At 42.4% G+C, this 288,358-nt stretch overlaps 1 protein-coding gene across 2 annotated transcripts; it reads left to right on the plus strand.

Annotated features, from left to right (window-relative positions):
• Window positions 1–53,588: 53,588 nt before the first annotated feature.
• HMGA2 (high mobility group AT-hook 2) lies at window positions 53,589–227,624 on the plus strand. 2 transcript variants are annotated; one of them, XM_054025757.1, is made up of 5 exons: window positions 53,589–54,329; window positions 56,808–56,894; window positions 66,190–66,240; window positions 198,761–198,793; window positions 224,553–227,624. In XM_054025757.1, the coding sequence occupies exons 1-5, from the start codon at window positions 54,213–54,215 to the stop codon at window positions 224,607–224,609; spliced, it is 345 nt and encodes a 114-aa protein (XP_053881732.1). In that variant the 5' UTR covers window positions 53,589–54,212; the 3' UTR covers window positions 224,610–227,624. The 2 variants fall into 2 exon arrangements, with proteins under 2 accessions (XP_053881732.1, XP_053881739.1); XM_054025764.1 differs by lacking the exon at window positions 224,553–227,624 and adding an exon at window positions 211,164–211,249.
• The last annotated feature ends 60,734 nt before the right edge of the window (window positions 227,625–288,358 follow it).

Genomic DNA, 288,358 nt, shown 5'->3' on the forward strand with positions numbered 1-288,358 from the left:
CGCCGCGAGAGGGGTTTTTATGAATGGACGGGGATGCCCAGGGAGGAAGCCGGGCGGCCACGGCTGAGTTCGCACGGGCTCCCCACCGCCGCTCGTCCGCCTGCCCAGGCGGCGGGAGCAAGGCAGGCAGAGGCGCCTGTGGGCCGGAGCCGCGCCGTGGGGCTGGCTCGCCGGTGCGCAGACACCCCCCCCCCCCCCCGCAGTGCCCCCGCCGCGGTCTCCGTTCTGTGGGGCGGGAGCCCCGCAGCGCGCGCTCACTGGGGTGGGAGGGGAAGAGGGGCGACAGGCCGGTTCCCCTCGCGGGGAGGGGGCGCTCCCAGCTCTGCCCCCCTTTGGGCGCGGGAGGCACAGACCTGCAGGAGTTTCCCTACCCGGGGTGGGGAAACAGCCCCGCCTTCAATCCCCTCCACAGGCAGCTGGGAGGGCGCGTCCCTCTCCCCAAGCCAGGGTGCAAAACCCCTGCCTCTGGGCGGGAAGGAATGGGGGGGGGGGGCGGTGACAGACAATCGCTCTTCAAGCCCCCCCCCCCCCCCGTTTCCACGGGCCCCTGGGCGGCAATGACACAACGATGTTTACCGGCCCCGAAGGTAAATGACTTGCCCTGTTCAGCGCGGGCACGTAGCCCCCGCCCCCGCAGTGTCCTGCCGCGATGGAACTGTGCCCAGCGCAGCTGCCGTCAGTCAGCCCAGCGCGCGCAAGGAGTGACTGGGTGTGTTCCACACTCCCCCTGTGACTGGGTGCGCGCCTCCTCCGAGCCCTGCGGCGCGACTAGTCCCGGGCCGGGGAGGGGCCCGCTCCCCGCTTAGCTCAACTTTGCCGCTTACGTCCGTTTATTGTTTATTTGCACTTTAAACGTCCTCGCGTTTTTTAAATACGCTGCTTTTTGGCCCACGCGTTCCCTCTGCCGTTTCCTCTGGAAAGATCAAGCCAGCAAAGGCTATTCCCCCCCTTTCATCCCCCCCTAAAAATCCTGTTTTATTTGCTAATCTCCCCACCCCCTCCCTCCTTCTCCGGCAAAGCCCAGGGTTTGGGGGTGGGGCGTGTGTAGGTTTTTTTGAATGGTAGCAAGGAGGAGCCTGGGGAAAGCGGTGATCCCTTGCTGCTGTCGAGCTGGCTGCCCTGATCGTGGGAAAGTGGCTGCACGTAAAGCAGCAGATTCTTTGTCCCTGTTGTTCTTCTGTAATCGATCTCACTTCAAGTCGAGGGGTGGAAAACTTCAAAGGCGGATCGGGCTGTTGGAGGTCGGAGCAGGAGCACAATCAGCTCGCACTGCACCCACTCTGCCTCCGCCCCCTCTTCCAGGAGAAGGGGGCGGGTGGGGTTAGGGTTTCCTCCAATCTCTAAAGTACACCCAATCAATAAATAAAATGCAGACGTTGTGGAGAGGGTGGGTGGAAGGGGGCTGAGGGCGTTAATGTACCCAAATACACAGACTTTCAGACTGCACTGTTTCTACCCTGGCTAAATAGCTGCATTCTGTCCTGTGTGTAGGTATTTTTTTGAAAGGGGGGGGGGTATCCTCTGGGGCAATTTTAGACTTGCATAGTTTATAATGTCAAGCAGTAATTCTTGTTCTATAGTAGCTTACATCAGCTAGGGGCTCTCCTTGGTAGCTGGTAGTGCTTTTAAACAAAGAGCAATCTACTGTGATGTGTAGGTTTAGTTATTGGGGGGGGGGGGGTTACCAATGGCACCAAGACCATATATAGCCATAGCTGGATACAGCTGAGGATTGAGCCCTCTTTGTTCCCCACATTTTAGTTTTTCCTTTTTTAAAGTAATACATAACAGCATTTCCAATCTCCATCCCCACCATACACAATTGTTCAATAAACACCCTCTTCTCTTCCACCAAGATTTGCATCCTTAGAGCTTGTGCAGTCAGACTTTTAACATCTCCAGTACAGCATTAAAGGGGTTAATCCTAATGCATATACACACATAGGGTGGAGCTTGTAGCAATGGCCCTAACTATAGTTACCCCAAAGTTTCCTCCTAAAGGGCCTTTATCCAGTTGCTTATCACTTTCTCAAACTTTTTGGATTGTAATTTTCCACATCTGGTGTTGGCCTAAGGATGACTTTTTTTCATGGAAAGTTTTTAGCAAATACAGTTCAGCTACATTTTAAAACAAAGAAAATTAACACCCCCTTCTCCCACACACAAATATTTTGCTGTTATTTACAAACAAGCAAATGTGTAGCCATTTTTTGAACCACTCTTTCAGTGGTTTGGGGTAGCAACTTGCTTTCTGACATAGACTTTAGGCCAGTAATAAGCCTTCTAGTAGCCTGGTGAAAATGTTTTGTATTTGGCCAAATAATGTGTCATAATTGTAGATAGTGCTTGATAGTGTTTGATTTTTACCAAACGAGGATGTTGTTTTTAATAATCATATCCCAATGTTCAGTTGGCCCTGCACATGCGGAATAAGTGAGATTCCTCAGTGTGCAGGTAAAATCCGGCTGTGTGTGTGTGTGTGTGTGTGTGTATGTATGTATGTATGTGTGGGAGGAAAGCTAGATTGTTTGATCAGCCAAAGGCCTGATGTTACAGAAGTCCTTCCTGCTCTGTGTACTTTGAGAAATTTATTTGAAAATGCATTTAAAAACATCAAAACTAACACTTCTGAGCTAAAGCAGCCAACCCCAGCTACAGATAAGGCACAGTGTGTGGTATTGCTTATCCCATCTCAAAAAGGATATTGCAAAATTAGAGGCCGTTCAGAGATGGGTGACAAGAATGATTAGGGGCATGGAAAGTCTTCCATATGAAGAGAGATTGAAAAGATTGAATTATTTCCCTTAGGAAGAAGATGAATTCAAAGGGATATGGTAAAAATATACAGAATTGGGGATGGTGCAGAAAAGTTCCAACTGTGACCTTTTTTTTTTTTTTGCATAGGTTATAATCAGACTGTGGAACTCATGGCCTCAGCAGTGTCCTGTGAGAAACAATTTAAGATTCAAGGTGGGATTGGACATTTATCCGGATAAGAATAATAGTTAATGATAAAAATATGAAGTGTTTTGGAAGAGAGAGAAAACCTTCTGCTTCCCAGGTTGTTAATCTCTAACCAATAAGGGTTAGGGGACAAATTATCCCACATCTGACTATGATAGGTTCTTGTACCTTACTGAAGTATCTGGTATTGGCCACTGTCAGGATTAGATTAACTTCAGGTATGACTAAGTATGGCAATTCTTAGGTTCCTAAACATCTACCTTTGTGTTTGTAGATCTCCCACAAGGAGATCCTAACCCTGATTGGGACCATTGGGTGCTACCACAAAATAAATAAATAACAACTATGATCACAGTAATCCTGGCTGCTAACAAATTTGGAGAAATGCCAGTTTTTAATTTAAACTATCTCCTTAGAACTGAATTGTAGATCTCCAAAATGTGTGGTTAATTTCAGTGCCTGAGGGACAAATAGCAGCTCCTGAATTCAAGTTACAATTCAGTAGTATTCTGCCTTCCTCCTGAAAGTCTGGTTCTTCATACCCACATGTCTTCTGCGTTTATAATGGAAGGTTTCCGAAAGGGGGTGTGGTTTGGTCGAAAATTGGCACTTTTGCTAAAAGTCTTAGTTAATGCTACTGTCCCAAATAGTTAGAACTTGAGCCAATTTAGCAAGTCCAAGTTTGAATTGACCTTGGAAAGATTAACTTGTACTCCTGAGCAGCCTCACATATAGCCAATAGGGAGCTGTCTTAGTACTTTAGTAGTTACACATCTTTCAGATAATTCTGAGCTCTGTGTACAAAATTAGGTCTCTATGATATCTGTATGTGTCGCATCCTAGGGGTCCCTAAACCAGTGGGCCAGATTGCTTCCTCCCATGAATAAACCCACAGGAGGGATTGCAGGATGGGAAGGAAAACTTGGTGTAATTCCCATCTGAATTTTCCTGGAACCATTTCTTCTGGTGAGAGGGATTTGGGGTATGTGTGGATTATGAAAGTCCTGCTGTTTCCCAACTTTGCAAATCTTGGGGATTCACAGGGAAGGGAACTCCCTTCCTCTCAAAAATAGGAGCTATTTGCAGGGACAACAATTGCACCACTGTCTCCCCTAACGCTACTGTTCTGGCTATATAACCTCCCCTGGATTTCCACATGGAAATGTGGGAGCAGAGCAATGGGTCTGTAGCACCCAAGTGGAGGGGCATCTGTGGGGTGCTGCTCTAGTAGCAGCTCTCCCTTTCTGCACAGAAAGGGAGAGAGCTGTGTGCTGAGGAAACCCTCTGCCTAGGATGATCCGGCCCAGTGGATGGATCATAATGAGAAATAAAGGTGCTTTTGCCATCTGGTACTGATATAGATAGTGTTCCTCAGGTCCAATAGCCATTTGAATTACTGCATGTGAGAGAACACAGAATGGAAAGTGTATTCAGAACTTGAGAGGGAGATTGCAGCATTTACTGGGATGAGACATGCCTCTTGGTGAGGTGAAAGGCGGGTCAGATCCAGAGGGCTCAACTTGAGTCTCCAGAATGTCTTCCTTGCCTCGTGGGCACTCCACCACATCTGGTCAATGTTGTGTTGAATTTCTCTCCATCTCCCAGGTTCAGAGTACTTTCTCCCTGACATGACTGGATTATTGGTACAGAAGGGTACAGCTTGCTCAGGAAGGATAGGCAGGGGGAAAAGGGAGGACGTGTTGCCTTGTATATCAGAAATGTATACACTTGACCTGAGGTTGAGATGGAAATAAATAGATTTGTTCAAAGTCTCTGGTTAAGGATAAAAGGGGTAAAAAACAAGGGTGATGTCATGGGAGAGGTCTATTACACACCACCTAACCAGGAAGAGTAGGAGGATGAGGATTTTTATAAACAACTAACAAAATCATCCAAAACACAGGACTTGGTGGTGATGAGGGACTTCAGCTATCCAGAGATCTGTTGGGAAAATAACACAGAAGGGCACAGATTATTTAACAAGTTCTTGAAGTGTATTGGAGACCTTTTTTTATTTATTTCAGAAGGTGGAGAAAGCTACTAAGGGAGAGACTGTTCTAGCTTTGATTTTTGACAAATAGGGAAGAACTGATGGAGAATTTGCAAGTGGAAGGCAACTTGGGTGAAAGTGATCATGAAGTGATAAAGTTCATGATTCTAAGGAATAATAGGAGGGAAAACCACACAATACAGATAATGGCTTTCAAGAAGGCAGATTTTAGCAAACTCAGAGTTGGTAGGTAAGAAATGGCAGAATTGTTAAATGACTTTTTTTGTTTCAGCTTTCAACAAAAGGGTTAGTAGCAATTGGACATCTAACTTAATGAATGCCAGTGAAAATTAGGTAGGATTGGAGGCTAAAATAGTGAAAAAACAAGTTAATTTCTTTGCCTTAATTAGATATCTTCAAGTCACCAGGATCTGATGAAATACATCCTAGAATATTCAAGGAGCTGACTGAGGAGATAGTTGAGCCATGAGTGATTATCTTCCAAAAATAATGGAAGATGGGAGAGATTCCAGGGGACTGGAAAAGGGCAAATACAGTGCCCATCTAGGAATAAGGAATAAGGACAACCTGGGGAATACAAACAGTCAGCTTAACTTCAGTAGCTGAAAAGATAATGGAGCAAATAACTGAGCAATCAATTTGCAGACACGTAGAAGATAAGGTGATAAAGTAACAATCAGCATGGATTTGTCAAGAACGAACCAGGTCAAACCAACCTAATAACTTTCTTTGAGAGGGTAACAAGCCTTGTGAATACAGGGGAAGCAGTAGATGTGGTATATCTTGACTTTAATAAGGCTTTGTTTATTGTCTTTTCATAAACTAGGGAAATACAGTAGATCCGTCTAGGTTGTAAGGTGAGTGCATCTCTGGCTGGAAAACTGCTCCCAGAGAGTAGTCCTCAGTGGTTCACAGTCAGGGTACATCTACACTACAGCGGGGAGTCGATTTAAGATACGCAAATTCAGCTACGTGAATAGCGTAGCTGAATTCGACGTATTGCAGCCGACTTACCCCGTTGTGAGGATGGCGGCAAAATCGACTTCTGCGGCTTTTTGTCGGCGGTGCTTACTACCACCTCCGCTGGTGGAGTTAGAGCGCCGATTCGGGGATCGATTGTCGCGATAAATCGATCCCCAAGAGGTCGATTTCTACCCACCGATTCAGGCGGGTAGTATAGACCAGATCTTAAGCTTGAAGGGAATATTGAGTGGGGTCCCACAGGGATCAGTTATAGTTCTGGTTCTGTTCAATATCTTCATCAATTATTTAGATAATGGCATAGAGAGTACACTTATAAAATTTGCAGATGATACCAACCTCAGAGGGGTTGCAAGTGCTTTGGAGGATAGGATTAAAATGATTTGGAGAAATGGTCTGAAGTAAATATTATAAAATTCAATAAGGACAAATGCAAAATACTCCACTTAGGAAGGAACAATCAATTGTGCACACACACATGCGCGCACACACACAGAAATGACTCTCGTAAGGAGTACTGTGGAAAAGGATCTGGGGATCACAGTGGATCACAAGATAAATGAGTCAACAGTGTTACACTGTTGCAAAAAAAGCAAACATAATTCTGGGATGTGTTAGCAGGAGTGTTATAAGCAAGACACAAGTAGTAATTCTGCTTTACTCTACACTAATTAGGCCTCAACTGGAGTAATGTGTCCAGTTCTGGGCACCACATTTCAGAAAAGATTTGGACAAATTGGAGAAAGTCCTGAGAAACAACAAAAATGATTAAAGGGCTAGAATACCTGACCTATGAGGAAAGATTGGGAGAAAAAAATTGGATTTGTTTAGTTTGGAGAAGAGAAGACTGAGGGGGGACATAAAAGCTGGTTACAAGGAGGAGAAAAATTGTTTCCTAACCTCTGAGGATAGGACAAGAAACAATAGACTTAAATTGCAGAAAATTTCCTAAGTGTCACGGTGGTTAAATAAATAAATTGCCTAGGGAGGTTGTGATGTCTCTGTCATTGGAGATTTTTAAGAGCAGGTTAAACAAACACCTGTCAGGGATGGTCTAGATCAGGGGTCAGCAACCTTTCAGAAGTGGTGTGCCAAGTCTTCATTTATTCACTCTAATTTAAGGTTTTGCATGCCAGTAATGCATTTTAACTTTTTTAGAAGGTCTCTGTCTATAAGTCTATAATATATAACTCAACTATTGTTGTATGTAAAGTAAATACGGTTTTTAAAATGTTTAAGAAGCTTCTTTTAAAATTAAATTAAAATGCAGAGCCCCCTGGACCGGTGGCCAGGACCCGGGCAGTGTGAGTGCCACTGAAAAATCAGCTCGCATGCCATAGGTTACCTACCCCTAGTCTAGATAGATAATACTTAGTCCTGCCTTGAGTGCAGGGGACTGGATTAGATGACTTCTGGAGAATCTCTTCCAGTTCTATGATTCTATAATTAAAAAAGGCAGCTACTTTGGTGGTGGATGCTCTGGGTGTTGAGCTCTAGACAGCACTAGATGGTTAGCTCAGACTCCTTGCAGGTACATTAGATGGCATTCAGTTTAGTTTAGTGAGTCTTTATTGGCCTTGCGCGCACGCACACACACAGGAAGTTCAGCTAAATCACACCTACAAAAATTGCCCTCTTTCACAGGGCAATTTGTGAAAAAAGACTGGTAGGACTCGTGTCAGAGAGAGGGATGGTGAGAGATGCCATCACAGATTTACTTCTGCCATTTTTACCAAATACCTAAAAGCCATTCTGGGGAAGCCTGACAGAATGGTTTGAGGAAGGCCTAGAATATCTGATAGTTTTATGACATATATGCTGAAATATCCAGGCATGGTATGTCTATAGTTTATATAATAGGACTTTTCACTTCTAGAGCATAGCCCCAAAAATCTTAGAGTCCTTTATGGACACTAATGAATTTACCCTCACAATGCTTTCCTGGGAGATAGGAAAATATTACCCCATTTTACGGACGCAGAGGTTAGGTGACTTCTCCAGGAGCCCATGGGATATAGATGGCAGATCAGGAAGAAAACCCAGATCACCTAAATTCCAGACCTGCATTCTAACAACAAGGTCAGAACTAGGGGGTGACAGAAAAATTTGAATTTAAAATTTTCTTGTTGAAAAATTGTCATTGTAATTGAAATTTTCCATAGAAAAGATCAATTTAGACAGAAATCTGTCAGGAAAATTAAAACAAAACATTTCATGTCAGGCTGACAATTTTTGCATGTGCCTGAGCTTGGTGCATTATGGGAGATGTACTCTGGTTGCAGAGCTGATCCCTTGAGGGCATGAGGAATCTGGAACTACAACTCTCATAAATCACTGTGGTGGTACAGAAAGTTGCAGAGATTAATGCTGACTTGAAATAAAACTTATCTCAGGCTGACAAACTGAAATGAAGTGTTTTGATTTGGAATGCAGAACCATTTCATTTAGATCAAAAATGTTGAAACAAACATTCTGACATTTCCAAATCAAAATTTTTTTGAACTTTCATGCAGTAAACCATTTTGAATTTTTGTCCTGATTTGGGACGAAAACAAATGTCAAAATATTGTAATTTTCTGCTGGATGGAAATTCAATTTTTTCAGTTAGTTCTAAGAAACTGCTAAATTTATGGTAGGAAAACAAAGACATGGGGCCAAATTTACTTTTTAAAGTCAGCAAAGGATAACTGATTACAACAGAGCTGAATTTGTCCTACAGGGCCACTTTGGTCACCCTGCAGCTCTTTAAATGTAAAATAATTTGTTAGGGCTTTTCTTTTGTTTGGAGAGCCATATACTTAAATATAAGAATCATTTCATTCTGTCTGTTGGACTCTGTTTGAAACACATACCTACATAACAGACTGTGGAGCTGATTGTCAGGTCTGCTCTGGCCCCTTTGTAACACTTGAACAACACAACGGGGCCATGAATCCAGCTATATGGGAATTCCCCCAGCACAGGAGCATCCTTCAGTGGCATACAGTTAGCATGGAACCTCTATGCCGTTTGTCCTTGGAGCTTCTGGTTTAAGGTACGTGACATGGGACAGATGAGGTCCTGACCAGAAAATCTCTATGCTCCAGCTATTTCTTCCTGCCAGAGCAACTCCTTGGGGCTATGGGTAATTGTACACCTCTACCTCGATATAACGCTGTCCTCGGGAGCCAAAAAATCTTACCGCGTTATAGGGGAAACCGCATTATATCGAACTTGCTTTGATCCACCGGAGTGCGCAGCCCCCCCCCCCCCCCCCCCGAGCACTGCTTTACCGCATTATATCGGGTCGCGTTATATCGGGGTAGAGGTGTATTAACATATGCCAGTGGCCAAACTGTCCACTAGCCATCTCCAGAATTAGAGCTACAGAGGTGGTATAAAGCCACACTTGCCCACCCTCCTTGGGCCCTATCCTGAGCACCACTGGTTGGCCTTGAAAAATGGGGGCCACTGGCTCCTTCTCAACATATCTTCATAAAACCTTAATAATGTAATCTGTCAAGAAAATCTATGGTTGACTCCTTCTGGCTATTACAGTGGAGTATTTAGAATGGACTAATTCTGTGAATAGAGATGCATGTGAGGAAAAAATGCCAGATGCTCAGCAAAGCAATGCATGTTGGTGCCCTAAGCTTTCCCAGCTTTAAAAACCTAGGAGTTTAGACCAGGCTTTTGTCACAGGAGAAAGTAAGGCCCTTAACGGTCAGTTCTTACTCTTGTGAATAGCCTTTACTTATGCATGTAGACTTACTGATGTCAGTAGGAATAATCACATAAACAAGGCTAGGCAGGATTGACCCCAGAACCGTGCAAAACTGGCATCATTTGCCATGACACTGCTCAGGACTCAAATAGGAGTGTTGCAAATAAGGACATGGATGCTTTGACAGCTATGCATGAAAGTTTGCACAGCATCTGTCCACAATTGTTCTTGACTCAAGCCAGTGTGGTTTGTCCTTGACTTTCACGTGCACCAAATTCACCCACAGCATTTTTTAAATATGAAAGTACTATGCACTTGCAGTAGCCATTTTACAAATATAAAACTCCCCCATTGTTAATATAAAAACAAGTTCCTAAGAAGCTAATCATCTCTGTGGACTGAATTGCAGTTGAAAATTATGTTTTATAAAATGAAAAACAGCTCCCCAAACAGTCCATTTCCTTCAATTCTTTGAGCTTTTAAAATAGCCAGACCAATAGTCTTGAAAATGGGTGGAGATGAATCTGGACTGACCTGTTTGGAAGCCTGATACGCAGCATGTCAGACAGGAGCAAATCTGCCTGCAAACCTAAACATCTTGGACTGGGTGGGGGATGGAGGAGGAAACGCCAGCTTTTACTGGAAATGCTGTCAGACTGGGAAGCATTCTATAGTGTTACCCTACCCTGTTTTGATATAACTATGCATTCCCTCCTCATGATTATAAATCCATTCCCACCCCCCTTCATTGCCCCTGTGCAGACCTACCCACACTCCTTCCTTCCCCCAAGTGCAAATTATGGTCCTGAAGCTTACATATCCATCTTTCCTGTCCCTAGTGCAATTCTCCTCTCCACACTATATTCACCTTGTTTCCTCTGGCAAAGATCCCTCCTCTCCCCCACTCCCTCCTTAGCGAACCACCTTCCTTTCTCCCAATGCAGCTCTCACTGAGCCATCCCTTTAGTTCCTCCTATGCAGGTGCTGCTACAGCGACTCCTTACCCACCACACAATGCAGATGTCACTATCCACACACACCTACCCTCTCTTGCTCATCCAATGCAGATAGTCCTAGGGTAAGGTCAGGAACCCATTGCAAGGCAGGTTGCCAATGTAGCCCCCACCACTGCCTTAATACTGTGTGTGTAAATCCTCTTTCAGCTAGTAACAGACTGATTATTAAAGCAAAAATGTGCCTGATTTATTAGAAGTTAATTTCAATACAATACTCTGGACATGTGACTATCAGTCACAGGTGTCACTAGTTTGTTACTACAGCATACACCCGTTACTCCCATTTTTCATGCTGTGCCTTCTCACCAGTAACTCTAGTCCCTTTCCCAGGCCCGTTGCCAAATGACAATCCAGCTGAAACCACAGATGGTACAATTTAGCATTGTTCCACAACCTTTGTGCAACTGATCACTGTCGCTGGTTTGCTTTTTCTCCCACTGTAGCAACTGTCCCTGTAGAAATCTGCCTGTTCTTTCTCGCTTCTGAACAAATGCAACATAAGATTTCAAAGGAAGAGGGCGGGGGTGGAAATGGAGAAAATGGGATATAGTAGTGGTTTGGAGCTACCTGAATATGGTAAGGGTGAAGGGTGTGGGAGGAAGGAAAGGTAGGAAGTTGGAAGATAAGAGAGGAAAGGGAAAGAAATGGTGGCTGGAAATGCCATGTGTGGTTGGTGTGATTTTTTGTGTGTGACTACATAACATCAGTGGTAAACCAAATTGATGTAATTCCAAGCTATAAATAATAAATTAATAGAGATATCCCATCTCCTAGAACTGGAAGGGACCTTGAAAGGTCATCGAGTCCAGCCCCCTGCCTTCACTAGCAGGGCCAAGTACTGATTTTGCCCCAGATCCCCAACTGGCCCCCTCAAGGATTGAACTCACAACCCTGGGTTTAGCTATTTTTTTCAAAGCTCCCTATTTATTTATCAACCAGTCAGCTAACAAAATTATTGCGTTCCTCAAAAGACTGAGGAAGATGTTTCAATACATAGAATAGCACCTATGATCTAGGAACCCATTTTCACTCAGTATAATGTCATCCATCCTTTTTTGTCTCTGAGACCTGAAAATTGAGGGTAAAATCATGGCCCCGCTGAAGTAAATAGTAAATCTCCTATTGACTTATTCCTGGGTTTTAAAATATAGTTAGCACCTTCCACTAGGGCCATTTTTGAATGTAGAGTCATTACATATGCACACGAATATCTTATAGACCCTTACAGCATATGATACTAACCTAATAATAGCTCGAATATATTTATAACAATAGCACATGTAAGTACAGCCTAGAAATCTCAATGTATTTCAGAGGGAAAAGAACAAAGTGTTAAACAAAATATCCTTTTTTTCTTTTCTAATCCTTGGGTATTAAACTGCATGCAGTTATTGAACATACCACCCTTTGCCACTGTACATCTGTACATATTTAGACATTTCAGTATATCCCAGGGGTTCTCAAACTCGGGGTCGGGACCCCTCAGGGGGTCACAAGGCTATTACATGGGGAGTCGTGAGCTGTCAGCCTCCACCCCAAACACCGCTTTGCCTCCAGCATTTATAATAGTGTTAAATATATAAAAACATGTTTTTAATTTATAAGGGGGGTCACACTCAAAGGCTTGCTATGTGAAAGGGGTCACCAGTACAAAAGTTTGAGAACCACCGGTATATCCAATCTTACCCAAAACATGCTTGCTGTTGGAGGTGCCACCCCACCAACTAGGATTTGTTTACTAGCTAGTCTGAAGCCACTAAACGAGTACATTTATAAACAAGTTAATCACTGGTGGCTTTTGCAGAACAATTAAATTGTATGGATTCCAGGATTGTGATGTATTTTCTTCCATTATATGAAGTTGCTGTAACCACAGTACTCAAGTGGAGGAGAGCTTTTGAAAACCAATTTTGTTCTGTTTGCTTGGCTGCAGTGGTCATTAATAGAAATAAATATTTCTGTTTGTCTGCTGCTGTCAGTACTAAAATTATTGTAGCAAAGTGGGTTGTATTCAAATTGTCCATTATTAAATTAGGAATAGTTCTCCAAAATGAGATTACGGTTGGATAACTCTGGAGCACATAGCAGTCAGACAGTGACATTTCTGTGTGTGGTTGGTTTTTTGTGTTTGTTGCCAACAGTTATAGTAATTGGAAGGATCAAAGACACACAAAAGCTACATTTTAAGTGTCCACTAATTTGGGATGTCTTCATCTTTGGGCACACATTTGAGATACCTAAGATATCTCTAGTAGGTGCCCAACATTAGTGGACATTTGAAATCTTAGCCTATGATGCTTTGCATGTGGAGTACAGGAAATTAGAATCCCCTTCAGTCTGGGGAGGCTGTAAGTGTGATGAAAATGTTTCTTTGAATCTCTTTTCATGCTTCAAATTCTACGGATAGCAATATATCTTTCGCTTAAGAACTTTGTGGATCCTTAGGTTGTTTAGGACGTGCTTCTTATTACTTTTGCAGTAAGAACCTCATCTGGAAAGATGCTGAGCATCTCCAGAGAGGTACTCAGCACCTTCAACTTCTGTTGAAGTCATTAGGACGTGAGGGTCCTCAGCATCTTCAGGATCAGGCCATGTGTCAGAAAGTACTCTGGCCAACCAGAGTACTCCTATAGGTATTGTGTTTTTCTCTAATTTTGATCTTAATTGGTGGCAATAGCTCCTCTAACCAGCACCAATCTTTGTGAATACAAAGGGTCTCGGTTGTAGCTATTTAAAGAAATTTGATCTTTGAAACTTGTATTGTCCCTGTAGTTCAAAAGATTTGGAGATTTCAGAATTGCTTCAAGGGACACAAGTCTTTTGACCACCCGTTCCTTGCAGCTCAATGGAAACCCAGAGAGAGTTCAGGTATGTGATAGAGGTTGTCTGGCCTTCAGCAGATCATACTTTATAGGTCTTTTTTAAAAAAAGTCTTCTGAGCGGAAAGGATTTGCAAGGATGTAGGGATTTGTAGTATTTTTGTCTTTTTATTCAGATTGCAGAAGGGAATTGATGGAAATGGCATCATTTCTATTTGTGAACATGCCGTCCCTGAGGGGTCTTTCACCCAGTCTGTTAAATACTTCAGATGAGCTTCCTGGGAACAGGTCAGAAAGCTGAGAAGGGGCAGCCCACATTAATTTCTCCTCTGCTGTAATATTTTCTATTTTTATCTTTTGGCTCTTTCCCACACCAAGTGGACCTTGAGACGGACTTGTCTAATAGGTAGAGGGGGGGAGGGATGAATTTGGGCTTAATGCAGAGACAAAAAAGGAATAAAAACCTAGGGAATATATTCATCTTAATAGCTTCTATTCTTTCTGTAATGAGGGCGGCAATGCCATGTGTCCAACTCTGGTTAACTCTTTTTTTTTAAATGTTATATTGCTTAAATAACCAATTTTAGCCACCTTTTTGTATAAACTACAATTCCCAAGTATTTGAAACCTTGATTACTCAATGAAAAGGATCTTCTGGGGTTGTTTTTCAGTGAACATTTGGGGGAGGCTTGTCAAAAGTACTAGATTGGCAAGTATCAGAAACTGAACTCTTCTTGCATCTGAAGAAGTGAGGTTCTTACCCACGAAAGCTTATGCTCCCAATACTTCTGTTAGTCTTAAAGGTGCCACAGGACCCTCTGTTGCTTTTTACAGATTCAGACTAACACGGCTACCCCTTTGATACTGAACTCTTCTGTTTGTCCTTGGGACATGCACAGCACAGGCAGCAGCTGTGCAAGTTGCTCCACATGGCCAGCGTGCTTGCACCCCGCCACGCTCCATGCCCACTTTATCCTCTTTCTCCCTGCTGAGACTGCCATTGGTATCATTGTTGGCAGTGGTGTTTTTAGTGATCCCATAGGAAGAGAGCAAAAATTATTAGCTCCTAAGCTACCAAATGGCTCATCAGATGGAACTAATTTAGATCCAAACCAACCTCCTTTGGATCGGATACAGTTATCTAGAGGTGAAAGGCACCATATGCCACAAACAAGCCTTTGGACTATTCTGTGCCTCAGTAACCAAGGCACTCCTAACAAAAATAGATGTAGGATATTAGAAACATTTACTGCGCAAAAAAAAAAAAGATGCAATACAATTTTCTGAAGCATGTTTTTTTTCCAAGTTTCCACAAATCTTGCTCATTGCAATGGGTGCTGTAGAAAATCCTAAGATTAATAGAGTCACATGGACTGTACTTGTTTTATCCTTCACCCTCCTCTCTGTCGAAATGTCTGTTTAGTGTGGCCCTACTTTAACTCTTGAAGCTATATCGAGCACATGGAGTGATGTAACCTCTATGAACATACTGTAGCCAAAGCAGAAACATATGGCAGCACAAGGAAAAGTCACTTATGGGTCATAATCCTCTGCTACTTAAAAAAAAAAAAAAGCATTTGCAGAGAATCCTGTGTGGTTTCCATCAAACCCATGGAATTTCTGCTGAAAGCTTCCCTCCCTCTAGGGGAGGAGTCTGCAGTCACATGGACCAGCCAGTAGATATGAAGCTTGTTATGCCCCAGGAAGCTTGAGGATCCTCAGACAAATTCTGTTCATCAAAGGGTCTTTGTGCCCAAGGGGTTTGCCGAATCTGTGATGCTGCCCATCTTGCCCATCACCACAGAGAACCAGGCTCTGAGTTTCCTTGATTGCATTTCCAGAACCTTCCTCCAAGCAAGGTACAGTCATGGAGCAGCTTCTAATGCTTCTCTACAAAAACAACAAAGAGTCTGGTGGCACCTTAAAGACTAACAGATTTATTTGGGCATAAGCTTTCGTGAGTAAAAACCTCACTTCTTCGGATGCATAGAGTGAAAGCTACAGATGCAGGCATTATATACAGACACATGGAGAGCAGGGAGTTACTTCACAAGTGGCGAACCAGTGTTGACAAGGCCAATTCAATCAGGGTGGATGTAGTCCACTCCCAATAATAGATGAGGAGGTGTCAATTCCAGAAGAATTAATGCTTCTCTAACTTATATTAGCTGGGAAATCCATGCCGTCTTGAAGCCATGTAGTGGAGGGTGGTTGTTCCATTGAGTTTCCCATCGTATTCCCACGTATTGCAAAATTTGGCAGCTGCAGAATTAGCCACAGAATTCACCGTTTGCCACAGAAGTGTGCTAAAGAATCTGAGCTTTCAGTTTTTAAAAACGTGTTTGTAGCCTATATGGATGCTGAGGTAAACTTGAAGACGTGAACTGAGATTAAAACAATGCAATGATGCCTCTGTGAGCCTGCAAACAGCCTAATCCACTAGTTCTAAAAGGTGTGAACTACCACATTTATCTCATTCATGGCCCTGTGGCTTCCATGACTCTGTAGCCACATAACCTGGCGTTTCTCTAAGATGCCATGGGATTCAACATTTCACTGTAAAAAGAAAACAAAATGCTAGGTGCCTGTCTCCCTTCCCTGCAGGCAACTGCTAGTTGCCCTGCAGCTTTCCCTCAATGGGTAAGTTAATTGGATTACGTGCATGCTCCCTGAACTGTGCTATGGAGCAAGAGGAATTTGGGGAATCAAAGTGGAAATCCAGCTGCGCAAGCCAAAGTGCAAGCTGGAGAGCTAGGCAGCCTGGAGAACAGAGCAGGCACTAAGGCCTGTGGAGTGAAGCCTGGAGAACATAATGGAAAAATTGTTGAATCAACAATACAATGTAATGTGGCCACAGAATTCAGGAATCACACTTACTGCTGCAGAATTTGGTCCCATGGTGCTGCAGATTACCTGGAGCCTGTCCTGTGACTTTGCTTTCCTTCCCTCTGCTCCTCCCAGTTAAGAAGAGCATCTGGCCCTGGTTGGCTGGTTGGTTTTTTTTCAAGGAAGCTGCTATTTTGTGTTTGCATATCTGTGAACACACACACACCTTTGGGCATCAGAATTGTTCAAGCCTTCTGCTCATGTTCTGTTAAAACATTTTAAAGCTATTTCTCTAGCCAAATAGGTGACTGGTTTTCAGAAGCAGGCATTCAGCTTTAGCAATGGCTCCTTCGTTTTGCTTTCCGTCTTTATTTTAAAGTTATTTCTGACTTGGTCAGCATTTTACAGGACTGTCATAATACTGGGAATTCTGAGTAATTAAAACTGAACAGCCTCAACCCACCCCAGGTATTGGTGTTACATTTAACAAAAGTGGCTTTCCTATAAAAAAAAAGGAGCGTTTTGATCTATCCAAAAATGGAAAGGTTTAATTATGTGGGCATGTTTACAAGATTGTCTTCTGGATATTCTGGATTAGTTATTTTTAATATTGGAAAGTTTTGGATTTCTAGAAAAACCTTTTCCTCTTTAAACTCTGAACCAAGCTGGCACAGCACTTTACAAAACCTACATATGATTATAATACAACACTGTATTTTATAGCATTTTCCATCTGCTAAGGACCTCGAAACTCTTTACAGACAGTAATGAACTAATTTTCTTGAGAGGTAAGGAAACATTATTTTCGTCATTTTACAGATGAGAAAAGTGTGGCACAGTTTCAGCCATCCTTACTCATGTGGAGTAGTACCTTACTACATGAGTAGTGCCATGGTTTCAGTGGCACTGTTTCCATAGCAAAGTAGTACTCAACAAGGCCAGGTCTACATTACAAACTATATTGGTATAACTATGTCACTCAGGGGTGTGAAAAATCTGCACCTGAGATATAGTTCTACCAACCCAACTCCTCACGTAGACAGCGCTGTGTCGACAGGAGAGCTTCTCCCATTGGCATTGCTACTGCCTCTTGAAGGTGGATTAACTACACCGATGGGAGAAGCTTTTCATGTAGGAGCATCTTTACTTAAGCACAACATCAGCACAGCTGCACCAATGCAGTGTTTTAAGTGTAGACCTGCCCTAAGAGTAGCATAACAAAGCCCTCCCAAATTGCAGCTCTGGTTTTGAGGAGCAAAGCAGCAGATAGACTCCATACATCCTCCTCCCCATTAGCTGGTAGTTGGGGGCTGGGTTGTGTGCAGGAGGCAGGGAGTTATCAGAATCTTGGCTTCTCACATTTTATGCACCAGCTGAGAGAGCTAGCCAGGTGTACATGGGGGAGTATGCCAATCCAAAAAAGAGGTGTAGTAATCTAATCATCCCCTGGAGGAAGAAGGGGAATTGTGCCTCTGAGCCACTCCACAGACACAGGATTGATCCTAAGCACTCAGTCTAGCCTTAAGTGATTTGACCAGGGACACACACAGCCTGTGGGAGTCACGATAGAACCCTGGTCTCTTGACTCCTAGGTCCATATCTTGACCACAAGGCTATTTCTTCCTTTGATTCAGTGGGGCTAGTTGCATATATAAGAGTAGAATATGGCCAGATTTTAATGTTGCCATAAAACATCTGGGTTAGAAATGGAACTGATTAGTGAGGATTCTCTTCTGCAAATAACATTTCCCTTTAAACTTTTATACTCTGGCAATTGTGAGATTGATTTTCAGATAAGTCTCCCATTGACCTCAGTGGGAGTACCTTATGAAGAAAAATGGTCGGATGGAGCCCCATTGGTTACCTAGAGCAGTGGTCTCCAAACTTTTTTGATCATGCACCCCTATCAGCAAAAAAAATGTGAGCACGCACCCCGTGCCGTGCCGAAACAAACAAACAAAAAGCGGCTCGGACTCCCACCTGACGCAGCAAAAAAAAAAAAAAGCGCTCCTCCTGCCGCGCACCTCCAAGGATTCTCTTGCGCGCACCCCACTTTGGAGACCACTGACCTAGAGGTTGTATTACAAGGACTTGGCTGTATATAGTATTCCCTTTGGTGCCTCACCTGCTGAAAGTGATATGACAGCTGTCTGACTCAAGCCTTAATGAAAAAGCACATAATTTCTCTAACAGTTTGTCCCCCATTGTGGGATACTAATGAATGCATGGGGCAGTCAAGGGTGTTCTGAGTCCAATTCAGAGACTGAGATATGCCCTGCTTCTCCTCCTCCTCCTCCCTGGCCCACAATTACCCACTTCCTCCCCCACTCACCACTAACTACTATTACAAAGATCTTCTTAGCCTTCTCTTAAGCAACCTCATTAATTAGCAATCCCAGTCTGTTCCTCATGCTTCTGAGTTCTCTATAGAAATAGCTGCCAGATTGCTTTACCTTTCCTGCCCCATGGATGTTCTTAGGCAGTCTTGATTGATTTTTAGCTTGTTGAAACTCCTTTCATTAGCAGCCACAGTTACTGGAAGACAACAAAAATATGCAGTGTTGTTTTCTCTGTTAGGAAAACTCCCACCTAAAGATCTTCTTGTGCAAATAGCTAAGGAGAGCAATGGGTACCTTTGTTTCCAAGTCATCCTTAAAGATTTGCTTGAAGAAACTGACAAAGAATTCTATCTTGTTCTCAAAACTCTGAGTTTAAATCTATGGGTAGCTGCTTGCTAAGTTTCGAACATGCCTGTTTAGCTCTTCGCTGCTGAGACTTTTCAGTTTCTTGCCTGTCAAACTAGCAAACCTTTCTCAGACTGTGTAAGTACAATGGAGTCAGTCGTCCAGTTGTATTCATATTGTGTCTAAGATGGGACTGAAGGCCTCACGTTCAAAAACTGTTTCAGGATCTAATCACCTTTCATCCTTTGCACATTCACCTGGCGTTACTTTCCTCCCTCAAGATCAATTCTCTTTGAGCTGCATAGATATTCCTAATGTTTCAGCTTGTGGAGTAGCAGCTTCCTTGCATGCAATGAACCCAGAAGACCATAGTTCTAATAAAGCATCTCAAAGACCACCAAGTAAAATGACAAGTTGTTTGAATGTCAAGAGCCAGACTCTGAAATTTTTTCCTCACGCTTATCTTTTTTATAAGATCATACACCATATCTCAGCCAACACAAGAAACAAACTCTGAAATGTTTGTTTGCAAGCTATCCACTTCTGAGTGAAGTTCTGGCATAAAGTCATGTGAAGCCTCAATCTTTTCTAAAGTGTCAAAAACACCCCAACCTGATTTCATCATAGATGATTGCCTCTACCCATGCTGACCATTTTTTCATGAGTTGGCATTTTAATATAGTGCTAATCTGCTTTTTCAACACATCCCAATGTCTAGCAGAAACAGAAAATATGGTATTATATTTGAACGATTCCAAAAAAGAGAATGACTTTTGGACCAACCATTGCAGGAACTTTTCCAACAAGATTCAGTGAGTGGGTTACACAGGGGATGAAAGATGTGTATAGATTTATCTGCTGAATTGTATTCAATGTTAGCTCCATGGTCATAGATTTGTTCACTGCAATCAGCCATATCTAAACCATATTTTTCAGCTTCTCTAAAATAACCTTGGTAATACCTTCCCCTGTTTTTGGTGTGGATATCAGTGAAATCTACAAAGCTCTCAACATTCCATCTTTCAAAATGTCAACATACCTTAACACCTGAGACACTTGTTCTGCTTTGGAGAGGTCTGGAGTGTAATCAGCCATAATAAAGAAGTATTTAACTTTCCTAATCTTGTTGAAAATAGTTCTACCGCTATTTTTCTTGCAATCCTACCAATACATTTTGAATTTGGTTTGGTTAAGTATCTCGCCTTTTGCAGTACTGGCCTTAATAGTTTCTATATGATCTCACAACACATTATCATACATTGCAAGCAACTCAAGTAACCCCCCCAAAATTACCATTTAAAGGACTGTCTAATATCTTGTCTGAATCTCTCAAATCTAAATACCACTCACCTAAGTACAGCAAAATATCCAAGGGATGATGTAAAATATTGCACCACGTGTCGTCCTACCTGCCAAACCCAAATCAACATCCTCACCAGCTAAGGAAGGTGCAAAGTGCAAGTAGCTGAACTATCCACACATTCCCACTAGGAACATGGTTGAACTTTGCACATTTGAAGAATCTTTATCAACCACGTGCACTCTTCTGATCTTTTTCAGGGGCCTGCTGCCGTTTGCACTCTTGAGTACCAATATTATGCTTGTAGGTATTCATGGCCAAAATCAGTTGACCATAAGAATTCACCCACCAAGCTCTTCACGAATGAACTGTGTGGTTTGGAATGACTGCAGTAGCAGGTGAAAGATACATAACTAATAGCTCTGAGAGAAATCGCTAAAAGGTCATAATATCTGTGGCTATAGCTCAGTCTCACAAAGTGTATGTGGAGGGCCACACGGGACCACAGACTTGCTCCCAAGATATATTTTTAAGCTTGAGCAGAGTCGCTAAGGTCCATGTAGATCTTTTTCTAGAGCTGCTGCCTCATATAGCTACCAGAACTTCTGATGCAGCCTCATACAGTACCCCAGGCTCTCCTCCACTCCCTCATGGGCAGGCACTGCTCACTCATTAGCCCCTCCATCAATACACTGGGAGTGGGTGGTGCCTGTGCCCATAGGGGAGCATAGCAGAGCTAAGAGCTGCGGCAGCCTGGATAGTAGAAGAGGTGGTGGTAGGGGAGTGGGCAGTGGGGGGGATAGGCTCCTCCTAGGAGCTGGGGAGGGGCCAGAAGCTACAGGGGATATGAACCCTCTTCCACTGGCCATCCAGCATAGGGTGAGCAGGTGTCCCGTTTTCAACCAGAATCCCCAGTTGAAATGGGATCCTGGCCGGGCCATTGACTGGCCGGTTGGCGGCACCTCACAGGGGTCGACAGACTCCTTGCTAGCCACCGTGCAGCGTGGCTCCCAGGAAGTAGCCAGCATGTTCGGCTCCTAGTCTTAGAGGTCTGCATGCTACCCCTCCTGCAGGTGGAGCTCCTATTGGCCGGGTCAGGGCAGGGGACGAACTAGCACAACTCGCGAGTGCTCAGCAGGCAGCCGTTGAGGGGTTGTGGCGTGTCTCTCCCGCTGCTGCCAGCTCTCTTCGCCTCCTCAGTCACAGGAGGAGCATAACCTCAAGCTGCGGCGTGTGCTGCTCCATTGCCCACACCCAGGAGTTCGAGGTATGTATCCCCATTTCTGAGTGCTGGGAATGGGGCTGCTGGAGGGGAGGGGAAGAGAATGAGATGAGCCCGGCCCAGCCACCTCACAGAGTTGGGGGTGGGCCTGGCCCAGCAGCACCAGCCCAGCACCTCCTCTGCCCTGGTAGCACTGCGCACCCCAGCCCGGGACAGTCCTCCTGAGTCCACTGCTGGCCCCAGCAGCCATGGACTCTGGGCAACTCCTCCCTCCCCATCCCACCTTGCCCTGCACACCTACCCATCCCAGCCCTGTACCCCTTACAGCACTCTCTCCCACCATCCTCTCCACCTCCCAGAGCTGCCACCCCCATGTCCCTCACCCCCCACAGTCCTGCACCCCATTCACCTCCATACACTGCTGCACTCCCATTATGTCCCTATAGACCTTGTTTCCCCCACAGCCTCATGCACCTGTAGCCTTCTGCCTCCCCCTGAATCCCCATCCACCCCTCTCTCCTTCACTGCCCCCTCACATCCCCACTCTGCTTTCATCCCTGGCCTCTTTCCACCCCATCCTCTCTCCTCCACCCTTTCCAGCCAGGTGATTTAGGCAGCCCCTGGAAGAGTAGAGTCCTCCTGTGTACCATCATAATTACAGAGAGAAAATAAAAAGACAAGAAAACTCAGCCAGCAGCCCGGGGCACAGAGCAGAACCCCCTCAGTGCCAGGTGGCCAGCCTCTGGCCCCTTTGCTCTGGGGCCCAATCTTCACGGCAGCACTGCAGCCCCCTGGGGGAGCGGCCCACAGGCACAGGAAGTCTCCTGCAGCTGGGGTGACCAGGTGTCCAGTTTCCATCTCCCACGTTCAAACTGTTGCAGCTCCCAGCTTTCTCCTGGTGCCTGTTTGGGCCTTGCAGTGAAAATGAACATGTGAACAAGGGGTGGTGGTGGGGAGATGGAGTGAGCAGGGGCAGGGCCTCAGGGAAGGGGTAGGGGTCGGGGCAAGAGTGTACAGTTTTCTGGAATTAGAAAGTTGGTAACCCTAACCAAGCACCTTGTATGGACAGGCTCTGAGCCAGGCCAGCAGGAAGGGGCAGGATAGGGCTAGCTGGGCAGAGGCTGCACCCACAGAAAGACTATACACCCCACTGAATCTCACTACACCACCAGCCCTGTATCCCCAGAGATATCCCCCCAAATTTGAGGGACCCTGATTCTCACTGCATCCTGTCCCTAGAAAGGCTCCCAACTCCAGCGAATTTCACTGTACCCCCATTCTCAGAAGACCCTCCCCTGTTTTGATGTGGATGTCAAAGGCACTTCCAAAACATTAACCGTGTCCTGGAATGGCCCATTAAGGGCACTAAACATTGTCCCAAATACACCATTCAGGGCAGTCGTTAAATAGTACATTTGGGATACTAAGCAGAGAAGCCTCATGACCCACGATAGCAGAAAGGAATGAGAAGGAAAAAAAAGTAGTAAAGAAAAAATAGGGCCTTTTATGGCCCCCCAATGGTCCCAGGCCCAAACCCACTTCCACTGGACCCTTTGAACTCTGCTTCATGTGGCCTTGCATTGGGAATATTCTTTTCAATATTTAACCCTTTCTTCTTTGCCATTTTACTGGTGACTGTATCTTAAATCTTTGGGATACTCAACAGAAAAGAAATATGCGGACAATGTGGTCCTGACTGTAACACCCCTTTATTGAGCTACGGTTGTGATGCATGAAATCATTGCAAAATAATATAAAAAAAAATGGTTGGAAGACAAATACCATAGATACAGTCCCTAGAAACCACCACTCACTTTAATTGAGAGCAGCTGCAATATTGCAAAAGTACAGTGAAGGTTGCAGTTCATATTCTCCCTCCCTTGCTTTTCTAAGGGAGCAAAAATCCATTTAGACCATATACATTCGGGTCGGTTTGTGTGCAATTTTTTTTAAATTGCCCACAATCATAGATCATAGAGGGTCTACAGCTTGAGGAGCAATGTTTCAGCCATCCTCTCTATTTTTATGCTTGCAAAATTATACATGCAATGTTTTGTGCCCATAAAATCTCCAGTCACATGCACAAATGGGCATCTGCTAACCCAGATGGGTGTGTGTATGTCTAACTATTCAACTTTCACAGGAAAATGTGTGTGCACAAATTGAATATTACTGTAGAAATAAAATAGACTAGAAAATGTTTATTTTCTATCTCCCTTTTTAGAGGCTTGTTTAAAGATGTTTAATGTTACCCCATTATTATTACCTCTGGAAACAAATACATATGAAATCAGACCGTTCTCCCAGTGCTCATATCTGTAGTAAAGCAATTGTTAGAGCAATGAGAGAGTTAAAACCTGGTATTCTTCACTCTCACCAGTGCCTTGATCTGGGACTACAAATCTCCCTGTGCCGAAGTGGTCAACTGCAAAAAATATTCCTGTGTGTATATCTGGAAATGTGAAACAGTTACAGAGAAACAAGTATTAGACAAACAACTAAGCAGCCCAGGTGCACAACTTACACTCATAACAATGCTAGAAAAAAAAACCATTTAATTCTCCTTAAAATCCAGTCAGATGATCTTCCACTTAACCTTTTGGACAGCAACAGAACTGGCTTTACATACCTACCACTGCCACCCCTAAAGACTAGATAAAATGGGTGCTGCTCTAGGGGGTGGTGGTGGTGATGGAGGGGGACAATCTAATTTTCTTTATACACACAGAAGCCCTCAAAGGAAATCCTGCCAATTGACAGTTCAGGTAGTTGGTCTGAGGCAGTTTTTCAATTGTATTTAAAAAAAGAGTGTAGATAGCAATTTGCAGAAGGCTGTTGGAGACAGTTCAGAAGAAATATCATACTAGGGCTTAGCTTGCAGATTGATCCCTGTAGTTTTGGGCATGGCTGTAACTACTTTATCAGACCTGTGCCAAGTTTCTCTTTCTTAAAATAAAATTCCTTTTTCCTTTTCTTATTTGTTTTCAAATCTAGGGCCCCTCCATCCAAGGATCTCGAAGTACTTTATAAACATGAATGAATTCTGCCTCATGCCATCCCGATACAGGAGAGCAATAGTACTATTCCCTTTTTACAGGTGGGGAAACTGAGGCAGAGAGCTGCTATGTGACTTGCCTAAGGTCACACAGGAACTGCGTAGCAGAGTTGGAAAAGGACCCCAGATCCCCCTGACTCTACAAAATCATGACTGCTGTGGAGAAAGTAAATAAGGAAGTGTTATTTACTCCTTCTCATAACACAAGAACTAGAGGTCACCTAATGAAACTAATAGGCAGCAGGTTTAAAACAAACAAAAGGAAGTGTTTCTTCACACAATGCACAGTCAACCTGTAGATCTCTCTACTAGAGGATATTGTGAAGGCCAAGACTATAACAGGGTTCAAAGAATAACTAGATAAGTTCATGGAGGATAGGTCCATTAATGGCTATTATCCAGGATGGGGAGGGATGGTGTCCCTCGCCTCTGTTTGCCAGAAGCTGGGAATGGGCAACAGGATGGATCACTTGATGATTACCTGTTCTGTTCGTATCCTCTGAAGCACCTGGTATTGGCCACTGTCGGAAGACAAGATATTAGCTGGACCTTTGGGCTGACCCAGTATGGCTGTTCTTATGACTCAAAGCCCTGCATTTTAGCTGTACTGTAAGATCATCTTTCCCCTCTAATGATGCATTTCCCCTGCTAATATTTCAGTGGTGAAAGGGTTCATAATGACATTTTCTTCTGTGGAATTTTAGGGTTCTGCCACCTAAATATTACTTTGGGGGAGGGTGGAAGAAGGACCCTCCCTTCACCGTGTCCCACAAAAGATTCTCTGATGGAGATGGGACAACTTGGGAGGTCTGTGCAAAGAACTATATTTTGCTGCATACACTCCTGCTGTTAACAAATTGCTCCAATGGGAGGACTAACCAACTAATTCAGTCGACATACTAAAATGGATTCCCTATTTTATAGAGATGGAACCTCACAGTTAACTCATCTGCTAGACTGTGAAAAATGAGAAAAGATAGAGCACAGGCTACATGGGGGAGAGAAAACAGCTAACGGGAAAGATTTTTTTTCTTCCTCTGTTGCCGTCGAGGGAGGTCAATATGTCTTTCTCACTGTGTGCTCATTTTTCTATATCAGTCTTCAATCTTTTCCCTCTTCACTCACTCCATATTTGGCCCTGTAACATCAGTGGTAACTATAATCCAACTTACTCAAAAACTTCAGAGTGGGGAACAAAAAAAAAAAAAAAAAAAAAGATACCCAGACAAGTTATTGCAGGAATTGTCAAAGGAAAGATATTTCATGTAAAATCCACAAAGGAGTACTCAAGATAGCTGTAGAGATTATTTGGATCCAAACCGCGTTCTGTGAAACCTGGCCCACTGCAGTGTTGCCACACGTGCAAGTCAAGAACTGGCTAAGCAAGCCTGCAAAAGTGTCCGTAAAACGGCAGGCATTGATTTTTTGAATGCTCCCTTCAGTCAACTTTGGCAGTCTATGAAAGTTACCTAAGAGACAAGCTCTCACATTGACTTCTGGAGTCGCTAGTCCATCATATAACAACCCTCTTCTCCCCCACATCCTCCACCAAAATTGTATTGCCTCTCTTCGTTAGCTGTCTCCTATGACTAGGCCTCTGTCCCACCTCTGATAGTTCAGGAATGCTCCTGACTGAGTAATTTTTGCTTTTAGGCTTCCTGCCGCAATGTTGCCAGGTCAATGAGTTTCACATGGCCTTGGACAGCTTTTGAAAGCTGGTCACATTTTTAAAAGGAGTCATGGATAGTTCTTGTGGGAGGACTTTTTCTTATAGTGTAGCCACATTTGGCAGCTAAGTGAGGATAGGAAATAAGTCAGTCACAGCTAGTTTCTGAACTTTGGAGGTGAGACCAGGCGCAGAGACACCGCTCTGGTGGCTAATATGCCCAGGAGGCGTCCAGGAGGAAGGTCCAGATAATGAGAGTGAACAGATTGGGACTTTTTAATTTAAAAAGAAAACATTATCAAGGTATGCAAAATAATTAGGCTTGAAAAGATTCAAATTTTATTGGTAAATGTCAGCAAACACTGATTTCACCATACACACCCAAACCGATGAAAAAATACTTTAATCTGTAATCAAAATTTACAAATCGGCAAAGTGAGAAAAATGTTGCTTGAGAACTTTTTAGAGTTTGATTTGAGGATATTTACTTTCTATATTTGACCTGTGATGTTGCCAATTTGTGGTTTAACAGTTTTAAAGCTTTAACTTTTTGAATTTCAACATCTGCTGTCACTAAATAATTATTATACCCCCTTTTGTCTGAAAATTTTATGCAACTGAAAATTTAAATACATAAAAATTGAAAAAAAAAGCTTTTAACCCATAATTTTGCACAACAGTGACAATTTAATTCAATAAAAATCTAAAGAATTCTTATAACTATAGATATTATCCATCAAAATTATTTTAAAAAAATCAAATTCTGCCAAGCCTAAAAATAACGAACAGCAGAGAAAAGATAAATAGGACACATTTGTTCACCTTTTCTCATAATACAATAACATGGGGGCAGTCAGTGACATTGAGAGGCAGCAAAATTAAAACTAATAAAACAGTGCACATTTATTCTGGGGAATTTATTGCCACAAGATGTCATTGTGGACAAGAGCTTGGCAGGATTAAAGAAAACAACTAGCTATTTATATGCATAACGTCAGGAGTTAAAATAATCCACAAAAGAACAAGATTTGTGGAACAGACGTAAACCCTCCTGCTTCAGGGCATAAATCTAATGGGAGCTACGAAGACGATTTCCCTGAGGACAGTATTTCATAATTGCCTAGGGCTGGGTTTCTTGCTGCTTCATGTGGTGCTGGCCACTGTTGGAGAGAGGATGCTGGATTAAATGGACCATTGATCTGATCCATTATGGCAATTCCCATGTTTGTTTGATCTGCCCCACGCTTATTAATTAGTACCTGCTTTTCTGTAGCAGTTTTCAAAGCCATGCTGTGGCATATTTTTGTCAGTCTTTCTGGCAGCATTGACCAGCAGGGGCAGCATAGGTTAAAACACTGTGGTTAGCTCTATGAAGAGCACAATTACTCAAGCCAAGGGAAAAAAAAACCAACCCAAACCAAACTCTATGATAAGTCTCTCCCCGCCCTCCTCCTAAACAAAACAAAACAAAAACAACCAGCCAGCCTCAGACCCCCTCTTCCCAAGTTTGTGGAAAACCCATATATTTGCATCAATAAGCCAGTTTGTTTTTTTGTTGTTGTAATGTATTAGCTGTAGAAATGGTGGTTTACAAAAGTACAGTAGTTGTCAAATTGAACCCAATAAACAAAATTCACAGTTAAATCAAATCACAATCGCATTTTAATTTTTCTTCATGGTCACTCTCCAAAGATAGTAAGTATTGCTCTTGAAATCTGTGAGATACGTTTTTCCCTTGTGTGATTTTTGTCTGTGTAGTTGATTCGTGTCTGAGTCCCGTCTATCCAGTGAGTGATTCTATCTACTGCATATGATAGTAACTGTGCAGTGCTTGTTTTTGTCTGCTGATGCCCATTTTAGGCTGTTCTAACTTTGCTATTGTTTAGCTGGGGAGTTGTGTTGAATACCCCTGAGCAATATCTCTGTACAAAATTAGTATCATATAATACAGTATTATCAGAATTGTATGCCCTTTTATAAGAGTAAATCCAATGACAGGGCCTGATTGTGCATCTCTTATTCACAGAGGTTGTTCCTGTGAAGTCAAGGAATGCTCACTTATATGAGGAAGTGCTCTCCATGTGAGTAAGGGATACACAACTGGGCCCCTAAAAATTAAATCCTAAGCAAAAGATGTAGGTATTTTAAAAAACGTAATATTTGAATTAATTGAGAGGTTTGAGTTGCCCTGTGGCTGTGGACTTGCCCAGCAGTGCAGACCTTTGGAAGAAAAGGTACTGTCCCAGCTTTCTTCTCATCTGATTTGCATTACTGTTCTAGCCACTTCATCTTCTACTTGGACAGAATGTTAAGGATTCACAAAAATACCCTGGGGTTAGATTGTGACTTGGGCTACCCACCCACCCAGGGGAGCAAAGACTCCCCTTTCACTTCTGCACAGGCTGACCAGACCTTGGGTCTGGGTGCACAGGGGCAAGTGAGGCTAGATGGCCACTTGCTCACACTTTGACTCCACTCCTGCCCTCAACTTCCTGGCCAGCCCAACTCACCTACCAGGGTGGGAGGGTAGTAAGTTACTGCTGGTATATGAAAGTGGTAAATTACTAAGCCCAGGGAGGAAACAGGAAGCAGGGAGGGATTCAGAGCTGCTCTGCCTCAGGGAATCACAGTTCCTTCCCTGAAATGCTGCTCAGGCAGCATGGCCATGCATTGCTCCTTACAAGGGGCTTCCCTTTGTGACAAAATCTAGCCCATGTCTCTTACATAGTGCACGGCTGCCCTGGGTCTCTAAGCACTTTCAAAGAGAGGTAATTATCCCCAATTTATAGAGGGGGAAACCGAGGCAGAGAAAAATACAACTTGTCACACAGAAGGCAAGACAGGGACTACAACCCAGCACACACAGCTGCCAGTTCAGTGCCTTAACTTCCAGCACACACTGCCTATTACTCACAAGTGGTTTTGGAGAAGAGATTCTTCTATAGCTTCTTGTTTCCAACCAAGCATAAGAGGCTTTTTCGACAATATTATATAATATATGCATGTTACAAATTAATGAACACAATAAATAAGTGATAAATCTAGGGAAAAGACAGATAGATAAAATGCCTCGTGTCATTTAACTTAAACTTGCCATTCTCTGCAACATCCACCTCCAGCTCAGAGGAGAACATGAAATAAAAAGAGTAAAGGTGGAATAGAGAATACTTTGCTTCCCCTTTGAAATAGTATCTCTCAATATGTTAATGAAATGCTTTACATCATCCTATGTCTCTGCTCTGGGTGCCCCTGTATATCTGCAGGGCAGATGGGGGAAAATAGCATGCAAGGGGTATGCTCCCCAATCCCCTTGGTACAACCTATTTATGACCTAGACAGATGCTTTCTGTCTGTGCCTGGCCTGCACAAGCAAAATACCTCAAAGCAATTCCACTCGTTGGCTGTTTTCCCCCCTAGTGCTCTAGAGAGAAGGGTCACAATGTGGACTGTAGGTCTGACTGTGTGTTACAATACAAATAAGATTTCAAAATTAATTGATAAATGAGTGAAGTGGAGGGAAATATATCATTAGGAATGCCAGTTATTGCTACAATGTATCAATTAACTAATGAGACACTAGCAAGAAAGCCGGGATGATTAAATTACATACTACTGCTTCTTCAGAGTTCAAATCACCCTCTTGCACCTTCACTTTTTTGAGGTTGAAATGTTAAATAGTGACATGTGTCATCATAGTCACAGGGCTAGATTCTGCTTTTAGTTACATTGGTGTATATCTGGAGTAAATCCATTGTATGTCAGTGAGTAGAGCCCAGATTTGCTATTGAGTACATGAGGCCAGAATCTGGCTCATAAAATATGAAATTTCTTTTTCTTTTGATATAATCCACAATGTAGCTGGAAACAAGAAAGCCATATCAAGCCCCAGATCATACAAGTCAGTCTTTAAAGATATCAACTTTCTTTTACGATCTGGGTGGCCCTCACCATGTCTGGGAAAACATTAACCCAGTGGCCCTGGTAATGCATCACCTGCTTTTTTCCAGACTGCTGTAATCAATTTGTCTTTATTCACCACATTACCAAAAGACACTATTAAAGTTCGTATCTGTGTGTTCTCCCCAGAGTATAAACCATCAGAGATCACCAGGGTTTTGGAGTATTTTTGTGGAGATGCAAAAGTTTTAATTACATTTAAAGAGGGATCAAATTTCTTCTCTACAGTCATTTCAAATGTATCTATTAGATTCATAGAGGGATATTTTGCCTTCAAAAACCTTGATTGACCCCCAAATTCAGGCTTTTATTTACATTTCCCAGAGCCTCAAAACCATTCTAGGTAGGAGAGCATTGTCTTTAATCGGTACTCTCAAACTCCATTGGTAATGTTTGAGTTTTTCTTTTAAAGGCTTAAGATCACTTCCACTTTAGACTCCAGGCTGGTAATTCAGGGAGCATAAGAATACATTTTGGCCTCAAGAACCGTAATTGCAATTAGGATAATTTTTAAGATACTTACAGTATTCATTAAGAGCTGAACCCTGACGTCATTATCCAGGCAAAACTACTAAAGTCAATTAGAATTTTTCCCAAGGAAGGAATGAGTAAGATCTGAGCTTAAAGCTTTTAAGATTTGCCCCCATGATACATATTCCTTGCTATCCATCAGGGGGGAAACAATACCTTTTGATCTAGCAGAACTTGGTTTCACTGTTGCACTAAAATTTCTTGGCACTGTGGCGAAGGAAGGAGACTCAGCTCTTTCTCCAGATGCTTCTCCCTGCTAAACACACTCCCAGAGGAGAGAAATATATCGAAAAGTATGTCTTTGGATTGCGAACCTTTCCCTTTTGTACTGGCAGCCTCTTCTCTTCAAGAAGCACCTTTGAAAAATAAACAGCAACCTGAAAATAAAATAAATTGATTAGAAAAGAAAGATACTGTTAAAAATAATCCCATAAAGAACATTATAGTAAACAACCTCTGAGCAGAAGTTGCCAGTAACACCATGGCAAGTGCACATATGTGTGCCTCTGCACTCACTCCATCTCCTCCACCCTCCTTGTCCAAGTGTGTAATCTGTATAAGTGGAAATCCAAGGGAACCCTGGTTTACTTGTTGTGGGGAACAAAATGCTTTAGAACTCAAACCCTGTAATCCTTCTCTCTAGACATGTAAATGTGGTTTAGCTTTTCTAGTATTCCATTTTAATAACTCCAAGTATCTCCTTTTATTATTACTTGTTGTAATATTACATTTCCTGTCTGTTCTATGTACATTGTCATAGTTCTTGATTTAATAGGGCTTTGTGTATTTACAAAGATATCGTGGCGACAGCAAGAGGTACTGTCAGTAAATAGTATCACTATAAATGTGGTAAACTCTGTTTGCCTTATTCATACTGGACTCCAGCATTTTATTACTACTGCTGATTCAAGACCCATAGCACATTTCCTCATCCAAAGAGTTAGCCATCACAGAAATCCTGTCATGTAGGTATTATTATTGTTATATCCATTTTACAGATGGCTCTCGGAGTTTTTATAAAATGTTACATGACTCATAGCAGCTTGTCCTCCCCACAGAGCAAAATTACTGACTAAATAATGACATTGGAAGCTGTCCACCTTCCCCAAACATACTGACCCTCAGCAATCTTCCTCCATCTGCTTATTCCCCCAAAACCTGAGGAAGTAGATCAACCTTGCAGCATGCCCTGAAGGCTAATACATTTGGGCTACATCAGACCTAGCAGGGGACTGAATTCCAAAGGCAAAAGAGAGTGTCTCTCTTTCAAACCAAGGGGGCTCAAGTTTGAGCACCGTTGCTGCTTGCATCTGTTAACAGTATCTCACAAGGTGTTTTATAGCCTATAATAGGTCAAAACCAACACCAGAGTGGATTCCTCATAAATTAATGTGGTTCTCCACTGATTCTGTCTTTTCAAATATGGCGAGTCCTGTAAAATAGAGCCCACAGTCCATATACACGCAGTGTTTGATTCTGCAAGGTGCTGAGCACTTTGCCCTGATCCAGCAATGCACTGTAAGCATGTCTGTAGTCCCGTTGAAGAGGTTGGGACTATCTGCTTTGCTGGATCAGACCCACAGCACTTAGCACTTTGTAATATGGAGCTTTCAGTGAAGATAAGATGGCTTGGTTGGACAATACCATATGTTTAGAAATACTGAATAATGCTATGTAGATTGTATTATAGCTTGGACAGCTCTGTTATTTGTCATTGGTTATTTTTATTGTTTAGCTAAGGTGATTAATTTATGAAGATTGCATTTAGGAGTATTTAAATACAGGGCAACTCCAGTTCTCTGAGTGCCCCAAGCACGTCCCATCAGTTCAGATGAATGAATTTTGGATCTGAGGAACAAACATATTTTGAATCATGCAACATTCAGATAGCTGGGGGTTGGTTAATTGTTGGTTTACCTGTAATTTCTACTCAAAGGATCCTATTCAAAACTTGCTGAGTGTCCTCTGCAGCCCCACTGTCACGGGAGTGAGTGAGTGGGGCTGAGAGAGCAGGGCTGCAAAAGGCTCCCTGCACAACCATGAGGCTGCTGATACTGGATCCCTGCAGGTACAAGGTTTGGGGGAGGCTGTGGTGCTGGCAGAGCACAGCAAAGACCACTGGGCTAGAGCCTCAAGAAGGAGGATAAGCCCTTGGGTGCAAGGGAGAACACTCCTATGCTGAATGGTACCCGCCCAAGGATGGAACCATTCAGCAGCAAGGTGGTCTCTCCCATGGTGAGGGCCTGTCTTCCTTCTTGTAGCCTTGGCTCAGTGGTCTCCACTCTGCCCCACCAGGACCACAGGCTTCCTTGCACAGATAAGACTTAGATATCACTGGCCCCATGGCCAGGCAGGGAAACCATTGCAGCTCCGCTGTCACAGCTGTGCTCACTCACTCACCAGCCAGGAGTGTGGGAGCTGCCCTTGGGCAGGAACTGTTCAGCAGTGGGGTGACCTTCTCTGTCACTGGGGTCTCAACCTCCTCCTTGCAAACTGGGTTGGAGATCTCTGCTCTACTGGGCCAGGACCACAGCCTTGCGCCCAGGTGTCTTGGGCTCCTCAGCCACGCAGGGTGGCCCCTGCAGCCTCCTGTCAGTGCTTCCCTTGCCCTGATCCCAACCCTACTGTCCTCCTTAATTTCCTGCACCTATAAAAATAAAGACAGGTTTTAGAGTTGCAGCCGTGTTAGTCTGTATCAGCAAAAAGAACAGGAGTACTTGTGGCACCTTAGAGACTAACACATTTATTAGAGCATAAGCTTTCGTGGGCTGCTGCCCACTTCTTCGGATGCATATAGTCTATGCATATATATAGTCTATATGCATCCGAAGAAGTGGGCAGTGGCCACGAAAGCTTATGCTCTAATAAATGTGTTAGTCTCTAAGGTGCCACAAGTACTCCTGTTCTTTTTGTAAAAATAAAATGTGATTAAAATCAAAACAAAAAATATAAAATAAAAATAGATTTTAATCGTTAAAATTGGGGGGGAAAATCAAATTCTGTCAAGCCTAAGGATAAGCATGCAGTGTTCCACCTGGACCAGTCTTAAGTTCAGAGTCCAGTAACTGCTTGAAAACTGTCAGGGACTGTAAAACTTTATCTCATTGGAGAGTTGAGAATCTCTGCTTTCCAGTGCTATTAGGCATTAGTTGCTAGCCTTGGTCAATTACAAGGTAATAGACCTTAGAATGGCCACATTATTATGTACTGTAAAGTTATTTTAGATAATATTCCAAGGTTTCTAATAAGTGCTATTACATTGTTTTTCCTCCATTAATGTCTGCATAGCTGGATTTATGATACTAAGGCAGCCTGACTTTAAAGTTGGAGGGATATGAAAAATAGCATCAATTAAAAAAACAAACTAAAGCATATCTAAAAAGAAGTTTCTGTGAAATATGTAGCACATGAGAGGGCCAATCCAGCCCTCTTTGAACTCTATAGGAATTTAGACATTTAATTCTTGTGTGAGCAGACTGAATAGGAACAAGATCAGGGCCAAACAACACATGATGCTATGTTGTGGTATAAAGATTTGTATTAGTATTGTTTGGGATGACTTGCATAATACACTTGTGGATTTACTGCTCATGAGTAATGCAGTCATCCTAAACACACAACAATGAAAATGGAGAATTTTGCCTGAGTAAGGACTAAGAACTTTATCTTTTTCTGGATTTATGTTGCCCTCCTCCCTGTAGCAATGAATAGTATCTGAACACCTCCCAAACATTCAAAAATAGAAATAAAAATAACAACCTTTCTCTTTGTCTATAGGGTAAAGAGCTTCATTTATTTCTTTTGGGGAGGGGGGAAGCAAACTCAGATATGTGAGTTTTGCATTTTGTTCTGAATTTAGATAGCGCCTGTGGCCATTCTTATCTTGCAGGAATTAATTCCATATTCTATATCTTGATCCTTTGAAAATAATTTCTCCTGTCCCCCCTCCCCCCACCTTATTGGTTGAGAGTTTGATGGTTCCAGTGGGACATAACTGTCTTAGGAAGTCATGGTCACTGATGGAGAAGTGATCTGTCAGGTAAGTAGGGCCAGTCCCATGGAGGGCTTTGAATAACAGGACATAAACCTTGAACTGGACTCTGTGTTCAGTGGGGACCTAGCACACAGGAACTGGAGCACTGGAATGGTGAGTTCACAGTGATCTGCATTGCTAGGCAGATTGGCTGTGCTGTCATTTTTTTTTTTTTTTGTAAGAAATAGAGCATTTTCAGGACATGTGACTTTGGGTATGTCCACACTGGAATAAAACACCCATGGCTGGCCTGTGTCAGCTGACTTGGGCTCATGGGATTCTGGCTGCGGGGCTATAAAATTGCAGGGTGGACATTTGGGCTCAAGCTGGAGCTGGGCTGTGGGACTCTCCCCTCTTCCAGGGTCCCAGAGCCCAGTTCTAGCCCAACCCCACACATCCACACTACAATTGGCCACTGGACAATCAAGGTGCTAAAGGAGCACTCAAGGAAGACAAGGCCATTTTGGAGACGCTAAATGAAATTTTTGCATCTGTCTTCACTGCAGAGGATGTGAAGGAGATTCCCACCCCTGAGCCATTCTTTTTAGCTGACAGATCTGAGGAACTGTCCCAGATTGAGTTGTCAATAGAGGAGGCTTTGGAACAAATTGATAATTAAATAGTAATAAGTCACCAGGACCAGATGGTATTCACCCAAGAGTTCTGAAAGAACTCAAACATGAAATTGCAGAACTACTAACGGTGGTATGTAACCTGTTGCTTAAATCAGCTTCTGTATCAGATGACTAGAAGATAGCTAATATGATGCTGATTTTAAAAAAAAAGGCAATTACAGGCCAGTAAGCCTAACAGTACCAGGCAAATTGGTTGAATCTATACTAAATAGCAGAATTCTCAGACACATAGATGGACGTGATATGTCAGGGAAGAGTCAACACGACTTTTGTAAAGGGAAATCATGCCTCCCCAATCTATAAGAATTCTTTTAGTGAGTCAACAGACATGTGGACAAGGGTGGTCCAGCAGATATAGTGCAGCTGGACTTTCAGAAAGCCTTTGACAAAGTCCCTCACCAAACGCTCTTAAGCAAAGTAAGCAGTCAAGGGATAAGAGGGAAGGTCCTCTCATGGATCAGTAACTTGTTAAAAGGTAGGAATAAATGGTAGGTTTTCACAGTGGAAAGAGGTTAATAGCGGGGCCCTCCAAGGATCTGTATTGGGACCAGTGCTGCTCAACATATCCATAAATGATCTGGAAAAAGGGGTAAACAGTAAGGTGGCAAAGTTTGCAGATGATAAAAAAAATACTGAAGATATTTAAGTCCAAAGCTGACTGGGAAGAGTTACAAAGGGATCTCACAAAACTAGGGGACTGGGCAAGAAAATGGCAGATTAAAATCAATGTTGATAAATGCAAAGTAATGTACATTGGAAAACATAATCCCAACTATACATATAAAATGACGGGGTCTAAATTAGCTGTTACCACTCAAGAAAGAGCTCTTGGAGTCACTGTGGATAGTTTTCTGAAAACATTTGCTTGATATGCAGTGGTAGTCAAAAAAGCTAACAGAATGTTAGAAATCATTAGGAAAGAGATTGATAAGAAGACAGAAAATACCATAATGCCACTTTATAAATCTATGGAATGGCCACACATTGAATATGATGTGCAGTTCTGGTCACCCCATCTCAAAAAAGATATATTAGAATTGGAAAAGATACAGAGAAGGGCATCAAGAATGATTAGGGGGTGTATGGAACAGCTTCCATATGAGAAGAGATTAAAAAGACTGGGACTGATCATCTTAGAAAAGAGATGACTAAGGGGTGGGGCATGATAGAGATCTCTAAGATTATGAACGGCATGGAGAAAGTGAAAAAGGTAGTGTTATTTACCCTTCACATAACACAAAAGCCAGGGGTCACCCAATGAAATTAATAGGCAGCACATTTTAAAAAAGCAAAAGGAAGTACTTCTTCACACAATGCAAAATCAACTAATGGAACTTGTTGCCAGAGGATGTTTGAAGGCCAAAAATATAAGGGGGTTCAAAAAAGAATTAGATAAGTTCATTGAGGTCCATCAATTGCTATTAGCCAAGATGATCAGGGATGTAACCTCATGTTCTGGGTGTCCCTAAATGTCTGACTGCCAGAAGCTGAGACAGATCACTCAATAAACTGCCCTGTTCTGTTCATTCCCTCTGCATCAGAAGACAGGATATTGGGCTAGGTCTGACCCAATATAGCCATTCTTATGTTAAATGCTGAAGAACAGTCCAACAGCATGAATTTTGATGTACTTCTTCTTTCTATGAACATTACGTACTCGCCTACCGGAGCAATGGGTGCTGTCTTTGTTCCTGTAAGGACACGGGGCCTAAAACTTAGGTTTGCAGAGTCTAAGATGGCTGATGTTTCCACAATGCCACCAGGAGTGAGTTTTCTTTTGTACTGATCAGCCTATTGTATGGTGTAGGCTGCGCTGTAGATTTCCCTCATCAATGGAGATATTGACAAAATAGGGTAATGTCAACACCCTAGTAACAAAATAGGATTAGTGTGTGCCAGTTATCTTCTTCTATCCTCTACCATCGAGGAAGGGATGGTGCAGAGTCACAGATGATGGTTCTGGTTGCCATCAGTGCTCCTTTGCCTACTTGTATGAATGGGCTGAATTCTATGGCCTGGTCCACACTAACCTCCCACTTCGGACTAAGGTACGCAAATTCAGCTACATTAATAACATAGCTGAATTCGAAATACCTTAGTCCGAACTTACCGCGGGTCCAGACGTGGCAGGCAGGCTCCCCCGTCGATGCCGCGTATTCCTCTCGCCGAGCTGGAGTACCGGCGTCGATGGCGAGCACTTCCGGGATCGATCCGGGAACGATTTAACGTGTCTAGACCAGACACGATAAATCGATCCCAGAACATTGATTGCCTGCCGCTGGACCTGGAGGTAAGTGTAGACGTACCCTTTGATATGTTTATGATTCTGTATTCAGCCTACTGTTCTTCATGCTCCAGGTGGCCAACCCCATGCAGTTGATCTTCTCTCTATCAGATAAATCCTTGCAGTGAGAGAAGCAAATTCTAGGGTTGAGTGAAAGGAGTCTGGGTTTACTATGTGATGTATGCTCCCCATTTTTCCCCAGGCAGGCTATTCGCAAACAGGGGTCTGAAAACTCCACATGTGTCAGCTTTCACAGAGTTTCTTTCATGTCTTTCATCACGGAAACCAGGTTTGTCTCGCCTCACAGATGAGTCCAACTGGTTACCTGATGCCTACTGATAGCAAGGGGAAGCCAGGCAGAGGCCCCTTCCTCCATACAGATTCTAGATAGCATGACTTATTGAAAGAACCTTGTTGTGAGGTGCTTCTCCAAAGCCAGCCATCCCAGGAGCTATCCCCCAGAGGGGAGTCTGATTAGAAAGGTAACCCACACAAGTAACTGCAGACTGTGGAGACTTGTATAGTGTGGCCCTGCATCTCTAGGTGGGGACAATCTATGGGGACAGTGACACCCTGGCATCCCAATATTCACCCATGTCATGTAATTAGGATATATATTGTACAACGTATGCCTTGTGAGGTATCATTCTAAAAGTCTTGATCTGCTTGACATTAATATCTCATTGGATTGTATGTGCTATCGTTGTATGTGAAGTTATGAAGTTTGGCTATATATGTGTTATTGAAACATGTTGTGACATTGAAAACACCCACAAGCAGCCTTTCAGGTATAACAGTAAAAAGGCCAAACAATGTTAATGGCTTATTGAGGAAATGTACACAAGCACAAGGATTACCCCAGGAACTGTGTACAATAGAAACTTATCAGAAATAGCACTACACAGTGGGAACTGTTTGACCAAGGTCACAGCAAAAGAGCTTTCCAGCAAGTGGGAAGAAGATATAAAAGGGGGGAAATGACATCATGATCGGACCTCTCTCTCCCTATAACAACATACCTGGAAACACCTGTGGAACAAAGACTGAACAGCGGGGAAGTGATGATCCCAGGCTAGAGGGATTTCTAGCCTGTGTATGAAAACCTGCAAGCCCAAGCTGAAAGCCAAGGCAGCTTGTCCCTTAGGAATCTGCCAGTCTGTTTATCACTCAGGGTGAGAATTTGCTAATTCATATCCTACCTATCTACTATGTTAAGCTTATCTTGCAGTTTTGTTTATTTACCAGGTAATCTGCTTTGCTCTGTTTGCTATCACTTACAATCACTGAAAATCTATCCTTTTGTAGTTAATAAACTTATTTTATGTTTTAATCCAAACCAGTGTGTGTTTGACTAAGGTGTCTGGGGAAAATCTCAGCTTGGTTACCACAGGTGTGCATGGTCCTCTTCACATTGAGGGAGAGGTAGACTGGGTGTTAAACCCATATACTGGCCAGATTTGATCAGGGCAGGACGGTACTGCTCTGAGGTCCTATGCTGGGAGGCCGGTGGTTAGAGAGCCTGTACGTGACTGCAGCTGGGTGTGTCCCTACCTGTGTGAATGCTGGTGAAAGTGCAAGCTTGGAGGGCTTTGCAACTTGTCACAGTAGCACAGTGTGAGAGGGAGCCCAGGCTGGTGGGTCAGAGGGCTCAGTGGTACCCCAATTCCAGGTGGCACCCGGGGAGGAACCCATCACAGGTACATCTACACAGCAAAAGAAACCCTGCAGCAGTGAATCTCAGAGCTCTGGGTCATCTGTGGGGCTAGAGATAGTAGTGTGAACATTTGGGCTCAGGCTGGAGCCTGGGTTCTGAGACATGGCAAGAGGGGACGTGTCAGAGCCTAGGCTTCAGCACAAGCCCCAATGTCTACACTGCTATTTGGAATGCTAAGAAACTGAGGCAGATGACCCGGGCTCTGAGACACACTGCCAGGTTATTTTTTTGTTTGTTTGTTTTGCTGTGTAGATGTACCCTAAAAAGGTAGGACTTCTGCTCCATCTCCAGCCCTCCCCAATCACAGATCTGGATTTCTACAGAGGGGCTTCTCTGGGGCTGTGAACTAAAAAGGGAAACATGCCTCAGAGCTGGATCTCCTCTCTTTTCTGCCTTCCCTGGAAAAGATCCAGAGGCTTCAGTTCCCTTTGCTCATGGGAGCAGAGGAGAGCATGGTGTGCTGAGTAAAGACTTCAGGATTTGGTCAAATAAATGTAAATCTGTATATTGAGCCTGATTCTCCTCTCACTAGTATAACTCCATTGCCTTAAATGGATTTGCTCCAGAGTGACACCAGGATAAGCAAGAGGAAATCGGTATACTATTTACAAAATATAATAATGTAAATGATTTGTAACTCTGCAGTGGTTGAATTAGAATGCAGTCTGATGAGTATGTTAGGATGTACACCCCTGCCCCTTGAGGCATGTGTGAATATAGTAACACAGCTTGTCATGCTGTGTTTTTAAATTTTTAAATCTAAATAACATATAACATTGCGTATAATACATACCTTAAATGGCAGATGTGTAGCAAACACAGATATTTATGACAGGTTTAAGCAGCAAGATATAATTAGGTGTGGTTTTGGTACAAGTTTTGCTTCAGGTTTACTTTGTTCTTTCAGCCACCCATGTTAATTATACAACTAAGCTCATGCCCTGGAGAGTTTTCATTTTTTTGTGATTATATCATGGATGTTTAGTAATATCCTTAGAAAAATAATAAAAAACATGAATATTTGCAGATAGGATAGTTAGGACTTTGAAAATCTAGGTTTGACCCCTTCTTACTACTTTCAGTCTCACTCAAAAACTTCAAAAAATTTTCTTTGCCTTTAGATAACTAAGCAAATTTACCTCAGTATTTGCACTATTCTCTCTCTTGAGAACTATGGAACCCATTATCTTAATATCTGATCATCTTATAATCTTTAATGTACTTATTCTCACAATACCCATGTGAGGTTATGTACACAGGCACTATTATGTCCATTTTATAGATGGGAAACGGTGGCAGAGAGACTAAATGAATTGCCCAAAGTCACACAAGAAGTTTGTTTCAGGGAACTGAATCCATGTCTCTCAAGCCCAAGGCTAGTGCCATGACAACTGGATCAGCCTTCCTAATTAAGTTGCTCATGTAAGGAATATGGAGGAAAAGCTATTTAGTTATCAAAGTTGGAAAATGTGTGAGGTCAACCACGGTAGACCATTTAGGGTGAGCATAAATTTTTTTTAAAAATCATTTAAAAATAGTAACACCAGCGATGCTACTTTATTAGACTATACAGTAGTTAGGAGTGCAATGGCCGTATAACACTATGAATTTGAGTCATGAGGCTGTAGATAAAAATTCAAGGGTAGATCTTCAACTGCTGACAAATAGTCATTGCTCCAGCCAAACAACGACCATTGACACCAGCTGAGAATCTGTCCCTCTGTGTACATTGTTGACAACTTGTTTAATTGAAACTGTATTATACTAATTTGTAGTGCCTGAGTAGCCAGACCCAGAGTAATCATAATGAAAGTTCGCATTATAGACATTAATTTGAATAGGAATGCTGACTTTTTAACACCTTCTGAAGTATCTAGTAAGCATCTACTGCATACCAAATAATTTACTACACAATTTGTAAAACATAGAGCAGAAAAATATAGTTAGCCACTAATTTCTAAACTCAAATGATAATATGCTTCTATGGTGTAATATATTTTCCAGTAAAGTGCTGAAGAGAAGCATTTTTTTCAGCTGAGCTCACTGAAAGTTCAAAGGATAAATATATCACAATGACAAATTGCAAAAGGCTATTCATACATGGAGGTAAAAATTGTTCCCTCATTTGTTTGTATTTCACATAAGCTGTAATATTGTTAATTCCAAAGAAAATACAGCACAAAATGAATTCTGATTAAAAATACAAGTATTGTTAATGGACCTTAGCAGAAATTTGTCTTAGCTTGAAAAGAAAAGTTACAGAAGCTGAATGTGTTCTCTTTGGGTGAAATTCACTCCAGCACAAAGGGTATACATAGGGCTGTCAGCACCACTTTATCTCTGAATCAGCTCCCTACAAGGTGGGTGACAACTGGATTGGCCAGTACAAGGGAGAGTGAGTGTGTGTGTGGGGGGGGGGGGAAGAGCTGGGTAAAAGGTGACATGGGCACAGATCTATTGACTTCATCCTGTCCCCAGATGAGGATGGGAGCGCAATTCTCAATCCAGTCCTCATGAACTTCACCAGCACATTATGGTGCTAAATGGGCAAAGTGTATTTCATTCTTTGACCTTGTTTCAGTTAAAGTTTGTTTTGTACCCCCATCAAATCTTGTTCACCTTTTCCACATGAATAGTCCCAGGCTTGCAGTATCTGCTTTTGTGAAGTCCTAAAAGTCTTGACAGGATACAGATCTCTGTCTTTAATTTCTTGTGAAGAACAAGGATTTTCAACTGTCACCGTTGTTTCATCTTCTCGTGTCAGGTCACAATGAATCAACAAATTCTGAGGATTAAATCAGAAAGATACATTCTAAATGATTAAGTCAAAAAGGAGGGAACATGGAATTCTGAATAAGCAACATTAAATTGATCTTTGTTTGAAAATTATACATCAAGAAAAGGTGAGTTAATAATGTTATTAGTATACATATAGTACCATAATGTGCTGGGATCAGAAGCATTAACTAGCACAAGCAGAAGTTAAAACCTTAAAAGTCTATACTTTCACTACTCAGAGTTTTCTCTCTTGTATTTTACTATTTTTAAAAAACACTTATGGAATTAATATACTATGATTTCTCATTCCAAATAATTGTATGTCTGTCTCTCTCTCTCACACACACATATAGCATTCTATAACAACAGGACTATTATAGAAAATGATCTAAAACATGTGGACTGCAGCCAATATTTGGATATGGTGTAGTTAATTCTGGAAGGTCTAAAGAAGAAATAATTCAACTCATTGCAGAGAAAAATGAGCTAGTCTTAAATACTTTTAATGACAAAGAATCGTATCAAAATATGCAAGCTCGCACTCCTAATATTGAAAAAAGAGAAGATTCTACAGAGTTTGGGGATGGGAGCTTTTGACCAAATTTTCAAAATTGCGTGCAAAAGGACATGTACACTTCTGCACCTTTCATCAGGTATCTGTGGAACACCCAATGTGTGCACTTCAGTGGTTTGCTAGATCACACACTATGCATATGCTTAAATGTTGCTGCGAAGTGCTATGCGTCTATTGTGACACTCATGACTTCAGAGCTCTATCATTAATTCCTGCTGCTCAGCTACACGTTATATATCAGCTGGGCAGAGGTGATGGCCTGCAGCCTCTCCTGGTCCCTGGGGCCTGCTGTAGCACCTGCTCTGCAGGTAACTCAAAGACCTCTCTGCACCTCTGCCTCTTCTTCCACTGCTGGATCAGAGTGGGGAAAGAGCACTTGGTGGCCGTAGTTGGGACAGAGATGAAGGGTGCCCAGTACTGGCCCCAGACAGACCCCATTCAGCTTCCTTTCACTCAGCTGGCTCCCAGCTTCCCCTTCCGGAAATCGCCAGCCAGATCCAAACTTCCCACTCAGCTTCTACCCTAGACAACCCTCCCCTAACTTCTCCCCACACAGCCAGACGCCACCTTTTCCCAGCCATATCCTCACCCAGCCACTTCACCAAATAACTTCCATCTTCCCTCCAAAAAGCACCCAGCTGCCTCCCTACCTAGCTCCTGGCATCTTTAGACATCCACCAGTTTTCACCTATCAACACATCTAGTACCTGCCACTCACCCCAACACTCTACTCCCTACCCTTAACCACTGTTAAGTATTCGGCAGCTCCTTCTCTTTTGTCCCTCCTCCTCCCCATTACTTTGGGCTGGGTGTGTTGACCAAAAGCAGAAGTTTACAAAGATATGCAAATTAGCTGATGTATTGATTTGCATAAATGGTCACACATGAAGCTGCTCAAAACTTGGCAGCTGTGCTTAAATGCTTTGCCGGACTGGGGCCTCAAATTGAGGTTTGTGTGGGCCTGTTTCTATGCGCTCTCACAACCCAGGCTTGCACGGCCTTTTGAAAATGTGATCATTAATGTTTGCCAGATCAGTAGTTTTATGGAAAAGGAATATTTCTACCACAATAATTCCCTGCCCAATTAGTAGGGGCAGTACAGACCTGTCAGTCCTGCTCAGCAGGGCAGAAGACCCAGACCCTTTCAGGCATTTTCAAAGATGCATAGAAACTAATTGATGGACTGCTTCTGTCACCCTTCCTCATACTGAGTGTACCTTACTCCATGTGAAATAAATAGCAGTATTCACAAAGTAAGGTGCTACTTAGCATGAGTGAGGGTGGCAGAATTAGGCCCATATATATTTATTTGCATTAAATAAACAAGAGTCTCCAGCCCAAATGCAAAGAATCAGATCTTCATATGGAAAAAAACTCTGAATTACAGGATGATTCTGGACTAACAAACATATTAATAATTGAAATGGAATTACCAGACAAGAGATCTTCCTTTCTTCCTCCTCCCACATCTGCACTAGTGGAAAGTAACAAGCAATGACAATCCCAAGAACATAGAAGAGAAACAAAGCTATCCAAAAGAAATCTAATAAACAGAATTTATAACAGAATAGATATTAATACAGAGACTTCCTCTTAGAGAGCCTTCTCTTTGCATCACAAAGATTGTACCAGAAATCCTGTGTATAACATTGAAACCTGGTTGCAGCTCTGCATATTTCTTGGGCTGAAACCAAGGAACTTTTGGGCCACAAGGTAGATATACTACACTTTGAGGCAGTGTTTCCACAGAGGAACTTTTACCAAAAAAAAAAAAAAAAAAAAAATCCCACATTTGCTAATTCCAGTGCAGCTGCACCAATGTTAGCAACAATGGGATCCTTAGTGTAGACGGCTTTCCGGCTCCGGCAGCCGTTTTCAGCATTGTGTCAATTAACCCTGTTTTGAGTGGGGTTAATTGACACAGCGCTGAAAATGGCTCTGGAGATGAAAACCCTTCTGTGTAAGGGCTCCCAGCATTGCTAAAGACGGTGCAGCTGCACTCATATTAGCAATGGTGGGAATTTTCTGTAAAAATTCCCCAGTGTCGACAAGGCCTGAGAGTGAGCCTTAAATTTTTTTCTGGGTCTTGTTTGTCAATTTCAGTTTTGCTTCCCTCATGCATTATCTCAGCCATCTGCAGATCATTGATTTTTAAGGCAGCAGTTCCTTTGATCCCAGCAGTTTGGGTGGAATGAAAGAGAAGAGTGGAAGATTTGCAGTTCACTCTGGTCCCTCTGATACATACACTAAGGTTCTTCACACATACAATTTGTGCCCATGTTTTTCTTTCTTGTGCTTTGTATTCCTGCAGAATGAAGGGAGCCTAATCAAACAGGACCAGTGAAAATGAGAGATACGTTATTCATAAATGAAGGTGATATTCTCAGGAATCCAATTCTCCTCCTGGAAGGGTGAGTTTTCCATGGATAGACAGTCAATATACAAAAGATGTTGCCTCAGAAGGTTATTTGGTGAGTTCCTAGAGTCCCCAGTTTAGGTTCCAAGGAGGGCAATACTGTTCCTGAAATGGATTTATGAGTTTGGACACTCTGATGACCCACGATACAGGGGAATATAGCCAGACCTGCCTCAGCTGTCTGTTCACTGGATAGCGTAGCCACTTGCACCTATAGGGCTAGATCAGTGGTTCTCAAGCTATGGGGTGGGCCTCCCAAGGAGGTGTGAGAATGTGTCAAGGGAGGCACGAGCTATGTGCTTTTTTTGTTTTTTTAAGAGCTCTGGCTCTTAGCCCCAAGTGGCTGGGGATCATGCAGAAGGGCCATGCACACATGGGATGAGGGGGACAAAGAGGAAAGCCAGAGGCTGGAGCCTCACCGCACTGGGGCTGCCAGCTGCAGTCCTGCCTCCTGGGCTCTTCCCTCTGCCCCCTGGTCAATCCCTCACCAGGAGGCGGCCCAGGCTCAGCCTCTCCTTCCCTCCCCGTCCCCCTAATCCCTCACCTGGAGGTGGTGGGGCTCCAGCTGTCAGCCCCAGGGTGGAAGCAGCAGCGCAGAAGTAAGGGTGGCGATGGGATGCTAAGCCTGCTGTGAAAAGTGATAATGATGAATAGCACTTTTCATATTGCCACCCTTACTTCTGTGCTCCTGCTGGCACGGCGCTGCTTTCAGAGCTGGGCTCCCAGCCAGCAGCCGCTGCTCTCTGCTCTGCCTTCAAAGCTGGGTGGCAGAATATGTTTTTTGGGGGGAGTGGTGTGAACAACTACAGATACAAAGAAGGGGGCCCAATCAAATAAGTTTGAGAACCACTGGGCTAGACTGTGCCTTTAAGTTACTAACCCAGCATTCAGGGCACTGCCGAGCCAGGTCACTCTAGGAGCTGTTCCAGGAGGGTCTGTCTCTTAGAAGGTGCAATCTTTCTTGCACCTCTAAGAAGCAGAGGGAGAGTGCATGCTGCACAGTGCCTTAGAATGTTGCAAACTGCTCCCCTGTCCATGTCCAGAAATCCTTGCTTGCTGGCACTGTAAAAGTTGCTGCCAAAACTTACCTTCATCCCAACACATAACTCCCTTGTGAATTTTAGGAGAGAGAGGTCTTTGCACTTCAGTTGTTCCTTGCTCTTTGCACCCTTTCTAAGAACACTCAAACAATGGCCAAGCACCATCTAGCACATGTGCTTATGCTGCGGCCTATAGGCTGTTTTGCAGCATTCAAGGATATCTAGCCACCTGAAAGACCACTGAAAGAATCACAGAAATGCAGGGCTGCAAGGGACCTCAAGAAGTCAGCTAGCCCTGCCCACAGCTCTGAGGCAGGACCAAGTAAACCTACACCATCTCTGACAGGTGTATGTATCCAACTTATTCTTTAAAATGTCCAATGATGGGAATTCCACAACCTCCATTGGAAGCCTATTCTAGTGTTTAACTAACCTTAGAGTTGGAAAGTTTTTCCTAACAGCTAGCCTAAATCTGTCTTGCTGCAAATTAAGCTCATTACTTCTTGTCCTACATTCAGTGGACAAGGAGAACAATTGATCACTGTCTTCTGTAATAGCCCTTAACATATTTAAAGACTATCAGGTTGTCCCATCAGTCTTCTTTTCTCTAGACTCACCATGCCTAGATTCTTTAACCTTTCCTCATGTTAGGTTTTTTAAACCTTTCATCATTTTTGCTGCTCTCCTCTGAACTATCTCCAATTTATCCACATCTTTCTTAAAGTGTGTTCCCAGAACTGGACACAGTACTCCAGCTGAGACCTCACCAGTGCCAAGCAGAGTGGGACAATTACTCCTCCGTCCCATAGCTTACATATGATACTCCTGTTAATATACTTCAGAATGATATTAGCCTTTTTCACAACTGCATCACATTGTTGACTCTTATGCAATTTGTAATTCACTATAACTCCCAGATTTTTTTCAGCAGTAGTATTACCCACCCAGTTATTTCCTGTTTTGTAGTTGTGCATTTGATTTTTCCTTCCTAAGTGATATATTTTCACTTCTCTTTATTGAATTTCATCTTATTGGTTTCAGAGCAATTCTCCAATTTGTCATGGTCGTTTTGAATTCTGATCCTGTCTTCCACAGTGTTTGCAACCCCTCCCAGCTTGGTGTCATCTGTAAATTTTATGAACGTACTCTCCATTCCGTTATCCAAGTCATTAATGAAAACATTGAACTAGGACTGACTCTTCCAGGATCCCAGTAGATAAGTCCTCCCAGTTTGACTGTGAACCGTTGGTAACTACTCTTTGAGTAGTCTTTCAGTCAGTTTTGCAACTACCTTATAGTAATTTCACCTCGGCCACATTTCTCTAGTTTGCTTATGAACATGTAATGTGGGACTGTGTCAAAAGCCTCACTAAAATCAAGATATATCACATCTACTGCTTCCCCCTAATCACTAAGCCAGTAACCCTGTCAAAGAAGAATGGTTGGCATGATTTGTTCTTGATAAATCCATGTTGGCTATTTTTTAAACCCTATTATCCTTTAGATCAGTGGTTCTTAACCTTAGGTGCACGCACCCCCTGGGGGTGCGAGATGCCCTTTCTGGGGGTGTGAGCCATGCTAGATTTTGTTAGAAGGTAAATCATCGAAAACACAAATTAAGCACAGGCACGTAAATACAACTACATTGTTTAATCAAACCTATGTATTTATTAACATTATACATTTTTTAAGGATTACTGTAATATACAAACAAAAATATATCTAGGTTTAAGGGTGCGAGAACATATTTTTTAGGTTTAAGAAGTGGGAGAATATATTTTGATTTTTGATAAAGGGTGCGAGAACATATTTTGAGAACCAAAGGGGTGCAGGCTGCAGTAAAGGTTAAGAACCACTGCTTTAGATGTTTACAAACTGATTTCTTATTAATTTGCTCCAGTATCTTTCCTCAAAAAGAAGAACAGGAGTACTTGTGGCACCTTAGAGACTAACAAATTTATTAGAGCATAAGCTTTCGTGGACTACAGCCCACTTTCCTGGTATCAAAGTTAGGCTGACTGGTCTATAATTCCCTAAATTCCCTTTGTTCCCTGTTTTAAAGATGGATACTATATTTTCCCTTCTCCAGTCCTCTGGGATCACACTTGTCCTATATGAGTTCCCCAAGATAATTGCTAATGGTTCTGAGATTGCTTCAGCTAGTTCCTTAAGTACCCTGGGATGAATTTCAATAGGCCCTGCTGACTTGACTACATCTAATTAATCTAAATATTCTTTAACCTGTTCTTTCCCTATTTTGGCTTGCACTCCTTTGTCCTTGTTGTTAATATTAATCGTGTTGAGTATCTGGTCACCATTAACCTTTTTAGTGAAGACTGAAGCAAAAAGGCATTAAACACCTCAGTCTTCGTGACATCAGTCATTAGCACTCCTTCCCTCCTAAGTAGAGAATCTACTTTTTCCTTCATCTTTCTCTTGAACTTAATGTATTTAAAGAACCTCTTCTTATTGCCTTTTATGCCCCTTGCTAAATGTAACTCATTCTGTGCATTTACCTTTCTGTTTTTGTCCCTATATGCTTGTGCTAGTCTTTTGTGCTCCTCCTTAACAATTTGTCCGTGTGTTTCTACTTTTTGTAGTATTCCTTTTTGATTTTCATTGAAGAGCTCTGGATGGAGTCATGTTGGCTTCTTACTATTCTTCCTATCTTTCCTTTGCATCTTGTGTGGTGTAAGAGCATCTGAGACTCTGGCTAACACAGGTGGGAGTTATTGGCAGTGTGTACTCAGAGAAGGGCTCTTGTCTATGGGACTTGTGTGTCCCCTTAGTATAACACAGCATGAGCCCGTTGACGTCAGGACATAGTTCAAATTCTGTCTGTTTTCCCAGGCTTTTGAGAAAGGGGTAGATTGAAAAATGAGCCAGGGAAATTATTTTTAAAATGTATAATCTTACATAACTTTTTAACCTATAATTTATAATGAAGAGTGAGGTCTTTCTAAAAGATATGCTCTGGCTCAAGCAGAAGTTATGGGGCTTGATACTGTGGAAATTCTATGGTGTTATGAGAGAAGCCAGACTAGATGATCTAATCATCCCTTCTGTCTTTAAAAGCTATGATTTTTACTGAGCCTGAATAACTAAATATGTAAGCAGGAATTAATTAATTTATTTAATAAAATAGATCCGTGTTTTAAATGTTACATAATCCAGGATACATGGCACATTTAATAAAAATCTAAGTATTTAAATAAATAAATCTCTAATTCTTCTCTTCCGAATGATAAGCTTGTAAGCTCTTTGGGGCAGAGACCATGCATTCGTTTATGTGCGTAAAATACTTATCTCATGATAGCTGCTACAGAATCAAATAATAATAATAATAATTCTTGGGATTGTGATCTTTGTTGATAGACTAATGCTTAAAGCTAAGCCAAAACCTTATGCAATGTTTCCTAGAGGAAAGTAGGGTATTCCAGTCAGGCTGTCATCGTTCTTCTTTATGCCTGCTCCATTTAATGAACACAACATCAAATTCAGGGATACAGGGTCTAAGTGGAACAATGATCCTTACTTGACAAGATTGGGTAGCTGTTAAAAGGAATTGGTTCTAGATATCATCTCCACTGACCACTAGTGTGGAAAACCAAGGCTACATGGCCACTTGAGAACTTGCTCGGCAGTAAGATTAGTGGGAAAGTGCATAAGAAGGTTGTGTAGGAGTATGTAGGCCCATTTAAGGGCCAGGGTGGAATTCACAAACAGAACAGCCTGGGGATAATGCAGAAGACTCCCCACTCTGTTCTAGTGACCTGTTTAAACAGGAAGAGGAAGCTGAGCAGAGCGGGAAGAGAATGGAAGCTGAACAGTCTGCAAAAGGGTGGTGAGCTCTCTCCATCTCCAGAAGGCTAGCCTGACCAGGCACAGAGACTTTGTTTGGGGAGCTGTGAACCCAGGTCCTGAAGTAATGATCTGTGAACTGTTATTTCCAAGTGCTCCTTCCCTGGGGCTCCATTAAAGAAGATATACTTATTTTGACTAGTTTGTTTTGGCTTCTTATCACTCTGATCTGTGCAAGATAATTTATTGATGCCAAGTTGGGGGAAAGAAAGGTGAGGCTCACCTGCAGTGCCACTCTTGGGCACAGGGGAATGCATAGAATGGCCCTGCCTGTTACAAGTATCTTCAGCCAGGGTGGGCAGACAGCATCTGTTCCTCATACTATTGTGTCCTTTGAGAAATATTTGCTCACCTTTTGATAACAGTTTGATGCAAACATCTGCTTGTGAGCAGTTGCCTCAAAAACGTTGCTGCTTGAAATCCATTCTGAGTGCTGTATGTCCTCTCTGCTTCTGTGTTCAGGTTCCCTGGATATGAGTGGCTTGAATTAAAATCAAGCTGTTTGATTAGTCAGAGGCAGATTTGTACAGTATTATAAATTCTTCCTTCTTTGGTCGATCAGGAATACCATGTTGATTCAAGTTGTAGCGGTTTTCAGGGGATGAAGAAATACACTCAGCTACAGATGAATGATGAACTCATGGCCCTTTATATCTCAGATGATAACACTTATTTGTTTTCTGTTGTTATTGTTATTCATTTGTATTGCCCAACCAGGATTAAAATTCCATCATGCTACGTACAATACGAACAACATTGAATCTATCTCCCCTTGTAAGTATTCTCACACTTCTTATCAAACTGTCTGTACTGGGCTATCTTGATTATCACTTCAAAAGTTTTTTTCTCGTACTTAATTGGCCTCTCAGAGTTGGTAAGACAACTCCCACCTGTTCATGCTCTCTGTATGTGTGTATATAAATCTCCTCAATATATGTTCCACTCTATATGCATCCGAAGAAGTGGGCTGTAGCCCACAAAAGCGTATGCTGTAATAAATTTGTTAGTCTCTAAGGTGCCACTCCTGTTCTTTTTGCGGATACAGACTAACACGGCTGCTACTCTGAAAAAAGTACAGAAAGTGACAGCCCCTGTCCTGAACAGCTTTCAAAATAAGACAGATTTCAGAGTAAGATAGTTCTGGACAGTTGTCTGATGTGAATGTTGTCTGATGATGACATTACATTAATACCTTTGAATCATAGCATTGTCACCAGAACTGTTAAGAACTTGGTGAAGACACACAGGACTATTAATAGCCCATATGGGATGAATCAATAAGAACAGTGGTTTTGGAGATAAAAGATCATAGGAATCTTATGTACCATTGTCTTACAGAGACATCAACAAGATGAATGGATGTTATAAAAATTATTTACTGCTACACCTGAAACTATTGATTTTATGATCTTTGTTTGAAATCTTGCTCTTTTGTGCAACAATTAAATCTTTTGATGTACTGGATGGACTTGGAGATCTTCAGATTTCTAGAGCCCTGTGTGGATACAAAATTTGTATCCTCATCCGATCGGCGATCCGCAAACATGGTCCATGGATATAAAGCAGATATCCACAGATTTGCAGAGCTCTAGATATAACATTTGGATCTGCATCCATCTGCAAACATGATCCCCGGATATCCAGAGATTTACAGGGCTCTACAGATTTCTTCACAATGTGAAGAAAACTGAATGTCATTCAAAGTGGCTTTCTGTCTGTAGGATTCTTGTGATAGTCCATATGTAAAATCTCAGGGCTATCTCTATCTTCATGGCTAGTTGCTTTGTGGGCTCTGTTTCAAACTGGGTTTTATTGCTGCTTGGCCCCATTGTCAATAAATGGAGATATACCTATCTCATAGAACTGGAAGGGACCCTGAAAGACAACGGAGTCCAGCCCCCTGCCTTCACTAGCAGGACCAAGTACTGATTTTGCCCCAGATCCCTAAGTGGCCTCCTTAAGGATTGAACTCACAACCCTAGGTTTAACAGGCTAATGTTCAAACCACTGAGCTATCCCTCCCCTTATTAAAGCAGAAAGAGACAGTCCTGGAGGCATCTACATCTTAACATATTGAGAGCTTTGAAGATAAGGACCCAAACCTTGAAGTGGATATGGAATTAGATGAGAGGTGACAGTAGCCTATGGAGCACTAGTGTGATGCTCCCAGTGTTCTGTTTTGGGAGATGGAATCCTTCGTGTAGCCTTCAGGATCAGCTCCATGTAGAGTAAGTCCACCCTTGCCAAGATAAAGGCACGAATAACTGTGGCTAGGTCTGCATCTGAGAGGAAAGAATGGCCGAAGATGGGAGAAGACACTTCTGGATGCTAGCTGATGGGTTTGGTAAGATTTTTAACCCGTGCACCTCCTAGACAGTTAGAGGACACACCTTTTGACAAAGGGCTTCAATCAGTCCCTTAAAGTGTTCCTCTTTCCCATCAGTATCACTTCCACCCAAGCAAGTTTCATTTTGAGCCAGCTGCACTTTATCCAGGAGCTGTTTTTCTTTCAGAGTCTAAGTAGAGATGAGTAACTGCATTGTCTCATTCTCAGCAAGTGCAGCTGTAATACTGAGAATCTAGTTAGACATATAAGAGGGAAGGCAGCACCAAAACTTCAGGACTGCTGCATGTGGATCTAGAGGTCTTGTGGAGGAGAAGTGAACCTGGTGAGCCAGCACTTAGTGGTTAATTGTACAGAAGGCTGATGAGAGGTCTAGAAGTACTAGTGTTTGCCCTTTTCCGTGGGTGTAAGGAAATTATCTATCAATGCAACTAGTGCATCTCTGTGCCATATAGGGGTGTAGATATCTTACTTTTCAAATTATTCTTTATTTGCATCAGAAATATCAACTTCTGAATCAGATGCTATTTGCACCGTACCTTATTGGATTTCTTATACCTTTCATTTGGAGCCTTTTAATAGAGATTTGGAGGTTGAAGTGGATGGGGCAGGACAAAATAACGAAGTCACTGGAGGAAGCAAACAAGCAGCTATTAGAAAGGTTGCCTGACAAGCTGTAGTAGAGGAGCTGAGGTGCATTTGTTCAGCTGCCCAAACTTGGCTAGTTCAGGTTTGAGAGAGAGGACCTGTGGTGCTGAGACACTTTTTATAGTGGGCGTGCTGAAGGTGAACACCATATATTTGGGTTGTTATTATTACTTCAAGCTCGACGTGCCGGCAGCATCCCTAGTTCCAGCACCTATGGCAGAGGACTGGGGGCAGTGGGAATCCCCGGTCTGTCCCTTTAAACCTGCAGCAGCGAGTTGGGCATGAACGGTGCTGGACACGTGAGTTGGTCTCAGTGTGCTCTAGCCTGCCTCTGCTTCCACTGCTGCTGTATTTCTAATGTTTTATCTGGCCCAGGTCCAGCCCCCGATCCTAGGTTTTTCGCCCTGCCTCCTACTCCTCCTCGTATTTTTTTTTCACAGAGCCCCCTCCTATTTTTTCCACCCACGGGCAAAGGTGTTTTTGTTTTTACTCATCCCAGTTTAATCCGTGGGCAGGACTCGCCTAATAATATTTCTAGCCCCAGCAGCTCACATCACAGACACCACAGCTCTCGCTCGCTCGCTCTCGCTCTCTCTTTTTTCAAATGATCGCTCTTTCGCTGCCGCTCCCGAGCCCCCCATCTCCACAGTGTGCATGACTCCTGGCAAGAGGGCCGAGTCCCCCGTGCCTTTCCAATGTGTCTTCTCTTACTGGGTCCTGAGCCGATCCCCGGGCGATAGCCACCGCTTGCGTCTCATTTTGGCAAGAAGATATTCCCCCCCCCACTTGGTTTGCTCCTGCTCTGCTTGCAGCGGTCCCCCCTCCTGGCATTTGTAGGGCTGCAATTCACCCTCTCTCCCTCCTTCCCCACCCCCCTTCTTGAATTGCTCCGCGTTACTAGCGATCCCTGTTCCCAAAGCGTACGGGAGAGAAGAGAGCAGAGTCCCCCCCTCCTCCTCCACCACCAGCACCGCTACCACCATCACCTCCTCCTCCTCCCCTTCTCTCCTTTTTGGCAGCACCAGGACGTCCGGTGTGCGGTGGTGGCAGCGAGCGGCGAGCGCTCGGGTTGAATCCCCCCCGCACCCCCCTCCCCAGCTTTCAAGGTGCTCGGAGCGATTGTTCCCGGCTGAGCAGCGGCAGCGGCAGGATGAGCACACGAGGGGAAGGAGCCGGCCAGCCTTCCACTTCCACTGCTGCCCAGGAGCAACCTGCAGCCACAGCGCCTCAGAAGAGAGGACGGGGCAGACCCAGGAAGCAGCCACAAGTCAGTACCCGCTCCCTACACGGAGCGCGCGCGGGAGGAGCCGAGCGTGGCCATGGACGGGCTCCCGCTGCCACTGGAGTCCTGGGGACGGGACAAGGCGGCGGGGGTGCGGGGGGGGGGGGGGGCTTTGTTGCGCTCCCTTCCCCGCTAAGCACTGAAGAGGCTCCGCCGCACGCGCCGGGAGAGGGGCCGGAGCTGCCCGCCGGAGGGGGGAAAGGCGCAGCGGCGGCGCGGGGTGGGTTGCCGGGCAGAGGCGCTGGCTATTGTGCGCGGCGTGGTGGCGGTGGCAGCGCTGTTCAATGGAAACGTGCAGCATGGAGCAGCGCAGAGCCGGCCAACCAGCGCGCGCTGGGTCATCCCCGAGCAGAGTTTGAAATTGCGAGAGGGCGAAGGGACTGAGCTGCGCCGGCTCCCTCCTCTCGGAGCCTTTGCAAGCTCCGGGGCTGTGGGGGTCGGGTCCCACCGGGGGCTGCTGCCGCCTCCGAGCTTGACCAGCCCAACCCCTACATCCTGGGGCTGGGGGGTGCGGCTGCAAAATCGCTTTGCTTTTGGTTCCCCCCACCCCCCTTGGTGTGCACGAAGGTGCCCCCCACTCCCGGCGGCGGGGGGAGGCTGCTGGAGGGGGGCAGCGCCGCAATCACAACACCTTTTGCATTTCCGGAGCCCTTTGCCAGGCAGGTCGTTCTTCCCCCTCCGGGGGGGGAGGGGGCTGTTCCGGGTTCTGGCGCCCCCCCCCCTCGCTTTGCACCCCTGGTCAGTTTCAGGGACTCCAAAAAGGGGCGCATCGGGCCCCTCTTCGCTTGCAGGACCCGACTCGGGTTGAAGCTTGCTAGACTTGTGCCCCCCCCCCCCCTTCCTTTCCTGGAGTGACATTGCCACACTGCTTCCCCGAGTCCGGCTTTTTTCACCCCCTCTGAAGCGGTGTATGCTGCGGGGATTTTGCCTGCGGATGCAACCAATTAAGCTTGCAGCTTTGCAGGGGCTGCATGGGGAAGCACCGAGCTGGAGGTTTTGTTTGCCATAATTCGCAGGCTTCGGAAGTACCGATTGGAAGTGTGTGGGGATTTCTAGTGAGCTCATTTAAACTGACTTCCGCGGGCTTTAAACATGTTTACTCCATTCGTTAGCATCTCACCACTTCCTTCAAAGCATGTCAGATGATTAGAAAATATTATGGGAGCTCTAAGATGCAGAACATCCTCGAAAACATCCCCCTAAACTGGGGGATATGCAGCTGCTCCTGCCCCTCCAGTGTGCTCCTGAAAAATGCACATAAAATACTTTTGGAAAACCACAAAACTGGAGCCCCACGTTTTCCCGCTCTGCCCTGTGACACTTATTCAGCTTTGCGATCTCAGCTTTATACCCCACAAACTCACTTTACACCTAGCTCCGACAACGTGGTCTTGCAACAAAACCAACCAGTAGCATTGGGCTCTGCAAGTTTTGAGCATGGCTTTTTTAGCATTTGAATGGCTAGGAGAGAAAGAAAACTGCATCTCCTAAAACGTGTTCGATCCAGATGTGCACCATGTCGCTCTGGCTCGCAAATGAAAATCATATCATTTAATCTCCTTTCCAGACTATCTAAATGTACCAGGGAATTTAAAATCTGAAGGGTTTTAGGCTGGTTTAAGTTAACAAACTGTATTTAATTAGTTTTACCACATCCTGTAATCTGAATGAAATGTTCAATATTTAGAACTAGACGAGTTTTATTGTATTTATGATTCACTGAATAAATATTTGGAATCCGAACTATTAGTCATTCATATCCATTTTAATGACTGGTTTATTTACTATCAAACACAGGGACCAGTTAAGAAAATTGCTAAAATAATCACTGTTCTTGTATAGATGTGTTAAACTTTTTCATTACAGATATTTTATTTCCACAAATCTATATTGCATGCCAAAAATCTGTTGTAAAGAAATCTTTATATTTACATTTTAACAAAAGACAATTAAGTTTGGACAAATGCAAACTTCATAAAACAAAGGCAAATAAAAAAAAATCTATTTGTGCCCTTAAGAGAAAACTGCAGATTACTTCCCAGTTTTTCAGTATTGAGCTTTTTCAAAAAATGTTTGTGATAGAAACTACATACCATAGTTTTATACTTTTATGATGAAACGTAAATGAAATGGGTAATTAATTTTGAAAAACCATCTTTCCACAAAGTTCACAATCGCCATCCCTGTTAACAATTTGTGTTTTCTGGTATGTTTTACTGTTGTTAGAATATGCAAATTTTCATGATGTTCTTACATAATTACAATTTAAATGACGTCTCCCTTTAATATGCAAACTAGAGTTCTTTACTTCACTTTAAACTTTGTATCATTCTGTGACATTGTGCATATTCATTTATACTTCATGTTTTTAGGTAGCTCTTCAGTTGTTGTTTATACTTAAGGTCTTTTTGGGTAGTGTCTTGTGGAGATTCTTGCTACAATAGCATGTTTTCCTGTGTTTAGGAACCAGCTGGAGAACCATCTCCTAAAAGACCAAGAGGAAGACCAAGAGGAAGCAAAAACAAGAGTCCCTCTAAAGCAGCTCAGAAGGTGAGATTATGAGAGAGAGAGAGAGAGAGAGAGAGAGTTCTTAACAATTACTGTCCACTCATCAGTTAGTTTCCAAATTATTCTAGTCATTCAGCCTTTGAACTGTAGGGTTTGAACCATTTTTAATAATGGAGGCCACATATTTTCTGCATTTTACCTTTGTAAGATCAGAGTTAACATTTGCTGCAGAAAGACCCTAGCACAGAACATATGAGGTCAATTTACTTTTTGTACAGTGCATACAGTATGAAATATTATCACATATTTGAGTTATTGATTGAGATCTTCTGCAGCTAGCATTGTGGTCTAGAAAGAAAATCAATATTATTAATTATTAGTAGTAGTAGTATTTTCCCAGTTTGAGATTTAAATAGTCTTCTATGCACAAAAATGAAAATTCATTGCCTGTACATTTATTTACATTACTACTTCAAAACAAATCTGTCTATTAAAGCTAAGTGCTTTGTCAAACATGTGCTAATTAGAAGTAAATCCAATTATGTGTTGATAGAAATATTTCTTGAAATTTACAGTTTTAAATTGTGATGGTAAAGTAAACTGTGAGTTACAGTAACAGCCTGCTATGTATTGTTTAGTAATCACTTTCAAAGAGGTTGTTTCTTGAAACAATATTAGTCTTTTGAACCAGTCCTACAATTTGGTGTTGCTAGCAGATACATACCATAGTGGTTCTGAATAGTTTAGCAATCGTACAGACCAGTCCAGTGAAGACAATCCTTTTAGTTCATAGATTTTAAATTGCAAGTTCAACCTGAAAAACTAGCTTAATTTAAATTTAAATTTGCCAATGCTGTGCATTATATCTTGCTAACAAGGCTAATAATACATTTATATATGACATTTTTTTGGTGAACATAAGTAAATAGAAGTATGTAGTTTTGAAAATAAGTACAGGAGTAATGGTTCTGTAGAGGGGTCCACAGCAGTTAGCACTAATTTACAGGTACTAAGTTGAAAACAAAAGGTTATGAAATGTGGGAGTGAACTGTGATGCTTAAGTGTATCAGTGGGTTTTATGTTATGTGGTAAAATGTGTGTTGGAAGATGGTTGTTGGCTCATCTAATTATGGTTAATTTTTAAATGTGGTTTACTTTGTGCCTGTGGGCACTGACCATGTTAAGTTCGATAGTTTTCAATGTTATAAATTACCATAGCAACTAGTGATAAATATTAAGTTCTTTCATGTCTGTTTTAAATGTTTTGAATATTAGCTGAAGGAACATTTTCCTACAGTGTTTGAATTTCCAATTGTTTTTTAGTGTCTGGGCTGGGAAAAAATAGTATATTCAATCAATAAACGTATACGTTGGTAAAAATTGTACTTTTCAGGTTAGATATTTAAAATATACAAAAACCACTTTGCTATCCTAATAAGTGTAGGTATTTAGGTTTTTTTCTTTGTATAGTTAAAAATGTACATCAGATTCAGTATTAAACAGTTTAAAATTAATTCTTCAAAAGAGAGAAAATACATTTTTATTAGTTTGGAAAATCGAAATTTAAGATTAAACGTTTTGAATATTACTGTTGGAAGATTTCTAGCAAGAATAAAATTTTAAAGTAATTCTTCATCGAAATGTATTTTTAAAAGATATTTCTAGTAGAAATATTAAAAGTTGTTAATAAATCTGAATGATTTAAAATCATCATAAATTAGAAAAGACTTTTTTATTATATAAAATTATATATTATGCAGTTTAGTTACATTCAGATCATTTTGGTGCATGTAGTTCCTTTTTAGTCTGAATTAAGAACTGAACAAATTAATAGCACCTTTTTGATTTTCAGAGTTCACCAAGTAACTACTGTAACTAAGGCAAACTCTACAGAATGTTATGTGTAATAAAATTTGACCAAGGGACATGTCTTATTTATATTAAAAAATCTTTGATGTTTCCTTAAATATAAGTCTGATGTGTTTTTTTTATTTTTGTGATGGAATGGTTATTAAAATATGTATCTTGGGTAAGATGCACAAGTCTTTGGTAAATATTCCAAAGTGTAAAACAGTTGTAGAACTTTTAAAAATAAGTAAATAAATAAATAAATAAAGTAAAAGCTTTGGATCATGTTTCAACTAGCTATTTGTTGCTCTTTTTTAAAATAGATGTTGTAATATCACATTTGACACCTCAAAGTTTTTATTTTATACAATTTCTTTTATGATAAATCTCCTTATAGTAAACATGAATTGAAAAGTTTGCTCGTTTAAAAACAAACAAAAACTCATGGTTCAGTTGTTGTTGGTATCACTTTTTAAAATAATGAATTACAGTTGTAATTTTCTGACATATATATTAATATATATTAATTGAACGGGCTCTATATCCTTTTCCAACTCTCAAAGCCTTGCTTGTTAACTTTGCTAAGACCCTATACATGTAAACTTGGTTGCTCTACATGAAGTTGAAAATTGCTGGAATTTCTATAGAATAGTGTGTGGCCTATGGTTTTCAAAGTGAGTTCATTGAAATGTACCATAGTGTTCACAACATGTAAGATAAACGTACACCACTAGAACCCACAGAGCGGACGTGAGAAGGCACTCATGATTAATTGATCGGGTGTTCTCTTGCAAACCATTACACATAACAATTAAAAATGTATTACACAAACTGGCAGAGAGCTAAAAATACTCAGACAAGTATTGGAGCTTTGTTTTGTTATACTTTAAAAAGTAAATACCCTTAAATCAGTTGAGGCACCATTTTCCCTGTGATCATGATTCTGTGGTCTATTTAAAATTTCTTGGTGTATGGTTGGTTTTTTTTTTTTTTTTTTACTTGCAGAGCTTGTGTTTGGACTTAGTAAACTGGCCTTGGGGCATTTGAAAACAAACTGTGCTTGTTAGGAAATTAGCAATGTGAAACTTGACAATGCATGCAGAATGTTGCAAGACCAATTGGACAGCTAATAATGTAGCAATTACTCTAATGTCAGGTAATACACACATAAAAACTGACTTGCATATAATACATATCTAAGCTTGGAAAGATAGATTTTTATCTGTAAATGTTTGTTGGTGAACGTTGATTTCACTGTTCACACACAAATCAATGAAAAATATTTCCATCAATAATAATCAAAATTTACATATAAGCAAAGTAAGAAAAATGCTGTGTGATAACTGTAGTTTGATTTAAGGATATTTACTTTGCATAATTTGATGTGATCACAATTTATGTTTGATTGGTTATAAAGCTTTATCTTTTTTAATCTCAGTGTCTGCTGTCATTAAATAATTATTGTCTGACCCTCTCATATTTTCCTACAACTGTGAAAATTTAAATTGATACAATTTTTTAAAAAATGCTTAAAACCCATGATTTTGTGCAACAGTGAAAATTTAAATAGATGAAAATAAAAAAGGCTTAGAAACAAACCAATATCAGTCAAAATTATATAAAAATAGAATTCTACCAAGCTTATACATATTTATTACATGTATTTATTAGATGAATACATAAGGTAAACCTGCATTTTACAAAAAAACACCCCAACCTCTCAGTCACTTTAATTTTCCACAAACAGTGAATGCGAATAACTTATTAACAGATGACAAGTAGGAGACAGACATAAAAGGACTCTAATCACATTGTACTAGAGTGTTTAGAATTACTCTATCATTGGAGCTTATGTCTCTGAACAAGTCCTGCTGTCATTGATTTAAACCAAAAATGGAGGTATTCTCTTTTCTAAGGTTTATCTGTTTGACTTTGCAAAAAGAACAACATATTGACATCCCTCTATTATCTTTATGGTTGCTCCATACCTATGTTTTATTTGTTAGACTGAGGTAGCACTGTTACCAGTACATCTCCATTTCCCTTATACATTCAGGGCTTTTCTTTGTTTAGCTCCTATATTTGTGCGTGATAAAATTTCCCTTATTTGGAATGAAAAAACACGCTTTTGGAGTAAAACAATAGAAATAGTTACTATGTGCCATAATAGAAAACTTCAGAAATGAATCCCAAGAAGTGCTCTTATGTCAAATTCACCTTCAATTTAAAAGTTTAGGTCCGGCTCAACTGAAATAGAGTCATTTGTTTTTCATTAGAATGAAATTAAATAACTCAAAAACGCATGAGTTGGGAAATGCACACTTTGCAAACAAAAGTTAGTGGTACTGTTTGTATCTACACTTTGTTATATGCCTTCTATGAAGAGAGGTTTGTGTCTCTAAGTTAAATAGTCAGGTGAAATCCTGGCCCTGTTGAAATCAGTGAGAGTTTTGCCACTGACTTCTTTGGGGCCACAATTTCACCCTACGTTGGTTGATGAAAATCTAGTTGACCTATGAGGAAAGGTTAAAAAAACTGGCCTTGAGAACAGAAGACTGGAGGGGAGGGGGAACCTGTTAACAATCTTCAAATATATTAAGGGCTGTTGTAAAGAGAACTGTGATCAATTGTTCTTCATGTCCACTAAAGGTAGGACAAGAAGTAATGGGCTTAATCTGGAGCAAGGGAGATTTAGATTAGATGTTAGGAAAAACTTTCTAACTGTAAGGGTAGTTAAGCTCTGGAGTAGCCTTCCCAGGGAGTCTGTGGAATCCGCATCACTGGAGGTTGTTAAGGACAGGTTAGACAAACACCTGTCCGGGATGGTCTAGGTTTACTTGGTCTTGCCTCAGTGTGGGGGATTGGACTTGATGATTTCTTCAGGTCCCCTCCAGCCCTGCATTTCTATGATTCTATGTGATGTACAAGTGGCCATTGCACCTAAAACATGGAGACTATAGCCACTGAGATGTTTTCAGTAAGATGTGTCAGGCAGGACACCCTGTTTAGCGATAAACTGGGTAAATATGACATGGAAGCTATAACAAGATTATGTCTGTTCAGTACCTCAGAGTCCTTTTATTATTGTTTTTAACGAAGTGACTTCAGTAGAGGGACACTTCATTGTGCAAGTTCTCTTGACTAGGTTCGACAATAGTGATCTTTGTTGAGAGAGCTATCAATTACTCCAGCTGACCTATGCCTCTGACACATTTTATCTTGACATCTCAACAGATCATTTTGCAAAACAGATAGAGTATACAAGATATGGATTCTGTTGCATTTGGGTTTGTGCTTGACAATATATGGATGCCCAAAGAACACTTTATATCCATTCAATTATTTACACTCATCTTGTCCTGTTAATTGCCTTCAACTGCACAGTTTCAGTTTCTGGTTGGCATTGCCCACCCATGCACCAAGGACGCGCTGGTGGTGGGAAAGTCAGACTCCATTTTTGCAAGCCCAGGACAGTGTGAGGTTATGAAGCAGCTTCAAGTCGCCTTGTGTTACTGAAGCTTAGATGAATTGCAGACCTTTCCATTGACTGTTAACTGCCTTTAATATGAAAAAAGATTGAAATGGCAGTTGTGATAGCATGAAAAATACCATTTTTTCAGACATATTTTGTGCTCAAAAAGCTACTTAATTCAGTTCCACTCCCAAAATGTTTTATCACAGCAATTCATTGCTTATAATATTGCACATGAAAATGTGTTAATTTTAAAAAAAGAAAAACACCCTTAAACTGCATATATGCTAATCTTTCCCGCCCCTTGTTCAGCCCTCCTCTGTTTTATGTTCAGTGTTAAATGTTGTTGTGTTATGTTATATAGAGCAAAGTCATGTCTCAGCATGTTGTGTCATGTGCTGAGATATAACACAACACAACATACCTTACTCTACATTGCATCAGAGGATTAAAAAGAAACAGCTTCCTTTGATTAAGCAGGTATAAACTGCAGTGGATAGCTGAGATCACTTGCAAGCTGCCGCCTAAATAATACTGTTTGTTATGCTTAGGAGGTTTGGTGCTCTCTCTGGATTTGTCCCTCACTCAAGACACAACAGTGTAATAAAAGCAAACAGTTAGCAGAGTAATTAGATTAAATTGCTCTAAATATCTATTAAAAAGGCAAAATAGTGCTGTTGGGTTGATGTGTTTAACTTCTTGTTAATTACATTTTACATTTTTCCACACAATTTTATTTATTTGACAGGATCACTGCTAAATAACTAGTCATGACTCCAGGTATTTATATTGTGCCAATATTGTGCTCCCAAAGTAAACTTGTGCTATATTTGTCAAAATATTAATATTAATAATAATTAAATATCCCAGTGAAAACTGGAACTATGTTTCCTAGATTCCTTGTCTTTACTATCATCTTTTGACCATTATTTTCCTTCTTGTTGGTTCAAGAAGTGTTTTGTCTTTGCCTTTTAGAGTAGAGATAAAATGTCCATTACGGAAGTCCTTGTCATTCATCTTCTGCAGTTTAGTCTATGGAAACCTTCCTGTTTGCTTACAGCATCTCTCTGTACCAAAACATAATGAACTGGAATGCACTTCTGTTTGCCCAGCTCACCTCTGGGAAAGATTTGGTTTTGATAAGAACTATAGAAATGTTTTTCTTCTGACATGAGGTGGAAATCATATACATCACTAACATAGTGCCTTTCATTCCAAAGGGTCCTGAAGCACTTTACAAACTGATATACAAACTATACACAGGGAACACTATCCACTACTGAATGTAGCCATCTCTGGGGTGAAACATTGTTAACAGCTCTCAGCCACACTGCATGAAGTTTAGGACTGGAAATGAAGATTGATTATTCAAAGAAATCTGCATGTACTCTTTCCAGTCAAGCTACTTTATATAGTCTAGGTCAGGGGTTCTCAAACTGGGAGTCGGGACCCCTCAGGGGGTCGCGAGATTATTACATGGGGGGGTTGCGAGCTGTCAGACTCCAACCCAAACCCCCTTTGCCTCCAGCATTTATAATGGTGTTAAATATATTTAAAAGTGTTTTTAATTTATAAGAGGGGGTCACACTCAGAGGCTTGTTATGTGAAAGGGGTCACCAGTACAAAAGTTTGAGAACCACTGAGTTCATCCATTTAAATCCCTGTGTGGAGACTGCTATTCAGAAATAAACGGCCTTAATTCAGTTTATTTTTACTCACTTTATAAATGAACTAAACTGAACCAAATTAAGGCCACTCTAATTCTGACTAAATGAGGGTGTTCCATTGCAATGCGGATTTAAGTGGTGTAACTTCAAATCCACACCTTTAGTTAATTTGTATTAACTTTCCCAGATGTCCCCATGTATACAAGCTCTAAGGCTTTGTCTACACTACACAGCTTTTAGCGATATGGCTGTGCTGCTACAGCTGTGCCACTAAAAGGCACGCAGTGTAGTGCAGTGTAGCTGCTGTTTGTTTGTCGAGTGCTCCTGCCAACAGAAAACTTCCACCTACAACGAGCGGCATTAGCGCTGTCGGCAGGAGCAGTCGACAAAACTTTTGCCTTTCAGGGGAGGGTGTGTGTTTTTTTTAACACCTCTGAATGACAAAAGTTTTGTCTTTCAGTTGCCAGTGTAGACAAAGCCTAAGTGTCTTAAAACCTGAAGCGTATTTCAGAGTCACCCCCAGGGGTTCTCAACCTGGGAGTCGGAACTCCTCAGGGGGGTTACAAGTTGTCAGCCTCCAATCCAAACCCCGTTTTGCCGCCAGCATTTCTAAGGGTGTTAAATATATTTAAAAGTGTTTTTAATTTATGGGGGGGGGGAGGGTGTCACACTCTGAGGCTTGCTATGTGAAAGGGGTTGCCAATATAAAAGTTTGAGAACCACTGGGCTAGGTCAACTTACTGGGTTTTTTTAAGTTTGATTTCAAGACCAGGTTTGCTGTCGATCTAAAAAAGTTCATGTTCATTTTTTTAAGGACACTGGCAGCATGATCTTAGTTTTAAGAGTAGTAAAACCTTAAAAAAAGGAGGGGGATTGTTGCTCCTTTACTAAGATGTCAAGTGTTGATTTAGAACATTTAAAACTGATCCATTCTTAAAAATTAATGCCTCAGATAGTTCAAACAATAACTATGTGTCTATTGGACATCATACACTATAATTAATCTCTATTTGCGCTGTCCAGCTTATAAGGACATAATAATGAAGGGTTTGAAGGGAAACAAAAACCTTTTAAATAGCTAGAGAATACAGCAAATGTACTTCTTTAAAATGTATTCTCATAAGAGGGTTTCACCTTACATGTAACACTGGTATAAACTGTTAAAGAGCAAGTTTACTCTTTTAACAAGTCTAAGTGATAATTTTGCCCTTTAGGAATGTGAATTTTATTTTTCACACGTTTCTTCTTGGTTAGTTTTATTTCAAGGTCATTTCGCTGCATTTATAGTGTAGGGTTTATAGGGATTGGCCCCAGTACTTTCCCGGCTCTTCTTGTGGGATTCATTTTACATGACAAGGCATTACACACATTTTACAGAGATATGCCAATAAGTGATTTATGTAATGAGACAATTGACTCCTGAGGGGAAAGTCAAATACACACACTCCTTTGAAGAAGCAATATAGGAAAACACGTATAATGTACCAGGCATACAAAAAACTCTTGATTCTAAGGAATGATTATGCACCTAGGGTGAAATTCTGGCCCCGTAGAAGGGAGTTTTGCCATTGACTTGAGTGCGGCAAGGATTTCACCTGTAGTTCACCTACCTAACTACCATTATTATTAATCAAATATTGACACATATATGGTGGACATACTTTGTCTGTAAATAACATTTTATATGTAATTTTTCATCCAAGGATTTCAAAGTTCATTACAAAAGTGGGTAAGTATATCCCACAGTCGCCAAGCAAACTAATGACAGAGTCCTGAATGGAATCGGTGTTTTCTCTGTTTGAGCTCCTTGCACTAATTGCTAGGCCATGCTTACATATCAGGTGCCATTTCTGGGGCACCTACTGTTGAATTTTCTTCAACCCTTGAAATGGTGAAAGGTGTGTTCAGAGTTTAAAGGACGTGTTTGCACCTGAAAAGGAAAATGTTACTCAGAATCAGGAAAGTATCACTAAGTAGAAATACACACATGTTCAAGATGATATTCTTTGTCAAACATGCTGGTTTGCTTTCTGAACAAAGAGAAAAAACAGGCAGACCATTGCGAATAGTCCATCAGTTTTAAAAAAGTTTCCTTCCTGCTTGAAACAAACTGTATTCTTTTTACCCCACAAGAGGGGATTTTAATATCTTTAAGTCTATGCTATGAAATATTAGAAAAAGGAATGCAGTCAAGATTCAAGCCATAGGGGAGAGAGAGACAGAGACTTAATGCCACCCATCTAATCAGTAGATACATAATTATAGATAATATTACAAGAAATATGTTCCCAGTTACCAGCACTGCTAAATAATGTTGGCTTATCAAATATGTTGTTTTTTCACTTTACAGAAAGCAGAAGCCACTGGAGAAAAACGACCCAGAGGCCGGCCCAGAAAATGGGTAAGTATTCCATTTCTAGTCATTTGATTTATTTTTCTGCTTTATAAAACGTTTTAATACCATTCTTTATAAGACTATTTCTATTTCATTTTTTAAAAAAGAATGTCTGTCTCATTTCTTTCTGTTCTGTTGGGTCGAGGAAAGGGTTAAGGCAGCAGAAACCTTATCTCAACTTCCTACCTTTAGACTCTGATAGTTTGCTCAAGACACTTTACTACTAAATGTTTGCTGGCATTGAATACTTATATGTCTCTTATCAGCATGAAAAGAGTCTCAACTCTTCCTTCAAAAAAAGAGTAACAATGAGATAACTTGTTCGGTAATTGAGTAACAAAGGTTAAAGGGGGTATTATCAGGCATCAGAAAGTGATTATGAAAGGTGATAAAATTCAAATGCAGTGTGTACAAGATAAAGTTAAAAAAACAAAACCTCATTGTCTCTTTAGTAATGCTCCACAGTCCCTGGGAAACAGAGTACATTTCCCCCCACAAAATCCTTAAAAGGAATAAAAATAAAGGTTGAGTAACTTGCACCGAATGTTTCCCCTGTCTGGGCAAGCTGTATACCTCACATAGACTAGGTGATTTGTTATATTTTTCATTTGTCTTGTTATTAAATTTTAAAATATTGCTCTTTCACACTACTATTGGCTCCCTTGATGTTGATGTCAGAGATAAATGCATTTTCAGAAGGTGCCCTTGATTTTTTTGTCATACAGATTTCTGGTCGCTTGGAGTCTAGAAATTCAGTGTTCAGTTGTTGAGTACTTCTTGTACATGTCCTTTTTTACTTCTCTCCCTTATACACACACTTTCAAAAGGAAAGTGATGAGAATGTCACCTGAGTTAACGGGAGAAATTGACGGTGCAACCATATGTTTCATAATAAATTCTCTATCTAGTTTTCCTTCTCCCATTACCTTTAACTTCTACATATCTGTCCTCTATTTTTTTCTATACTTCTTTTTACTACCTCATCTCTTCTTCTTCATTCTGTTATTATGTTCCTTCTTCTCTTCCCTCATCTTCATGTTGTCATTTTCCCTCCATTAGCTCATCCTTTTCCTTTCCAATATATATTAAGACTGTTGTCAAGACATCCAGGCTTCCTAGAGCTAAAACAGCACCACAGGAAGCTTATAACTACAACGGACATTCCCCAAAGTGTCAGCAGCTAAGCGCAAGAGAGGAGGGATGGTTTTAACATACACAATAAAAATAGTCCTATTGTGGACCAGTGATAAAAGTGCCTGAGGATCTTCCTCTAATATTGTGGAGAAAATCAGACAGTCACATACAGTATATACTATACATGTCTACAGTATTTAGACTAGGCAAATTCTTTGTACACAGAGAAGAAACCCATTGGCATTAGGAGATTAGATAGTTTATAAGAACTTACATGAATTGGTAACCTTCTCAAAGGTGGCTTGCATGAGGCAAACACTAAATAGTTCAGCAAAATGTATAGCAATTACTATCAGTTTCCTTATAAGGTTGTCTAGAGTTTACTAGGGCCTGAGATTGTATATGTGGATGCTAACTGAACTTGTCTAATCCTCACATTGGGTGCAGTCCCCAGGGAGGCAAAATGAATGGCTGTTTTATGAGAATAATTTATAACATCCAACCTATCTATACCACGTTTGGTGTATGCGGTTGTAGGCAGAAGGTTGTTAACTCTGTGGGAATGGAAAATGTCACAGTCTGTGGTGCTAAGAGGTGCACCATCCCAGGCATTGTATCTGGAGATTAAGCTGTATCTTCTCTGAAGAGAAAAAAAAAAGGGTATTTTTTTTATAGTTGGCATATTATACTTTGGTTTGTGTAGCTTATACTGGCAAGAGCGAGCAGGCAGTAGTAACAAAGAAATAAATATGGTACAGTCCTTTGGATGAAAAAATTGAACTGCAGAAATAAATTCTTGACTCTCCCATAGAGGCAGTCTTCACTCTGCAACCAGTTTAATGCTTTCCAACAATGTCACTAATTTCCTTGAAATTAGAGAGTATTTTAAAGCTCTGCAGTATTTTCTGATTGCAAATATCAGAAATGGAATCCTTTACCCATTCGCTACTGTACTGGATGGTTGTTTTTTAGTGAATTTTAGAAATAATATATGAGCATGCACCTAACAATGGGATAAAGTTATAGACATTGGGAAATAAAAGTGCCATTTTCTCTCTCCTGCTTTTCTTTTTTCCAGCTTGAGTCAGGCTTGCAGGCTCCTCTTTACATGTGGTAAAATGGAGAGTCATATCACATTTTATACATGAAAAAATATTGTTAAATCATTAGAAGCCATTATCATACCAACAATTTTTAAGCAGTACTGTATTTGCTTGGCAATCTGTGAGGGATTCTACCTAAAAACAGATGGGCATGGCATAATAGGGCCCACTGTGTTTTAACATCTAGCTTCTGTACAGGAAACACCCCTTTTTATCACATGAATTTCATTTCAGTTTTTAAAGTACATTAGTGGTTATTTGCTTTGTTAATCTATGCATCCGAAGAAGTGGGCTGTAGTCCACGAAAGCTTATGCTCTAATAAATTTGTTAGTCTCTAAGGTGCCACAAGTACTCCTGTTCTTCTTTTTGCGGATACAGACTAACACGGCTGCTACTCTGAAACCTTTGTTAATCTAGTATGTTTGTATCAAGCATTACTTTAAACAGTTATGTATCAATTAAAATAAGGAACACGTAGATTTCCTTTGTGTTTGCCGGGGGCAAGAAATTGTATAGGATGGATATTTTTCTAAGTTTGTAACCTATTTTTGTGAGTTTAGAGGTTTTGTGTCATATGTTGTTCATCAAATTGTAAAGTATTATTTCTGCTGTTTCCTTCAATATGCACATGCAGAAATAAATTAGCTAACAGACTTCTGTAGAATTCTGGTAGCCACTCTTTCTGCCAGTTCAAATTAAGTATTTAATATTTGTGACTCACAATTTTTTTTAGAAGAAGGTCTAAATCTAGTTGACTATGAATGTATAAAACCTGGAGAAAAAAGCTGAAGTGAAGTGAGTGGAAACCTGTTTTACCAGACGTGTACAATAAACAAAGTAATATTAATATTTTAAATAAAATAATGTGTACTTTGAAAAATAGTCCAGGAAGATAAGATCCTTGTCTGTTGAACAAACAATAAGGAGTGAGTGGCTCTATAGGAAATAAATATTTGGTTATAAAGAAAAGCCACCCACATATAGAGTTAATTGATTAAAAGCACTGAAGATAATAAGGAAGAACTAGATGGGAACCATCTTATTTGGAATCAGAAATTCAGTTTCAGTTGTAGTAGAACCCATCTGTCACCACAAGTTGCTGGACATATGTGTGCAGTACAATAAAACTTTGGGGGAGAAAATCCTATTATTTTAATGATGAAAACCATTTATTTGTATGCTTGTTACTCTTTAATTTTAGAAGTTTTGATACAGGGATATGATCTAGGTTCTTTGATGCCAGTGGAACATGCAGATGAAGCAACCTGGCTTTTTATTAGGAGAATTACTATTGTATGTGTCATAGATGTTCATAGCAATTTACAGAGATAATAAAGACATGAGGCCCCATTGAAGTCAATGGGAGTTTTGCCATTGTCTTTAGTGGGGCCAGGATTTCACCTGTGGAGCCTAAGCCTACTCACACTGGAGTCAGTGAGAAGCAGGAGTAGGTCTCCATTGCCATGTCCCAAGGAGCCTACACTTTAAACTTCCACATTTTTTACATTTGTGTAAGGCTAGTAATCTGAGTGAAGTACTGTGTTGGGGCAGGAGCGGAACGGAGACTGAATAAGCAGTTATAATACAATTCATTCCAATGGATCATATTGAAAAGTCCTGGAAATTTCACAGACTTCTAGTGCTCTCAAACTTCAGTTTAATGGCGAAACCTGAAACCTCATTCTGAAGATGATGCTTTAAAAGGGTATTTCTTTTTTTCCCTCCAGATTGGTTTTTAGCATTGTCTGATTTCACCCCCACGTTGTTTAAACGGAAACACAACTTTTCAAAAGCACATAAAATAGCCAGGCATATTCCAAAGCTCAATATGCAGATGTTATAACTTTGTAAGGGGTCTGGAGTTGATGTGGGTAAGTGACTGACATAATGATATAATAGTATGAAACTATCTGGTAATGGATTGTGCAAAGGAGGGACAAAACTCCAACAATAACTTGCTTATAACAACAGAGGGGAAGTAGTTAATTTCTAAGCACAGTGCGTGCACAAACACACACACAGAACCACTGAAACACAAATAACAGATGAATGTGATTTGTTCGGATAACCTGACTTTTTCTTTCAGGCAGCTATATTTACTGCCAAATGTGCTAAAGAGTGCATTTCAAATTGGTAGCGATAAAACAAACAGAAGTAAACTCCATTTCCCTATGCAAGGGTTTGAGCTGATCTTAACATGCATAGGTGGACAAGTCTATGTTTCTGAAGTTTAAGGGTGTAATCCTACCCCCATTGACATCAATAGAAGTTATGCCATTGACTTCAGTAGGGCCAGGATTTCACCTTAAATGCTGAAAATTAGAGTAAGAGGTACAAAACTGTTTTTAAAAAAGTGAAGAAAATGATTTCTAGCTGATAACTTTTTCTCCAAATTATATAAATACATTAGAAGCAAGAGGAAGACCAAGGACAGGGTAGGGCCATTACTGAATGAGGGGGGGAAAACAATAACAGAAAATGTGGAAATGGCAGAAGGGATAAATAACTTTTTTGTTTTAGTTTTCATCAGAAAGTTTTGTAGCAATTGGACATCTAACTTAATGAATGCCAGTGAAAATGAGATAGGATCAGAGGCTAAAATAGGGAAAGAACAAGTTAAAAATTACTTAGACTTAGTTAGATGTCTTCAAGTCACCAGGGCCTGATGAAATACATCTTAGAATACTCAAGGAGCTGACTGAGGAGATAGCTGAGACATTAGCGATTATCTTCAAAAAGTCATGGAAGATGGGAGAGATTCCAGAGGACTGGAAAAGGGCAAATATAGTGCCGATCTATAAAAAGGGGAATAAGGACAACCCAGGGAATTACAGACCAGTCATCTTAACTTCAGAACCCAGAAAGATGATGGGGAAAATAATTAAGCAATCAATTTGCAAACACCTGGAAAATAATAAGTAACAGTCACCATGGAGTTGTCAAGAACAAATCATGTCAAATGAACCTAATAGCTTTCTTTTACAGGGTAACTAACTGTGTGGATGGGGGGGAAGCAGTAGATGTGGTATATCTTGACTTTAGTAAGGCTTTTAATATTGTCTCACGTGACCTTCTCATAAATAAACCAGGAAAATACAGCCTAGATAGAGCTATTAGACTGTGGATGCATAACTGATTGGCAAACTGTTCCAAGAGAGTAGTTATCAGTGGTTCACAGTCAAGCTGGAAGGGCATATTAAGGGGGGGGGGGTCCTGCAGAGATCTGTTCTGGGTCTGGTTCTGTTTAATATCTTCATCAATTATTTAGATCAGTGGTGGGCAACCTGCAGCCGCACATGGCCCATCAGGGTAATCCGCTGGCGGGCCGCGAGACAGTTTGCTTACATTGACCGTCCACAAGCATGGCCGCCTGCAGCTCCCAGTGGCTGTGGTTTGCTGTTACCGGCCACGTTATCAGAGCTGTGGGAAGCAGTGGACATCATGTCCCTTTGGCCCGCGCCGCTTCCTGCAGCTCCCATTGGCTGTGAACTGCGAATGTCAATGTAAACAAACTGTTTCGCGGCCTGCCAGTGGAGCCGCGAGAGCTCCAGGGCCGGATTAAAACCGCTGGTGGGCCAGATGTGGCCCGCGGGCTGTAGTTTGCCCACCCCTGTTGTAGAGCCTATGAATGAATCAATGCAGGCAAGACTACTGCCTGTGGACGGTCATCATTTTATCCACCTAAAGATCTTGGATGGGCTTCTATAGCTATAGTGGTCAGACCAGTGTCCTCACAATTCCTAAGCTGAAAGTGTAGGCAAGTGACATGAAGTTAAGTTACATGAAGAACAAGTTAAAAGACTTAGAAAGCATCATATTTATTTATATCGTTTCCAAATAGGATGATCTGCAAAAAGTATAATCTCTCAAAAGGCTAGAATGACTGCAAAAGCAAGTTATCCAGCAACCTTTAAGATTATCTCTAATTACTGGTGAATTTTTAAAAGATTCATAATTTTGCCATTTAATTATTTTCTTTCCATTTGGCATTCTGGAGAAGGAAAACAACTTCTCCATTCTGGAAGCCAATGAATGGAAAACATGCCTTAAAAACATATTCTGCCTTGGATATATTTAGAGAGGTCTGTGCATCTTCATTTCTGTACAATCTTTGGGTAGGTCTAAGATCAGATTCAAGTAAAGGATTTTGTATGTGATATCACAGTTATCATCCCTGCTCAGAATTTTGGAGCCAAATTCTCTGCTGGTATAAGTGGGTGTGACTCCATGGATGGCAATGGAGTTCTGCCGATTTATACCGGTAGAGAATTTGATCCTATATCTTTATGGCCTACAGTTAGGGCACATCTACATCTAAAATGTTGCATCAGCGCAGCTGCATCATGCATTGGCACAGCTGCACAACTGTAGCGCCAACATAGTGTGGTCTACACGGAGGGTTAGGTCGGTATTTTTCACATCCCTGAGCGATGCAGTTGAACCGATATAGGTCTGTAGCGTAGACCAGACCTTAACAGGGGCTTTTATTTATATTATCAAAAGGGTAGTTCACTGATGCCCTCTATGCCAGAATGGGGTATCACAAGATGTCCAAGTTAACCAAAGAGCAAAACTTTGCATTTCTATAGCATTTTCTATCTGAGCTTCTCAAAGCATTCATAGTCATTAAAGGGAAACTGCCAATTCAGATTGGCCCCAAACAGCAAATGTTCATGGTTGAAAGTGAGGGAAATGCAAAAGTAAGGAAACAGTATCAATAGTGAAAAGGAAGTTGACATTTTAAAATGTTTATTTTTTAGAATCTCAGGTGTTATTAGTAGCATAGTAAGAAAGTTAGTGTATTTAAAAATGATTTTTCATTTGACAGTATCCCTTAATTTTCATAGCACTTCTTGTCAGCTAGGTAAGTATTCCTGCATCCCCTTTTTATATATGGGAAAACAGATTCAGGAGCTACATTGCCAAAAGGGTAGCCCACTTCTTCTGAGGGCATTTTGCACCTCCAGTATGTGCAGCCACAGTTCAGTTGCAGGTACAGTTCTTACTACCTGTGTCTCTAAGGATCTGACTGCACAAATCAGTTAGGTAGAGGTACAAGCACTCAGATTTGCTCCTGCAGTTCAGTTTTTCGCCATGAAAATTTTGTGGGTATAAAAGGAGATGTTGAGCCTCAGCCCATTGAAAATGTACTCCATAGAGGTTAGGAGCCCAGATTTTAAAAGACATTTAGGTATCTAACTTCCATTGAAATAAATGGGAGTTAAGCAGCTAAATACTTTAGAAATTTGGCCCTAAGTGTCTTGCCCAGGGTCACATATGAAATCTTCGGAAGAGCCAGGAATAGAACTCTGATTTCCTGATACTTGCCTTGTATCATAGGAAGGTTGTCCTTTCTTAGTAGCTCTCACTTGTCTACAGGTTAGTTGATGGAGGGAAGCACACATTTGAATTGTTTCCCAAACCAATGCATCTGCTTGTTTCCAATTCCTATAGGCTAAAGATGCATCCAGCACATGTCTAGCTGTCAGGACAATGACGTAGGGAGGACTTGGAAGGGCCTTGCATACTCTTTGTGTACAAGATGGATGAGGGAGTGTCAGGACCAGCGTGAGTTTCTGTAACTGGGCTCTATTTTCTATTTTTTTATTTTCTAGTTTCTATTTGACGGAAGTGTGAATCCTAGTGAACTTATCTCCTCCTTACATCTTCATTGCATATAAAACTCCTGCATTTGTCTTTTAAAATGAGAAATACAATCATCAAACCTAGCTGGATAATTCCTTAAATGTTCTGAATGTAAGTAATCTATTTTATTGAGATGCAAGCTGATTTTTGCTATGGACATTGGACATGTCCAGTTAAAGGCCTGCCACCAGAGCTGGCACTAGGCATAAGCAGACTAAGCAATTGTTTAGGGGCCCTGAGCAGCTCAAGGGGGCCCCGTTTGATTTTTTTAATTATTATTATCATAAGAACTTGCCTGTGTTAGTATTTTACTCATTTTAAAAACTATATGTTTTCAAAAAGATCCGAAAATAAACACTCCAGGCTCAGCTTAGTTTATTAGTATGTGTTGAGGGTACGGGGGGAAACATTCCTGAATAGGACCCCCAATGGGCTAGCACCTCCACTGCCTCCCACTTCAGAAATAAAAAAGTCAACTCCTTACACCCTTGAGTATATGGGGGTTGGGGGGAAACCTGACACAATTAATGGAATACCATGTGTAAAAGTGTCATCTGATGGTTAGGCTGAGAGTCAGGACTCCTGGATTCTCTTCCAGATCTTACCCTCTATGTCAGGGGTCGGCAACGTTTGGCATGCGGCTTGCCAGGGTAAGCACCCTGGTGGGCCGGGACAGTTTTATTTACCTGCTGACGCTGCAGGTTCGGCTGATCGTGGCCCCCACTGGCCACGGTTCGCCGTCCTGGGCCAATGGGGGTGGTGAGAAGCGGCGCAGGCGAGCAATGTGCTGGCTGCGGCTTCTCGCCGCCCCCATTGGCCCAGGACAGCGAACCGCGGCCAGTGGGGGTCGCGATCGGCCAAACCTGCCGCGTCAGCAGGTAAATAAAACTGGCCCTGCCCGCTAGGGTGCTTACCCTGGTGAGCCGCATGCCGAACGTTGCCGACCCCGCTCTATGTGGTATGGGGGAAGCCACTTAATCCCTTTGTGCCCAATGCTGATTTACACTATGGCCTTTAGCGGTAATGATAACTTCCTCCCATTTTATACTGCTAGAGTGGTGATGCTTAGTGTAAGTGATAATAAGGCCCTCTGTGCTTAAATTCACCCATCTGAAATAAGGAGTTTGATAACACTTACTACCAGTGATGCTTTAAGCCTGATTCTACATTCTTTACATACCCAATTGGAGATCTGGATGCAATGCAGGTTTGAGTCTCTTCTGATGGTTCTGGGATACTTAATGTTTGGAAAATGCTTTGAGGTCCTTGAATGAAATCATTGCATGATGTAAGTGCGAGCATTATTATTATTATTTCCTTTTCCTTAATCATAGGACAAAGGTTTGCTTCATATTGAAATTCAGTATTATATTTTAGTTACAGTACAGGATTTTCAACAAGAAAGGGGGCTGCTCTCATTAAATACAAGCACCTGATTCAGGAAAACCAGTTTTTATACCAACAATAATGTAGTTTATATGTGTCTTTAGTTAGCATTGCCCATTTATATCCACTCAAATTTGGTACAGGTTCAAATTTAAAAAGTGTGAGGAACACAGCATGTTTACAGTAGAGCGATTATTTTTCTTTTTCAGAACCTATGTGCAGTGTTCTTTAGATCTTAAAAGAAAAATAAAATACTGGGACAAAACCTGCCGATTGAATCTGAAAACACTAACATCACAGAAAGATGAATCCAGATCTTTACCATTTAAAGAGTCAGTTAAGATATATAATTTAGCAATTTCAGATGCATCAGTGACATTGTCAATAAAGGAACAGGATATCTGCTAAGGTCCCGGAGAATCCAAATATTTTCATTCTTCAGGGAGACGCTGTAATAGGAAGCACCAAGGCCCAGGGAGGTGAACGACTGAATGAAAAAGTCATATGTTGAGGAACTTGAAATCTTGATGTTATAGATGATAACATTTATAATGCACTGTTTGTTCTGCAATCTTTTGTCATTCTCGGTTCAAAGTGATTCTGATTTTACAAACTCTTGTCAGTATGGTCTGTGTCAGTGATTGTTGATGTAGTATAACTTCCTTGTTTACAAGCAGAAGGAACTGTCAGTCACAGAGTTGTCTTTTTTGTCATTGCTCACTTGGTTTGTCCAGCTTTAACATTCCCTTGATTTCTTGGTGGAACAGTGACCTTTATATTGTGCAAGAGCATCCTCAGGGCCACTCTTAGTTGACAGATCTGAGGAGGAGGTACTACATCTATGAATATGGCCATCTGTAGGCTTCATTATTTTTGCCCGGAGGCTGACATTGCAGAATTCAGTACATTCATGGAACATGGCCCTGGTGTGTTTTACAGTGTGGCTAGAAGGACTGTATACAAGGAGAGCTGCTTTCCATGAAGTCTTTCACATGAGCTTATTTCTGGCTTTACCTGTTGAAATAGTAGTTCATTTCCTACTCGTTGGACCTTAGGCAATTTAATACATGTATTGTGTAATTTCACATATGTTGGGGAAGAAGATTTCAAGATAGTAATTCTTTTCATAGCAAATTATGGAAGCTAGTAGTGCGTAATGTGCTCTTTTGTTTTGTTTGTCAGAGTTACAAACACTTTGGGAATGGAGGTTTTTCGTAACTCTTAAATGTTCGTAACTCTGAACAAAACATTCTAGTTTTTCTTTCAAAAGTTTACCTCTGAACATTGACTTAATAAAGCTTTGAAACTTTACTATGCAGAAGAAAAATGCTGCTTTTAGCCATCTTAATTTAAATGAAATAAGTACAGAAAGAGTTTTTCTTACCTTGTCAAATCTTTTTTTAAAACTTTTCCTCTTTTTTCTTAAAGCAGTTTACGTTTAACACAGTACTGTACTGTATTTGCCTTTTTATTTTTTGGTCTCTGTTGCTGCATGATTGAGTACTTCCGGTTCCAAATGAGGTGTATGGTTGATGGGTCAGTTCATAACTCTGGTATTCGTAACTCCGAGGTTCTACTGTATATTTTATTTGGACATATCATCATAAGTTTATCCTTTTCTAGACTGCCAGTCTAGGTGTCTGTAAATTGTAGGGTCAAATTCTGTTCCTAGTTACAGTGATGTACATAATAATATTAATAAGCTAAGCTTGCAGTAACCACATTAATTTTAATGGATTTACACCAGTGTAAATGACAGTTGTATCTGGCCCATAGAGGTCTGTATGCTTTAGTGTACCAATGGGCGTAGCTTACATTTTGGAGCCATTCAAATTACTAATGAATCAGCCAGCTTTAGAATTTTTTGTTTTACGTCCTCTCTGTTTAGAATAACTGCTTAGCACTTAAAACTCATTAAAACTGGTAGTTCCTGTCTACAGAGAGAATGGCAACTTTATCCAATACGTTATCTTAATCCATCTTGACTGTTACATCAGTTATCCTCATAAAGATCAATTGGGAGCTTTTACAAGTTGTTATACAAACACATACGTGCGCTTCGCTATCATGATCTTATCAAAGTTGCACTGTGCTCACATATTTTTGGGGTTTCCTTAGTATTCACGTTGAATTCATTCAGACTCTGCCCACTCATACTGCATTGTTTCCTGTTAATGATGCTTTGAAAAATCTGCTCAGGAACCTTTTTCCATTGTTTGTCTGATACAGCACTTGGCTTACAGCATTAAAAATTCAGAGCAAAAACACCAGACTCCTGTGGGATGCATGCCTAGATGTAGAAACAGTTTATGCCACCATTAGGTGCAACAGGTGTCTCCCTGGACTGTATTGGCCTGATTTTGGAAACATTTCATTCAGAGAACTCATGATGAAGTCAATTGACGTTTTCCAGGCATGAAACAGCTGTAATATCAGGCCTTATATGAAGGTAAAGATTGTTTTAGTAAATACTTCAGGTGGCTATGGTCAAGTAGATTGAGCAGGGGGCTGGGATCCAGGAGATGTAGGGTGAAATTTTGGTCCCATTGAAGTGAACGGTCCTTTTCAATTCATCCCTGGATTCTAGTTCTTAGTCTACCACTGACTTGGTGTGTGATCTTATGCAAGTCATTTAGCTGTCTATAAAATGAGGTATTATTATCATGCTAACATAAAACTGTCAGATCCGTTGATGAAAAAGAGTGACATAAGTGCCAAATATTCATCTGCTACTCAGTGTTTTGTTCAATGTTGAGTACATTGTGAGCATATATCATAATAACAGTTGAATCTCAATAAGTTTGGTACACATCTTACTTAGGGTAGGTCTATACTTACCTCTGGGTCCGGCGGTAAGCAATCGATCTTCTGGGATCGATCCCGGAAGTGCTCGCCGTCGACGCCGGTACTCCTGCTCCGCGAGAGGAGTACGCGGAGTCAATGGGGGAGCCTGCCTGCTGTGTCTGGGCCCGCAGTAAGTTCGAACTAAGGTACTTCGACTTCAGCTACGTTATTCACGTAGCTGAAGTTGCGTATCTTAGTTCGAAGTGGGGGGTTAGTGTGGACCAGGCCTTAGGTAGTGGTGTTTTGGTTAGAGGAAGGTGGAAGCACCTCCTGCAAACAATACCCCATAAATAAAGGATTGATTAGACTTGTACAGAAATTTAGGGTGGGATCCACAAAGGGACTTAGGCATTGCAACACTGAGCATCATGGTGCCCAACTTTCAGGCACCTAAAAATCACAGGAACAACACTGTGATCCACAAAGATGAGTTAGGCACCTAGTCTCCCTGTACAATGAATGGGGAGAGATAGGTGCCTGAGCTAGCCAGTGGGATATGCCAAAGAGAGAGGTGAGTGCTAAACTTCCTCCTTTCTCAGAGACAGGGTCCTAAATCTAAGCTGCAGGGAGGCACCACCTAGGGAATGAATTAAATGCCTGCCTTGCTCCACAGAAAGTAGGGGCTGGGGTAGACAAGCCCACTTCTAGCTCAGTGGTTAAGGTGCTTATGTCGGAGACCCAGGTTCAATTCTCTCTCTCTGCTAAAGGCAGAGAGAAGTTTTGAACAGGTGTCTCCCACGTCTCAGGAGAGTGCTCTAACCATAGGACTATGGGATATTCTGATTTGTGGGGAGGGGGAAATCTCTCTCTCCCCCCCCCTTTGTTGAAGCTATTCAGCTGTGGCTATGTAATGAAAGAGAGGTTAGAGCAGTGGGACTGGACACAGATCTCCCACCACTCTATTACAGTCATTCAGTCTCGCGCTCGCTCTCTCTCTTTCTGCCCCAATGGCTGATCCACTGTTGATAAATACTTAAATAGTCATTATAGTTCCATGGTTAAATCACCCCCCGGAGCGTTGGGAGATCCCTGTTCAAATCCTTTCTCTCCACTCTGGCAGAGAGCATGGAATGAACCTGGGTGTCCCACATCCCAGGTGAGTGCTCCAGCCACTGAGCTAAAAGTTATAAAGTAGACTCCACCACCACTTTCTTATCCAGCTGGATTTTGAATGGGACCTGATCCAGGGAGCATATCTACAGGATCAGGCCTCACACACAAAGTCGGTGGCAGAATGCCTATCTTCCCCCTATTTGTGGAGTGCTCTGGGGCTTAGGTAAGGGATGAGCATCCAGCTGCCTAAAGGGAGGCAGGAATGTACATACCAAGAGGCAAAAATGTTGGCATCTAGGGAACTTTTACCATGAAAACTTAGGTGCCGAGTGAGTTTAGGTGCCTACAGGATTCGATGAGAATTTTGTGGATCACAATGAGGCCAAAACTGGACTTTAAATGCATAAATACCTTTGTATATCCTACCCTTATGTAACAGGCTTTTTGTTGATGTTTTTACAAAAGGATCATGTGTATCAAATACATAGTGTTGCTACTTTAAAAATTCAAATAATTCTTACTCTTTTCTAATCATTTCAGTGAAGCAGACAATTTAAAAGTCAAACTCATAACTTTACATCAGCAAAGTATTCTGTGGTGTAGAAAGATCCAGTAATGTGAATTATCTTGCTGCCTGAATTAGTGTAGCATTCAGTTGAGGGCAGACATAGGTGGGATGCTGGGAACAGTTAGATGCCACTGCAAAACACATTCAGAATATATTACTCCATGGGCCAAATTCTTCAGGTCAAGGACTATGGGTGAAATTTAGGCTCCATTGAAGTCAATAGTAAAACTCTCATTGACTTCAATGGAGCCAGGATTTCACACCATATGTAAATACCTATGGTGCAATATAATTAATATTTAGTCTCCTCTAAGTTACACTAACACAATGTCATTGACTTCAGCTTTTGTGCAGAAGAGAACTTGTCCCTGAATCTATAAACTCTCTTGGGAGAGAGAAGGTTCTTCTTTGAGTACTGGTCCCTATGTTTATTCCCATCTGCAGGCATGCACTCCATGTTCCTGAGACTGGAAGAGTCTTGCTAGTAGTGTCTGTTGGTCGGTGCCTGTGCTTTTTCCTTCCTCGTGCTCGGATCTGAGAGTAAAAGGGGTGGTGCAGACCATCCACCTCTCCAGTTCCTCCATATCGCAGCCCTGGTCTGAAACGGAACCCTTCCAGTATCCATGGGAGCTGATCTTCCTATGTTGAACCTATAAATAGTAGGAACTAAACATTGTATAAAGCAAAAATTTGTAGTTAGTTTAGTTAATTTATTAGTGGGCATCATCTAAATATCTAATAAATTAACTAAACTAACTACAAATTTTGGTTTTATACAATGTTTAGTTTATACTATTTATAGATTCAACATAGGAGTATCAGCTCCAGGTATCACCACCTGCCCTGCAAACTTTGGTGCCTCACAACGCGTTGCTGCTGAAACTTCCAACCTGGGCAGCTCACAAACAACCAAACAGCATGCAGATTACATCATGAGTGTCTGTTTATAGCCACAGCCCTAGTCCAGCAACTCTGACCCTAGCAATCTGTCAGCAACACACCAGCCATACACTGGCTTCTAGCAGCCTGGGTTACTACCTGCAGGGTGATCCCAACACACTCCCAGTCCTGAATTTCCCCCCAAAACATGTGTTCTGCACTCTCAAGCCCTCTCCTGGGCAGTCCAGATATATTTCACCCATTGCCCCTGGAAGGGGATCAATGTAGAACAGTTTGCTACCATAAATGGAGTTACCAACACAGTTCAGTTTAAAGACAGCACTAGTTTAGTTTTAATTAAAGAATAAAACAAATTTATTTAACTACATAAATAGATTTTAAGTGAGTACAAGTATAAGGCATTAAAGTCAGAAATGATTACAAGAGAAATAAAGATAAAATGCTCTTTAAACTTAACAAACTAGACCTGCTTCAAGGTGAAAGTCTTACCATATGCTCCCAGCAACAGGATTGAGCAAATTTCAGATCAGGGTCTCTCCCAAAGTCCATAGGCTGTTTCTTTTGTCTTCTTAGGCAGAAAAGAGAGAAATGGATAGGGAGAGAAAACTTGGGGTGTTTTTGCTCCTCACTTTCATAGTTCTGTCACCCTTTGAAATGCATTTTCCTGAGAGTTACCCCCAGATAAAGTTCATTCCCACTGTGAGGACATAGACAAAAAGTCTTGTTGTGAAAGAGATTTCATACTGTTGTTTGCTAAAATGCAGATTTACCATGTCTCCCTCTTGCTGTTTAAAGGACCTTATTTATTACTTATACGTACATTCATATAAACCAGGGGTCGGCAACGTTCGGCGCGCGGCTCGCCAGGGTAAGCACCCTGGCGGGCCGGGCCAGTTTTATTTACCTGCTGATGCGGCAGGTTTGGCCGATCGTGGCCCCCACTGGCCGCGGTTCGCCGTCCCGGGCCAATAGGAGCGGCAAGAAGCTGCGGCCAGCATATCGCTCGCCCGCGCTGCTTCTCGCCGCCCCCATTGGCCTGGGACGGCGAACCGCGGCCATTGGGGACCGTGATCGGCTGAACCTGCTGCGTCAGCAGGTAAATAAAACTGGCCCGGCTCACCAGGGTGCTTACCCTGGCGAGCCACGTGCCGAACGTTGCCGACCTCTGATATAAACACACATTGCTGTGTTTAAGACCTGCTTGACCAGTCCTGCCTAACCAGAGTTATGTGGGTTTGAACATGTGCTACCAACATCACTCAGGGGAATACATAACTTTCCATATAATGTTGCTGCACACATTTCATCATGATATTATTGATCAGTGAGTTATTAGTTTTTCAAATGATAACTTAGAAAGGTATATTTTGTTCAAAAATTATTACAGTGGTGTACAGAGTGTGAATATAGGGGTGCATTCAGTTAGTGGTGCTGCAGTCATCAATACCACAGAGATTCTCATGCCCTCTGCCATCATGAGATCTGCTTGTCAGTTATCCACAGTGGGATACACATAGGGACCAGCACTCAAAGAAGAAAAATAGGTTACTTACCTTCTGTCACCAGAGTTCTTCAAGATGTGCGATCCCTGGCTGTATTAAACTACCTGCCCTCCTTCTCCTCTGCTTTGGATCATAATACTTGATTCATGGGAAAGAAGGAACTGGAGAAGCAGTCAGTTTTTCACTATCTCTCTTGCCCTTGGATCAGAGCTCAAGGAGGGAAAGAGCACAGGTGTAGATCAACAGACATTGCTAGCAAGAATCTTCTGGCTCAGGTGCCTGGAGTGTTTTCGTACCCATAGAGAAATAGAGATAGGAACCACACATCTCAAAGAACTCTGGTTACAGAACATAGGTAACCTTTCTTTTCTGTGTCATACCATTTGTTTTTAACAGCTAGATTGAAATTCTGTAGGTATAGCCAAGAAAAAGAGTCCATAGCACCGAAACCCAAAGAGAAATGTTATTCTAGTCACAGTTTGGAAACAAATAATTGTTTTAAAACCAGACTTTTTAATAATTGTTTTTACAAAAACAACTTCAGCTAGTCACTAGGCTATCTTCTAATGGCACATCCAGTGATGGTAAACTGGGTGGTACTGCTTTATGAAATCCAAGGCAAAGAATAATAATCCCATATAGAGAAAACACCTATGATTTAGGGTAACAGACCCAGTTGGAGCTATCATAATTTGGGTGGGTGAAGAAATCTGTGTTAATGTATCATTAAGATTAAGACTTTAATCATTCAAATGCAAACAAATTCACGGTTCCAAAGTAACCTTAACTCTGGCCCATTGCAGTTATTGCCCCCATCCCTTGTGTCCTGCATTCTTTGTGCACCTGAACTCCCATTTACTTCAGTGGGAATATTGGAATATGCAAGGAGATGTTTATTCATTTATTTATTTATTTGCCTCCTTGCTTTTGGTTAAAACCTGTTAGTTTGTATTAAAAAGGCTCTCATAAAAGGTATATCATAAGAAACCCAGGGCTTGATTCTCTCCAGCATCATACCTTGTGTCTTCATTTCCACCTGTGCAAAGGGGATTTTACTACCACACTGTGCAAGGCAGGGAAGAATCATATCCACATTCTTTCTCTTTCTTCTCTGGTTCTGTATTTGAATCCCCCCTTTCCTTATTCAGGAGTACATAAATGTCATGGGTACGAGTCTTGAAAAAGGTCTGGGTTATAGTAATCTGAGCAAAAAGCATTTGAAAAATTGAAAAGGACATTTATTTAATTAAAAAATGTCTAAGTGGATTTATTTGGAAACTATCCAAGAAAATATACATCTAGAAATTTCAGATAACTTTTGAGAAAGTCATACAGCAAGTGGCAGAAACTAGGCATTTAGGATGAACACACTCTCTGAATCTTAACTACAGAGCTAATCCTGCAGCATAACTTATATCATGTATAAGCAGAAGTCGTAGAGACAACTGGGAATCTGCATGGCTGGGTTCTTGTCTTGGCTCTCCTAGTAACCAGATGGGAGCCAGATTGGACCCTTCTGTTCTGATATAGTGTTTTCAAAGTAGGGAAGGAAAGTGCAAAGGTGCCCTGTCCCCTATTTTTCACAGCAGTGGGGCACAATGGCAGTCCCTGTGTTTCCTAGAGTGCAGGAAATGCTACATCAGCAGACTCCCTGAAGTGCAAAGCATCCTAGAGGGGCAGGGAGGAGGTGGTGCCATAGCTCGCCATGTATTGATCTGCATTTATTTATTTGTATTGCCAAGGTGTTTTGGAACCCCAGTCATGGACCAGGACCGCCATTGTGCTAGGCACTGTAGAAACAGAAAAAACTATGGTCCTTGCCCCAAAACGTTGGTCAGGCACATTTGGGAAATACGTTGCACCTCTGAAGGTTTTAATAGCAGACAAGTCCCTCCTGTGTGCTAGGGAACACCAGGAGGAATTTCCTAAGCTTAATTTCCTTCTGGAGAGGCTGCACACTGCTCCTTAAAGGCACAGCTGAGCCCTCCAGAACCTTGGGCCAGTCATTTAACATCTCTGCCTCCATTTTCCCAACTGTTAAATAGAGAATAATAATATCTACCTCACAGGGCTGTGGTACAGTTTAACGTTTGAAATGCACTTCCAGATCCTTGGATGAATGGAGCTATATATGTGCACAGTATTATTTTTACTATATACTGTATCTAGAAAGCAGTGAAAACAAGATAAGCTCTAGCAATAGTGACTGGAAATATAGAGGAGGTCTACTGACCTGAAGGTTTAAAAAGGAATGCACTTTCCTGTATAATGCTCAAAGAATTAGTGTCCATTGGACAACAGATTATCATCCCAAATGGAAATAATTTTCCTTACAAACTAAAACCTTTAGCAAACCCCTCAACTGCTCTGTAAAAGTCCCAAGTTATTTTCTACCAAATGCAATATTTTTCGGAAGGGGGTTCCTAACAGTAACTGTACGAGTGACGGACTGTGGAGAATCTCCTTTCATGACCCAAGTACTGTGGGCTGTGTGTTTGCTCCCATCTGATTGTGGTGACACCCATCAGCCTTTGGAAAAGATATCCCCTTCCGCTGCTTCAGCACAAAAATGTAGGTTCCCTGATGGTGTTCGTGCCACAGAGTCTGGCCATACTGCGTTATCTTGATCATTGCATCCATATGATGGACAGCTGCAGAGTGTTTAAAGGAACACACACACTTACACACACGTCATTCTTGCTTATTTCTGTGGATAGTGATAGTCGTCAGAAGGAGAATTCTTTTCTGCAATCTGAGCACTGGCACAATCCATTGCTCTCCTTGACTGTGACAATGTTAGCATCAAGTGATAGAACTTCTCCACAGCAATGACTAGAGCCCTGCAAATCTGTGGATATCTGCTTTATAGTCACAGATATCCACATCCATGGATCATTTTTGCAGAGTGTGGATCGGATGTGGATACAAATGTTGTATCCATGGGCTCTAGTAATGATGTCTTCAGGCAGGGTGTGGGTTTCACTGTCTGCGCCCAGGATGTTGGTGTGCAGGTCTGCTTTGGAGAGCTCTCTTGACTATGGTTCTGTTTTGATCTCTAACAAACCATTACAAATAACTTGAGCCCCAAGTTTCCGGAAAAATGAGAGGTGTATAATTAGATGTGACTAATTAGCATTCAGCTGAGTACCAAGGAACTGGAAATGGTATTTGTCCAAAGGCAAATATTGCTGAGAGCAATAATGATAAAGTTATGTTCACTTTAACTGATTATTGCAGGAGGATACTTGTAATAAAAATGAATACTGTTAGTCAGCCTGGTTACCAGACAAAACACAACATAACAGACAATTATTTTCCTACTACATTTTTGTTATTAACTTACTGTTGCCATCAAAGGGCTAAATGGTGGCTTTTTTTCCAAGCACCCCAAGCAAGAGGCAGCCCATTTTTGCAGGGGCAAACCAGGAGCCTCAGAGTCACAGGCCATGCCAACACTATGGACATACATCGGCACAGCTACAGCACTATAGAGCTATGCTGCTGCAGTGTCACTGAGTATAGATGTACGCCACAGTGAAAGAAGGGGTTTTCCCATCACTGTAAAAAAGTAACTCCACCTCCCCGAGCAACAGTCGCTAGGTCATCAGAAGCATTCTTCCATTGACCTACCCTTGCCAATGCTAGGGGTTTAAGTGGACACAGCTGCAGAGTTCAGGGGTGTTGATTTTCCACACCCCTGAGTGCCACACCTATATTGACCTACCTTTTAAGTGTAGACCAGGCCACAGTCTACCTCCAGTTTTTCACGCGCTATGGTGGGGAAATACACTGTGCCATGTTAATGCCTAGTGCAGCGTACATCCTTCAGAGCACCAGCACTGCTGAGTTGGCAGGTGTAGTGGGGGGCTGAGTGGGTGACTGGAGCCAAGGCAGTGTCCATTCTCCACCCCTTCTAGGAGATTCCCACCTACATGGGAGGGAGGAAATGTAGTGACCCGGCAGTGGTTGCTTTTCCTTCCCACAGCTATGTATGACACAGGAGATAAAAGGAGCGCATTACACCCTTTTACTTCTCTGTGCAGCCATACAAGCTGGGCCACCATTACACCCAACAGACATTGTTTATTTTATAAAGGAAAAAGTGCATCTAAACCATCAGTTTTTGGTCAAAGAGGTGCAGTGGAATCTCAGTGCATCCTGAATCCCAATGAAAGGCTTTTTATTTACATTTACTATAAACAGAGTCTGGAAATTAAAGGTGTTCTGAAAACAATTACTGTTTGTTTGTTTCTCAGAAACCAAAGTGTCCAAAGACCTGGCCCTGAAAGCCCATGTGCTTATCGCAGTGACATAAGGGTTAGGATCGGCGGGCTAAGACTGCATGGTGATCATTTTAGCTGCCTCTTTTAAGTAACATTAGTTGATAGTGGAAAAATTGTAGTTTTGATATAAAGATCAAGGGGCCAGATCCATCTGATACTTTCTGCTCTGGCAGCATAGAGCAAGTGGAAAGCTGACAGTCAGCCAAGGTGGCACAGTGCTATTAGCTGGTTCTACAGCGGCTTTCTACTTTGTCATAGGGGATGTGGGTGGAGCACAGCACTGCTCTAAGTTATGCTGAGAGCCATGTCAGCCTATTGAGTAGGCCAGAATCTGGGAGGCGCAGCTGTAGCCCTCACGCTCTTTCCTAAGCTGCACAGTTTGTGATGTGTTTCTTGAGAGGTGCAACACAGAATCGGGCCCATAGTGTATGATTTTTTTAACCACTGTTTACACTGAATTTGGCCCAGACATCACTAATACAAAGTCTGAATTTGGCCTCTCTGGGTGGAAAAACGTAAGTACTGGATAATGGGTGAATTGAGAATGAAACTGACACCTTCATGGAGCATTTTCACACTTGAAGAAAATGGAAAGTGAGACTATTATTTATGCAGATGGCAATGTACATAACTAGTAATATTCAGTGTTATCTTTGCTACATTTGAAGATATTCACATTTAAATGTGGGTTTTCTTCCTCAGCTATGGTTCTTCTGGTTGGGCCTTCAGTGAAGTCATAATCCTGTGATTGACATCACAATAGAAATTATTGTGATCTCATAGCTTTATAACAATCCCAGAAAGATGGGGGATATAGTTGCAAGGAAGGAAGTTGCTGTTTAAACTCAAATATCTTTGGTAATTATCAGAAATAGTTAGATAAAGTATTAATATACAGTTCCATAGGACTAAATTCGTCCCTGCTGTCACACTATTGAACTCAGTGGAGTTACAACAAAGAGGAACTTATCCCTTTGTGTCTGGAAGGGCTGATGGCAAACATGTGAAGGGGAAGTGAATTTATGCTTCAATCTAATATATTGGAAAGTTTACCTTAGTATGAAAGTCTTCCTTTATCTCTGAATTTCCTGGCTTTTGTGGATTTATATTAGATCCTTAATGTTATTTCAGTGTATTTTTTGTGTTTGATGTCCTCTATGCTGATTTTATTGGGGAGAGAGAGAAAGAGAAACTTAATAAAAATAAAAACAAGCTTTTAGGATCGGCGGGCTCAGTGTTTTTGTGAGGGGATGGCTCAGTGTTTTCGTGAACAGTACACAGGTTCCAAGTGGAAGACCTCCACACACATGTATTAGAATAGCTATGGCATTCTTTTCAAGGCAAGAAGGTTTAAACAGATCTTACTGAGCATTTCAGCATCTACTTTCCAAAGTTAAATATTATTGCCATTTTTAATTTTTTCTTCTTTAAAATGTACTAAGGCCCAGATCCTCAAAGGTACTTGGGCCCTTATCTCCCATTGAAATCAGTGGGAGTTAAGCACCTAATTCCTCTGAGGCTCTTAAAATTAAAGACCGGCAGTACTAGTACCTCATAGAAGACTTTAAAATGAAGGATTCTTATTCCTGGCTGTTGTAAACAGGTGGAGTAAATAGTTATATTTCTGCAAGTTGGGCACTCCGGTTTGATTTCCCACTGAAGTCATTTATTTCTGCGTAAAGTGTGCAGAAAACACTACTAGATCAGAATTCTCCCCTCACACTTTACATTTGCTAGCACTACTTTGTATATACACCTCTACCCCGATAGAACGCTGTCCTCGGGAGCCAAAAAATCTTACCGCGTTATAGGTGAAACTGCGTTATATTGAACTTGCTTTGATCCGCCAGAGCGCGCAGCACCGCCCCCCTAGAGTGCTGCTTTACCGCATTATATCTGAATTCGTGTTATATCGGGTCGTGTTACAGTGGGGTAGAGGTGTATGTGAATGATTACACAAAATGGAGACTCGGGCCTCTTAGGGATGAAGTATGTGGAAGGTATCAGTTGCACACTGTTGTAACTCACTAAGTATGAAAATAGGTCTCACCCGCCTCTCACACCGTTTTTTCACTGGTGCTATTCCATTGAATTCAGTGGGATTATTCCTGTTTTAGACTGACAGACCTGTAAGTAGAGTCAGGCCCAGTGTGTATTAGATTTCTTTAGTGACTGGAAATATGTGTGTGGGTTTAGAATAGGTCATAATCTTGGGCACAGAGGAACTAATTATACTGTGACATACTCTAGTGCAGGGGTCGGCAACGTTTGGCACGCGGCTCACCAGGGTAAGCACCCTGGTGGGCCGGGCCAGTTTTATTTACCTAATGACGCGGCAGGTTCGGCCGATCACGGCCCCCACTGGCCGTGGTTTGCTGTCCCGGGCCAATGGGGGTGGCGAGAAGCGGCGCGGGCGAGCGATGTGCTGGCCATGGCTTCTCGCCGCCTGTGCTTACCCTGGCAAGCCGCATGCCGAATGTTGCCGACCCCTGCTCTAGTGGCACATGGTGTAATTAAGTAGATCTGATTCTCAGTTACACTAAAACCCCTCTAGTGGCATAAAGAAGGTGGCAGTGGCCCTCTGAGAATACCTCTGCACAATGGGCCTTCTCAGCTGGCATACAGCTGGCATAAGGGCTTTGTGCCAGCCTTGCTTTTGGGCCCTGGTGTGAGGGATACATTTTGGGGGGAGGGACTGGCCAGAATGCATTGTGCTTTGGCTATTCTCTGGTTTCACCCAGAGCTGGGGAACCTTCTGGCTGCCTTAGAATACAAGTGCAAAGGTAGCATAAAGCCTATGCCAAGTGCAAGAATGGAGTAACTGATAATGGGGCCTGCTGACTTCACTGGAGTTACTCCTGATTTACAATGGTGTGAAGGAGAGTGGACTCAGGTTCAGAACCTGTACAGTCTGATTGGTGTGGTGCAGTCATGCCTAGTGGTGACAAGCAGAGATGAAACTATTCCCACCTTTACATTGTGTATCTTCATGCTCAGGAGCAAGCAAAGTGGTGTGGTATTCCTGGCCTTCCAAATGCTGCTGGCTGCTGGATGATATTCCTGCAACAAACTGTGCTATGGGTCTAACAAGGAGTTGTTGGTTCCCCTGCACTTCTTTATCCTCCTGCACCTTCAGGTACATAGAGCATCCACTAATTTCTGCCATTTATTTTGGTCTTCTACTGGTCTGTTCAGGCTTCTGAAGGTCATGCTGGTGGATTTGGCTTCGTTCTCTATTGTTTTACATAGTTTTTCTCTACATCACCCTCTTTTTATCTTTCCAGGTGGTGCCCATATTATCACTTACTATAGAAATCATGTTGGTGGTATCCTTAAGTCATGTCCTACATATGTCCATTGTTGTCTGCTAACCATATTTGATGCTTTAGATTGGTTTGCTCTCCTTAGAATTTCTGATATTGCAAGCAGCTCTTTCCAATGGACTCTGAAGATATTTCACAGTCATTTACTTTGGAATGACTTGGTCTTCTTATCAATTTCTGTTGTAGATTTCCATGATTCTGCTCCATAAAGGAGGACAGACATGATGCTGGTGTTAAAAATTCATATTTTTGTATCAGTGCTGATTATGATACTTTTCCAAATCTTTTCAAATGTATTAAAGTTGTTTGTTGCTTTTGATATTTGTTGTATGACATCTAGCTTGCGATCACCAACTTTGCACCTCTCGCTCCCTAGATAAGTAAGATGACTTACTACTTCTAGTGTTTTTTATCCACTCTGATGGTTACTTTTGGGACACTGATAACCATGTATTTTGTCTTCCCCTTGTTGATGCTGTATCTGCCAAAAGCTGGGTCTTCCCTTTCATTAAGCAATGTGTTGAACTAAGTAGAATAATGTCATCAGCAAAGTCAAGGTCATCGAATTGTGCTTTATTTTTGGTCCATAAAATTCCTCAGTTGGCTTCTGTGGTTACTTTCTTCATGACCCAGTCAGTGACCAGTGAAAACAATAATGGAGACCTAATATACCCTTTCCTAACTCCAGTTGTCAGTGCAAACCATTGGCTGATTTCACAGTGTCTGACTTCAAATTCAGCATTATCATAATTCTAATAATTTTTACTAGTATTCCATAGTATCCCATAATTTTCAAAGATTGTCTCCGTGTACGCTATCAAAAGCCTTCTGGAAATCTATAACATTTATCATAAGAGATGGTTGCCACTCCACGCTTTGTTCTGTACTATGTCTGAGAACAACAGTATGGTAGGCACATGATCTTAGTGGTCAAAAGCCTGCTTGTTCCTCTCTTGGTTGAAGGTCTATTTGTTTGTTGATACATTCCAGGATGATCTTATATGTGATTTTCCCAGGCACTGAGAGTAATGTGATTCGTCTGCAGACACTGCAGTTGGTAAGGTCACCCTTCCTTGGCAATTTTAATATAAGGCCTCACTTCCACTGCATTGGGTTCTTTTCTTCATTCCATATTCTATCAAAAAATCTAAGGAAAGTCTCAAGAGCTGTTTCGTCACTTGCTTTAACATCTCTCCAGTAATGTTATCCTTTCCAGCTGCTTTCCCATTTTTGAGTTTACTGATGGCCTTTCTAACTTCTTCCATTGTAATATCTCCTAAACCAATATCAAGCTCTAGTGGTGGGTCGTCATTACATAGTTCTAGTAGTTCACTTGGACCTGGTTGATTTTAAACAGCCTGAAAATGTTCTGCCCATCTTTTCCTTTGTTCTTCTCCTATACTAAGAATCTTTCCATTTGCTTCTTTAATAGGGCCTCCAGTAATGCTGAAGTTTCCTGTTAGCTGTTTGATTGTCTTATACAAGGCTGTAAGGTCACCCCTCTATCTAATATCTTTAGCATCTTCACATGATCTGGAGGATGGTGTGGACTGCACTCTCAGCAAGTTTGCAGATGATACTAAACTGGGAGGAGTGGTAGATACGCTGGAGGGTAGGGATAGGATACAGAGGGACCTAGACAAATTAGAGGATTGGGCCAAAAGAAACCTGATGAGGACAAGTGCAGAGTCCTGCACTTAGGACGGAAGAATCCCATGCACTGTTACAGACTAGGGACCGAATGGCTAGGAAGCAGTTCTGCAGGAAAGGACCTAGGGGTTACAGTGGACGAGAAGCTGGATATGAGTCAACAGTGTGCCCTTGTTGCCAAGAAGGCATTTTGGGCTGTATAAGTAGGGGCATTGACAGCAGATCGAGGGCCGTGATCATTCTCCTCTATTCAACATTGGTGAGGCCTCATCTGGAGTACTGTGTCCAGTTTTGGGCCCCACACTACAAGAAGGATGTGGAAAAATTGGAAAGAGTCCAGCGGAGGGCAACAAAAATGATTAGGGGGCTGGAACACATGACTTATGAGGAGAGGCTGAGGGAACTGGGATTGTTTAGTCTGCAGAAGAGAAGAACGAGGGGGGATTTGATAGCTGCTTTCAACTACCTGAAAGGGGGTTCCAAAGAGGATGAATCTAGACTGTTCTCAGTGGTACCTGATGACAGAACAAGGAGTAATGGTCTCAAGTTGCAGTTGGGGAGGTTTAGGTTGGCTATCAGGAAAAACTTTTTCACTAGGAGGCTGGTGAAGCACTGGAATGGGTTACCTAGAGAGGTGGTGGAATCTCCTTCCTTAGCGGTTTTTAAGGTCAGGCTTGACAAAGCCCTGGCTGGGATGATTTAGTTGGGGATTGGTCCTGCTTTGAGCAGTGGGTTGGACTAGATGACCTCCTGAGGTCCCTTCCAACCCTGATATTCTATGATTCTCTATCAATATGTCCCTTTTATCTCTTTTAGCACTCCTTTTTAGCTCTCTATCTAGAGGTCTGTATTTTTTTTTTTTTTTTTTTTTGTGGCCACTTGTTTGTTCTCTTCACATATCTTAGCATTCAGAAGTGTTTGCTTTATACTTCTTTTCTTTCCCATTGCTGCTCAAGAAGCATTGATAATCCATTTTTCCCTTTTGGATTTCATTGTTATTAGAACTGTATTTGCACTTTCTAGACAGCAGTCTTCCCACAGGTATGAGTGTCTTGGTTTTCTTTAGTTAACTCCATTAGAACACTCAATTTGTTTAAAAACTTTTAATGTTTGGATCTTTTAATTGTGCACTGTTGATGTGTGGTCTTTTAACTGCCTTCATCCTCTTTAACTTAATCTTCAATTTAGCAGTACACATGTTATGGTCACTATCCACACCTGCTTCCCTGTATGTATGTACATCTGCCAGTGAGCTCCGAAACATTCTTGAAATGCAGAAGTGATCTCTTTGGTTCTTTGTAGTACCATCTAGGAAATTCCATGTCACTTTCTGGATTTTTTGATGAGGAAATATTGTTACACATATCATTTGGTTGTTCATACTGCAAATTTCTACTAATCGTTCACTATTTTGGTGCGTGTCCAAACCCCTGACACACTTCCCATAACTTTATCCAACCCATCCTGGTTACTTCCAGCATTTTGTGTTAAAATCACACATAGTTACTATGATATCATGTTTTGGGACCTTCATTAACATATCATGTAACAAATTGTAAAAGCATCTTTTTCCTCCTCTGGCTTTTCGTTGGCTGGTGCATAGCACTGTGTGACTGTTAGTTGAAAGAATCTAGTCTGAAAGCCAGTTCTAAAAATTCTTTCATTGACTGATTCCCACTCAGTGCCTGTTTTGCTTCATTCAACATTAGGATTGCTATGCCAGCTTCATGTCTACCATCCACATTCCGAGAGTAGACTGATGCTCTTATTTGTTTCTCTTAAGTGCAGTTGGTTCGAACTAAACTAACACACACTAAAAAGCAAATTCCACAACCCTCTTATCCCTTGTGTAGAGAATCTGATACTCTTTTCTTAAGACAAACAAACAAAGATAAAAGGCAATAAGGCCCAAGTCCACACAGGTATTTAGGCTCCTAACTTTCATTGAAATCAATGGAAGTTAGGAGCCTAAATACCTTTCTAGATCTGGGCCTCAATGTCTCCTTTTGTTTGCGCTTTCAGAGCTGCGGGGGGGGGGGGGGGGAAGGGGGGGGCGGAAGGGGGAAACGGACTAAAACAAACCTTTCCAAGAGCCTCACTGCTTGTCCTACAAAAAGCAAGGTGGGTTGCAGGACAGAGTGGTTTATTCATATCTGCAGCAGCTAAATAGTGCCTCTGAGTGTTTGGAGGGGAAGTGTTTGGGGCAATGGATAAGGTGTGAGGCAGAGGCAAGGTACAGAGAGAGGTTTTGAGAGCAAAGATATGTGCATCTGGTGGGAACAGGCAGAGAAACACCAAATGCCTTTTATTGCTCTTGTTCTTCTGCTGCCGCTTGCTACCCAGAACCCACAAATGTATGTGGAGGCAGTCTACACAAATCCTATTCCCGTCTTTGTGGGGAGTGTGTTTACTAGGAAGACATGGGGGACTGGGAATCAGGACTCCTGGACTTAGTTATTATATTGCATGAACATGAGCACCTTTGTAGAACCCAGATACTCTCATACTGATTGTTGTTCTCTCACTTACCATAGCATTGAGAGGATTTGGTGGCAAATGTTCACAATTCTATCACCCGATGACACAGAAAAGAGAACCAAACTCAGCCTTCAAGTACTCCCACCCATTTGTTCTGGTACCATGCAGTGAGTTTGATTTCTTGAGTTGCCATCTTATGCTTCAGTGTTATACTGTACATATTTTCCTAAGTAAAGAACAATAGCTCTGTGCAAGCCACAAAATATTTTGTGCTACATTCCTACCCCTGGAGGGCAGAAAAGAAGCACAATGATAATCTTAATGATATTTGAAGGGCCTATGTCCTGCCACGGCTAGAAGCATTTTATCAGCTTATTATAAGTACTTTCATAAACTGTTCCAAGCACTAGTTTTGGACCAGCCATCATGAAGGAAAGTTTTCAGTCACTGATCTAGGAACAGCACTTGCATTACTTTATGCTGTTCAACAGGTTTTTGGGAATTTTTTGCTTCCTTTATTACTAATTAATTTATTATTATTATTATTTATTTATTATTGCTGGGAACATTTGTAGGAAAACAGGATCGAAGTGTTCATCTGCTCAACTTGTTTATTCCCTAGGTACAGCATCACTAATCCTCTCTTTGTGACATCACAGTCATTTACACAGCAACAGACTGTGATGTTGCAAACAAAGTATTATGACTTTAGGTGCAGAATGAGCAGATTAACTCTTAAGAAACAGGTTTTCAGGCAAATGCCCCTATTAAACAATAAAGTGGAGGGAAAAAAAAGAAAAGAAAACATATGAGGTAGATTATCAAGAGCTGTCTCAAATAAAATGCTTTTCAAATTTTCCCATGAGGTCATAACATTGTTTTAGCTGAAGGCAATAAAAATAAATTTTATGAATCCCCCAGAAACTAATTTTTGACATAAGTATCTCTTGGAAATGCCTGAAGTTGCCATTTAAAGCTGCCATGTGTTTGTCGGAAACAAGTTTCATTCTGACAACTTGAGTGCTGAGTTTCAAGACAATGCAATTTTAAACATCAAAGTTATAAATCATTAAAAAAATCACAAGGAAGTCACAATCTGCATTCAAGATAGCTGTAAGTAGATTTAGAAACTAGTCTTTCATTATAGCAGTAGAGTGCCTTGTTATAGTTCATTGAAAAGTAGCTGGAACTTTTTAGATTAGAAGCCAGGATTACATTTTTCCTATGTGTTTGGGAAGTGCTTGAGCACATTTTGGGCACTAGTACAATCTAAATCATAAATACAAAAAACTTTCCAGGAAGTTTGTGTTTCTAGAAAATAAAAACTTATTATTTTCCATAAGACAATACAGGACTCCCCCCGACCCCTCAAACACATTTTCATGAGTTCCTGTTGCTTTTCAATGGTATATTAGCAGATGTATTGTTTTTGGTAAAATAATACATAATCAGGGGAGACGGAATTATTTGGGTAACTACTAATAAGGTATCGGTCCTTTACCTTCTACAGTAGGTCATTGATTTGAATTTGGCTTCGATCAATAGTGAACAAAAATTGTTACCATCTGAGGCAATCTGAAAGAAATAATGTAGTGGTTTCAGTTCAGTGCCTAGAAGACAGGTGTTCATACCATTAAAAAAAACTTCATTAATACGATTTGCTGAACTATCCTCGATACAGAGACTATTGCCGATGGTACAACTGCACCATTGCTAGAGGTGCTGTAATTTTTACAATTATATTATGAAAACCTACTTTGAATAGTAGTAAAAATGCCTGAGCTTCAACTTGACTATCAGCTTACTAAAAATGCAGCTATACCATCTCTGGCTGCTATTGTAATATGGGTTACTAAATTCTCCAGTGTGGATGCACCCCCAGAGGTAGTCTCTCCAAGTCACGCTCAATGGCAGGGCAGAGCTGGGAAGCTTGTTCCACCACCGGTGTGTGCTGTACCTCTTCTATCAATAAGGCAATACATAACTTAATGGATGAAATATTTCAGTAACTTTCTGCCTTTTGTTAGGGGTGGGCAGGGAGGAACCTTAAGGAATTGAAACAATGTAACTGCTTTACATGACAGAAAGAAAAAGTATGAACCATGTTGTCTAGTAGTCAGGACACTGTATTAGGAGGTAGGGTGACCAGACAGCAAGTGTGAAATATCGGGAAAAGGGGGTGGGGGGTAATAGGAGCCTATACAAGAAAAAGGCCCAAAAATCGGGACTGTCCCTATAAAATTGGGACATCTGGTCACCCTATTAGGAGGCAGGAGACCTGGGGTCTGTTCCCAGCTCTGAAACCAACCTGTTGCGTAATCTTGGGCATGTCACTTCACCTCTGTTTCCCCTCTCTCTCTTTGTCTGTCTTAATTAAATACTTATAGAATATAAGCTCTTCAGGACAGGAACTGTCTCTCACTACACAGTTCCACTGTGCATAACACAATGGGTCCTTGATCTTGGATGGAGACTCTAGGCATTACTGTAATACAAATAATAATAATAAATGAACTACCTGGGATTTGTACCATTTGTAGAGTGTAGTTGGTAAATATGTTTCCATGAAGCAACTGAGCTCTCCTTGGAACAGCTGAGTTGTAACTATGCAGTCCCGTGTATTCTGAAGAGTTACACTTAAGCTCCAACATACAGAACCTGCTTTAGAGACCACCTCTGAAGAGAGACCATCTGTCATGAGCAACTACATGCAGAGGCCATGAAATTTTTCACTGTATAATTTAACTGTGAAGAAACTGAGAAGAGCAACCACCTGTCATCTGCGGCCTATGAACACATTTTCTTACTGCCTTCAGAGCTGGGCTGCTGGACAGCGGTGGCTGCTGGACAGGCGCCCAGCTCTGAAGGCAGCACCTGCCACCAACAGCAGCACAGAAGTAAGGCTGGCAATGCTGTACTGTACCTTTGAAGAGAGGCCATCTCTTACAAGCAACCAATTTTGCAAATTCCCATGAGTGGTCGCTCTTGGCAGGTTTTACATATAAATATACCCTCAAAGATTTAATTAATACAAATTCCAATCCTTTGATTTACTTCAAGAGATATAGAATCAGTGGCCTTGATAAGATTCTTTCCTGGATCCCTGCCTTTGTTTTATAAATTTTCTCAGTCCACATCCAGAATTGATGAGGTATATTATTCTTTTTAGAAGTTCAGTTGATTGGTTAGTGTGCCTCAACATTGTCAAAAAATTGTGGACATCATAAGAAGGATATTCCATAGATTCCCCCAAAAGTGGGTTGCAAGTGTGATCCAAGTGTAGTTTATGGGAGGAGGGGTTTTTCTGTGGCTGATAACACCAGAAAACTTCTGTGCTTTTTGTTAAGTGTGTGGTATATAGTCACTTCTCAGACTATCACTATAGAACAGTTTTGCCATACTTTGATAGGACCAAATTCTTTGTGTGTGTGTGTGTATGTTGCAAGTACACCTCTACCCCGATATAACGCTGTCCTCGGGAGCCAAAAAATCTTACCGCGTTATAGGTGAAACCGCGTTATATTGAACTTGCTTTGATCTGCCAGAGTTTGCAGTCCCGCCCCCCCAAGCACAGCTTTACCACGTTATATCCGAATTCGTGTTATATCGGGTCGCGTTATATCTGGGTAGAGGTGTAGTTAACTTTCTTAACTGATGCCACCCTCCACCCCAAATGCATATGACCCATTGGGACCACTCATGTGAACAGGGGCTGAAGCAATGGGCCCACAGTAACCAAATGGATGATGTGACTGTTGTTTACCCATGATTAAAATATATATATATTTTACTATTTCTTTATATATATATATATATATATTTATAAAATATATATATATATATATATATTTTACTATTTCTTTCCATAAGATCATTTCCATGTGAGGACAGAAGGTCATGCCCATGGAGGCTTAAACAAACCAAAAACAAAACAAAACAAATCAAAACCAAAAAAACAAACAAACAAACAAAAACAAACAAAGAAACCCCAACAACCATGCACAACAATATGGCCCCTGGCCAATGTTTCTTTCTCTGGAGAACCCAGAGGTGGCAAAGTCCAAACCAAGAAACTGAAGATCTGTAAGAGAGCTCAAAACAAACAAATCAACCCCCTCCCTGGTGTTTCTGCCTCCTAGTCAGGCTTGCTGAGGTTCCTGATGGTCGTGAAGATCTGGCAGGCAAGTCCAAACAAACAAACTAGAAGACTTATGATAAATTTCAAAACAAATAAACCAATCTCCCCCCAGGCTTTCTTCCTCTCAGGCATTTTTGCAGGGGTTCCAGACATTCTCCAGAGATCTGGCAGGCCAGTCCAAACAAACAAAGTTCTCCGTGTCGCTGGCAGCAACTCCATCTCCATTCACTGTTCCCAGCATGCTCCATTGGGAAGGCCCATGAATCATAGCAGTCCCGGGACTATACTACTTATGATTCTCTCTCTGGCTGGCTATGAGAAAGGGAAGCCTCTCCCTACCCACACATCAGGGCTTCAGTTCCAGGCCCTACACAGAGTTAATAGCCTTGGTTCACCTCAAACCATAAACTGCCACCCTGGGACCACTTCCTCTCTCTCAGTGGCTGCCTCCTTTTTTCCCGAGGTCTGTGTTTACAGAAAATCCCCTGGCAAGGGGTAGCATACTTTGGGAGACTTCCCTTAAAGGGCCAGCATGCCCCATTAGAGAGCTAATCTGTCTACACTTGCTCTTCAGCATCTGTCAAATTCAAATCTCAGTGTAAGCTTAAATATAATTGTGGTTAATTAATTACTTGTTTCGGTTAAGTATCAGAGGGGTAGCCATGTTAGCCTGAATCTGTAAAAAGCAACAGAGGGTCCTGTGGCACCTTTAAGACTAACAGAAGTATTGGGAGCATAAGCTTTCATGGGTAAGAACCTCACTTCTTCAGAGGCAAGGAGGCGGCCACATCCCATTGGACTGGGCACAGGGAAGAAGAGTGACACAGTGGAAAGAGGGGACCTTAATAACTACACCTCTACCTCTACTTCTTCAAGTGAGGTTCTTACCCATGAAAGCTTATGCTCCCAATACTTCTGTTAGTCTTAAAGGTGCCACAGGACCCTCTGTTGCTTATTTTGGTTAGTTAATGACAATCTTATGCTGCTCAACAGAGTCTGCGTGCCTAAGGTATACCCACCCATCATACACTATCTTGTGCCCATTCCCATTTTTTTTAGAAAGACAGAGGAAGTGTCTGTTCTATGCCAAAGTTTCTCAACCTTAAATGATTTCCAAATTTCCTTCCCCTTGGCAGAGTTTGGGTAGTGTCTCTCTATTTCCTGTAGTTTAATTATTGCATCTTCTACCCCATAGTGGCCTAAGTGACTTATACACACTGGGTTTTGTAACAGAATTTTGTTTGCACCTCTTGAAACAGAAGAAGAATTCTCACAAATGGTATTTAAGTAATAAAAATTGAAGCGCAGGGCATATCCTGGGCAGTAGAACTTGCTAGGAGGAATCATTGGCTTTCAACTGATCTTCCCAGCTGGTCACCCATCCTGAGGAAATGCCCTGTACTGTTGTAAGCCTCCTTGCTTCTTTAGTTTTGCCTCATTACTATCCCAGCCTGAGAGAACTTTGTTCCCAGAAACATTTACCCTAGTAGCCAACATAGTCTTCATCAGGAGCCATGGGCAAGTAATAAGCTCAGCAAATTATTCAGCATGGGGGGAACCTTCTAAAATAGCAGTGATACATTTGGTCTGCAATCCAGTTTGGATGTCCAAAGTAACTAAAACAAGAGGAGGAAGAGGCAGAAACCACCTGGTATTTATCAGGTAATCTATACCCATTAGTAGATGAATAAATAAGGAAATATTTGGTACATTTTTTGGCACATACTCTGCCTGTGAGACACCCTAGAATCTGGTTGAGACATACTGAAAAGTCAGTCACCTTTGTGCACATAGAGGTATTTTTTAGGCATGAGGTGGGTGGTTATTTTAGTCTCAGTTTCTCAGTAACTATACTTGGAATGATTATATGAGTAACAATGTGAGACATTTTAATGCCAGAAGAAAGTAATGAGTGGTGTTCACTGGAATTCTTCATACCCACACCTCCTTTGCAACCTGAACCATAGCAGAGCAGTGGTCTCCTGCAGCTGTGAGCTCATAAATCTGAGAATCAATCTAGGTTATGTCGATTTTAATTCGGACCAGCCCTCTGTCTTTGCCAAGAATCAAACTGGTGTACTGGAAGGTTTTGATACCAGATCTTGGGACAATCAGACACATTAACTGAGAGATTTGGGAGCTCAGAAAGTTGAGATTGGTTTCATTTTTTGGTTATTTTTCTCCAAAACAGGTGTTTTATTCTGTTGCTTGATGAAGTAGCAGTGCCAGTGACTAGTTTGAATGCATTTTGGTATTAAATTGTTTAGATATTGACTATAGTTTTCAATTACACAATAAAGCCTGATGTATGCATTATAATGCCCATGTTCATTTTACAAAATGCTCGTGGCCCGGGGTCTTTCTATGATGTATGTATGGCCTGATTAATGTCTTCATTACTTGCTGCAGACTTTAGAAATTCTGTATAGTCCAGATGCAGGGAGCTGATTATGATGGAGGAGTAGCATGTAGGGAACCACATGCAAGGCAATTAGGTCAGATCTGAGCAGATGGGGAGAGCGTGAGTGATAATGTCCAATATGGGGAATGGGAAGGAGAATGTCTCTGGGGAGATGGGATGCTTTCTGGGAAATAACAAGTCCATCCCTGAATGGCTTGTGACTCATGAGGACCTCAGGCACCCATAACCGAGGGTATGTCTACATTACCCGCCAGATTGGCGGGTAGTGATCGATCTATCCGGGATCGATTTATCACATCTAGTGTAAATGCGATAAAATCAATCCCCGAGCGCTCTCCCGTCGACTCCAGTACTCCACCGCCACAAGAGGCGCAAGCGGAATCAACGGGGGAGCGGCAGCAGTCGACTCAGTGCCGTGCACAGGCTGCGGTAAGTAGACCTAAATACGTCGACTTCAGCTATGCTATTCTCGTAGCTGAAGTTGCGTATCTTAGGTCGATTCCCCTCCCCCCAGTGTAGACCAGGGGTGAGCAATTCTTAAATATATTTAAATACCTAAGGAAATTCCCGAGCAAAAATCTTGGTTAAACCATAGTTATGGTTGAGCAGATTGTAACTGAATCACCAGCCTTCTAAAAAATACTAATTAATATTTTAAAACTTGGGAAATCCAACATTAAAAATTATACTTTAAAGAAAAAAAAGCTGGTAAGTATGAAAATGCTTAGTCAAGGTTGTCCAAAGAACTTTTTCTCTGCCCATGTTGCTTCCCTCAGAACAACCAGTACTGAAGACAACCTTTTCCACAAAGAATTCACAGGTACATTTAAGCATTGACTCCTATCAATAAAGAATACATGTTACTAAAATACCTTGCTCTTAATTAGAGTTGTTAGGCATATGTTAATGAAAATGAAATGTTGACAAAAAATGGAACCAATTCTTTTAAAGTATGAATTCTCACCCTACTTTCCACCAGCTCCAGTCTTCATCTTAAACATGCACCATACTGTCATCTATATCAAACTGCACCAGTGTTTATATCATCGTCCAGTATAACTCCTTTCGTTTAAACCATACAGACCCCCCACTGTTTCAAAAACCAGATACACCCCCCACTTCATTTGTCACCCATTATGTACATGTCAGTCACAGAGCTACTGCATCTACAGATAGAAAATTCTAAGGCCTAAATATTTAATTTATGGCATTTACAGGGTAAGAGTAAAGCTTAATGAATTGGCAAAGAATCACACTTCATATGTATGGAACCAGTGCTTTATCATCCTTATTTACTGTGGCATGTTTTACATGCAGACTGTTCAAGTACAACGTTTTTTCCAAAAGTAAGGTGTTTACTGACATAGGCTCTGGATTCATAAAGTATTTAGGAAAATGCTTCACAAAATTTCATTCAGGAAGATGGCAATAAAAAATACCACTTTACAAAATAGCTATGAAGGTTGGAAGACTGCTGGTGAGCAGAGTTAAGGTTGTTCAGATCCCCTTTATTGAATATTTCCATACTTTCCAATATTTGATATGTTTTTAAGTTAAGTTACCCAGATTTAAAAAGTTGTGGAAGTTTTTAAAAATGTAATATGCTTATAAGAAATTTTCTAAGAAGGCTAGTGTTAACTGCTGCCTCAAGTTTTTGTTGTAGTTGGTTCTGGTTTTTTTTCCCCCTGGAAATTGATATCTTGTTATTCTAAAGGCATCAACTTACATCACCAAGAAATTGTACAGTATGAGTATGACCTTCCTGTAGCAACCCCTACTGGCCAAACATGGCACTGCTGGCACTCCCTGGTGTGGAAAAAGTCACCCACGCATTATTTTGATCAAAGACTCAGCCTGAGGCCCGTTTATTGATTGCACACCAACACAATGGGGGCAGCAGTTATCGGAACTGCTCCCCCGAAGCAAAGCATATAGTAGCTTTTAAAGCTTAAAACCACAAACAAATTACACATACTTGAGTAATAATGACCTTATTTGGAATTAACACAGGTTAAGAGTTGGGGTCTTTTTGGTACTTTCCAGCACCCTTTTGCAACCTTGCCGTGTATGGATGTAATTGAGTTAAGGTCTCCTTGGTACTTTCCAGCATCTTGCTGCAACTTTGCCTTTTATGGGGTGCTGTTACACAATGCCCTTCATGGGGTACAGTAACATAATGGGGTAGTTATACAATAGGTATAGGGGAGGGCATGCATTACATTTATAATTGCTTTACACTTATAGGTTACATTATTGTTTTACACAAGCGGTTAATGTATTTTAAAAGCATCAGGCACGTATTGCAGATTGTTCCTGCTTTAGGGGCTTTCCATTGCCTCCCCCCATCCCAACTTCTCCCTTTATCACAGCGGTTTTTTCATAGATTCATAGATTATAGGACTGGAAGGGACCTCAAGAGGTCATCGAGTCCAGTCCCCTGCCCGCATGGCAGGACCAAATACTGCCTAGACCATCCCTAATAGACATTTATCTAACCTACTCTTAAATATCTCCAGAGACGGAGATTCCACAACCTCCCTAGGCAATTTGTTCCAGTGTTTAACCACCCTGACAGTTAGGAACTTTTTCCTAATGTCCAATCTAGACCTCCCTTGCTGCAGTTTAAACCCATTGTTTCTGGTTCTATCCTTAGAGGCTAAGGTGAACAAGTTCTCTCCCTCCTCCTTATGACACCCTTTTATATACCTGAAAACTGCTATCATGTCCCCTCTCAGTCTTCTCTTTTCCAAACTAAACAAACCCAATTCTTTCAGCCTTCCTTCATAGGTCATGTTCTCAAGACCTTTAATCATTCTTGTTGCTCTTCTTTGGACCCTTTCCAGTTTCTCCACATCTTTTTTAAAATGCGGCGCCCAGAACTGGACACAATACTCCAGCTGAGGCCTAACCAGAGCAGAGTAGAGCGGAAGAATGACTTCTCGTGTCTTGCTCACAACACACCTGTTAATGCATCCCAGAATCATGTTTGCTTTTTTTGCAACAGCATCACACTGTTGACTCATATTTAGCTTGTGGTCCACTATAACCCCTAGATCCCTTTCTGCCATACTCCTTCCTAGACAGTCTTTTCCCATTCTGTATGTGTGAAATTGATTTTTCCTTCCTAAGTGGAGCACTTTGCATTTGTCTTTGTTAAACTTCATCCTGTTTACCTCAGACCATTTCTCCAATTTGTCCAGATCATTTTGAATTATGACCCTGTCCTCCAAAGTAGTTGCAATCCCTCCCAGTTTGGTATCATCCGCAAACTTAATAAGCGTACTTTCTATGCCAATATCTAAGTCGTTGATGAAGATATTGAACAGAGCCGGTCCCAAAACAGACCCCTGCGGTACCCCACTCGTTACGCCTTTCCAGCAGGATTGGGAACCATTAATAACAACTCTCTGAGTACGATTATCCAGCCAGTTATGCACCCACCTTATAGTAGCCCCATCTAATTTGTATTTGCCTAGTTTATCAATAAGAATATCATGCGAGACCGTATCAAATGCCTTACTAAAGTCTAGGTATACCACATCCACCGCTTCACCCTTATCCACAAGGCTCGTTATCCTATCAAAGAAAGCTATCAGATTGGTTTGACATGATTTGTTCTTCACAAATCCATGCTGGCTATTCCCTATCACCTTACCACCTTCCAAGTGTTGGCAGATGATTTCCTTAATTACTTGCTCCATGATCTTCCCTGGCACAGAAGTTAAACTAACTGGTCTGTAGTTACCTGGGTTGTTTTTATTTCCCTTTTTATAGATGGGCACTATATTTGCCCTTTTCCAGTCTTCTGGAATCTCTCCCGTCTCCCATGACTTTCCAAAGATAATAGCTAGAGGCTCAGATACCTCCTCTATTAGCTCCTTGAGTATTCTAGGATGCATTTCATCAGGCCCGGGTGACTTGCAGGCATCTAACTTTTCTAAGTGATGTTTAACTTGTTCTTTTTTTATTTTATCCGCTAAACCTACCCCCTTCCCATTAGCATTCACTATGTTAGGCATTCCTTCAGACTTCTCGGTGAAGACCGAAACAAAGAAGCCATTAAGCATCTCTGCCATTTCCAAGTTTCCTGTTACTGTTTCTCCCTCTTCACTAAGCAGTGGGCCTACCCTGTCTTTGGTCTTCCTCTTGCTTCTAATGTATTGATAAAAAGTCTTCTTGTTTCCTTTTATTCCCGTAGCTAGTTTGAGCTCATTTTGTGCCTTTGCCTTTCTAATCTTGCCCCTGCATTCCTGTGTTGTTTGCCTATATTCATCCTTTGTAATCTGTCCTAGTTTCCATTTTTTATATGACTCCTTTTTATTTTTTAGATCGTGCAAGATCTCGTGGTTAAGCCAAGGTGGTCTTTTGCCACATTTTCTATCTTTCCTAACCAGCGGAATAGCTTGCTTTTGGGCCCTTAATAGTGTCCCTTTGAAAAACTGCCAACTCTCCTCAGTTGTTTTTCCCCTCAGTCTTGATTCCCATGGGACCTTACCTATCAGCTCTCTGAGCTTCCCAAAATCTGCCTTCCTGAAATCCATTGTCTCTATTTTGCTGTTCTCCCTTCTACCCTTCCTTAGAATTGCAAAGTCTATGATTTCATGATCACTTTCACCCAGGCTGCCTTCTACTTTCACATTCTCAACGAGTTCCTCCCTATTTGTTAAAATCAAGTCTAGAACAGCTTCCCCCCTAGTAGCTTTTTCAACCTTCTGAAATAAAAAGTTGTCTCCAATGCAGTCCAAGAATTTGTTGGATAGTCTGTTCCCCGCTGTGTTATTTTCCCAACATATATCCGGATAGTTGAAGTCCCCCATCACCACCAAATCTTGGGCTTTGGATGATTTTGTTAGTTGCTTGAAAAAAGCCTCATCCACCTCTTCCACCTGGTTAGGTGGCCTGTAGTAGACGCCTAGCATGACATCTCCCTTGTTTTTTGCCCCTTTAAGCCTAACCCAGAGACTCTCAACACTTCCGTCTCCTATGTCCATCTCTACCTCAGTCCAAGTGTGTACATTTTTAATATATAAGGCAACACCTCCTCCCTTTTTCCCCTGTCTATCCTTCCTGAGCAAGCTGTACCCATCCACACCAACATTCCAATCATGTGTATTATCCCACCAAGTTTCAGTGATGCCAACAATGTCATAGTTGTATTTATTTATTAGCACTTCCAGTTCTTCCTGCTTATTCCCCATACTTCTCGCATTTGTATATAGGCATCTAAGATACTGGTTTGATCTTTCCTCCCAGTTTTTTCCTGACTCTCCTTTCTCTCTGCCAATATAGCCCACACTCCCTCTTGTTTCCGACTCATTTCCCCGGTCTCCATGTTCCCCACTTACCTGTGGGCTTTGCTCACCTGTCCCCGTCGAACCTAGTTTAAAGCCCTCCTCACTAGGTTATGGAACACAACTCTTAGCTTGGTTCAGGCTTTGGGCCTGCCAGCCACAAGGCAGGCCCAGGCCAAGCAAGCAAAGGCCTAAACCATTAGGGCTTGCCTAATTTTTCCCCCACACTGGCTTAGTTTCCTTCCAGGGGTGGGTCTCCTCAGCTCTCCACACACAAGTCAGTGCTGGAGATGTGGCTTAGCTCTCCAGCCAAGTCACAAACCAAGAAGTCCAAACAAACTAGAAGGGCCTTGGAACAGGACCCATAGGGTGGGCTGAAAAGAAGCCCCAAAGGGCAGAAGAACCTTCTAGTTTGGTTTGGACTTCTTGTTTTGTGACTTGGCTGGAGAGTCTCTTTCTCTGCTGTGGGTTAGAGCACTGACCCCAGGCTGGTTACCCTGAAGTACACTTTCCTCTGCAGACTCTGGCTCAGAGCCTCACACAGGAGACTAGGAGTACTTGTGGCACCTTAGAGACTAACAAATTTATTAGAGCATAAGCTTTCGTGGACTACAGCCCACTTTCTGTAGTCCACGAAAGCTTATGCTCTAATAAATTTGTTAATCTCTAAGGTGCCACAAGTACTCCTGTTCTTTTTGCGGATACAGACTAACACGGCTGCTACTCTGAAACCTGTCATGACACAGGAGACTGTCCACTCCCTGTGGTTCCAGCCCATTCTGGTATAGAGCAGTGGATCCTCGGCTAGTTCCCCTGGAGTCTCTGGCCACCTCAGCCCCTGGCTCAGGGCCTTCCACAGGTGCCTGCCCATTCCCCGTGGTTCCAACCCCCCAGACTGAGCTCTTTCAGTCCTTTTTAAGGCCCACATGTCTATTAATCTATCACCTGGCCCTTGGTTGTCACACCCCCTCAGGTTGGGAAGCATTTAATTAATTATGGCACAAGTGTGGCTGGCACCATCTTCCCTTAAAGGAGCCAGACACCCTGTGACAAGTACATTTGCAAGAATATCTGCTGAATGAATCAGTTTCTAGTATAGGGTTGCCAGGCACCCGGTTTTCGACCGGAATGCCCGGTCAAAAAGGGACCCTGGTTGCTCCGGTCAGCACCGCTGACTGGGCTGCTAAAAGTCCAGTCAGTGGCGCAGCGGGGCTAAGGCAGGCTCCCTGGCTCTGCATGGCTCCTGGAAGCAGCTGGCATGTCCCTGCAGCCCCTAGTAGGCGCAGGTGCGATCAGGGAAGCTCCGCACACTGCCCCAACCCCGAGCGCCAGCTCCGCAGCTCCCATTGGCTGCAGTTCCTGGCCAATGGGAGCTGTGGGGGCGGTGCCTGTGGGTATGGGTAGCGCACACCGTGCAGAGCAGCCTAGCCACCCCTTTGCCTAGGAGCCAGACATGCTGGCTACTTCCAGGAGCTGTGCAGAGGCAGGGCGGGCAGGGAGCCTGCCTTAGCCCTCATGTGCCGCTGACCAGGAGCTGCCTCAGGTAATGCCGCCTGGCTGGAGCCTGAACCCCCTCCCGCACCCCAACCCCCGGCCCCAGGTTGGAACCCCCTCCAGCACCCTAACTCCCTCCCAGAGCCCGCACCCCAACCCCCTGCCCCAGCCCTGAGCCCCCTCCCGAAGCCTGCATCCTGCACTCCCTCCTGCATTCCAAACCCCTCTGCCCCAGCCCTGAGCCCCCTCCTAAACCCCAAACCTCTGATCCTCGGCCCCACCCTGGAGCCCGCACCCCTAGGCAGAGCCCCCACCCACACCCCAATCCCCTGCCCCAGCCCAGTGAAAGTGAGTGAGGATGGGGAGAGCTAGCAACGGAGGGATGGGAAATGGAGTGAGTAGGGGCAGGGCCTCAGAGAAGGGGCAGGGCCTCGGGGAAGAGGTGGGGCAGGGCAAGGGTATTTGGTTTTAGAAAGTTGGCAACCTTATTCTAGTACCCAAAACCAAGGAAGTACTTTTAAATGAATAACTGGTCAATTACTGAATCAACTAACATGACTCTTTAAAGGAATGCAATTAAAGTTTAGTTTATCAAACTAACATTTGATAAGCAAAACTATGTTAATCTCTTAAACCTGATCCAACTCTTATTAAAACTGAAGGGAAGGCTTTCATTGACTTTAATAGCAGTTGATCAGGGTTTTACAAATGAATTAAGAGATAGATCTGTTTAAACTTTAAGGTATAATTCTTACAAAATATAATTTTGCTGGTAAGTGGTAATTTAAGTTTTGACTTTAATAACCAGACCACATATAAATTATCGGGATGATGTAATAAAAGTTTAACATTGGCTTCTGTGTTGGTCATTTGAGATTTTCAGACAGTTGGAAAATGCTAAAATAAAATTTTAGTTTGACTATTACTGTAAATGATTTTTTTCTTTAGTACTGGAATGCAGTTTACTGTGCTGAGCAATAAGATCTGTTTGCTGAGCTAAAGTCCAGAATTTTGATTTTAATATGTTTGTCTCTGTCTCTTAGACCAGTTTGCAAAAAAAAAATTAAGTAAAGGAAGCAAATTAGATGAACTCTTTTTTTTCTGTCTTTACATGAAAAGCATTTTTTTCCTTTCAAACTCCAAAGCATGCCTCTGGTCTGTTTGTTTATTGCATATTCAGGTCAGGTAGAAATCATAATGGTCAATTACCTGAGTTTTGTGGGATTAAAATCTCATCCTTTACATTTATTAATGTAGTTTTTGGCATGTAATTTCCTTTGGTTTCATTTATATAAAACACAACATAGTAATAATAATATATGCACCAAGAGGAGTGAATTATGAAGTGGAAATTTTAAAATAACAATAAACAAAACGCTGGTCTCCAAGTAGAATAATATTTCTTCTCTGTGCTTTTTGGTATTCTGCTCCCCTACTGGGAATTTTGCACATGTTAAATGAGCAGAATATCAGATCTGTGAATCAAGTCTGATAGAAAAATCCTTTACCAGTTAATAGGGTTATAAAGAAGTTTAATTTGGTTCTATAGAAATTTCTCTAAAATCCATTTAATAGAAAAAAATATCCTTTATATAGGAATTTTGGGGCATCCTATATAATTCTATAGCAAGGATATAATTCTGTATTAAATACTGTAGGTAAATTTTTGTTTTAAAAAATCTATGGAGCATTTATTTTTTTCTATTAAATTCTATAGGATTTTTTCCATAAGGACCTGTGAGAATCAGTGTGCAGAATTTAGCCCTAAATATTTACAGCTTGATATTATAAAGGACATTAGCAGATGTACAGTGTTTGGGACACATATAGCAGCAAAATGAACAAAAGGATACGATAAAGAAAAAAAAGATAACATTGGGAAATAGGGAAAAAATGAACAAAGGAAAATTTAGTTTGACTATCAGGAATATTTCCAAAGAGCAAGATCTATTAGATCATGGAACAGTCTCCCAAGGGATATACTGGAAACCCTACTGCTTGAATCACTTAAGGGACAATCACTAAGTTAAAATGAAATTTGAGATAAGCTTAGCTATATTTGCTGACACCCTACTAACCAAGCTGTGGGCAGCAGTAAGCACAAAAATAAAATTAAATGTTTACAATTCTCCTCCCCGCCCTGGAAATTCTCTCGTAAATGAGAAAGTGCCAAGGACAGCTGAATATTCATCATTATGTAACACTGCAGATGCCATGATACCCAGGAGACTTATGCTGTCGTCCAGGCCTTGAAAAATCCACTCCCCCATTCATATGTGATGAATAGGAAGCTTTCCCTGGCAAGTGCCATTAACTTTTACAGAATCTAAGTATTCAGTGGAAAAAAATAAGTCTCTAGTCTGTATAGTTACAAAGGTTACCTTCAAAACGTGAATTGAATGTAAATCAATATGGTGCTGTTTGTCTGAATCTGCAGATAGGCAGTTCCTGTGCCTCTACTGGTGCTCAGAGCTTTGCCACAGGTCTTGTCAGTTTCCATTCCCGCTATTTAGAATCCTGTTGACAATGGTGAAACTGAGAAGTTGTTTCCCAATACTTCTGTTAGTCTCAAAGGTGCCACAGGACCCTCTGTTGCTTTTTGAGAAGTTGTAGCTATTCACTTGGAGGAGAGCTCAAAAATAGAAGCTGGAGGAGAGGTAGAGTAGCAGAGACTATCTCATAGTGGTAGCAAACAGGAGGCTTTAGAGCAGCAAACAAAGAGAGAGAATGTTCTTTCTCTCTTTTAGCAGCATGGGAGGGGAGGGAGTCAACTCATCAGAGGCTGGTATGAAAGATGGAGTCACCAAGCAAGGTACAGAGACACTACTCCGGTAGGAATCTTAAATCCCAGCACCCTTTTCTTTTTCCCTGCAGCTAGAGGAGTTTTGGCTTTTCACCTGGGTATTGTTCCTAGATTTTGGGGGGACGTATGTGGGTCTTTCTTACAGGTTGTTGACTAGTAGATTTAGTCCTCTGACTGTTGACTCTGTCACTGAGGGGTGCATGAGGAAATATGTGAGCTGTAAGTGGGAGAGAAAGAAAATGTGGGGATAAATCAGAAAAGAGACGTATGGTACCAACTGGGAGAGATTTTGATGAGTGAAGGAAGAAGACACAAAATAGAGAGGTAGAACATAGAGGTTTAGAACACATTATAGGAGGAAAAAGAAAGATATAGAAAGTGGATGTAAAGAGAAGAAAAAGAAAACAGACACTGAGGACAAAATGGGAAAAGACATGCCATAATCTGTTATACCACAGAAAAGAAAGGAAAAGTGGAGTGAAGACAGGAAGGGTAAGAAAGTACAGCAAACGCAAGAGAGCAAGCTATACGTCACAAAATTTATTAGAAAGTTGATTTACAATATTTTTCAGTAAATAGACAAAGCACTCATAGACATACTGTGAGGAACAATCCTGTGTTAGCTTGCAGATGGACTAGATGGCCTGTCCAATTCAAACTTGTGTGATTCTATGATAATATTAACATTAGAGAAGCATGTGGGGGGGAAATCATAGCAGAGATTGGAAAAAGAGAGAGTTTGAGTGCAAACCCAATCTCAGTTTAACTGATGGGCCCAATGCAGCACTGACAGATATCAGTGGAAAAACTCCCATTGGCTTCAGAGGGGAATGGAGCAGGTCCTGTAGCAGGAGTGGGCAAACTTTTTGGCCTGAGAGCCACATCTGGGTATGGAAATTGTATGGCAGGCCATGAATGCTCACAGTTCCCGGCCAATGGGAGCTGTGGGGGCGGTGCTTGGGACAGGGGCAGCGTGTGGAGCCCTCTGGCTGCCCCTACACATAGGAACCAAAGTGGGAACATGCCGCTGCTTCTGGGAGCCACAGAGAGCCACGGCACGTGCGGAGCAGTGCAAGCCCTGGACCCCACCCCACCATCGGGAGTTCGAGGGCCAGATTAAAACATCTGCAGGGCCGGATACGGCCCCCGGGCCGTAGTTTGCCCAACCCTGCCCTGTAACATCGTTATTCCAATTATACAGTATCATCTACATGGCTATAAGTTTAATTATAGTGTTCCATTCTCAGCAGGCCAGCAGTTCTTTCTAGAAATAGGAAGAAAAGGACAACAACACATAGGAACCTCCAAAATGTCCAGAATGAAAACAGAAATTTTTAAAAATAGACCAAGATCAGGGCGAGTCAATTTTTATCTTAGTGAAGGTCAGTCACACTGGCTGCTGTTTAAGAAGAGTTGTTGTTTCTGGAAAGCCGTGCTGAGCAGTCCTGAATGAAAAGTCCATACTTTGTAGATTGTGAAGGTGGGGCCTGATCCAACGCTCACTGCAGTCAAGGGACAGGTTCCCTGGGGCTCTGGATCAGGCTTATGTCTCCAAAACACACGGCTAGAAAAGCAAGTGTAAAAGTTTATAGGCATTGCATGTTGGTGAGTGTTTCCAAAATTAAGGAGACCCAGCCTCTGACTAGAATGTTGGTGTAGCAGGGTGGGGAACCTCTCATATAAATCCTACCAAACAGAATATTTCTGCTATTAGAGTCCACAGTTAAGGGGGTGGAGGGGAAATAACACAGAGCTGGTTAAATCATCATCACCCAGCAAACTCTACACTCTAGTATCACTCTAGGAATATTTAGATAGCATTCCAATGTTAGTTACTCAGCTTGGTAACATACTTCTATCCCTTCATGTTAGCTAGGAAACCAAATATCATTAAGATTCCAGGTATTATTTTCCAGTTTCTTTTTGTATCTTTGCCCTTTCATTAGATGGGTTCATCCTTCATAATCAATTTTACCATAGTGGGTACCAGATCACCCATAAATGCAAGCAAGTGAGGGTTTCTATAATTAATCAGGAATTCCTAAAACTCTAACATTCTTTGACCATATCTGGTGTTCTCAGAGTTCTAAACTTCATTTGATCACTAAGTTCCTTTACATAGGCTTTCTGGAAAGAGCACTCTATCTATATTTTCACAGCCAGGCTCTCCACCCACTTGTGCCATATGTTCCATTTAACATTCCAGGTCAGGAAGTTTAGGAGAGATACCTTTCACATCTAATGACAATTAAGTATTCTATATCGAGTCATTTTTTTCAGTTTACTAGCACCAGCATTTCACAGATGGAGCTTTGTGCTAAAGAAATGGTAATTGAGGAGGGCTTTGCATTTCCACTCAAGAGTGCTAACTTCTCAGCTTTGCTTTTATAATTTGGTATTATAGGAGGCAACGGCAGGCAAAGAATACTTTATATACAGATGGAAAAACAGATTTTATAGACATAGCTGAAGCCATCAAGGAGTTTAGATAATTGGGAGCTTCCATCCCATGGAACTGTGAAGCTCTGCAGGGCTGAAGCTAAGCTCTGCATGAGTGAAGTTGGAGAGGAGTTTTGGTCCAGATCTGCAGCTGGTGTGAATTCTCACAGGTCCTGCGAGCTCTGACAGTTTACACCAGCTGAGGATTTCCCCTGTGCTGCATCTGCTGTTGAAAACAGTTAAGCTGTTAGCTGGGTTAAGCTACCAGAAAACCATAAGCCTAAAGACAGAAACAATGAAAACTACAGGAGCTGGACAAAAAAGCCACTCCCTGGATTTCCAGGCAGTCTCCACCCTCCATATCACATTTTAAACAATGTTGGTGTGAGGGTAAGTCAATATGCTATCTACTGTCAGAATGAAGATATAACGAAATTACAGCCCAGGTATTGTGTATAAGGGTGATTCATACTCATATATTTACCTTGTGAATTATTTGCATTTCATTCATTTAATCCACAGAAAATGAGATACCCGAGGACAATAGACTAATTTCTGCTTTGAGTTAAACACACGCATACAACCCCATTGAGATCCCAGGGTTGCAGGAACGTATCTCACAGCAATATTTGCCCCAATATCTACTCTATCTCACAGACTTAAACAGAAAGTGAAAAGGTCTCCCTTTGCTTACACACACACACACACATACACACTCTGATGCATTTGCCCAACAGTTGGCCAAGTTTGATAATCCACTTATAATAAGTAAGAGAACTGTTGAAGGATCCTAGTATAATAGAGTACCTGTTACACTGTAACATTTACAGCTTCACTAATATGCAGCTAATATATAACAATTATGTCCCCTGCCTGTGCCGCTATAGGCATGACACCTCTAACTGTATTTTAGTGCTGCGGGTAATAGAATAGAATTGTTTTCATGTACAATTCAAAACACATTTTGAGCCTGGTTTTGAAAAGTGACCTTAATTTTTGTTCCTTCAGTTTTGCTTCAGGAAATAATTGTGGTTGCTGTTTATAGCACTTAGAATTCTAACGACCTAGTTGCACCTACAAATTAAGCTATTAGACATCTAAGAGCTAGAAAATGCACTTGTGAAATTGCACTTGTAGTTATTTCTGGGAGCAAGATTTTGGCCAGAAAATCGTTGGCTGAATTCAGGCGCCTTTAACCTCCCCCTGTCTTTCCCCTCTCCCTCCCCCCAAAACAACAACAACAACCCCTCAGGGCCTTTAAATTTGTTCATCACAAAACAGTTATTGCCACAGTTATAGTTCTTGTTAGGTTTGGTTAGGCCAAGGAGGACTCAAATATTTGATTCACCTGAAAAGCCAGTGATCTAGAGCAATGACTCATAGTAGTGACAATTTGTATAAAATATAATGTCTTTGAGAGACTACACTGTTATGGAAGATGCTGGGTAGACAGCCTGAAGAAAAGAACATTCAGCATACAGAGAAAAAGGAGAGTACATGCAGGAGCACTGCAGATTTCCTCACACAATCCCAACAACGTTCCTCAACCCACTGAGGGACCACTTAAAGGGTGAGAGAGTAGGTTAGGCTTCATTTTGTCCTCTCAACTTAAATCCCCCAAAGGGTGGAACTTGAGATGGGGAATTCTCTTCACTAGGATCTGAGACCACCAACTCATTTCACATAAGCCATCGAGCAGCTGTCAGGCTGTAACAACTTTAGGTCACTAGCAACCTGGTCTATAGTTGAACTCATGACCTCAAGGCAAAAGCCTCTATATCTCATTACCAATCTCTGAGATGTCTGATCCCCAAATATGTCATATAAAAATACATACTTATAGCTTACTTTTGAAATACATTACATTGCATTTGTACACGACTGTAGTAAAGTCACAGTGGGGCAAAGATGTCCTGTTACGTCAGGTCTTTTCTTCTTTTTTACAGTCTCATATGGCATCACTGACTTACACAATAAACCATAAATGAGAAGCGAGTGACATGCACACCCAAGGGGATATTTGACCCTCAGAATAGAAATGAAGCTTCAACTTTAACTGCAGTATCTCTACTGAGATGCCTTAAGTCAAGGTTAAAAAATGGGCAGGCTGCCTGCTGTGCAGTGAAACTGCAATTGTTTGTGTCTCCATGTGTAATTCTTGGTGTGCTGTAAATGGACCAGTCTTCATTTTAACACTTCCATTTGCCTGTCTTCAGCAATGGAAAATGCACAGTTACAACATGTCTATCTATGTATTGGCCAGTTTGGAAGAATTGTGTACATGAGAGCTTACTGTTAGGGTGGTGTTGGGGTTAATTCTAACTCACTCAAATTCATCCCAATAGCTTGTCCCAAGTTGGACCATGGTAACATGAGCTTAGGCAGGAAATAATATGACCCCCAAACTTTTAAAACAGTGGGCAAAACTCATCTTGGGTACAAGTTCATTGTGTCAATGGATTTACATCAGAGTGAATTTTGCACGACCAATTTAAAGTTAGAAAGATTCAAATCAGAAATAGATTCCCCTCAGCTAGCTCAGAGAGGTGTCCCAGATAAAGGGGCAGGTTCACATCAAGAGGAGAGCAGATGAGTTTTCCACCTCTGCTCTTCCATAGGGGTTACATGGAGGGCAAGAGCAACTTTGGTTTCCACAGGGGATGTTCTACTGTCAGTGAGGAAATGCTGGATTAGAGCATGTCCCAAACACAACAGCTATAGTTTTCCCAGGCTAGTAATGCACAATTTTAGACATGCACTGGTCCTTTGTGGCACCCCTGTACAGCTACATCCTCTGTTTTGTCAGACTTTCTGCTCCCAGGAACCCCATGAACTCTGGATTATGACAATGGAAGTCTGCATAAATCAGAAGTGAATCTTTGCCCTGTAAATTTAGCCTGTAATATAGGATGGACCTTGAGGGACTAAATAAATAATAAAATGTATTATTCGCTTATCACTTTAGTATCAGCATCTCAAAAATATTAGAGACCTAAGCTGGACAAAACCCCTCTGAAATGTTATCCCCATCTTAGAGCCCAAGAAACCAAGTGTCATTGACTTGGTCAAGGTAGCACAGGAAATCTGCTGCACAGCCAAGAAGAGAATATAGATCTAACAGACCCATTCCTTATCCACTAGCTCATACTTCCTCCCTTCTCACCTATTGCATCTTAAGAGCAATTTACACAATGTTTTTAAACAGCACATCTGTGTTCTCAGGTGCTTTAGGATACTGCAGTTTAATCTAATCCCTTGTTGGGATTCCTATCAAAGATAGAGTAACAGTTACAAAGGAGTAATCTTTTAAAAATATGTTTAAAGAGGGTTAGTTCAGGTCAGGAAAATATTGCTAAATAAGGTATTGCCTGCAAGTCTCATGCTGAGGTAGATCAGAAGTAGTTTAAACCTTGACATCATTATTTTACTTCACAAAGAACCAGAGGTACCAAGGTGAATGCAAAAAAACCTAGTGAACATGTGAATACCCCGTGCTCAATACAGAGACATTGCTAAAGGCTGTGACAATACAGCTTCTATTTTCACCAGGCCAGTAAATTAAGTGAGAGAACTGAAATTCCACCCTTGTTTTAGGTCCAGTTGGTGAAAGACATAGGAAGAGAAGTCAGGACCTCCTACTTTTTGGCTCTGGATACATTCTCTTTGGCTAAGAGGACAGTTTAGTAGTAGCAAGACAAAGGTGTCTTTTGCCAGACCCTGGGTTTCCCAAAACAATTGGAATGTCATCAGGACCAATTTGGAGCAGTTCACGTTACCGAAAAACTAACCCAGCGGTGCCTGCATACGTACTGCATCATTCCATAGTGCAAATTTAAGAAGCTTAATTCAAAAGCAAACAAAAAACCTGTACTGTGCATGACCAGGACATGGTTTTGGAATACTCAGAACTCAATCAAATCAGTCCATGGCTGTATTGTCTTCTCTGAGAAATCTCAGCAGCTTTGGAGGGAGGACAAGATGACACACCATGTCCCATCCCCCCTCCCCCCAACACACCTGTTCTGCCTATTCCTGTACCCAGCTTATCCATTCTCTGCCTCCTGCCATGGCACAAACCTGCGGAAAGCCCACTTCAGGATCCAGAGGAGAGATGGTGGCAGACCCGTTGTTGCGGATTGTGGGGGAGTTAGGGCCCTGCACCCCTCTTCCCGAGATTCACTGTGACTCTCAGCCAGCCAGTAAAGCAGAAGGTTTATTTAAGGACAGGAACACAGTCTCAAGCAGAGCGTGTAGGTACGACCAGACCCCCTCAATTAGGTCCCTCGGGGAGGTTCAGGGAGCTTGGACCCCAGCTTGGGGGAATAGATCTACTAAAGGGTCATCTCCCTGCCCCTCCCACTGTCCACACACGGCCAACACCATATTCCCCCTGTCATAATATGGCTTCATCATATTCACATGGTACACCCGGTGGTGGTGTGCCCGGTTCGACAGCTCCACCACATAGTTTACCTCGTTTAGTTGCTTGACAACCTTGAAGGGCCCTTCCCAGGCGGGCCCGTGCTGTGCGGTCATACCAGACCTTCTGCTTCCTCTGGGCTCTGGCCAGATTCTCCCTGGCCAGGCCCATGAGCTCGGCAAGTCGTTCCCGGAAGGTCAGGACATACTCCACCACCGACTCTCCGTCAGGAGTGGCCTTCCCCTCCCATTCGTCTCTCATCAGGTCCAGGGGCCCCCTTACCCGCCTTCCATATAGCAGTTCGAAAGGCGAAAACCCGGTAGACTCCTGGGGTACCTCCCTGTACGCAAACAGCAGGTGAGGTAAGTACTTGTCCCAGTCCTGCGGGTGCTGATTCATAAATGTTTTCAGCATCATTTTTAGCGTCCCATTGAACCTTTCCACCAGCCCGTTGGATTGGGGGTGATATGCTGAGGCCCAGTTGTGCCGGACCCCACATCTCTCCCACAAGCACCGGAGTAGGGCCGACATGAAGTTGGACCCTTGGTCCGTCAAGACTTCCTTGGGGAACCCCACTCGGCTGAAAATGGTCAGCAGCGCATCCGCCACAGTGTCTGCTTCAATGGACGATAAGGGCACTGCCTCGGGGTAGCGGGTGGCGAAATCTACCACCACCAGGATGTATTTCTTCCCAGACCGGGTCGTCTTGCTGAGAGGTCCCACTATGTCCATGGCCACCTTCTGGAAAGGCTCCTCTATGATGGGCAAAGGTCTCAATGCTGCCTTCCCCTTGTCCCGGGCCTTCCCCACCCTCTGGCAGGGGTCACAGGATCAGCAGTACTGCCGGACGTTGGTGAAGACCCCGGGCCAGTAAAAGTTCTGTAGCAGCCTCTGCCTGGTGCGCCGGATCCCCTGGTGCCCTGCGAGAGGGATGTCATGGGCCAGGTACAGTAGCTTGTGGCGAAACTTCTGGGGAACCACCAGCTGCCTCCTGATCCCCCACGACTCCACTTCCCCCGGGGGAGCCCACTCTCGGTACAGGAACCCCTTCTCCCACAGGAACCTCTCCTTGCATCCTCTCCTCATGGTCTGTACCACACTGAGGTCAGCCAGGCCCCTTAGCTTCCGCAGGGAGGGGTCCTTCTGCAACTCGGCCTGGAACTCGGCGGCTGGGGAAGGGATGGGGACCTGCTCCCTCTCGTCGGCTGGGTCGGAAGCCCCAGCCACCCCGTGGCCTGTCCTTGGGTGTTCCCTCCCCACCCGGGAAGGGTTCGGTGCCTCCGGTGGGACATCCTTCCCAAGGTCAGGGCGTAGTGCCCCTCGCCGGCTCTGGCTACGGGTCACGACTAAGGCGGTCTGGGGGCTGCTTGGCCAGTCCTCTAGGTCCCCCCCCATCAACACCTCAGTGGGCAAATGGTGGTGCACTCCCACGTCCTTGGGGCCCTCCTTGGCCCCCCATTTCAGGTGTACCCTCGCTACGGGAACCTTGAATGGGGTCCCGCCCACCCCGGTCAGGGTCAGGAAGGTGTTGGGCACCACCCGATCTGGGGCCACCACCTCGGGCCGGGCCAGTGTCACCTCTGCGCCCGTGTCCCAGTATCCATAAACTTTCTTCCCATCCACCTCCAGGGGAACAAGGCACTCGCTCCGCAGGGACAGCCCCGCGCCAACCCTGTAAACGGAGAACTTTGAATCCGGAGCATCTGGCCCCCCAGAGAAGCTGGCCGGGGGCCCTTCTCTCTCTTGAGCAGTTGATAAGCTGCCAGCCCCTCTCGCGTGGGAAGCCGGCCCCTCGTCCGTCTGGGCCTCTACCAAGTTAACCCGGTGCGGGTTCGGTCTGCTCAGTCTGTCCTTGAGCTTGGGGCACTGGGCCCGAACGTGGCCTCTTCGGCCGCAGTAATAGCAGCTCAGGTCCCGTGGGTCCCCTCGAGCCGGTCGGTTGTCCCTGATGCTGGGCCTTCCCCGTGGGAGGGGATTCCCCATATTCCCCCTTTGGGAGGTCCCAGGGTGACTCTCTCTCTGCATCGCGGCGGGCCTGTTCCTTTGGGGCTCCTCCCTGCCACCCCCTGACCGGCTCTTTACAAACTCATCAGCCAGCTGCCCGGCGTGTCGTGGGTTCTCTGGCTTTCTGTCCACCAACCACAGCCTCAGGTCGGATGGGCACCGCTCATACAGTTGCTCCAGTACCAGCAGTTTAATCAGGTCCTCCTTCGTCTGGGCCCCACCAGCCCACTTGCTGGCGTATCTTTCCATGCGGACGGCTAGTTGCAGATATGAGATCTCAGGGGTTTTATCTTGACTCCGGAACCTTTCCCGGTACATCTCAGGAGTCAGCCCAAACTCTCGTAGCAGGGCCTTTTTGAATAGTTCGTAGTCCCCTTTCTCTGCCTCTCCCAGTTGGCGGTACAATGCCACGGATTTGGGGTCCAGTAAGGGGGTAAGGACCCGGAGTCTGTCCGCGGGATCCACCCGGTGCAGCTCGCAGGCCGTCTCAAAGGCCTCCAGGAAGTCATCCATGTCCTCCCCCTCCTTGTATGGGGCCATGATGCACTTATCAAAGCTCCGTGCAGTCCTGGGTCCTCCCTCACTCACCGCAGCTGGGGGTTCGCTGCCCTTCAATCTCGCCAGTTCCAGGTCATGCTGACGCTGTCTCTCATTCTCCTGTCTCTGTCTCTCATTCTCCTCCCGTTCCTGCTGACGCTGTCTCTCTTCACACTGATGCTGTCTCTCTTTCTCCTCCCGTTCACGCTGATGCTGTCTCTCTTCACACTGATGCTGTCTCTCTTTCTCCTCCCGTTCACGCTGATGCTGTCTCTCTTTCTCCTCCCGTTCATGCTGTCTCTGTCTCTCTTTCTCCTCCCGTTCATGCTGTCTCTGTTGTTCACGATCCTCCAGCTCTCTCAGTTTTAGCTCTTTCTCCCATTCCAGCCAATTCCGCTCCCCGGATGCCGAACGTCGCCGGGAGGATCCTCTGCTGGCCGGCGAGCTTCGCCGGGGGGACCCCCTGCTGGCCGGGGGGGCCACGGCGCCTTCGGTATTTGCTGGGCTCCTCCCCACCCTTCCCCTAGGCATAGGAAGGAGGGGTCTCGGGACGCCCTCAGCAGCCGGCTGACCACTCCCAGCTGGGACAGACACTGGGGCCTGCGCTGCATTTGCCAGGCTGCTTCCCTGAGACACAGGGATCAGTTCATTCGCGCGATCTTCTGCCTCCAGCTGGGCAATGAGCTGTTCTTTGGTGAGCCTCCCAATGCGCAGCTGCCTCTGCTTGCACAGCTCCACCAGGTCGCTCTTAAGCCGCTTGGCATACATCTTCCTGCTGGCCACTCACCGGCCTGTGTGCTCACAGCTCCCCACAGTTCCCAGGGGGCCCCCTAGTGTGCCAGCCCTTCTCGAGGTCACCACCTCTCTGCCAGGGTCGAGCTGCAGACTCCTCCGCCCCTGGGACCACTCGCTGCGATCCCCTCGGGGGACCCTGTTACTGCAAAAGTCCTTCTCGCTGGTCACACACTCCCAGGGGTAATAACCGTCTCTCTCTCACTCTTCAGCGCGCCTGGTCCCCGTCAATCCCCCTTCGTTTTACTGCTCCCCAGTCACTTACTGCAGGAAGCGCCGTCCACGGGGTGCAGTAGATCCCACCGCTGCCACCAGTTGTTGCGGATTGTGGGGGAGTTAGGGCCCTGCACCCCTCTTCCCGAGATTCACTGTGACTCTCAGCCAGCCAGTAAAGCAGAAGGTTTATTTAAGGACAGGAACACAGTCTCAAGCAGAGCGTGTAGGTACGACCAGACCCCCTCAATTAGGTCCCTCGGGGAGGTTCAGGGAGCTTGGACCCCAGCTTGGGGTTCCCTGCGTTGCACCACCCAGCCCCAACCGAAACTAAACTCCAAGCCCCTCCCGCTGCTCCTCTCCTTTGTTCAGTCTCCCGGGCAGAAGGTGTTAATTCTCCCCACCCCCGTTCCTGGCTCAGGTTACAGCTCAGGTAGCTTCCTTCAAGGGAAGTCCCACATCCCCACTGCAACCCCCCTGCAACATTCCCAGGTCAAATCTGCCCTGCTCCCTGCTCCGTCACACCCCCATTTTGGAGGACAGCCACATTACATGGAAAAAATAGCCTACATGTGTAGCTCTGGAGGGTGGGAAGGGGGACACAATCCAGGCCAGCGGTATTTGCTGTTTATATTACAGTAGTTCCCAAAATGTGCTATGTCCTCTGCGGGCAGAGGCCATCCCCAGAAGTGCTTACGATCAAAAAGACAAAACACAGACAAAGGGTGGGTAAAAGGGACACAATATAAAAGCAAAATGATCAGGCGGGTGATTAGTACGTCTTGTTATATACGCACACACATACTCTCCCCAGATGCCCTTGTACCTAGACATTGTTTCTTCCTTTTCAGTTCTGTTAAATGCCACTATTCTTGGCCACTGTGACTTGGTTTGTAAGCCTTGCCTGCTATCATTATTATCTAAAAAAAAATTAACCATTTATCTACTTTCCAGTTTAGTTATTTTAATCCTCTTTGTTGATTAGGCCTTGTCTCATTTCCATTTATTTTCCTGATACTTGCATATTGATTGATATTTATTTAGCTTGTGACAAATGTCCATAATGAGGCTCCGAACTAGTCCCTGTCATTTAGTGTCTGCAACTCTTTTGTAGACACCCCTTTGGATTTGTGTACGTTGGGTAGAGAAGAGATCCAGCTTTTCAATCTGCTCATGCAGTTCTTATTTGTGTGCTGCGCATGCCAAAGTGCAGGCACAAGTTTGGAAAGATGTACATGGGGTCCTTTGACAATTTGGTCATGCAAGGTGCTGAAGTAAAACCTTGGCCCCAATTCTCCAGAGCATTCCGGCTGCTTTGCGCTATCCCAACAGTACAAAGCAAACATAGAGCTGCAGATCTGGGAACTTGAGGATTCTCCTTGCCCAGGGAAATTCTTAGGCACTCTGGACCGCCCTAATGGATCCTACACGCTCCCTGCTGATGGGGACGTGGTTGGGTGCCTCTGCTGTGGGGGCTCCGTGTGCTTCCCCAGCTCCGCCCTGAGCGCTGGCTCCGTAGCTCCCATTCTCCAGGGACTGCGGCCAATGGGAGCTGCGGGGGGCGGTGCCTGTGGGTGGAGGCAGCGCGCAGAGCTGCCTGGCCGTGCCTCTGCCTAGGAGCAACAGGGACATGTCAACATTTGTGGGGAGCTGCCCGAAGTGAGCGCCACCCGGATCCGGCACCCCACACTCCCTCCCTTGCCCCAACCCCCTGCCCCGAGCCCCCTCCTGCACCCAAACTCCCTCCCTCTTAGTTAACTGGAATTTTTGACTTACTGGCACTCCCCATTATCCCAACATACCTGATAACAAAACTTTTACTGTAAATACATTTTAATACATTCTCACCTTAATTAAAATTAAAAGGCATAAAGTGAATTAAAGGAACAACATTAAATGTATGTTATTGACCTGAAAGTTCTTTGAATTCCTTTGATAAGTATTTAGCTGGTTTGGCAGGCTGTGGAGCAGATGGGGGATTATTTTACTTTGTGTTTATTACTAACATTAAATTCAAATGTATCTAGATATATACAGATGGTTTCTGTTTAATTGTATTCCTCTCCCCCTTGCCTTCACATATCCTTTTCCTCTTCCACTGTAAGAGCTTTGGTGTAGGGATTGTGGAAGGGATTTCTAAAAGCATCTAAGTGACAGGCGCGCAAATACCATGGATGTCACAGGATTGCCAACACCAAATACTCAGAATCAGGCCCCAAAAATCATGAGATTGGCTCAAAATCATTAGGGTTTTTTAAAAAATACATTTTTTAATGTTTGCCTTCTCTTTTTTGCACCCTTTGGATGCACTCAGTTCAGGTTTTCAAGCTTTTTGCAGCAACCATGAGGGCTGGAAACTTACTTTAAAAAAAGCAATTAAAAAAAGAAACACAGTCTCACATATTCACATGACTCCAGGAGCTGGAGCTTTAAGAAATACATCAAATATTGCAAGACACTACATGAGACTTGTGCTCTGAAAATTTTACCATGTGTCTTTGAACATGTTTATACAGCCCCTAGCACTGCAAAGCCCTGATTCTGACTGGGGTTTCTGTGTGCCACTGTAATATAAACCTCCAAGATAGGAGTAATCCCACTGACTTTGACATAACTGATGATGGTATATGTCAGGAATACCCTGTAAATAAGCCTATCCAGGATCAGGCCCATAGGTACTTTGCCAGTGAGTGTAGTGGGTAAGGTGCATATCAGAAGAGCATCTTTCAGACTGTACCAGAATAACCTTTAGACAGGAGTCTTTCAGGAAGGTTTTAAAAAACCTGTTGTAGGTGATGTCAGGTGCAGCAATTGCAAGGCAGCCATTCTGATCTACCATATAAATACATGTTTATAAATTATTTACTCGACTGTTCTGGTCTGTTGGGTAAAATATGTATTTAGGGCATTTTTTTTTTGGCAAATGTATCATGTGCCCAGCGAAACAAAACAGCTTCTTCACCTTTTTCTTCTTCAGCTTCTTTTATTCAAGGCTATTGGTTAAATCTAGAGAGCCAATTCCTGCAGTCTTCACTCAGGCAAATGTCCCACTGAAGTCATTTTTGGAAATGGCCGACTAAGTGGAACCTCGCTAATCCACACACTATATAATTCTCAGCAAAAAATGTCCGTCTCTCCCCACTACACAGCAAAGATTTAATAGCCCAGGGCTGTAGTGAGGTCTCATGTTACAGAGTATTTTTACAAAATATTCTGCAGAACATTTACTGGTACGTTATGAATGATTAACACAAGCAGTTAGAATTGAGCTGCAATTGTCAAAAGAAAGGGAGAAACTCCATCTGGGGGGCATTCTCCTTGCTTTTTTATTGTGCTTCTCTGCTCACCCCCTAGCTTGCAAATTGGAAACATTTGCAACAGGGCAAATCCAGTCCCCATTCCTGTAGCCACAGACAATCCCCTGGCAGTGGAACCATTGTGGTTCTTCTGCATGGGGGTTGTGCATCCGCTGAATATTACAGGGCTCCGTAGATAGCAGGTGGGGGCGGGACTTAGGTGGGCCAGAGAAAGGAGCAGGAGCAGTGCTTGAGAATTTGTTTCTATGCGTATCCTCTTCCCAGCAGAGTTGAGATGGTGCATAAGGAATACAAGTCACTCATGGTGTGGAGGTCCTCTGGCACCAATTAAGCTCTGTATAGGGAGTGTGTTGAGGGGTTGCTGGTGATGTAACTATACATCCCCTAAGCACCAGCCCTCTATAGGTCAGAGTGGAAGCCATGGTGGAAGTGGGCAGGGGGAAGCACTGGAGATCCACATTTGCAAGGATCCTGTAATCACAATACTTCATGTAACACAGAGGTTGAAGCCACTACTCCAGCCCAGGAGCTGGAATAGCAGCCATGAGGAAGTTGTGCAGCCACCCACCTGCTTGGCCTGACTTCAGGAGATGGAATTCACATCCCCAGCCATTCACATAAACTTTGACTAATTGAGTATTATGTGTAAGGCCTGGATTTCACCCTAGGGCAGCATAGGGCTGCCTCATTGCCCCATGGGCTTATGGGGAGAATGCATCTCTATCGAGCACCTAGCCCAGTTACTGTCCTATGGATTTGCATCAGTGTCTCTCCCCATCATGAGCGTGATTTATTGATGATCTATTATATATTCTAATTTCTCCATAGACTCGAACTGAGACTGTCATGCAAAGTCTCATTTAGGATGTGTCCTACCAAGTGAAAGAAGAAAAATAAGCATTCTGATCAAATTCGCATTATCTACCTGCTGAGGCACCTTTTCAGGACTGAGTATCTTGGTCATTATTCTTTTCTTTTTCCTCTTCAAACTACCTGGCTATGAGACAACCAGCCTTCCAGTGTTCTTTTGTAGAAATGGAAGATATATACTAAGTAGTATCCAGGCCTAGTAACCTTCTCATTTGTTTAAGCATTCATATGATTTTAAAAAGAGCCAAACCAATTATATTTGAAATATGGTAAAAATCATTTGCTCTCAAGCTGACAGCTGTATGCGCCAAGTTTTGCTCTGTGAGCCAGTTTTTACTGACAGTTGTAAACCCTTGAATCTAGGAGTTTATAATGGAAACTGCAACTCAACCTTCCCTGAAACTGTGCAGATGCACTACTGTAATATAGCTTTAATTACATACTGTATAGCTATTACTTGTAATGAAAGCAAAGGACATGCAGCCTTCTAGCATCACACAAACTGTTTATATTTGGGATGGTTTGCAGGTGAAAATCTGTAGCGGGGAACTTAAAATACAGGCTCTAAACTGCTTGAATTCACTCCTTCAAGCCCTGGGTTGTGAAGTGATTTATTTGAGCTACCGCCTATAGACCATACATCACCTTCCTGGTTGGCTTTGTTGGCACCTTGTCACATTCTTGCGGGCTTGAGGAATTCATTGTTCTTGTTTGAACTGATAAGAACAAAAAAGGATTTTCTGCCTGAGACCTTGGGAAAGGCAGAGGGGGTGGAATGTTGACACGGAACAGCAGGGCTGCACTTTCCCAAGCTTTTCAGCCTTTGCATCAGCCTGCATTCTTCAATAGCGGGGAAGCACTGACTTTAGGTGTGTTGGTTGCAGCTTTATTTACTGTCTTACAGAAGCAGGGCCCATGGTGATGGTGGTGGTGATGGGGCGGGATGTGTGTGAGGGGAAATGGATTGTTTCAGCGCAAGAGATAGAATTGCTTAGAAGAGAGTCTAGCATCACGTAAAAAGACCACAATCACCAAAAAGGAATGCTAAACTTGAAGTGTCTTAAGATTTGAGCCAGTCCCCTGAAGTTCACCTAATTGTGTGTGTGCATTTTAGGAAAGGTACCACATTGATCTTTTTCCTTCCGTTGTGTGTAACCCCTGGATGCTTCACCTATTACTCAGGCAGATCGCATAAACCCGTGGGCTGCGGCTGGCCCTTGAACTCAGCCTTTAGGAGACAGTAATAAAGATTGAGAGCATCATTTTACTACTTAGAGGCTTTGTTCTGGGTTTGCATATCACCTAGCACAATGGGGTTCTGATCCATGACTGCGTTTCAAGGCACTACTGTAAAACTACTACTACTACTAATAATAATTAGTTAAAGTAACACTTAACAGTTTCAAAGCACTGTAAAACTTTAGTCTCACAATAGTGATGACAAATATGAAACATTATTATCTCTATATTACAGATGGCAAAAACAGAAGTTAGGTGACTTGCTCAAGGCCACCCACTAAGTTAGTGGCAGGGCTAGAACATGACCCTAAGAATCCTTGGATTCCCCTCCCATGGTCATTCCTATATAGAGCTGGGGTTCCCCAACCTTTTTCCCAGAGTCCCACCTGTGCAGCTGCATAGGCACTGCGGCCCCACTGTTAACACTTCTTGAGGAAAATTATTAATTTTAATTATTGCATACATATAAACTATAACATTGCAAATAAACAATGTACATTTCCTTTTCATTTTATGCCAGCGGAGCATCTGGGACTGTGTTGTGGCCCACCTCTGGGAACCTCTGATATAGAGGATGCTATCTCTCAAATTATCTGAAAAATGGTCTGTGCTACAGGTCTGAGGGCAGCATTTAACATTAAATGGGTGAGGTCCTCACAGGAAGAGAGAGACTATGTTATTGTTTGAGTAAAAGGGAATTGGCTCAAGATGCACCCTTCAAATAGAAAAGCATATCTGACTTCTGATATTCTGACAAAGGAAAGCCAAGAGTGAAAGGGTAGAGAATAGTAGGGTTTCTAGTTCTTGCCACTGTGAAATCCTGTCCCTAATAGTTTTCCCAATATTTGAGTGGCTCCAATGACAAAGTTGCAGGAGCCGCAGACACTGGGACTGGTGTCTTGGCAGGTGTAATGAGGGGTAGGGCCAGGATGAGGTCTTCCCCTGGACCTAGCACATGGCTCTAGTGGCCGGTGCCTTTGGGGGCACCACCTAGGGCGGGAAACAGGCTGTGCTTCCTGACCCTATAAAGAGGCTCTTATCCCTCCTCCCCCACACATCTCCCTGACCCAGCATATAACACCACATGGGTCAAAAGCTCCTTCACCTCCCATGGGGGATGGAAAGAGCGAGGGACTAGACCAGGCTTTCTTCATTCCCCCCCACCAATCACACACATAACCTCCATCTTCACACCTCTGGGATAAAAGCCTTCTTCTGCTATTGATCAGCCTTGTTAGTCCTGTAGCTCAAGTGGTTGGAGTCTGTCTGGAAGTGCTGTAGCCTTAGGGTTCAAGCCCTGCTAAAGATACGCACTGTGGGGGTAGTTACAGTAGTATATAACAGAATTATATTTAGCTTTCTCATTCTGAAAAATTGTTGTTGACTAAGAGTCAGGAGACCTGGGTTCTAGTCCAAGACCCTATGGTAAAAGGGTAAAAGGGCCACATCTGGCCTGGGTCATCTGACTCAGGCTCACGGAGCTGAGGTTGCTGGGCTGAAAGTCGTCATTTAGACCCTCACAATGTCCCAGACCTCGGGCTCCAGCTCGACCTTGAGTACCTACACAGGGATTTTTCAGCCCCGCGAGTCTGCATCAGCTGACCCAGGCCAACCAGGGTTTTTTATCCCTGTGTAGACATAGCCTATCACCGGCCTGCTATGTTACCTTGGGCCAGTCACTTGTGCCTCAGTATCCCCATCTGTAAAATAGGGATAATGACACTTATGTATCTTTTTGAGGTTGCCAGATGCAACCTGCTATATACATGCAAAATAGTTAATGTGATCAGCATAGAATGCACTGGTGATAAGGTTGTATGGATTCCCTGCACTCATGGGAAGGCTTTTATCCGGAAGGTCAGATTAGTCCTCACAACTTGAAGGAGTTAGCAGCACTCAGCTAAGGCACATTCTGTACCTATGTTTTATGTTTAGTTCACAATGATGGCAGCTGTAATTAAACAGTCAACACTTGTCATTGCTACTTATCTTGTCTTAAGGAGCAATTTCCATTATGACTTCATTAAAGGCAAGACAGATCTGAGCAGAAGCAACTGGGGTTGTAGAACAGGCCAAAAAGCCGCAGTACAAGGTGAAGTAGTTTTGTATACATGTGAGCGGGTGGCTCGATACATAGCTTACAAAACTTGTGTTAGTAAGAAGAATAGTCTATAACACAGAAATTCTATTTTCTGCCTCCACACTCTTTTCTGCTCCCTTAAAGAGGGATGTTTTTGGCACACATATGAGCAACTGTAAGCATCTGCAGCACTTCCTGCCATGGTAGTGTTAGGTGCTGAGTTTTTACAGTGCAAATGTAACATCACCTGCACCTGTTCCTCTCTTGCCACACATAATGCTGCAAGAATCACAGGCCCCATGCTGCAGCCTTTACAGAACTGGTCCCATTGATGTTTGTGAATAAAGGCTGCATGATCAGGCACCACCTTTGCAGGTTGTTTTTTAAACCGTTGTTTTATTTTAAGATGACCCCTGTTTCTCCAAGACCAGCTCCTCTGACATTCCTTGAAACACATTGGTGAGCCTGCCAGCTTTGAGCTTTGCCTTTTTCTCATGCTTGGAAACTGCCCTGCTTTCCAGGATTGAGCTCATTGACAGTGTATCACTGCTCTCTGCTGGAGAAGCTCTGAGCTAGGCTAGGCCTCTCTGGTCTCCAGCTGGTTGTCAGGAATGCAGATACGATGGCTGAACTGATAACCTCTAAGCCTTCAAGATCAAACTTGACATAAGACTTATTCATGCTTGTCATACAGTGCAATTTAGGAGCTTTGTTGTGCAGGCTGGAGACAGATTCTTCAGAGAGGAGGATGAGAAAGATAAATACAGCAACACTGGCAAGACCCAAATATCTGCAGGCACCTGGACTCAGCTCCCTGGTACTACATGATAGGCACTGTAGTGATGGTCACAGATTTCTGCATTAGTCTTTCCTGATTGCATTTGCAGCCATGTAATATTTTATATGCAAGTGTAAGAATTTTCTTCTGGTTAGATGCAATAAAGTCCTTTCATAATGTTTTTGGGTTTTTTTGCACAGGTGGGTGTGGGAGGCAATCAGTCAGTAGGGTGGTTTGTTCTATTTCTAGGAGTAAATATTGAATGGGTTTCATTTGGGTCTTATTGATTAGATTTCAGGAGTTGTGAAATTTAACCTTACTGTGGCATAAAGTGTTGCTGACACATTCAAAGGCACAGACGTGATCTGTGCTTCTCTGCAAAAATCACAGGTGAAAACTATACTAAAAATAGTCTCTCCAGCATGAGCCCTCTCCACTCCCTCAGACACACACACAGTATATCCTCTAATTTTTTATACTTCTGCAGGTCTGGTATCCTTTTTATTTAAAAACAACTTGATGAATATAAATAATAAAAAGGCAGCTTTACAACAGCAATAAAGTGCTATTATAGTCTACAGCATTCCAAGTGAATTATTGCTGTGCTGTCAAAGAAAACAAAAACATTTGGGAAGGACTGTTTATTTTACAGTGGTTGACCAAAAGTATGCAAGTGGTTATAAAAAATGTAGACAGCTAACGATGGGAGGTTCCACTTGCTCATTCTAAAAACCCATTTACAAACCTTTGACACTGACTTTAGAGCACTGGAGGTAATGATAGGCACTTCCCATAGGGAAACACAGGCACTTCCATATCTCTTACAAACCAACATTCCCTCCACCTCTTCTCACCCCTTCTCCACCACCCAACCCCACAGACAAAAGGCAGGGGATTTTTACAATTGCAGTGGAACAGCTAAGCATGCTGCAAGCAACTATTTCTGTGGAGCTGTTGAGCTTTATAGTACTTTTCAACTACAGTAAAGGTGTAGCCTGCATATCTGTGGATTTATTTGCCTTGCTGAGAGTTTGCTAGGAGTTTGTCTCTCTTTTATTAAAGCTGCACCATTCAAACCTCTACACAGAGCAATTTTCTGCCATCTGTCTTCCAGCATACAGAACTCCTCGCTGAAATCAGTGTATCAAAGTCAGCACATAACAGGCACCGAGCACCTCAAAGGATCAGGCCCAAAATCACAGCATACATAGTTGATGATATAATTGAGGGCTTGATCCTGAGTTCCTCATGGACTTCATTGGGAGTTTGCCTGAATACAGAGCCAATGATTGAGTCCTAAATCCTTATATCTGGATGCTTATGGGCTAAATGCAGCCCTCTACATCCTAAAATACATCTCACAGCTGCCTTCTCTTTGTAACTGTACAGTGAGGACAAAGTTGATCATCCATGGGATTTTATTACTAGTGAATCCAAACAGTAAGCCATCTCTATTAATCTGATATAGTACAAGCAAATGTTATGCCTGAGTGCCTTTATTCTGGCTTGAAAAATACATGTGAATTTATTAAGGCTGTCAAGCAATTCAAAAAATTAATTGCAATTAAAAAAATTAATCGCACTGTTAAACAATAATAGAATACCATTTATTTAAATATTTTTGGATGTTTTCCACATTTTCAAATGTATTGATTTCAATTATAACACAGAACACAATATGTACAGTGCTCACTTTATATGTATTTTTGAATACAAATATTTGTGCTTTAAAAAAACAAAAGAAATATTATTTTTCAATTCACCTCACACAGGTACTGTAGTACAATCTCTTTATCATGAAAGTTGAACTTACAAATGCGGAATTATGTACAAAAAATAACTGCATTCAAAAATAAAACAATGTAAAACTTTAGAGCCTGCAGGTCCACTCAGTCCTACTTCTTGTTCAGTCAATCACTCAGACAGCCAAGTTTGTTTGCATTTGCAGGAGATAATGCTGCCCGCTTCTTGTTTACAATGTCACTTGAAAGTGAGAACAGGTGTTCTCATGGCACTGTTGTAGCCTGCATCGTAAGATATTTACGTGCCAGATACGTTAAAGATTCATATGTCCCTTCATGCTTCAAACACCATTCTAGAGGACATGTCATGCTAATGAGGTGTTCTGCTCGATAACGATCCAAAGCAGTGCAGACCAACGCATGTTCACTTTCATCATCTGAGTCAGAAGCCACCAGCAGAAGGTTGGTTTTCTTTTTTGATAGTTTGGGTTCTGTAGTTTCCTCATTGGAGTTTTGCTTTTTTAAGACTTCTAAAGGCATGCTCCACACCTCGTCCCGCTCAGATTTTGGAAGGCACTTCTGATTCTTAAACCTTGCTGTAGTGCTGGGTGTGTAGCTATCTTTAGAAAACTCACATTGGTACCTTCTTTGCGTTTTGTGAAATCTGCAGTGAAAGTGTTCTTAAAATGAACAACATGTGCTGGGTCATCATACGAGACTGCCAGAACATGAAATATATGGCAGAATGCGGGTAAAACAGAGCAGGAGACATACTATTCTCCCCCAAGGAGTTCAGTCACAAATTTAATTAACGCATTATTTTTTTAATGAGCATCTGCATGGAAGCATGTCCTCTGGAATGGTGGCCGAAGCAAGAAGGGGCATATGAATGTTTAGAATATCTGGCACATAAATACCTTGCAATGCTGGCTACAAAAGTGTCATGCAAATGCCTGTTCTCACTTTCAGGTGACATTGTAAATAAGAAGCGGCCAGCATTATCTTCTGTAAATTTAAACAAACTTGTTTGTCTTAGTCATTGGCTGAACAAGAAGTAGGACTGAGTGGACCTGTAGACTCTAAAGTTTTACATTGTTTTGTTTTTGAGTGCAGTTATGTAACCAAAAAAAATCTACATTTGTAAGTTGCTCTTTCACGATAAAGAGACGGTATTGTATGAGGTGAATTGAAAAATACTATTTCTTTTGTTTTTCATTTTTACAGTGCAAATATTTGTAATAAAAATAATAATATAAAGTGATCACTGTACAATATATTTGAAAATCTAGAAAAACATCCAAAAATATTTAATAAATTTCAATTGGTATTTTATTGTTTAACAGCACGATTAAAACTGTGATTAATCATGATTAATTTTTTAAATTGCGATTAATTTTTTTGAGTTAATCACGTGAGTTAACTGCAATTAATAGACAGCCCTACAAATTATGAACCTGATCCTATGCCCTCTGAAGTCAGGGGAAAGATCCATCAGATTCATGGGGCATTAGATCAGGCCCTAGGTGCAGCTGTCATGATTCTGGCAAGATGCCAGTAGGATCTCATTATTGGGTAAGTCTACACTGCAACACAAAATCCGTAGCATCGAATCTCAGAGCCCAGTTCAGCTGACTTGGGCTCATGGGGCTCAGGCTGTGGGGCTATGAAATTGCAGTGTAGACATTTGGGCTCAGGCTGGAGCTACCTTGCAATAGGTGAGGGTCTCAGAGCCCAGGCTCCAATCCACGTCCAAATGTCTACACTGCAATTTTGTAGCCCCACAGCCTGAGCCACATGAGCCCAAGTCAGCTGACCTAGGCCATGTGGTGGGTCTTTTATCACAATGTAGACATGCCCAATAGGGAACAGAATTCACCACCCTTCAAGAGCATGTGACAATGCTTCTTCATAGAGCATATTTCTTCATAGTTCCCGCTTCTCCAGTCCCGGCAAGAACACTTCCCCTGGATCATTTCCCCCTACCTCCCCTACCCCACAATGTCTGGAGACCAGATTACAGTTGGCAGAAGCAGCCATGTATTTACAGGAAAAGTATGATTGTCTTCCTGGTGAAAAGATCAGTTTCCTTTCAGGAAAGACATCATCTGATTTGAGAGAGGCTTTCTGATTGCTGCCTCATGCTGTGAAATCCATGGATTGATCACTGTTTTTGCAGGTCACAACATAATAGCTGGCTAAAAAAATCTTAAAGATTACGAAGCAATCTTTCAGTTAATAGTGAAAATAATAATAAAAAACCCACTCCAGCAAATCCACGTGCTGGCTGGTAAGTAGTGGAAAGACTAGGTTGGGTCTGGCGCTGTTTTTAGACTATGTCCTGCAGGGGGAAAAAAATAGAAAGAAAGCAAACTGCTAAAGAATTTGATTCATCCACTGCCCTATTCCATACACACAGAAACATGCGCACACTCAGAATAGTTGTTAATGAAGATTTGTTTCTGAAGGAAGCATGTTAATCCCAGTGAACCTGCCTTTCATAAACGTGCTGGGATTACTGAGTCACTGCTGTTTACACATTTTCCTTCCCTTTAGCTGTACGCCCTTTCCCATGTGTTCATGCAGTGCATGTGAATTGGTCTGAGGAGAGCTCCTGGGAAGTCCCCAAGTAAGCCCCTTTATGTGGAATTTCATTAGAAAGTCAAGGTGGGGAGTATCTATGAACCTCTTGACAGCTGATCAGTACACTTGCCATTCATTTACCACCCTAGTTGAATGCTGGTGCCAGAGAATGTACAGTATTACCTCGCCTTGCTACATAATTAAAGATATCTGCTCCGACCAGAGGAAAATAAGCATGGGAAAGCCTTGTGCTGATGTGTGCCAAAAGCAACCTTGGTCAATGGGAGAAAGAAAGATGCTGTGTGCCTGTGCTTTTTGCTGCTTGTACTAGAATCATGCACTGCTATTTCTACTGTTTTTGCCAGTTGGCATCAGTCCACCTTTTCTGTTCATGCTCAAACAGCCAGGAACAGTATGGTGAGAGAGGAAGCCCCTTCTCATATACTTCTAGCTAAATTGCCAATGGTTTGCTTTTGTAGTGGATCCAGCAACAAAACAAAACAACCCGGTCAAATCAGCTGTGTTCATTAACAAATAAAGCCACTGAATAATATTGCAGTGGCATCTTGGTGCTCTGCCGTACTCTTCTGAGTGCCATTTCATGCAATACCTTTCATAAAAGGATTTTGATTTACTTAGAAGCAAAAACAAAAGTGTGTGTACATTTCTTTAGACTGGAATAGTTACTTTGTTAGACCAAAGAGCCAAAAAGAAAAACCCCAAACCACCTTCTAGTCAAGTTTAGGTAAAGGTGAATGAACTTGATCTAAAGTGATGCAGTTGATTTGAACTTTAGCACAGCTGAAAAGTACAAATCAATTGCAGTTTCTCCTCTGTACGGGAAATGGTAAATGCTGCATATAAACAGCATGTAACGAGAGAATCTGAGTCATCAGCTTACATGTGTAGCCTGGGCATGCATTAAATGTGTTTTGTGTCCAAGTTATAGCCACAACTGAAATACCTTTAGGGGAACTGAAAAATTTGGGTGAAGAGAGGGAAAGGTAAGAAAAATCCTAGCTATTTAAAAGGTATGAATAAGTAGCCTAACGATGTTTCAGAATTGTAAATGTGTCCTGGCAATTTTAATGGAGTTTATACTGGTCAGAGGTTTGATCCCATAATTAGCATTTTGTGACTGTTAGTCCTGTTAGGCCAAATTCAGCCCTGGTGGAAGCAGGCTCATTGTCACCAGCATCAGTAGTATTGTGCCTGCATTCACCAGGGCTGAATTTTGCCTAGGTATCCAACTTGAAAAATGATCTTTAGGCTTTTCATCTAACCACTGATTCTGAACCAGTCTTTCAGAAATACTGCTGATGTGCCCACGCATAGGGCCATATCGTACTCTCTGCACTGCTTCCTTCTGTGGACTCCAGTGGGAGCTACTTACTAGTTTTTGCATCTCAAAATTAATATGGACCATAGTATTTTCTAAAGTAACTTGCCATCAAGAGTGATGTAGGGGAATATTTCTGTCAGGAACAGTGTGGTTTCAGTGGACTCAGACACTTTTACTTCTAGAATTTATTGGTGCCTGCACATACTTCTGTGCATTAAAACTTCCTCTTCTTCAGCTGGCATCCTGTAAAGGAACAGCCTGCGCTAAGAGTGATTTATTCAGCTTTCTAAGAATTCTAGACTAACATTAATGTAATGTGTTTTGAGAAGCCTAATAATCATTATTTAAAATGGAAAAATCCATATTTTAAAAAGACCTGCCCTCCTTTGAATTCATAGAATCATAGAATATCAGGGTTGGAAGGGATCTCAGAAGGTCATCGAGTCCAACCCCCTGCTCAGAGCAGGACCAACACCAACTAAATCATCCCAGCCAGAGCTTTGTCAAGCCGGGCCTTAAAAACCTCTAAGGATGGAGATTCCACTACCTCCCTAGATCAGCGGTCTCCAAAGTGGGATGCGCAAGAGGATCCTTGGGGGTGCACAGCAGGAGGAGCAGGGAGTCTGAGTTTTTTGTTTTTTTTTTGCTTCGGCGTGGCAGGAGTGCATGCTCAAAAATTTTTTACTGATGGGGTGCACGATCAAAAAAGTTTGGAGACCATTGCCCTAGATAACCCATTCCAGTGCTTCACCAACCTCCTAGTGAAATAGTGTTTCCTAATATCCAGCCTAGACCTCCCCCACTGCAACTTGAGACCATTACTTTTGTTCTGTCATCTGCCACCACTGAGAACAGCCGAGATCCATCCTCTTTGGAACCCCCTTTCAGGTAGTTGAAAGCAGCTATCAAATCTCCCCTCACTCTTCTCTCCTGCAGACTAAATAACCCCAGTTCCCTCAGCCTCTCCTCATAAGTCACATGCCCCAGCCCCCTAATCATTTTTGTTGTCCCCCGCTGAACTAGCGCTCTCTAATTTGTCCACATCCTTTCTGTAGTGGGGGGCCCAAAACTGGACACATTACTCCAGATGTGGCTTCGCCAGTGCTGAATAGAGGGGAATAATCACTTCCCTTGATCTGCTGGCAATGCTCCTACTAATACAGCCCAATATGCTGTTGGCCTTCTTGGCAACAAGGGCACACTGTTGACTCATATGTAACAAGGTATTAAGTGGTATTTATTCTTCTCAGTATTTCTGAGATGCTGATTAGAGAAACAGTTTTAACCAATAGTGAAATATAATACTTTTAACACTTGCCACTTACACAGCATTTTTGAAACATACTCTCTTTTATGCCAAGCTTTAAGAGCTATCAACATTCCATTTAGTAGATGGGGAAACTGAGGCAGAGAGTGAGTTAGTGGCAAAGTTGGGAATGAAAATCAGTTCTTCTGACTCCCAGTTCATTACTTATCCACTGGACTCTGCAGCCTTTTCAATCCCTAAATATGTTCTGATAATAAAAACAATAAGTAAATATATTTTATAACTATAGAAAAAAATCTTAGCTGTTCTGGTAAGTTTTAGCTCTAATTAATGCAAACATTTATTATGAAGTAACTTGTATCTTTCAGTTACTGCAGTTAATTTTAAACAAGAAATATTCCTTTGTTTATATGGAAACCTAGTTGCAGTTTTTAATCTTCCCCCCTTCCCCAGTCTCGTCATAGTTGGGAATACTTTGAAAATGGAAAACCTAATCATTGGGCTACTCTTCTTCCTACAAGCAACACTCTGAGCTATAACTACAGTGTGCTAGATTCATATTCCAACGCGATCCAGCCTCCCTAATCCACCCAGCTTTAATGTCTTCTGAACCTAGGGCATCTGCTTTTGGAAAGTCTACAACCTCTGCGTACAGTGTCTAGGCTTGGTAACATTACACGAAGAGCATGGAGAGTCTAGAATTTAATATCCTTTGGGGTACTTTTGCTTCCTTGCTTTTTATAGACAATGAGTAAATCTGTGAGAGTCATGTAAGTCTAGAATTACAGTAGATGTTGTAGGCCTTGTATATTCTGTATGGCAAACGGTAAACTGCAAATGCTCCGGCCTCCATTCTATTTAAATGGTAAGGGCCAGACCATTGGCTGGTATGAATTGGTGTAGCTCCACTGAAGTTGATGGTGCGATGCTGATTTACACCCGCCAAAGTTCTGCCCTGAATAATTTAATGTAAAGCAGGTGCTTTATTACCTAACACTAACCCTGACCCTTGAGCACTGTAGGACAACTAAAAGCCATCCATCTTTAGATTCTCTCCCAGCAAAACATTGCAATGACCAGACACACCCATGCTGAACATTTTTTCAGGAAGTGAGAACCAGTTCAGTCACATGTAAGGTTAGTTATAAGTTCTGGTAGCCTTTCAGAGTGATTCTTTTTTGCCCTTCATAATAGAAGCACATGCAGTGAAGCAGGACCAGCAAAACTGCTCCCCTCATTTGCGTTGGGTTTATCAATGAGCAGAGGTTCTTGGGCGATCTACCACACTCTCTCTCCCAATGTTAGTGAGCCTTTCACACCTCCACAAACAATGGGGAAAGCTCCCCCAGCAGTTTGCCTGTCTGAGATATTGAAGCAATAACCACAATGGTGTTTTTGGGTAGGGAGAGAGATTAGGGATTAGAGGAGAGTTTGAATGAGTTCTTGGTAGGAGCACTTAGAAACTGGGATCTGTTTAACCTTCCAATCTTGCTACATTAGTCAATAGCTCAAAGCAGTAACACGACTCCTTCCTACATAAAGAAAATATTTTCTTGAGGATTTACAATAATATTTGTTCAGGTAAATAATACTAGCGCACCAGCAGAAAGGGGTCTGAACACTGGAACCCTTTGTCTGGATTCACTGAAGCTCTGCAATAAGTAGCTTGTGGATTTCCCCCTATTTGTTGTGTTTTTACAAGAGGAGCTTATATTATCCTGAGTGCTTCAGGGCCTCGGTGACAGTCAGTGCATGACTCCATTTGAGGTGACTCTCATGTACTCTGCGTATTCTCTTATCTATTTTAGGATTTTATATTGCCACCCCTCACTGCAGTGTCTGAGCATCTTGCACGCAGAATCGATAGTAACAGCAACGTCCATGGTGGATTTTGTGGAGTCTCTTCTTCTTCTCCCTTCTTGGAGTAAATGCCTGGTTTGGGGTTTGGGTTTATATGGTTTGATTTCTGGAGCGTGCACTTGGGAAGGTGGGGGTGCCACATTGCAAATGTCATTCTTGTTATGGTGGAAAGGCTTTATTCGAAGAGGAAGTGTTAAGATACCTTTATGCTGCAGCCAGGCACATAATTTGCATCTTAATCTGGACAGTGTGGCTAAATGTAGCAGTGAGGCCATGGTAGCATAGGGTTCAGTGCAAGATGTAAAAGCCCCCCAATCCTCCTGGGTGCATACTGGCATTGCTATCCCATGCTGAAGTCTGCACCACTGCATCCTCACTGATATTTTAAGAGAGGTAGCTAGATTAAAGCTAGCATGGGTATGACTACACGAGCTGCAGATTACACCCCGGGCTACACTGTAGACGAAGCCTAAGTCTTCTAATTGTGCTTGCTAGACTTGTCAGACCCAGGGCTGGCTCCAGGCACCAGCGAAGGAAGCAGGTGCCTGGGGCGGCCAATAGAAAGGGGCGGCACTCCGTCCATTATTGGGGCGGCATGTCCAGGTGTGTGTCAGCAATTCGGTGGTGGGTCCTTCAGTCCCTCTCTTCCTCTTCTGCGGCAGTTCGGCGGCAGCTCAATCGTGTTTTTCTTCGTTTCCTTTTTTTTTCTTCGCCGCTTGGGGCGGCGAAAAAGCTGGAGCTGGCCCTGGTCAGACCACTCCATCCCCACATTTGTCTTTTACAAATGGACAGGCAGTTCTGTAAAATGGAGGAAGAACTTTCATACATGGGAATCATACCAATCAGAAAAGTTTCTGCCACTTGCTTGATATATTCTGACCCCTCGCCCACATCAGCTACACTATTAGTTGTCCCTCTTCATTCTCTTCCACCCTGTCTGCTTGTGTATTTACACCACACACATCACCATGGCCTGTGAGCCCATTTCTGAGTGCTAGTATAAACTGAGAGGGAACACAGGTGATCCTTCTGTTCCCTTGGGTCTCCCTGGAACTCAGCTCTGATGGGGAAGGGTTAGGAAGAGTAATAGACATCCAGATTGCTAGATTTGCAAAAAGGGGTGGTAAAGGTAACTTGTGGGAGGTGGCAAAAAACATTTTTGTCACTCAGTAAGGTGAGCTGTGTAATCATTCACTGCAGCTTCTGCACTTCTCTGACTTATATTGAGCTGTGCATTGATCTTACATTCTGTCTAGCCTGGGTTTATTGGCCTACAAGTGTGGATATGGTAGATTAAAAGCACTTTTACAGTTGTTACCATCTTTATTCCTGGTCTGAGCAATACAGTGGTACAATCTCTGCACGAGCTTTCCTCAAACCCAGTCTGCTTCCTCGTCAACTAATACCCTCCTTCCCATCTGCCTTTCTGCCATAGCTTGGGGCCCAGATGCTACTGCTACAGGAAGTAGCCTGTGATAAGATTACACATCCTCATTGCTCTGTTGCAAAGGAAACTCTGTTGTCTAAGAGATATGCCTGGTTGAAAGCAGTGTTGTGCTGATCAGACGTTCTTGGTCTGATGGATTAAGAGTGTGCTTATAATTTGGGTTTGTGTGGAAGGAAAGAGAGCCGCCTTGCATCTCCAAGTGTGGGCTGCAGAGTCCATTCCGTCGCACATGTGTTTCTTCTCTTCTGTCTCTCTGTTCATTTTTGGCCTCCTACTTATTTTCTCTCTTTCTAACCCTATGCTTCCAAACACCACCATCTATTTAGTCAGTCTGGTGACTGCAGTTTTATAACAATCTGCCTACTTGTTTCCTAGTGGAAGAATAAAAGAGAAAGCCCTGTCTCCCCCACTGACACTCACGCTGATGGTCTTGGCTGGGAAACAGATACTGTTGGCAGAGATCAGAGAGGAACTCACAGTGGTAGCAGAAGAAAAGAATTTGGCAGGGAGGTGAGCCACATGATTCTGATTCATACTGTACTCTTGAAATGTGGCAGGAGGGCTAGGAAAGGCTTTTAGTGCCAGCACAGAGAAAGCAGAGACACTCACATTCAAACATCATATTCTTTTTATAGCACAGGCATGCCTCATAGGAAAAATATTGAACTTGGCCTTCCAGCACGAAGAAAATAGGCCCAAATGTGATTTTACTGCTTGAGTCACTCACTTAATCAGTTACTGGTTGCATGTAGGAAGCCTTCTATTAGGCTAACTTAGAAAATTTGTTTTTAATTAATTAATAGTGACACTGAGCTGTTTTTTCATTTGCTAAAAACTGCTTTCATTTGTAGTTTCTTTTATGTAAAAACACTCTAAAGATACTTTAATTCAGAAGAGTAATTGTTTTAATTCAGGCACTTGACTTAAGTGCCTTATAGATGGGTTGTTTTGTGTTTTGTTTTGGTTTTTTGGTAGTCAATGTTAGTATTTTGTTAGAAAAGCTACCCAGTTGATGCATTTGGGGCCAGATTCTGTTACGTTTACTCATGTCCCTTATCATACAAGTGATCCCACACATGGAGCAAATGTGAGTAAGGGAATCAGAATCTGGTTCTTTATTTGTTTTAACATCATATCTTGAAGCATAATATGCTGCAGAGAGGCTGTAGACCAAGTCTGATTTAATGTAGTTTTACTAGTTCTGAAAAATTCTAGGTCTCTTTTGTCAGTTCACCCTGTTATGAAAACTTAAAACGACACAAGACCTGCTATTGGGTAGACCCCTCAGTTTTATTCTGACTAAGCTCTGTTGTCTTTTAGGGAGTTGGCTAGAAACACAATTAGAAAACTGTAGCTGTATCTTGTAATGTAACTCTCCAGAACCCTGCACATTTACAAGGCCTTTGTTGGCTCAAAGGCTTATTGCTTCCCCATGTGCCATAAATCTGTATCTGCATCAAAAAATGTAGGGGCTGTAGTATATGGAAGTTCTTCTTCCTCACTGAGTGTGTCTCTGACAGATTTATATTGATGGTTGCACTGCACTACAGTCACAGACTTCTATTATATTCAAGCTCCACTAACTCAGTCCCTATTTCCTGTTTAAGGTGAGACAAGGTCCTGTATGAATGAGGGGTGAAATTACAGCTGAACTCTCTAATTGCTGTTACTACAGGAGAACCTTTAAGAAATATAGCAAGACGTTTTGTGTCCAGAGCTACCTCTGCACTCTCTTCACCAATTTGCTTTATGCTAAGGCAGTCCGTGTTTCTTCCCCCGCCCCCCGTGGAAAGAAAAGTCAGTAAATATATTTCAGTAAATCTCATTATATTTATAAAAGGTTATTTATAAAAGGTCAGATGTACTTTAATGCTTGAAGAACACAGCTATTTTAAGTTCCCCAATACTTTCAAGACCCTTCCTGGACTTTTAATTAAGAGCACGTAAAATGCAAAATACTAAAAGTTAAACACCAGCGAATGTTATTTGAGGCTTCAGGCTTAGGCATGTTAATTTAACACTGCACCGATCTAGTTTTGGAAACAGTACCTGTTCCTGCTTAGATACATTCATATCCTGATGAACATTCCAAAGGTTCAGAGGGGTAATCGCAATGTTCTTCTAACTGACCTCAATAGTAGCTACTTCCTGCTGGCTCATGGATGATTGTTGAGTGACTGAATCACTACCGAAGGGTATATGTTTAAATGTCGGCCACAATTCCTGAAGCAGAGAAATGAACATAAAGTGTAATTGATTTATCTGATTTGTTTTAGGTAGGATTCTCCCCCCCCCCCCCCCCGACATTTCATGGTGATAGGAAGAGAGAACAATCCAACACTTAGAGTCGGATTTTCCAAAGCCTCAAAGTGACATGGGGCACAAAGCCCATTGAAAATCAAGTCGCTTTGGGACATTGGAAAATCCCACCCATAAACTCCTCCAGTAGACAACAGGTCTGATTCTGTCTCACTTGTACCAGATGAGTACCATTGGCTTCAATCACTCCTCATTTACACAGGTGTAAACTCTAAATCAGGACCAATACAGAGGCAACACTAACTAACATTTAGAGAGTGACACTCTCAAATTTACCTGTTGCTTGTGCTCTGGAAATGCTTTCCTCACATGCATTTGAAGGGTGAACCAACCAGGGATTATCTGTCTAACATACCAAATCTGTCTGGGTTCTGACACTTAGACCATCAGCATGGTATCTGATCCCCTCACCAGAAGACATCTACAAGACTCCATCCAGAGAGCACACTCTATGTATGTGAAGAGAAATGGAGAAGCTAAAAGGGGATAAATTGCAACAACGGAAGGAGAAAGGGAGATCAGCACTGCACAGCTGCCCCGATGCTTCCTTATGCAGGCACTAGAGCATCACTAGGTGGCATAAAGATGCAGTATCAGCTGCTTTGCCTCCACCTTGATGCAACCAGTGACACAGGTGCAGCCAGAGAATCGCAGGCATGGCCAGATTTCCCTGATGACCCAGCAACCTCTGATTAGTAGAAATGACACCTCTGGGTGCCAGGCAGCTAGCGTAAATGAGAGGAACTGAACCCTCCTCAGGGTTAAGGGAATGCAAAGGGAGTTTAGAGCTCCCATAGCACACCCCTACTATGTTGTGCTGAGCACTTTTTGGCCGCAGCTCAGCATCTGGGCCAGTCAAGCTGTTTTTATTTTATAGAAAGTTTGCTTTAATCAGTAGTTTGATTTTAGGATTTAATGGTGGTTTGGCTGCTTCTAGCAAAAAATAATAAATAATCTGAAAACATTTCTGGCTTTGGATGAGAGGGGACTTCAAACCATTCCAGATCCAAAGCCCATCAGTATAAATCCTCACTCTTTTTATTTTAGAAGAGAGGACTGGTATGAAACTAGCTAGCTATGGCCCCTCATTAACCACAGTATGTGAGCCCCTCACAATCTTGAATGTCATTATCCTTTCCATGCCCTGGGGAGGTAAGGAAGTGCTATTATCCCCATTTTACAAAAGGGGATCTGAGGCACCGACAGACTAAGGGCCAGACTTTTAAAGCTATTTAGACAACCAACGATGCAGATAGGCAGCTAGTGGGATTTTCAAAAGCGCCTGGGCACCTAACTCCCATTCAAAGAATCTATCTGTATCTTTAGGGTCCTAAGTACCTTTAAAAATCTGGCCCTAAGGGTACGTCTGCACTAGAATAAAACACCCATGGTTGGCCTGTCAGCTGTCTCAGGCTCATGGGGCTCAGGCTTTGGGGCTATAAAATTAAAGTGTAGATGCCCGGACTTGGGCTGGAGCTTGGGCTCTGGGACCTTCCCCCTTCGTGGGGTCCAAGAGCCCAGGCTCCAACCCAAGCCTGGATTCCTCACTGCAATTCCATAGCTCCACAGCCAGAGCCCTGCGAGCCCGAGTCAGCTGACACAGGCCAGCTGCGGGTGTTTGATTGCAGTGTAGACGTACTGTAAGTGACTTTCCCGAAGCGCCCAGCCTTGTCTCTACGGGATGTCAGTTGCTTATAATTATCCAGCTTTATCTTGTTTTGTTTTTCAATAAGATACAACTGAAAAGTACATAATGGCCCCATAAAATCTTCTATAGGTGGTTGATTTGTTTTCTTTGTACTACAATTAATGCTTCATAACAGCTAGTAAATCAGTGGTTAATTCATGGAAATTTTTGACCACAGCCAAATGTACAAAATAGTAAAAAGAGCATGTGTTTAGATTATACAGCCTCAGCTTGGAAGAGAGAGCTCCAACTTTTCACGCTTTTCCATGATACCCTGATTTGACCACTAGTATGCATCACAGTCACATTGATGTACCGCACTATTCCTTCTTTTAGGTAGTTTTAAAAAAAAATTACCAAAGATGTTAAGGGCTGTTTGGTGGGGTAAAAAATAGGGGACACTTTTAGAAATATATTTTAAAAGGTCAGCCATCTGCTCAGCTTTGAAAATAGGGCTCAGTAAATCAAGTCTTGGTGTGTGTGCATGTATTCGTGTGAGTGTGTGTTTGTGTGTGTGCTTGTGTGTGCCTTTTGCAGGCTCTGCATTTTTCTTTGATGACCTATTTTCCTAGTTGATACTTATCTTGCAGAAGATGCTCTTAGGATGTATGCAGCTGATGGTAATTAAAGAGCTGGTGTGTAGAGACGTGCACCTCTTTTGGAGGAGGCGTAATTAATGGCTTGTTCTGTCAGCGTGTCTGTTCTCTGCTAGAATTAATTGTGCTTTTCTGTCATGGGGGTCTTTTAGCACCTAATCCCACAAAATGCTGAGTAGCTTCAATTTCCAGTGACTTTAACGAGAGTAAAGGGTGCTCTGAACCTGGTAGGAAGCACTGGCCCCTTGCAGCCCTTTGTTTTCATCTCTGTCCATGTAAATGCAGTAGGGTGACCAGATATCCCGATTTTATAGGGACGGTCCCGATTTTTGGGTCTTTTTCATATATAGGTTCCTATTACCGCCCACCCCCTGTCCCAGTTTTTCACATTTGCTGTCTGGTCACCCTAAAATGCAGAGATAATAGGAGTGCAGGGCACAATGCCACATGGCCTTTCAGAATGGCTGAATTCTCATTTTTGCCTACAGGTCAGATTCTGCAGCCCTTACCCATGTGAAATAGGATGGTACCTTACTCCTTTAGGCGTCCCATTGAAAATGATTCAGCATGAACAAGGATGTCAGAATCTGTCTCTGTTTCCGTTTGATTAAAGGCTCAATCCCGCTCTTGTTAAAATGGCAAAATTCCCATTGATTTTGATGGGAGCAAAAGTGGGCCCTTATCCTTAATACTGTGTAGCAATGGCTTGGTATTGGACTAATTGGCAGTAGGGAGAAGGTAGTTGTTTCTCTATTAGTCCCCTGGATTGATTTTTAATTATTAGACGATAACAGTCCTTTTAACATTGATGGGCTCTTACAGATAGTCAAGCAATGAGTAATGTAACAGTGCTCTGAATAGGCCATATTTTGTTTGATTATATAACTCTGTATCCTCTGACTGTCATTGCGCTCCTTAATAGATGTAAATCCACCAGGACCAGTAAAAAAGCATTTAAAACAAATAGTAAAATGAACAACATTTGCAGAGCAGTAAAGGTACCACCTTTGCAACAACTTCACTCCCATTTTGAAAAATGCTAGTGAATTAATCTCCAAAGTTGCAAATAAATAATATTTTATTAGGTTTCAGATATGCGTACATGCACACACAGAGCCTAACAGGAACAAGATTTTTAGTTCACCCCTTGCTCATTCCAGCAAATTCTCTAAAACAGAACATAAAATAAAAGCATATAACTGGATTTATGAGGAAACATATTGCAGCTAGGGACACACTGTGAAAAAAAGTCATTAAGATTGTTTGGACCTTAGGAAGTGAGGGCAGGGGAGGAAATCATGTTTATTGAAAGTGTTTAGGTGAGGATTACATGCAGTTATTCAGTTCAGGATTTCAGTAGCAGATAAAATCTTCTAATTCAGCCATAAAATCTGTATCTGATTCTTCACACCAAACAAATAACAATAAATGGTTTTAGTTCCTCTGGAGGAGGAAATAGAATGAAAAAGCCCCAGGGCCAAATTCTGATCTCACTTACTTGGGTGTCAGTGAAATCAGTGGAGTTACTCTGGATTTACACTCATGTAAATGAGATCAGAATCTGACCTATAGTAGACAGAACATTGCCACTATACATGGCCTGGGGCTATTTAGTATAAAAACATTTTCTAGTACCGTTCATATTGTTGTAATTTAGCTGACAGAATCCTGGTAAGCAAACGTGGACATAATGTTGCATAACAAATTGTAGCTTAAATAAAATCTGGCTGAATTCCATGGGTCTGATTCTCCACATATTGATACATACACTAGTTTAAATCAGGATTGAACTCAGCTGAAGTAAATTGAGTGGCACTTATGTAAGTGAGGGAAGAATCAGGTCCCACATGTCATGTCTTTTGTTATTTGCCAGGTGCAGTCCTGTCTTGCCATATCTAGTGAGTTTTATTTCTGGCGGAATGTCTCTGTATTCTCAAGCTGAACACAGCCAGGCATGTCTTTCATTCTCTACTGTAGTGTGATTCCTGCATCACAGTTCATAGACTGCAGGTATTATTTTTGTATCTACATGGAGCCAGATCTGTATCTGGGGTAAATCAGCAAAGCCACATTGACTTCAGTTCTACCCCAGATGTGGAGCTGTTCCATTGTTTCTGAATATTTCTTCTATTTTCTCTTTTGCAATCCTCAGGGTCACGTTCTCAGCGGGTGTAAATCATCGAATCTTCATTGACCTCAGTGGATTTCCACTGATTTATACTCACTGAGAATCTGGCCCCTCAAACCTTATATCAATTTAAAAAAATGAACTAGAAAAAAAACATCAGGAAAAAGAAATAAGCAAAGTTGTTGCTGTAGGGAAACATTTAAATTATGCAATACTAAAAAAAGTGGTATTATGAGTATAGCCCTTTAGTTCATCCTAAACAGAGTTCGTACAGTTTCAAAAAACAAGGAATGTTTCAAGGAGGTCTTTGAACATTTTCTTCGAATGTTCATTGCATCTAAGATCCCATTTTTTGTGTGCCTTTATTTGCTCCAGAATACCGCCAGACTGCCAACAAAGGAGTGCCTGTGCTCCCAGGAATTTTCTGCATTCCTCTCTGGAGTAGGCATTTTTTTCAGCTACAAAGGCCCTTTGGCGAATTCCCTCTAATCATTGGATTTACCCTGGGCTCTGATAGGTGCCATTCATGGACTTGGTCTGCTGTTTGATTGGGCTGGGACAGTAATGGGCTCTTTTCATGATAAACAAAACTAAGGAACATTACTGGAGGAATCACAAAGCTGCTCTTGTAGGGAAATGTGGTTCTTTCTCTCTCTTTCTCTTTCCATTTTCCCCTGTCCTCTCTTTCCCTTTAGTCTTTTCCTCCTTCTTTCCCTGTTCTTACAAATGTACATTCCTTTTGGTCTATATGGCTATTTTGTGACCTTTGTGCACCCCAGTAAGTCAGTGGGCCAGTTCAAGGCCATTGTGGACCTCAAAAGATTCCATAAACTCACATACAGTAACTGCATGGCCTCCTTTTTGTAACTGATTTTATATACCTTCAGAGGAGGGATGTGTAAGGAGGCTGATTCAGAGGTTTCCTTCACATTGGGGTAGGTTCTTCTGAGTTTGCATCCCATAAATAGCTAGCATTTGGGGAAAGAGGGGAAGGACAGGATGTTAAGGAATGTTTCACCTTGGCATCCAGTTTCCACTGCTCTTAATCTCTGTCTCTCTGGGTATAGTTATTTTTTAGTGCTTTAGAAAACACATTTGCAGGTTTTTTTCTCCCTAGCAGCTGGTTAACAAGTACTATGCTTTTCTAGTAATGGATATGTTGAAAAAAGTAATTTTCAGAACTCAAAGGGGTGATATAAAAATTAGTTTTGCTTTATAAAAAAATAATCTCAGCAACCAAAGATCAGACAATACTGCATCTTTTTATTATTTAGAGGGGAGGAACCAAATAAAATGTAAACCTTGTGAAGCTCCTTCTAATAAGGTCCTGGGAATGGCTCATGTTAGAAAGTTTTTTTCTCAGTCTGATGGAAGTTTTATTATTTACTATTGGCATTTCTGAGAGCATGATGCTAAAACTTTGTGTACTAAGAAGAATGAGCTCCACACCTGCAAAGCAGCCCACCAGCGATCATGTGCCCTAAGCCAACATGGAGCCTCATTGACTTCAGTAGAATTCCATGTGGGTGAAATGGCCCCTACAGATGAATCCCTTCGCAAGATCTGTAGTTCCTTTCATTTAAAGATCTCAAACCTTATTTGATGAAACCTTCCATTATCCCAGTGCCAGGAGGACAAACAAAATATTTCCCACAAGAAATTCTGAAGACAAAAACTTTGAAAATTTTTGGTTAAAAAATGTTGGGCTGCCACCTGGAAGTTTCAGAGCAGTTTGTTTTTCATTTCAAATTTTTTAAACCGAAAATAGAGAAATAAAACATTATTTTAAGTCAAAATGAAGCAAGAAGTTTTCATTTCAAAAATTTCCATGGGAAAACTGGATTTTTTTTATTGGAGTTGACATTTTCAAATGAAAAATTTCAGTTTCAATTAAACTATATTTTTTGGTCAGGAAAACTTCTACACAATTTTTTTTCACCCAGGTCTAGTAATTTTATAGACATGTAAACTTCCACTTAGAGTCTGATTCTCCTCTCACTTAGACCACTTAAATCCATTGACTTCTGTTTTCCTTGGTATAAGTGAGAGGAGAATTTGGGCCAGAAATAATAATTGATTTGTTGAAGGCCTGGCTGTGAGTCTGTGATGGAGTTGGGAATAGAAGCTGGGGTGCTGACTTTCAGTTCCCTGCTCTAAGGATTTGACAACACTACTTCTCAAGAGCATCTCAATGTGTGATTTTACCACCTCTAGTGAAAATAATAGTATGTTCCTCACAAAGAGAAGGATGTAAGAAATATGTGAAATGGAAATCAAAGCATGGCCTACCATGTCTGTCTCACATGGCTTCTCACATTTATAAGCTGATAAATAATTCCCCGAGTGCCAGTCTAATCTGAAAATGTCACGAGGGAAGATGATATATTGCAAGAAAATTGGGGTGCTATTCTAAATAAATATGGATGATAGATCAACGGATTGCTAAACCAAGGCAATACACTTGACAACTCAATGTTGTGGTACACTGGGCAACTCTCATAATTCTTCAGAATAGGGTTCTTGAACTCAAGCACCTGATGGCAGTGGTTAGTTTTTTGGAATCATAACATTAATACCATGGCCATTTGTAATCGTTTTCTGGGGCAGGCTACTGAAGGCAATAATTTTTTCTTCAAGTTTTCATATAGCCTTAGCATTTCTTTCTCTCTCTCTTTCTTTCTATATTATGTTGACATGTGAATTGCAAAAGCTAAAATACTGAAAGATACAAGATTCAAAATGATTGTCTTGCTTGTGAAAAGGTATAAGCAAGAAACATATGACAACTGGTTAGTTAGAATGTTAATGGACCCCATTAAAGGGAATCTACTACTCAGTTCAATGCAAGTGGCTGTAATTTAATAAGTACACTACAGCCTGATTCTAATCTCACACTTGTGTAACTTCATAGATTTTAGAGTTACCACTGATTTATACGAAGGGAAGTAAAAACGAGGAGTCCTTGTGGCACCTTAGAGACTAACAAAAGTGTGAGGTGGTAAAGCAACCCCCCATCCTTTCATGTATTTATACCTGCTCATGTGTTTTTCACTTCATGCATCTGATGAAGTGGGTTCTAGCCCACAAAAGCTTATGCCCAAATAAATTTGTTAGTCTCTAAGGTGCCACAAGGACTCCTCATTGTTTTTGCTGATACAGACTAACACGGCTACCACTCTGAAACCTGTCACGAAGGGAAGTGAAATTAGACAATAAAGCCCAGATTTTAAAAGATTTTTTAGATGTTGTTCCACAAGCCCTGAGTGATTTAGACAGCTAAGTCCCATTTTCAAAAGTGACTTAGGAACTTTAGTCCCATTGAAAATTAATGGGACTTTGGCTTCTAAGTGCCTAAATCACTTATGAAAATGAGACTTAGCTGTCTAAATCACTGACACCAGCGATGCTGAATGGAGCAGTGCCTAAATACCTTTAAAATGTGGAGCTAAGTATTTATAGTTGTATGTTTTTGAGTGTTTTTGACATGTTTGTATGTGAGGAGGAAAGAAGAAAGTGAATATGTTAAAACTGGATGGAATTTTTCAAGAGTACAATTTTTTATATGGAACTGAAATTGTCGCCTTTGTAGAATCATAACAAACACAGTGTAATAGACAGTGTCATTAGGTTAAATCAGGAAGAACAAACAATTTATTCCATAGATATATAGGAAACTCTTATTAAACACATTGTGTCTTCTATGCCAAATCTTGGTCCCATTTGGCCAAAATTGTCATTGACTGCTAGTAGACCAGGATTTGCCTCTCTGGATTATGGAACCAAGTTAGTGTCTTGAAGTTGTAAATTGCCATTCCAAGACTATCTTTGATTCCATAGCCCCATAACTTAAGCAAAAAAAAAAAAAAAAAAAAAAAAAAAATCTCTTTATTGGTGGAAATGTGTATGCCTAGTCCTACAGCAAAATAAACTGTTCTGTGAAAGCTTGAGGTTTTGAGTTACAGTGCTTAGGGGGCAAAAGGTACTTTTCCATTTTATGGAAATTGTTCTAAATTTTTCATTCACTCACAAATCAAAAAATGGCTAGGCTCAAAGACTTAACTTGTTTGAGTCCCAAACTAAATCATAGGCCTCTTCTTACCTTTTCAGGGTCCCTAATTCCTTCCTGACATTTTCAAAGGAGGGGCGGGGATTTATATAGCTGACAGAGCCAGGGAGAGATTGAACGAGCCAGCAGCTCAGCTGACAGCTCTAAAATGAAAATGAATGTGAATAAATGAAAATAAATAAGAGGACATTTGTCTTTGAAGAAAGTTGGGCTAGAAATGACTGTAATACAATACAAAACAAATAAGCTGTCAGGTCTGTCTTAGCCTTGACCAGAATGATCTGGAAAAAGGGGTAAACAGTGAGGTGGCAAAATTTGCAGAGGATACAAAACTACTCATGATAGTTAAGTCCAAAGCAGACTGCGAAGAGCATGACAAAGTTCTTCCTCTATCTTGGTGGGTCCTGCGCTTATTGGCAGATTTTCTTGCCTCAGAGATTCACCATGTGGGTTGGGGAACAGCCCAGAGACCTTCCCCTCTGGAAGAACCCACAGTCCAGGTCAATTGGGAGGTTTGGGAGGAACCCAGGCCTGCCCTCTACTCCGGGTTCCAGCCCAGGGCCCTGTGGACTGCAGCTGTCTATAGTGCCTCCTTTAACAGCAGCATGACAGCTACAACTCCCTGGGCTACTTCCCCATGGCCTCCTCCAAACACCTTCCTTATTCTCACTACAGGACCTTCCTCCGGGGGTCTGATAATGCTTGTGCTCCTCAGTCCTCCAGCAGCACACCCTCTCACTTTCAGCTCCTTGCGCCTCTTGCTCCCAGCTCCTCACACTCGCACCACAAACTGAAGTGAGCTCCTTTTAAAACCCAGGTGCCCTGATTAGCCTGCCTTAATTGATTCTAGCAGCTTCTTCTTAATTGGCTCCAGGTGTCCTAATTAGCCTGCCTGCCTTAACTGGTTCTAGCAGGTTCCTGATTACTCTAGTGCAGCCCCTGCTCTGGTCTGGGGGGAACAGAAAACTACTTATCCAGTGACCAGTATATTTGCCCTCTACCAGACTCCTGTACCCCACTGGTCTGGGTCTGTCACAAGAGCTACAAAGGGATGTCACAAAACTGGGTGACTGGGCAACAAAATGGCAGATGAAAGTCAATGTTGATAAATGCAAAGTAATGTACATTGGAAAACATAATCCCAACTATATATATAAAATGATGGGGTCTAAATTAGCAGTTATCACTCAAGAGAGAGATCTTGGAGTCATTGTGGATAGTTCTCTGAAAACATCCACTCAATGAACAGTGGCAATCAAAAAAGCGAACAGAATGTTGGGAATCATTAAGAAAGGGCTAGATAATAAGACAAAAAATATCATATTGCCTCTATATAAATCCATGGTACATCCACATCTTGAACACTGCGCGCAGATGTGGTCTCCCCATCTCAAAAAAGATATATTGGAATTGAAAAGGTTCAGAAAAGGGCAACAAAAATTATTAGGGTTATGGAACAGCTTCCGTATGAGGAAAGTTTAATAAGATTGGAACTTTTCAGCTTGGAAAAGAAACGACTAAGGTGGGGATATGATTGAGGTCTATAAAATCATGACTGGTGTGGAGAAAGTAAATAAGGAAGTGTTATTTACTCCTTCTCATAACACAAGAACTAGGGGGTCACCAAATGAAATGAATAGGCAGCAGGTTTAAACAAACAAAAGGAAGTATTTCTTCACACAACACACAATTAGCCTGTGGAACTCTTTGCCAGAGGATGTTGTGAAGACCAAGACTATAACAGGGTTCAAAAAATAACTAGATAAATTCATGGAGGATAGGTCCATCAATGTCTATTAGCCAGGATGGGCAGGGATAGTGTCCCTCCCTTCTGTTTGCCAGAAGCTAGGAATGGGCAACAGGGGATGGATCACTGGATGATTACCTGTTCTGTTCATTCCCTCTGGGGCACCTGGCATTGGCCACTGTCGGAAGACAGGATACTGGGCCAGATGGACCTTTGGTCTGACCCAGAATGGCTGCTCTTATGTTATGTTCTTATGGACGCTATGCTCACTCTAGCAAGTCATTGTTTCCCCTGAAATCCTATTTGACTTTGTTATTTTGTAAATGTTATCTGAGGTTACATTAGACTCCATAGGCTAATTTCACAGATTTCACAGGCTCTGATGGTCCGTGCAGAAAAGTAAACCACACCCAACAGAGTGAGTACATGTGTTTAACCTGACAGTTGTTGAAGGCTTGGGGACAGCAGAAAAAAGACATCACAGCAGCTGAGCCCCATCAGGTGTGTAATTGCAAAGGTGCAATCTCCAGAACTGTAATATTACACCAGACATTGCCCAAAGACCACTGGTCTTTCAGCTGCCTCGTATCAAACTCCAAACCTCAAGTTCACAATTTATTATTAATGATCCCTGTTACTGTGAACATGCACTTGGCTCTCATCATTGTCGTATCTGAGGGGTTTAATGCATTATAATGTCTTAATTAAACATTGTAATGTATTTAATGCACACTTCAGGATGTATTACATCGGGCTATGCAGCCTCAGAGTACACATACTTTAATTGGAACATGTGACTAATGATTGTATATTCATCATTCCAATCAGTGTTTTGACACCTCTATTTTTAATTCTTTTTTTAATTACACAACCTCCTCCCCCAGAATAGTCAGTGCCACTAACACAACAGTAATAAAACAACATGAATGCAACATTATGTTTGAGACTATAGCCTTGATTTCTAATGATACTATCTCCAATGATGTGTTATCAAATAGATTTTCATAATTAAATTCTGTGGTTTATAACATGCTAGAAAGGTAAGGTGCATTTAAATAATGAAATCTTTTCCTGATGAATATTGTTAAAAACTAGCTCCATTCTTCCCAAAGAACTGGTGCTATAAAATGCCAAAAGTGGCTTAATTGCTATCCGATATGTTAATTTCAAATGACAGACTAATAGCCTTTGAAGTCTAATTCCTGATTGCATCTAATAATCTGGTTTTTATAGTGCCTGAACTTTAAAACATAGGCCTGCAGCTAAACTCATGTGGGGAAGTAACCATGAGGTCACATTTTAACAATGATTGAAGGTGAAGTTCTTTTGGTGTTCTGTTGGAGACTAGAGCGGAATCATCAAGGGGTCGCCCTGGAGGTCAGCGTCTCCAGCAACAAGCTCCACTTTTGTGCAGATTTATTCTCCATGTACTTGAATTTCCTAAGAACGGTAAAAGTAACAGTTTGAAATCAATGGCAGCTCATGTAAAATATCCCTTTTCCCCCACATGTAGGACATGCTGACTTGGGAGAGAAGGATGTTCGCACATGTGTTGTTCCACCTTTGACAATACATTTAAAAGAGACATTGATCCCAGCCTCAGATGGCATTTATTAGTTTTTACACCAGACAGTTTACACCATCGGAAGCTTTGGTCCATAATCAAAGCCTTTTGGATTATTTGATTCCTGCAGGTGTCATGTTCAGTAATTAAACCATTGATTAGGTTAAAAAAATACTGAAGTGGGACAGAAAATTATCCTTAAAAGTAGAATCCACTTTCAATGCAGGACTGCAAATTAAATCAGAGTCCTTTTTACAGAGTACACAGAGAAGTCCCTCCTCTCTTTAAGTATCAGTGATGCTAATGGAATTTAAATCACCAGTATCAAGGGCACAATAGATGACCGTGCACATATGTGTATGTTTTGGCCATCCTTCTCAAAATACATGTAGCATTTACTTCCTCAAAAAGGCGTAGACCATAGTGCTTATTGGTTCCTTGTTCCTCTCTTTACAAGCAGATTTGCTGTGGCTAGCTGCTTCCCATCAAGCAGTGTATTCTGCATTCTAAGCCTGGCTTTTCTCTCATTTGCACTAGAGTAAATCAAAAGTAATTTGATTTTCAACTTGTGTTAGTGTGAAGAGAATCATTCTGTCTGTCTGGTCTCCATATGGCCCTAACACAATTGCTGATAAGACTCAAGAGACACAACAGTTGGTTGAGGCCCATCAGATTTTATTAGAGTTTTTGACAAAACTGAAACTTTTTCTGCGAAAAGGTCAGTTTTGATGAATTTCCCATTTTGAATTAATTTTGAAAATACCCTGTTTTGACATTTTCAAAATAAAAAGTTCTGCATTTCAGTTTGAAACAACGTTTTATTTCAAAATTTATAGGTTAAAAAAAAAGACAAAAATCAAAATCGAAATGAATGTTTCAATTGACCCAATACAAAAAAAGTTGAGATTTTCAGTTCACGAAAGTTTTCAAGATTTCAACTTTTTATCCTGATTCGAGGTGGGAAAATTTTTTGAAACCTTGAAAATTCTCATAGGTTGGAAAAACCATTTCTTGCCTAGTTTTAGATTTTTACACAAATATATTTCAAATTGATAGTATATGCTCTGTTTTGGGATTAAAAAAGCCATAAAGAGATTAAGGGCCCATCCTCAACTGAAGTAAATTGGCATAGCACCATGATTTGGTGATGATTCAATTAGTCTTTGTATTTTTAGTTCTCACATGATTAGAATTAAGATACAAAAGTTCAACAGTGAGGATAATTGGTCACTGTAGCACTTTATTTAGGGATGTGGTGGATTCTTCAACACTTGCAATCTTTAAATCAAGATTGGCTGTCTTTCCAAAAGCTATAACCAGACGTTATAGGCTTGATACAAGAATCACTGGATGAGGTTTCTGTGTTATGCAGGTAAGACTGATCTCGTCTGGTCTTAAATTCTTTGAATCTATGTTTGGTGTTCTAGGGTTTGTTTTAGTTTAATAGTACTTTGTAAACTGTGCCTTGCTTCTGTGGGAACATCCAATTTCCTGTTGTGTTAAGGCCTTGGGACCTTAAAATCAGCAGAATTCCCCCCAGAAATACCTATGCTATAAGGAGGCTCCCCAGCTGTCATGGAACTGATGGAATGATTATATGCCAATTGACTCTTGCAGCCCCTTTTAGGGACAGGGAAAACAGGACAGGGCCCATGCACCAGTGCACACCAAGTACTCCTGGTTGTCCACATCCTCCTGAGTAAGTAGCCCAAGTGTCAGTAAAAAAAGTTATGAGGCACAAAGTTGGCTGGTCTACCTTCCCCATACACCTCTGCTCCCACACTGAGTGCATCTCAGCAGGAACAGATAATTGGGCCCCTTGTTATATGGCTTGGTTAGCCTTACAGAACTATACTCTGTGTACTTGGGCCCCACCTGAATTCCACTGTAATTATTTTTACAACGTAGATCATGCCTACACCTTACGAAATTCAGGCTCAAAGCACACCCCTTTGGAAAGGGTTTGTTTTATTTATTTTTCTAGGAAACAGAAGTTAGCATCCTATGCTTTGTACTGATGCTGTTTTCCTTGTTTCTCACACTTCCCTGCCCCTTCTACCACCTCCACCCCTCATACAAAAGTTGTTTAACTTGTCGGTGTACTATGTGCAATAATCATGTTATCAGCTCAATCATGTTATCAGTAGAAATGTCAAGCCCTGTCTTTCCATAACCCCCTGTGCCTTTCAGCCCTGGTACTTTCAAAACAGTACACATCAAAGTGATTGTTAAACCTGGCATCAGTACAGACTTGTGCTGGGACCTGCCTCATTTAGTATAAATTTTATTATCTCTGGAATTTAAAAGGATGTTAGGTGTAGCATGTCCTACGGGCAGGAAACAAACAAGGGCTTGATTTTAACCCTGATTTGAATCCAAATACTTTATAGTATAGGAATCACTAATTTCTATTTAGTCTTTTTAATGGCCTCTGAGCCAAGTTCTGCCTTCAGTTACACCCGTGAAATCTCATCGCAGAGAGTGAGGGATGAAAACTCCAGTGCTGATATTCTGGATTTAAACCAGTGTAACTGAGATTCAGAATGGCCTAAAATCAGTAGTTTTCTGTTTACATTAAAGAAGACACATAATTTCATAAGGCCTGCTATTCTGTGGGTAGAATTTGAGGATAGCAGTCTTAGAGAATTGACAGAAGCCAGTCAGTGCTAGTCTTAGTTTATTCAGAGCATAATGTCAGTTGGCATGTGATGAGATCACAATTTCTATTAGCTGTTAATTGAATTTATTACAGCGGTCCTTCCTGGTATCGCTTCAGTGGAGGTCCTGTCAATGTTTCCATTATAAACTCTGTATATTAGCGGTGTATAACACAGCCATAAAAGTTCTCTCCAGACTGAAATGTAGTGCACAAACTCGGAGCTTAGATCCAAGAACATTTTTCTTTTCCACAAAATTTGAAGGAAATCGGTTTGGCCATGATTTATTATTTAGAAGATGTCAAAAATAGTATTTTGGCTGAATTTTGCCATTTTTTGCATTCCTTTCACTAAAAAAGATACAAATGCTTTTAAAGTAATAATTGTTTGTACTGTTTTTATGTTTAACAAAATTAGAGAGCTGGTCAAAGAAAATACTTCACATATGTTTGACTGACTTCAGCAAAAAATGGACAAAAGGAGCACATATGTAAATATGTCATAGTGCCATATACCTCTTTATGTAGTGGATTCTATTTTAGGCCTGATACAATTCTTCTTCTTCTTAGTGGGCAAGGTTGTCTCACTCTGGAAGAATTGTTTAGAAATCTTATTTAAAAATAGTAAACTCTATTTGGGAGTAGGACTAAGAATTTGCCATACGGGATCAGAGAAGTGGTCCACGTAGCCCTATGTCTTGTCTGACAGTGACCAGAACCAGGTGCTTCATAGCATGGAGCAAAATAACAGGAAATTATAGACCAACCTGGCCATAGGGGAAGTTTCTTCCTGACCCGAGGCTTTTAATGGTGGACTTATGCCCGAAAGCATGAGGATTTAGATGTACATCTCATTGTTTGTGCACTTTGTAAAATGGCACTAATCTACCTTTTCAGTTCGCCATTAGTTTCTGTAACTATGCATATAGAATCAGGCATAAGTAAACAATTCAATCAATGTGCTAGATTCAGCTGTGACTTATACTCTGTGCATCCTCAGTTAATGTGGTTCCACTGGATATAAGTAAGAGCAGTCTGAGGCCCAAAAGGATATAGAGACAGTGGGTGGGTGAGGTTCTGTGGCCTGCAATGGGCAGGAGGTCAGACTAGATGATCACGATGGTCCCTTCTGACCTTATAGTCTGTGAGTCTATGAATCACAGTCAAGAGTTTATTCACCTGTTGGGTGGGAGGAGTCCTCCACCACCCCATCCCACCCTTCTCCTCTGGTTTCCAATGAGCTTGCAAGACTGTGTGCTGGAGAGAGGAATTGACACACTATCTCTGTCTCTGGAACCCATCATTGTACTATCTCAATACCTTTTGCTGAGTGTAACAATCCCACAGTGCGACATGCTGTTGATATTCACCAGTGTTACCATCAATGAAAATTGTTTTAAAGAGAAGCCTGGGTAGAGAGGGAGATTATGCTTCCCTGTTCTTCAGCTTGGGTAAGCACCCTTGTAGGTCTGGCAGCTCTAGAGCAAAGGCAGAAACAATTGGTGATAAGGTTGGGATTTTTTTTTTTTAAATGTGAGCAATATGAAGCAGATGCCTCACTCTTCAATAAGTTCAACACACACTGGAGGGAGGGTTGATACGCCTCAAATGTTAACATGTTTCTGAAATCCAACTAAGGGCTTGTCTACACTGGCAAGTTTCTGCGCAGTAAAGCAGTTTTTTGCGCTCAAACTGCAGACGGGAACACACTGTCAAGCCACTTTGTGCGCAGAAACTCCTCAGCTGCAGCGCCGCAAAAAACCCACCTCGCTGAGAGTCTTAAGGCTGTTTGTGCAGCGGCTCCAGCGCTCTATTGCCAGTGTTGCTTTCTGCACTGTAATTGGCCTCCGGAGCTGTCCCATAATGCCACAAGTGACCGCTCTGCTCATTGTTTTGAACTCAGCTGCCCTGGAGACATGCGCCCCTTCCCTTTCAAAGTTCCGTTTCTGACAGCGGTTGTGTGCTGTGCTGATCTGCTCCAGGACACAAAGCAAACCATTAATGTAGAATGCTCGTGCTGTTGAACATGTGGGGGGTGTGTGGGTGTGTGTAGAGAGAGATTGCTGTGCAGAGAGCCCAAGGAGGGAGGTGGTTTCCCCCTCCCTCTGCCTCAGGACTGGTTGCTTCCTGCCACTGTCTGAACATACAAGACAGCATGCTGACACACACTCTGTCCCCACAAACACACTGTCTCTCTCCGCCCCCCGCCATACACACACACACTCCCTGTCACACACTCTTCCCCCCACCCCACTTCAGTTGAAAAGCAGCTGCAATGTAATAGGATACTCATGGAACAATGGGATTGGGAATTGCATGAGGCATTGCAAACCCTTCCCAAAGCACCCTGCTGCCAGTTGCACAGTGGGATAGCTACCACAGTGCAATGCTGTCTTTGCCATTGCAAGAGCTGCTAATGTGGATGCGCTCAAGCATCATAAGGAGCATAGTGTGAACACGCAACAGCAGTTTAATTCCAGCATTTTAATAAATGTGGTATAACTTGTGGCGCAGAAACTTGCCAGTGTAGATACACCCTAACACTCATGATCTGTGGTCAAGCTCCATCACTAAAATGGCTTGGGGTCAGATTCACCCATGCAGTACAGCTGCTTTTCATCACCCGAATGCAGGTGTAACCAACCCAGAGAGGATCACTCCTGGAGAAGGATGATCTGCTGGTGGGGTAGAGGCATCAGAGGAACTATTACAACACTTTGCTGCCAGTGTAGCAGTTAACATAGACGTGAACTGAGGAAAGGAAGCATGGGTTGACAACACTGCCCTACACAGATCCTTGGCTGTGTCTTTAGCCTCCTGAGGCACTGCAGCCTGGAATAAGTTAGAGCAATTTTTTTGGCTGATCCAACTCCGTGTAAGGAGACTGTCCCTGTGTTAAGTGGCACCAGGACAAGGGAATGCAAAGGCAAACTTTAAGCCACGTTTGCATCTCCTTACCCATTGCACCCTGTGCATTTCAGCTGTACCTGAGAATCTGACCCTTCTTAACAAAAATAAATAAATAAAACAGATGAAATTTTGTCGGCATCATTAGTATGTAACATAAACTTGGCTTGTTTGGGGACTTTATTATTATTTAAAATTTTAAAACTAACAAATCGTCGATGTTTGCCAGTCTGCTATTGCACTGGTTCAGTAATATTTAAATTCTCTCTTTTAAATACTCTTTTCCAGGGAGAATGTGTTGCTTGTGAAAGTTGCTAGAGTGACAGCCCTGGAAATTGAAGTCCTCTGTTAATCCCCATGATAGGACCAGTGCAGTCTGGTCTCGGCATGTTGATGCCTGGTGATATTATTTGCTCCATACATACTTAGAATATTAACAAGTTAAAGCCCTCACCTGGAGGCATGACAGAGTAGCCTCCTTGCCAAGCCTTTGACTCTGCTGGGATTGCCAACAAGGGTTCCAATTAGTATCAGTTGCAACATGGTTGGTTGTGTAGCGAGAACCTGTCCGCTGGGAACTGGGCTGACACCAGCGCATTGTTTCACAACAGAGTAACTTTATAAGGCATGTGCTACATCTGCATTTAGTCTGTAAGGTTTCCTACAGGAACTGATGTGACAACCACTTTGAAGGAACCAATAAGGTTGTGGTGTCACTGACCTGCATCTTAATCTCATCAGTTAAGTGTAATATACAAGGTACTTGACACAGACCATACGCATGTAGTACTGCATCGCACATGTGGCACATCTCGTCTGAAATGTCAGACTTTCCTGGAATGCAGGCTCTTCAAAGAACACTACCACTGCAGACTAGTATACATGATGGCCCATGGGGAAGGGGTGAGTGTCTCTCTAATCTACACTGATGTGATACATCATAAACTGCACCTGACAAAGATCCTTTCCTGAAAGTGTCTATATTATGTATAGGCTGACATAATACAATGTTTCAGCTCCCAAATCACCATTACATCAGAGTTGACAAAGATTCATGCAGATGTGATGGAAGGTTCGTAGTGCAACTATACTCTGCTTTAGAGACTTATGGAACATGAAATGACCAAAGTAGACATTAAAAGATTAGACAAAATAGATTTTTTTATGTTATGTAAACTTGGCCATTAAAATGAATTTGAAGTTGGATTGGGCCTTGCTAGAATTCATAAATGCAAACAAATACTTTGGCTTTAAGATAAATTCTTTGAAGTAATTAAGCTGTTTCTCATAGACCATAGGAAGGAAGAGAGAGAGGGAGAGAGATTGTTATTGTTAATTCTGTTTTTAAGTATGTAGGAAATGTTCTGATACTGTGGTAATGGGGAACACTCCCTACCTGTGTTTTGCCACTTCTAGATTGGATTACTGTAAGGTAATTTCCACTTGGAAATCTCACCTAGTACAGAATGTGTCTGCTTACTTATTTAGCTGTGTTTCCCACCTGGAGCACATTATACCTCTGCTCCATAATTTGCCCTGACTAGTCTCCAGGTGCAAGTTGTTGGTTTCAACCTATCAATCTTGATGTGGATTGATGCCACCATAGAGACCACCTCTCTATTCATGTGATCATGCAACAGTTAAACTGAGTGGTGGCACTCAACTGCCAGGTTTAAACAACAGGGGGTTGGCAGAATGGGATTTCTTAGTGAGGGATTCCCAAACTCTGGAACTTACTCCTTTGCTGGCCCATTGGAGCCAAGATCTGTTGAACTTCAGGACACATTGCAGAACCTATGTATTTTCCTAGGCACTTTGTGTGTATGGGTTGTGAGGGAGGAATGTGTGTGGAGTTGGCGGGTTGGGTTGTGATGTAGACTGGTCCAGGAACACACAATAGCGTGTGTTGTTACAAGGGAAAATGTCCTGATTTGGGCCAGTTGGAAGTTTTCCATCAAAATATCTTTCTACAGAAAATTGGGCTTTCAACTGAATGAAATTATTTGGTCTTGCCTGACCCAGAAGTGACCCAGATAATCAGTATGAGTTCTGAGCATAGGGAGATGCTCAGCCCATTTCATTAGGGTGTGCACCCAGGGAGCCCCGCCCTAGCCCTGCCCCTGCCCTAGCCCCACCCCCACCCTGCCCCCATCCACTCCCTCCTACTTCCCGCCCCCTGACTTCCCCCCTCAGAACCCCCAACCTCCCCGCATCTTGTTCCCTGACTACCCCCTCCTGGGACCCCTGCCCCTAACTGCCCCCAGGACCTCATCCCTTATCTAAGCCTCCCTGCTCCTTGTCCCCTGACTGCCCTCCTAGAATCCTACCCCCTACCTGTCCCCTGACTGCCCCGACCCTTATCCACACCCCCGCCCCCAGACAGACCCCCAGGACTCCCAGGCCTATCCAACTGCTCCCCGCCTCCTGATAGCCCCCCCCAGATCTCCAGACTCATCCAACCCCCCCCCAGATCCTTGTCCCCTGACCACTCCCTCCCCCACTAACCGCCCCCCCAGGACCCTCCTTGCTTCCTGTCCACTGACTGCCCTGACCCCTATCCACCCCCTGCTCGCTGACAGACCCAGGGACTCCCATGCCCCATCCAACCCCCACTGCTCCCTGACTGCCCCCTCCAGAGACCCCCTGCCCCTAAGCACCCCGCCCAGGATCCCACCCCCTATCCAACCCACCCTGTCCCTTGACTGCCCCCACCCCTTATCCAACCCCCCTGGCCCCAGACCCCTTACCATGAGATGAGGCTCCTAGCCTCCCTGCGGAGCCAAACACTGCCCCGCGGGAGCACGCAACCCCGGCCCCCAGAGCGCTACGCACGCGGGGGCATGGCTCCAGGGGAGGTGGGAGCATGTCTGCCTCACCATGGAGCCAAATGCTGCCCCGCGGGAGTGTGCAGCCCCGGCCACCAGAGTGCTGCGCGCGCGGTGGCATGGCTCCAGGGGAGGGGGGAAGGTGGAGGAGGGGCCGGCAGCTTGCTGCGCTTGGCCAGGCGCTCTGGCCCGCGGCTTGCCGCGTTGGGAGAGTGGAGCCATTTGGCCACCCCTGCATTAGGATGTGCCTGGGCACACCCGGCACACCCCGTGCGCACGCCTATGAGTGTTACCCTTTAATTGCTTTGCTTATCTGGGAGAAGGAGGAGACTTTATAAGGACATTTCATTGTTCATGTGAACTTTGTGGGCCAGGTGGTATAAATTGGTTTAGTTCCATTAATGTAGAGCTAGGCTAAGGATGCAAAAGCCAATCTGATGCATCAGAGTGGGTCTTGTTCTCTATGCATTAATTTAAAAATTGTGTGTGCAGCTGAAGTACTAGATGAGCACATTTTTTTGAAATAAAAATAAATAAATCAGGCTAATTTAGTGTGAGTTCTGTTTTTTCTTTATGTTAGTTATTTATGGCACTGGAAATTACAAATTAACATGGGTTCTCAGGAAGTATTTGATCTAAAATAAGGAAAATTCCTTTAAAGGAGAGATATTTAAGAGGCCAACTGTTATTTATTTTATTAAGCACATAAGGGTTATTTGGATCTATGTCCTGGCAATAATTCCTGTGTTTAGAGTGATGCTGATGGGAAAATTATATCCAGCAATTTATGAAAGGTGATACTGTGTCAACAGATATGCGGTGGGTTGGGACATGTGACAATAATCTTCCATGGCACTCAGAGCTTTCAGACCATATGCTTTAAATCGTTAGTAAAATATATTGCAGAACAGCTTCCTTCCCTCCCACCCCCAAAGAAAATAAAAAAAATCTGTGGGAAGAGTGGGAACTAATGGAGTTGCTGCTGTGTAGGTCTTCTAGGAACAGGGCTCAGGAGGAACTGGGGAGAGGCAACTATTGCACCTCTTGTTCCAATGATTGAATTAGGTTGATATATGTGAGGAGATCATAGAATCATAGAATATCAGGGTTGGAAGGGATCTCAGGAGGTCATCTAGTCCAACCCCCTGCTCAAACCAGGACCAATCCCCAACTAAATCATCCCAGCCCAGGGCTTTGTCAAGCCTGACCTTAAAAACCTCTAAGGAAGGAGATTCCACCACCTCCCTAGGTAACCCATTCCAGTGCTTCACCGCCCTCCTAGTGAAAAAGTTTTCCCTAATATCCAACCTAAATCTCCCCCACTGCAACTTGAGACCATTACTCCTTGTTCTGTCATCTGGTACCACCGAGAACAGTCTAGATCAGGGGTAGGCAACCTATGGCACACGTGCCAAAGGCTGCATGCGAGCTGATTTTCAGTGGTGCTCACACTGCCCAGGTCCTGGCCACCGGTCTGGGTGGCTCTGCATTTTAATTTAATTTTAAATGAAGCTTCTTAAACATTTTAAAAACCTTATTTACTTTACATACAACAATAGTTTAGTTATATATTATAGACTTATAGAAAGAGACCTTCTAAAAATGTTAAAATGTATTACTGGCATGCGAAACCTTAAATTAGAGTGAATAAATGAAGACTCGGCACACCACTTCTGAAAGGTTGCCGACCCCTGGTCTAGATCCATCCTCTTTGGAACCCCCTTTCAGGTAGTTGAAAGCAGCTATCAAATCCCCCCTCATTCTTCTTTTCTGCAGACTAAACAATCCCAGTTCCCTCAGCCTCTCCTCATAAGTCATGTGCTTCAGCCCCCTAATCATTTTTCTTGCCCTCCGCTGGACTCTTTTCAATTTTTCCACATCCTTCTTGTAGTGTGGGGCCCAAAATTGGACACAGTACTCCAGATGAGGTCTCACCAATGTCGAATAGAGGGGAATGATCACGTCCCTCAATCTGCTGGCAACGCCCCTACTTATACAGCCCAAAATGCCGTTAGCCTTCTTGGCAACAAGGGCACACTGTTGACTCATATTCAGCTTCTCGTCCGCTGTAACCCCTAGGTCCTTTTCTGCAGAACTGCTGCCTAGCCATTCGGTTCCTAGTCTGTAGCAGTGCATGGGATTCTTCCGTCCTAAGTGCAGGACTCTGCACTTATCCTTGTTGAACCTCATCAGATTTCTTTTGGCCCAGTCCTCTAATTTGTCTAGGTCCCTCTGTATCCTATCCCTACCCTCCAGCGTATCTACCGCTCCTCCCAGTTTAGTGTCATCTGCAAACTTGCTGAGGGTGCAGTCCATGCCATCCTCCAGATCATTAATGAAGATATTGAACAAAACCGTCCCCAGGACCGACCCTTGGGGCACTCCGGTTGATACTGGCTGCCAACTAGACATGGAGTCATTGATCACTACTTGTTGAGCCCGATGATCTAGCCAGCTTTCTATCCACCTTATAGTCCATTCATCCAGCCCATACTTCTTTAACTTGCTGGCAAGAATACTGTGGGAGACCGTTTTGCTAAAATCAAGGAATAACACGTCCACTCCTTTCCCCTCATCCACAGAGCCAGTTATCTCATCATAGAAAGCATTTAGATTAGTCAGGCATGACTTGCCCTTGGTGATTCCATGCTGACTGTTCCTGATCACTTTCCTCTCCTCTAAGTGTTTCAGAATTGATTCCTTGAGGACCTACTCCATGATTTTTCCAGGGACTGAGGTTAGGCTGACTGGCCTGTAGTTCCCCGGATCCTCCTTCTTCCCTTTTTTAAAGATGGGCACTACATTAGCCTTTTTCCAGTCATCTGGAATCTCCCCCGATCACCATGAGTTTTCAGAAATAATGGCCAATGGCTCTGCAATCACATCCACCAACTCCTTTAGCACCCTCAGATGCAGCGCATCCAGCCCCATGGACTTGTGCTCGTCCAACTTTTCTAAATAGTCCCAAACCAACTTCAGACACCCTATGCCTGATTTTCACCCACAGAACATCATCCTTTTGAACGAAGTACAGCACATCCTAGTGTATGTAGGTCAGTGGTGGGCAACCTGCAGCCCGTGGGCCGCACACAGCCCGTCAAGGTAGGGTTACCATCCGTCCGGGTTTCCCCGGACATATCCAACTTTTTTAGCTTTAAATGGCCGTCCGGGGGGGGATTTCTAATAAGGTAGAAATGTCCGGGATTTCTCCCTTCCCCTCATGCAGAGTGCGGTGCGGCTGATTGGACAGCTGTGCCTGATTGAAAGCCGCTTGCAGCCACTGGGGCCTCTAGCAGCCAGAGTCCCTCCCCCTCCCCCGCTCCCTCCTCCCGCGCAGAGCAGTGCCTTATTTGTTTGGCTGCATGTGGAGCCCGCAGCTCTCCCTCGGCCTGGTGGGGGGGGTGGGACAGGCAAGGGACAGGGAACGGTGGGGGGTTAGATTGGTCAGGGGTTCGGGGGGGATGTCAGGAGAAGGTGGTGTAGAGAGCGGTTGGGGCAGGCAGGGGACAGGGAACGGGGGGGTTAGATTGGTCAGGGGTTCTGGGGGGGCTGTCAGGAGAAGGGGGTGTAGAGAGCGGTTGGGGCAGTCAGGGGACAGGCAGCAGGGAGACTTAGATAGGGGGCGTGGTCCTGGGGGCAGTTAGGATGGGGGGGACAGGTAGGGGGTAGGGGGATTCTGAGGGGGGTGGGAAGTGGGAGGGGGCGGGGCTAGGGCGGCACCCCGTGTCCTCTGTTTTTGATTGTTGAAATATGGTAACCCTATGTCATGGTAATCCGCTGGCAGGCCACGAGACAGTTTGTTTCCATTGACCATCCGCAGGCACGGCCGCCCGCAGCTCCCAATGGCCGTGGTTCGCTGTTCCCGGCCAACGGGAGCTGCAGGAAGCAGTGCGGGCCACAGGGATGTGCTGGCTGCCACTTCCCACAGCTCCCATTGGCCAGGAACAGTGAACCGCAGCCACTGGGAGCTGCGGGCGGCCATGCCTGCGGATGGTCAATGGAAACAAATTGTTTCGTGGCCCACCAGCAGATTACCCTGACAGGCTGTTTGCAGCCCACGGGCTGCAGGTTGCCCACCACTGATGTAGGTCTTCCTTTTTTCTGGTGATGAATGCTATACAGTGCCTATAAAGAATTGTCCAGTAGGGCTCTTTGTTTGAAGGCTAACTCTGGGAAAAGTTATTTTTCAGTTCTTTTGAAGCCTATTGTAAAGACCCACTTATCGCTTGAACGTCCTTTCTCTAGTCTATTGTGAAGGGCTTGCAGGATTAAGCTCCTAGTAACAGAACCTTGTGATAATACTAAGATCTTGGTGCCCTTTTGAATAACAGAGAGAGCACAAACTTGGAGGAAAGGGAGAGAGCCCTTTTAAATTGAAACTGCACCTCTTTGGCTCAGCCTGTCAAACTGAAAGTTCAAACAGGAGGAAGCCCCTCAGACCACAAATAAACTGTTCTCTTCATTTGACAGTAATGGGCCAAAACCTGAAATTCTTGCTCAGGCAGAATTGTCAGTGAAATCAGTAAGAATTTTGGCTGAACAAAGACTGAAGCTTTTTATCTGGTGCTAGTAATTTTTACTGGCATTTCTGAACCTCCTGCAGGTGGCGCTCATCTTACCAAGAAAGTGGACTGTGTTTGTGGAAGCAGTGGCAAGGGAGTCCTACGCCGAGGCAATAAAACAGTTTACATTCTGCATTAATATTGGTTTAACAATCATAAAAAGAACATAAATGTTTAAAAATTAAACATTTTTTGTTTTAATACTAAACACTGACGTTTTTTTCTTCTGATTTTTAAACCACCTTTAAACTAGGCTGGAAACTGTTTTACAGTCTCTTACTGTATCTCGGTCACTTTTCAGCATGAGAACTGCCAAGCATCAGAAGGCTCCGAAAGGCTAATTGTAATTGAAAAGGTTATTTTCAAATGCACATCGGTGTTTATTCATGGTGAGAGGTGATTCTTACCTTTTGAACTTTTTGACTGCTGGCCCAAGTGTTCTGATGTGTCAAGCAGATTGCTATTTCCAGTTAAGCACTGAGTATAAGGGACTAGCTCATTCCAACCCATTTGAAAGATCAGCAGTAGCTTTCTGATGGGATAGGGGGCTAGTCAATATTTTAGGAGCATCTTTCAACACAGCCATTAGTTTTATCAGTCGGAAGTTTTTAAGAAAGTCTTTCTTAACCCACCACCTAAATCAATGCCAATATATAGCACTTTCCCACCAGTTGGATGCTTTCACTGATCCTGTTTGCTAATAAGAGTACCATTGTGTGGCTAGCAAATTCACACACCAAGAAACAATGAGCTAGATCCTCAGCTGTAGTGAGATACTTGCTGCATCGCAGATGGGTATGGCTGGGGGCGGGGAGGGCACAGAGGATGATAGCTTTTTACTACCTTTGCACTCCCTCATCCCCTTGGGATGACGGTAGTGGGTAGAGGGGAACCAATCCAGCCATAGTGTAACTTAGAGCAGTCTCAGAGTTGCTCTAATTGGAACCAAGTGCCAGAGGCCCCAGGATGCTATTTCCGCAGCTGGGAATTGCTGGAGAAGACATGCCAACTACACCTGGTGCCAGGAGAGCTGCTCCTCTCACTCCATACCACCTGATGACTCCTTGGGTAGCAGGCTAACCTGACTTTCCAACTGCTTTGCAGTGCCACAACAGAGCAAAGCTGTTTGGGTGGGAGAAGCAGGGGAACAGGACCTGGGCCAGTGTGTGTCACTTACTTAGAAACTCCACATTCTGCCTCTCATTGTCCCACCTGTGAATGCCTTTCACTAGGTGTCATCTAATTTAGAGATATTTTGCTCCCACTTTCAGGGACGAGCCTTAAGTTTCCCTTAAATAAGGAGTTGCTTAACACAGACAGTAAGATTAGTTCCCCATCTACTCTACTTCCTGCTATGTCCCTTCTCAGCCTTGGCCCAGTCCACTTCATAAGAGTATCTATCACTGGTGCTTGAAATAGTATTGTGTCTTGAAACACCCTCATTATAAAAAAAAGTTTCAAAATACTATTTCTTGTAGTGAAATCTCTAGGATACTTTCTTGTCAGGGACACAGCCAGCCAGCTAGATACCGTACAAAAAAGCCCCAATAGTGACGCTTTGTCTTAAACCATTGAGTTGAGCTCCACCATATCCCCATAAATAAAATCCATTGAAGCAACGTCTTTCTACTTTCATTCAGGTTCCATCAAATACACTATATATGGCTTTGGACTGTAGCCTGCTCTGCCAGTCTATGCTGTACGTCTAATATCAGTAAGTGTAAACTCAAGAGGAAATAGTAGGACGGACCAGAAAGACAACTATGTTTGAGTATGGAAAGTAGAGGGTATTGATAATAAGGCCTCTTATCTAAGATCAAGTTTAATATTTGTTTTGTTCTTTGGAAACAGTATCTAAAAATGTGCAGAGATATGGATTCCATCAGAGGTCTTCCATCTCTAAATTCTATGAGCCCATATCAGTAATCTGAGATTTGTAAGGTTATACAATTGCTGGAGTTTGTACTTCTGGTTTTAATAATATATATAATTTTTAATTAATATATGGAGATATCCTATGTCCTAGAACTGGAAGGGACCTCGAAAGGTCATCGAGTCCAGCCCCCTGCCTTCACTGGTTACTTCAAGGGCTGAATTTTGTTTTGAACTATTCACTCACAGCACTCATGGCTATTCATATGAGTTGAGAGCTGCTATCTAAGGGCAGAGTTGTTTTTTTTCTTTCCGAGGGTGATCCAGAAGCTCTTGATTTTCAAACTTGTTGACTGTCTGTGTAAAGATCTAGCGAAGGCTATTTAGCTGTACAGCAGTGGTCACCAACCAGTCGGTCCTAGAGGATCTCCCAGTTGATTGCAATCTCCAGCGGCACAGGGGGGCTGCTGCAAAGACAGGCTCCTTGCCTGCCCCGGCCCCATGCCGCTCCCGGAAGCAGCCAGCCCGGCCCTGTGAGTGCGGGGGGCAGGGGTCTCCCTCCGTGCACTGCTTTTGCCTGCAAGCACCGCCCCCGCAGCTCCCATTGGCCGGGAACGGGGAACAACCTACCATATATTGGCCGGGAACTGGGAGCTGTGGCCAATGGGAGCTGCGGGGGCGGTGCTTGCAGAGAGGGCATGTGCCCCCCGCCCCCCTCCCAGGGGCCATAGGGGTGCATTGGCCCCTTCCGAGAGTGGCGTGGGGCCGGGGTTGGCAGGAAGTCTGCCTTAGCAGCAGCCACGCTGCACCGCCAACTGGGAGCCTCCAGAGGTAAGTGCTGCCCAGTGGGAGGCCACACCCCAACCCCCAGTCCTGAGCCCCCTCTCGGAGCCAGCACCCTGAACCCCCTCCTGCACCCCAAGCCCCAGCCCGACCCCCCTCCCAGAGCTTACACCCCTCATCCCCTCCTGCATCCCAACTCTCTGCCCCAGGCTCAGCCCAGAGCCCCCTCCCACACTGCAAACCCTTGACCCCAGCCCAGAGCCCGCATCCCCTCCTGAACCCCAACCTCCTACCCCAGCTCAGTGAAAGTGAGTGAGGGTGGGGGAGAGTGAGTGACGGAGAGAGGGGGATGGAGTGAGGGGGCAGAGCTTTCGGGAAGGGACGGGGCCTCGGGGAAGGGACGGGGTAGATCCTGGGTTGCCCTTAAATTCAAAAAGTGATCTTGGGCATAAAAAGTTTGGAGACCACTGCTCTACAGTAACAGTATCAGAGCCTGTCATACCCTTTGGAATGAGGTAAAAGCATACAGCCATGACCACACCACCTCATTCTTCAACTGCTGTTTACAGAAGATGGAAGAATGCACTCTGGCAGTAACCCAGCTCTCAGGGACGTTTTGGCCAAACTGGAGTATACTGAGGGAACTGAATTGCTACCATATTTTTGTAGCTGTGTGTAAAGCATGCATATCTTTCAGCAACAGACTGTTTGTCTTCTCACTTTGATTGTTAATGACCATGAAATGCCAGCAGGAGGGCAGCCAGGACAGTGATTCTCGTTCTTTCTCTTTCTCTTTGTAGCTATCAAGGTTCTAACACTCTGGGATAATGAAATAATATATGTTGTCAGTCCAAAATAACAACACTTTACAAAGTGGAAATGCAAATTTCCTGTGATATCCCTGACTAGCAGGTGGTATTTCCTGATATATTGTTTCTGACCTTCAGGGAAAATGATATTATGAATTGACTTAGGAAAACGAGCATAGTATCAAGGTCCAACATTTAAAGTGAAACAATGAGAGTCTTTCCAGCGGCATAGTAAAGTTGAGAGGAGCAAAAGAGAGACAAGTAAGGGCTTAGATTTTAAAAGGTTTTTTTAACTCTTACAAGCATAGTGATAAAGCAAGCCTCATTTGAGACACCATGGGCTAAACATTGCAAAGGTTGTGATACATTTTTGTGTGGTCAAAATCGAATGCAAAAAACTATTTAGCACAAACCAGTAGATATTTATAAAGTTGCATTACTTATTAATGGTGCGGCTTTTTCAATTTTGTCCCTGTGTGCTAATACTTGTGTACCTCCAGATAAAAATAAATATATTTAATTGTGCTCTTAACCGTAAAATCACAGGTAAAAATAAGTACCGGTATGTTTCCATTCATTGAATTTTGCTTGGAGAACATATTTGATTACAGTCAGACAGCAATTGTGCAAAACTTATTTGCTCTCATAACTTCTAAAAACCACAGGGCTTTTGCTTTATAAAAGAGGCTTAATAGTCATTGGGTCTCTTGATCTCACTGGCCCCTTTGTAGTCCATTTGAATGAACTTATAAACAGATACTGGTCTATTTAAATAATGCCCCCTACATTTATTCAAGTTACATCCAGGGTCTAGCTAAAGGTGAGACTGAAACCCCATTCTTAGCTTCTCTCACATGGATATTGCTGCGCATTCATATATTGTATTGTATTGTATTGTATTGTATTGTATTGTATTGTATATAAACCAGTTCATGGCCAGGAGAGCTATCCAATACTTAGGCACAACATGATGAGTCATAAGGTTAATTTTCCTTGGGCAAAACCCCACAACTCTTATTTATATGAGCTGTCCATTCTCATGTGTGCATTCCCATTGGTTTCAGTCAGGTTGGCTTCAATAGCACTAATCACATGAATTAGGGTTTGCAGTATTGGGCTCCTTGTTTTAGTGGACTTTAAGTTGTGTCCTTAACTTTGCTTGAACAGTTATTTGTTATGTAATTCCTCTGTGTGTGTGTGTGTGTGTGTGTGTGTATGTGTGTGTGTTCATGTAAGGTAATACTACAAAACCTTATGGCAATGATTGACGTGGATAATTTAAGGCTGCGAGTCTGTAATGGAAGTCACGGATCTCATGACTTTCCAGGAGTTCCGTGACTTCTGCAGTGGACGGTGCAACTGACCCAGTCTTGGGCCACCGCATCACCCATTCCCAGCAGCAGTGACGGTCCCGAGCTGCGCGCCACTGCCTCTCCCCGCACCAGCTGCAGTCCCAGGGCCGCGCACCGCTGCCCCTCCCCGCACCACCCATGGTTCCAAGCTGCGCGCAGCCACTCCCTCCACCCCACCCCAAGCACCAGCAGTGGTCGCAGGCCACATGCCACACCCCTTCCCCAGCAGCAGTGGTGGTTCTGGGCCACACACTGCTTCCCCCGCTCCCAACACCAGCAGCAGTCCCCGGCTGCCCCCTGCCTCGGAGCACCCGTGGTGCCCCTGAAACCTCCTCAGCGTCCCCAGAAACCCCTTCCAGAGCACCCAAGATTTAGTCAGGGGTATATAGTACAAGTCATGGACAGGTCACGGGCTGTGAATTTTTGTTTACTGCCTGTGACCTGTCCATGACTTTTACTAAAAATACCTGTGACTAAAACGTAGTCTTACTAACAGTCCACTGCAAATTTTTAAAGATGTAGATATCTGACCCTTTATTCATAGATTTTAAGGCCAAAAGGGACCATGAGATCCACTTTGTGAACTCCTGTATAAATAACACAGAGACCATAGGTAAGGCTGCGAATCTTTCACAGAGGTCATGGAAGTCACGGATTCCATGACTTTCCGGGACCTCTGTGACTTCCACAGCTGCAACGGCTGACCCCAGGGCCACCCCAGCAGGTGGGCGGCCCTGGTACCAGCCACTGCTCCGGCAGCCCGAGGCAACTGGTCCTAGGCGCTGCCCTGGAGCAGCGGTCCAGGAGCAGCTCCGGCACCCCAGGCCACCCCTGCCCAGAGGAGCAGCAGTGGTGGTGGGGCCCCGGGCTGCCCCCCTGGCTGGGAGCAGCAGCTGTGGGGCCCCGAGCCATCCCCCGCCTGGAGGAGTGGTGGCAGGGCCCCAGGCCACCCCCCAGCCCAGAGGAGTGGCAGCGGCAGGGTCACGAACCGTTCCTTGACCCGGATGAGCGGCAGTGGGGACCTGGGCCGCCCCCCAGCCCAGGAGCAGCAGCAGCGGGCCCGGGCTGTCCCCCCAGGAGTAGCAGCGGTGGCAGGGCCTGGGACCTTCCCTCACCCCTAGAAGCAGCAGCATCCGCTGGAACACCCTCCCGCCACTCCCCTCCCCGCCCCGAAACAAGTAAGATTTACTTAGGGGTATGGGCGTGACTTTTTGGTTGTTGCCCATGACCTGTCCATGACTTTTACTAAAAACACCCGTGACTAAATCGTGGCCTTAACCATTGGCCATAGAATTTTGTCATAACTGATATTCTCAAGAAGATTGTATGAAATTACTGATTACAGAAAAATCCTGGCCGCATTTGGCCACAGTAGGCAAACTATAATATTCACCTAGGCATAGTTTAAAAAATCGGAGAAGCAGTGTGGTCCAGTCAATAGGATTCTGGAGACCAGTTGCTAATCCCAGTTCTGCCACTGAACTGCTGTGCAACCTTGGGCAAGTCATTTCCCCTCTTTGTCTCTCTCTTTCTCCTTCCCACCTTTTCTCTGTCTTCTCTTTTTAGGATGTGAGTATTTGGGGATTGTAAGCTCTTGGGGCAGGGACTATCTTTTTTGTTGTATGTTTGTACATCACCTAACACAATGGGGGCCTGGTCCATAACTGAGGTTCTCAGTCACTACAGTATTACAAATAATAATAATAATAATATAATAGTAGTAGTAATGGGGACCATTTCTTGCTAAGTATTTGTTTGTACAGTGCCTGTCATAATGGGGCCCAATTTCAGTTGAGAAATCTAGGGGTAAGTCTAAAACCCTCAGCAGCGAGTCCAAGAGCCTAGGTCTACAGACTTGGGTTCACACCAGGGCCGGATCCAGGCACCAGCGAACCAAGCAGGTGCTTGGGGCGGCCAATGGAAAGTGGGGCGGCACGACCGGGGCTTCGGCGGCAATTCATCAGCGGGTCCCTCGGTCCCTTTCCTCCTCTTTGAGCTGCCATCGAAGTGCCGCCAAAAAGGAAGAGAGGGAACGAAGGACCCGCCACCGAATTGCCGCAGAAGAATGAAGCGGCGTGATTGAGCTGCCGCCGAAGTGCTGCCAATCGGCTTTTTTTTTATTTTTTATTTTCCCCCCGCTTCACCGCTTGGGGCAGCGAAAAAGCTGGAGCCGGCCTTGGCTCACACTATGGCACTAAAAACAGTGGTGTAGACTTTCGACCCAGCCTTGAACTCCCGGGGCTTCAGCACCTGAGTCTGAACGTCTACAGAACTGTTTTAGTGCCGAAGCACGAGCCTGAATCTGTAGACCCAAGCTCTGAGACTGGCTGCCGTGGGTTTTAAAACACAGTGTAGACATACCATAGGAGCCACAGTAAGCTAAATAATAGTGATTTGGAAACACTATGGTATTCTGCCAAATAGGATCAGAACTGGGCAGTCAGATTGCTGAACTTCACTTACAAGATAAAAATTGTTCAAAAATGAAGTAAGAAAGAAATTTCAGTCATTTTCACTGTTCAGATTACGAGGATGTGAATAGCAGTGTGCACCAAAGTGCTGCACTATATCTCTCGCCTGTGGACACTGTGGGTGCAAACTCAAAGGTTCCTAGTGTAATTCTCTTCAACCAGAACTACATTAACATGAACTTGGAACCTTTTATTTCACGCCTGCAACAGCCACACAGGGGAATTACAGTGCAGCACTTTGGTGTGCATTGCTATTCATACCCTTGTAGTCTGAACTGCGGAGCAATGTTTACAAGCCCTAAAAAAAAATCTTAATCATAAAAACAGAGTATACTTTACTGTTATGAATTAAGATCTTCTGTGATTGTCCAGATCAGTAGCAGTGAGTTTGGGTCTAATCCCTGTTCCTTAAAAAAACATAAAGCAGGGCAATAATACCACAAGAAGCAGGCATCATTCCATTGCACCAACATGTGTAGTTTGGAAAAACAGCTTAATCTACATTTCTCATTTTATACAACAGAAATAACATCCCTGTAATAAAAACATGATCACAGGATGAAAGTCTCTCCTGTGAAAATAGGTAGTGATGTGAATTTTTGATAAATGCATCAGCCTGAATTGAGCAGCAGGAGCACATGGTTTTGTGGCAGTGTCCTGTTCTGTTTGTATTCCCCCTTGCACCAGCATTCGGTCAAATCTCACAAGCTAAACAAGGGTCAACAAGGTCAGTACTTAACACCTCCAGTGAACACCTATATGCAGAAGGAAGTGGCATTGGTGATTCACTAGGTGGCACTCTTCCTTCTGAATCACTTAAGGAACCAATGCCCCAGGCAGGTGTTAAAGAGCATTGTGCAGCTGGAGGTGTTGTCTTTCAGATGAGATGTAAAACCAAGGCCCTGACCACTTGTGGTCATTAAAGTTCCCATGACACTTTTCAAAAGAGTAGGTGTATTGACCCTGGTGTCCTGGCCAAATTCCAGTTTGGATAATGACATCCTTCCTACCCTGCAGCTTAAACTGGATATGGTATTTTTCACCTCATGCCCTAAACATATGTAACAGTGCTGTGCTGTTAAACAGCTGCCATATATCATCCCTGAGATGGCGGTGTTTCAGTGGGGAGTGAAATGGATCCCTGTATAGGGTTTGTAAGTCACTTTGGGATCTTACAAAATTGCTCAGGATCATTAAGTTCAAAGCATATTGCAAAGAGTTACAAAGGGATCTCACAAAACTGGGTAAGAAAATGGCAGATGAAATTCAGTGTTGATAAATGCAACGTAATGTACGTTGGAAAACATAGTACTACCTATACATACAAAATGATGGGATCTAAATTAGCTGTTGCCACTCAAGAAAAAGATCTTGGAGTCATTGTGGATGGTTCTCTGAAAACATCTGCTCTTTGTGGGGCAGCAGTCAAAAAAAAGCTAACAGAATGTTAGGAACCATTAGGAAAGGGATAGATAAGAAGACAGTAAATATCATAATGCCATTATATAAATCCATGATACACCCACACCTTGAATACTGTGTGCAGTTCTAATCACCCCATCTCAAAAAATATATTAGAATTGGAAAAAGTACAGAGACGGGCAACGGAAATGATTAGGGGGATGGAACAGCTTTCATATGAGGAGAGATTAAAAGGATTGGGACTGTTCAGGTTGGAAAAGAGGCAATGAGGGGGCAATCTAATAGAGGTCTATAAAATAATGAATGGTGTGGAGAAAGTGAATAAGGAAGTGCTATTTACCCCTTCACATAACACACGAACCAGGGGGTCACTCAATTAAATTAATAGGCAGCAGGATTAAAATTAATATAGGAAGTACTGCTTCACACAAGGCACAGTCATTCTGTGGAACTCATTGCCAGAGGATGATGTAAAGGCCAAAAGTATAACTGGGTTAAAAAAAAATTAGATATGTTAGATAGGTCCCTCAGTGGCTATTAGCCAAGATGGTCAAGGAAGAAACCCCATGCTCTGGGTGTCCCTAAACTTCTGACTACTAGAAGCTGGGACTGGACAAGGGATTGGATCGCTCGATAAATTGCCCTGTTCTATTCATTCCTTTGAAGCATCTGGGACTGGGACTGTCGGAAGGCAAGATACTGGGTTAGATGGACCATTGGTCTGAGCCAATATAGCCATTCTTCCTTTCTTAAAGATTAAAAATGATGTGCAAATGTAAGGTGATATATTTTACTATTGTTGTTGTTGCTATGATTGGTTAATGCATATTTATATGCTTTTTAGAAAAAAAATCCAATGTTTGACCCAATAATGACACTGTTGTGATCCGTTACAGATCTCTGACAAAATACCTTGTAATGTAAAAATAAATTCCTTATGGGTGTTACCAATAACACCGCAAGGGACAGATTTTTCCATCTAGATTCTTTATACAATTCTCTAAGCACTTCCCAAAATGCTGACGTATGCATATAATGATATAGGGCCTGATCCTGTATGTTTATCTGCATAGGTTAGCCCTTGCACACACCTGGATCAATTTGTAGGATTCAGGCTATACTAAGTCCTCCCTTTTCCTTTCAGTCTGCAGGACTTGGATTTTGTTAATAGTATCAGGGGAATGCTACATCCGTGAAGTGGGTTTACATTTTGCTCTGAAGGGCTCTGAGGTTCAAGGACATCTTGATCTCTTCCAGGAGCTTAGTCTCCATAACAAGGCTGACCCAGGAGCTTGACAGTCCCATTGTTGCACTGGAACCCAGCTGTGATGGAAGGTCAGGATTATGCAGTATAGGGTTGTCCCCAGATAAGTATAGCCAATGCCATTGAAGGCTTTGAAAATGAGGATTCAAACCCTTGAATTTGACTCAGGATTCATAAGGAGTCAATGCAGAGAGTGGTGCACTGGTGTACGCTGTGCTCTCTACACCCTGAGTTGCGCAGCACATAGGCTGATGTATTCTAAACCATTTGTAGCTTTTTTAGCATTGGTGGTTTCACTCAAAGACATAGATAATTTCACTAATCAAGCCAGGAGATCACAAACACGAAGATCACCAGCAAATCTGTATCTGACAATGAGTGGTCAGTTTTCTTACTAGCCCTAGATAGAAAAGGATGTTTTTTAGGCCCAGGGTTGTTTGGGTATCCAGAAGACACACGAAATTGGCAGTTTAGAACTTGACTGTTTTGCAAAGTGCAGTATTTACTATTAAGAAATAATTAAGCACAAAAGGTAATTGAATATGTAAAGGACTAAAAGTTAGGCTCCCTCACCTTCATGAGCTCTGTTTGCTTGACCTCAAGAAATTATCTAAACTCAGTAGAAAAGGACAACTATACAATACCCAATGAACCACAAATGAGCAAACTAATCACAAATTGCTGAGGGTATGTGCCAGTGAGTGCAGACAGAAGCTGAAGTTAAAACATGGCTAAAAAGGGCACACGTTCATTAATACAAACCCATCTAGATTACCCCCGAAGGCAAATGTTCTTGGGAGATGATGAAAGACAAAGAGGCAACGGTAACGCCTATGCCATCACTCCTCCTCACCCTTTTAGTGCTCCTATAAAAATGAGCATCCTAGCTATCTCATGTCAAAGGGGGGAGGGATAGCTCAGTGGTTTGAGCATTGGCCTGCTAAACCCAGCGTTGTGAGTTCAGTCCTTGAGGAGGCCACTTAGGGATCTGGAGCAAAATCAATACTTGATACTGCTAGTGAAGGCAGGGGGCTGGACTTGATGACTTTTCAGGGTCCCTTCCAGTTCTATGAGATAGATATATCTCCATATATTATTATAACACCTAAACAGACCTGCATTTCTGCACAAGTTGCGGTACTGAGAGGTCATTAGATCTCTTGTACAGGGAGAATGAGGATCCAACTATCATCAGCCTTAATGGTGGATTGATTCCTTATTTACAGGAAGAGGCATATCCCTCAACTCCCAAGAATAGTGCAGCTAGCAGACCTGCCATCACCATTGCTATTTTCTATCCATCTGGGAAGAAGGGGATCTCTTTACCCATGGTGATCACTATTAAAGGTCCACTCTAAAGGGGTACAAGATATATTTGATCCCAGTAGCTAAAGAAAACACAACACAGAGATGACAAAATCAGACTATTTCTATTGACCCCCAAAACACAACCTTGCAAAGTGGTGGGATGCCCTTGACATAAGTGAAAGCCCAAAATCTATCACTTAAAAGCATACAACAAACCAAAGACACATCAACAACACAAAAGTCACATATAACGGCTGGGTGGACAGAAAGCAGAACAGTAGAGGTCCACATTTAATGGGCAGTACAAGCTGAGACTAGGGTGACCAGATGTCCCGATTTTATAGGGACAGTCCCAATATTCGGGGCTTTGTCTTAAATAGGTGCCTATTACCCCCCACCCCCGTCCCAATTTTTCACACTTGCCATCTGGTCACCCTAGCTGAGACCCCCATCCCCCAGTCTTTACACCTACCAGGCAGGAGGGATTCACTAGTGACAGCACACCTTTTGTAAGCCATTGACAAAATGGGGAAGTGTCAGTCCTCATGGCGTTGCCCCTGCAATAGAACTCCAGTTACAAAAACACCCACATCATCAAGGAGAGACACACAGTGAAATTAAAAAGCAACAGAGAGTCCTGTGGCACCTATAAGACTAACAGATATATTGGAGCATAAGCTTTCGTGAGTGAATGCCCACTTCATCAGATGCATGTGGGCATTCACCCACGAAAGCTTATGCTCCAATACATCTGTTAGTCTTAAAGGTGCCACAGGACTCTCTGTTGCTTTTTACAGATCCAGACTAACACGGCTACCCCTCTGAGTGAAATTAAAGAGTGTCTGAAAAGGATTCAAGTTTATTAACACATAACCAACTACCTGAATCCTGAAGGCAGGAAATCCTGGTAGCTGATGAAAGGCAGGGAGGCAGCTATACTTTCCTCTGCACCATCATCAGCCGCTCATATATCAACATGCCGTAGCTGTCTCACTGCCAAGGCCAAGCAGTCTTGTAATTGCCCTCATCCAACACACTGATATATTCTCTGATCTCATGTAGGCAGATTAGATGCTGTGGCAAACCCAACTCCCATTCGTCTCACATGGTGGGTTGATGCATAATCTCCTGAAAGACATAACTCCCACTGCCAGCCACAGCAGGATTTTGGGGCCAACCATCCTCTTCATTTATCCAGCAGACCGTTCTTACTTTGCCTCCCAGGATCAGCCAGCCACAGTTGCCACTAACTGGCATCCCCAAACCACATATTTAACTAACCAAAAATAAAATATGCCTAGCTGGGGGGCAAAGGTGTTTACATTGTGGGATACATTCTTTCAACCAAGAGCAGCATGTGGCTCAGTGTTTATAAAACACTTATAACTAATTACTTTATTTTGTCTTTTAAAAAAAATAGAGAGTGAGTGCCAGGAAATATAAGTAAATTATTGAGCAATGTGATTGGCTGAAATGTTCCTTTCAAGACAGCTCCTGAATAACAGTACATTTTAAAACTGGACTGCTTTCCCAGTGGCATATGGTGCTTTGTGATATGGGAACAAGGAAACCACTTGAAGCTGTAATGGCTAGCAGGGTTGTAGTTAAGTGCTTTAGGCACTGCATTCTTGATGCAGTATCATGTTACGATAATATTATGAAAAAAGCTGCAGGGGATTTGCATGCATATCTAACACACACATCTTTGATGTTCACAATGTTAGATCCAAGAACAAATGTGATCTTCAGGTTAGACACAGCTTCTAAAAGACTACTAAACAATTTTTGCTAAACAGTTACATAATAGTTCTTTTTAAATTATTGAGAAAATTCTTATCTGTTAGACTGGTCTAATTCACAGTAACCCCACTGACTCACTGATTTCAACAGAGTTACTTCAAAATTATGTTGTGGTCACCAAGAGTATATTTTCTCTCTGTGTGTGTTCATGTTTACTTAAATAAAAACTTCAAAACAAAGACCAAAAATACAGTCACAATTAGGACAAATCACAGACATAAAAAGAAGCTATCCATACCCTCCCCACCCCAGACTTTGTCCTGAAAACTAGATGGTCAATCCGGTGTGTTAGGTCCACATGCTGCCCACTGTTCCGCCGAACTTGTTAGTTTTTTCTCCATCATTGCCAGCAACGGAATAACTGCACAGTAGTGTGAACTAGAGTTTCAGGTGTGTCACTCTGTGCCTGAAGACAGGCTTTAACAGCAACTCTGCAATAGATAGTATAAAAACACTGCGTTAACAATTGCCAAATTCTCAAAGAAAATACATGGCAAATGTCCGATCCAGGTAGGTGCTGAATCTTCTGGTGTCTGAAAAAGTCCAAAATCCAGTAGTCCATCAATGTGGCCACACAACAGTGGGACTCTCAGTTTTGAAGCCAACAAATCTCAATTGTGGACATTAAAGGAGCAGAATTGTAAAAAGTGCTCCATTGTCTCCTCTGATACAGACCAGGTTCACCAAGGGCAGCCTATATCTACTGTGTGCTTTCCTCATAAGTTACCTCTAACAGACAGTTTACTATGAGATACCCACCACCATACATCCTTGTACTTGAAGGCAACTCTGTTATTTTAAAGGTACAACAACTCCGCACTGACACAATCTTCTGGGCAAGTCAGTACTGCCATATGGAGTTCTGAAAAATATCCCTTAAGTGCCCTCCAATATAGCAGTCTCCTAAACTGTGAGCCACCATGCTGGAGTGCCGTTGCCTGAATTTGGCAATGGGAAATACGCCTTGAGGCAAGTTGTATGTAAGAGGGAGCTTGCTGGGCAGGAAAAAAAATTCCTTTTTAGGGGCTGCATCCCCTTTTCCCCACCAGTTACTCCATTTCTTCTCCTGTGACATTTCCCAGTAATACTGGAAAATAAGTGCACATTTCCTGCCCCCAACCGTGCAACCCTTATGAAAATTAAAAAACAAAACCAACAACATCAAGAAAGCTTCAGGGCACATCATCCCCAAAGCCTCCTTCTTTAACTGGCAAATAAACTATATGTCTCTTCACTAGGTTACATTTATTCTCCCAGAGCATCTGAAAAAATAACTAGGTCAGTTTGACCAGCAGTTTTCTAGGGGAGGAAACACATACGCCACATAAATGCAGAGAGGTAACAGAACTGTTTTAATTAACATCACCCCTTCTGCCAGCATAAGGGTCCACCTCTTCCACCTCATCACCTTAACCTGGCAGGAGGCAAACTGCTTCTCCCAGTTCAACTCGGCTACTGAATCCCTGACAAAGGTGAGTCCCAAAATATCTATAATCCCATGAGGGCTCCTCCCGTGAGGAAGGCAGGTTCACTCTGTCCAAAGCTTTGGCTTGATCCAAAGCCAAAAAAACCCCAAAACCCTCCCACTATCCTTGTCTCCCAATTTCAAATACTTCCTACAAACTACACAAAAGTGCCTGCCACTGTGTGGCATTTAACTGTTTTAGATTGGCAGAGATGCAATAATTCCCCAGCTATTTTCCCCAATCTCTTAGCTAGAATGGAAGCCAACATTTTGTAATCTATGTTCAAAAGAGGAATAGGCCCCCAATGCCTATTCCTGTTTGTCTGCCAAAAAAAAAAACCCCCAAAGGACTTAATAAAAGGAAGATCCCAATGTGCCTCTAATCAAGGCATCATTGAAAGCACATGAGAGCACTACAGAGAAGGGATCCATAAATCTCTGATAAAATTCCGCTGTCAAACCGTGCATCCCCAGGGAAGTTCCCTTCTTCAGTGGCAAGATACTCCTCTGCTGGCCTCATGAGCAAGTCCTGTTCCTCATCTGCCAGTGTTGGAAAACCTGCAATACTATTCAAAAACTGCTGCTGCTGCTGCTGCTGCTGCTGCAGGAATGGAGGAGTGATTTGTCCCTGAAAGAGCTCACTGTGATATTCCTGAACTATCCTCAACATGCCAATGGTGTCCCTGTGGACCTGCCCTTTGCTTAGGATACCATAACCCCATCATACTCCTCTGCAGTCTCTTTTCCTTAAATCCTGCATATATATCAGAGGAGGTTGCCCCACCTTTTGTCCTAAAGTCCTTTGCAAATGTAGCTGATCCCAGCTTTCTCCTGTACCGTGGTAATATTTCCTTTTTAATTCCTCTAAAGATGCTTGTTTCTATGCATTCTCCAGCCCACAGTCAACTATCAAGATCTTTCAAATGGCTCTGCAATGCTAAATAATGCTTGTAATCAGTTGTATACAGGCAGCCTGAAAAAGGAATGTAGAGAAATCACCAGGCTCTGCTTGGTCAATTCTCACTGTTCCATTTGGGATGCATAAAACTCCCGAACTGTCTCTCATACCATAAAGATGTATTCAATCTTTCTGATTGCAACAGCATTATTGAGTAAGGTATTTAGTTTCCAATAACTGCAGCCAAACATCACTGTTACATACTCTGCAAGGTATGGACCAAGCAGTGGTCAGAAAATTGCAGATTGCATTGCACAGTATCTGATCACTGTGGTAGTTTTCACATACACCAATCGACTACACAATTCCCCTCTAAAAAAAATGTAAATGCTCCCTCCTTTCTTAAATGAGGATGCCCAAAAACATCCTTTAACCCAGGAGTATCACACACAACTTGTAAGTTAAGATTCATCAGCTTGTAATGCTGCAGCTTGCTTCACTCTGTCAGTCACTGCAGCTAAACAATTAAAATCCTCCGTACAAAACAACTGTCAAAAGGAGCAACCTCTATAAAAAGTTCTTTCCTCAGTTGCTGACATTGTGGATCGAAGATGCTGACACAACGATACCTCACATGCAAATAACATAAATCAAATAAGAAGCCCCTTCCCAGCTGCAGTTCTACCACGCTCTGTACCTACACTGCATAAGTATAAAACAGTATCCCTACTCCTTCGTAAGTATCCAGCACTGTGGACCAAAAAGATAGGCCCCTCTTCCAATCCCTCTGAGCTTCCATGTCACACCTGGATCCCCACCAGATCCAAATATTGCCCCTCCAAAAACTAAAAGATCATCTGCCTCTGGCACACACTCAGAATGAAATATACGTTTCATGTTGCAACCTTCACTACTATCTAAACAAAGGCTCAGTTCCGTGTTGTTACAGGTACTTGTGATCCTCATCTAGTTGTCCACCATGTCACTGCTGATAATCCCTCCATTTTACTCGTCTCTCTCACTCCTTCCTTTTCTTTGGCCACTTTTTTCTTATTGACTAGTCCATTGTTGTCAACTGGGGGGCCTCCTAAGACCCCAGATCCTGATCCCAGCTCTGACAGTTCTTTCTGAAATTGCTCAAGCCCAACAACACTCAGTTCTGCTTCCCCAAATAAAGGTGTTTGTAATGCCTGCTCTCCGTCATCTGCAACAGCACCTATACAGAAAACCTGTTATCCATTGGAACTGTGAAAATCCTGTGTAGTTTGGAGAGCTGCAGGCCACCTTCAGCTACTTAGCATTCTCTGTGGATCCTCTCGTTCCCTGTCTGATTGCACAAAACTCTTCTTTTCCTGAAGCTGAGCACATCAAAACCTGCTTCCCAGCTAGCAAGTCTGCCATAACCGTAGCCTGCCTATCCATCCCTGGTGATTGGGATTCCTGCATAACCAGTTGTGCCTGCAGATGTTCCTTCCCCAGTTTCTTCTTTCCTCCCTGCCCATCTTTGATAGTCTCCCCCACATTACTAGGGCTCATCTCCCCATCTGCATCATCCTGGCTCTCAGTGATTCCCACTCCCTCACCCTGACCCCTTTCCAATCCTGAATCAGTAACGAACAAAGTCCCCCAGTCCATCCCCCAGAAGTAGAGAGGCCCTGCCAAAACCCTTGCAGGGCTGCTCGAAATCCTCTGAGCCTCTGGCTCAGGGAAGAAGGAAGGTTCCTTGCAAGGCTGGGAATGATTTCTTTCCCTATTGGGTTATGTCTCAGGGCACTGACTACAAACATGTCCACTTCTCCCATGCATGTTGCACCTGTTGAAGTCCCTGTAATCCTCAGAGTTCTGTGCAAACAACATCTAGGATGACTAGATGTTCTGATATTATCAGGACCGTCCTAATATTATGGGCTTTGTCTTATATAGGTAAATATTACACCTCCCCCAAATCCTGATTTTTCAACCTTGCTATCTGGTCACCCTAACCACAGCACATGCACTTCTTCATTCCCCAGACACACTAAAATGCTCTGCAGAGCCACAAGTAAAACAACAGAGAGTCCTGTGGCACCTTTAAGACTAACAGATGTATTGGAGCATAAGCTTTTGTGGGTGAAAGCCCACTTCGTCGGATGCATGTAATGGAAATTTCCAGGGGCAGGTATAAATATGCTGGCAAGAATCAGTCTGGAGATAACGAGGTTAGTTCAATCAGGGAGTGTGAGGTCCTCTGCTAGTAGTTGAAGTGTGAGCACCAAGGGAGGAGAAACTGCTTCTGTAGTTGGATAGCCATTCACAGTCTTTGTTTAATCCTGATCTGATGGTGTCAAATTTGCAAATGAACTGAAGTTCAGCAGTTTCTGTTTGGAGTCTGGTCCTGAAGTTTTTTTGCTGTAAGATGGCTACCTTTACATCTGCTATTGTGTGGCCAAGGAGGTTGAAGTGTTCTCCTACAGGTTTTTGTATATTGCCATTCCTGATATCAGACTTGTGTCCATTTATCCTTTTACGTGGTGTCTGTCCAGTTTGGCCAATGTACATAGCAGAGGGGCATTGCTGGCACATGATGGCATATATAACATTGGTGGATGTGCAGATGAATGAACCGGTGATGTTGTAGCTGATCTGGTTAGGTCCTGTGATGGTGTTGTTGGTGTAGATATGTGGGCAGAGTTGGCATCGAGGTTTGTTGCATGGATTGGTTCCTGAGTTAGAGTTCTTATGGTGCGGAGTGTGGTTGCTGGTGAGAATATGCTTAAAGTTGGCAGGTTGTCTGTGGGCGAGGACTGGCCTGCCTCCCAAGGTCTGTGAAAGCGAGGGATCATTGTCCAGGATGGGTTGTAGATTACTGATGATGCGTTGGAGCGGTTTAAGCTGAGGACTATAGGTGATGGCCAGTGGAGTTCTGTTGGTTTCTTTCTTGGGCTTGTCTTGTAGCAGGAGGCTTCTGGGTACACGTCTGGCTCTGTTGATTTGTTTCCTTATTTCCTTGTGCGGGTATCATAGTTTTGAGAATGCTTGGTGAAGATCTTGTAGGTGTTGGTCTCTGTCTGAGGGGTTGGAGCAGATGCGATTGTACCTCAGTGCTTGGCTGTAGACGATGGATCGTGTGGTGTGTCCGGCGTGGAAGCTGGAGGCATGAAGGTAGGCATAGCGGTCGGTGGGTTTTCGGTAAAGGGTGGTGTTAACATGGCCATCATTTATTTGTACTGTGGTGTCTAGGAAGTGGACCTCCCATGTAGATTGGTCCAGGCTGAGGTTGATGGTGGGGTGGAAGCTGTTGAAATCGTGGTGGAATTCTTCCAGAGTCTCCTTCCCATGGGTCCAGATGATGAAGATGTCGTCAATGTAGCGTAGGTAGAGGAGGGGTGTGAGTGGACGAGAGCTGAGGAAGCGTTGTTCCAGGTCAGCCATAAAAATGTTGGCATATTGTGGGGCCATGCGGGTGCCTATGGCGGTGCCACTGGTCTGGAGGTATATATTGTCACCAAATTTGAAATAGTTGTGCGTGAGGATAAAGTCACAGAGCTCAGCAACAAGTTGTGCTGTGTCATCATCAGGGATAGTGTTCCTGACAGCTTGTATTCCATCAAGTGCGTGGTTGCCCGGGATCCCTATAGTAACCCCACTTCAAACCTTAGTGAAATATATTGGGAAGATGTTGCACTGTATTATTTATCTGGAAGAGGTTAATGGTGCCTTTAAATTCACCATTCCAAACCCTAAATCTATCAGAAACTTTAACTGGAGGTTGCACCACTTTAGTGTTACGTGGAACTCAGTGCAGCACTTCTGCTTCATGTACATTTTCGCTGCAGAATAAAGTAGTCACAGGCTTCATAGCAGGTTGGAATAAAGAATGGCTACTATGCCACCCCAACCCCTCGTCCTGTTCCTAATTCCAAACTGTTCCCAGAAAAAAATCCTTTTTGCCATAAGAGTAAACTCTGACATGGCATTCTCTGCTGCCAGACAGCTATATCACAGCTTGCAGACATGCAGGAGGGAATCCTAAAGACAGGGCCGGCTCCAGGGTTTTTGCCGCCCCAAGCGGCACAAAAAATAAAAAAAAAGCCATGATCGCGATCTGCGGCGGCAATTCGGCGGGAGGTCCTTTGCTCCGAGTGGGAGTGAGGGACTGTCCGCCGAATTGCCGCTGAATAGCTGGACGTGCCGCCCCTCTTGAGAGTGGCCGCCCCAAGCACCTGCTTGGGAAGCTGGTGCCTGGAGCCGGCCCTGCCTAAAGAATCTTAACAGAGACCCAACAACAAAATCCCTAGTGGGACTTTTGTGTATGTCCCTTGTGTAGTGCAGTCCAATCACATATCTCTGCTGAGGGCAATGCTTCCATCGTGAGGGGGCTTGCCCAGATGCCTGATCCCAACTGCCTGTGATTGCTGCATGGGATTTCTTCCTACCCTCGGGAACCCCACGCTAGAAACAGACACCTCAGGTCCTTCCTTATTGTCACTGTTCCTCAGTTGCTCACTCAGGACAGGCCTTTGTGCTCCCTCCTCAGCATGGGGGCTTCCTTTTGTGTTGCTGGGAACCTCAGGGGCAAGAAAAACAAAAGACCCCACTTCAGATTCTAAAATAATGCCTCTTATGGGCCACTTGTCCCTCTGGTCAAGATGCTGAATAATCCCATAGGTGGAGTTCCTTAAAGCGAATGGAGCCCCTGCAATAGAGGAGATCCCAGTACTACCCCCTCTCCACTTACAGGGGATGGGAAGGCCACAGGTGTGGCTACTAAATTGTCCTTTACCCCTGTCCTTTACCAACTGTGGCCAAGCTCCACTGTATTCCTGCCTCTCCTCAAGACTCTATGCAGTGTTTGAAATGGAGGACATGCCTTGCAAACCATTTCCCAGAGTAAAAGGACATAATTCCACCCCTCCTTTCCCAGAGCTCCCTCTGGCAATTGCTCCCCAAAGCAAGGAGCTGCAAAGCAAACTATTTTTTCTTTTGAATACGTACTCCTAATGTCTGTCCCTTCACCCCAAATCCTTCCCCATACCGCAGAGTAATTCCCAAGTCAGCTTCCCCACAGGCACCTCAAGGCACCACAGAAACAAGGCTCATTGGGTATGCTCTAGGAATTATTTTGGGGAAGGTCTATGGCCTGAGTTATACAGGAGGTCAGACTGGATGATCACAATGGTCTCTTCCGGGCTCGGAATCTATGAATCTATTAATCATAACATCAGCTAATAGCACAACAGGATCTACCAGTCTATGCACAGTAACCTCTGAGTCAATCTCCAAATAGATGGATTCTTCCACCTTCACATCCAGAAAACGTACTGGAGGAATAAAGCCCCTTTCAGTCCCACCATCTGAGGCTGCTGCCATCTTGGCAGGAAGAGGAAGTGAGAGCTTTTTCTCACACATACGAACACACTCCATTCCTTTCACTATGGTTACCAGGATGTTATCGGTAGGTTATTACAGAGGTCGAGTATTCATCCGCAAATCAGTTTTTTAACAGCTGATTTCAGTTGAATAAAGAGGAATTTAGCTTTGGTAATGTCAAGGCTCCTTCCCCACTCTGAACTTTAGGGTACAGATGTGGGGGCCTGCATGAAAACTTCTAAGCTTAACTACCAGCTTAGATCTGGTCCGCTGCCACCACTCCCAATGTGCTAATTCCCTTCCCTGGGTATCCTTGAGAGACTCTTCACCAATTCTCTGGTGAATACAGATCCAAACCCCTTGGATCTTAAAACAAGGAAAAATTAACCATCCCCTCTCCTTTCTCCCACCAACTCCTGGTGGATCAAGATCCAACTCCCTTGGATCTAAAAACAAGGAAAATCAATCAGGTTCTTAAAAAGAAGGCTTTTAATTAAAGAAAAAGGTAAAAATCATCTCTGTAAAATCAGGATGGAAAATAACTTTACAGGGTAATCAAACTTAAAGAGCCCAGAGGAATCCCCCTCTAGCCTTAGGTTCCAAGGTACAGCAAACAGAGGTAAACACCCTAGTAAAAGGTACATTTACAAGTTGAGAAAACAAAGATAAAACTAACACGCCTTGCCTGGCTGTTTACTTACAAGTTTGAAATATGAGAGACTTGTTCAGAAAGATTTGGAGAGCCTGCTTTGATGTCTGACCCCTCTTAGTCCCAAGAGCGAACTCTCCCAAAACAAAGAGCACAAACAAAAGCCTTCCCCCCACCAAGATTTGAAAATATCTTGTCTCCTTATTGGTCCTTTGGGTCAGGTGTCCGCCAGGTTACCTGAGCTTCTTAACCCTTTACAGGTAAAAGGATTTTGGAGTCTCTGGCCAGGAGGGATTTTATAGTATTGTACACAGGAGGGCTGTTACCCTTCCCTTTATAGTTATGACAGGTAACATCTTTTAAATCTATTACTACATACTGTGGATTACAGCATACTGTATATGGAGATGTTGCATTTGTTGTCTGGGTGGTAAAAGCATAGCAAAAATTCAATTTGGCTTTTATGCTGCTTTGCAAGGATTGCACAAATCATTTGTTTTGAACTCTGGGGAACACATATCCATGATTCCTTTTCAGATATAACAACATGAGTCAAGTGCAACATTTAATGTACCATACAGCAAAATGGTTCCACATCAACTTCTTCCCTGCAAGTCTGGAAATGGATTACCTACAATAATGCAGCACTAAGCCCAGAGACGACCCATGCCAGCAGATAGTGGGAGGGCAGAGTGAGGGCAGCCAGCTTCAGCAGTGTAAATGAGCATGCTCAGTCCATGTGAGCATCCTCCCCCCATTATCTCTGACTAAGTCACTAGTATATTTCTGGTACATGGAAAATATATTTATATTTTGGATGAAGGATAATGACTCCTTTAGAAAACTTTGCTAGGATTTCAGCAGACTCCACTAGAACTCTCTCTGAAACTTTCCAACAGCAGCATCAATTTCCTGGTTGCCAGGTGTACAGTTTTTGACTGGAACGCCCGGTCAAAAAGGGACCCTAGCAGGTCCGATCAGCACTGCTGACCGGGCCGTTAAAAGTCCAGTTGGCAGGGCTGGCAGACTCCCTATGTGGCTCTGCGCAGCTCCCAGGAAGTGGCAACATATTCCTCCAGCTCCTACGCGTAGGGGTGGCCACAGGGGCTCTGTGCGCTGCCCAAGCCCCAAGCGCCAGCTTCCCATTGGCTGGGAACCGCAGCTATTCGGAGCTGTGGGGGTGGCGCCTGCAGGTGGGGACAACACACAGAGCGGCCGTGCCTACACCTAGGAGCCAGAGGGACATGTCGGCGTTTTCTGGGAGCCACCTGAGGTAAGCGCTGCCCCGAGCCCACGCCCTGAAACCTCTCATGCACCCCAACCCCCTGCCCTAGCCCTAGCCCTCAGCCCCTTCCTGCACCCAAACTCCCTCCTGGAACCTGCACCCCAAAACCCCTCCTGCACCCCAACCCCCTGCCCTAGCCCCCTCCTGTACTCCAAATCTCTCAGCCCCAGCCCAGAGCCCCCTCCTGCACCCTAAACCCCTCATCCCCAGCCCTACCCCAGAGCCCATACCCCCAGCCAGAGCCCTCACCCCTCCCACACCCCAACCCTCTGCCCCACCCTGGAGCCCCCTCCCACACCCTGAATCTCTCATTTCTGGCCCCACTCCAGAGCCTACACCCCCAGCCAGAGCCCTCACCCCCTCTCACACCTCAACTCCCTGCCCCAGCCCGATGAAAATGAGCGAGTGAGTGAGGGTGGGGGAGAGCGAGTAACGGAGGGAGGGGGGATGGAGTGAGTGGGTGTGGTGCCTTGGAGAAGGGGCAGGGCAGGGAGCGGGGCAAGGGTGTTTGGTTTAGTGTGATTAGAAAGTTGGCAACCCTATCCTGGATGCAACAGTAATTATCAAATATGGCACCTTAAAAACATCTGTTTATCCCAGACATACAAAAACATCTCTAGCCAACCAGTTGGCTACCAGCACATTTGCTCAGACACTCAAGGCACTCAAGATAAACATATCGGGCCAGATCTTCAGCTGCTATTAATGGGTGTAGCTCCATTAATTGCCCTCATTTCATTGTAGGCAACTTTTTTAGAGGGAAATCTTTCCAGCCTATGGCAGAATAGTGGAAGTCCATACATGGGCCTGGCTTGCTGGGAAGAACCAAGTCAAGTGATCACTTACAATGAAGCACTTGACTCCCACTGAAACATTATCAGAAATTCAATTGTTGCCGTTCAGCATGGATGACTCTCAGATATATACGCTAAGGTCAGCCATGATGGTTATTCATATGACGTCCACTGCAGTTTACCCAATGTAATTGTCAGGTGCCGATTCCAAACTGTCAGAACATCCAAAGGCATAAACCCTGTACCAGACATGGCTGTGAAAGAGGCACAGTACAGATGATATTATCCACTTCCCCTGTAAGCCCCAGCCCACCCCGAAAGAGCATGTTTCTCTTCATTCACCTTCTCACACCATCTCATTCAGTGAAATATGAGCCTCTCCTCCTTTTCTTTTTTTAGAAGATGCTGCTGAAAACATGAAACAAAAGGCAGTGGCTGCAGCAGAGCATGCAGATTAAAGGGAGGAGAAACTGTCATTGGCTGCAACTGGGAAAGTGTTACTTGGAAAGACATGCATGACCCCCCACGTATGATGCTGTGTGTCAGATTCCTTGGCTTAGGTTATTGAAAAAATCTGGGAAGAAACTGGATTCCTGTCATGTTGCACCCTGGGACCAGATTCTCAACATCACAAAAATCAACACCACAGTGGGCACTAAGTGCGACCTTAGTTGGAAATGTTATTGGAAAAGGCAAAGAGACTGAACCACCTTCTCTCCCTTAAAAGTAGTCCTTCTAGATTCAGGTTGATGCGGATTGATTGGGCATCATAGGCAAAGGTCCATTAAAGGGGTTTTAAATCTTTTTCTTTCTGAGTCCCCCCCCCCCAACATGCTATAAAAATCCCATGGCCCACTTGTGCCACAACAACTGTTTTTCTGCATATCCAGGAGATTAAAAGTCAGGGCCGGTGTTAGAGGATAGCAAGGAGGGCAATTGCCCAGGGCCCCACACCACACTGGGCCCCACAAAGCTAACTTGCTCGGGCTTCGGCTTCAACCCTGTGTGGCAGGGCTTGGGCTCCATCTTTCTGCCCTTGGCCCTAGTGAGTCTAATGCTGGCCCTGCTCTCTGGTTTATTTTGACGGATCCCCTAAAACCTGCTCGCAGCCTCCCAGGGGGCCCCAGATCTCTGGTTGAGAACCACATATTGTATCTGTTCCGTGGATCAACAGGGCGCTTCAGTTCCCACAGCTGTCAGTTTGTCACCTTTCAAGAGCTCTTAAAAAGTCACATTAAAGTTTTAAACTTTAGGGGCTTGTCTATACACAGACATAGTGCATGGCAGGCTGGGGTATGAATTTACATTGCATCAGCCTGTCATGTACTAAGCAGCCAGTGGAGCCTGCTGCCAACCAATCAAAGTTCCGTAGTGCACTATGATGTACTGCTGTTTCAAACAGCCACATAGCGCCCTGCAGGCTGGTGCACTGTATATTCACACCCCGGCTTGCCACACACTAAGTCTCTGTATAGCATGGGCAGAAGGTAGCATAGGCAGGGGAAGGCTGTGCCTCCCCAAACAGCCTGGTGTTTCCCTGCCCATGCTCCACTGCCAGACCTCCTCCTGCCTGCTTCAGTTCCCCTCCCGCTCTTCTGTGGCTGAGAGGCTGGGGGCAGGCAGGCTGGGGCGGGTGCACACAAGACTTCGGGGCTGGGGCCACGCCACACCACACGTCCATCTAGTGCTGCCTGCCCAGTGCTCTGGGGCTGGGGGTGCTCCAGCCACACCACCCACCACACCGCCTGCCTGATGCACGAGGGCTGGGGGTATGGGAGGGGAGGGTGGCAGCTGCAGGCGGAGGGTGCTCTGGGCTCTGGTGCGGGAGGGAGGCGGAAGGGGAGGGCTGGAGGCTAACCTCCCTCAAGGACGTGTTCACCCGCCACCCATGCTGTATAGATAAGCCCTTAGTTTCAGAAAAGCGAATGGAATGGGGGGAATGCTAAAAAATGAAGAGGTGGGGCAGAAAGAGAGCAAGGAACAGGGGAAATGATGATGCAGGCACTGCATCAGGATGTGCAAAAAGAGAAGACTTTTTGTGTCCTCCTCCAGACAGTGAATCTGAGCAAGACCAAGCACACTTTGGCCCTAAACCACAGCTTCTGATGGTTGTGGCTATTAGTGGGCTCCCATATTTGAATTCAATATAAACACATAGAGAATGACTTAAAAAACTGATTTCAGCTGAGTTACACTGTTGTGAAACCAGTGTAACACAGTGGAGAATCTGACTTAGGGTATGTCTACACTACCCGCTGGTTTGGCGGGCAGCAATTGATCCAGCAGGGGTCGATTTATTGCATCTAGTCTAGACGCAATAAATCAATCCCCGAGCACTCTCCCATCAACCCCTGTACTCCACCACCGTAAGAGGCGCAGGCGGAGTCAACAGGGGAGTGGCAGCAGTTGACTCACTGCAGTGAAGACACCACGGTAAGTCGATCTAAGTATGTCGACTTCAGCTACGTTATTCACATTAATAAAATTATTCACGTGGCTGAAGTTGCGTAATTTAGATCGATTCCCCCTCCCCCCCCCAGTGTAGACCAGGCCTTATATACTTCAATCAGAGATATAAGCCCCTTTTGAATGACTAATTATTTTGTAACCTCTACTGCCCTAGAAGTTTGAGAAGTGTAGTTGATATTATGATTGACATATTTAAAATAATCAACAATGTTTTATATCAAGGCAACAGAGTGTAAAAGATATTCACATTCATTTACTGTGCATTGAGTCTTGATTACCTCCTTGATAAACTCTGTTGGATATTGTTGATCAGTAATTAACAGTTGAGAAGAAATGAGAGCAGAATCTGACCCATTAGCTCTTTTCCAGGGATTTCTCTCATGTTTTTATATTTTCCCCACAACCTAAAACTATTAAAAACATAACAGGCGTCTAGCCTTCTGTTGTGAAGATAGCCTTCATTATGTAAACACAAAGGGTGAAATCCTGGTTACGTTAAAGTTAGTGACTAAACCGCCATTGACACTAATGGGGCTAGAATTTCACCCAAGGAGATCAAATACAAAGGCCATAAAAGTACCTAGATAAAAAGTTACTATTGCCTGTTAAATCCTCATCTCCACTGGCTGAAATTTCCCTTTAATGTGCTTGTCATATTGGATATACATGTAACAGCCTGAAATTTCTGTTATCTGAACAGGTTTTCCTAGAACTAAGTTTTGAATATGCAAACAGAGAAATATCCTATTAAATATCCTATTGAGATAACTGAGTTCCTTGCTACTGTCATTAACAATTAGGGTGAGAGTGGTGTTTACATTGCTATAGGCTAAAGGATATTGGTCTCCAGTGGTGTGGCTTGTGGAAGTTTGTGGGTTTCTATAAAACTAAGTCCAACAGCAGGAAGATCAGTTTAATAAACTAATAAATAGTTTTTCAATGATCCTACTTTGTCTTTGCTATTCAAATCTAAAAGTAGGACCAAGTAGAGTAGAAAATAAAGACTAGAAATAGCACATATTTGCCAAAATTCTCCACAGATTACTATTATCCCAGTTTATGAGATTACACAGAGCCCTCTGGAATCTTTGCACTATAAGGGTCTGATGGTATTACTGTTAGATTCTAATGACCCATGGCTGTGTACATACACAGACACCATGGTTGCCTGTTAACTGCAAACATGGTCTGTAGGCAGTAGGAGTCATGATCTTTTGCTCCCCAAATTTTCAGGCATTTTACTTACTGAGCTAATAGAGAATATGCTGTAGCTCTTGGTGATGGTTGGATATATATACTGTTTTTAGGTCTCTAACCACTGTAGTGCACAGTAGTCTCCAACTGAGAAACCTGCATACCTGGTTCTATTGGATAGAGGGCAAGAATATGCACATATATAAGGCAATATATCACAAGTTCTGCATTGTGGATTCATGTATGCAGTTAAGAAACTAAAAGCAGCCTTTGTCCATAACTAAGGATTCACTCCCAACTCCCAAAACATGGATCGCCAAATATGCATGTTTTGCACAGTTGTCAAGTACGCGGGGGCAAAGTTGGATTAAAACTGGTTGAGGGAAGTTGGGGTTACAACAGGAATAATTGTGCCACCTCTTGAAACTGTTTGGAGGGATATAGTTTTTAGTTTGGATTAATTTCAGTTTAGCCAGTATTATTTGAGTTCTTGAACCTTCTTGGATGTGTAGGTCAGCAGGGATTTGTACATATCATTTTACGCTTCTGTTAAATTAGAGCTACAAATGCTAGGATGACCTATGCAATGAGTTGATTGTCTCAATACAGTACTTAGTTGGCATTAGTGTAACCATCATAACTGCCATTAGTTTTCACCTTTCTTGCTAATCTCACCAACAGAGCTACCGACGTATGATTGTATTGTCAGTGTTGATATTGTACTCGCTTGTGGGTAAAACAGAGAACTTTAGTCTCCAGGGATTGTCCATCTAGCACCTTTCACAGCACTAAGCTCACTTTAATAAGGGAGAGAGACAGATCCAAATGCAATCTTTTAATACTTAAGAACAGTGTGGATTGCAGCACTTTGGGGACAGAAATCAATTAGTGGATTGAATTCATGCATAGTATTTTCATCTGTAATCATTATATAAGTGTTTCAGCATTGTTCATTTTATTTAAAGGAAAAGCTATGCATATTCTTCCAGCCAGCGCCATGAAGTTTCAAAATATAACTTATAATTCAGTTATAAAAGTCTCCCAATTAATACTGAAAACATTGGAAGGATTACTTGCATGGCATTCAGCAAAGTCTGTGAAAGCCCAAGTATGAAACACTAACAAGGGCTAACTTGGCATTCCTACTTGGAAATATAAACAGGATGATATTGAGCAGGAGTATGGAGATGATATTGCTTTTGTATTTGGTACTGATGAAATCACTGCTGGAATAATGTGTCCAGTTTAAAAAAAATGGAGTGGGTTCAAAGAAGAGCTACAAAAATGATTTGTGGTCTGGAGATCATGTCTTACAATGAGAGAGTAAACAAGCTCAAACTAGTCTACAAAGAGAAGGGTTAAGAAGTGATTTGATCAGGGCCTGTAGTTCCCTACACAGGTAGACAATATCTGATATTATAGACTTTTTAGAGGAGGATGTTGTAGTCATTGAGGCAGGATATAATGAGGCCTGAGCAAGAGATTTGACTGTGGGGAGGGAAAGGAAACGATGCATCTCAGATGTTGAGAAGGAAAAGGTGGCAGGATTTGGATATGACCTGGATGTCAGGGCAAGAGAAAAGAAGTCAAAACTAATCCCTAGGCCTGGGTGACAGAGAGAATGGTGGTGATTGTCAGCAGTGATAGAGGAAGTGAAGAAGGTTTGTTAGGAAAGATAAGGAGTTGGGATTTAACTATGTGAAGTTTAAGCTGAGGACAAGACATCTGACAGGTCTGTTCATGTTGTCACCACAGTTGTTTTTTTCCATCCAAAGTGCAGTATCGTATCATGGAAGTATACAGTTAATTTTATTTTGCTTTAGCTAGCACACTAAAACAACACAATTTTAAAGTTGGTGAAGAAAATCCTGCTCTATTCTAGTTTCCATTTTATACTAAAAGAAATTATTGCTATTTAAGTTCTCTTCTCACAGGAATATTTTTAATATCTGCCAGCGTTTTAACACTTTTGCTTTGTATTTGCATGAATTTGGGGATGCAGCATAAGACTGTCTTATAATCATGTTTGTCCAAAAGATATGAATTTTGCTTTCGTGTGTCCAGACTTGTGACTGATATTCCAGACAATATAAAATAGTCTACTTTTAAACTAGGCAAAAATAAGACTTGAAAGTTATATGCTACCCCAAATGTGATCTTTGAAATAAACAAGACTACACATCTTTGAGAACAGTCAGAGATACCACTCTTTACTGTACAGAATCCATAAGTGATACTCTCAGCTGATGGAGTCTTTTATTCAGGGCTCTCCAGTTCTGTGTACAATGTTATTTTGCTTCAAAGGATTTCTTTAAAGTCCTTTGTCTCTGGCATTTTTTTTATAGGCGCGAACTTTTTTTAATATCCAAGATGAATCCTCTTTCACCCCAGCAAGTTGTACATTTAAATGCAACAGCCTTTTGAATTAGAGGTGTCTCATTTCAAGACACTCATTGGAAGATGCAGAGATCTGTTAACACAATGAAGTGAAAGCTCAGTGAGCAGAGGAGGTTAACATCATTAGCTTTTCAAAGAGTTGACAAAGGAGCCAACAGATACGCAGCCACTACAGTCAAAGAAAGCATCACTAGAGCAGGACACATAGGCCCTGATTCTGTGCAGAGTCAGTTTCCCTGAACTCTCTCATTGCCTTCAAGGCAGGGGATACTCCAAGCCTCAGGGGACCAGACTAAATCTTGCTTGACTTTACCAAGCAATATTTGCAGCCCTTATGCAAACAAAGCACTCATTGATTCAAACTGCAGGAGCCCAGCCCATACAAATCATTGTTTTCTAAGTGGCAAAGCTTTAAATGTCATGGGCTTCAAGGGAATATGCTGATTTACGCCAGCTGAGGATCTGACCCCTGCTTTAAAGCTTAATCTAAGTCATACAGTTCTTCCTTATAAAAGCAAAATAAGCAGCATATCCAAGACCACAAATCCACAGTATTTTGAATCACAAGAACTCTAGCTAGCAAGGAGCAAACTGCTCTCAGCAGTAAGATAGCAAAGGTCCCGAGTGAGTAAGAGTCTCATAAAACTTGGTCAGTATCAGAAACAGTTTCCAGGCAGGCAAAGTACAACATTTTCCCTTCACTTTTTATGAATGACTGCAGTATTGTGCTTCAATCAGAGTCCTCTACTAAAGCCATTCATAAAAATAAAAACAAAACAAACACACACAAAACTTTTTAGGTTCAATCTGAAGCCACCGGGTGCCAGAGGCTGGGAAAACATACTGGCAGCTCTAACCCCAACTGGTATTGAAAGTATTCAAGGATCTTTTCGGTGGTCTGAAAAGTATGAAGTGCTGTGTGGAAGGGCAGCTGGTAGAATTACTGACACATACTAGGCAAGGAGCCAGAGCTGGCCTTGTTTCAGACATTGTCTTTCCCCTCATTGAAGTGTCAGGAGCTAATTCATGGAAAATTTGGTGAGTTGGCAGCTCTTTCAGTGGATTTCATTGAGCTATAGTGTGCAACAGTCACATGAATGCAGGGTCCACGGCCAAAAAAAATGGGGATTTCTGAGCTATAGGAATCAAGTCAGCCAGTGAGAATGTCTGTGGATTTTGTGTGGTTTGTGAGTAAACATGTGTACAGGTGTAATCAGCAGGGGGAAGAAAAGTCAGGGAAGTGCTAATGATTGAGATTATTGATGAGCTCAATGAATTCTATTCTTACAAATGATTCTTTTGAACCAAATAATCTCTTTGCACCAACACTCATTTCCCAAGAGGCAGCAAATGTGCGAATCAGCCCAGGGCCTGTAGTCACCTGGGGAAGACATCAACAAAAAAGTGCATTTTTTGATTGCTTCTCCACTGCATGGATATCTAATGGAAAAGAAAGGGTCAACGTTAAGATTTTTTAAAATGGACTTAATAAAGTGTACTTTCTTTTCTAGTATTTCCTTAGAGGTTTATGCATAGATACAAAAATATATCTGTAACAGGACTCCATAGAATTAGAAAGATATTGCAGGTAAACAAAGTATTTTTTGCTAAAATAGAATGCTTTGTGGTGGCAGTCTGAATTGATCCTAGCATCAGTCACTTTTGTTTTACATTTTCATTGATTTTTCCCACCCACTAAAATGCTCTTAAGGCCCAGATACATCAAATTGTTTATTTTGAAAAGTTTAAGCTATTTTCTAACACACTATAATGAAAACTAGCCTTTGGATATCCAAATGACTTATTGGCTTATGCCCAAGTAAGAAGACAAACACAGGTCTTGAGCTGGGAACAGGCAAAGTTGGGAATAGGCAACACATCCAGAAAGCAATGGCCAGGAAGAAAATCATTAGATGCCACTACTGTGCGTTGAATATATCTAAAAAAAAATGTGGGTGCAAGTTTGCCCCATTAAAGTTATTGGGAAAACACCTGTTGACTTCAGTGAGGCCAGGATTTCACCCTCTATGAGTGCTAAGTAGTTTTGTTATTTTGTGCTTTTACCAAGACCTGTGGAGGTCATGCTCTACAGGTCATCAGAGCTACAGAGATAGTATTTCAGATAGGACCTGGGTTCAAGGAGCTTGGTGTATTTATGTTAGCTCACCCGTCCCCCCATCCTCTGCTGGAATTAACTGTGTTGCTGGAATGAGTAAAATCATCAGGGGTCTGCAATGGTGTTGTGCGCCCATTCCCAGGCCAGCCAGAACATAGGACCACAGAAATGCCACTTTTGGAGTATGAATGTGCACCTGTATCCACACAAACACCTCTGAGAGACTGAATGGGGGTCAGCCTGCTTACAGAATGCCCAGTGTCAGATATGAGGGAAATTTCTGGGTAATATAAGCTTCCCAAAAGTTATTTGATATGTACTCACATGCACATATCAAAATCTAACACAGTATCAATAAAATTACTTTTGAAATGAAACTAAAATTGCATCTTTGGGGACAAATTTGGAGGGGATATAGAAAATGCTATAAGGCAGACTCCCTTACGGTAACAGACTCCTCTACATTCAGACTCTATACCTGTTTAAACCCCCGCTTCTGATGTGTAAAGCTGCTCTAATACACACCCTGAGGAGCTGGAGGAAGGTGCATATTAACACAGCCCTCACCTTGCTTTAACTTACTCTTACATATATGTCTGCCTCCACACAGTGTGCATTACATCAACTGAGACACCTTTGCACATTGGGCGAGGGGATGTAAGTATGACTAGGGTGTCTGAGTGAGTGCAGGAGATGTCCACTATTTTTCATATCATCTTCGAATTTGGTCCTTTGTCTATATATTGTTTCAGACATTAGAAAATGAAATATGACCTCAATGTATTTTCTTGTTCATAAAAGGGCTAATCTTTACTTTTCTTTGCAGCCACAACAAGTGGTTCAGAAGAAGCCTGCTCAGGTAAGAAATGTTTATATGAATTAATTCTGTAGATTACCTTAATATCCTTGGTTCTTGAGCACGTAAATTAGCAATGTTTCTTGTAAGTAATGTAATTAGTACTTAATAAATGGAAAAATGCACTGATCATTTAAATCATCAATTAAAACCACACAAGAAAATAAACCCAACTTGGCCACTAAATATTTTTCAGTATAATTATATATAGACCCCATTTCAGCCAAGTGTTTACATATGGGCTTAAGTCCATCCATATTCAGAAAAGTACTTACGCATGTGCTTAGTGCTTTGATGAATATAAATGGACTGCTAAGGGTACAGAACTCTTCTTGATATAGGTCTGTTTTTTTTGAAGGAATAGGACTTTTGCTAGACTATCTTATGGTTTGAATGTATTGCTGTAAAATAACCTGAATTAAGAATAGAAACATGAAGTTCTAGTGGTAAAAAGATATAAGCTCTGCAAAAGCATGTGTAGGAGTCCAGTTTCTAAAAAAAAATCAATAAAACTACAGCTGTGATTAATGAATGGTGTTGATACAATAATATTACACTCCCCTAATGGTGGAGATAACATTCAGGATAATGCAGTAAGAATTCCACACTTAAGCTCAAATTCACCATCCCTCCCAGCTGGCAGAGACTCCAGGCACAGTTTGGCTGTGCAAAGAGGGACAGGATTCTGGGTGGGGCCTTGCATGAGGTGCATGCTTCTTACATGTTGCAGAGCTCCTCTCCACAGATGGGCAGTACTACACAGTGGGCAGGGTAAAGGTAGACTAAGAGAAGGCTTGGACCAGAAGACCCATTGCTTCCTGGATCCTACTATCCTCTCCTCCCCACACAGAAGGCAGCAGAAGGGACCACATCTACATGGCAAAAAAACCCATCTGCACCAACGAGTCTCAGAGCCCGTGTCTATAGACTGAGGCTTGCTGGGCCCAGGCTACAGCACTAAAAATAGTCGAGTGGACGTTCCAGCTCGGGCTCTGAAGCCTTGGAGGGGAGGGGTGATTCAGAACCTGAGCTCCAGCCCAAGCCAGAATATCCACATGGCTATTTTTAGCAGCATAGCACAGGCACAGAGAGCCCAAGTCTGTGGACCTGGGCTCTGAGACTCACTGCTGCAGGGGGTCGGGGTTCAGCTGCTGGGATGCAGTAGCCTCCTTGGTGCAGCTTTGCAGCTGCGCTGCAGCCAAAAGTCGGCAGAGGGATTCCTCTCCATGGTGAGCACTAGAGTTAAGAATTGCCCCTTTGGAACTTCCACTTTTAATCTCTGAACTTTACTTGATTTCTGGTTTTCTATAAATACAGCAGAGAATGTATTTAACATAGAAGTAAATAACTCTTGATTTCTAAAAGGTAATCTAGCACTAGAACTATAGCTAAACTTCTATTTACAAACAGATACACTATAAATATGAATGCAGTTATTTGTATGCCAAGTTAAACTCAAAGAACTTTTTTTAAACCCCTGGCAGCAGTGGTTTTCAACACAAGTATTGACTGGCCTTTACCATAGCAGCTGTAATAGGCATTGCTCTAAAACTACAATGAGCAAAGCCTCTTGCTGTCACTCGGCTCTATTGAATGGTAATGAATGTAGATTATCATCATGGGTACACACATACCAAAATGACTCTAAGGCTGAAACGGAGGAGAGGTAGCAATGGTAAGTTTGTGAGCCTGACACAATTGGCCTTCACTCTGTCCAATTGCCTTTCTTTCTTTTCTTTTACACTACTGAATTTCCCTTTAAAGGAGAGGAGTTCAGACTCAGAATTAACAGCAAGAACATGAGCTCATGCGAGTTTCCTAATCTGAGCTGTCTAAGGAAATAGTGATAAATTATATAAACATGCGGACTACATGGAAGTTCATGAGGATAATGTAAATCTTACATTGCATTCAGAGGAATCTCTTCCTTTTCCATCTGTTTCCTTCAAAATATCCTCACAGATGGCTTTTCCATGTGGCAGTCTGGATTAAGTTAGAAGCGTATCTTTTCTTCATCAACGGGGCTTTGAAAGGTTACGTTCAAGCACTGCTATGTGATAGTGAGCATGTTGCCACAGTTTGGTTGAATAAAAGCAGCATAACCCTTGATCAGACGTATCATTGAATGCTGTGGTTTGAATTTCTGGAGATGTTCATTCTCAAGGATTTTGGATTAGTATTAGTTTACATCCAGTTGTTACCCTTCTTGCCAACTCAGATGGAACGACTGTTGATTGTTTTGCATTTTAAAAGGCACAGAAGCAAAAACAGATAGTTCTTCTTGTAGCCATAACAGTTCTGTAAATGTCACCATCTCCCAGGTTTTAGGCATTCTCCAGGTCTCAGGCATTCTCTAAATCTCCTTTTATGGACAGCTGCTGTCCAGTTTAAGGCCATGACAGTGCTATGTAAACCCTTATGATATCGTCAAACATCCACAGAACCCTGAGGATTCCCAATCTTGCAGGTGGTAAATGCAACAGCAAGTTCCACTGGGAAGAGATATGTCCACCGAATCAATGCAAACATGTAAATCATACGATCTGTATGTATTCATGATGGTCACTAGGTGACTGGTATCAATGGGGAAGCACACACACACACCATGGTGAACTTGCACTGGAAAATCTTAACTGCAAGCCATCAGTAAGTTTAAAGTCTCCGTGAAGGATAGGTATCTAAAAATCTCGAAAGATGAGAAGTCTCAGGTATCCACTTCAAATATGTTTTAGTCACCAGAAAAAAACAAACAAACAGATCTTACTAGTAAGATCTACCATATTCTCATTTAAGTGACTAAGTAAGGACTAAGTAGCCACTTTCCTCATTTTTAAGTGATTTGTAACAGCTGGATCCTCAGCTGATGGCATATGGATTAGCTGCGTTCTTAAGTAATACAAAATAAATTGATATTTTTTAGGGAAACATCATGAAGGTTATCAACGTTTTTGGGGGGAACAGGACATGTTTTATTTTAATCTTTTCTGCAGAATAGAAATAGTCTGAGTCTATAAGCTTTTGAAACTGTTTAATGATCCATATGGAGGGGGAGCCTAAAAATCAGAGATGTTAGAGTCTCTGGATCTCATAACTGAATTCAGAAGAGAGAACATGAGTCCAACTATATTTTACCAACAGTTAAGTAACTTTTTTACCTAATAGTAAATAAATTGCTTAAATTAGAAAAAAAAAAACAAGCAAATGAACACAATAACAGCAATACGAGGAAAAGAGAAAAGCATTATTTTTGAATAGGTACAAAGGCAAATCAAGTACATTTTTTGTGTGTCTTACTTGCTAATTAAGGTCCTGATTCATGAAAGAATCCCTGTCATTATTAAAGTTAAGCATATGCTTAAGTGTTTTCCTGAATTGGGGTCTAAACTTTGCTCCAGCGACTTGAACCTTTGAAGTGCTGCCTACCCTTTGCAAGGAATGGCATGCCTTCAGTGTCATTGACTCAGTTATTCAGTATCACATAAGTTTAATCCTCTAGGGACTGAAGTCCATTGGACTTCATTCATCTTCCCATTGACTTCAAGGGGTTTTGAATCAGTCCCTTAGCGCATAAGGCTAAATCTAGTTATTCTATGTTTATTGAGGCTGAGAATTGGAAGTTTACAATTCATAAGAGGCAGGAAGCTTTATTGTCCAATAGCACATATAGTTTTTACCTGAAAGTTATTGTATAGGGATGACAAGCACCATTGCAAAAGAATCTTCAAAACATTTGGTTATCTTACTTTTTGTTTGTTTGTTTATTTATTTTAAGCAAATATTGGCTGTGTTTACAGAGACTTCAAGGGCAGTGGTAAGAACGGTTGTTGGAGCTGGTCAAAATTTTTGCACAAAAAGTTCATAGCAATTTGGCCTTTTTTTAAAAAAATGGAATCTTTTGCCAAAAATTGTTGATATTTTTGAAATGTTTCTTTTTTTGTGAAAGTTTTGTGACATTTGAATCAATTTTTTAAATTTAAATTATGTTTGAAATCATCATTAAACATTTTTGCTTACCCAAAATGCAGCTTTCTGTGAACAAAAATATTCTATAGCAGTTTTGGACATGATTTTGATAAAAAAATTGATCTTAAATTTTACAGAAACTTTCATGGAAAATGGGTCAAGTTTGAAACTGTTTTTCTGTGTTTTGACTAGCTCAAATGTTTATATTTAAAATAACTCTAAACATTGTTTAGCATAAAACAAATAAAAATTAGAGCTGGGGTCAGCAACCTTCGGCACGCAGCCCATCAGGATACTCCGCTGGGGGCCACGAGACATTTTGTTTACATTGACTGTTCGCAGGCACGGTCCCTGCAGCTCCCGTTCCTGGCCACTGGGAGCTGCAAGGGGCCCTGCCTGTGGACGGTCAACGTAAACAAAATGTCTTGCGGCCCACCAGTTGATTACCCTGATTGGCTGCGTGCCGAAGGTTGCCAAACCCTGAATTAGAGTAACAACAAGCTGATGAGTTGCAGGTTAAAAAATTAGGAGGTGGCACTGCTCTCCAGTGTGAAAGGAGAGAGACAAGTTTGATTTCTATTCCCAACCTCTCACTTTCCCGCCTGACAGTGCAGCACAGGCTGAGTGCTTAAGCCTGGTCTACACCACAAAGTTTTGAAAATAAATAATCACACTCCTTTGTCAACATAGCTATGCCAATAAAGCCACTGATGTAGACATAACTATGCCGACAGAAGAATGCTTCTGTTAGTATAGCTAATTAGAGAGACAAAGTGGGTGAGGTAATATCTTTTATAGAACCAACTTCTGTTGATGAGAGTTGGTCCAGTAAAAGATCTCACCTCACCCGCCTTGTCTCTCTAATATCCTGGGACCAAAATGTCTACAACGACACTGCATACGACGTAGCTAATATCATTCCAGTAGACGATAGTGTAGCTATGATGGCAGAAGAGCTTCTTTTGTTGGCTTATACTGCGTCTACACTAGAGGACTCTTTAGCATAGCTATACTGCCATAGCTATACTAGCATGGCTCTGTAATGTAGACAAGCCCTTAGACTCACTCCAAAGCAACTCCTATCACTTCTGATGATGAAGGTGTAGCTTTGTTGGGTGTGGTTTCTACAGGAAGTTGTCTCTAGTCTTCTTTGGGCAGTAGGATGTTACCATGACAAGGTGCCTCAAGGTTGTTATGATGAGCAAGAACCCCCCCCACCCCCACCCCACACACACAAGGATAGATTTTGAGAGCTCTGACAGCACGCCAAAAGATGTCTGTTCAGAAAGAAAAAATAAAAACAAACAAGTAATGAAGAGCAGTTTAGTGACTGATTTTGTAAACAGATGAAGCAATAAACTAAACTGTATTAAAGAACTAGGGGTTAGAAGAGGAAGTCAGATGGTTTTTGGAAGGGAGTTTCTTGTTGTTTATATGACATCACTTCGGAGCAGAATCTAAAGAATGTTACTGAGCCCTACGCTCTTTGTAGATCCCCAAACTGGTCTAAGATTTGGATTTCCTCAGTTCTAAATATTTTATGTAATTTTTGTTTATTTTGTAACTATATTGAGTGACATTTCTGAGACTGCTGCTTCCCAGAAACTCCTCATTAAATGAGTTAAACAGGCCAACTGGGATTTTACGTGGCCAAGAAGAAGGAAGGGGAGGGAGAAAAATTACCTTTAAAAAAGAATATGCTGAGGTTAATCACCTTGAAAAAAGTCCCAAATCACAAGGCCAATCTGAAGAGCTCAGTTCATGTGTTTGTAAGGTGATCTGAAGATAAAAGTAACTGGGCAAGCTCTAAGCATTGTTATTACTCTATTATTTTGCATTTAAATAATGCCTTTTATCACAAAGCGCTTACCAATTGTGTAGATGCATCAGGTTGGAAATGCAGACACCTGTTAGGCAGAGGGTGACAACCAATGAGCCAGCACAAGTAGCTCTCTACAATGAAATTCACCTTTATAAGAACTAGCATTGCTCATGGCTGATTTGAACATTTTCCCTTATGAAACCTATTGAAAACACCTATGATAAAGCTATTGAAGGGTTTACTTAGCATTTCCACCATTTCATCAAGAATATAGAGTATGCCCAGCATGTCTTTATAAAGTGAATTACAAATACATGCACACATCATGATCCATACCCTCAAAGCATTTCCCTAATCCTGCCCCAAGTGCGTAGCCCAAGAAATCAGACTCTGCTCTGGAGGGGAGTTTCTGTGGAAGGAAGGGAAATATCTTCCTTAGGCTCTTGAACAACCTCAGGGCTAGAGTATCCATTGCACTGCTGGCTGCCCTCTGTGAGGGCAAACGAAGGAGCACCTTGTGGTTCTATAGGAATTAGGTATCCAGGCGCTTTTGAATATCCTACAAAGCACCTGTCTTCATCTTTAGATGGCTGAATACCTTTAAAAATCTGATCTTTAGTCTCTCTGGCCCACATCCTCCAAGGTACTTAGGTGCTTGACTTCTACAGAAATCAGTGAGTTAGGCACCTAAATACCTTTGAGAATCTGGCACGGGCGGCGCGTGGGGAGGCTGGACTGAGTGCCGGAAACTCCCTCAGTGCCTGGACCATGGTCCCGCCCCCACTCGGCCTCCCCCTGTGGCCCCGCCCATGCTCCACCCACACTCTGCCCCAGGTCCCATTCATGCTAGGCCTCATCCCCCAAGACCCCCCCGCCCCCGCCTGCCCACCACTCACCAAGTCCCTCCTCTCTTCCACTCCCTCTCCCCCATGGCCTTCCCCCTCCCCTGAGTGGTGGGTGGGAACACAGGGGGATGGAGGGACCCAGCGAGCGGCAGGCGGTGGGGACCTTGGGTGAGGGGGGTGGAGGAGAGGAGGGACTCAGCAAGTGACAGGAGGTGGGGGCATCTCAGGAGAGGAGAGGCGGGACTTAATGAGAAGTGGCAGGCGCCTCAGCGGAGGGGCAGAGCAGCCACAGGGGAAGCTTAGCCCCCTCTGGTCTATTCTATCTGGTGCCTATGGGATCTGGGGATCTGCTCCCCATCTGTAAAACTGGGGACGATAGTGCTTCCCTCCTTCCCACTAGTGATTTGATCAATGGTTGTAAAGCATTCAGGGCCAGGTTTTCACAAGTATTTAGGTGCCTAACTTCCTTTGGTTTTGGTGCCCAAATACCTTTAAAAAGCTATCCATTGGGCACCATGTTTAATTTGTTCTCATACTGTCTGGACAGCGTAGAGGACGCTGAGTGTGTTATGCACCTCCATGATGTTTTGTCCTGGACCAAATCTGGTGTGTTCTGAGGTAGAATGCCTGCAAGGGACTGAAGTCTTTGGGGAGGTCTTTTCCATCCTGCTTCCATTAGGTACTATGATGCTAGGAGATAAATATAAATATAGTTTGAAGGAATGCCTAACACAGTGAATGCTAATGGGAAGGGGGTAGGTTTAGCAGATAAAATAAAAAAAGAACAAGTTAAAAATCACTGAGAAAAGTTAGATGCCTGCAAGTCACCAGGGCCTGATGAAATGCATCCTAGAATACTCAAGGAGCTAATAGAGGAGGTATCTGAGCCTCTAGCTATTATCTTTGGAAAATCATGGGAGATGGGAGAGATTCCAGAAAACTGGAAAAGGGCAAATATAGTGCCCATCTATAAAAAGGGAAATAAAAACCCAGGAAACTACAGACCAGTTAGTTTAACTTCTGTGCCAGGGAAGATAATGGAGCAAGTAATTAAGGAAATCATCTGCAAACACTTGGAAGGTGGTAAGGTGATAGAGAACAGCCAGCATGGATTTGTAAAGAACAAATCATGTCAAACCCATCTGATAGCTTTCTTCAATAGGATAACGAGTCTTGTGGATAAGGGAGAAGCTGTGGATGTGGTATACCTAGACTTTAGTAAGGCATTTGATACGGTCTCGCATGATATTCTTCTTGATAAACTAGGCAAATACAAATTAGATGGGGCTACTATAAGGTGGGTGCATAACTGGCTGGATAACTGTACTCAGAGAGTTGTTATTAATGGTTCCCAATCCTGCTGGAAAGGCATAACGAGTGGGGTTCCGCAGGGGTCTGTTTTGGGACCGGCTCTGTTCAATATCTTCATTAACGACTTAGATATTGGCATAGAATTAAGTTTGCAGATGATACCAAACTGGAAGGGATTGCAACTGCTTTGGAGGACAGGGTCATAATTCAAAATGATCTGGACAAATTGGAGAAATGGTCTGAGTTAAACAGGATGAAGTTTATCAAAGACAAATGCAAAGTGCTCCACTTAGGAAGAAAAAATCAGTTTCACACATACAGAATGGGAACAGACTGTCTAGGAAGGAGTACGGCAGAAAGGGATCTAGGGGTTATAGTGGACCACAAGCTAAATATGAGTCAACAGCGTGATGCTGTTGCAAAAAAAGCAAACATGATTCTGGGATGTATTAACAGGTGTGTTGTGAGCAAGACACGAGAAGTCATTCTTCCCCTCTACTCTGCTCTGGTTAGGCCTCAGCTGGAGTATTCTGTCCAGTTCTGGGCACCGCATTTCAAGAAAGATGTGGAGAAATTGGAAAGGGTCCAGAGAAGAGCAACAAGAATGATTAAAGGTCTTGAGAACGTGACCTATGAAGGAAGGCTGAAAGAATTGGGTTTGTTTAGTTTGGAAAAGAGAAGACTGAGAGGGGACATGATAGCAGTTTTCAGGTATCTAAAAGGGTGTCATAAGGAGGAGGGAGAAAACTTGTTCACCTTAGCCTCTAAGGATAGAACAAGAAGCAATGGGCTTAAACTGCAGCAAGGGAGGTCTAGGTTGGACATTAGGAAAAAGTTCCTAACTGTCAGGGTGGTTAAACACTGGAATAAATTGCCTAGGGAGGTTGTGGAATCTCCATCTCTGTAGATATTTAAGAGTAGGTTAGATAAATGTCTATCAGGGATGGTCTAGACAGTATTTGGTCCTGCCATGCGGGCAGGGGACTGGACTCGATGACCTCTCGAGGTCCCTTCCAGTCCTAGAATCTATGAATCTATGAATAGCTAGATACATACCAAGGAGTAGTCAGTGGATTTATAGTCTTACCCCATTCTGAAGTGGTCTTCAGAGGACTTTTTACTCCCACTGGTGCTGAAAGGAAAGGCTATACCTCCCTGAGTCAGCACTGGTCATTACGTCCCATTGGCTATTCAACAGCAGAGAAGAGTAGATGGTGCTTGTGCGCAGAGTATCTTTATGTTTTATGTTGTGGTTAGGAGTCCACAGAAGCATATTTGGCAGAAGATGCTTAGGGGATGAACTACATGGAATTGAAAACTGAGTCCAGAGCTGAAAGGACCCAAAATGTCCCTAACAGTAGACACAGCAAAATGGTGTCTGAAGTATATTTGGGCAACGTCACTGAGAATGATGGTGGGCGGGTGCATCTATTAAAAAAACAATTACCATTGCCAGTAAATAAAAAGTTTTGCCATTATTTATATCATATAATTTAGCCAAGATTTCCTGCAGTGATATATGATTAAGACAACATCTGTTGGGCCAGCTCTGCATAGCAGGGTCCAGGGAAGAAGTGCCACCTCCACCCCCTGACTCACCTCAGCAAGACACAACCCTGCCCAGGCAGCTCTTACTGGCTGCGTGAGCCGTCAAAGGGGGCTGGGAAACGAGGAGCAGCCGCAACCCCAGGCACCAGCAGCCGACGGCGGAATGCCACGGCTGCCCACTTCATGGCACCACTAGCCAGAGGAGCAGCTGCCCCACATTGCGTGCCTCTGGCTTCTCCCCTATGACCTGGACAGAGGGCTGGGTCTGAGAGGGACTGGGGAAAGCAGGGGGTGAGGCTGGAGCTTCCCCTGGGACTGCCCCACTCTGGGTAAGGCACTGCAGTTTGGGGGAGCCTTGTTCCATGGGAGTGCCGGGGATCAGCCTCAGCCCGAGAGCTTGGGGCACCAGGTTTACAACCCAAGCACATATCATGGACCATGGACCCCCAGTTGAGAACCGCTGGACTAGATTACCTTCTGGGGTCCCTTCCAGCATTTCATTTCTGTGATTCTGTTTTGAGTGCCATAGTTTTAATAATAATAAAATAAAAATATAAATAAAAAATAATAATAATAAAAACCCAACTTGCGACACCTTAGAGGAGCCTGATTGGTAGAAATTTTGAGCACCCACTCTCTAAATTCAGACCTCTTGAAGGTGTCTCCAGAAAGACATCAAAAAATTAGAACTCCCAGAATCACTAGTTGTTTTGGAAAACCTTGGACTTTGTCTTATACCTGTAACAACAAAGATAATCAATAAACCAGTTGTGACAGGGCCTCTCTCCGTGATGCCCCAACAGGACCCTACTCAGGCTGTCATAGGGACTTCAATGATTGGTTGCCACCTCTCACTGTCTGGTGCAGTGGCACTTTAGCCCTCTGGCCAAGGCACACTTGAGTCTCATCCCTTCCAAGATATTAAAGTTAGAAACTAAAGAAATACTATGAACTCAAAACTAGGGTTGTCCAAAGAGTCTTTGGCAGGATGCCACCCTTCTACTCAGGACTTGTCTTCATTCAGCAGTCAGTGGTCTCAGTTGTCCCATCCCCCAGGAGGTTCGCCCAGGCAGCAAGCGGTCTCAGATTATTGGCTGAAACCAGGCTTCCCTCACCAACAGAGAAGCAGAGCTCTAATCTCCTTCTTGGTCAGTCTCAAATCAAGATGGGTATCCCTCTTCACTCCTGACGTGTTACAGGTGTGGTGGGGCAGAGGCAGTTTGGTCCACAGGCCCTCAATAACCCCATCCTTGCCAGTGTGTGGCCTGTATCACACTGATCATTGAAGGTGATGTGAGTTGGAGTGTTACTTCAAAAAAGAGACATTTATCGGATCCAGGAGACAGGGTTTCATGGAACACCTATAGAGTTATGAGTGTTTAGCAACTTTTACAATCAAGTTCATAGCTCCTAATACCAAGCTAGTTAAGTCAATGGAAAGACTCCCATTGACTTCTGTGGGTTTGGGATTAGGTCTTTAAATGCTTGGATGTACTAAAATAATACAAGGACATTACAGATCATCAACTACATCAGAAAGGGTGGAAGATGAAGCACTGATGCATCAGATTGTTCCTCTCAGAATTGTACCACATCGTCTCAGATGACAAAACTGATTCACAGTTTAATTTTCTATACAAAGATATGTATTACCCAGTGCTTGAAATCTCCAAGCCTGTTGGTCTTTTCAGACTGGTTTCACATGTTGGACTGTAATACATACAAACATTTAGTTATGGAGTAGCAGAAATAGAATAACAAATTTTGGGAAAATATAGGAACCACAGAATGATTAAATGAACCAGTGAATATAATACATAGTCATCTATTAAATATAGAGTCTTTGCCTGTTATTGTCAGTTATGGTCCTTACATACCAAGCACAATTTTAAAAAAACAATTTGTAAGTGGAAATAGCTGTGTGCTCAATCATCATTTATTGATGTACATTTCCTGGGAAAAGATGATCGGGAGAAAAACATTTTATTCTTTAAGGATTCCTCAGTATTTCTGGCATTTTATAAAGTCCCACTCTGGAAACTGTCCCAGGAAGATTAAGTGATAAGCCCCAATCCCTCCCCCCCATACAAACACACACCAAAAAACCCCTTAGAATATGAGTAGGAAACATTACACAGCTACTATATTAATGACGGGCAGTTATAGAATTGTTTTCTTTGACATCACAGTGATATCACACTACACCAGTGCTGATTGCTGTCTCTGGACATTACCACATATGGGCAGCCAATCAGAGCATGATACCAGTACCTTTGCTAAGACCATGCAGGCATACCAGTGTGCCCCCTCACGTGCATTAACTGGACCTTAGTAAAAAACCCTAAAAAAAAAAAAAAAAATCACAGAAATCCATAACCCACAAAATCACAGAACACACACACATTTTAAAAATGTTTTTAACTCCAGCTGAGTCCACATCATTTGGAATAGAACTCTCACCATGCCTGCCTCTGTTGGTATGTTGGTAGTAAGCAATCTTGCTTGTTCATTGGCTCTAACTTGAAGGTTCCAAAAGCCACCCTTATCCCAGTGTTGTGCTGGCCTGTGCAAAGGGTTGGAGATTGCAGGCATCCTGTTGCAGTAGTAGATCAGAGCACTATTATCATGGTGATTACTGTGATTACTGATATTATGGTACTACTGTGGTTATAGACACAAGGTAATATTTGCAAAAGCACCTAAGTGTAAGCAGCTTAGGTCCCATTAAAAGTCAAGTTACTTATGCACTTCTGAAAATGGGATTTAGGCGCTTTTGAAAATTTTGCTCACAATCTGTACTTTATTTGTAATGATCCCTGATTTTGTTTAAATACACTAGAGTATTGCCATGATACCCCTTGCTTTATCTTAACCCTATTTATAGCACTTGAGACTCTTGGCATCTGATGAAGTGAAGGAAAAACCAGCATGAAAAATCATTCCTAAACTTGCTGAATTTTTGGTCAGCTGACTGCTGAAGTAGCTTGATTCTGATCTCTGAACTCTGGTTTTGAAGATTATCTGCCACCCAACAGACATGGGGTGTGTGTGTGGAGGAGAGAAATAAAGAAAAAACAAATCACTCACATTCTGCCTGAATTTTCATCTCTAGTTTCCCACATCGCAGTTTATAATGTCTCCCAGAGTTACCAATGGCTGATCTCACAGACAGGATGGGTGGGGGGTGGGGAGGGAAAGAGCACTGTATTGAAACCAGACGAGGAGTCTGGCGCAATGAAACCCTGAGCTCTAGGACCCCGCAGAGCTACAGTGAGGGCAGTGAATAGGTTTTTTCCTCCCTATTTCCCATGGCTATTTTGAGACAAAATCTGGAAACTGAAATCAGAACAACACAGGGACAGATAGAGTATTTTAGGCAGCCTCCCCTTCACTTTAACAAAGTCTTCCAAAGAAGAATGTTATATAATGAGGCATTAACTGTAATTTATTTTAGTTTTGTTGTTGTTGTTGTTGTTTTTTTGTTTTTTTTACATTTAGGAAGAGGAAAACAGATGAACACTGAGGTATAAACTTTAATAAATCTTTCTTTGTCTTCAAAGAAAAAGTATTTTGTGCATAGGTTTCCATCAGGAGCCTTTTTCTATTAGATTATAGGGTTTAGATATGTTCCATTTAAAAAGAAACTACCATAAAGTTCTCTAGTCAAAAGGAAATAATCACCATCCATTAAGTGAGACAGCCCCAATGTATTTTTAAATCAAACTGTCCAATGTAGAAAAAGAAAAGGTTCAGCTCTGTGGTAACATGAATCACTTAGCAGATGGAACTCAAAAAGTTGGTTCATGCGCCATGATGAAGAGGTCCATACTTTATTGCCTTTTCCACCAGACTGCTCAGAGATATTCAAGAAGTTGAAAAATCTTTAAATGCATGGCTCTAAATCCTTTAGGAGTTGAACATATTAAGATGACAAGAAGAGTATGTCATTAAACCATAACTACCCTTTTTGGATTACCAGGTATTTGTAGATTTATTGGCAAGATGGCTTAAATTAGGGATATATTTTTAGCCTGCAGCATTTTATAATAAAATAGCAACAGAATTTTTTGCAGTAAAAAAGAGAGGGAAAACGGGGGTTCTTATTAAAAGCCTACACAAAGTTCTCTGATTTTTGTTTTCTTTTGCATGCACAAGGAGGTGCTCCATGGTTACACAATCAGTAAAGCTTGCAAGGAAACCATTTCCATTACCCCATTTCACTCAGGAGTCCTCATTGCCCTGCCTTTCACTGCAGACCCGCTGTTTAGTCTGAAACTGAAAATTAAACCCAGCACTTCGGCTCTCAAAGTTAAATACTCTGCTTTGCTGCCAGCACACAGCCTCACCAGTGTCTGTGTGGTAAGATCGAGGATTAAACTCTTCAGACATTTTAAAAACGATTTTACAAGGCTTTTAGCCTTTAGTGTTTTCTTCTTTCATTGATTTTGTTGATTTATTTATTTATTTAAGAGCCAAATCATTTAGATGTATTATACCGCAAGGTCTCGCATGAACTTTGTTGAACCAAGTCAGAGGACTCAGCTTTCTTTCAGAAATATGTTTCTTATTCTGGGAGCTTTTCTGAGAACTCTTGGGGGGAAGGTAGAGCCATATTTGTTAAACTCTTCCTTTCATGAGTGAAAACAAATGAAGAGCAAACCAGTGAGATTTAGAAACAGTAATAATAAAAACAAAGTTCTCCAACTCAACCTTCCCCCTCCCTCAAGGAATGTGCTTGTTATGCTCCTTGTAGCAGCCTTCGTTTTCTTTGTGAAGTAGGTTATGTAAATGACTGAGTTGTTCAGTGTTTAGAAGCCTTCATGACTAGCGCTCATAAAAATGTCACTGTGCACTTCCACTTTGAAAGGCTCTTTTATCTTACCTTCCTGAAGCCCCTTTCCAATGGATAAGCACGCTTGAGCAGGAAGCTGCAGGTTGGCCTTCCCACATTGCTTGGCCCTAATGAGGTGTGTGCAGCTCTTGGCTATAGTTTTTCGGTCTCTTTCTTGTTACTTCAAAACAGCAGCTTTGAGGTCTAACCAAGTTTTAGCACTTGGCAAAACCTTTCAACTGAGTTTCAAATGCTAGTTATTAATAATACATATAATATAAATTTGGCTACTCAGAAAAATCATTGTTGCCACCTGTCTGTAAATTAATTATAATGCTGTTGTAAGAGGTAATGGTCAGGATTTCAATGTCATTGGGCATTCCTTATCAGCCTGCAACAAGCAATTACTCTTTTGAGGAATTAAAAGGACAAATCTCTCTCCTCATCTTTTTATGTCTTTTTATAACAGGAGCCCCCCAGATATCTGATTGTCTACACTGCAGTTAAAAACCCGCGGCTGACGTGTGCTAGCTGACTCGGGCTAAGGGGCTATTTAATTGAGGTGTAGACATTTGGGCTTAGACTGCAGCCTGGACTCTAGGATCCTGCGAGGGGGGAGGGTTTCAGACCTCGGGCTGCAGCACGAGCCCGAACGTCTACACTGCAGTTAAGCAGCCCCTTAGCCCGAGCCCTTAAGCCCAAGTCAGCTGCCATGAGCCAGCTGTGGGTTTTTAATTGCAGTGTAGACATACCCTAAGGAGACTCTCACTTCAGTGAGATAGGAGATCATGATGTTAGGCTTGGCTAAAACAGGTCATATGGATTTCAACCCACATCTTTATTTGGATTGTCGTGTCCCTGTTCTTTCATAGTCTGGCATCTCACGCCTACCAAAAACAAAATCATTGCTGTAACACTGACTGTAATTAAACAGATGGGATGCACAGAAATATATGCTGTTTCATGCATGAGTCTTTAAGAGCTCTTCAGTGGTATTCTAGATTATATCATTTCCACCTGCATTGACAGCAATATCTCTCTGGTACTGATATACTACCATCAGGAGGAAGAGTTTATACCAAGACCTGTAATTTGTCAGAGTAGTGCACAGGCCTAAATACTAGGAATTACTGACTTCAGAGCTATGTGCTTGCTAATTTATTATTATCAATTGTTATATTTATATTGTTTTTAGCACCTCAAACCCATCCAGATCATGGCCTCATTATACTGTGTGCTGTGCAAACATATAGTAAATTATAGTCCTTAACTTAAGGGGCTTATAGTCTAAAAGACAATTTGTAAAAGCTGTTTCCAAACCTTGGGATTTGCCAGGCTGCCACAAGGTTGTATAAGGTCACACTACTGATTCAACCAATATGCATTAGGAATGCCTCCTTACTTTCTTTAATATTTTATTTCACTCCTACGTGACCTGGTTGTGTCTTTTAGCATGTGAACTCTCCAGTGCAGGGTGTATCTCTTTATCTGAGTTTGTACAGCCCCCCAGGATTTCTGCAAGCAGGATTTGTCCCCAGTGTAAATGCTATTCAGAATATTCGCTTGAATTCTGCTCTGTGCAAAAAGTCCTCTGATCCGTTATAAGAAGTGCTCAATTTTGTCAGCTGACAGCTTTTACTGTAGTTCTAGTCAGGTGAGTCCATATTTTTAAAGGTATTCAGGCATCACTCTGCTCAGTGTTGCATGACCTGAGTGACTTAGACATTTTCAAAAGCGACTGAGATACCTAGGAGCCTAAGTCTCATTGACTTTCAGTGATACACAGGCTCCTAAGTGCATAAGTCACTTGCAACACTGAGTGGAGTGATGCCTAATTACCTTTAAAAATATTGGCTTTGGATCCAGATTTTGCCACTCTTACTCACATTTACTAGAGCCTTACACTACTATTAAGTAACATCATTGACTTCATTGGGACTATAAGCAGAGCAAGTGTCCCATTCCAAAGTGCAGTGTCGGCCAGTCAGGGGCTGTGTCACCACCTGCCCTGCAACCTGGGGTGCCTCACAATGCTTTGGTGCTGTAGCTCCTAATCTGAGCCCCTCACAAACAGCCAACCAGCATGCAGGTCATACCCTGAATGTGTGTGTATAACTGCAGCCTTCCAGGAACACTGACACCAGCAGCTTTGGTTACGACCTGCAGGGTGATCCCAACACACTCCCAGTCCCTAATTTCCCCCCAAAACATGTGTTCTGCACTGTCCAGCTCTCTCCTGGACAGTCCAGATATTGGAGGTCTGTTGCCCCTGTAAGGGAACAATATCCAACTGTTTGTTACTTCAAATGGAGTTACTCCAGAGCCCTGTTTAACCAAAACACTGGATCAGTTTTGATTAAAGAATAAAACAAATTTATTTAACTACGAAGAGATAGGCTTTAAGTGAGTACGAGTACAAGGCATTAAAGCAGAAATGGTTACAAGAGAAATAAAGATAAACCACTTCCTAGTGCTAAAACTTAACAAACTAGACTTGGTTCAAGATAAAATTCTTACCAGCTACAGGGCTGACCTTACATGGGTGCACATTTAGCCTCCACTCGCCTTCTGCAGCTGTATTAGTAGCAACAGTCTCCAGTGGTTCCTGTTACAATCCTGCTTTGCTCTCCATGGAATTCCAGAGGAGTTAGCAACAGACAATGGTCCACAGTTCATAAGCTGGTCATTTCTGCAATTCTCTTTGGCATATCAGCTTAAGCACTCCCCATCGGGGCCTTACAATGCACAGTATGAGAAAGCTGTATAAATAAAATCATTTGATTTTTAAAGAAAGCCCTGGCAGATTCAAGGGATCAATACTTAGCATTGCTAGAATATTGCCAAAACCTTAGTGCCAACATCCAACAAGCTTCTTGAGCCAAAGATAATTAACCTTGAAGTACTGACAAAAGAATTTTACACTAGGAAACTAAAACAGAAGAAATACTATGGCAAAAATGCCAAGCAGTTACTCCCTGTTGCAAGTGGGAGAGAATGTTAGATACATCACCGAAGTCTTATGTCATAATTACCCTGAGGGTCAGGCTTGAAAGAGGAACTGAAGACATCCAAAGGAGACCAAGGAATACACTGACTTGTTGGTCCTGAGAACACCCAAAATGCTACTGACAGTTCTTACACACTGACAAAAGCAACACATGCTCACTTGGTTATTCACAACGGCAAACATGAGGAGCAGCAAACAGACACCAGGAAGCAGATCCACCTCAGTAGCTGATTAGGACACTGCAGAAGGAAGTGTTTTGAGAACAAGAAGTGGCTGGCCATGATCAAAAAGGCGTTGAGGTTCTGATAGGGTACTTACGGGCAGCTGTACCCTGAGCACCATCCTAGTTGTTTTTTCTTCTAACTTTTATTAAGTAGTTGGATTAGTTTGTGGTTGTTATTCTTATTGATATTACAGTTTATATGCATTTGATTTAAAAAAAAAAAAGGGAGGTGGGAAGGAAGGGAGATATAACAGTAGCCACTGGAGTCAGGGATATTAGCTGCTGCTACATGATGGGGGGGATAACCTTTTGATACCCCAACCTATGTCATGCGGATGTAGCTAGGAAATAAAGTGCGGTCCCTTACCAGAATTCCGGTTTTTCGTGCTTTTATTGCAGCAGCTTGCAAGAGAGCCCGGCAGAACTGCAGCCCCTGCACTCTGAGAAGCATTAGGAATGCTCGTCCCTACCTCCCTGAGGGCACACAGCACCACTTAGGAGCAGGGAGCATGCAGAGGCATGTCCCAGCCTGCCCCTACACATCAGCCGGCTGATCTGGCCAGCCACAGAAGGAGACAATAAGATGCACTACAGAAGGTGATGTGGTAGCAGTTGTTCAACTTCTGTGTGCCTAAGAGCATCTGAAGAATGTCTCGCAGTGCTCCCATTGGGATGGTGCAGCTAGACACCACTTACTCTATGTCACAATTAAGTCCATACAGGAGAGGGTTGAGAGGCATTTTGTAGTTGTTCTCCCCACTTCCCACCAGTCCCCCTTTAATTGCCTACAACAGCCGCAGTTACAAAGAAAGCAATTTTTTCATATAAATGCAAAACTGGATTACAGAACAATCAAGTTAACTCAAACAATGCCTTTCTCTTACAGCTAAGACAACTGCATTAAAAGTGTTAAGGTTGCAAAATCAAGCATTCAGAAGTTAGGAACTGCCTGAATTAAGGATAGCCAGGCAGCCTGAAAGTTTTGCTTTTCAATTGATTGCTTAGCTGATTGCACCCTTTCCATGATCTGTGGTTTTGTTCTTGACTTTGTGGCATGTCTGTAGGTGGATCTAGCACTAGTATTGAGTGATCAGGATCTCTGACGCCTGCCCAGTGACTGTCTCTTCATGCTTGAGGTTGTATGTGTCTCTGTTGAGTTTGGTCAGAGTTCATCTGGACCCACAAAGCCTTTCATTCCAGCATCCTGTTCCTCCTAAATGTTGGGACTGTTTCCCTGCTCCATCACACAGTATCCTTCCCTTTGTCTCACTGCCTGGTCCTATTGCATGCAGCAACACCAGATACAAGTCAGTAGGTCTGTGTAAAATACATTATCCTCTCATGAAGGCACTGCATACAACTGTGATGTCTTCCTCTCTAGTGGCTCAGTCCTGAAAGGAACTGAGCAAAGTACTTAGGCACGTGCTTCGCTTTAAACATGGGAATAGTCCCACTGACTTCAGTGGGCCCTAGTTTCCTGAATACTTTATAACAGCACAGGTTTGCACACCCTCAGAGAAGCAACCCTAGCAGGGTAGCAAACAGGTTTCAGAAGATCCTGACCTAGGGTTACCATATTCAAACATTTAAAAAAGAGGACACTACACGGGGCCCCGGTCCCGCCCCCGGCCCCGCCCCAACTCCGCCCTGCCCCCAGCCCCAACCCCATCCCTTCCCCGCCCCCATTCCAACCTCTTCCCCAAAGTCTCTGCCCCAACTCTGCCCCCTCCTCTGAGCACCCTGCATTCCCCCTCCTCCCTCCCACTCTGATCTTGGTTGGGGCTTGCTAAGTGCTTCCCTGCTCCCCACTCGCCCTGCAGCCCCTGCACCCCCCCGCCCCTGCAGCCTCTGAGACCCCTGCGCCCCCCTGCCCCTACAGCCTCTATGCCCCTGCCTGCCCTGCTCCTCCTCGCCCTGCAGCCTCTGCACCCCACCGTAGGATTACCATATTTCAACAATCAAAAAAAGAGGACATGGGGTGCCACCCTAGCCCTGCCCCAGCCCCGCCCCCCTCAGAACCCCCCTACCCCTACCTGTCCCCTGACTGCCCCCTCCTGAGACCCCCCCACCCTAACTGCCCCCAGGACCCCACCCCCTATCTAAGCCTCCCTGCTCCCTGTCCCCTGACTGCCCCAACCACTCTCTACACCCCCTTCTCCTGACAGCCCCCCCAGAACCCCCGACCAATCTAACCCCCCATTCCCAGTCCCTTGCCTGCCCCCCCCAGCAGGCAGAGGGAGAGCTGCATGCTCCACGTGGAGCCAAACACTGTGATGCGCTGCTCTGCGAGGGAGGAGGGAGTGGGGGAGGGGGAGGGACTCTGGCTGCTAGAGGCCCCAGTGGCTGCAAGCGGCTTTCAATCAGGCCCAGCCATCCAATCAGCCGCACCGCACTCTGCATGAGGGGAAGGGGGAAATCCCGGACATTTCTACTTTATTAGAAATCCCCCCCAGATGGCCATTTAAAGCTGAAAAAGCCGGACATGTCCGGGGAAACCCGGACGGATGGTAACCCTACCTGACCACCTCGCCTTTTCTATGGCTACACAGGGGAGGGGTGGGAGGATACTTTTTCTATGGTAACATAAAGCCCTGGCATAGGAGAGGTTGAGAATCATTGCGTTACAACATTCTGATCAATTTAACCACTTCTGCCAACTTCAACACCGGGAAGTGTCTCCCAATCCTTCACTTGTATTCCCCTCTGTGGTCTGTCGAGGACACCCACTCTAGTCTCCTGGCTCCTCAGTCATCACTTCTCTTGGGCAGAGACATGCATCTCTCTGCCTCCTGACCAGGGTTTTTCCAGGTTGCACAGTTCCATGCCTACATTGTAATATCCTCAACATGCCAGACTGCGTAAAGAGGCCACTGTCTGTGCTTTGCTTTCTCTCCAAAGGCGATGAACAGCTGTAATTGCCACCAGTCACAAGTTACCACTCAGCTCTTTCTAAGCAAGCACATTTATTCTTAAGGTGAATGCATTACCAGAGAAGCCACATAACAAACAATAAAAGTTCCTATACGCAGGCTAAATGCTTACCAGAGTATTTTAAAACCTTGATAGGCCTTTCAAGCCTTTCCCAGGAAGGATGGGGGCCCCACTTGGACAGAAGGTCCTGTCTGTTTGCTAGATCAGAAAGAAGGCCCTGAGTCACTTTAAACTCAGGCTATTCATCCAGAAGTCCTTTCTTTGTCTGTTGGTCTCTGAAGAATCTAGTTTGAACTTGTATATGCAAATCTCTCCAGACAGTGGTACTGCTCTGCAGGAGTTACAACCTGAGGGAATTTCCCCCCACTGTTCTTAGTTCCTGGAGGAGCTGTGGTCACTCTGCCCCCTGGAGTTACATACAGTCCCAGGCCCACAATGATACATAAGCTTAAGACAGTAAGGTCTCTCAAAGATATTGCAGGAAATTGCCATATCTGTCACACCTAATTTTTGTTCTGTCTCTGTTTAGGTGGTAAGCACTCCAAATCAGCAAGCATGTCATCTTCTGTGTTTTGTACAATACCAAATAGCCAGTAAATAATAACTACTGGCTAGGCTACTTACAAATATCTTTCTTCTACTGTCGCTTCTAAACTAAGTGTTCTGGTCTTAGTGTTTGCATAGAAGGAATTGAACCAGGCTTCAAGCAAGACAATTGTCAGTCTGCAAGTCAATATTCCACTCCCCTTAGCAGAGTAACAACTTTTCCAGTTCTGCTTTTCTTCTTGAAAAGCTCTTCTTCCAAACCAAAATGATCCACTGCATTGCCAACCTCAAACATTCAAAAATCATGAATCAAGTCCCAAAATTATGAGATTGTCTTAAAATCATGAGATTTTAATAAATAAATAAATAAATAAATATGATGTCCTATTTACTTGATTTCTGGGGTTTCAGCTTTAAGGTGCCCTTGGGTCACATTTTCAAACCTTTTACCACAATCATGAGGGCTAGAATCTTTCTTTAAAAAAAATAGCTAAGATTCTCATGCAATCTCTTACTGGAACTTTAAGAAAACCAATAAATATTGCAAGCCTTGTGATAACATTAAAAGAGGTGGCAACACTGGCACTAAAACATATCCTTTGGCAATGAAGACTCTCTTCAGCTCTCCATGGCTGGCTTTAAAACACTTACTTCCACAAACACCTTCTCCAGAGACTGCTGCCAGTAACACCCCCACTCCTCCTTTCTGATAGTGTGGTCAAAAGTCCACCTGCTCTCAAAAAGAACCAGTTAAGGTTGCAGTATTCTCCCAACTAGCCAATCATAAAATGATACAAGTGGTCCTGTAGCTGTACTCCTGGGGGAATTCTACACCACTGCGCAATGCAGACCCAGCACTGGCCTGTTTCTCCATCTGGATCCCTGGATTCTGAGGGGTAGGGAGGTGGGTGTCTGGGCTGGGGGGGCATGGCTGGGCTCTGGGAGGGGAGGGGATGCGGATATCTGGGCTGGAGGCAGCCTGCGGCTGGGTTCTGAGGGGTAGGGGGTGGGTATCTGGGCTTGGGGGGCTACAGTTGGGCTCGGGGGGGGGAGGGGTTGTGGGTGTCTGGCCCCCCAGCTGGGCTCTAGAGAGGAGGGGGCAGAGAAACACGAACTGGGTTGTCATAGCGGTTTCTTTAACTCTCTCCTCCTGGGGGAATTTGTGTGTGTGTCTGTATTGTTATAGACATACTTGCTGACAGGTATTTTGAAATAAATTACCAAAATAATTGAAAATGGCATGATTATATAGTATTATTTTGACAAATAAAATTTGCAGAATTTTGCAGAACTTTAAAATATTGTGTGTAGAATTTTTATTTTTTTGGCACAGAATTCCCGCAGGAGTAGTAGTAGCTTAACTGTTGGGCTTCTAGAAAGTTCAGGCAACTCACTGCTGCCCTCTACATAGCCTTAAAAATCATTGGAGGTTTTCAGGCTGCTCCTCATACCATTACTAATTAAATGTCAAAGTTAATACAACTTCAAAGTCAGTAGAAAGCAGCATTTAAAAAAAAAACACCTATGTGTGTTATGTTAAGTAAAGAAAACAGGATCCAAGGTCATCATTTTCAGCTGAATAGTCACTGACAGCTTTGAGCAAAGCAGTTGCTCCTCATGATCTTGATGAGCCTCTGAATTTGCAAAGTGTCAATGCAATATGTTTTAAAACAGCTTCTCCCACTTCTAGTACTTGCCAGCACAAAGATGGCTTCAGATACTGATTTTCTTCTAGCCTGAACTGCTACAACTGCCCCCTATGTCATTCTGCAAGATGGGGAGGATGAGTGAGGAAAACACATCATGTATTTATGAATTTTATGAAGTGTTAAAAAGATTGGTTCAGTACCTGAATATTCTGAACCTTGGCGAGGGGGAGTAAAATTCACCCATGCACTTGCTGTTCTGTGACCACTTTCATTGCAGTAATCTAAATACCTCCCATGTCACTGGAAAGGAAGCATTGTGAGGAAGAAAATTGTGTATCTGCATGCTTGCTTAGTGCCTTTCTGGAATTTAAATACTAATTGAAAAGACAAGGTCAGAGGGCTGCTGACACTTGACTTTGCTCTCTTTCGTCTGGCCATGGCTTTGATCATGCTACATCTTTCTTTGTGCCTGGTACTCCAGAGAGTACCCCAGGGTCATGGCCTGTTTCCTAGTCAAGAGGTATAAACCTACTGGCTTAAATATTTGAGGCCCATGGTTTAGCAGGGAGGGGGGCTTTTGCTTCATGCTTTCCACATTTCCCACATAACCCAAAGCAGACTAAACAAAACCAGTGTGAAATCTCATGGCTTGATGCTGCTATGGTTATATTTTTTAAGCTGTCATCCATTCATTTGTACTTGTGTTTATTCCCTGGATTTACAGCTTTTTTCTGCCTTTTTTTGGGGGGGGGGGGAGGGGATGTTTGAAACCTTTTGAAAAGGGATTGCAGTAAGCAGTGGCCTATGATTAAAGCCCAGTGTTTTTTTTCTCGATGCTGCTCTTGTGCAGCACTGTCACACATGGTAGCATTTAGGAGCCCTTCACAGCTGAGGTGTTTCAAACACTAATGAATGGAAGTTTGGTCATATAATGCAGACGAGCTTTAAGGCATGCTTTACTGAATGGTGTACTGTAGTGGCCTGGGAAAGGAAGAGAGTTATAAATTGTGTCAGTTAGCCACCCAGACAAAATGAAGCCATGTGGAAAATCAAATCTATTAAAGTATGAAGACTGTTATAAGCTGGTCATTCTTAAAAGGTCTCACTTTGCTGTAGGGGTAAATGTTTACCTATTCTTCCTAGATCTTTTTCACATGCTGTTTTAGGAGAGGATGTGCAGCATTTGATAAAAATCAACCTCACACTAACAGCCTTTTTATCAGAAATGTTTATTGTCTACAGTTTACCAGCCATGTCCTGAAAGGTATTGCACATTTATTAAATAAGCAGTGTGAAGAGGATTGGATGGCAGAGCTGGGCCTGCTGAAGGAAAACATCAAGGCCAGAGGGATGGGGCAGAGGAGAGCAGCTTTTGTTAAGAGAGGGGCCTGCAAGGATATGTGTCAAATTTACATTTCGTGGCTAGCCCACCTTTCAGACACTGCATCTCGCCACAGAGTTGTTTTTACATGTATTTTAGTGTTCAGACTACGTGGTTCAGCAGAACTTGGTTAAACTTCTAAACAACAGCTGAGAAACATCCACTCAAACAAATTCTGGCATGAGAAATGTCGAGATCAAAGTCACCCCAGTGTCAAACCCAAAACAACAAGATAATTACGGTTGTACTCAAAGCCTCCTCCAATTCCTAGCTATTTATTTAGTCTCACCTCTGTTAAGTCAACATAAAAGCAGCATAGGTCCTAAAGAATTAAAAGTGGGCAGACTGAAAGACAACTGAAAATGAATTGATGTGGTCAGCCAGGTCAGTATCTTTTCCAAGAGGGTTGAGGTCCCCAAGTTCTTGGTTTCTTTCTTGGTTTCCATCTGGTGGTACGAGGTCATATCCACAGTTTGGACAGGCATAGCTGGACATTGGGAAAGAATATTTCCTTTCAATTTACAAAATTACTAAAGATAGTTATGACCCAGGCAGACTGCGAAGAGGTACAAAAGAATCTCTCAAAACTGGGTGACGGGGCAACAAAATGGCAGATGAAATTTAATGTTGATAAATGCAAAGTAATGCACATTGGAAAGCATAATCCCAACTAGACATAAAATGATGGGGTCTAAATTAGCTGTTACCACTCAGAAAAGAGTTCTTGGAGTCATTGTGGATAGTTCTCTGAAAACATCCACTCAATGTGCAGTAGCAATCAAAAAAGCGAACAGAATGTTGGGAATAAATTATGAAAGGGATAGATAATAGGACAGAAAATATCATGTTGCCTCTATATAAATCCATGGTACGCCCACATCTTGAATACTGTGTGCAGATGTGGTTGCCCCATCTCAAAAAATATATATTGGAATTGGAAAAGGTTCAGAAAAAGGCAACAAAAATTATTAGGGGTATGGAATGGCTTCTGTATGAGGAGAGATTAATAAGACTGAGACTTTTCAGCTTAGAAAAGAGATGACTAAGGGGAGATATGTTTGAGGTCTATAAAATCATGACTGGTGTAGAGAAAGTAGATAAGGAAGTGTTGTTTACTATTTCTCATAACATTAGAACTAGGGGTCACCAAATGAAATAAATAGGCAGGTTTAAAACAAACAAAAGGAAGTATTTCTTCACAGAACGCACAGTCAGCCTGTGGAACTCTTTGCCAGAGGATGTTGTGAAGGCCAAGACTATGACAAGGTTAAAAAAAGAACTAGATAAGTTCATGGAGGATAGGTCCATCAATGGCTATTAGCCAGGATGGGCAGGGATGGTGTCCCTCGCCTCTGTTTGCCAGAAGCTGGGAATGGGCAATGGGATGAATCACTTGATGATTACCTGTTCTGTTCATTCCCCCTGGGGCACCTGGCATTGGCCACTATCGGAAAACAGGATACTGGACTAGATGGACCTTTGGTCTGACCTAGTAGGGCCATTCTTACATTCTTATGTTCTAATTTACATGGGTATGGAGGAATCATGGAGGAGGACTCTTGAAATAATGTAAAGGTTATAAAGAGTGTTCATTCAGCTTAGGAAGTAATTATGATTTATGCAGAAGTTCTCAGTGGCAACCATGTCTGCCTTTGTAACTGAAAGGCATAGACACAATGGTAATTATTTATTTTGTGTATTCCAGGAAGAGACTGAAGAAACTGAAGAGACGTCCTCACAAGAATCTGCAGAGGAAGACTAGGAGACCACACCATTCGATTTCTACCTCATCAGCAGTTGGGTCTTTTGAAGGGAGAAGACGCTGCCTTGACCACTTATTTTCTATGCCATGGTCTTTCCACTTATGCCTGGGGGGGAAAAAAATCACATAACCTTAAAAAAGACTATATTAATCACCTTTTTTGTAATCCCTTCACAGTCCCAGGTTTAGTGAAAAACTGCTGTAACACAAAGGGGACACAGATTACCGATGCAACTTTTAATTACTGTTTTCTTTTTTCTTAACCTACTAATAGTTTGTTTGAGCTGCTAAGTAAGGGTGACTGGGTCAGGAAAGCTTTGAATCAGATTTAAGTCATTCACTGCACTGCATATAAACAAGAGACTTGTAACATAATTATAATGGGCACTGAAATAGGAAAGGCTTGGTGTGTGACATCATTGGCCTTACAACACCTCCAAGAACCCACTCCCTAGCTTAGTAAACTCCCTGTTTAGAACACCAAAGATAAGGGATAGATACTACTCTTTTTTTTGTAACCTTCTTGTAGATTTGTACTTGATTTTTTTTTTTAAACTTACTGTTATTTCAGGAAGAATTGAGAGCTGATTTTTCACTTAATTCAGCCAATAATCAAAAGAAAGGAAAAATAGGTACTTTCATTTTGCAAAAGGGAAGAAAGACAAAGATACGTTGTATACTTACAGATACAAACATATCAGCAGAAGTAGTAATAAACAAAACTCACAGCACTCATCTTCAGGAAACTAGAAATTCAGGTAGACTCAGCTTTCCGCAGAGCCAGACATTTTTACAAAACTAGAGGTGACTAACACCAAAACACTCTCAAGCCATATAAAGACATAGATTTATCAATTACAGTGGTTTTGGAGGAAAAAATCATGAAAAGTTATCCCAGAATGAATCAGGAATTTATCTGAACCAAGAAAAAAATGTTTTGTTTGACCTCACCTAATTTCACCCATCATGTATCAATATTTCAAAGGGAATGAATCTCTTCTCATTACTCACCAGTTTTGATGTAAGAATCAACATCATGTACCTCAAGTGAGCTTGTGTATTACTTTAAGCAATATACTTTGACATAGGATGGTTCACTGGGCAGTTTTACTCCAGTGACATTTCTCCATCTTTTTCACTCAAAACAGCACTTTTAGCAATAGATGCAATATTACCCCACTATTCAATACTACCTCTGATTTTTACAGTTAAGTCAACAGCCTGATAAATACATGCTGCTATACACATACAATGCAAGAAATTATTATTGGGTAAATAATCATGAATATCTCTATTTTCTCCTTATTTTTTCTTCAACACTTAATGACGCAATATTTTTAATGTGTTTCAGCATGACTATGTATTTTTCTTTTTTTAATGTACTTATTCCTATTCTCTGCTAGATTTCTGTGTAATGTACTGTTAACTTGAATATATTTTTGTACTGAATACTCATAGGTTTGTAAGGATAATTTTCAATGACACTACATGACATAGAAAAAAATTAGTTGTAATGTTTAAATATTACTGTCCAAGTTTGTACCTCAAATGAATTGTTTAAAGAAATGGACTAATCGATTGACAAAGACCTACCTCCAGACTTTAAATGGAATGAACTTGTTACTTTCAGCATTAGTTTGAGATGTTTGAAACAGTTAGGACTGCAACTAATCCCTAATTCAAAACTATTTGTTGTAAAAGAACTTTGCTGGAAATGAACACATTTTAAATTACTTTCATATTAAAAACAAAAAACAAAAAAAAACCTTCAAAGAAACTTGAAGCTTTGTAGGTGGGAAGCAACAAGCTCAGCTTTTGCATAATGCAATCACAAATATGTGTTTTTGTTTTTTTTTAAATTAGTAGATTGTAAGGAAATACTTGACAAGTATTTTCATGTATTTTACACAAATGTGATTTTTGTAATGTTTCAAACCTGATTTATTTTAAATGCTTCTTATGTAGAGATTTTTTATTCCTCTCTCTCTCTCCCCCTCTCGCTCTCTCTCCTAGTCAGTACATCTGCTTTGTGACATTGTATTATTAACTGGGCCGGGGGTAGTTTCTCAGGAAGGCTTCTATCGGTATGGCTTTAGTACTGAGTCAAATGCACCTAAAGATAACTACTTACTGGCTTCTTCAAAGACATGATATCAAGAAACAAGGATCTCCTCAAAAGACTGCAGAAGGCTCATTCTTGGGGACTGCCGAGAAAGAGCTGATCAGAGTATTAAAACTAGACATGTTAATGTTAACTAAACGAGGGCTAATCATATCCATTCTGTAGCTCATTAAAGACTGCATCCATTGCCCATTGAAGTCAATGGAAGGACTCCAGTTGACTTCAAAGGACACTGGATCGGGTCCTAACAATTTCATGTTCAACAAATGCATTTTGGGGGTTTTTTAAAACACAGTGTTCAACAGATGAAACAGAAGTAGTTGATGCATGTTGGATCAAGCTCCGAGGGACTTACAACTCTGATGAAGTTCATCTTATATTGTCTATATATTGTAGTACAATCAAAACACATTACTACCTCTTAGGGCCTACTATACCTCATTTTTCAGACTGAAAACTGCTCGTGGCCATTGAAACAGTGAGAACATCATAAAATTTTTTATATATATAGTTTATTTTTATGGGAGATAAATTTTATAGGACTGTTCTTTGCTGTCATTGGTCACTAGTAAATAAAACTGGACATTAAACTTTTCTACCATTTCTGCAAGATAGGTATGTTTGCAGGAAACAAGTTTCAAGATGTTTAACTGCAGTTTACTGTTTTCCTGTTCCTTTTTTGCTTTGTTCTTCATGTAGAGTTGCTGTCTATGATTGTACTTTGAATCTCTTGCTTGTTGAAAATGGTCCTTTAATGGATTATCACAGTCTGTTCGGCACAATAAACATAATAGCCTCTGTGATCCCCAAGTTGTTTGATTCTTAGACTTTTGTCACAGCTCCATGAAATGGGTAATAAAGTTTGGTCACAGTGGGCCAAATTTGTAAAAGTTTGTATGCAAGTCATTTTTGTGTGAGAACCATGGATAATGTATAGATCTTTGTGCTTGAGTTAAAGGGGAGTTGTTTTTAAAGACTAGTAATCACGGAGTTAGTTTGGAAGATTGTGGTATATGCCCACACATTTATGTTTGCAACTGTGCCTCACTCTCATAGGGCAGGTCTTCACTACGGGGGGGTCGATTTAATATACGCAAATTCAGCTACGTGAATAGCATAGCTGAATTCGACCTATCGGAGCCGACTTACCCCGCTGTGAGGACGACGGCAAAATCGACCTTCGCGGCTCCCCGTCGACGGCGCTTACTCCCACCTCTGCTGGTGGAGTAAGAGCGTCAATTCGGGGATCGATTGTCGCGTCCCGACGAGACGTGATAATTCGATCCCCGAGAGATCGATTTCTACCCGCCGATTCAGGCGGGTAGTTAGACCTAGCCTTACTGTGATTGTTCTAATCTTATTAGTCCTTATATTTAGTTACGCATATTCTCTGTATTAGTTTATTTCCAAGCTACTTTTTTCAACATACCTAACCTATAATCATTTTTTTTCCCTAGTGCTTTATGGCATGTACTTTTTGAACTTGATTATTTTGTAAGGCAAATAACCTAGGACATAATCCCAACACAAGTACTGAGAAGTAATATTCGTAACTTCAGTTCTGAAGCAGAGATCTGAGCAATTTCATTCATTGCATTTTCTGTCCCCTTTTGCTCCAATCTCGTTCCTTGCTCAGTGTTACAGGACCATTCCATTTCACATTTCAGTCTTCCTGGTGGTCTTCCTCCCTCTGACTGCCATCACTCAACTCTTCCTGTTATTTTATCTGATTTTATGCTCCAGCTGTAACCCGCTCACCTAGTGGATTGGCCAGCTCACTGAACTTCTGTAACTGTGCTTAACTCCCCATATCTTCTTATTAGTCATTCCTCTAGATCACCTCACTCCCACTTGTCTTCTTGAGATAGCTTCCAATAAATCTATCCATGATGCACTTCTCAATGGGACTGCTGATGTTTAAAACATGCACAAGTTTTTGCAGGATCTAGACCTATGTGTGTCAGCTCCCATGTTTCTGCTCTGTCCAGCACAACTGTAACAAAGGTTTCACCTCTGTCACTAAACTCACATCAGGTCATTTTCTCACATCAGATTTGGGGAGTTTTTTAAAGCTGTTGCTGCAGGAGCCTAACACATGGTTTCTTACACCTCCCTCTGAACATCTGGTGCTGGCCGCTGTTGGAGACAGGATATTGGACTAGATGGACCATGGGTCTGATCCAGGGTGGTAATTCCTGTTATCTTATGCCCAGAAGATAGGATGCAGCCTTGCCATACCCCATTCTTTACCTGACACCATAATGAAGTATCATTTCCAACCTTCACACCTTTGCATTCCTTCACATCGTTTTCCTGTTAATTTCCCCCACCTCGCTAGGGACTCAGCTGCTCTGAATTTCCCATAATCTTCCTTTCTGCATTTATTTTTAAAACCCAAGAAATATTTATTCATAAATCCAAATCTTTCCTCCACTAGCTGTGAGTAAAAGTCTGGGTGCCATATTTTTCTTTGAATTGGAAACCACTGTGACCTATAGCATTATCACTCTCTCTGCTTTGTTGTGTGCATGTGTGTATGAGAGAGAGAGGAAATACTTTGGCTGCCATACTTTAAAAACAAATTTATTTTTGTACATTTGCATTCCACTCTCCATTTCATGTACTGGCATGATTCACACTTTTCTTCATTCCAGAGTGGCTCTCCCATTCTGCTATACCCCTAGCAACATTCTATACAGAAGCTACTTCACCTTAGTCCTTGATTTACCCATGTATAGTGATCGCTGCAGTTGATTTATTGTATCTCCCCTATGGACTGCCTGGTCCAGTCATATGTTGTACTAAACCATTACCTTTATGTTGTATTTGTTCTCTCTCTGTTTTCCATCACTACTGAGCTTTTCTGCCAATCAGTTTGCCAGTACCTTTCTTGCCGATTCACTGCAATGCAATGAACAAGGGTTCAGAATCATTCCTTCCATCACCTCTTTTCCATTCTAATTACCTTTTCCCCCCACTGGGGGATCTCTTTCCTACCTCCCTTTAGTGTTTCCTTTGGTTCACCTATTTTCTCTGCTACAGACTCTCATTCCTTCAATCTTTGTTTGCAGATGCTTCAATATTCAAAGTGAACAGTCTTGCAGTTAGTACAATCTGAAAATACATGAAGTAAATTATTATTAGCAATTAAGATATTAGACCAATGGTACCTATTTCTGATAAAGAAATGTGTTGACCATTTGCACTCCAAATAAGGACTGCATCAGCACTAACAGTAAAGAGTTGCCTCCATAATCTATTCTAGTTATAGATATAGCAGACAAGCTTATTCTTCTCATCTACTCAATAGCAAAAGGGGAAATTACAAGATTAAACAATTAGAGATATACACCTAAATCTGCAAAAATGAGCATGATAATAGTGCAGGCATAATTAATGCCAGTGAAAAATTCAGAGCTGTCATATAAAGTAATAGACTTACCGTCAGCAACAGTGAGGCAGCTCCTGGAGAGGATGAGAGCAGTGATTCTAATGTACACTATATTAATTCTCACCACAGAGTGAAAATAGCATACGTGAGGTATGCATGGATCCCAAAATTGAGTAGAAACCCTAATTTTCACTAGACGAGTACTCTGAAAGCAGAAGTCACAGCATTAAAAATATTACTTCCAAGTTGTGTGTGAGTGTCAGTAACAGGCTATTGGATAGGACCACCAAAGTCTATGATTTTAATCTGAGGGGTTTTTTTTTTTAATTCAGAAAATCCATTAAATGTATATAGTCCCTCGAGGCATTTTATTCTTAGTTCATGGAGTAGACAGAAAAATAAGCACAGTTTTATTACACTGGAGCATATTCACCCATAAAAACATAGTTTTAAGACTATCACGTAATAAAACAAATTCTAAAACTTAAATCAACATTTGAAAACAATCTGCAGCTCCGTGGGAGAGGCTGCTATGGGCTTGCCTGGACTGCAGAGGATCATCCTTAAAACTACCGCGTAAGCCTGTAAGATAAGGATTTTATGAGGCATGGTTAACAGAATGTTCAAAAAGGTATTTATGATGCGTTGGACTGTAAAGGAGCTTGAAGCCAAGAAGGATCACTCTCCTGTCCAAGACACTGTTAGGCCCGTATTGTTGCCAAGGTTCACAATATGTACATCTTGGATTGTTTGGGTCTATCCACATCACACACAACAAACAGGCAGGAACCCCAGTGAAATGCCAGGATCATTTGGCACAATGAGGTGCTGCCTATTTTTCCCCGTGCACCTTATTTTGGCAGGATGAACCACAGGAGTCTGTCTAGCTCGCTACTCTCCTTCACCAATAGGGCGCGTCGCTTAGAGAACAGTGTCCGGCTTTTTCAACAAGATAAGCAAATCTGAAGAGGCAAATAAAAAAAACAGCAAAAGATCAGCTTGTGCCAGCACAGAGGTTTTGCACGCTTAATGTTCCAAATGGGCTCCATCTGAGCTCCTGCCGGTTTGTTCTGCTACATCCTCTGTGACTCTGGCTCACCGAGCCCACAAGTGTTCCTTGGGGCAGCCTCCCTCCATAAGTCAATCAGCCTCACTCTGTTTTCCTCCATCAGAGATCATCTCTTGGCAACCCAGCGTTCTCATTCCCAGTTACGCCATCAGTTGATGAGTTCCAGCTTCTCTCTCACTCTTCTACTGCCCTTATCAACTGGTCTGTTTTCTCTGCTGGCCAGGGTACTCGCAACCACCGCCGCCCCCCCTCACTCCTCCTCCTGCCTCTAGCCTCTTTAAAATAAAATAAAATAAAAAACAGCTGCAATTAAGAGAAAAAGGTCTGGCTCCCACTCTGCCTGTCAGGGTCAGGACAACACTGTCTCACTCTGGTCCCACGGACAATGTCACCTTAACTATTTATAATGAATCTCTAGAGGCTTCACAACCATGCTTTACAAACTGCCACCAGACAAGGCAAAGCTAAGGTTCCTTGCTCTAAAAATGCACTTATCAATCACCCCAGTAAAACCAGCGTCCATACTGTTGGCAATGCAAAAACCTCCGGCTCCCACTGACAAGCAGTGCCTTAAATTGATCGTTTGAATTCAGATGAGCCACTGAAGCGGGGCTATAATCGCTCTACTTTCCAGGCACATAGTAAGTGCAGGCGGATCTTCGGTGGGCCCCTGGACAACAAAGGCCCATGGAATGGAACTGGGGCTTTCGAAGGCCATAGTGAAAATCCCAGCCTCAAAAATAATCACAGCTGAATGTAACATCAATGAGGTTTTTTATAACTATGAACCATCGCTGTGTGTGTTAGGGGATTATATGTGGTAGTATAAGTTAATGTGGCCTTAGAATTTAGCTGTTGCTGCTGTGGCAGCTGTAGGTTGTTGCTGCAGAATTTGGTTCCATTGTGCCATGGCAACACAGGCCCCAGGTTGCAGTTCCTTCACGTCTGTATGTGATGTCACCTGCTGCTTTCCAGTGAGCTTGTAACACACTCTGCTTTTGTTTTTCACATTTTCCTTAGGTTCTGATGACTTCTCCATCACATCTCAGTGTAGTCAGGTTTTGGTTAGTGCAGTGCATTGTTTGTGTCCATGCAATGCTACTGCACACGGCTTTAGCAGGCCTCCAGTGGCTATCCCACACTGCATGTGGGTGAGCTGCCCTGTCTGTTTACCTGTGTGGCCTCCCCTGCTCTCATTTCAAGTTGACTGGGCAGCCCCTCTCCTGTTTAAAAGTTGGCATAGGGCCAGATTTTGCCCATTTGCTTCTGGATTTGAGCCTATCAGAATTGCTGCAATATTACACCAGAAGCCCTACAACATGTATCAAGCAGCAGCTTGGAGCTGTGCTGACCCTAGATCTCATCGCCATCTGGGGAGACGCCTCGGTGCAGGAAGTTCTTGGGGCCAGCCACCATAATAAAGATCTTTTTGTGAATGTTGCTAACTAGCTGTCCATGAGCGGGGTCATGACTGGGCCAGTGCTGGATAAAAAGCACACAGCTCAGGAGGCCTTACACTAAAACCATAGATGACAGGAAAAAATCCTGTTCATTTTTTTGAAGAGCTGGACAGGATTTTGCACAACTACTGAACCCAGCTGACTGCTGTCTTCCCCTATCCCCTGAGGACAACCAGCAAAATTCATTGGAGAGTGAGCATGAGGAAGACAGTGAAGAGATCTTCCTGGAAAGCCAGATCTCTTCGGGACTCAGAACCCTGACACTGGCCTGGTAGAAGGCAAGCCGATTCCTGCCCTGCAACACCCAGCGCTGATTCCCAGGCAGCAACCCAGACCAGGACTGAGGAGGCCGATCCTATGGAAGGAACCTCAGCATGTCTAGCTTTACAATTGATCATTGTGCTATACTGCCGGGCCACCGTCCGTTCCAGGTGCCTCATGGCCGCAGCCAATGTAGGTGGATGAGCGCTAGGACACTTTCCAGTCCTCACTCCCTTCCCCCCACCCTCAGCCCCCTTAGCCCTTTCTGTCCATTCAGCCCCCTCCCCCTACACATTTCCAAAATGGCATCTGCTCCAGCTGGGCAATCAGCCGCTTTCTCATGATAAAGACTTGACTATCAATCATTTTTAGGCCTATGCCCTGAAGAACACATGCCCATCTATCTATTTTCATTTTCCCTTCCCTCATCTGGCCTTCAAATAAAACCCCTTCCTTCCCTCTCTCCACCCCATTCACCAGCTTAAAGTGACAGCCAGCAGCATGGTGCAGCAACGGCCTGTATCTCACCCTCTCCTCTCATGGCAAATTCGAATAATGAAAACATGCCTTTGGGGGAAATATGAGAGTTTATTGAGATACTGGTCCCCAAGCAATAAGTTTAGTTAGGGCTGGTCTACACTGGGGGGGGAGGGAATCAATCCAAGATACGCAACTTCAGCTACGCGAATAGCGTAGCTGAAGTCAAAGTATCTTGGATCGAATTACCTGGGGTCCAGACGGCGCGGGATCGACGGCCTTGGCTCCCCCGTCGACTGCGCTACCGCCGCTCATGCTGGTGGAGTTCCGGAGTCAACGGTGAGCGCGTTCGGGGATCGATATATCGCGTCATAACGAGACGCGATATATCGATCCCGGATAAATCGATTTCGACCCGCTGATACGGCGGGTAGTGAAGATGTACCCTTAGTGCTCTCAGTTTACATGAGGTAGACTGGACATTCCATGTCTGTAAAGTTACAGAGAGGACAGCTCTCTGTCCCTGCTGAGATATAAAGGCCCCATTCCTACAGTACATAAGCTTTACTGTAGTGATAGCAAAGCTCTTAGGGTACATCTCTACATTGCAATAACATACCCATGGCATGGCAGTGGTTGGCTCAGGTCAGTGGACTCAGGTTCTTGGGGCTCGGGCTGTAGGACTAAAAATGGCTGTCTAGACGTTTGGGCTCAGGCTGGAGCCTGGGCTCTGAGACCCTGCAAAGGGAGGCGGACTGGGCTCCAGCCTGAGCCTAGACATCTACACTGCAATTTCTAGCCCTGAGCCCGGTGAGCCCAGGCTCTGAGACTCAGTGCTGTGGGGTTTTTATTGCAGTGTAGACATGGCCTTAGTGGCGTTTCACAGGCTTACATACAGAAAGACTGATAACAGTGACTGCTTCACACAATCAATGCAGAATCCTATCTGTTTTTCTCTGCACTTTCATCATGTCTGCAGGGGAAATAAAGCAAAATGTAAGATTGAAAGATTGCTTAGCTTTTGTCTGGACATGATGAGAAATAGCTGCAGGGTCATTTCCCCCTGGTATAGCTCCCAACAGCATTTCTGGGGGGACCACCTTGGTGAATAGCTTTGTGACATATTTTGCTGATCTGCCCTTTGCCTTTTTCAGTAAGGCCATTCTCTGCCTCCTAGTCACTAGCCTCAGTACAATGTAATTGAGAGCCAGGACAGCCTAAAAGGGATGTTGAGAGGATTGCTATCCAGCTCACCCCCAGATTCACCCCACTAACCCCTGCGACACCTTATGGGCACCTGCAAGGCACAGCAAAACTGCACAGTCAGTCCAGAAACATTATTCCCAACCTCCCCCTCCCCACATCGCTCCTCTCCACAAGACTGGAAACATAACTCCTCAGCCACATACACACACACACATAGCCTCCAAGGCACAACAGCAAAGCCAGCCAGCATGTTCCGCACAGACAAAAAGCGAAGTGCACACACCACTTACCATCTCTGAGGTGCCCCCCTCCCCAGACTGGGGAGATTCTCGGGGAGGTAAAGTCAGAAATGCACTTTAATGCCAAAAATACTATCACAGCATCTGTCGAACACAAACAAGAACCATCTTTGGGGGAGAGGTTTAAATCCTTCCTCAGCCATGCACCTGCACCAGCCTGATCCTCAAGAGCAGGGCCTTTATCAACAGCTGAGCAACTGGCCAAACCTGGGGGGGGGGAGAAAACAGAAAAGTCAGGCTGAAATGTTCACAGACATCATTGCAGAGTCCCCTCCAAACCCCCTCCCCTCAAAACAGTGGAGAGGCGGAGGCAGTATCTGAGGACAGACAGGTGTTCTCCAGAGAAATCGTGGGAGTGGCCAGGGACAGTATGGCTGGTGCCAGGGTCAGTGTTGAAAAACAGGGAGCTACGGAGGCAACCCCTGGAGGCAATACAAAGCCAGAAGGCCCTGTTGCAGCGCATGTTGCTGATAGGGCAGCAGGCAATGCAGTACGGCAAACCAGCACCCAGCCATGTGATGTAGCACAAGGACAATACAGGCTACCGGGAACAAAAGCAACACCTCTCTGCTGTGCCACAGCAGCGTTCCCAGAGGCCATCCCCTTCAAACACCCATGCTCAGGGCACTGAGAACAGTTGCACCTCCTCTTTTGAGGCCTCTACCTCTTCTGGTACCTTCAAGCCTCACCACTCAACACCAGAAGGCCCATGAACAAGAAGAGGCAGAGGACACACGGCTACTCGTCAGTGACTTTAAGCCCCTCCCCTTTTTTTGTGTTGTGCCCTACACAGCATTGTTGAAATTTGGTTTCACTAAGGTTTCTTGCACAGTTGGTTAACACAGTGCTTCAAAATTTTTTAAAACGTCGTCTTGTTATCGTTGCACTTAAAGGTTTAGTTTTTGCTTGGTCCATAATAGATTGTTTAATAATAATAAAATCCTTGACAGCGTCATTCAGAAGTCTTCGACAATGCATTGTACCCAGACCAGCCCTATGTTTTATCTCATTCATAAGGTTCTACAAAAGTATCTGGGCAAAGACGCAAGGTAAAATAAGGAGCACCACCAGAGTGCCCCTCCACCACCCAGAAACAATACTGAACTGTTCAGACCAGCCTACCCTGCACCGGTTAACAGCTCGACGTACAGCAGCACCTGACAGTACTGCTCCAGCAGTTTCCATTTTGTATTGGCTACCTTGCTGGTTGCTCAAACTGTTGAGTAAGTCTCTGCACCTCAGCCTTCCACCGAGCATTCAGGCTTTCTCCCTCACTCTCACAAATACTGTGCAAAATACAACATGCTGCCCTAAGGGTAGGATGTTTTTTCTGCTGCTTCCCACCCATTCCACAAAGAGCAAGACTTTCCTTTCCAATGGCCAGATGCAAACTCCACCACCAGTCTGCCACTATGGAGATGGTAGCTAAACAGTTCTTCCTTCTGTCCAAGCAGGCTGTGAATGGTTTCATTAACCAAGGAAGCAGAGGATAAACTGGAGCTCCCAGGATAGATGGAGCCATGGCCACACCATTAATGTCCATAGTGTTCCTGGGGGCAAACATTCCTTTCTCCATGGAGGTAAACAGAACTGAATTCCAAAAGATCCTAACATTGTGGACCCTTCCAGCCGCCCTCAATGTGTGCCTAGAAACCTGCCACAATGGTCAAACAGCCCTTAGAGCACCATGGAGAAATACCCCTATCTGTGTTTGAATTCTCATCCCAGATGGTGGGGGGAGGGGTTGCACCAATAATAGGCACATCAGGTCCACGAAGAAGCCCATGCATGCAAAGCCATCTATCATCTTCTGAGTGTTATCAAACTTTATAAACCAGTGCAACAGCATCTTTTTCATGGCATCACACACCTGCATTACAATGGCCCCAACCGTCAATCTCCCCATGTCAAGTTGGTTGGTTATCAACTGGTAGCATTCAGGGGTGGTCAGTTTCCAGATGGCAAAGACAACCCACTTGGTCCGGGGTCTGAGGGACTGCCTGTTGGTACACTATTGCTGCAGCTCCAACATTAGTGCAGCGCAGCTCTCCAATAAGGTTGCCTTCTGCATCCCGAAATTCTCTCTCCAATGCTGGTCATCCCAGGCCTGCAGAACAACCCTTTCCTACCAGTCCATGCTGGTTTCCCAAGCCTAGATATGACACTGCAGGGTATGAAGCTGCTCCAGGAACTGCTCCTGTACTGTCAGTTTGGCCGGTGTCTTCTTCTTCTTCATCCTCATCGCACTTCCTCTGCTGTTGAAGCTCCTGCTACAGCTGGAGGAGGTGCTGCTGCCATCATGTCATCTGGTAGGTGGAGTCCCAAGGTGAAGTCATCTGGTTTGAGTGTTGAAATACAGCCCAACCAGCCTCTGCATATTCAAGGTTGCCAGCATAGCAGTACAGAGCATTGCCAGGTCCATGCTGGCCGATGGTAATTCAAAAGTGGTGCTAGCCCACCCAGGAAGGAAGTACGGGGCAGAGACAGAAGAAACATGGGAATTTTTAAAAATTGGAACTCTCCTGGCTTCTGCTATGCATCTTACAATGCACAGAAAGAAAAATCACATGATGCACACTGTTCAGCAGCAAAGCAAAGGGCCATGGGATGGGAAGCCATCACCCTATTTACAGAATGATGCACACTGAAAGAGGGCACAAGTGCCTCGTGCAAACGCTATTTGTGCAGCTTGTGTACTTCACATTACCTGACAGATACCGAAAAGCTGCAGATTAAACCCCCCCATGTAGACAATCCAGTTAACTATATAGCACAAACTAACTGATATGAAAGCAGTTTTTCCCTGCTCCTTAACAGTGGCATAAAATTATATAAAGCATCTCCTGTCCCGATTTCCATAGGAAATAGATTTTAAAAGGATTATAGGAAACGTTCATTTCCTCTGGAACACAGGAAGCATTCACAATCTTCTTTCTATCTCTTTTCCCTGAACAACTTCAGGGTTATTTCTATTCTTTTTGGTAATTAGCCTTGACCTGGAAAAGCTGACCTTGGTATTGCATTTTCCTCAGGCTCAAAAAATTATGCGGATTTATGCAGATTTTCTTTTGTGATCCTCTAAACTCTAAATTAGGAGGAAGCTCAAGGTTCTATAGACACCTCTGGGATGTGCAACCCTAAAAGTAACTAGTCTTGAATAAATAAAGACCCTTCCTGGCAATGCCAAAACCACAAATCATTGGGTTGCTGCATAAGTAATTTGGACAATAAAGTCCCAAGAGGATGAATATATGTCTTCCTGTAGTAGATTTTTCTTATGTATTCCTTATAAACCTGTTAGAATGAATGTGTGTGCGTGAGCGAGAGAGAGAGAGAGAGAGTGTGTGTGTGTGTGTGTGTATGTGTGTGTGTGTGAGAGAGAGAGAGAGAGAGAGAGGGAGTATATACAATCACATACACACTCATAATTGGGGTCTGGTAGTATAAATGTTTCATTACCAGGAATTTGGGATGGCTGCATTACTCCCAAGTTTTGTTTTTAGTAGCAAGAATTAAAAAAGCTAATATCATACTAATACTTAGCACTTACAAACTGTAGCTCTTCTTCAAGGCACTGCATATATTGAGAGACTAATATGCTGTTCCTAATGAACTTGATATTCTGTTATTAATTCATGTTCACAGTGTTTTCTCCTTAACTACAAGATTCTCTAGAAAAAATGAAAAAGAGCAAGCCGATCAACCAAACATTCAGAAGTAAACACTCCTTGCCTGTTTCACATTTTTAGAGCTAATGGCTAGATAAAGCCTTAGATACTATAACTAGGGTTGCCAACTTTCTAATTGCTGAAAACCAGACCTACCCTACCTCTTCCTCCTGAGGCCTCACCCCATACCCCACCTCTTCCCTGCAAGGCTCCACCCCTTGCACCACCTCTTCCCATCTCTGTGCCGTTCTTTCCTTGAGGTCCCATCTCCCACTCACTCCTGTTCCCCCAGACTCCCCCCCCCCCGCTCGCTGTTTGTCCCCTTGGCCCCCATTGCTTGCTGCTCTCCCTTCCTCCGCCTCTCCAGCTGGGCTGGGAGTTGCAGCTTGACACAGAGCCTGCTGCCTGCCTGCCCATGAGATTTAGGTAGAAGGGGACCCTAAAGCAGGGACTGGCGTGGGTTGATGACCTGGTTGATGACCCCCACCCACAGTAACTGAACTTTTGGTATCCGGTCAGTAAATCTGACCAGACACTGCCAGGTCCCCTTTTCGACTGGACTTTCCAGTCAAAAACTGGACACCTGGCAACCCTAAGTATAGACAAAAAATTTTTAAGGCCCTATGGCCTTAGCTCAGATGTCAGAATCTCAGTTTTACCACTGCACCTATCTTTGTGTCATCTGCAAATTTTATCAGCAGTGATTTTTTATTTACTTCCAGATCATTGATGAAAATATTGACTAGTGTCAGGCCTAGTACCAATCTCTGCAGAACCCCACTAAGAGCACCCGCATTCTAGGATGATTCCCCTGTGATAACTACTCTTTGAGATCTGAGACTTCCCTGGGTACCCATCCTACAACCATGGCTCAGTTTCCAGAAGAAGTGCATTCTGGGAGATTTCACAAGGGCATTGGTACACTGTAGGGTGGTAGTGAGAGGACTAGTTGAACCATTCCATCTTGCCTGCATCCAGAGTGGCACTAAGTCTGTTCAGGCTGAGCTCGTTAAGCTTTAATTAGTTATTAAATCTGCTGAAAGCGTTTGTGCTTGTGATACTGGCGGGCCAGGTGCCAGCTCATGCCAAGGTCCCCATGTCTCAACTGGAGACTGACAGATACATCACTGGAATCTGTCTGGCTCATTTTGGGGTTAGTATTGATAGAATAGGTATTAGAATTAAATAAAGTGTTTCATCTCTATTGCATGCTTGTGAGTTGCTGCATGCATTAATCTTACTTATAATATTTGTGTTCTATACTGTAATGTAATATTTGTGCAAGTATATTGTGAGCTTCTGTGACCACATGAATCACCATACAGGAGATGGGCATTAATTAGCATGAAGAGCTGCTCTTCCACAGAAACCATTATTCCCCTCTCAAAAGAGGAGATCCATCGATACCAGATGGGCTCTGATTGGATCTTACAACTGGAAATTCCCTACATCGGGATTGAGGAATGGTCAACAAAAGGACTAAAGATTCTTACCATTGTTCTGCTCTATGTATGAAATTAAAGTTAAGCATGTACTTAAGTGTTCTGCTGAACTGGGGCCCCTTAGAGACCATGTAATGGGTAAGGTATAAGAACCTGGATAATACAGCTATTTTAGACTAGCTAAAACACCATTGAGATAGTTGAATTAAAAGCATGTCCCACAGTATACGATTTTATAGTTTTTGCCTTTGTTCTTCTATCTTGTTTAATGAGCTGACTATCTTGTACATGAAAAATACGCCATTAAGCAGGAAAGGCTAGTTGGTGATATACTGTATACCTGAAACATCAAGTCTTCCTTATTTAGCAAGTAATCATCAAGATATGTTTATGCATTTCAACCATTTTCTTACCTTCTTTTCAAAACAAATGACTCACCCCATGACACAGATCATTGTATCTGGAGGGCTTCATGTCAGGGTCTTTCTTTCTGGGCCAGGGGATAAGGAAGTGAGTCAAATGAAATATTCACTTTTTTCATTTTCAAAAAGGCCTCAAAGACTTTTGGCTGGGAAGAAAAACCATCTCAGCCCTGGCCTGTTTTGTGAATACATTCATATTACAGGAGATAAGGACAGATGGTTACAAGTATGAGAGAGTAGTTTCTGTAAAACTTTGCAAGTTCATTAGCAGTACTCATTCTGCATTTCAGAGCTGACAGTGGCAGCAAAAATAGAAGCTTGTAACCCCAGTATGATCAGATTAACTCAGCTAAAATGAATATCTCAATTAAACATAGCAAAATATTCCAGGTACTTTCCTGTGATTCATATTCTTTACTTACCTGATGCTCATTTCTACCAGCAATGCCTGAGGGCCTGATTCAGTTGCACCTCACTCCATAAACAGTCCCATCGAGTTCAGTTTGAGCAAGAATGCCCAGAATCAGGCTCTGAGCTAACAGTACATGAAAACCCACACTGTATAGTAGGAGTCTTATAAAAAGAGGTGCTTCAAATAGTTTTGTTCAGCAAAGGATGTCATAAGAAGAATGCCATGTCAGGAAATAGTAAAAATATGATGTACTTTCCATGTTAATACTTTGTGCCAGATCCCCTGCTGGTATGAATCCACACAGCTCCATGAAGTCAATGGGGCTACTCTGATTGACACCAGTAGAGGATGAAAATGCAACCTGTCAAGTTCCGAGGCAAAACTGGAGGGAGGAGGCAAATGTTTCGAGAACTGATGCCACCTAAGAGTGGAGAAGCTGGGTCAAAACCTGATTAGTGATTAGAAGCCTGATTCTCCTGCTACAGCAGGAACAACTCCTCCGTTGAAACAAATAAAGTTACACCGGTGTGAGACCCATCCAAGGGAGAAAAGAATGATGTCCTTCAAGATTTTTTCAGACCGTGTAATTTAATGCTATCTTGAATATTGCATGGGTTACAGTGTCTCCAGAATCCCTTGACATGCATTTTGGGTGTATTGTGCCTCCAAACACCTAAGCAGTGACAATCTGAGCTAGAAACCACACACACACACACTGGAATGTATTATTGTGCTGATAAAGTGCTTACCTCAATATCTGGACTCAATTGCAATCATAGAATATCAGGGTTGGAAGGGACCTCAGGAGGTCATCTAGTCCAACCCCCTGCTCAAAGCAGGACCAATCCCCAACTAAATCATCCCAGCCAGGGCTTTATCAAGCCTGACCTTAAAAACCTCTAAGGAAGGAGATTCCACCACCTCCCTAGGTAACCCATTCCAGTGCGTCACCACCCTCCTAGTGAAAAAGTTTTTCCTAATATCCAACCTAAACCTCCCCCACTGCAACTTGAGACCATTACTCCTTGTTCTGTCATCTGCCACCACTGAGAACAGTCTAGATCCATCCTCTTTGGAACCCCCTTTCAGGTAGTTGAAAGCAGCTATCAAATCCTCCCTCATTCTTCTCTTCTGCAGACTAAACAATCCCAGTTCCCTCAGCCTCTCCTCATAAGTCATGTGTTCCAGCCCCCTAATCAATTTTCTTACCCTCCGCTGGACTCTTTCCAATTTTTCCACATCCTTCTTGTAGTGTGAGGCCCAAAACTGGACACAGTACTCCAGATGAGGTCTCACCAATGTCGAATAGAGGGGAATGATCATGTCCCTCAATCTGCTGCCAACAACCCTACTTATACAGCCCAAAATGCCATTAGCCTTCTTGGCAACAAGAGCACACTGTTGACTCATATCCAGCTTCTCATCCACTGTGACCCCTAGGTCCTTTTCTGCAGAACTGCTGCCTAGCTATTCGGTCCCTAGTCTGTAACAGTGAATGGGATTCTTCCGTCCTAAGTGCAGGACTCTGCACTTGTCCTTGTTGAACCTCATCAGATTTCTTTTGGCCCAATCCTCTAATTTGTCTGAAGGAGTCAAAGGGAGCTTGGTGAATCCCAATTTCTCACAAGTTCTGAGATATTTGGTACAGAAGGACCATTCTCCATACAAATATATCACAGCCATTCCCTCTAGATGGTCTGCTCAGTACTATGGCTTTAGTCAAATAGCATGGTAACATCCTACTCTGACAAATGGCTCTTGCAGCTGGTATATTGCAAGACTGTGACACAATAACGACTGGAGAACTGTGAGTGATCAGTACTGGCCCTTTATATTAGCAGCAGCCAAAGAACAACATATGGGCTAGGATGAAAGGACCTAAAAAGATCTAGCCTATCGAATTTGTGAGAGAGAAAGGAAAGGAGAGAAATCTTCAAGTGCCCTCTTTCCCAGCTCTGCTTGATACCCACATGCAATCGGTATAGAAGCAAATGAAAGATTCCCAGGTCTCATTCAAGTGGGCCTAAAATGGGGATAGCAGCATCACAAATTCAAATTTTAAAAATCATTCAGGGACCCATTAGTTATAGCACAGTGCAGGGTGTAGACCTCCCAAAACGGAACCCATCCCAGCCACGATAGGCAAGTGAGGAAGACAGAGCTCTGTGAAGGAAAATATAAAATGCTGGGCTTTGGGAAAGGGCCATGCTATATGTTAATAGCATTCCTCGCCTTTAAAAACATCCCTGTGATTTAGCAAAGAACTGAAGCATATTCTTAAAACTAAGCATAAATTTGAATAGCCTATAAAGTCAATGGCAATATTCTCATGCTTAGAATTAAACACATGCTTAAGGACACAGTTGTGGAGGGCAGTCAAGGGTTGTTATCTGCCCCTACCTCCTTTACATGGGCTACCTACCTGTATCATTGTTAGTAGCATGCAGGGAGAGGTAGAGACAGCAGCTTCTGCAGGGCCCTTTCTCTCCCCTCCCACAGAAGTAGGGAGGGCCAGAGCCACTCTGCCTTTCCAACATGCCAGCCAGCATGGAGGAGGAAACAATCTTCACCCGCGGTTCAGGGCTAGCGCAGATGACTAACCCCCTGGAGCTACTGGTGACAAAGGGAGGGCTCTGAGACACCATCTGCTCCCTGCTCTGCTCAATTATGTGTTCTCCCTTACTTGGGGCTTGGGGCAAAGCCAGAATTGTGCTCCCTGGATCAAATCCTGGCCCCACTTACGTCAGTGACTTCATTGGAACTCAGCTTGCACCATTAGTGCTTTGCTGAATCGCAGCCTCAAGCACCACAGTATCACAGGGATAAATCCATAAGGAAGGCTTGGAGGGAGAAAAAAGAAAAATATGGACAGGAACACTAGAAGTGATATCTAACAAGCAGCTATCACTTTCCAAATATTTTTCTTCTATTAATTTTAAGGGGGAAATCACTTGGTGGTAAATGGTGGATAAACTAAAACCAGCTGCACCATGCTAGGCAGCTGTCAGAAAGCCAGACAAATTCTCTGGATATATAGGAAGTCTGATTTTTAAATCAACTGAAGCTATTCCAGCACTATCAAAGTCACTGGTGAGAACATATTTAGAGTACTGAGTGTGATTTTGGAAAACTTATTACAGGAAGAATATTGCTAAGATTAAAAAGGTGCAGCAGATGACAACTAAAACGATTCAGGGTTTGGGAGGAATGAATTATATAGAAAGATGAGTCAGATTTGGCAAATACCTATTTTAAAATAAAAGGAAACTGGAAGGGCAGAGGGGAGGTCCCATGGAGGTATATATGATCCTGAGTGGGGAGTAACAGATTGATGGGATAAGATGCTTAACACAGTATCTAATTTACAACCCAGAGGTCATGGACTGAAATGGAGGAGGGAGCTAGTCCATAAACAATTCAGGAAGAATTTCTTTATACATAGGGTAATGAGAAGATAGTTTGATTGTTAACTTTGGCAGTTTGTTCTAAGCAGCGAACAACACCAATTCTGGAGGGGGAGACATTTTTGAAAAAGGAGCAAGCACAAGAGTATATACCACTGACCAGATTTTTGAGATTAGGTTAATGAGAAATAGGTTGATTTGTATTTCCTGAGTTTAAAAGGTCAGACCTCGATGGATCATAGTGTCTCTTCTTGACTGCTAATGTCCTTGTATGTGTCTGTTTTTTCGTGTGTGTGTATGTTAAATAAACACAGCCACTCATCTGAATTTTAAAACAGTGCTAACATACTTGTCCGGTAGATCTCTAAGATATATTCCTTTTCATTTTATGTTTTTGTTTATGGGAAGGAATCAGAATTTATGTCTCACGGTTAGCACAGCCTCTGAAAACTGTTCCTATATTGCAAATGCCTTCAGTTTTTCATATGATATTGCTAGTTTTCAAACACCTTATAGAGTAAAAAATGTAAGAATTATTATACTGAAACAATATCAGCGGTCCTTCTTGGTTCTCAGCAGTGGCCATTTACACACATTTAAGAGGAAGATGTAAACCCCATAACATACCTAATTATATCACACTAGACCACGAAGGAAATTTTCATCCTGAATCCAACTAGCAATTTTGTAATTTTACACTAGGTAATGTAACTGCAGATGTTGTAATTATTCATATGTCTAATTTTTTTATTTCTACTAAGCTATTTCCTGCAGCAAAAATTCCATTATATATTGTGTAAGAAAATATTTCTTTTAATCTGTTTTACATTTCCTGCCATTTAGTTTCATTTAGTGCCCACTTGTTCATACAGTATAAGGAAGGGTAAATAAAGTGCTGGAACCAGCTTTCTCTGTACCATTCATTATTTCACATACACCTGTCATATCACCTCTTCTCGTTTCCAAAGTAAACAGCGCTACACTGAAATCCTGGTCCCATTGAAGTCAATGGGAGTTCTCATTGATTTTTATGGGGCCAGAATTTCACCCCTAATCTCTTGGGGCCTGAGCTAGACCACTGAAGTTAATGGCAAGATTTCCATTGGCTTCAATGGGTTTTGGATCAAGCCCTTAATTTGTCTTTATGTGGCCTGTACCACCCTTCTAATTATTTTGTTCCTTCTTTAGTTCTTTTTTATGAACATGAAATGCAGAATTTAGGAGGAGATCGTACCATCTATTTACATGACGCCTCTACAACATTTTCTGTATTATTCTTTATACCTGTCTTAATACAGCCAAACATCTTATTGGCTGTTTTCACCCCATTGAGTAGTCCCCTACCCCTCCTCACTGAGCTGTCCAAAAGGCACCCGGTATGTCATGTCATGCATAAATATCATACTACACTGTTAGTAGGAAAGCAGGGTATCGAAGAGCAAGCACAGTGTAAAACAATGGATTAGTAAGAGTGCAAATCACATTTAAACCTCCACATCATCCAAGTTTCTATTTCATATTTTCTAAGCATTATTCAGGCCCAACAGATTATTAGCTACTCAGATTTTTATTTCTAACAACTTTATATCAAACATTTAAAGACTTGCATTTAAAGACTTGATCTCCTTGCTAAGATGCTGTAACATTGTACAATATAATTACCTTAACATAGGCCCTGGATAATCATTAACTTCTTCGAACTTTCAATTGATCAGGTGCTCAAGTCATAATACAGTTTCCTGCTGGGAACAATGGCTGTTGAAAGACACACTCCGATTGACCAGCTGGGCTGTTTTGATGACATCACAACTGTGCTCTAACTAAAACAATATCCCTACACCCACTAAGTGAAATACGCCTTGCTGAGGTGTTGGAAGGAATGTTAATGAGGGGACAAAAACAGAACAGACAGCCGATAAAAGGGAGAATGGTATGGAGGGGAGAAAAGGAAGAATGAGGGAGAATAATGATAAATTTTCTCTGCACTATCAGTAGCATGTTGTGGCCTTTGCAGCCAATTTTAAGTGACTTGCAAGTATAAAAGCTAGACAGGCAGGCCCGGCGCTTCCACTAGGTGGTCGCCTAGGGTGGCAGGATTTGGGGGGCGGCATTTTGCCGCCCTTGGCGGAAATTCGGCGGTGGGGGGGGTCCTTCCACTCCGGGTCTTCGGTGGAAATTTGGCGGCGGGTCCTTCACTCACTCCGGGACCCACCGCCGAAGTGCCCCGAAGACGCGGAGCAGAAGGACCCCCGCCGCCAAATGCTCAGAGGGGGAGCGCTGCTGCCTAGGGCGGCAAAAACACTGGCGCCGCTCCTGTAGACAGGGAGCTGTTCAGTATGCCAAATTTAGGGCCCAGTTCTGCAAACCTGTAAACATGTGAGTAACTTCACTCATGTGAGTAGTTCCAGAATCTGGCCCCTACTTTTAATAAATAAACCTGAGGTGAAAGGGGCTGCTGGGCCACACATTGCTGCTGATAGGGCAGCTAGGCTTCTGGGGTCCTAATGAACTAGAAAAAGAATACACAGGAGTTGGCTACTGGAGGCCTTTGGCCTCCTGCCTCATACACAGATAAGGCATGTTCACCTGGCTGTGGCTTATTGCCATATTTAGACCAGGGCCGGCTCTACTGTTTTCGCTGCCCCAAGCAGTGTGCCGAATTGCCACCGCGGATGGTGGGGGCAGTCCGTGTGCCGTTAGGGCGGCACGCGCATTTCCGCAGCGGCGGCAATTCGGCGGCAGCTTCTGTCTTCAGCCAGAAGACAGAAGCTGCGCTGTCGTGGACAGCTGAAGATAGAAGCTGCCACTGAATTGCCGCCGCCGTGGAAACGCACATGCCGCCCTAACAGCACACAGGCTGCCCCCGCCATCCGCGACGGCAATTCGGCACACTACTTGGGGGCAAAAACACACGGACTGCCGCCCCTTGCAGCTTACTGCCCCAAGCACCTGCTTGGAATGCTGGTGCCTGGAGCCGGCCCTGATTTAGACACCCCATTCTACTCCTCATTGGCAACAACTGCATGGGAGAAATGAGAACAATTTTCTATGTACTAGGCACTGTATAGGTGCATTGTGTAAGATTCTTTCAGTAAAGATCCTCAGTCCCTACAAAGATTCTGCCTCCCCCTTCATTTACTTGTGTAGCTCTCACCAGAGCATCTACACAGGCCAAATTCATCTACTGAAGTCACTGCTGTTACACCAGGGATGAATAGCAGCCATCCTCTATTGAGAAATCCTATAGAATTTAATAGAGATGAACCCATTCAGATTCTGTAGAAATTATCCTAAAAAAGTATGGAATGTAAAGGAGAATTATATCTTTTCTATTGTTTTTTTAAATCCATCCTGTTGAATTCAGTAGTAGACACAGAAGTCTCCACTAAATTCTAAAAGAAGGTTAAAAAAATAATCGAAAGGCTATCATTTTCTGTTTAATTCTATTGGACCTTTACATGAAGGACCGAGGGAGACGTCTATATTTTAAATGCCCTTTCCCTTTTTTAAGCTACTATGTCAGTTTGTTTTTGTTTTTCCAGCTCCAGAGTCTGTCACTGAGCACACTTAGCAAACCTGTTGTTAATCCCTAGCCCAACCATACTGGTAATTGCAGTTAAACATGATTCTCAGGAGGTTCCTTTGAGCAATATGGTTGAGGTCTAACTGATTTCAATGAGCTCTGAATGCACCCAATGGTCTGCTTGCAGGACTGGGCCCATTTTAGGATCATTGAGCTCTGGCTTCTTCAAGGACCTGGGCTAAACTTTAATTTAGGATATTTTGGTCTGGGATACAAGTGAAACAAAATTTGCCTGAATTCTCTTATGGAATTACAACCCAGGGCTTTTTTGTGTGCGTGTGTGTGTGCTCTCCCATCAGTAAACAATGTAACTGTGATCAGCTTAAACATTAAAACAGAAGCAGCAACAACTCTTCAGCTTTGCTTTGTAACCTTTGTATTTTAGGTTACCCATTCTATATTTTATCAACAAAGGATATTTTTTAACGGAGGAGGGCAAAATACATAACAGAATTAGAATAGTGCAATATAAAACAGAGTAAAACAGATACAGTGAATTGTTTCTTCCTGTGTTTGATTAGTAAATTGCACCATTAGTAGCATACATGCTAAATGATTAGGAGTTTTTAATTCTATACTTTTAACCAGAGTACATCACCACTCTTTGAAAAAAACATTAGTTCCACATACATATGTAATTTGTGTAGTCACTTCAATAAAACTGTAGTAATCTTGGATTAGGGCAAATTGCTCGCTCGCACTCTAATGACCTATGGTCTGTTTTTATCCTGGAATTACAACAGGCCGTAACTTGTTTGTAGCCATAGAATTTGTGTTTATGCACAGACTTGCCATAGCACTCTTGAAGGCTTTTTAGAATGAATATAGATGTGGCCTCATTCATACTTTATCACATATTCAGAAGATTGTCCTTTTTTAGAGCCTGTAATCAAAATCAGAAAACTTCTATACACTTAAAAGTGTTTTTCTAAGTCTTCATGGGACGATTAAGCCTTATGTCTGGCGGTGAGCAAATAAATTAGCATTCTAGTACTAAGTGCTCTTAAAATAGCTTTGCTATAGATCTATCAATTGTTTATATTTCTTGAATAAGCTTGAAACAAAGAAAGCCTTTTTGTAACGGTTTATGAGCATTTTTCCATGAAGCAGGAGTCAAACAAAAGATCAAAGCAATCCATAAAAATAATAAAAAAAACCTTGACAAAATGATCAGCATATTTTAGGTGGGAAAATCTATTTGGGGCAATTTAGAAAAATGCTTTTATGGCTTTTTAATAAAAAATGAATTACTCAATCCCGGTAGACATAGTATCTTAATATTAGTTTCAGCTTTATAAGGAAGCTGATATTGTAATATTTTAGCAGCCACATTGTAGCCTGGTATGAAAGGGGCTGCAGTAGTAATGGAGAAACCTATCTTCTAAGTGCTATTAGAATAAGGTAAATTTTTGGGGAGAAATCCTGGCCTTATTGAAATCAATGAGAGTTTGACTTCAACAGGACCAGGATCTCATCTTGCCTGTGGTACACAGGTATATGTATTCCAATAGGTTGCACTAAGCCTCTTTGAGAAAAGACAACCTAATACCTATTACTAATGGTGCAATCGCACCCAGGAAGAACACCTTTGACTATGATGACTATGATACAGGCGAAGGAATCTGCCGGTATGGCTCACTTGCAGAATCAGGGCCTTAGCTGAGATCCCCAAGCCCACATCATTTGAGATGCAATCGTAGCTTAAACCTGAAGTTGCAGAAATGGAATCTACTTGTTCATTTAAGTCCACCAGGCATCATGAATTCCATTTTAGGAGTTTCTCTGATTAATTCTTGGGATAGGTTAGGAATGCATTTTTATCATTGGTGATATGATCATTTAAAAACGAGACAAAGAAAATGATAAGCCATGAAAGTGAGGCTTTAAAATCAAAGCACTAAATTCTTATCTTAAACCAGTATAGCTTTACTGCAGCCAAGATACTCCAGTTTTATGCTAGCAGAGGCAGAGAGCAGCATTTGGCCAAATGGTCTCTAGTATGTATTTGATATAAAGTCTTTGTTGTGGACACATGTAGTGTGTCTCATGTGGTGGCTATGGTTTACATTTTCAAAAGCACCTAAATGACTTAGGAACCCAAGTCCTGTGAGATTTAGGCTTCTAAATCATTTAGGCACTTTTGCAAATTGTACCCTTAATCTCAGTAAATACATTTCAATAATTGATTGATAGTTAAACAACATTTAAACAATTGGAATCCCTTGACTTAACAAAGCTGCTATTTTGTATTAAATAAATACTGTTTACTAGCCACTATTACACTTATGAATACGAGTAGCTACTTAGGCAAGTATTCTCTCACATGGGTAATGCTTGCAGGATTGGGACCTTACGCCTCATTTTAGCACTGCGTTGAAGTATGTTCTTAGGTTTATCCCTGTTCAGTAAATCAAGTAAATCAGTTAAGCAAGTGTTTAAGTTCTTTGCTGAATAGGTCTGGACTGCTGAGTCAGGGTGCTAGTGACATTTAGAGAAGGTCTGACTCATAGCTGGAAAGCCTCAACAAATCTGTTTGTAAACTGATTGTCGTTGATCTACAATACCTGTTTAATGCCTGGGCAGAGCTAAGTTGACTGCATATTTAAGAACTATAAAAGGTGCTAAAGAACTACCAAGAAATACTTTATCATGAATAAACAACTGAGAAATATGTTGCTAAACAGTGTCCAATTAACAACCCTATGTTGTAATGAAAAAACTGCTTAAAACTAATATTATGTTGTCAAATAATATCATGTCAGCTTTCAATAAGAAAACGGATAATGCTTCTGGTATTTTTAAAAAAGAAACGGGGATCAGAATAAAGCTTGAACATTGAACCACACAAATATTTTTTAAAAAGAAAAAAATGAATACACACTGGCATTGTCTTCACTTGGGAATAAGTGGAGGCAGTGGCCTTCATTAACCAATCCATGGCCAGCAATCTGTGTCTAGCTGTACCAGTACTGTGCAGATAAGGGCATGCTGGGGGTTGGGCCAATTGAGATAATCATGATTTACCCCAACTACAAATAGGAATAAACCTTAATTAGCCCAATCAGTGCAAGTCCCTGCATGTCCCTGTCAATAGTTAGACCCCAGTCTTGCAATTAATAGCACTAGGACAAACTGCTGCTATCAACGGGAGGACTTGGGCCTTCAGGGTTAACAATGGTACAGCTACACTGTATGTGGCACTCACATCAGAGTCAGGGTAAAGCCCCAGTGTAGACAAGGCCTTTGCTGGGGACTGTTGTATTTTTTAAAAATATACCGTAATATTTGTAAAATACTTCCCAACAATCATGTTTTCAGTATTTATGACAGGCAACCTTACCTTTCCTCTCCGCAGGACAATATACTTCTAAAATAAATATTGTCAGTTTGTCCCTTCATTATAACCTCATATATCCTCTTCCACATCCCAGAGCCATTCACTAGGATCATAAGTGTAAACAGCTTGTGACGTAAGAATTCCAGACTATAAAGCTCATTTGTAGACACTTTGCAGCATATGTCGTTTATTAGGGTTTCCATTAAAAAGTATTCTGTTACCATACTTTACAACCATAAAAGAGTAAATAATTGCAAATGATTACTTGATAGGAGACTTCTGTTTTAAATGGAGCTTGGAAATATGTAGGAAATCAATGACAAAAATGTACCTCATTGACCCATTGCTGGGCATGTCTTTTTAACTCTCATTTCAAAAGAGATACCACTCCCTCAGGGTGGTTTTTTTTAATGAGGAAAATATTGTTTTTGTTTTTCTGTATATTATTAATGCTGTGCATAGTAGACTCACTTGTCCCATTTATTTATGACATCAGAGGCCTTGAGCCTGCAATGAGCTCTGTGCAGAAAGACCCCACTAACCACAAGTCACCCAAGCTGAGCTACTGCAGAGCCACTGCCAGGATTTTAATACCAACAAGTCCTGCCCATTTATATTCTTGCTCTTCATACGATATGTCGGGATTTTAAAACAAAAATTTAAACTCAATAGCCTTGCAGATAAAAATGTTTATACTTTTGCAGGTTTCCTTCTTTGTTAAGTTCCCCGATTTCACTAACTTAGATGCAGCTGTTTTTATTTTTGGTTGAGGAAATATGCTAAAAGTTGGTAAGTTTAACTAACAGGTATAACAAAAGAGTGGCGACAATTAGAGCTGGTCCAAAAATCTCAAACGTCAACTTTTTTAGATGAACAAAAGGGACACACTTTTGGTGAAAATGTTCATGAAAAAGTCAACCCATTTTTAAATCAGCTATAGAGCTGGTCAAACATTTCCAATTGTGAATGTTTTTGATGAAAAAAGGAGACAAATTTTTCATGAACATTGTGACATACTTTTATTTTTCTATTTTTCAATCAGTCCTTGTGATAATGGAGGTACTGTATCATAACACTGGTACCTTACTCAACCCTCCATCGTGATTTTTCTTACACTTGATTGTGTCACAATCACACACCTCACTACTTGCTTTACTGGTATAAAACATGAGGGAGAATAGCTAGATAAAGAGACAGAGAGACCTGACTAAGTATCAAATTAGACCCTTGGATATGGGTCCAGGATTCACTGTGACTTCAATGCATGCACCTATCCACAGGCAGAATTTGTCCCTCCAAAAATTATTCTGTATGGAGGCAGGAGTTTTACCTCAGCTTTATGCTAGGGTTACCATATTTTGTGCCTCCCAAAGGAGGACACTCCACGGGGCCCTGGCCCCGCCCCCAGCCCCGCCCCCGCCCCGCCCCAACTCCGCCTCCTCCCCAAAGTCTCCGCCCCCTCCCCTGCTTCCCGCGAACATTTGAGTCGCGGGAAGCCTGAAGCAGGTAAGGGGGAGTGTGGGGGGAGGAGGCGCGGCCCAGGCTGTCCCCGGCCCCGGGGTGCCGGCCCTGGGCCCGGCCCCCGGCCCACCACCCCCGGCCCGCCCAGAACTGCGGTCCCCGGCCTGGCCCCCGGGCCGAGAACCCCCGGCACCGCACCGCCGGTCCCCAGCCCGGCCCCCAGCACCGTCGGCCCGTCCCCCGAGCCCCCGGCCCGGCCTGCCACCACCGGCCCGGCCCCCGAGTCCCCGAGTCCCCGGCCCCCGGCCCGGCCCTGCTGGAGCCCCCGAGCCCCCGGCGGAGCCCCCGAGCCCCCGTCCCGACCCCGCCGGAGCCCCTGAGCCCCCGGCCCAGCCCCGCCGGCCCGGCCCCGGAGCCCCCGTCCCGTCCCGGCCCCACTCCGCCGGCCCGGCCCCGGAGCCCCCGGCCCATCCCGGCCCCGCTCCGCCGGCCCAGCCCCCAAGCCCCCGTCCCGTCCCGGCCCCCAAGCCCGCGGCCCGACCCCCGACCCGACCCCTGAGCACCCGCACCGCCGGCCAGCATGTCCCGATTTTCCCGGACATGTCCGGCTTTTTGGGCTTTCCCCCCGGACGGGGATTTGGAGCCCAAAAAGCCGGACATGTCCGGGAAAATCCGGACGTATGGTAACCCTACTTTATGCATCTTACTGAATAAAGTCCCAAACATACAAACATGCAAAGAATAACTTTGTACACATGAACAATCCCATTGAGTTCAAACGGACTACTTATGTACTAAAGATACTCATGTATGTAAATGTTCACAGGACTAGAGCTCATGTTAAGCCTTTACTGAGCTAATCAAAATATCCCTTCAATCCAAGTACTTATAGATTATTAGTTTAAATGTGATAATTATATAGTTTCATCACCTACACTATTTGATGGTGAAGATATATATAGCAGAAATATGCTACATCATTATCATTTTACTATATGACGATTGCATAGTAGCTGCTGACATTTTCTTCACTTACCATTGTTATGATGTGTAATGGTTACATTCTGTAGCCCTACAATTTAAAGACATTTTTTTTTTAAATTAGAAACCCACTGCTTACAGCTGGCATCGAAATCCACATTTCAGCAAATAATTAGCACGTCAAATATTTGTAAACCTAGACATATTATTTCATAGGAGGCCAACACCAAAACACCATTTTACTACACCAAATAAAAGTAATGCACATAAAGGGCCCAGTTCTGCTTCTATTGGTACCAAAACTCCCACAGTTTTCAACAGTCAGCCAGATCAGGTCCACAATCCAGGCTTTAGATATACCATGAAATATTGACCGTCTGGAATTTATTATGAAGTAGAAATGCCACCAAACTGGAAATTTCACATATGAAAAAGAAATCACATTGTGCTTTTATCCTGATAGGCTGGAAATGATGTAACAGAAACATTATGATTTATAACAAATTTATAAGCTATGCAGGCAGGCCATTCCCAAGGGACATATGTGGTAAATGAAGAATACCAGTGGCAAATAGAATTTACATCAAAGCAATCCAGCAAACCTCAAACACTTATTACTCTATTCATGACCTTTGTTAGTACACAGAGGTAGAATACAGCTTAACATGTCAGCATTTATCTAAAACAAAACATTTCTGTTTAAAGAAGAACAGGAGTACTTGTGGCACCTTAGAGACTAACAAATTTATTAGAGCATAAGCTTTCGTGGACTACAGCCCACTTCTTCGGATGCATATAGAATGGAACATATAATGAGGAGATATATATACACACATACAGAGAGCATAAACAGGTGGGAGTTGTCTTACCAACTCTGAGAGGCCAATTAATTAAGAGAAAAAAAAAAAAAACTTTTGAAGTGATAATCAAGCTAGCCGAGTACAGACAGTGTGATAAGAAGTGTGAGAGTACTTACAAGGGGAGATAGTCAACGTTTGTAATGGCTCAGCCATTCCCAGTCCTTATTCAAACCGGAGTTGATTGTGTCTAGTTTGCATATCAATTCTAGCTCTGCAGTCTCTCTTTGGAGTCTGTTTTTGAAGTTTTTCTGTTGTAATATAGCCACCCGCAGGTCTGTCACTGAATGACCAGACAGGTTAAAGTGTTCTCCCACTGGTTTTTGAGTATTTTGATTCCTGTTTAAATGATTACTGAAAATGAGATGAAAACTTTATAACTATTCAAGATACATTTTTATCATTATGCTCCGTTGCCTGTAAATCCTGAAGAAAGTTGATTAAATCAACACCATTAAAAATATTGGGTTGCTTAGCTAATAGAGTTTAAATCTTCCACCTCAGGGATCAGGATTTGAGCATAATTAAGTTCTGTGATTGTGGTCTCAGTTCAGGTTTTTGTGGACACTAGCCCACATGACAAAGAGCAGCATATAATTAATCAGAAATGGTAATCACTCTGCTGAGCAGAGACCCAGAATAATAAAGCTAGCACTGAGACTAAATTACTTCACACCATAGAAGTTGGTGGCATACAGAGTGTACAAATGGAGGTAGTAATCTTTATAAAGCTCAGGGGGAAAATGTCCTATTATTCTGCACACCAAATTATGCTTTACCAGGCTTGACCACTGTAGAAATAATAAATAATAATATTAGGAATGTAAATCTTTTATTTGTATCACAATAACACCCAGAGGCCAAGATCAGGGCCCCATTGGGCTAGGTATCATACAAATAGGTCGCGAGAGACAGTCTCTATCTGAAAGAGCTTATAAGACATACAGAGTGGGAAGGAAAACAGGCATAAAGAATCCAAGGTCACATAGCAGGTTGGGGTGGAGATAGGAATAGGAAACAGGTCTCCTGACTGACACACCACTACTCCATTCCCTGGACCACGCTGCCTCTCTCACTGCTAATTAATTAAAGCTTTTATATTGCCTTTTTCACACTGCCTTTCTACCAACACTAATGTATTAGAGCTTTATGAGTACTGCATTTACCCAGAATCATTTATGTCCTGTCCATGATTTCTCATTACGAAGAGGCTTTGGCTCCTTCCAGAGATTGCTCTGAGCCCCTGACTTAGCATCAGTGAATCTGGGACTTCTTGTTTTCATGGCACTCTATATATGGACAAATGTTGATCACCTCACTCATGCTTCACCCTACACAGGATCAAGTGATCATACTTCCCCCCCCCCCCCCCGCCCCATTTATCTATACATAGAATAGGAGTTATTTCTTCTAACAATTGCAGACTTCAGAGAAGTCACCACTGGAAGGAGAAATCTCGGGGGATTAACTTTTTCGAGGCTTGTCTAAGGATTAGCACCCCACTAAAAAAGTGCAAACATGCAAATATTAAATTAAATAAAAATGTGGCTTAATGGCAATAAAATAAGGGCCAGCTTCTTACACTATTACTCAAACTTAGTAATATCTTAGGGTGGGATTTTCAAAAGTGTCTATGTAATTTAGCATCACATGTTTCTTTGGAAATCAATGGGACTTGTACTCTGAAATCACTAAAGCACTTCAGAAAATCCCATCCTGGCTCTGTGACTAGTTCCATGGATTGCAGTGGGGCTGTTTGTGGAGGAAGGTCTTAGTCGGTGTGAGTAAGAATGTCAGACTCTGACCCCAACAATGGAGATTAATTTTATGCATCTATCTGTGATTTATAACAACATATGAAAGGCATCATCAGCTACTCTGCGTGGGAATGCAATGGAATTTCTGATCAGATGATCAAAGACCTCCCAGCCTGTGACAAAATTAGGCAAAATTAGGAATAAAAATTATGGGCTAGATCTTCAGCTGTAGCTTCATTGACTTCAATGGAATTACTCTGATTTACAGCAGCTGAAGAGCTAGACCAGGTTGCCATTGGCCAGCCCAGTACAGGCCGATGGAAGCATATGAAACCCGCACATGAGTTGATATGTCTTAAACATGGTATAAAGCTGGTATTTTCAGCAAAAACAGTCAAAAAATGGCATTTTTATGTGTTTATGTATTTATTTAATTACAGGAAAATTTATGTATTTTCACTGAAAAAAGAAAGAGTGGGTGGGTGGGTTTGGGTTGATTTTTTGTTTTGGTTGGGTGGTTGGTTATCTTTTTTAACAACAACAAAAATTCTTTGCTTTTTTCAGTTTTTGAAAACCTGGAAAATTTCCAATGAAATGAAAATATTCTGCCAGAAATTTTCATCACCAGCTTTACTGAACAATCCTTGACCTTTTGGTGTTGGTGTCTGTCAATTAGGCAAATACATTAAAGAAAACAAATGTTAAGACGACCTTTACTTTTTCCCAGATATGCTGCAGACCTTTGGCTGAGTCTCAGCTGAATAGTTTGAGAATTCTCACTGCTTAGTGGAGCAGCACAGAGCCAAGAGGCCCAACAAAACCCTTCCTTCATCTGCAGATGAGTGGACTATCAGTACATAGAGCCGTCTTAGGGTCTGGGAGGCAAAAACTATTAAATCTAAGATTCAAAGCCAGATCTCACACTTGGAAATGCAATGCGCTAAATGTAGGCCACCAAGACAATCCATGCCATTTCTTTAATATTCAGTCACCCAGCTGCAGTGAGAATAATTTTTAAAACCTCAGGAAAACCTTGGTGTATTTATCTCAAATTAAATCCACAAAGAAAAAGAAGGATGCTACAAGAGTAAACTATTCAAACATACTTATAATGTTAGATGTCAAACAATAGCATATTGTAAATAATACCAAGAAAGGCCTACTCTTATAGCAAAATGTAGAGAAAACATATGATAGCAATAAAAATTATTTCCACAACCCTTTCACCACTTGTTCTTAGTGGGAACGATAAGAAATAGTCCTGCTCTACAATTTTTTTAAGAAATAGCTCTCCCAAATTATGCATTACAAAAGAACAGCTGTATGTATTGCGCCTCTATTGTGTGTCATAGGTTATTGCTTTTCTGGAACATGAATTGTATTATTAGCCCCAGTTTGCAAACTTCACTATGGCTCATGTGGAACCGGTCTGAAGGGGCTATTTCTAGCACTGAGTTCTACAAGAATTAAGGAAGTGGTTCCGTTTTTATTCCATTCATCTCCCCAGTGAACACAAAAGTTCCAATTTAATTTATTTAAATTAACACTGGGTTAGACCATTAACTAATATACATTCATTAAAGTTCATCATCAGATCATGACCTGTGAAGTATTGCCAGGTGTATGTATGTTGCTATGTCAGTTGCATTTTATTTCAGAATTCTATACTCTCGCTTATATTTTAGAGCATGGGTTGATTCATAGCAATACCCCTGTAGTCAAATTTGTGAAAGATAGATTTTTGGAAATGCTCTTTTGTACTTACGGAAGACATGCAGGATCTCTTTCAGCGGAATCACTGAATAGTAATAATACAATACATTGCTGTAGTAGTTTTGGGCCAAGGTTCGGCCCTCAGTGGGGCTGTGGGGTATCCCACCACCTTGCTCTGGTCCGGCGGCAGCCGGGGACCGCAGACCCACAGTTAGGGGCTCAGGCCCTTAAGCAGGGGCTGGGTCAGGGTTTGTAGCAGCCCAGGCCCTAGGTCAGGGCGGGGCAGCAAGCAAATAGTTAGTCAGAAACCCAGCCTCCCTAGGCCAGGGAAAAAGGGGGAGTCTGCCACCCAAGGAGTGGGTGGCAGGGGGGACGCAGGCCCTCCCACTCCACTGCGTCCCAGCCCGGGGCCCTAGCAGTGGCGGAAACTCGCTGCTGTCAGTGGGGATCCTGGCTGCAACACACTGACATCGGCTCTGGCAGTGCAGCAGCCAGACTGGGGTCAGCTGCCCCCGGGCTACTTCCACACTCCCCCTCGTATGGTACCTGGGCTGTCCTAGTGTCCTCGGTACTCTCGACCAGCATCGGCTCCTCAGGGACCGGGCAAAGGGTAGGCTCGACTCCTCCTCGGGGTAGCTGGCACGGGGCAGGGTTGGCCAGTCCTCCTCAGGGTGGCGGGCGAGGGGTAGGCTCAGCAGGCCTGGTAAGTCAGCAGGCCGGTTACGGCCTGCGGCTATCTCCCAACCGGGAGCTCGGCCAGAGACATCTGCTCTCTCCGTCGGCGTGGGCTCCACTGAGCTCCGCAAGCGGGCTTTTATACTTCCGGGTCAGCACTGTGACCTCTGAGGGGCGGGCACCGGACCCGGTGGCTCTGCCCACGTCGGTATTAGGGGAGGTTCGGCCCTCAGCGGGGCTGTGGGGTATCCCACTGCCTTGCTACAATTGCACATATGTGTCTTTCATCAGAGGATCTCAGAGCAGTTTGCAAACATTAATTAATTAAGCCTCACTGCACACCTATAAGGTAGGTAAAAATTTATTTGTTTAAATGGCTAAACTGACGGACAGAGTGTTTAAATGACTTTCTCAAGATCATATGGTGAGCCAGTAGCAGAGCTTGAAATAAAATCAGCAATAACCCTACCTACTAGATTACTTTGACCTCCTCATTTCCTGGAGCTGAGTTTCATTATGTCTGGCTCTACAATACCTCCCCTTTTTAAAGAGAGAACTAGAATGGACTATAGGATTTTTATGGAATATGAGATATTTTTACCAAACCCCTAAAAGCTATATTCTTTTAAAAGAAGGAGATTCTGTGTCAAAAAGCTGTACTGCCATGCTTGCCTCTTCTTTTTTCCTCCCTCCCTCCACCCCCACCCCCGCATTATGGAGACTTTTATTTTTTTCTGCTTTTATCAATCTCTAACATTGCTGGGAAATGGCTTTTTTAAAATGAGGTTATGCTCTCAAAGAGTTGTATTTTTGGCTTAGTGGGAGAGCAACAAAGACATGGGTCATCATCCTTTTATAGCTCAGCTTTTCCTTTCATTTTCCCCTCTCTCTCTCTCTCTCTCTCCCCCTTTCTCTCCAGTTATCTGGGGCTGGGGAGAGCTAGGAATTCTGCAATTCATTTTGTAACATTTTTTCTACCTTCCCCATTTGTTTAAGGTTTTTGAGCTTCAAATCAAAGCCACACAGTTCCAAATGGCCAGATTTAAGTGCCTCCTAGTTCTTCCCTTTCTAAGGTGGAGCCTGGTTAAGGAATCTTAGTAAAACTGGGCTCTTTTACTGTTTTATTTTTAAATTTACGGCAGATAAAGTGTCAATTCTTCTTCTATTGTAAATCAAGAGACCTCTGTCTTTGGAATTAACTCCAAATAGTTGGTCTGGACATGAACTTCACAGTGAGTCCCTCCTCCATCCTGGCTGACATTTTCCCATTAATTTCTCTTTCCCTTTCATCCATTTATTGGCTGATGAGACTATAAATACACTTCATCTGCTTTTACTTTGCTTTTTAAGGATAAACCAATACCCAACATGTTGTCTTGATTATGTCCAAAAGCAAAAGCTTTGCATGTTTCTAAGTAGCAGCGATAGCTTGAAACTTGACATTTTGTTAATTGTGTCAAATTGGATTTTCAATGGGTCATTTTGTCGTACATCTAAAATGCAAATGGCATCATGCAGAAGAAATGCCATATTTGAAAGGAGTGCAGGTCAGGATTATATGGGCAAACAATAAAAAAAGATCTGGTGATTGATCCCATGATGCGATACAATTTCCCTCCTTCCTACCACTCCAACCACCCCAGACCTCTGCCTCTGCTCAGCCTTTCCTACTCCTAAACAACGTATAAACAACCTTTCCTTTTTGAGAGGTGCATTCAGCTGTAACCACAGTCTGTCCCTGTGCTGCTTTTCCCTTCCTGAAGAATATGCTTCATTCCCCTTGACCTCAGCATAGACCTTCCCCATAGTGCTAGGCATTGTGCAGGCTTCCTAAACTCTTTAAAACTAACAGTCTTGTGTGAATGTGTGCTGTGGATTAGCGCAATCAGTTACAGAATAGCCACAGTGTTCATATTTATTCTGGGGACAATTTTCAAAGGCACAAAGGACACCCAATTCCCATTATTGGTATTATTATTTATTATTTGTATTCTGGTAGCACCTAAAATCCCTAATCGTCGACCAGGACCCAATGTGCTACATGCTGTACAAAGACAGAACAAAGAGAAGACACTTCCCTCCCCCATAGAATTTACTTACAAGCTAAGTAGAAGGCAAGAGACAACAAATGGAGGCAGTCAGACAGATTGGGGAGGACAAGAAAATGAGTTAATATTAATCAGCATGATCAGCCGTGGTCTGTGCATACCAGCTGCCAAGCCATTGTTCAGTTTTTTGCAGGTATCATGGCAAAGAAGAGTTTTAAAGAGGGATCTGAAGGACCATGAGGTAGCTTTGAGGATGTTTATGGGGAACTCTTCTCAAGCGTGAGGGAAGGCAAAAATGCAAATCCCATTGATTTCCAGTGAGAGATGGGTGACTAATTGTCCTGTGTGCCTTTGAAAATCCCCCTCAAAATAAATATACACATATAAATATAAGTTAGCTGAATCCTACAACCACAGGAATGCTAACATATATTCTGCTCTCATAGAATTACTACAGAACTAATTTTCTTTCTTTCTTTCTTTCTTTCTTTCTTTCTTTCTTTCTTTCTTTCTTTCTTTCTTTCTAGAAGTAGTATGGAATTAACTGTTATGAAACAAGAAACATAAATGCTATTGTATGTTATTCATAAGAATTTCAACAAAGATTTAAATTTAAAAACTGGCCTGCTTTTAACATTGATTACTACTGCCGTTAACAAAAATGTTTTTAAAAATGGCTACATTTTAGATTAGTTTTCCATTTTTAAAACATTTTTGAACAGGTAAGAATATAAGAAAGGCTATATTGGGCCAGAACAATGGTCCATCTAGCCCAGTATCCTGTCTCCTTATAGTGGCCAATGTCAGATGTATTAGAGGGAAAGAATAGAACAGGGCAATTTTGAGTGAGCCCTCCTCTGTTGTCCAGTCCCAGCTTCTGGCAGTTTGAGGTTTAGGGACCATGGTATCCCTGACCATCTTGGCTAATAGCCACTGATGGATCTATTCTCCATGGATTTATTTAGTTCTTTTTTGAACCCTGTTTTAGACTTGGCCTTCACAACATCCTCTGGCAATGACTTCCCTCAGTTGACTGTGCATTGAGTGAAGAAATACTTCCTTTTTGTTTGTTTTAAACCTGCTGCCTATTAATTTAATTGGGTGATCCCTAATTCCTATGGTATGTGAAGGGGTAAATAACATTTCCCTATTCAATTTCTCAATACCTTTCCTGATTTTATAGATATCTATCATAACCCTCCCCCCCCCCAGTTGTCTCTTTTGTAAGCTGAACAATCCGAGTCTTTTTAATCTCTCCTTGTATGGAAGCTGTTCCATACTCCTAATCATTTATGTTGCCCTTCTCTGTATCTTTTCCAGTCTCTATATATCTTTTTTGAGTTGGGACCACCAGAACTGCATGCAATATACAAGGCATGGCTGTACCATGGATTTATATAGTGGCATTATGATATTTTCTATCTTCTTAGTTATCCCTTTCCTAGTGGTTTCTAACATTCTGTTAGCTTTTTTGACTGCCACTGCACATTGAGTGGATGTTTTCAGAGAACTGTCCATGAGAACTCCAAGATCTCTTTCTTGAGTGGTAATAGCTAATTTAGAACTCATCATTTGATATGTATAGTTGGGAGTAAGTTTTCCAATGTGCATTACTTTGCATTTATAAACATTGAATTTCATCTGCCATTTTGTTGCCCGGTCACCCAGTTCATGAGATCTCTGTAATTCTTCACAGTCAGTTTGGACTTAACTACTATGAGTAATTTTGTAGTGTCTGCAAACTTTGGTACCTCACTGTTCACCCTCTTTTCCAGATCATCAATTAATATGTTGAACAGCATAGGTCCCAGTACAGATCCTTGAGGTACCCCACTATTTACCTCTCTCCATTGTGAACATTGACCTTTTATTTCCAATCTTTTAACCAATTATTGATCCATGAGAGGACCTTCACTCTTATCCCATGACTTCTCAGTTTGCTCAAGAGCCTTTGGTGAGGGACTTGTCAAAGGCTTTCTGAAAGTCAAACTACATTATATCAGCTGGAGCACCCTTGTCCACATGCTTGTTGAAAAGCTCAAAGAATTCTAATAGATTGGTGAATCATGATTTCCCTATACAACAGCCATGTTGATTCTTTCCCAACATATCATGTTTATCTATGTGCCTTTTCTGTTCTTTATTATAGATTCAACCAATTTGCCTGGTACTGAAGTCTGGACATTTTTTTAAAAAATTGGTGTTATATTAGCTACCCTCCAGTAATCTGATACAGAAGCTGATTTAAGCGACAGGTTACATACCACAGTTGGTAGTGCTGCAATTTCATATCTGAGTTCAGAACTCTTGGGTGAATACCATCTGGTCCTGGTGACTTATTACTGTTTATCAATTTGTTCTAAAACCTCCTTTAATGACACCTCAATCAGGGACAGTACCTCAGATTTGTCATCTAAAAACAATGACTCAGATGGGATTTCTTCCACATCCTCTTCAGTGAAGTCTGATGCAGAGAATTAATTTAACTGTCTTCCTTAAGTGTTCCTTTAGCATCTTGATTGTGCAATGGCCCCACTGATTATTTGCAGGCGTAATGCTTCTAATGTATTTTTTTAGTTGCTGTTAATTCTTGTGACCGTAGCTAGTTGCTGTTCAGATTTTTGGGGGGGGGGGAGGGGGTTGCCTTATTATACTTTCACACTTGACTTGTGAGAGTTTATGCTCCTTTTCTATCCTTCACTAAGATTTGACTTCCAATTTTTAAAGGATGCCATTTTGCCTCTAACCAGGGCCGGCTCCAGGCACCAGCCCGCCAAGCTTGTGCTTGGGGTGGCACCTGGAGAGGGGTGGCGCGGTACGGCGCTCCGGCTTCAGCCGCCGGGGAGAGCGGGGCCACGGCTGGGCTCGCCACCCTCCCCGCGGCGCTCTGGCCACTGGGGAGAACGGAGCCCCGGCCGGGCACTCCGCCCTCCTCCCAGGGCTCCGGCTCCCTGGGGCGGCAAAAAAGCCAGAGCCGGCCCTGCCTCTAACTGCCTCTTTTACTCTGCTGTTCAGCCATGGCAGCATTTTTTGGCCTTCTTATTGTTTTTTTTCTATGTTGTTTGAGCCTCTATTATGGTGTTTTTAAATAGTCTCCTTGCAGTTTGCAGGCATATCACCCATGTGATTATTCCTTTTCATTTTCGTTTAACTAGCTTAATCATTTTTTGTAGTTCCTCTTTTTTAAGTTAAATGCTACTGTGGTTGGTTTCTTTGGAATTTTTCCCCTCCAAGGATGTTAATCTTAATTACATTATAGTAGCTATTGCCAGATGGTTCAGCTATATTCACCTCATGCACCAGATCCTGTGCTCCATTTAATATTAAATCAAGAATTGCTCTACCCTTGTGGGGTTTCAGGACAAGCTGCTCCAGAAAGCAGTCATTAATGTTATCTGCAAATTTTATCTCTGCATCCTGTCCTGAGGTGACATATGACTAGTCAATATGAGGATAGTAGAATTCGCCCATTATTATTGCATTTTCTGCCTTTGTAGCCTGTCTAATCTCCTTGAGGATTACACAATTACTGTCACCATCCTGGTCAGGTGAACAATAGTATATTCCTACTGCTATACTCTTATTGTTCGAGCATGGAATTTCTATCACAGAGGTTTTGTGGTACAGTTTGATTCATTTAAGATTTTTACTTTATTTGACTCTCATATAATGCCACTCCTGCTCCAGCATGACTCACTCTGTTGCTGTAATATATTTTGTACAGTGATATTACCGTGTTCCATTGATTATCTTCATTCCACCAAGATTCCATGATGTCTATTCTATCAACAGCCTCATTTAATACCAGCCACTCTAGTTCATCCAGCTTAGTATTTAGACATCTAGCATTGGTACACAAGCACTTGTAAATTTTGTCAATATTGTGTTGTTTGCCTTCATGTGTTATCTTTAAATGAGACTCTCTTATGTTTGACTGTTCCTCACTAGCTCCCACCTGTACTTTACCAACTTTTTTCTGTCCTCTTTACTGGGATATGGAATTCCCACTTTAATAAATTCATCCCTAAGGGATGATTCTGCTCAAACCATGTGGTCCTCTGCATTTCTTGGCTTTCCCCTGCCCTTAGTTTAAAAAGGCATTTTGTTTGGTTTATAGACTGTCTTTGCCCTACAAACTGGTTTAACAGATACAGTTATTTGAATCACCGGCTAGCAAATAGTTGCAGAGAGTTTTTGCTTGAAACAGATGAAGGGCCAGAGCCTGCAAACACTTACACATCTGAGTAGCTTTACTCATGTTAGTAGTAGATCATTCAAATGAACTACCTACAAGAGTAATGTCACTCATATGTCAGTGTTTGCAGGCTTAGGAACTGATCAAAAGCCCAGTGAAGGCAATGGAAATAGTCCCATTGATTCCAACGGGCTTTCGATCGCGCCCTTAAGTTGCATAAAAACTCAGCTCTTTGCAGCATAGTTATTAGCTAAGAAGGCAGAGTTATGATATAACCCACCCTCAGTGAGGTTTATAATGGAAAGAGCAACTCAGCCTTCACTACAGTGGTGCTGCTGTGTGCTGATGTAATAAAAGGATGCAACACATCCTCTTTTAACAGTGCAAGTGTCATTGCTCTGTTGTGAGTTAGCAGCATGTGACCAAGCTGCTGCTGAGATCTTGCCTGTAAATTCTATCAAACGTGAAGTCGGGTGCTAAGAGCTTCAAGGAAATAGTAGGAACTTTGCCCTTTTCTATACGTAAAACTTTATTTTATTATATTAGTTGTTAGTTTACATATTCAAGTTACAAATGATCCCAGGAAAATCTTTTTTTTTTTAATCTGTGAACAGTAAGCAAAACTAAACAAAAAGGTGAAAAATACTCAGGTGGCAGCATTGTTAGCAAGATTCAAAGAGGGAAGTATAAATAAATCTGTGACCTTGCTATCATATCTATACATGTTTTCAATAGAAAAGGCTTATGGAATTTTTGATATATTTGGTCAGAACGCTTGCCTTCTCTTTCCATCAGCCACCACAGGACTGGAAGGTTTTTTTTTTTTTTTTATTTCCAGCTGTAAGCCAACATCTGTAATGAAGTGGATCCTTGAAGGGGACCTTTAAAGGAAAAATAGCAAAGGACCTTTTGCTCTTTATGGATCCTTTATGATATATGAAAATGACCTTGAAAGGCATTTTTGGGGGAGGGGGTAAGTGTTCTTGCCCCCTTCTCCTTCCTTTTGATGTTAGTAATTCAGGTCTTGTCTGACTTAGATGATTTTATGGATGACTGGAGAACTGGTTCATGTATCAAATCACAAGTACTATGGAAGTTAAACCTGAGTAACAGAGAAGAAATGATTTTTATTTAAACTTTTAAAAACTTTTAGGGGTTTGAGTGGGGTGGGAACAAGGGGTTGGAGAAATGCTAAGAATTCAACACCCCTGTTCCTCCTGCTTAAGCATGAAGAGAACTCCCAATACACAATTCTAAGTCAACAAAGGCATCTCCCAACAAAACCAGTAAAGAACCAGATTTGGCATTCCTGATGTTTCGAAGGTGAAAAACAATCTGTAAAATTAACCTTTTTTAACAAAAGAGTTTTCATTCTGTATACAGCTTGAAGAACAAAATGAAAAGGGCATGAACACACTTTTTTCCTTTACAAATCATTTTTCAGGCGATGGCCCCAATTCTCCAGAGAATCTAGCCCAATAAGTATATCTCATGCCCTTTAACAGTGTAACCCTTGCCTAGCTTATCCTCTCCCACACCCTTTGCTTATTGCCATCCCTTGCTATGTTATGTCTAATTTAGTTTGCAAGCACATCAGGGAAAGAAATTGCTGGGTTTTATTTGTCTGTAAAGCGTCATGCATACTTATGGCACTGCATAAGCAATAATAATGTTCCCTGGCCTATAGAAAACTATAGAAAACAATACCACATCTAATGCCAAGCCCTGAATGTGCCCTATAGTCTTGGCACCGGCTAGTGTACTTCATATAGCATCAAATTTCATGCAGAGAGAGATTGAGTTCTCCCACAGACCAAACCTCATTGCCCTTGGAAAACAGGTTGCTGCCTAAGCTGTGGGAAGATTTAAAGCACAAAGCACACAGCACTGATATGTTAGTGCTATAGAATACGGTATCTCAGCCAGCTATACCATTCTCTTTTATAAATTCTTATGTGGCTGATTCATATCTCCTACATTCTTATTACTATGTTCTTCTTTTGAATGGGATGTGATACTCCCCTCCCTAATCAGCTTCTGCTTGACTTGCCCTTGTCTCATTTATTTATTCATTCAGTACCCCGAATAGCACAGTGATGTAATAAATAAATATACTTTGAAATCACCATGATACAAGGCTTCAGTCCAGCAAAGCACTTAAACATCTGGGTGACCTTACACATGAGAGTAGTCCCGTTGGTTTCAGGATGACTACTCATATTCCTAAAGTTATGCATGTGCTTAAGTGCTTTGCTGTATTGGGGCCCAACATTTGGGTTCTTTCCATTAAACCAAGAAACTCTTTTACATAGAAGACTGACCCAAGAACATCAAGTCTGAAGACAGATCTTAGAACCAAGTTTAGGGCTGATTCTGTTCATATTGAATCCAATAGGATTCTGCTTCCGTTAAAATCAATGGCAAAATTCTCAGCAGGGCCACAAAGAAGTAACTATTTCATATAAAAATACCTTGCTTACGTGGCTTACAGACTGTATCTGTACTAGCAAGGTGTTACATTGATCTTAAACATGTTACTTTTGTTCCAAAATTTTGACTCTGAAGAAGAGACTCTCTTGTGTACAAAATATACCTGTAAACAATTATATTCAATGTCATGATAAATGCAACTGACATTTTCTTTTAATTTCTACCATTGTCAGCTCAGCAATGATTACAACTGTCGATGGAATCAACAAATAGTGTAAAACTTTGAATTTCTGTTTGATTGGACACTGTAGTTTGCCTGCAGCTTTCCTTGCATATTTTGATGATTTTGTGGATTGTTTTTAAAATGATTTAATCATAATTAATATGTTGGAAGATTATCCTCTGGAGGCAAACAATGGAATTAACAAATAAATTGCCATTCATCATGCTAGTGAAATCTCCTGGAATTGGTTGTGAGTTATAGCTGCTGTATGTTGATGTGAGCACTTTTTGTGCTAGTCAGTTGTGGTCAAGAAGTTGAAAATCATCAATCTAAAGAAGAGGTTAATTAAATTTTAGTCTTGTGAAGATGAATGAGTATGAGGGAAAAGATGCAATACCACACAGCGGAAAATGCCCCAGCAACATTTAACTATGATGTCAAGTGAACAGTGATTCAGATGCTGTTTGAATAGCGCTTAGTAGTGCTCCTTCGCGAGACATATGAAAGAGTGGGGGCAGGGGAACCAAAGGGGAAATTGAAAAGGAGTTTCAGATTTCTTCTCAAACCTCAGAGCCTAGCTCAGGATAGTCTGCTAGGTTTTATTGCTTTGTTCACACACACAAATTAGCACTGGAGATCCTTAAAGCCAGTTTTTAAAAAAATCTTTTGCGCCTGGTGCTGATGAAAGAAAACATTCTGTCGTAGAATATGCAATTATTTAGTTCCACACAAATTCAAGATGTGTGAAAAGATGAGGATACCTTCCTCAGGGGGAATTTCCTACTAGGCCATTTGAAAAGAGTACTCCTAAAAGCAGTGCCCTAATCTGGTGCTCCTGGACAGAGGAATAAAACGTACACTAGTTTTACAGTAATACAATAGCTATGTTCCTACCGTATGACTAATTTTAAATTACTTCCATGACTGTTTCTGTCATCAAATATTGACTTTAGGAGCACAGAGTAACCAGTCAATAGAACAAAAGCGAACTGAGGCACTTAACAGAAGAAAGGACACATACTTTCAATTATACATTTTTATTAATAATTATGTAGGCGATTAATTATAAAAACAATCCTTTAACTATAAATCAATCATTAAAATTATCTGTTTTACATTTAGACTTTGTTGCAAATAAAACCTTTGGACTCCTTTTGTTCGCATGACAAATATAGATTAAGACCCTGATCCCTGCATGTGAAGATCTTTGTTCACAGGAATGGCTCCATTGAACTCACTTGGGCTACTCATGTGAGTGAAGTTATGTGCATAAAGCCCCAACTCTCTATGTAAGTATTTTGTTGAATTGGGGCCTTATTGCATCAAATCTTATGCACATGAGTAAAATTACTCACATTTATACTCATTTGCAGGGTCTGTCCCTTTATCACTGAGTCTGCATTAGACAAAATCAAAAATAGATTGTGTTAATATGCCATTAAACCTCAGACATTCACAGGCTTGTTCTAAGCATGGTGACAGACTGGATTTCTGTATCTTAGTATAATCACGCTGTAAGTATAACATATACATCCACCGTTAAAACTTTATCTAATACCTTTCAACACTCTTGAGACCAACAGCAATTAAATTTGCTTTAAAAATACATTTTAAAGTTTTTCACCAAGTAAAAAAATACTTGCAGTTGGTACTTGCCACATTTGTACAGTAATGTAACAATAGATTAAAAACTACATATGTGTCCTAAAGTGGAGATCATAGAACCACAGAAAGATAGGACTGCAAGGGACTTTGAGAGGTCATCTAGTCCCGTCCCTTGAGCTGAAACAGGACCCAGTATACCTGATCTATTCCAGACAGCTGTTTGCCCAACCTGTTTTTAAAAACCTCCAGTGATAGGGATTCCACAACCTCCTTTGGAAGCCTATTCCAGTGCTCAACACAATGTCCCATTTGACTTAGACACACCCAGACAGACATGAAGAAAGTTACTACATAAATGGTCTAATTGTGCTTGATTTGAACTTTCCAACTCAGCATGTGGAAAAATTATAACTAGGGCTGATTGAAAAAAAGTTCCATCAAACCTGTTCTTTGACAAAAAATTGTTTTTTTTTGGGATAACCCTTGTGTTTTCAAAAAGTTTCTGCTTTCCATGGAAAATTTCAACTTTTTGTTGAAAAATCAAAAACTTCGGACTGAAAACATTTTTTTAATTTTTGTTTTCATTTTTCTCTAAATTTTTTGACCAGCTATAATCATAACAATTTAATGCTAGTACAAACTCAGTTTATCTTTCTACATGTTCATAATACTCTGAGGAAGAGCATCTTAGAGGTACAAGTGTGATAACTGAAAATGCACATTTATCTGCCTTTTTTCCCCACCTAGACAAAACTTGCACTCAGTACTGGGAATTTTTCTTTTTATAATAAAACAATGTATCCTGAAATCAGGATTCAACAGAAATTTTTTTCACCACTTCACTGTCTATCTGTCTGTCCATCTTAGGGTTTTAGACTTCTACGCATCATCTGGCATCTGGGTATCTTCCATATAAAATTGATTAGCAATAGCTAAGTTCCTAGTAGACATCATGGGGTCTTTAACCCTTCTGCCTTTTGGGGATATAAAAATTCTGTTCTCTTCTTCTCATGGGGGAGATTAAACAGGACTTTTGAGTTTTAATGTAAGCATTCAGGAGATACAAATCCAAAAATTCCATAGCATAATTTCAGTTAAAACCTCTAATCCTACAACTGGATCTACGCCAAAGCCAAGCCCCAGTAAGTCCAAAATTATTTCTAGAAGCCTGAAAGTCAGGGAAGAGCCATCATGCTAAATGTAACCATTTTCCATGGTGTGAATTTAATTTTTTTAAGCTGGAAGAAATTATTTAGTTTAACAAATGTTCTACTACAGAGCACATTTAGCTTTACCTCAGGTGACCACCTACTCTGTATATACAAAGTGAAGCTGAAGTATTGGGGGACAACGTCTGGCAAGGACTTGTGAATGACAAAACTATATTCTGCATCAGGTTTCAGTGGGGTTTAATGCTGTTAGAGCATACCAGGTTTGTTTTGATCTGTATGGAGTAACACACACAGCTTTCATTTCACACTAATAACATCCCCATATCTGGGATACACACCAGTCCAGAGGCTACTAATTAAAGGTCAGAATTAACCAAACACAGTTCAGTACAAAACATATGAAACTTATTAAAACTTAAAGTGACTGCTGGTTCTCAGTACGAGCAAAGCTAAGAAAGAAAGAGTATTGTGGAAGGTTATTTAAGCACATTTTATGTCAGCATATTAAAAATGTCCTGCATCTGCCAATTCAACACACAACATTTTAATGTTTCATGTAAAAACAACAGTGAACTTTTAAAGAATAATTATCAATCCTGCATATCATAAAAATAAATTTACTTTGCAGTGTTACCATAATTTTATGTTGTTTTGATCTCAAAGAGATTTTTATAACGTTCACATTTAAAACGCATAGCAGCAAAACCGAGCCACCTTTTGTTTATTTATTTAAGATACCAACAAAACGTTTGGGGCCAGTCTGTACAAACCCTACTCAAGTGAGCAGTAGCTAAATAAAGCTAATGGGATTACCCGTGTGAGTAAACACAGTCTGGCCCTTTTATAATAACAGCATATCACCTACAAGCAAGATTACCCTTTGAAATGGAGGAAGCCATTTAACCTGTTAGCTTCTTCTTTTTTTAATTCAACATATAAACTAATACTGAGGTATGATGTAAATGCAATGTAATTTATGTGGCCATTAGTTACTCATATTTACATTTTAAAAGCATCCCCACATTAAGTCCCACCAATATTATCTATGATCTTTGAAGCAAATGCTCTTGGTGCAGATACAATATCTCAGTTGGCAGAGCCTCTTTTCCTCAGTTATGAGTGTCTTAAACATGCTACAGCCTGTATAATAAGCTTGATGTCTTCATAGATGACTTATTGAACTCATTAGTCCTAATGCTGCTGTGATGAGATAGCATGTAAACTTACTTTTTAATTACATCTATTTAGCTGTGTGAATTGAATCCAGTAATAAGACTAATTAATTAATGTAATTTACAAATGCATGAGGACTGAGCCTTTCAAATGGGCAAGGTTCAGTTTATCAAATCATCCCATTTCCAGAATTAGTTAACAGGATTCTGTAAATGACTACTTCAAAGTTAGCAGAAGAATTTTAAATCCAATAAGGAATCATTGTGGCCATAAGGGCATTTTCTTTCAAACTGATTATCCCATTGTTTTAGCTCAAGAATTCAGTAAAAAGAAAGTAAAAGGTAAAACTAGTAATAAGGGCATTGGAAAAATCAGCACTTCACAGACCTATCAGTTACTTAATCTTGGTTTAGGGTCCTATAGTTCCCAATTAATAGATGATAAGAGCTGAAACCATTGACCACAGATGTCGGTGTTACTGTACTATGTGTCCTCTGGTCCACCTGCAACACAAACCCCTCTCCATTCAGTGTCCTTTTTTCTGTCAGACTGTAACCTTATAAAGATATCACAGCCTGCTTGTACAGCTCCTAGCACAACAGGGTCATGGTCCATGACTATGGCTTCTAGTAGGGTTGCCACCTTTCTAATTGCTGGTAACCAGACCCCCTCCCCCTGCGCCCTACCCCCAGGAGCGCCTCCAGCTTTTCTGCTGCCCTAGGCAGCAGAAGGTCCTGCCCCGAAATGCCGCCCCCCACAGAGGCGGTGGAAGGTCCCGCCTCCAAAATACTGCCGCGGTCACTGCCCCCCAAATTGTAGCAGCCTAGGCGACTGCCTAGGTTGTCTAATGTATTGTGCCGGCCCTGCCTATCCCACCTCTTCCCCCAAGGCTCCACCCATGCTCCACCTCTTACCTTGAGGCCCCACCCCTTCTCTGCCTCTTACCCCAAAGCCTCACCCCCATCGCTGACTTCTCTACTGCCATCCCTCTGAATTGTCTCCACCTCCCTCCCCCAGCTGGGCTCCTTCTGCTCCAGGGCTGGGGTGGGAACTGCTGCAGCCTGACAAGGAGCCTGCCTGCAGATAGAAGGTGGCCCCAGCTAGGTAGGGGCTGGCATGGGTTAATGACCAAGTGCCTTCCCCACCCCAAGATAACGGGACTTTTGGTGTCCAGTCAGTATATCTAACTGGACACTGCCAGGTCTCCTTTTCAACTGGAATTTCTGGTAAAAAAACGGGCACTTGGCAACCCTAAATGGCACCCGGACACAGAAGCCAAAAACCGGACTGTCCGGGTAAAACACCGATGGGTAGCAACCCTAGCTTCTAGGCACTATGGCAATACAAATAATACAGTAATAATAATGTGGTTGAACCTGGGGGTCACATATTAGATCCATGTTACCATAGCTGGCTTCTGGAGCTCCTCAATACAGAGATCCTAGCTGTGAACTTTAGGGTTAATCTTAGCTTGCTTTTTTGTTTTGTTTGTTTTTAGTACATTTCTAGCCCTTTGCCTGGTAAAGGTGGAATTGAGGCTCCATTGTAAAGTGACATAATGAAATCACTAGTATTCAAAAGTCCCTAAAAATTATTTCCCTAAAGACCACCATTAATTATTAATTATTAATATTTATTATTATTGTTGTTGTTATTATTATTATTATCATCATCCACTGAATATCCATCCATGGCTGGTCTTTGGGGCTTGTGAAAACCACAGTCCCGTTTTGGGGAGCACATCACTTCAGTTTGTGGCACTTGGGGTGGCGGTGGGGATGTAGAACAGTATTGCCAGTCGCAAATCACTAGGGCTTCTTCAAGCCCCCTCACAGCTGGCTGCTTGCAGTTGAGATGGCTCCCATGATGAGCAACCAATGCGACCTCTGCCTACAAGAATAGGCAATTAAATAGCATGAGAGGCAGTGTAGCCCACTACCTGGGATAAGCATGGGACTAAGACCAGAGGCCCCCTACACTCTAATCCTGGCTTTAACAATGAGTCCTGTGGCCTAATTGTCATTTATTATTTGTGGTGGAAGTGTAGTAGTGGATCAGAAATGAGTGCGGGGGGGGGGGGGGAGTGAACACTGAGTGGGGGAGTGAACATTTATTTCACCGATCTGCCCAAAAATACTATGGCTGGCACTGTATGTCAGACAAATAGCACACAGATGACAGATAAGCCACATAACCAGATAGTATATTGTCTAAATCCAGTGTTTCCAAACAGCAGTACATTTCATCCACAGAAATTATCTCAAGTTATCCCTGGCTTGTAATATGTTTGTAAAAGAAACTAACAGTAGCACATTTTAAATTCTGGCACCACAATGGGTGGTTTTCTAGAGTTCAGTTCTGCAGGTTTCCCCTTATAAATTAGTGTTTCTGTGTGTACTTTCAAAAGTTTTAATAAGGATTAGGAGAGAAATGAGTTGTTTTTTCTTCCCCTTTATCAGCAAGGAAAGCAGCTGGAATGCCAACTACTCTACTGTTACATTTTCATCCTGTAACACTCTTCAGCTCAGGAAACTGATTCCTGGAGCTCACATATTGATAATGAAACATGAGAGACTTATCAAGTTCTTTACAGCCATCTTTACCTGGAGTGGGCTCCATGAAGTTCTTTCCATTTAAGATATCTTTGATTTACTGGAAAATTATAAGCATTGTGCCTGTGTTTAATGTGTTTTCTGGATGGCTACTATAACAAAGCCATTGGGTGAATGGTTACTGTACCAATAAGAAATACAATAAACATGTTTTATGCAATAGAATGGCTAAACACTACAACACTAGGCAAACTACAAGGTAAGGTAACTGGGGATTAATACCTTTCACTCAGCACTTCTCTCTCTTCCAAGTGTTTCTAAATGTGATGTAAATATAATTCATATGTTTCACAGATTGTGAACAACTTTTCCTACACCTTTGACCACCATACACAATGGCACCCAAGATGAACATAATTTTAATTCAAACAAGACTGCAGGCATCTACAGTTCCTTTTGTACTGCAGGTGTAATGTCAAAATGTGAAGATACTGGATTGTACATCATTCTTGTGCAAACACAAAAAACAATGTAATGTTCAAGTACACTAAAGACAATGTAAAATAAAGTTCAGCTGGACTGAGTCGACTATCCTTTTTATTGATGCAGCTTGGACGCATAAAAATGAATTGTGGGTGCAAATCTGAGCGCCTTTGTCTCTGACTGATTTGCAATCTCAATTGGTTAGCTAAAGGTAAAACTACTTGTATTTGGCCCTGCAATACAACTATGGGTGAAAAAATGTGGGCACAAGTTTTGTGACTGAAAATTGCATTCACAAAAGGGACACCATCCAGCTGAAACTTCACTTCATAATATATCCTAGCTTATATCTTCTGCAAAGAAAGGCCCATGGTTTTATTTTTGATAGTATAGGACACAGCTTCCCCAAAGACCCCAAAAGTGCAAGCTGCTTGAGGCAGGGCCATTTACTATATGACCCCAATCCTGCAAAGACATAGACATGTGCTTATCTTAACTACTGTGTGAATTTCCATTAAGCATTCCTGTAAGTCTGCAGGATTGGGGCCCAAGTTTGTACAGTGCCTAGCACAATGGGGCCCCAACACGTTCAAGACTTCTAGGTGAAACAATAATAATTAATAATAATAAAGAAATTGGATCCACACAGGCAGACCCCTGCCTATACAGAGCCTCCAAAACCTTCCACTTCTAAAGTGAATTTCATGTTACTGAGTTTTCAAAGATCCGCACTTTGAACCAGAACCTGCACTGCAAATATATAAAACTATTTCTGTTATAAAGCCTTTCCCTAACTATATTTGGACTTTACTTTTTAACACTTGCTGCTGTTTTACACATGTTAAAATGTTTTACAATAACTAGCACTAGATTTCGCTGTAACTAGGAGCTCCGCTGGCACGGATATGAGCTCAGAATAAAAACCTAGAGAGAGACCATGTAATCCTCAGGCAATTAAAAAGGGGATCAAAGACTAAGAACAACTTGGACAATGCAACTGTGAATTCTTAAGTTGGCTTCAATGTAACTATAACGTGTCTCCGTTTGAAGCTGCCTTACCATCGCAGACACTGTGAATCTCTATACAATTTGCTAACATTTAAAAAATGAAATGAAAATTATTTAATCTCTTTTGCAAATCTTTCACCAAAAATATTTACAATTTTCTGACCAGTATACAGCAGAGTCAGTCTATTCCATGTAAATGACATACCAGCTCATGTGTGGGGTTCATATGCCTGATCTGGGCTGGCCAAAGGCATCCTAGGCTGGATCTTCTGCTGCTGTAAATAAGAATAACTCCACTGAAGTCAATGAAGCTACACAAATTTCCACCAGCTGCAGATCTGGCCCTTAGCTTTTCCTCCGTATTTTGCCTATTTTTTATCACAGGCTGGGAGGTCTATGATCATCTGACCATGCTCCCATTGCATTCCCATGCAGGGTAGCTGAGGATGCCTTTCATGTGCCATTATACCTCCCAAATAAAAATTAAGCTCTATTTTTAAGGCCAGACTCCGACATCCTTACTCAGAGCTTTAGTATCTTACTCTACAGACAGTTCTTCTTTCTTCCAAGGAACTATTCCTGGATTAACAAGCTACTCACTATGAGCAAGGCTGGCAGAATCTGGCTGTCGTGAATAAGGTCCTGTCTTCTTTCCACAAGGGAAAAAACATGCTGTGCTCTTTTACCATAGACCATGCTGTTTAAATCTACACTTCTGTAAAACTCTCATTTGAGACGACCCAAACTCCATAACACAAAACATTCAGACAATTATTCAGGGTTTCCACCAAAGCCCTACAGGGTGGTGGCCCACCACAATTTCATTTTTTACCCCTACACATTTCCTTCCTGGGAAGCCTACACCCACCATTAACTTCATCTACGATAACGCCAACAGAAACAAAGTTGTCTTTAAAAAGAAAAAAGAAAAAACACATTTAAGCTTCTACCACAGAAACCTCCTGATGGCTCGATTTTCATTCTTACTTAAAAATCCTGCGTATAACTCCTAATGTGTACAAAGGTGAAAAATACTGAGCTTTAACTACAACATACAGAGAAGGTTGAGCCGGCACCATCACTGTAAATTTCAGCTGGTTTCTGTCCTTATTGTTTTGCTCAAGAAACTGTACACAAGCTAACTAGTATTAAACTCGGCAGCCTTTGATAGGCTGCAGACATTGTGGATGGGGTTGAGCAATGATCCATTGCCCTAGCATCTAGTGAAAATTGAAAGAGACAGTTCAAATCCGGTTTCATGTGGGAAGGAGCGTAGGAGTAGTATCAGGGTGTGAGTGGTGTACCCAGAGGCTGAGTGTTACTAATGTGTACTTAGAAATTCTAATAGAGCTGAGTCACAGGTTATTCAGCACTTTCCTCCTTTATGATCTCTAGAGATTCCTATGACTAATGCAACAGTCACTGACTTGGCAGCAAAATGGTCTAAATGCCTCACAGCATACAACCCATTGAACAATCACAAACGTTTCAAAGAAGCCAGGCAATGATTTAATTCTGCCTACCTCCTTACCCAGAATCACTCGCAGTTTATGACTGATGTAAAAAGAATAATGAACAAACTATGTATTGTTTAGGCTTAAACTGGGTTCTGTTTTGAATTTTAAAGAAATTCCAGTAACTACTCAAACAAGAAACATTTAACTGACTGCAGGAAAAACAAATATATTGCAGTTACAAATATAAAAACTGCATTTGATCGCCTTCAATGGATGCACTTTCTGGAGAAAGGAATTACTATTATAATCCAAACACACTCTACTTGTGGAGAATCACATAGACATTAACGTGTTTTACCTCATATGCAGTTTGCAGCTCAGCAGTTAAAATCCAGAGTCTCTTTCTCCTTGATTTGTTCTTTATGTTCCATTCCAATCCTTCATGCACTTACGTACGTGTGTAACTTGGCGAGGCCCATTGGCTTCAAAGACATACCCCTGTATAGCCATTTGTAGATTTGTGCTTTTGAATAGGGAGGAAAAGATACATGAAAATTAATCTATTTATCGAGGTACTGATATTGTCCCCATTACTATAACATCTGAGCACCTCACAATCATTAATGTATTTACCTTCAGAACAACCTTGTGAGGGAGGGAAGTGCCATTTTGTACAGACTTGGACCTGAGACAAAGAGGGTGGGATCCACTTAGTCTGGGTTTAGGCACCTAAGTCCCAATTTTGGCTCCATTGCAAGTCACAAAACTCCCACCAAACCATATAGGTGCCTAAACTCACTCTGCACCTAAGTTTTTCAGGGTAAAAATTCCCTTGGTACCTATGTTCCTGGGCAGGTGCACTGCTGTTTCCTCTAGGTGTCCAGAAATGTATCTTCCACATAAGTCCCAGAGTGATTCACAAGCCAGAGGAAGACAGGCCTTCATCCATCTAAGTTACATTCAGGGCTGATCCAGTCGGTGTGTTCATGGTTGCCTACTGGCTTGGGTCCCCATTCAGAATCCAGCTTGAGGAGGTGCTCACTTTTAGCCCAGTGGTTAGAGCACTCACACAGGATGTTGGAGATCCAGGTTCATTTCCCCCCTCTCTGCCAGAGGGGGAAGAAGGGATTTGAACAGGGGTGCCCACCTCTCCTGGGGTGCTCTAACCACTGAGCTATGGGATATTCTGACATGAGGGTGGGGATGTTCCTTCAATGTCTTCTAGTGAAGCTCATAGCTAACTAATGAAAGAGTGACTGGAGCAGCAGGACTAGAACCATGGTCTCCCAAATCCCAGGCTACAGAGTCATTCCCATTCCCATTCCCACCTTCTCTCTGGCCCAATGACTACCCCAGTGTGGATAAATAGTTAAACAGCCAACCACTGAGCTGATGAGCAATCTTCATTCTTTTTCTAGTGTAACTAATATTTAATAATTAAATTAGTTAACTGGAACAACTTCAACAATAGAGATTGAGGGAGCCCCCTCACAACAGAATATCCTATAGCCTTTGGTTAGAGCACTCAGCTGAGAGGTGGCAGATTCCTCTTCAAATCTGTTCTCCTCAGCAGGCAGACCAGGGACTTTCATGAGTGGTTTCCTGCATCCCAGCTGAATACCCTAACCACTTGGCTAAAGATTACAATAGCATGCCTCCTTGGGCTGTTTTGTGTGGTATTAGGTGGTCTCCGAGAATACCTACCTGATTGGGGCTAGATGCCAGACAGGTGGAGGAGTAGCTATCCTTCTTGTTTGTGGATTGCTCTAGGACTTAGGCAGGAAATGGGTATCTAGTCGCCTAGAGCGAGGCAGCACTGCATATGCCCAGAGGCTGGAACTAGGGGTGCTGGGAGTACAGGAGCAACCCTGGCTTTAAGTGGTTTCCATTATATACAGGGTTTATAGTTTGGTTCAATGGCTCTCAGCACCCCGCACTGTACAAATTGTTCCAGCACTGCTGTCAGAGGCAGAAACATAGGTGCCTAGGGAACTCTTATGGCAAAAATTTAGGTGCAAGAGTGAGTTTAGGTGCCTACAGGGTTTAGGTGGCAGCTAAACAGGAATTTTGTGGATTGCAGTGGTACCTAAAAAGGTGACTTAAGCAGCTAAGTACCTTTGTGGATCTGAGCCTAAGCAATTTGCCCAAGGTTACAAAGGAAGTGTGTGGCAGAACCAGGACCTGAACTTAGTTCTTCTGAATTTCAGGTCAGCAGCTTAACCACCATCCCATTCTTAATGGCCATGCCATTTGAGTGCATCAAGAGGGTTTCAAACTTCCAGGCTAATCAGTATTTTTTACATCCTTATTCCCATTGAATTGTACCTTTTTTCTCATATATTCCCTCTGAAGCTAATGGGCCTATTTGTGGAATAAAGTTACTCAAAAAAATAAGAGTATCAGAATCTAGCCTTGAGAGACCAGGACACAGGCAGTGTTAAAGAAACTCAGGGTCTGTTTACCACTTCCCTCATGCTAAACCTTATGCCTCACTAATTGCTAATAGTACACAAACACCACTATATTTTCATATGTCCAAAAGAAAGTGCTAACCATAAATGCCAGCACGTTAAAAAAAACACAGTAGAACCTTTAATGTACATTTTGCTAATCCTCCCTCATAATTCACACACCTAAAAATGCAACCTTTCCCCATTTCTCAGCACAAATTAAATAGCAGAGAACTATACCGCGGTCTCATATTACTAAGACTTACTACTACTTTTACATAATACACTTTTGACTAGGGCTATCAAAATTAATCACAATTAATCATGCAATTAATCGCACTGTTTAACAATAATATAATACCATTTATTTAAATATTTTTGGATATTTTCTACATTTTCAAATATATTGATTTCAAGTACAAAACAGAATACAAAGTATACAGTGCTCACTTTATATTTATTTTTGATTACAAGTATTTGCACTGTAAACAAACAAAAGAAATAGTATTTTTCAATTCACCAAATACGAGTACTGTAGGGCAATATCTTTATCATGAAAGTTGAACTTACAAATGTAGAATTATATGCAAAAAATAACTGCATTCAAAAATAAAACAATGTAAAATTTTATAGCCTGCAAGTCCACTCAGTCCTACTTCTTGTTCAGCCAAACATTCAGACAAACAAGTTTGTGTATATTTGCAGGACAAAATACTGCTCGCTTCTTGTTTACAATGTCACCTGAAAGTGAGAACAGGCATCGCAAGATATTTACCTGCCAGATGTGCTAAAGATTCATATGTCCCTTCATGCTTCAACCACCATTCCAGGGGACATACAACCATGCTGATGACAGGTTCTGCTCGATAACAATCCAAAGCAGTGCGGACCGATGCATGTTCATTTTCATTATCTGAGTCAGATGCCACCAGCAGAAGGTTGATTTTCTTTTTTGGTGGTTCAGGTTCTGTAGTTTCCACATCAAAGTGTTGCTCTTTTAAGACTTCTCCATACCTCATCCCTCTTAGATTTTGGACAGCACTTCAGATTCTTAAACTTTAGGTTGAGTGCTGTAGCTATCTTTATAAATCTCACATTGGTACCTTCTTTGCATTTTGTGAAATCTTCAGTGAAAGTGTTCTTAAAATGAACAACATGTGCTGGGTCATCATCCGAGACTGCTATAACATTAAATATATGGCAGAATGCGGGTAAAACAGAGCAGGGGACATACAGTTCTCCCCCAAGGAGTTCAGTCACAAATTTAATTAACACATTATTTTTTTAACAAGTGTCATCAGCATGGAAGCATGTCCTCTGGAATGGTGGCCGAAGCATGAAGGGGCATACGAATGTTTAGCATATCTGGCACATAAATACCTTGCAATACCAGCTACAAAAGTGCCATGCAAATGCCTGTTCTCACTCTCTGGTGGCATTGTAAATAAGAAGAGGGCAGCATTATCTTCTGTAAATGTAAACAAACTTGTTTGTCTTAGTGATTGGCTGAACAAGAAATAGGACTGAGTGGACTTGTAGGCTCTGAAGTTCTACATTGTTTAGTTTTTGAGTGCAGTTATGTAATTAAAAAAATCTACATTTGTAAGTTGCACTTTCACGACAAAGATATTGCACAACAATACTTGTATGTGGTGAATAGAAAAATACTATTTCTTTTGTTTATCATTTTTACAGTGCAAATATTTGAAGTCAAAATTAATATATTCTGATTTCAATTACAACACAGAATACAATATATATGAAAATGTAGAAAAACATCCAAAATATTGAATATATTTCAATTGGTATTCTATTGTTTAACAGTGTGATTAAAACTGCGATTAATCGTGATCAATTTTTTTAATCGCGATTAATTTTTTTGAGTTAATCGTGTGAGTTAACTGCGATTAATCACCAGCCCTACTTTAGACCCTTTTCTAGTATACTATGAAGTATGATAAACAGTCATTGCTAATCTATATGTCAAATAGGTAAAGTACATTTTTTGTGTTTGTTTATTCATTAATTCACAAAGTTCAGCAATCTGCAATGAGTCATTACGGCAAATTAGACAAATTATAATAAAAAGTTATCCAATTTAATACTTTCCCCTAACTTCTTAATGAGGTTGCAGTTGTCTATGACCTGCTCCACCAAAGACAAAAATAATGTAAGATATTAACACAGTTTAGAAAAGCTTTTAAAACAGTTATGGAGATTTACTTTGTTGTTTAAGATAAAGTATTTACAGAAAAGTGCCATATTTTACATCAATCATACAACAACACATCTGGTATCTCTAATTAAATTGTGTGAAAAAAGCCATCCTTTTGCTTTCAATATTCAGCCACGGTAATACAGCTACTGGGAACCACAAAAGTATTCTTCATGCTCAAAGCCGAACATGAATGGTTATGACAGGTAGTTGCAAAAATCAGTCTCTGTGAATAAGGGATTTTCTTTTCCATTTATGGTTAAGCTGCAACTGACTTACAATAATCATAATGGCCCTGATTCAGCAAAGCACTTAAGCACGTGCTTTGTTCTGCTGAACATGAATAGACTAAGGCCTGAGTTTAAGCGCTTCACTGAATCAGGATCAATGAGACTAAAGAAATAAATGCTCTTAATCTTGGTGAAGATGCATTATTTTATTAATATGCATTTCTTTTAGAGATTATCTGCAGACTGATTCCCCTCGCTGACACCAGTGAAACTCTTCAAATCTGATTTACTGTGGTGTAAGGGAAAGGAGAATCAGGCCATAAAAAGAAGTAAACTCCAGTTGCTCTCAAAAATATGACTAAAAACATTGGCCCTGATTTAGGGAAGCACTTTAGCATGTGCTTAAGTTTATCCTATACAGCAAAACATTTAAGCACATCTTTAACTTTAGGCATATGCGTAAAATTAATGAAGCGCTTAAAGACTTTCCCAAACAGGGATGTTTTCCTCAATCAGATCCATTATTCAGAGTAACTTTCATCTGTTTTAATGTGATTATTCTATATATATTCTGGAATGAGTTTTCTGTTTAGTTAAGCAAACTTTTTTTTTAAAGAGTTGAAATGTATTTAAATAGCTGGTAAAGGAATCATAGAATCAACTTGCTAGGACATATTTCCACTTAATGCAAACAAATAACTCCTTAAAATACACTGTTTGTTTTCAAGTTGGAACTGGATGTTCCATTTCATGTGATGATTCAGTTATAACTCACAAAACATACCCATACACTCAGACTTTGTTTTGAAATAAAATTGGTCTCTAAGCCCTGGCAGTAATTTTGAATATGTTGCTTATAACTTTTTTCTTCCCCCCTTTTTTATAAATACTTCATGTATGTTGCCACTACAAGCTAGGGGTGTGATTCCCAACTCATGTATACATACTTGTGCTAGCTCTCATCGGCGCAAACATACTAAAGGTAGTAGTGAAGCCTCGGTAGCACGGGCAGCAGTGACACAGGCTAACTTCTCCGAGTACGTAACCACAGGGTCCAGGCGGGTTGGTATTCAAGGTGGCTAACCCATGCTGCGGCTGCTGAGGTGAGAACACAAGTATGAGTGAGCAAGCTGGGAATCACACCCATCACTCCTAGCCTTAGAGTGATCTGAAAATGCTTTCCTGTGTATTGTTACTTTCCTATTTAAAATTTATATCTTTAAAATCAGGAAATGCATGTAGTAAGAACATAATAAGTAATAAAGTCAGTGTGATAGAAAAATAAATATAGCATTTTTGCCTGGGTTAAATGTCAGATGTAAGGAAGTGCAGAGCATCCTTACTTCCTATAGAATCACTCATCCTTCCTCTACTGAGACTGCTTCCAAAAGGCTGTTATTAAGTCTGGGAAAGGATGTGACAGAAAACCATGGTAAAACACTTGAACACATATGGGCTATAGACTTATCTATCATGAACTATATTTATTTAACAAAGGAGCAAAGGCATGTTCCATGAGCAAACGTAACATACAGGTCTCCATAATTGCACCTAAACTTAGGTAATGCTCTGTGCAGTGTTTGATTTAGAATGTTAAAATATTAACAGAAGTTTGCTACAGCATAGTGTTCCTATCAAAGTGCAATGACTCATAAGAATGCTAAATTCAAACCAGATGGGCATAAACACTAACTGAAAAAAATCAGATATTTAGAGGTCAGCATGGGTCTTCATAAAAATGAAGCCCTTGTATGAGTTACTGAAAAATGAACTTCAGTGATAAAAAAGAAAACAAGAGAAAATATTAGTGATTTTATTTTAATTATACAAGCCACTGTCAATTAGAAGAACTAACATTTACAAAACTTTACACGGCTGTTTTAATTTGAAAAAGATGACTATGGTAATCTTTAGACTTCAGATAAACAGCACTTCAGAGTCTCCCGTACAGTGAGGGAGAAAGGGATACATTAGCTCAGTATGCCACGCTAATATTCTGTAAGAATCTCTGTGCTTCCCATCAAGGAGTAACCCTGATTATAGATTAGTATGGTACAGAAATCTTCAACCACAGCTCTGTGGCATGATGCCAACCTTAGCTTCTCTTTGAACCTGACCACAGAGGGGGAAAAACTCTCATTCCTGTTGTCATACTAAAACATTTCTGATGCTTTGTTGTTAAAAATGTGTTTTGTTTCGTTTTTCTTTCCTTGTGTTATCCAGTGCTCTCTACCATTTACAAATTGTCTGGAATACTTATTTTAAACTTTTATACCCTACCAAAAGAAAAATATGTGGGCTCAAAATTAATATTGTTTTTGACTTATGGTGAAATTCCAGTGATGTTTAACTTGGACTGCTATATTTGTGCATTTTAAAGAGAATAGAAAAGAATACTTTTTGAGCTGAAATGTGTAATGGGAGTTCCCTACTGTTTTGTTGCTGGAACCTTGGACAACAAGAAAAATGACAAGCCTATAATTTATTCCTTTTAAAACATACAGCCTAACTAAGTAGAGAAAATAAGAGTCCTACCAGTGCTATAAACTATTAAGGCATATGTTTGTATCCCTGCTCCCCGATTAATTTGTTAACCACTACCATTCAACCTCCTCATAAAAAATGATTGTTCAATGTATATTACTGTCAACGATTTTATATTCCAAACCATAACCTCTTGGGGGCACAAGTCAGTGAAAGATATATGTGGCTTCCATCATGCAGAAGCCCACACAATGCTGTTGTAGCCAGTTTCTCTAGGCTTCTGGGGCCTCCTGCAAAAGGGCCATAATTTTATTTTGGAGCAATGTTCCTTTATTTGTGGCATGTGTTCTACCATGAATGGCAAGGATTTTTAGACAAGGTAATGGGTAAAATCCTTTGTAGTCAATGGGGAACTTTGCTATTGACTTCAGTGGGAGCCAGGATTTCACCCAATGAATGTAAAGGGGTTTCAAATGGATGCTGTAGAACCTGTAGAGGTGTCGTCACAGTATTTCCAAGACAAAGATCCAAATTCTGTGCAGATTTTCTTTTTGGGGTGCCTTATGATTTATTATTTGTGTTGCAGTAGTACCTAGAGATCCCAGTCAGGGATTGGGCCCCATTGTGCTAGGCACTGTACACACATCTTAAGAAGAGACCTCCCCCAAATCTAAGCAGAGATAAGAGAACTCTAAATCACTTCAGAGCTGTACTTCAAGCCAATCAGGGACATTGGTTGCTTCTACTCACTGCGTAGTGGAAGAAGTGGTTGGAAAAAGTTGGGGCTTCCTGAATAGCCTTAGGAAAACTTTGCTGTCCTATGCTGAAACCCTCAGTTTAAAAAAAGGAGTGAATATTTGGGAGCCCCCAAATTTTCTGAGCAGGCACTGGTCTTCTGGGTGATCTGGAAGACAGTATGAATCTGCTGGTACTATATTATTTCTATAAAGATGTGGAGATATGGGCCCATAAGTGTCACTATATATAATTGGAGTTATTTTAAATTGTAACCAGGGCCGGCTCTAGGTTTTTTGCTGCCCCAAGCAAAAAAAAATTTGGCTGCCACCTCCCCCCTGCTTTTTTTTTGCTTTTACACATGTTTGCACTTTGCAGTTTTGTTTTGACTGTTTAAATTTTTTTAAAAAATGAAAACAGAGAATTTGTAGTTAGTGAAATAAAACAATTTCCTACTAGTGTAATTTTAACATTTAATTTTAACAAAATCACAATTACAAACAGTTTGGGTTCAACTATACACTAATGAAAAATGTTAGTGTCTTCCAGTTTCTCATAAATTAAAAGAATTTATATGAACTGAATTTTTCTGGGTTTTATACTTGTGTAGTCTTTTAATAAGTCAGTGAAATCTAAATTTTTTGCCATAGTACTTTCAATTGAAATTAATGAGAGTCCAGACAAACGATTTTGAGAAATGGTGGACCTCAAATAATTTTTTAGTAATTTCAGTTTTGAGAAACTGCACTCACCAGAAGCCACTGATACTGGTAATGTTAAAAGAATGCGTAATGCTATAGAAGTGTTTGGAATGAAAAAATCATTTCTTGCTATAAATTCTAATACTTTTAGAGGAGAAGTTTTAGGACTTATTAGCTCAGATAAAGCTATTAATTCATCATGCAATTCTACTGCATCAATGTCAGCAGAGTTATCAGTACTGAGCGCTAAATGTAGGTCTTGGCACTGCTTCATGAGGTCTTCTTTGGAAAACTGATTTTTAATATTTCCAATATCATATAAAGATTCAAAAGTTTCACAATGACCATGCAACTGACAAAATCTTTCTTCAATGGAAGTTATAGCTACATCCAAAATACAATAGAAACATTCAACTTTAAACCTTTCGTTTGGATCGAGAATAGGATCATCATGACCTCATAACAAAACTGTCTTGTTTTTTCCCGAGGACGAATGAATTGTTGAGGTGCAAACGTCGGTTCAAAATCAAGATTCTCTGCTTTTGTTGTTGCTTCTTTGACAGTTTCTTCAAATCCTTCATCTGAACGGTATTTTTTTAAATATTCCAACATTTTATTCAAAATCGTCTTTGCCTCGGATATGTCTATGGCTATATTCTGCATAACTTTGCTGGTCAAATTAATTTGATTTAGAATATTATGCCAAATAACCGTGCAACATGAAAATTGAAACTGCATCATTTTCTGAGCCAATGTTTCAGCTTCATGTTGAAATGAAGGATCATACCACAAGACCTGGCTTATTTTGAATAGTGCATTGTAAATCTCTCCTGATGAATATCAGAATGGTCTAATAGCGTCTATCCTGCTTTCCCATCTAGTTTGACTCAGAGGTTTAAGTGTGAGTTTTTGTTCAAGATGCTTCTTCAAGACTGCCAACGGTGTGTGGAAACTAAAAAAGTTGTAAATTGCTTGCACTGTGGTAAAATATGAAACGGCATCTTTAGATGATTTGGCGGCATCACTAACAACCAGATTGAGCGAATGCGCATGGCAAGGAATGAAAAAAGCTCGATTGTTTAAATTCAATATTCTTTGCTGTACACCCACATGTCGTCCTCGCATGTTTGAGCCATTATCGTACCCTTGGCCGTGCATATTTTCTAAAGGTATTCCATAGTGTTCCAATCTCTGTAGAATTACATCTGTGAGGGCTTTCCCAGTAGTTTCGTTCACTGGTATAAATTCTAGAAAGTGTTCACAAATTTTCACATCTGCATTTTCATCAATTTTCAGAAATTGTAAAACTATTGACATTTGCTCAGTTTTGCTCAGATCTTGAGTACAATCAACTATAATTGAGTAATATTTGGCATATTTCAAATTCGATAAAATTTCATTACGCACTCCATTAGAAATTAATTCTATTATCTCATTTTGTGTATTTTTACCCAAATAATGGGTGTGAATCTCTCCATCTTTCACTCTTCATACATGCTCAGCCATAACATTATATCAAATTTTGCCAATAACTCAACCAATTTTAAGAAATTTCCATTGTTATTCTCATATAAAATATCCGAGGATCCACCAAATGCGAGGCACCGTTTGGCTAGGAAATTAATGATTTCCAGTAAAAGTTCCAACACAGCTTGCCAACGTAGAATTTCTGAATTTAGTTGACATTGCTGTACCGCATCGATTGTTGTACCGGAACGTAATCTGTTTGACAGCTCAATCCAATTTGTCAATGAGCGTAAATGATTTTTTGATATTTCATGTTCTTTCAAATGCTGATGCAAATTTCGCTAGTCATTAAAACCTGCAGTTGCCAGAAGAATGTCCAAGTTACAGAACAGTTTGCAGCAAAAACAAAAAACGACATCTTTGGTCTGTGAATACACTAACCAAGATCTATTAATTTGTTCCCCATTTTTCATTTTTTTCTTCATACTGGATGGCATAAATCGACGATTCAACTCATTAAATGGATATTCAAATGTAGGATCTAGTTTTGAAGGACTTTTTTTCACAATAATCATTTGCATTGCATCAGTAATTATTGTCGGCCATGTACTTGGATCCGATCCTATGTCAGTCTCTCCACCTTCCAATAATTGTTCTTCAGTTTTAGATTTGGATAACAGTTCTTCGTTTCTGGACTCTTCAGCTGAAGTAGTAAATCTTTGGATGGATTGTGATTGTTCGTCTTTATCAGTTAACGAAGATAATCTTTGGTCAGATTGTTGTTCATCTTTATCAATTGATAAAGGTAATCTTTGGTTCGACTGGTCTTCATCAGTTGATGAATAATCACCTTCAATGCATTGCTTAGAGCTTTCTCCTTGATTGTCGACTTTTTTAAAATACTTTTTTGAAGTACAAGAGTTTTTCTAATTCTTTTTGCTGTTTCTCTCTTTGTTGCTGGTAGGCAGCACCAGAAAGTCGTTTTCATTTTTGTCCCAGCATTTTAGCCCTATAACCACTGGCACCAACACGAAACGGAAATTAGCGCGAATGGCGCCGATAGGGCAGCACAGTACACACATGTAATCGTGATTTGAGTGACTGTGTCACAACATGACACGATA

This window comes from Malaclemys terrapin, chromosome 1, assembly GCF_027887155.1.
Source record: "Malaclemys terrapin pileata isolate rMalTer1 chromosome 1, rMalTer1.hap1, whole genome shotgun sequence".
In the NCBI taxonomy this organism is placed as follows: Eukaryota; Metazoa; Chordata; order Testudines; family Emydidae; genus Malaclemys; species Malaclemys terrapin.

Bases quoted from the DNA above. Each gene is read 5' to 3' on its own strand.
- HMGA2 (XM_054025757.1), top strand. From the start codon at position 54,213: ATGAGCACACGAGGGGAAGGAGCCGGCCAGCCTTCCACTTCCACTGCT. The intron at 66,241-198,760 runs GTAAGTATTCCA...TTTTCTTTGCAG, and splicing joins GAGGCCGGCCCAGAAAATGG to CCACAACAAGTGGTTCAGAA. The intron at 198,794-224,552 runs GTAAGAAATGTT...TGTGTATTCCAG, and splicing joins TTCAGAAGAAGCCTGCTCAG to GAAGAGACTGAAGAAACTGA.